The following is a 202,055-nucleotide window of genomic DNA, read 5'->3' as shown; positions in this document are numbered from 1 at the left end:
TAATTCTGTTCTACCTGTCTCTCCCAACAAACTCCAAGCTCCTGGATATAGAAGGTAAAAAGACTATGCTTCAAGTATAGCTATGTTCCCAGCATTTAGGACAATGCCTCTCAAATAAATAGTTTCTGAACAACTGAATTAATTCTCGAGTTATTCAACATTTGAGTGTTTAAACCTACAACAGTTGTGCTTATAAACATTACCAATTACTGTCATTTCTGTCATTGGGAGACCACCTAGCTCATATATTAGTGAAAGGGAAAGAAAATAGGTGTAAACAGACTGATAAACTATTAATGAAAACTATAATGATGGTTGAACATCAACTTTCATTCTCCCACCTGTCTTGACTTCAAATGGATTCCTAAGTGCTTGACTATGTCTCTTGCTTTCCTTTCTCATAATCATTACTCAAGCTTAGACCCTTATACCTTTTGGCTCCACATCTAAGCACCTGTGCATCCATCCATCTGTCCAGCAAGACAGCTGACACTGAGGATACAGAAGTGAGTGAAACTAAGTCCTTCCCCTCAAGACAAAGTCTAATAATTTCCCTCGACCACAGCAAGGGCTCAATAAATGTTCAAACAGGGACAGTGTCTTCTGTATCACCAGGGTGAAACCTGAAAGCTGTCGCTTTTTCTAGGCAAACTCCTTGTACCTTTTTAATTGTAAAAATAACACTGCAACTGTCTCATGACCAGCCAAGTTGATTCTACAAAAGAAAAATCCTGCCTTTTTTTTTTTTTTTTTTTTTAAATAGGCTAAGGCTTAACTAACTCTTCCTCCTTGGCTGAGAGTTGAACTTACTTTGAAGAACGTAATTTTGAAACAAATTTGGACACCTGCATGAAGTTCAGGATAAGGGGAAGCAGCACTGGAAGAAACAGAGCTTTCACAATGGATCTGGTAGCCTTGCTCTTCATGTTGAAAGGAAAGGGAGACTAAGAGCAACAAGGAGCCGGGACACATGGCTTCACTCTTCAAGTCTTCAGTTGAGATCCCAGCCCCAGACTGTCTCTCATAATCCACACATACACCTAGGGAAATCCCAATGCAAAGTACAAGTCCCAGTAACAATTAAGACCAGTTGTGAACACAGGAAGTAATCTCGAGAGCCCAAAATACCTCAACAGGTTCTTTTATGATATCAAAGCAATCACTCCTAAAAACAAGTGGGTCGATCACACATTTGTAATAATAAGCGTACAATCTTAGTTGGAAATTTTTAGTTCCTTTATAAAGTTGTCAAACATCTACAGCTTCCATCATCATGGCATCTCCAAAGAAAAGTTGTACAATATAACATAAAAATTAGGCTATGCCTAAAGGAATTTTTAAACTTTTCAAAAATCTTACTTACTTTTCAAAAAGTAAAATTAAAGTCCCTACACTGTACTACTAAAAGAGGGAACACATATTTCTAAACAAAACAAAGAAAGATGATTATTTTCAGGGTCAAAACTGAGTATTTTCTTTAACAATAAAACTTAAATTGTGCATAAGAACGTTTCAGTGAAATGTAAAACAAATATTTTTCTCCCCTTATTTTCAGCGGTCTTTTCTAATGTCGGTAGGGAGGAAGAGATGAAAAACAAAGAAAAGCCTATTAGGCTGTAACTGAAGATCCAGGAAGGAAAATCTACCTATTAGCTATGATTTCACTCATGGAATTGTGAAATACAGAAACAAACACGTCAATTTACTCATTAGGAGTCAAGTAAGGAGGTAAACTCCTCTCTCAAACTATTTTAGTTTGGATGGTGAATAACAAAGGGAGCTCTCTAAAATGTCAAATCTAGAAAGATACCACCTAGAAATGTGCGACAGTAATTCACAGTGATACTAAAAATAAGGATCAGGTTGCAAATCTATACTCGGGGATGCCGGAGTATCAAAGCATTTCCCTAATCTTCTCATTTTATCAAGTGGATCATAAATTGTGGCATCTTTTTGGAGGAAAAAAAAGTCTAGGTCACCAGGCCATTTGTTCTTGTAGTGCTCTGGCTGGGGAGATCCAAGTACATATGAAGATCAGTGAAAGCGGGTGGCTAGCACTTTTGCTATCTGTCTGCAGAAGCTTTTAGCACATTTATCAGAAGCCTTACAGTGCTTTTGATATTAGGTCTCTGGGTGTAGCTTTCAAGATCTTTCTTTGTTCCGTTCTTCCTGTACGGTCAAACTGCACCCAACAGGTGGTCTAGAGTGTGAATTTCAAACATGTGCTATTAATATGCCCAAAACTGTTGCTGCAAAGGGGAAAGAAAACCACATTAATTGAATCTCAGCCTGTTCCGACTCATAATGTCACAAATATAGTTTGTACATCTTAAAGCCATACAAAATGATATATAAAACCATGTGAAAACTTCAGGTGAAAAAAACCAATTAAAATAGGTGCTTTTTCATTGGGGAGGATATGTGCTTTGGTGAGTGCTGTGAAGTGTATAAACCTGGCGATTCACAGACCTGTTCCCCTGGGGATAAAAATATATGTTTATAAAAAATAAAAAATTAAAAAAAATAGGTGCTATTTATTATTATTAAAAGTAATTATTGTCTTACAACAATTCTCCAACAAAAACTACACACAGAAGTATAAGTCAATGATAACAAAAAAAATAAAAATAAAAAAGTTACAATCTCCTTTTCATTTACCCTGGTTTTGCTGTTGGTATATTGATGTTCGCTAGCAATAGTATTACATATGTAGATAACTCATAGTTCAAAATTCCTTTGTAATTATTTTAAAAATATTTTTCTCATAAATGTTTTCTGGGAAGGTCACTATTATTCCCATTTTATAGATGTCGTATGGAAAATAATAACAGCACCTACCTTAATGCGTCACATCAGGAATTCATTAGAGCATCCACACTAAGCACACAGGGTGTTTGGCACATTTCTTATTACGTGCTCAAAGCATGGCAGATATTATCAATATGCACAATATTAACAACTCTATTAAGGTTATCAGAAGTCCATTTAAAATGGGCCAATCTGGTTTGGGTCTTCTTCCAGAACAGGACAGTTCTTCCAAAAAATAAAGATACCACTGCTTATATAACTCACTAGAATTTAAATAAAAACTTGAAACATTAAAGAAAAAAAAGAAAGACATCCCTGTTTATATATACTGATCTGTCTGCCTAGAATGCTACTGTCCTCCTCACTCCCAACTCCTGACCACTGGGCTAATTCTTTTTCTTTGGATCTTGGCTTAGATAGTATTTCTTCTAGATTATACTATATATATACTAGGGTGCTCCTCCTATATGCCCCAGTGTGGACACGATGACTAGCTTCTACATCTACTTCCCTGTGGCACTCAGGCAGAGATCCCACCTGTGTATTCACTTCATTCTTGGTGCTTAGCACAATGCTAGAACAGAGGAGATGCTCCATAAATATCTGTGGTATGAGATCTGAAATCAGACCTGTGGGTGTTGGAAGATCAGATTTTCACTGGGCATGACTGCTGAAGAGATAAAACAGCAGGGGGGGCAGCAGGTGAGGGTGAATGAGATGTGGTATCCTAAAAGAAGAGGGGTTAAAGGCAAGGGCTCTAGAGGAAATCATTTGGGCACCTAAATTCACACCAGCAGTGCCCCCATCCAGATTCGTGGATCCTGGATATTTAGACACCAACCCTGTAGCCTGGGAATGAGAGCCAGGGTGAAGCACACCTGGTCCTGGTCTAAGACTTCTGGGCAGAGTGTGAACAACACAGTGCAAGCCAGGGGCTCCTGATGACTGGAATGAAAGAATCCAATCTGCCCGAAGACCCCAGTGGACTTACCAGACAGTTGGGATGTGTGGTGCACGTCTGGCCCAGCACAGCATTGCAATGCTGAGGAAGAAACTTGGAGACTCTGGGCACAGCTGATGGAAAATGAACTGAAATGTTCTGATTTGTTACAGCAGCTGCATCATAGGAAGGGATGACTTTAGAATAGTATCTGACAGCATGGAAGGAATTAAGGGAGAGGGCTTTGCTGGGAATTCGAGTTTTATACACGTCATCAATTGCATTCTCTGAAGTGGAGCTGGACTGACCTTTAATAAAAAAGAAAACAAATATCCATCAGTGTTCACAACTCTGTAACTTGGAATTACTGTATTTGAAATAGTCTTCTATTTCATTTCCTCATGCTACAAACTTACACTACTCTTACACGCCAATGCTGATGGAAAAACACAGTGAACTTTTAAGTAGTAGCAGTTAGCACAATACACATACTATAAATCAGCGTTAGTGTGTCATCAGAAGACAGATTTTCGAAGAGCATGAGATCTCTGTGCCTTTGTGTGGGTGTGGCTTTCATCATAATCAAAATCATGACCATTCCTATCATCCCTACGAAGCAAGGAAGAATGTTCCAAAGTAGAAGTCTATTCAGTAACAAAGTTTGGTCGATTTTCTATCAATGAAGTGGGTTGTATAATTATATGTCTATATTCTGCATAGTAACTAGAAGGCAGACAAAGATTTTAAAGTATATCCTGAATGTTAGCAATGTAATCTGAAGCAACATTGGGAATACCTGTTTATTTTCTATCGGACATTGATAATAATGAAAGTGAAGAAATTTTATATCCACTTTGCATACAAATGTATCTAGAATGTTTGTGAAAGGTCATTTCAGCAAATATGGACAGAGATGTATAGAAAGGACAGGTAAGGTAGCCTAGCAAAGTCTAAACACTGAGCTGGGTTAGCGCTTCTGTGTTACAAAGCCAGATGTGGGCAGACGCCTGGTGACCTCAGGTGTCCATGTCACTTATCAGGCCTTCAATTTACTGACATAGCTGGTGACAGTGACATTGGAGGACTTAACTGATCTCAACAGTTCCAGTGCTCTTTCAAAAACAATTTGGCAAACTGCATTATGAGCTACAAATGAGCTCACATTCTTGAACTTACTCATTACACATGTCCAGGAATTCAGCCCAAGAAAAAATCCAAAATTAGAAAAATCTATGTATGGGGAAATATTTCCTTTCATAGTATATGTAGAATCACTCTCCCCATAAAACTACAAATACTAAATGTGGCAATTGGAGGGTGGCTGAGATTTTTCTAGAAATTATTTGATAAAACATTAAAACCATTAAAATGGTGGTAAGAGCTATATTAAAGTATATATGACACAGTTTTTTTTTTAACAAATTTTTTTTGTATTTTATTTATTTATTTGACAGACAGATCACAAGTAAGCAGAGAAAGAGATGATGAAGCAGGTTCCCCATGGAGCAGAGAACCCGATGTGGGGCTCCATCCCAGGACCCTGAGATCATGACATGAGCTGAAGGCAGAAGCTTTAACCCACTGAGCCACCTAGGCACCCCATATGACACAGTGTTAAGTAAAAGAAGGCAACAAAATTGGGTGTCCAATATGAGTACTACTGTAGAAAAATATACATAGAAAAAGACTTGAAGGAAATACATTAAAAATGAACAGTGATTATTTTAGCTGGGCTCGTGAAGGACTAATAATGCTTTCCAAATAGAAAACTGTATATAAATAAAATTAAAATGGGTTGGGAGGAGTCTGACTCAATGACTTTCAAGGTCTTCCCCAGCCTGAACAAGTCTATGATCCTAGTATCTATGTGTCTTCCCAGGAGCAGCTGCTTTAGGTGATGAAAACCGAGAGATGCTGGGACATGGAGAGGCCAGAACCTACCACCGAGAAAACAGTGTTTCAGACTTTCTGCAGAATATAAATAATGAGAAAACAGACGTAAGCATTGCATGTCTAAGAAGTAACACTGACAGGCATATATGCCTGTGGCCTGGCCTTTTTCTGATTTAATCCGTGCTGATTTGATCATTCTGGGTGATATTAAGCCACAAATACTTGAAGTAGATTAACCATGGCTCATGGCTACCCTTTTTTGCTTCTTCTTCACTCTGCCCCAGGTCAGAAGGGTCTAAATGGACTAATAAAACACCCTGAATCTTATCTGATTTTTTTTTAAGATTTTATTTATTTATTTGACAGAGAGAGACACAGTGAGAGAGGGAACACAAGCAGGGGGAGTGGGAGAGGGAGAAGCAAGTTTCCTGCTGAGCAGGCAGCCCAATTCGGGACTCCATGCCAAGACCCTGGGATCATGACCTGAGCTGAAGGCAGTCACTTAAGGACTGAGCCACCAGGTGCCCCTTATCTGATTTTTAGAACAAGGAGAGCTATGTTCTATTTTTGGCCCCTTTGTCCTTTTGACTTTAGTTACCATCCCTAGTAACATCACTTGTTCCTGTGGGGTTTACTATGTCTATGTATCGTGCCCTCTACCACATTATTTCAAATACTATAGGAATCGTATTGTGCTTCTGTGTCTCTCTCTGCTACTAATTCACCAGCTCCATAAGAAGAATGCATCCTGTTTGTCCTTGTGCCCCCACCTTTCAAGCAGGTACATTTAAGCTGAGAACTAAGGGATGAACAGGGAGTTCCCCAGGTAGAGTATGAAAAGGACATCCCCAGTACAGGGAAGGTGCTGAGGTAAGTGAGAAGAACCTCTTCAAGGAAGTCCGCAAAAGAGTGACCTCAGACTCGGGCACTGAAAAGATAGGTCACGGTGTCCCGTCATCTATCATCCAACATGAAGATTAGGATCTCAGTGCCTTGCTGGTTTCTCAATGAAAAAGTAACCGTCAGGAATAAAAAAAAGGCACAAACTGGTAGCTGTGTTCTTTTACTCTGGCTCTGCTTTTTTGCATCTTCTTATTTCTACAAGTACAGGGGCATGCCCAGACTTTATAACCCAAATAACAAAATGCCTCACAGTGGGTAAATATTTGTTTCAGAAGAAATACTCATCTGATGAAGGTTTCTTGAGTACCAGCCGCAGGCTGGTCAGTGTTCTAGGTACTAGAAATACAGCAAAATGGGCGCCTGGGTGGCTCAGTGGGTTAAGATCAGGTCATGATCTCAGGGTCCTGGGATCGAGCCCCGCATCAGGCTCTCTGCTCAGTGGGGAGCCTGCTTCTCCTTCTCCCTACCTCTCTGCCTACTTGTGATCTCTCTCTCTGTCAAATAAATAAATTAAAAAAGAAAGAAACATAGCAATGAACAAAAGAAGCAAAAACAATTCCCTGCCTTCATGGAGTTGATATCTCTTCTTACGGAGAAGACAGGCTATGAGAGCAAATCCAAATAAAGAATATTAGCAGGAAATAAGTGCTATGAAAAAAATACAGTAGCGAGAGTGGATCATCAGTAACATGCGTTATATGACGCTGGAAAGTACGCAGTTTTGATTGAGCAGTTGAGACTCACTGAGAAGGTGGCATTTAAGCAATTTAAGCAAAGATGTGAAGGAGGAAAAAGGTTGATATGTTAAATGCTCAGTACGTAGTTAGTACTCAATTAGTGTGAGTCCTTCCCTTTCCTTTAGGTTCTATTCATGTAGTAAAGTCACCAATGTGCTTCTCATCTATCAGAAAGACGAGCTCTTTACTGGACAGTCACATGCAAAAGAAGGAAACTGGATGCCTATCTTACACCATACACAAAAATTAATTTAAAATACATTAAAGACTTAAACATAAAACCTGAAACCATAAAACTCCTAGAAAAAAATAGTGGGTAAGCTCCTTGATGTTGGTCTTGGAAATGATATTTGCAAGTCCTATATCTGAAAAGGGGTTAATATCCAAAATATATGAAGAACTACTATAAGTCAATAGCAAAGAAACAAACTGATTTAAACATGGGCAGAGGATAAAAATAGGCATTTTTCCTAAGAAGACATACAAATGGCCAATGGGTACATGAAAAGATGCCCAACATCATTAATCACCAGAGAAATATAAATCAAAACCACAAGATATTACCTCACACCTATTAGAATGGCTATCATCAAAAAGACAAGAAATAATCAGTGTTGGTGAGGATATGTACTTGTGCCTCTTGGTGGGAATGTAAATTGATTCAGCAACCATGGAAAACAGTATGGAGGTTCCTAAAAAAAATTAAAATAATGCTACTATATGATCCAACAATCCTATCTCTGGGTATTTATCCAAAGAAAATGAAAATGCTAACTCAAAAAGATATAGGCATCTCTATGCTCATTGCAGCATTACTGACAAGAGCCAGGAACAACCTAAGTATCCACTGGTGGATAAATGGATAAAGAAAATATGATAGATATAGATATATAAATACACGCACATAAAAAAGAATGAAATCTTGCCATTTATGACAATATAAGTGGACCTTGAGGGCATTATGCTTTGTGAAATCAGTCAGACAGAGAAAGACAAATACTGTATGATCTCATTTATATATAGAATCTCAAAAAACAAACAAACATATCAATATTGAGCTCATAGATACAGAGAACAGACTGGTGGCTGGGGGGCTGGATGAAATGGGTGAAACCAGTCAAAAGGTATAAAACTTGCAGTTACAGGATACAACAGTCATGGTGATAGAGTGTACAGCATGATGATTATAATTAATAATGCTATGCTGCATATTTGAAGGTTGCTAAGAGACTAGATCTTAAAAGTTATAAGAAAAAATACTGTAATCTTGTTGACAAATGTTCAGCTTACAGTGGTGATCATTTTGCAAGATGTATACATAACAAATCATGTTGTATACCTGAAGCTAATATAATATTATATGTCAATTATTCCCCAATAAAAAGAAGATGAGCTTTCTGGGAATGATGGTCAATTTTAAGTCCTATTTCTGAAATAAAACCATAAAAATGTCTGTGGCCATCTTTTGTACTTCAAGCAGGTATACCAGAAGGACTCGTGGTGTAATCATCTAGTGACACTCCTTTCCCTAGCTACAGCAATGAATGCAGAGGAGTGCAAGGGTGCCCAGGACACCACATAAGCCAAGGATACTACAACCACAAGGGTTTCAGGGGGAGCTCACCTCTCACAGCTTCATCCAAGGAGCCCCCTGAGGCAGGAACAGAGTACACATTCAAGCACTTATTAGTCAGAAATCTGATCCCTCTCACAGGTGAATAAGTGCTTGTCAACACACCATTTTCCCTTAAAAGGACAGGAAAAAAAGCCAAAAAACACCTTATACAATTCTCAAGGAAGACTACATGAATGCTGCTGAGTTCAACTGTTCTATCATTCATGTTCTAAATACACAGAGCCTACACTATGAATAATTTTGGCATAAGAACAAATGGTTGAACAGGTACATGATGATAGTTTAGGATGTGGAGGAATGATTTGTTTTACAGTTTTCGTTTGTTTATATATTCTAATAAATTAATATAAGAAAGCATTCATTTGGCATGTCACATTTTGTACTAGCAAATTCTTTAAAAACTCCCAACTGAAATAGGTCCAGACGGCTTCAGGGCCCATGACCTCCTGTGACAGAGGTGAATGCATCCTGCCTTTGTCTGTCTGTCAGGCATGACCATCACTACTGATAAAGCCTTATTTTAAGATCTTGAGAATTAACAAGAAAAGAAATAAGAGGGAGTCAAATGATGAAAGGATCACGGGGCTGAGAATATTAGATATTTTATCATTGTGACTAAATGACACACAATGGCGATGGGAAAAGTTAACTGATTTTTTTTTTTTTTCTTGAGAGACAGAGTGCAGACATGTGGGGAGGTACTGGGGCGGTGGAGGAAGGACAGAGGGAGAGGGAGAGAATCTTAAGCACACTCCATGCCCAGCATGGGATCCCACACTGGGCTTGATCTCACAGCCCTGAGATGATGACCTGAGCTGAAATCAAGAGTTGGACGTTTAACCGATTGAGCCACCCAGGAGCCCCAAGTTCACGGATTCATAATAAATACTTGAGTTTTCGTTATGGGAGCGGGGGTTCAGTGCCTGAGTATAATCCCTCTAATGTTCGCATCTGAGGAAACTAACAAGCCAACTTCCAATTCACAAGAGCCCTCATCATACCTTTGTGCCGTGATCGTGCCTGGGAGGGATAGCTGGAGGGACATCTGCTGCTTCTTACAAAACCTCCGATTGCTCTGAAGTATGTCCGTAATCTGAGAGGGAGAGAAAGTGCGCAATCTATTTAGACACAGATACTTTTTCATATACACAAACACATATACATTTCTAATTATAAGAAATAAAACTGTGGCTTTAAAGCACTGTGTGTGAGGATAAAATTCAAGGGCTTGGAGTCAAATACCTGGCCCATAATGGCGGGGGGGATTTTCTCCCGGATGTACTTCACATAATCAACTGTTGCCTCAAGAATCGAAGCCGAGTCATTCTTTCTTCCCTTTACATACGGCAACAGAGTACGCAGCTGCTCACAGCAATACTTGATTCGTTCTCTGAGTAGAGAATTGTAGTAAATAAGGAAAAATTAGTCTCATTTTCTACCTTGTACATAAGGACAAACAAGCCTTGCTCCTGGGTGTGTTTACAGAGGAACTGCCTCTCTCCCCATCTAGTCTCTGTTTCACAGAAAGGCCGTGTTCCCATAAGACAGCAGCCTCTGCAGCCCCTGGAACCACAGCTTCCTGGGGTGTCTGCTCACACTGCTGCCAAGTACAGTGTCTGTGCTGATGGTCGCCCCAGTTCCCTTGCCCCAGGCCTGCTGCACTGTGTGGGATGACCCGGTGCAGGGCACCCTCCCGCAGGGGAGGGAGGGAGTGGCATGCTCTGCATCACTGCTTTTGTGATTCACACTAGAAGCCTAGCGGATAAAGACAAGTCAGGAGATATTCATGTCACTGTGACCTGGACCACATTTCCAACAACAGATCAACTAGCATCTTGTAATTACATGTGTGTTACATGTAATTCTGTGTTCTGAGCCAAAGAAAAGTCAGAAAGCTGCTTTCTTCACATGAGGTACAAATAAACCAGTATGCAAATGAGAACATCATTCAGGCTGGTATCTGCCTGATAATCTAAGTCTTTCATAGTTCTGAAGGGAAATGCACTGAAAATGTAAATCTAAGGCTTTGATCTAAGACTTTGGTACCTTCATTTATGCATGTGTTCACTTAACCAACATTATTAATACCTGCTTTTTTCTAAATAGCACCCTGACATATACAGGGTCAAGTGATGGCTCTGTCAATAACCAGTGGGAATTTTTGGCAAGTCACTAAAACTTCTGAACTTCAAAATGGCAATCAATCAATCAATCCTTTTAAAAAACCCAATTTGGGGCACCTGGCTAGCTCAGTTAGTTAAGCATCCAACTCTTGATTTCAATTGGGGTCATGGTCTCAGTGTTGTGGGACCAGATTGCATTGGGCTCCACGCTCCACAGGGAGTCTGCTAGGGGTCCTCTCTTTCCCTCACACCCCATGCAAATGGGGTGTGCACATGCTCTCTCTCTCTAAAAAAAAAAAAATCTAAAAAAATTTCAATTTGAGTGTGTAAACCTGGCAATTCACAGACCTGTACTCCTGAAGCTAATAAGCATATGTTAATTTAAAATTTTTTAAAAATTTAAAAATTATGTTAATTAAAAAAATTAAAAATTATAATAAATAAATAAATAAACCTGATTTGCTACCATAAGGGGAAAAAATTCAATTTGATACATAGCCTGTGAATAACTCAAATATTCTAGGTCAGTGGTGTTTTAATTGGGCTTTGAGCTGCTTGAGGGTTCTACAGAGGTGTCTCAGGGACTAGTCTAGGAAAAATGGCAACAATTTGACAATGTGTATGAAGGGACTTGAAATTTTCATACCCCTTGACATGATACTCGCACTTATAAGGACCTAAAACACAGAATAAACTTTTTGCAAAATTTGCAAAATGATATCCATGATAGCAGTATATTAATAAGAAAAAAACAACATAAACACACAAAATAAAAGGATACATAGGTAAGCTATAGTATACTAACCGCTGAATATTATCTGGCAGTGGAAATGAAAAACTATAAATCTTATTGGGAAAAACAGTATTTTATAGGATACAAGTATAAAATATAAGGCAGTATATAAAACATGAACATAAACATTAAATAAAGTAAAAATAAAGCATAGAAAAAGACTTGAAAGTGATACCATCAAGTAATAGTTATTTATGGATGGCTGGGTCACAGAAAATATTATTATTTCCTTTTATTTTTTATATTTCCCAAATATTTGTGCTGGGTGCAAATCACTTTTTTACTTAAAAAATCATAGTAGAGGGGCACCTGGGTGGCTCAGTGGGTTAGGCCGCTGCCTTCGGCTCAGGTCATGATCTCAGGGTCCCGGGATCGAGTCCCGCATCGGGCTCTGCTCAGCGGAGAGCCTGCTTCCTCCTCTCTCTCTCTCTCTGCCTGCCTCTCTGCCTACTTGTGATTTCTCTCTGTCAAATAAATAAATGAAATCTTTAAAAAAAAAAAAAATCATAGTAGATATTTTTTCCAATGTTCATTAGGAAAATGTTCAAACACACAGAAAGACTGAAAGAATTTAGAATTTTAATTCTTAAAAATTGAAAGAAGACTTTGTGCAGAGAACATGTCTGTATTGCACCTACCTAGAATCTATAATGAACACAGACTGTCCTTGCTTTGTTGTGTATGACTCATCCTACCGGCCACGCATCAATCCATTGTATTATACTGAAGCATTCCAAAGTAAATTGTAAACTTAAGGCACTAACGTCTTAAACATATCATTAGTTAGAATTATTTTATTTTCAAATAAAAGTTACATAAAATACACAAGTCTTCAGGTTACCATTCTGTAAGTTTTGACAACTGCACAAAACTATGTAACAAAAACCCTAATTACCATTATCACAACTCCAGAAAGCTCCTTATGCCCCTTCCTAATCTTATCTTTCAAAAGGGGTAATAAAAGTTTCTGATATTTTCCATCCCCCATGAGTTTCGCTTCTTTGAACTTCATATAAATCAAAGCTTACAGCATGTTTTTTGTATGACTTTTTTCTTTTTTAATATTTCATTCATTTACTTGACAGAGATCACAAGTAGGCAGAGAGGCAGGCAAAGAGAGAGGAAGGGAAGCAGGCTCCCTGTCAAGCAGAGAGCCCAATGTGGGGCTCGATTGCAGGACTCTGGGATCATGAGCCAAGCCGAAGGCAGAGGCCCTAACCCACTGAGCCACCTAGGTGCCCCTATGTACGATTTCTTTCACTAAGCATGATAATTTTGAGATTTGTCCATGTGGCTGTTTGTTATGGCTGTAATATTCCATAATATAAATATCCACAGCTTATTATCTTATTCTCTTACTGATAAACACTTCAGCTATTTCCAGGTTTTGGTCATTTATGTAGAAAATTGCTAGATCATTCTGTACATCTTTTGTGAATGTATGTTTTTATTTCTCTGGGAACAAATGTAGGAATAGAATTAATGGGTTAATTTTTTAAATCTATAAGAAACTGGCAGAACTTTTCCCATCATCAACACTCATCAACACTCCCATCATCACTGTATGAATAATGATTCTTTCAATTTGTAGTTATGGTATAATGCATGATTTAGGTTTTCCTTAGTTTTTCACGGCAATATTTTGAGTGATCAATGTATAATCCTTTGTGTCTTTTGCATGTTTTTCCCTAAGTATTATAAGGCTTTTTTGCTCATTTATAAATTAATTATTTTAAATTTTAATTTCCTTTTTTTTTTAAAGATTTTATTTATTTATTTGAAAGAAAGAGAGAGAGAGAGAGAATGCAAGTGGGGGGAGGAGCAGTAGGGATAGCAGGGGGAAAGAATCTCAAACAGACTTCTGCTGAGCAGGGAGCCCAGTGCAGGGCTCACTCTCATGACCCTGAGATCATGACCTGAGTCAAAACCAAGAGTCAGACACTTAACCAACTGAGCCACCCAGGTGCCCCTAATTTTCATTTTCTAATTGTTTGTTGCTTATATAGAAAAAAATTAATTTTTGTACATTTATGTCCTGTAACCTTGCTATATTAATCTTTTGGTTCTAGAGGTTGTTTTATAGGTGTCTTAGGACTTCACACACGAACAATGCTATCTATAAATAAGAAAGTTTGGCTTCTTTCTTTCTAATCTGTATTTTTTTTTTCTTACTGTGGATTTAATTTATTTTACTTTTTCTAGCTCTTTAAAATGAACTCTTAGGTCATTGATTTTTAGACCTGTTGTCTTTTCTAATATAAGCATTTAAAGCTACAGTGTTTTTCCATAAGCTTTGCTTTAGCTGCATCTTGCACATTTTGAAATATTCTCTTCTTACCACCATTCAGTTTGCAATATTTTCTAATTTTTTTGTATGATAGTTTTCTTTTACCCATGGATTATTTAGGAGTACATTTTTAAACTTTCAAATATTTGAGATTTTCCTTTATATCTAATTCTTACTGATTTTTAACTTATCTTCATTGTGGTCAGCAAATATACTCCTGAATTCAACTCTTCTAAATGTATCAAAACATATTATATCCCCCAGCATACGCTTCATCTAAGTGAATGTACCATATGCCTTTGAAAATAATGTGTATTCTGCTGCAGTTGCTGTATGTAATGTTCTATAAATATCTCCTAGATCAAGGTGATTAAAAGTGTTCACAGCTTCTAAATCTTACTGATTTTTGTGTCCAGCTCCTGTATCAATTGCTTAGAGAGGGATGTAAAGTCTCCGATAATGCTTACTGATATTTGTATCTTTAATGCTGTGAACTATTGTTATTACATAGTCACACACTATTTGTGACTGTTACATCATTCTGATAAGCCGATTCTTTCATCATTATGAAAAGCTGCTCTTCACTTCAAGTGATACTAGTTGCCTTGAAGTCTACTTTATTTGGTATTAATGTAACCAGTCTGGTCTTCTTATACATGTATTTTACAGTATATATTTTTCTATTTAATTACCTTACTGTGTCTTTAGATTTATAGTAGACAACAGATAGATGGATCTTGTTTTTTTTTTTTGCTTGTTTATCCATTCAGACAATCTGTGCTATAAGTTGACTATATGTGGATAATGGTCTACTGTTTTATGATTTTTTTCCCCTGTAGTTTCTTTGGCTTTTTTGTTCTTCTGTTCATCTTTTCTTGTCTTCTTTTTGAATCATTTTTAAAAGTCAATTTTAATTTGTTTAATGGCTTCAAAGCTGTCTTATGCATATCTCTTTGTTGGTCTAGGGTTGTCCTAGGGATTACAATATATAACTTTTTACAGTCTATTTAGAGTTAAAATTTTATGACATCCCTTAAAATACATGAATGCTGTAATCATGTAAGTACCTTTGCCCCACGCATCCTCCATGCTATAGTTGTCATATGTACTACATCTATATGAACAGTAGATCCCTGAACAACATGGGTTTGAACTGCAAGGGTCCATTTATACACAGATTTTTTTTCAGTAAATACAGTAAAAAACCTTATATGTATCTTATCCTCCTTATGATTTTATTAATAATATTTTATTTTGTTTAGCTTACTTTATTATGAGAATATAGTATAGAATATATATTATATATAATATAAACCATGTGTTAATCAACTGTTCATGTTATTGGTAAGGCTTCTAGTCACTAGTCCACTATTAGTAACTAAAAGTTTTGGGGGGAGTCAAAAGTTATACACAAATTTTTGATTGCACAGCTATCAGTGCCCCTAACCCTTGTGTTGTTTAAGAGTCAACTGTATTACCAGTCACATAATGTAATGCTGTAATTTTCACTTATAACAGTCTGAAGCATTTTATATAAATATAGAGGAAAAATGTCTGTTTTCTAATATTTATTCACATATTTATCATTTCTGATTCTAGTCAGTCCTTCCTAAAGATCCAAGTTTCCATTTGTTATCGTTTCCATTTAGCATAAGAAATATCCTTTAGCTCTCTTACCCTGCAGGTCTGCTGGTGTCAAAATCTCCGAGTCATCTTTTTTGTGAAAGTACCTTATTTCATGATTTACTGTTAGGAAACAATACCTGATGAAGTATGATTTACACAAAGAAGTGGTGGGTGTCAGATATAATAAGTATGGTAGCATACCTAAAAGGCTGATCTATCTCTAATTTATTAATATCTTAAAACCCAAAAGTAGGCTTCTGACAGATTGGGAGCAGTTATGTCTACTGCTGAGGTTTCTACCACAGATGCAAGAACAAAGCGTTCTCATACTTTCTACCTGTCTGATTGTGGCAGCCAAGCCTGAATGGGAGAATACAGAGGGGGAAAAAACAAGGTAATACAGAAAAAACACAAAGAGAATTTTTGCCACTCAAAAATAACCCTGTAAATAGCAAAGTTACTGTTTTTACTAAAATCAATCAATCAATCAATCAATCTAAAATTTGAGCTAAAAGAAAAAAAAACAATAGTTACAGGTTAAAATGACTGAAAATTATTTACCACTTCTTCAATTAATTTGTAGGGTCTGTTTCCCCTCGCCTTGAATCTCTGCTGGCCTGAGCCTGCTTTAATCAAAAGATGCCCAGTGAAGTGACTACAACAGTTCTAGGATCAGCATTTAGGAAAACGTATCTTCTACACTGGTCTCATTAAACCCTGAGCCATTAGGGAAGATATCTGGCTAGCTTGCCGGAGAGACCATGTGGGGAGGTGCTGGGACTACAGGGAAAGAGAGCAACCCATCTATGCCCAACATCTCAACCACCCCCCACCAAGAGACTACTCGTGTGGATGAAGCTGACTGGGCACTCTGGACGGGCGATTTGCCAGCTAAACACCACAGTAAACACCATGTAGAGAAGAACCACAGTATCAAGTTCTACTAAAATTGATAATCCATAAAATTATAAGATATGATGAAGAGGCTGTTGTTCGAAGCTACCAAGTTTTAGGGCAAGGTGTTACATAGCAAAAGATAACTGGAAAAATAGCTTAGACTTTGAAGCAAAATAATAAAAATGTGGGTTGATAAGTTATGTAAAAGTAAAATATGTGACAATAACAAAAATAGATGGTAAATAGAAAAGTACTATTGTATATTAAGTGTCATAATGTCAAATCAAGGTAGGCTATGGTAAGTTAAGGATGCATATTATAACCCTAGAGCAACATTATATTATTAATTTTAATTAATTATTAAAAATAATAATTTTAGTTCAAAAGTCAATAGAGGAGATAAAAAGGAAAGCAAAACACACTTGACTAATCCAAAAGAAGGCAGCCAATGAGGGGGAAAAAAGAAAAGAAAACAGATAGAACTAGTGAAAACAAATAGAAAAATCATGAACCTAAAGTCAAACTTAATAAGTAATTATATTATATGTAAATCAAATAAACATTTCAATTGAACAGCAGAGATTGTCAGAATGGGCAAATTAGGATGCCTGGGTGGCTCAGTCATTAAGCGTCTGCCTTGGGCTCAGGTCATGATCCCCGGGTCCTAGGATGGAGCCCCATTTTGGGCTCCCTGCTCAGTGGGAAGCCTGCTTCTCCCTCTCCCACTCCCCCTGCTGGTGTTCCCTTTCTCACTGTGTCTCTCTCTGTCAAACAAATAAATAAAATCTTTAAAAAAATAAAAAAGAATGGGCAAATTAAAAAGGAAAATAAGATTCAACTAGATGCTGTTTACAAGAGGTACTCTTTAAATATAAAGACATATTTCAGTTATAAAGAAACATGCTTTCATAAAAAAGCTATATGAATATCAATGTAGATTTTAAGATGCAGTATTAGCATAGATAATTAGAGCTTATCATTTCTTAATGATAAATGGTCGATTCATTAAGAAGACAGGCAACTGGGGCACCTGGATGGCTCAGTAGGTTAAGCCTCTGCCTTCAGCTCAAGTCATGACTGGGACTGAGCCCTGCATCTGGCTCCCTGCTCAGAGGAGAGTCCCCTCTCCCTTTCCTGCTCAATACTGGAAAATCTCCAAACACTTGGAGATTAAATTACACACTTCTAAATAATCAGTGATCAAAGAAAAAAATACAAGGGATATGAGAAAAACATTTTTAACTAAAGGAACTAAAGGATAGTGAAAATCTAATTTATTCAAAATTTGTGAGATGCAGCTAAAGCACTTATAAGAAAAAACTTTTATAAGTAGAAATTTAGAGTTTTAAACACTTTTATTAGAAGAGAAAAGATGGGCTCAGTTGGTTAAATAAATTTAATTCTAGATGTTAGTTATGAAAATTTTGGATATATGAATAAAAATGGCTTACAATAAAATTTATCATACACATTCTTTTTTTTAATTTTTTAAAGATTTTATTTATTTATTTGATGACAGAAATCACAAGTAGGCAGAGAGGCAGGCAGAGAGAGAGGAAGGGAAGCAGGCTCCCTGCTGAGCAGAGACCACCCCCCCCCCCCCCGCAATGTGGGGTTCAATCCCAGGACCCCGGGATCATGACCTGAGCCAAAGGCAGAGGCTTTAACCCACTGAGCTACTCAGGCACCCATCATACACATTCTTTTTATATATGTTTTGGAAACATCTTTTTTTCAGTTGGTTAAGGGACTGACTCTTGATTTTGGCTCAGGTCATGATCTCAGGATTGTGGGATTGAGCACTGTTTTGGGCTCTGCACTCACCAGGGTGTCTGCCTGAGGTTTCTCTCTCTCCCTCTTTCTCTGACCCGCCCTAACCCCCCCCCCAACTCTCTCTCTTTCTCTAAAATAAATAAATCTTTAAAAACAAAAAAGAAAAGGTTAAAATCAGTGATTTCAGTTTCTAAGAAAATAGAAAAAAAAGCAAGATATAGGGCAAAAAAGGAAATGACAGAGTGGAATCAAATGTAAAATGGGCAAATAATACAGAAAATCAATGAATAAAAATTTGGTTCACTGAAAAAAGTCAGTAAAACTGATAAACCCCTTGTCAGACTGATCAAAGAAAACAAACAAACAAACAAACAAAAACAAGCAAGTACAAATTATCAATGCCAGAAATGAAAGAAGGAATATCATCAGAGACCCACAGACATTAAAAGGGTTATAAGACATTATTATGAACAAAAAGTCATTCAATATATTTAACACCTTGGGTTAAACAGACAAATTTCTTAAGACATAAATTAAAGCAACTGAGCAGAAAAACATAGAAAATCTAGTCCTATAATTAGTAAAGAAATTGAATTTTTAATTAAAACTTCCCAAAGAGAAAATTCCAAGCTTAGGTAATTTCACTGTTGAATTCTATTAAACCCATCAACCTTACACAACTCTTCCAGAAAACAGAAGAGGAAAAAAAGACTTTCTATTTCATTATATGAGGTCAGCATTTACATGATACCAAAATTCAATAAAGACATAAGAAAATCAGAGACCACTAACCTTCATGAACACAGATACAAAAATTGCTAATGAAATATCAGCAAACCAAATCTAGCAATAAGAAAATATATCAAGACAGAGTATAGAATTTAAAAATAATCAATATAACCAATACATCAACAGAAAAAAAAGAACATTTATAATCATCTTAATAAATAATGAAAACACACTGACAAAATTTTACATCCATTCATGATGAAAACCTGAAATAGGAATAGAAGAAAACTTTCTTGAGCTGATAAAAGGCATATATAAAAATAGAGTCTACGTCATAAGAAATGGTAAAAGACTTCACATTTTTCCTGTAATATTGTAAGCAAGCAAGGATGCTTTTTTTTTTTTTTCAAAGATTTTACTTATTTATTTGACACAGAGAGACACAGCGAGAGAAGGAACACAAGCAGGGGGAGTGGAAGAGGAAGAAGCAGGCTTCCTGCCCAGCAGGGAGCCCGAAGCGGGGCTTGATCCCAGGACCCTGGGATCATGACCTGAGCCAAAAGCAGCTGCTTAATGACTGAGCTACCCAGATGCCCCAAGGATGCCACTTTCATCACAACTAAAAAAAACAAAAAACAAAAAACTAGGTGAACCTAGCCAGGGTACTAAGGCAAGAAATAGAAATAAAACCCATAGAGATTGGAAAAAAAGACATCTTTATTCACAGATGACATAATTGGGTATGTGATAAATCCACAAAAAATGACTAGACGTGATTGATAAAGCTAGGTCATGGGACAGTAGGTCAACATACAAAATAAATTTAATTCTGATGTTAGTTATGAAAATTTTGGATATATGAATAAAAAAATCCTTAAGCAAAATTTTTAAAACTGGACAAACATTCAGAAATAAATTTAGTAAACTACAAAACACTGTAGAAATAAAGGCCTTTAAAAATGGAGAGATGGACTGCCAGAATCAATACTGTTCAACATCAATTTTTCCCCAAACTGATCTACTGATTCAACACAATCCTAATCAATATCTTAGCAGGATTTGTTAAAGGAAGAAATTGACAAGCTTATTTTAAAATTTACATGAAAATTCAAAGGACCTTTAATATCCAAAGCAACTTGAAAATGACAAACTGTGGGGCACCTGGGTGGCTCAGTGGGTTAAAGCCTCTGCCTTCTCCTCAGGTCATGATCCCAGGGTCATGGGATCCAGCCCTACATTAGGCTCTCTGCTCAGAGGGAAGCCTGCTTCCCCGTCTCTCTGCCTGTCTCTCTGCCTACTTGTGATCTCTGTCATATAAATAAATATAATATTAAAAAAAAAAAAAAGAAAATGAAGAACATAGTTGGAGGACTTTATCTGATTTTGAGAATACTAAAGCTACATTAATTATTACATGGAATACTGGAGGAGAAGATAGATAAGCAGATCAGTGGAACAGGGAATCTAGAAATACACTGATAGTTATATGATAGTTGATTTTTATGAAAGTACTAAAGCAATTCACCAAAGAATGGAAAGTTTTTTCAATAAAATTCTGAAAATCTCCATCTGAAAGAAAACAATCTCAACACTTCATCCCGTGCATAAAAATTGATTTAAGATAAATAGTCATAAAAACTAAAACTTTAAAATGTCTTGTAGACAACATAAGCACATGTCATTGCAACTTGTAATTGCAACATTAGCAATGATTGTTAACACAGAATAGAGAAAATATGGTACATATTTTTAAATATTGATAAATTGAACTTCATCAAAGTTTTTTAAAAGCTTCTGCTCATCAAAAGATGTAACTGTTCACAAAAATGAACAGTAATGCACAGGCTAGAAAATATCTCAAGACATAACCTTGACAAAGGATTTGAATTCAGAATATGAAAGAGTGCCTACAACTCAATAACAAAAACACAAGTAAGCAAAAGGTTTTTTTATGGGGCAAAAGATTTGCACAGACTTCATAAAAAAAGATACACAAATGGCCCAAAGTGCACAAAAAGCTGTCAGTCTCATTAATCATCCAGAAAATACAAATTTAGAATCACAGTGAGATGACACTGCACAACCACGAGAATGACTGAAATGGAAAAGACTAACAATACCAAATGTTGATGAGGATAGGGAGCAACAAGTACTCTCATCTACTGCTGGTGGGAGTGCAAAATGGTGCTACTATTTTAGCTTTCTGATTGGAAGTCTCCTAAAAAAAGAGAAACATACACCAATCCTGTGGTACACAACCCTATTTCTGAGAGAAATGGAAATCTAAGTTCACAAAACACACATATAAAAGAATGTTCATGGTAGTTTTCTTCTTCTTCTTCTTTTTTAATAAGCGCAGGACCCTGAGATCAAGAGTCACATGCTGCACTGACTGAACCAGCCAGACTCCCCCACAGTAGCTTTATTCTTCGTAGATAAAACCTAGGAATGAATAACCAAAGGGCGGTGTATTTACACAGTGGAATGTTCCTCCACTGTAAAAAGGAACAAACCACTAAAGTACACAACAACGTTAATGAATCTTAAAACATCTGCTGGGCCGAAAGAAGCCAGACCTAACTGTACATATTGAGGGTTCCACTTACATAAAGTTCTAGAAGAAGCAAAACAAATCTATAGTGACAGAAATCAGAACAGTAGCTGCCTCCAGGGGATGGCAGAGGATAGACCAGGAAAGAGCATGAGGCAATTTAAAATGCAGGTTTTATTATTATTCAGGTACGGGGAGGCCAACAGATCTTGAGATGGTTGCCATTGAAATGACAGTTTGTTACTCACAGTTCCCAAGAGGAAGGGGCTACTTCACACCACACAGGGCCACACAGGAAAGCACCAGGGGCAGTCAGGAGGTAGAATGAGTCAGAAGAAAACAAGAGCAAGAGACTTTATTGTGGTATCTGAGAGAAGGAACAGGCAAGGTAGGTAAACGGGCTTAGGACTGGCTAGTTTGAATCACTGCATCAGCCTCTGGGATGGAGGGTTCTCTGGATGGGTCAGTTTGTACATAAGCAAGGCATGCTCACTGGCAAGTCATTTATGATCTCTAGAAAGTAGCTACCTGTGGGATGGGCAGTCTCCCCACAGTCAACAAGTTCCCCGATGTCAAACCACCAATAAGGCCACCTGGCTGTTTCAGTAAGTTAAGCATCTGCCTTTGGCTTGGGTCATGATGCCAGGGTCCTGGGATTGAGTCCCTCATTGGGCTCTCCAACTGGCAGGGAGTCTGCTTCTCCCTCTTTCTGCCTGCTGCTCCCCCTGCTTGAGTGCTTTCTCTCTTGTTTGTTCTGTCAAATAACTGGGTAAATCCTTTTAAAAAAATCAGAATAAAAAGACATGCTTAATACACAAAGAAACATTCTAATATAATGGAAATGTTGTGGTTTAGAGGAGTATACCCATTCATCTGCCTCGTGACCAACCCTGGTGCTTCCCTACGTAGCCCTGAATGGCATGATAATACCCCCTCCTCTTGGGAACAGTGGGTAACAAACCATCTCTTTAAAACTCATCAAACCATACACTTAAACACATGCAACTTACCTCTTACAGACACTAATTTAATCTTCTAGTATCAATTAAGTATAACTCTATTCTAAATTTTCAAATTTAGTGTATTAGCAAACATCTAGCCTTGTTCATTGCTTCTCAAATCTTTCTGGCTTTCACATCAAGATTAGGAATTTGAGATTAGGACAGGGCAGGGAAAATAGGAGACCTGCATCCTTAAGTGATAGTGGATCAAAGAGATTAAAATTTCATCCTTTGAGTGAGACACAACTCAAAGTGACCTCTTGGGAGCAGAATTTCTTTTCTTTCAAGTCTTTTATACACACACACACACACACACATATACATACATACATACATACATACACATGGTCTGAGAGATGATATTTGCAATGTATATATTTGGCAAAAGGCTCATATATCCAGAATATACAATGAATTTTTAAAAATCAATAAGGAAAAAAAAAACAACAGCAGAAAAACCCAGTAGAAAGATAGACAAAAGATGAGCACTTAACCAAAGAGATTTAAAAAAACCATACACTGAAGATTTCATTGTAGGTTAACTTCATCACATCTCCTTTATGTTAATTATACAACTTTTTTTTAACTAAAAGAAAACAGAAGAAAAGAGTGAGGAGGAAATGGTTAGTGAAACTTTGAAGATGTTCGTTCAAAGAAACAGGGTAACAGGCTCCAGAGACTCCATATGGTCCTGCTTTTTTTCTTTTTCCTTCGTGTATGGAACAGCAATAGACAAGGACCTGTCAAAGGGCATGTTTGGTCTTTGTCATCTATCACAGTAGCCCACAGTCAGCTTGGTTAGGATCCATTCCAAATAAGTCAGGAAAGAACCAGTTCAGTCATTCTCCCCTAGTTCAGTGATTCTCAGGGGCTGTAAAGGATCTGAGGCCAAAGATCTCGTCCAAACTGAGTCCTTGGGTCTCTCCTCTGCACAAATGTGTCTCAAGCAAATGAAAACTCACAGAGGGAAGCATCTTGGCCAGATTGGATTTGGGGCCCTCCGGAAACTCCCTGTTCTACTTTCCTTGAATTCCTCAAACTTGCTCAGTCCTGGAAAAGCCTTCCTTTGTGAGAAACCATAGCAAAGCTCACTTTCACGTCTTTAGACATCCCCCCAGATTTTTAAACCACCATCATTTCAGATTCATGGACACACAGACAAAACCATGGCTTGGAATCACTCTGAAAAGTATACCTTAACAAGATGAAAACATATTTAATGTATTTAAAAGACATATAACAAAAGGGATTTCACCAAGAATATTAGAATGAGGTAGCCAATTTTTATTAGTCTGTTCTGATAAAGAAAACAGAATTGTTATACTTGTTTTAAGAAGAACTTCCCAAATGCAAATGTTCAAAACTACCAGCTGGGACCATTATCTCCACAGCGTTAGTCAACATCCTGTTACCTTTTGATGCAAAACATCACTGGGAGTAAGACAAGAGAAAAGCATGTGTAAAGCAGCTGACTGGGAGAAGGAGGAAAGGAAACAGACTAGAAGCATCCATTTTAAGATTCACAGGCATCATCATAAGGGTTAAGAGGAGGAAAAGGCAAAAAATAATTAGGGATGGATTCTTTACTTTCTGGTATCTTTCAAGCAAATCTCTAAAGGGGAAGATGGGGCACTCCGGTTACAGCTTTTTGGGGGGTGGGGGTGGGGGACAAAGATTTCTAGTTCTTTAAATAATGCCACAGGGGTATACACTTTCCAAAGCATCTTTTTAGTCTGGTAGATGAGTGATTCATCAACCATTTAGTTTTTTCATCAACCATTAAAATTAAGAAAATACAAACAACATAGAAGTTTGGCGGACCAGTAAAGGATTTTCACTGTTAGATCTCAACATGAAAAATAAAAGAGGTAGCATCTCCCAATATCCTTCCATTGCAATCATTTAGAAATATCACAAATTTAATATCACCAAATAAAATATGGAAATCAAAATCTTAGAATGTAAGTTCCATAATATACAGCTTTAAAAACACTGCACTATATTTTTCTTAGCGCAGATCAGTGAAATCTGTGCGGTAGCAGTAGCCAGCAGACCCTACCTAAGCCTTGATTCAGTCAAAGCAGCAAACATGTGAGTGAGGGTCTTTTACACCAAACTAGCCCATCCACCAGCTTACCTCACCAGGCCCCAAACCCACCTTTCCATTGATCTTCAGCAGGAAATGGAGGCCATTTGGCAGAAATTACTCAATGTCCTTTTCCTTTCTGGCCCCCATTAAAAGATTCATCTTTATTCACATTTAGCTTTAGCTCCTTAAAGAGATGTTCCACCTGGTTCTAGAATCCATAAACTTCTATCTACTCAGGGATACCAAGTCCATCACCAACCCCCCTTTTCAGCTCTGGGGATTAATATTATTTTACATTCCTCCCACTGAGAGATAAGGTTCTATGTACCCTTCCTTTAGATCGGGATAATTCTGTGACCGCTGTGACGAACACCATATGGAAGAAATAGAACCAAGCCTGTTTCTGGTCCCAGGCCTTAAGACAGTGGCAGCTTCCTCGGTCTGTCTCTTGGAACGGTGGAGCCCTGGGCTGCCATGTAAGAAGCCTGACGACCCTGAGACTACCATGCTGAAGAAGCTTCAACTGCTAGTCCCAGTGGGCGTAGCCTTCCAACCGTCCCTGCAAAGCCTTCCAGGCATAATGTCTTGGACTGTCTTGATTAGACCATCCACTAGCTGAGTACCACCAGTGACCCCAGTTGACATCATAGAGGCAAAGGAATTGCTCACTGAGCCCTACTCAAATTGTTAATTCATAAAACCATGTATCAAGCCAACAAATTTTGGTTTCATTTTTTATACCACAGATCCACCTTTTTTTTTTTTAATAACACTGATAATCAGAACGTGAGTATCTTTAAGACCTCTATCTCTCTTCCAGCTATTTTCTTTTAGAATATAAATATAAATGTATTCAAGTCTGGCCCAATCTTATCAAAATTTATCATTTTACTATCATTTATCATTTTACATATCATACACCCTCATTTTCTCTTTCCTTTCACTTATGCTCCCACCTTTCATTTTCCATCATTCCACAATGGTGTTTCTTCATTAACCATGCCAATGAAATTATTTTTACCAAGACCAATGATGTTTACGTTTTGCCAAATACGAATAGTTAATTACTAGTTCTCCCCTTACTTGTTTTCTGCCATGTGATACTGATGAGGGAGCAGGAGGCTGACTGAGGACAAAGCAAAAGCTGGCACCTTGCACCCCCTCTTCACCAGCTCCCGTCCGTAATATGTGTGGCATTCCTCAGACACCCCTGACTGCCATAAAACTATAAATAGTTAACTTGCAGGGATCACAATCCTGCAGAACAGGAATCTCCCCTTGCTCTACAGATGTCCTAGAGACCTAAACAGGGAGGTTACCTTATCAATAGAACAAATTTCCAGAGGCAAATAACTCTCAGTTCCTGAAGCCCTAATGTCTCCCTCCCCACCATAAACTGGAGGAGGCTGAGGTAGAAGGGAATGTAAATGACAGCAGGATCATAACACCCCACCAAGAATCTCCCAACTATCTTGATGTTAATGCCTGACCTAAAGACGACATTGATCAAGCCATAAGGGCAAGGCCTCCCCCCTGCACCTTGTAGGCCCTCCCTAACATGTGAAAACTCTGTTGAAACCTCCCATCCCTTCACCTCACCTTCCCCCAACCGCAAGGTATATAACCTGCCATCCCTCACAACCCGGGGGCAGCAGCTCTTCCTGCCCACGGGTCCTGTCCCCGTGCTTTAATAAACCACCATTTTGCACCAAAGATGTCTCAAGAATTCTTTCTTGGTCATCGGCTCCAGACCTCAGCCCACCGAACCTCACCTAGGTTCTAGAACTTCATCAATACTCTTGAACACTCATTCCCTTAGGAAACTCTTCTCCCTGGTCTCAATTCCAGTCCCTCTTGGTTTCTTGATCTTTCTTTACCCCGATTTCTTTTCTGCTTCCCATACCTTAGATTTTTCCCAAGGTCCCCCCCCCCCCACTTATCTCTTCTCTACAAGCTTTGCAAAGTTATCATATCCATCCCTACATCCACTGCTTTAAGTAAATGCTATCTCTGAGAGCTCTAAGTCTGTATTTCTAGCCTAGATCTTTCTCGAGAACCTAAGGGCCAACTCCTGACTAGACAGCTTTGTGTAAAAAAAAAAAAAAGGAGGTGTTCACACCCAACAAGAGCAAAAATCACCTCCCACTGCCAGCCTGCCATTCTACTAGACTTCCCAGGCAGTTGGTCGACCCAACACCTATTTACACTTGACTCCTCCCACATCCATGCTTCCACTGAATCTACCCACTTAGTATATCTGGAATTCTTTTGTTCTTCCTACTCCCATTTCTAAAACCGAAGTTAGGATTCATCACTTCTTTTGACAGATTCTGCAGACTTCCAGATTCAACTCACTCTCTAACATCCTGCTCGTGTTCACTCCAGGTGTAAATCCTTTTTGTTTTCTTTGTTTTTCCCCAGGTACAAATCTTATCACGTCCCTCCTTGGTAAAAATCCTTCAGTGCCACTCCAACAGTTTCAGATTCAAATTTGAATTCTTTAACATGATGTGCATGACCCTTACCTACTTCTTGTCTCTTGCCTCTTTCCACTTGTGCCATCAGAGCCCAGTACATGGACACACTGGCAGGTTCATAAATCCACTGAACTCTCTGATACTGCCAGTCTCTGCACCTGCTATTCCTGCCTCATGAAACATCCTCCCGACTTTTAAACCAAATTGTCACTTTTCATATAAAGCTCAATTTAGCATCATTTCCTCAAGAAAGCCTTCCTGCTCCCTTGAAAGAGGTTGTCTTAAGTAACTTTCCCAGTGTGCTTACTATGTGCTCTTCTCTATCATGAAACTTATGAAAATATAACTTTCTATGTAATAGCCTATCCAGAAATCTGTTTGAGCACCAGACTAAGACCTTGCAGGGCAAGGATTAATTTTTTTTATCTGGTGCTATAATCATATTTTAGCACATATCAGATACTCACAGATATTTGTTGAATGAAAAGGAATGGAGTTGCATATGTTTAGTTGTCAGATTTACTAGTTTCACAGAAACTTTTAACAGTACTACAAATAATTATGTGATTCATGAAGGTAATTTCTTCCTTGAAAGGAATAATACTAAAAACAGACTATACCATAATTCACCTTCTTAGCTTTTCCTTGCTTGAATGAAGAAGAGAAATCTTTTTGTTTTTTTCAAAATCTGGCAACGGAGCCTTTAATTCAAGCCCAAAGTCATTTCTTAGGGATCCAGAGCTAGAAACAAGAGAAAATCATGTCGTAGATTTGAGAGGAAAATTGTCAGGAAATATTAAACAATAAGCACCAATACGCTAATCAAAGGTGCTTCTCTAAGTCCCTTGCTTCGTGCAAAGGTGCGGAAAATACCAAAGCACTTTGCCTTACATATTTGGTGCAGAATATTTTATTTCAGGGACTCTAAAGAATTTATGATCAAGATCACCAGAAGTCCAATGACTAATCAAAGTTCTAAAATATACAGATAAAGAATAACAGACACGCAGGATTAAAATATTCTGACCTCATTGATTATGACTACCAAAAATTATATGACTGTATTGAAAGGTATATTATAGGAAAACAACACAAAGGATTAAAGGGCCACAGTACACCATTCCAACTTGATTAGCAGAGGTCAAGTTCCTTCCATTTAGAAATCCTCTGGTTCTACCATTTGTCTAAAACTCCTCCAAGCATTTTGGTTAATTCTTTTTTAAGAATTATGATCCCAGGAGTCATGATCCCAGAGTCCTGGGATCAAGCCCCGCATAAGGCTTCCTGCTTAGCAGGCTTCCTGCTTCTCCTTCTTCCACTCCCCCTGCTTGTGTTCTCTCTATCACTGTTAAAGGAATGGAGTTGCATATGTTTAGTTGTCAGATTTACTAGTTTATAAATAAATAAAATCTTTAAATATAAGAGCGCCTGGGTGGCTCAGTGGGTTAAAGCCTCTGCCTTCGGCTCAGGTCATGATCCCAGGATCCTGTGATCGAGCCCTGCATCAGGTTCTCTGCTCAGTGGGGAGCCTGCTTCCCTTCCTCTCTCTCTGTCTGCCTCTCTACCAGCCTGTGATCTCTGTCTGCCAAATAAATAAATAAAATCTTAAGGAAAAAAATAAATATATTTACGTAAGAAACTTATAAACTAATACTATTTCTTCTATCCCAAGGGACATAGCTTGATTTGAAAATTTACTTTCATTTGTAGTGGTAGAATTCTGAGGAAAAACAAAGATTTAAGACAAGGGGGCTTCAAAAAGAAGTTATAAGTAATTCAAAAAAATCCCAAAGCCTTTCAAAACCCTTCCCAACCTCATATCCCAAAAAAGGTATAATATAATAAATTTCTTTCAGGTTAAAATCAAGAAACCTGTTGCTATCTCTGCATCATTTAAGTGAGCACATCTCAGTTTACCCTCACTTATTAGTTGCCAAGTCTTTTCCTTGTTCAAAATAATAGATGGTCACATTTCTACAAATAGTTGATGGTCACATTCTACAAATTCCAGAAGTGACTGACTCAAAATTCTCACCATCACCACCCATGTCCTCAGCAGCTATGTTAATTCCTTGTAACCCTCTGTGCTATTTAAAATCTCCTTGGAAATCAGCTTAAAGTGAATGAAAGAAATTCATAAAAATTCAATTTTTTATAAGCAGATAATTCTAGCACTGGAAAGGTCTCACCCTAGTTCAACTGCTTGTCCAATGCAGATTTGAATACCAGTTCTAATATCTTGGGGTGGGTGAAGTGGGGACAGAGATAGACCTTTTAAAGTATTGTTTTCAATAATCGGGGAGATAGATTCAGGAGTTCAAAAAAAGACATCAGGGAGATTAGTGTTAGATGGTAATATCTGAGGCTGCTCTTGTCTGATTAAATACTGAGGTTATATGTAAAGTTTTTGTTTGAAGATGATTGTACTGTTTCTAAAACATTTGAATATCACTGCTATTATTTAACTTTAATGAACAATAACCAGACTCTAACACATCCAGTGTTGGGGAACTTACTACCTTGCAGTTCACTTTGGTTGGCTGTGGCCAACCAGGATTGCTACGAAGCACTTCCTTATATTGAAGTGAATCCCCCTGCCATATATACATGCAGTCCCAGCTCAGGACTCTGAAATACAGAAAACGGCCCATCCCCCTTCTATCACACAACCTCTTCTTCCTTTTGCATCACCCCTAGCACACGAACTAGTATTCCACAATCAGTAAGTTCTCCAGAAGTTATACAGGAAACATTGTTATTATGAAAAAGTGAAAAAAACTAACCAAGCAAATAGATCAGTAGAAAAATATCCCAATTGTTCACTGCAGGACTTCTGCAGGGGCAATCCTGGTTCTTCAGGCCTTACAGAATATTCAGTCTTAGCTGAAAGTTTTAAAGAGGGGACAATTTTAATTCTAAAAATCACTGGTGGGGACAATGTTGATCATACATACAAGCCCTCATCAAAAAACAGTTGCCACTTTTTATTCAACAGATTTTAAAAAGCAATATTTTTTAAAAATAGAAAGCAATTTGGATTTTAGTCTATAAAGTATGAAACCACCCTGGTTAGAACACAAAACAAAAATATACATTCCATTCACTCCAGGACATCCTCTTTCAACCAGATTCTAATAACTTAGTGATAGATGTGCTTAAAACACACTCAACTGAATTTATTTATTAAGTTCTTATTTATAGGTAAACATCACAGAAAGATGTTTAAGTCTACAGTAAGCAGCTGTATTGTCAAAATATGACATCTGATGTTTTCTCTTTTTCTTTCTTTCTTTGCAGCTGCTCATCCTCAGAGCAAAGATGAGATGACCAGAAGCAGACGTGGTTATGACCAATAGGGAGGGTGCTGGACAGGTGGTGAGGAGCAGCTGCTCTATTTCCACTGAGAGCTGAATAAGAGGTTGCAAAGAGGATTTGGGTCACCAGTTAGCCATTTTCAGGAAGAACTCTGAGGCTGCCGAGACTGGGAGCCACTGGAATGTTACAGAACAGGCTCACTAATCTTCCCTGAATGTTAGAAAGAAAGAAAGGAAGGGAGGGAGGGAGAGAGAGAGGGAGGAAGGAAGGAAGGAGGAAGGAAGGATATACTGAGTCCCATACCATCTGGAGCAGGAGTTTATACAGGATAATCCTGAAAGGGTTTTTCAGGCCCATTTTAGGAAATACATCATCTTAATTTAAAAAAAATTCCTACCTAGTGTCCCAGGCCTAGGAAAACCATAGTCATTGAACAACAATGACTCCAGTAGAATTTAATTTCAGAAATTGGAGTCTATCCTTTTAGAAGCCAAATTAAAGTAAATTTAATCAGCTTAAGTGTTTAGATGCTGGTGATACACATAATACAATGTAGGTGAAGAGTTTAGAAATGAGAGGTCTAATTGAAGCATTGACGCTAATTATCTGTATTTAAAATTCTAAAACAGAAAGGATAACCGCCCTATTAACTTAAAAGAAATAAACTAATCTATGAGAGAGTGTTTTGCAAAGCAGAAAATGTGATACAATTCAAGGTTGGTGGCCTTGGCTTTTAGATACTCACACAATGATATGATTAATTCCACTTTAAAGAGTAATAAATGATGGTAGCAACTAGGGCACTAAAAAGAAAACCCCTGTGCCTGCCACAGCACTGTGTTTGCCCTTGGGCAACACATTTTCAACTTTGGAAGATGTAAATTTTTTCTTCACAGGTAGAAAACGTATGTTTCCTTTTATTTTATTTACACATCTTCCCTTTAGACTATGATTAATAAGGATTGCATGTGCTTTACAGTAAATAGTATATCCTTAGCAGTAAATAGTTAATCCTTAGCAAATAAAAAGCATAAGTGGAAAGCCAACTTGAAAATGTTTAAGTGTAGCTTTTGTAGATCTAATTAGGACTTTTCAAACCTTTGGATATTCAGTTTTCACTCACCAGTATTTGAGAAATAGGTTTTCCAGTACTTTACCACAATACTCATTTTCTCGATGGTCATTGGTTCATTTAGAGTAATGTCAGCTCCATGCCCTGAAACACAACCTAAGAGTTTTTGTTTTAAATATTGACCTTATGATTTCTATTTGAAGAAAAAACAAATATTATGTCCAGCAGGCACATACCTTTAAAATTTTCAGGGGTGATAAAAACAAACAGCAAACGTGTATTTTTCTTCTTGCCAAATCTGAGGGAAAAAATGTCAACATGAACCAAAATCATCACTTAAAAAATTGGGATTCAGGGGGCGTCTGGGTGGCTCAATGGGTTAAAGCTTCTGCCTTTGGCTCAGGTCACGATCCCAGGGTACTGGGATCGAGCATATCCCCCCCCCCAGCATATCCCCCTCTCCCCCAGCAGGGGGCTCTCTGCTCGGCAGGGAGCCTGCCCCCCGGCCGGCCCTCCCCACCCCCTGCCTCTCTGCCTACTTGTGATTTCTGTCTATCAAATAAATAAATAAAATCTTTTTAAAAAAAAATTGGGATTCAGTATTTTACCTTACTAAGAACTAAACTAGAGTGATTTCCTTTATTTCTGTAGAACTTAAAATGGTGGCATTAATATGGAAATTTAGTAAAAGCAGCATCTCCAATCAGAGATGTTTGAAGGGCTGGACCGTTTCTATTCTTGCTTTAAAAAAAAAAAAAGAGCCTAAATCATATCCAGATTCTTGACCTAACCACCATTTTACAAGAAATTTAAGGAAAAGAGAAATATTTTAAAGAATGCTGTGGGGATGAAATCAGCAAAATCCAGAGCGTGAGAAATTCTGTAAGACAAATGACCCCTTTTAAAAATATAAAGAGTAAGAAACAAAGAAATTAAAACAGAGGAAAGGGAAAATTTAATCTTGATTTGTATAAACTAACAGTTTATTTTTTTTTTTAAGATTTTATTTATTTATTTGACAGAGAGAGATCACAAGTAGGCAGAGAGGCAGGCAGAGAGAGGGGAAGGGAAGGAAGCAGGCTCCCCGCTGAGCAGAGAGCCCGACTCGGGACTCGATCCCAGGACCCTGAGATCATGACCTGAGCCGAAGGCATCGGCTTAACCCACTGAGCCACCCAGGCACCCTAAACTAACAGTTTAAAAAAATCAAAAGATAGGGCAGTATCTGGCTCATTGGAACATGTGACTCTTAATCTTGGAGTCTCGTTTCAAACCCTACATTGGATATAAAGATTACTTAAATAGATAAAAGCTTTAAAAAATGAATAAATAAAAAAATTAAAATTAAATTATAAGCAGAAAAATTTGAACACTGGTATTTGATAATTTGAAGAACTTATTAATTTTCAGGTGTGATTTGTTATTGTGTTTTTTCTTTTTTTTAGAAGAGTCCTTATCTTTTTGAGGTATTTATTAAAGTACTTACGGATGAAAGTACTTAGATTTGCTTTAAAATAATTCACCAGTGGGGCACCTGGGTGGCTCAGTGGGTTAAGCCTCTGCCTTCGGCTCAGGTCATGATCCCAGGGTCCTGGGATCAAGCCCCGCATCGGGCTCTCTGCTCAGTGGGGAGCCTGCTTCCCTTCCTCTCTCTCTGACTGCCTCTCTGCCTACTTGTGATCTCTGTCTGTCAAATAAATAAATAAAATCTTAAAAAAAAAATAAAATAAAATAAAATAATTCACCAGTGAACAGGGGTGGGAAGGTAGGAGGGGGCAGAGATGAAACCAGATTGGTCATGTATTAAAGCTGCATTATGGGTATAGGCAAGTTCGTTATACTGTTCTCTCTACTTTTTCATGATTGAAGCAAAAAATAAACAAAACAAAGAAATGTGGCATTACAATAAACTACACTGAGGAGATCAGTTAGTTGGAAATTCTAATAATTTAATGGATATTGAGCATTGGCATTAGCTAGAAGGAAATTATTTTCTAAGGAGAATATTACTGTGAACAAGGCTTTAAAGAGAACTGCTCAACTGCTTAAGAAAAAATAACTATTCTCTAATGCTTAAAGCATCATTTATTATATCAGTATGTGGTTAGGCATGGTTATTATTTATTCCTTAAGACAGGACCTAGAAGAACCCTCACTAAACAATATTGTTAGGTTATCTTATATATGCATTGAAAGTAAAGACACACAATTCTATGCTCCAAGTCACATTACAGTTAACCCTTGAACAACAAGGATTTAAATTATGTGGATCCACTTACATGTAGATTTTTTAATAAATATAATATAGGAGAGTAGTGGGTATATTTTCTTTTCCTTATGATTTTTTTTTAAGATTTTATTTATTTATTTGACAGAGAGAGATCACAAGTAGGCAGAGAGGCAGGCAGAGAGAGAGGGGGAAGCAGGCTCCCTGCTGAGCAGAGAGCCTGATGTGGGGCTTGATCCCAGGACCCCGGGATCATGACCTGAGCTGAAGGCAGAGGCTTTAATCCACTGAGCCACCCAGGCGTCACTCCTTATGATTTTCTTAATAACATTTTCTTTTCTTTAGCTTTACTTTATTCTGAGAATACAGCATATAATACATATAAAATCCAAAATAGATATTAATTGATTGTTCCAAATTATCAGCAGGACTTCAATTCAATAGCAAGTAATTAGTAATTCAGTTTTTGGAGGTAGTCAAAAGTTACACATGGATGAGAACCACATTTGAATGGAGATAGACTGAATAAAGCAGAGTGATATTCCTAGAGTGGGTGGGTTTCACATAATTAATTGAAGACCTAAATAAAACAAAAAGTCTGGGTAAGAAGGCAACTCCTCCAGCCTGACTCCAGAGCTGAGACATTGGCCTTTTCTAGCCTTCAGACTCCAGAGCTGAGACATTGGCCTTTTCTAGCCTTCAGACTCAAACTGAAGTATCAGCTATTCTTGGGTGGTGAGCCTGCCAGCATTTCAAATGAAATTTAATACCATCAGCTTTCCTGGTTCTCAGACCTTTGCATTCTGAATGACTACACATCAGCTCTCCTGGATCTCTGGTTTGCCAATTACAGATCTTGGGACTTCTTGGCTTCCATAATGTCATAAGCCACTTCCTTAAAATAAATCAAATTCTCTCCTCCTTTATCTCTAGGTACATGGACAGATAGATGATAGATCGATAGAGAGCTCACCATCCTATTGGTTCTGTTTCTTGAGAATCCAATCTGATTAATATAGCCACACTGTTTATCCATTCATCTGTCTGTCAACATTTGGGTTCCTTCTCCCTCTTGGCTATTGAGAATAGTGCTGCTGTGAACATGATGTGAAAATATTCCAGAAACATCCTTATAGATACACCCAGTGGAATGTTTGGCCAAATGCCTGAGTACCCATGGCCCAATTAACCATCACAGTGTTATATGCATACAGTGGAATATATTATCCAGTCTTTAAAAAGAAGGAAAAGATGTTAAATGCTATAATATGGATAAACCTTGAAGACGTTATGTTAAGTGAAATAGGCCAGTCACAAAAAAGTAAGTACTATATGATTCTACTTATAGTATCTCAAGTAGTCAAATTCATAGAAACAGAAAGTAAAATGGTGGTTATCAGGAGATGCAAAGAGGGGTAGAGGGAGAGTTGTTTAATAGGAATAGAGTTTCTGATTTGCAAGATGAAAAAGTTCCGGAGGTACAGTTCACAACAATGTTAATACACTTAACACTACTGAACACTAAAAAATGGACAAGATGGTAACACTTCGGTTATGGGATTTCAACACAATAAAAAAATACCCTCTGTAAAGAAGTTATACATGGATTTTTGACGATGCAAGAAATTGGTACCCCGATCCCTCATGCTATTCAAGGGTCAACTGTATACATAATTTATATATCTGAGTCATATACTATGAGAACCCACTAAGTGCCAGACTTGAGCTAAGCTCTAGGGAATATCATGGACAGGAAAACAAGGTCTCTGCTCTCATGGAGTGAACAGTTTCTTGAGGGGGTCGGATGTTGAACAAATCACTATAGATAATTAATTAAGTAGCCAAATATATACCTGGTGTTGTGAAGAAAAGTCATAGAGGCCAGCGGAAAGACATAACTGGGAACTACCCCACCCTGCAGCCTCAGGCTTCCAGGCAGAAATGCCTCTGTGGCTGATTAGGAGTTAGCTTTACACAAGGTAGTAACACTACTGGGGTCAGAAGCAGATAAGCAGTAAACTACTTTCTGGACAAACAGAACAGGCCCTGGGAAAAGGCCCTGGAATATAGAGAAAGTCAAACAAGTCCAAGATGGTACTGAGTCTCTAAGGGAGAGACATATAACATAAGACCAGAGAAGGTATGTAGAACTTTAGGCTCAATTAAAGATTTGGTATTTTCTTAAAATGGACAATGGGAAGCTATTAAGCTATTAACAGGATTATATTTGCATTTTAGAAAGACCATTCTACGATGGGGTGGACGGAGGATGACAGCACAGGGTAGATTTGGGAGACCATATTCCAAGTACACAGCCAAGAACTGATGGTAAAGTAGACATACCAGAGAACTTTCTTTAAAAAAAAAAATCAAATAATTCAGAGTATTTACTAATTACTTCAAACAAGCAGGACAGTGCTAACATATGACATGCACACAACAGAGATTTCTTCAGGCTTGATTTTGCTGTATGAATTCTGAGGAGTTTGGGCTAAAAGAGGAAAAAAGAGAGAATGCACATTTCTATGAGGAAATGAGACGCTCAGGCAGTAAGACCATCAAAACAGGCATATGCGGGAGGGAGCCTAGGACTGACTGGCGGACCAGACATGGAGGTAAGAAAGGCACATTAGCTTACTGGTGGGGGAGGGCCTGGTGGCATGGAGGGAGATAAGAATGTCACCTGCCACGATGTAAGCATTTCATGTATAATTTTAAGTGGGATATGATGTAGGCATGATAACGAGATGGGGAAACGGAGTGGAAAGGAAAAATGAACTGAACAAATAGGACCACAGAAAGAAACATCTAGCTCAACTTCTGAAATAAAAAATATTTTGCTGATTCACAAAGAGAAGTTATAAGCTAAAATACTCTGGAATTAGAGAAATTTTAAATAAAACAGATTCTTTGCTTTTAGAAATATTCTGTGTCTGGTTTTTTTAATTTTACAAATTGACATTACTGGCACAAAAGTAGATTAGACTTGGATAGTGAATTTATATGCCCTCACGATGACTTTCAAGTTTCAAGCTTTACATCAGACAGAGTTGGAATTCCTGGATTTCTGTCATTAGTACAGAATCAATTACCAATCCCAACACTTCTCCTGCCAGTGAAACTCTAATTGTGATGCTGTACAGGAGCTCCACGAACCAAGAGAATTCCCAGAATCCAGCACTCTGGTCCGGTGTTCAGCTGCTCATTCATATTCTCTAGAGATCGATAAGCTAAGGGTTTCCAGGATCACAAAAAGAAAAAAAATCCTCTTCTTAATGAATGAATGTTCCTTAAAACTAAGCAACACAGAAATAAAGCAAAAATCTCTTTCATCCACCTCAATTAACAGCAATTCTTCCATATACCAAAATCAAATTGCAGGTTTTGTGGCCTTAGGAGTACCTTCTCAGTTGAAATCTCTTGGGCTTTAAAAATTTGCAGTTCATTGGGGGACAGTTCATTTCTCCTCATGTTCCATACAACATACCATTTAAATGTCGATACGGTTCCTGAGACCATACTCTACAGACAAGACTGGATGTTGATATTCTAGTGTCCCTTCCTATACCTGTCTTTGGTATCTCTGGAGCTGGAGAAATAAGCTCAAACCACAGCAGTACAAATCCCCAATCTTGCCCCTACGCCCAGGTCTGGCCCCTGGTAGCTGAAAAAAATAAAAAAGGTCGTATAAAGTGACTTGATTGAGCTGAGTCATACACACAGCTAATTAAAGAACCTCAAGAAAGCGCTGGCCTCGGAAATCTACCATCTAATAAAAGGACCAGTGGTGTCTTATAAGTCCCTGTGAAGCCAGGGGAAACTTCTGGAGTACAAGGACTTCAGGGGACAAAAGCCAGTGTCGCTTTTGGGTGGTAGTCTTCTTGAGCACAGTTATCCATTATGCCATCTGTGGGCCAACTGGAGCCAAACTAACCTGGCAGGCCTATTTGGGACTTGTAACAAATAATGTTCTTTGCTAATGACTTAATTAAAACAACCATTTTCAATGAGAAAATTGAGAGCTTTACATGTGAAAACGTTATGCTCCCTTGCTCCCAATAGGGCACCTGTGATAAAATCTAGTTGAGCTCTGAGGGTTTGTTCTGTTGATAGTGATGGTTGGTTTGCTCTGTTCCCATTATGCTCTTCTTGCCGTGAACCTAAGTCAGGGTCACCACATTTACACTCAACTGTCAATTCATAGGATTATGTTTTTAGCAAAACTACTTTGATATTTTGTTGTTATTTTATCATCAAGCATTCAGGGACTGGGTCATGCCAACTAACTAGTAAGATTTACTGAATTGCACTGTCAAGTCAAAGATGTTTTGGAATTGGGGACACAAATGGACAGCTTGTTGGATAGATCCCTGTGGCTCACAAGATTAGGTTTTCTTAGTGAAGTAATAAGTTAACTGATCAGACAATTGAAACTACATGGGAAAAATAAAATCAGATCCAAACTTGATTTGTAGCCAGAACAGATGGAACCACATTCTGCATTCCTTTGCTACTGCTGAACTACTCAGAGTTCACAAGCACAGAATTCTAAGGACTGCAGAGACATTTCATGGAATGGAAAAATCACAATTTCAGATGGGATCCATACACTGTCGATGAGTTTAAAACACATTTTAATTTTCCATACCTGGCTTTGGAAGATAAGGTATCAGGATGTGTTTGAATTATCAAGTGTCTGCTTTTTGAGTGGGGTTCAATTTGGAAGTCTGAAGCCAAGCATATGAACCCTAAGACTCTTAAAACATTCTATCGGCGGGTAATATTTAAGTTCATCTGGCTCAATAACAATGTATTCATAAAATGAAATAAAATTGGGGGAGTACTATTAAGATCATTAACCTATAATTGAGATGTGCCATAATTCTTTTTTTTTAAGATGTTATTTACTTATTTGAGAGAAGAGAGTGAGTCAGACAGATTGCAGGGGAAGGGGCAGAGGGAGAGGGAAAAGCAGGCTTCCCACTGAGCAGGGAGCCCCATACAGGATGCTGGAATCATGACCTGAGGAAAGGCAGAGTCACCAGGTGCCCCTAAGATGTGCCATAATTCTTGAGAATGTCAGTCTGTAAATTACCAATATTTTTATGAATGATTAAAAGTGATCATTGATTAGTTTTAAACTGAAAATATAGTTCTTATATAAGCATAAATTTAAAAATCCTAAATAGGCTGCTTACATTTTATTCTAAAAAAAAAAAGCCTAATGTTATAGCTAACAGGCTATATACTTCCTTCTCATCCTCAGTAGAAATCCATATGTATTATAAATATATAGATTTGTGATTATGGGCTGTAATACTGCAAATAAATGGGGACATTTCTAGTCTACATTAAGCTTCTTACTAACTGGTGAAATGTATAAAATACCTAGAGAGAGAACATAAACAGTTGTGTATTTTGCAGAACTCATCCAGATTTTGAGACATTACAAAGCAACAAGGATGTAAGAGGGAAAAATCTAAAATACAGCAAAAGAAAAGCTAAACATTTCATTCTGGTTTGCACATTAAATGTCAGCGCCAACTCAAAAGATACAGTGCTTTAGGAATGATGAAGATTTAAATGCCTTACAAATGGGGCAGTAAGTTTACAGGACTCATTACTCTAAGAGAAACCACAGGCTCAAAAACAGAAACAAAAATACAAACATGTATAATCCCACAAGAGTTTAAATAATTCATAAGTCATAAACACATAACAGTTCTGAGGGCAAGAAAGGGAATTCCAGGGACATCCTAAACCTCTGAAGCTAGCATCACGAAAGGCAAAGATTCCACAAAGAAAACTATCCCTTTTCTAGGGAGGAAGGCAAAAGCTAGAAGGCAATGTCTGCACTGAATGGCATTTCCCCAACACACCCACACCGTCGTTTCCTCACACCCCCGCTAGGTATTGGGTACTATCCTATACACTAGGTATTAGCAGAACAAGAAACAAGAGAAACATATCCAGGTGTTTTCAAATGATCTTCTTTTTCTTTTGAAACAAATGTTTTTATAGCAAAACAGAACTACCATATGCATTTCTGTATATTTAGTACCTTCGTCTACCTTCTTTTCCCTGCAGAAAAGTCATCAGCTGTGTTATTCAGAGCAAAGAAACCACCAGTGGGGAGAACCCACACAGGAGAGTATCAGACGGGGAGTTCTCTAACCTTCTAGCTTTTAATATTTGCAACTAGACATAAAACTAGTTCTTAAATAGAACCATAATCTTATTCCTGTTCAAAATGTAACTTCAATGCTAGCAAATACAAAGCCTTTACTACAGTCAGAGGGACCTGGCTAGGCTCCTACTCTTGAAAGGAAGAAAAAGATTAGCCACACTAATTTGTCCAGTACTCTTCCAAAATGCTAAGCATGTTTGTACGAAGTGTGGCAAACACTGAACCTCACGGGTGTGAAATAAGGGGCTTCAGAACAGAAACCAAGTAATTACAGACTTCTACAAAGAACATGAAGAGAAAAGAGTTCTAGTTTGAGTTTTGTAAAAGTCAGTCATGTGGCCTTAGGCAAATCCCTTCACCTTTTGTCCTTTGTCAGGTAGGGATGACAAAACCCTGCTCTACCTTCCTCAAAACACTGTTGTAAAAGTGTTGAAATACAATAAATGCGAAATTATAATGAAGTCCCAGCCAGGGAACTCTATTCATAGGAGTCGTTTTTTAAAGGTATGTAACAAAAGAGGCGTATCTTCAGAAGAAAGACAGTTCACAACATATCTTGGAAATGAAATCCTCTTTGAGGTAGTTTACCTAATTTGTCTAGAGTGCATATTCCCAGAGGAAAGCCAAAAGAAATGCAGAGGATCACCAGTTCTAAGAAACCTCTGGAGCTGCATCTGTCTCTCTTTTTTAACAAGGAGCTCGTCGATTTGACTTCTTCCCATTTCAACTTTTCTTGGCCCCTAACATAACAGGCTTGCTCCTTGTTATTCAGGGATAACAACATTGTCTCTGACAGAAAGGCCTGTCCTGTAATTATTACAAGTCCTTCAATATTCTGATATCATCTGTGATTATACTCGCTCTCTCAAATCTTCTCATAGACAGGGAAGAAATTCCTTTTGACCTAAACTTGTTTAAAAACAACCAAAATGGGGGGTGCCTGGGTGGCTCAGTTTGTTGAGCATCCGATTCTTGATTTCGGCTCAGGTTATGATCTCAGGGTTGTGAAATCAGGCCCCATGTCAAGTTCCGAGCTGAGTGTGGAGCCTGCTTACAATTCTCTCCCTCCGCCCCACCCCACCTCTCTCAATCTCTCTCTGTCATTTAAAAAAAAAAAAAAATCCAAAATGGCTCAAAATTCTATGTAGTCAGGCAGGAAAGCACACACCTAACTCTCCAACCACCAGACTCCAGACCTCTAGAGCGGAGGGGATCAAACAGAAGCAGAATGTCTACGGAGCTACAAGATGAAGCAAAAGTATTGGATGTAATATAGATCTGGACTGGACATATCTGGAGAGCCTTAAGGCTCTTCCACATTAGGACATCTTTGAAAAAGATCATTTTAGTCCATTGCTAACATGACATAGAGCTGAGAGTGCTCCCCAGCTTTAGTATCTGCCATCACAATTAATGAAAAGATATGCCATTTTAAGTGACATAGTTATTAAAAAGGAGAGTAGCTGTGGGATTAAAGTACTATATACCAAATAAATTTCTATGACAAATTAATTCTCACATTCTCACCCACATCTATTACTTTTCAAATTAAAATGATAATTCTTATAATAGCATGTCAAACTGGTAACAAAAACAATAATATGTGTACCTATTCTGCCCATGAAAATATCTCTCATCTTAAAAATTAGAGCATACATAGTACCAACTTTTAAAGTTTGTGTTTTTTTCTGTACTAGAAAAGGGTTTTAATAAAAACTATTATAAAGGTATAGAGTCAAGGTTTTTGAACTTCACCTAATTAATTTGATAGCTCCCAGCAACTCGGCTGTTGGCAAAGAAGTCATCCTCAGGAAAACCATGTCAAATGGGTGGTCCTTCAGCAGTGCGGCTGCCTGCCCCACATTCCTGATGGTTATGGTGACTTTTGCAATATTTGAAAAGGATTTCTGTGCAATATCTGCCAGGTACTGAACAGTGAGGTCTCCAACTAACAAGAGGTCTATTTTTGCCTGAAAGAGAAGGAAAAAGGCAGAAGTACCACATAATTAACATCTGAGCATAGAGAAAATGTCATGCACAAGAGGATACAATAAATAAAGGTGATAAAGAACACAACAACTGACTCTACAAGTAGACTGAATGGTCTACTAGAAGCATCTCAGGGACGGGAACTATTAATTTCTTGCCTTCAGTACCTGGGGAATGAATGGATCTGAAGGTCATGCTATTTTAAAAATACTTTTGTGTACAAATGGTATTCTACTACGGTTTTCACATGGGTTTCTTTCTCATCCTAGGAACAATAGATAGGATTCTTAAGGCCCAGTTTCCCAATCACTTATCCTGCTCAAAAATCTGTTTACTAGTGAGAAAAACCAACTGCTGGCTCTCCCAAACCATTTATTTTGATGAAACATACATTCCAGAAAACACAGTAAGCTCCAAATTCCTAAATTCCAAGAGACATGCATAGTATTTTCTTTAAATGGAATACACATGCTATTCAAAACCCAATATTTTGGGGCCAAAAAAGCATCTTTCTTTCCTTTTGGGATTATTTTCAAGCATATTCAGTTAGAAAATAATATAATTTCCATCTTCACATTTTCCTACGTTTTATTCTCTACAGTTATTGAACACAATCCACTTAAAACTGTCAAAGAACAGGGATGCTTGAATTAATGCAAACAGTCAGGAAACAGTGGGAAATGGCAGGCCACAGACAGGTCCATGTGAGAAAACAGATTTGGGAGTTGACCAGACTTGAAGCCTAAAGAAGTGGGCCCAAGAGTTGGAAACACCTATGAAGAGAAAGGCAGCTTGCCAATGACACAAATCTGCAAGGCAGGATGCTGGGAAGGCTGTTCCACCATGGGGGTTCCACTCCCCTTCAGCCTGGTTTCCCAGGGGTGGGTGGAAGGAAGATTTGAGGTGCAAGAAACTAGTCAAGTTCAAAGTAAGCAAAACTTTGGCACTTTCCATTTCTATCTGCCTTCTAATTTTCTTCCTTCTTCTGTTAAAAAAAAAAAAAAGTCTATCTTTATTTACTCATTTAATCCCCTCCTCAGAAGCAACCACTGTCAACAGTTTGGTCTATATCCTTCCAGATAATTTTATACATACACCTTTTTTTCCATGAAGGGGTTATTATATTTTTCAAAGTGAGTTGCTTTTCTCACAGTAGTTCAACAATTCCTCAGGCCTTTTTCTTTTTTTAATATTTATTTATTTGACAGACGGAGATCACAAGTAGGCAGAGAGGCAGGCAGAGAGAGGAGGAAGCAGGCTCCTTGCTGAGCAGAGAGCCTGATGCGGGACTTGATCCCAGGACCCCGAGACCACGACCCAAGCCGAAGGCAGAGGCCCAACCCACTAAGCCACCCAGGTGCCTTCCTCAGGCCTTTTTAAATGTTATCTTCATATAGATTCTACACAGGTTCTCATGTTTGGTCCTAGATATTTCAAAGTTCTGGAGTCATTGTAAAGGGGATAGATTTTCTCACTCTCTGTATTTTCTAATTGATTACTACTAACACAGAGACTACTACTAATTTATGAAGAATTTGCTTCAAGAACTTTATGGTACTCCCTCTTTAGTTCCAATATGTTTTAGTTGATTCTTCTGAATTTTCTAGATATATAATCATATTGCCTTCAAAAATGATATTTTGTGTGGGGTGCCTGGGTGACTCAGGTGATTAATGGTCAGACTCTTGACTTTGGCTCAGGTCATGATCTCAGGGTCATGAGACTGAGTCCCATGATAGGCTCTGAGCTGGGCAAGGAACCTGCTTGAGATTCCCTCTCTCCTCTCTCTGCTCCTCTCTCACCCTCCAATTGTGAGTATGCGTGCACACTCGCTCTCTAAAAATAAAATAAAATAAAAATGACACATTTGTCCCTATATCCAGAATTTATGCTTTTATTCATTGATCTTAAAGCATTGGCTATAACATCCAAAACAATGGTGAATAGAAGTGACACTAGGCATTCTTGTCTTGTTTCCGAGTTTAGTGGAAATAATTCAATATTTTTGCCACTAAATAGGATACAGAAAGTTTCTGGTCCAAACCGTTTACTGAATTAACGAAGTTTCTATTTGGAAGCTAAGAATTTTAAATCAGAAAGAGGTGCTGAAATTTACCAAATGCTTTTTATGGATCAACATAATTATAGTTTTTTCTCCTTTATTCTATATTCTGTTAGGTAGTGAATTACATTAAAAGATTTCCTAATGTCATGCCATAATTTCCTTGCTGGGATAAACCTATAACGTGTAGACTAAATTCATTCATATTATTTTAGATTTTTCCATCTATGTTCATAAGTAAAACTGGATACAATTTTGTTTTATTGTATTGTCTTATCTGGTTTGGGTATCTCAGGGTCATGCCAGCTTTGAAGAATGAAACAGAAAGTTTCAATATTGTTCTATGGTCTTGAATATTTTATAAAACAGAATTATCTGCTTCTTAAAATTCAGATAAACATGTCTGCAGAATCTGGGCCTGAAGCCATTTACAGAGATGGATTTTAGAGTACCTTTTACAATTCCTTAATGACTACCAGTAAATTTAGATTTTCTACATTAAGTGAATTATGTTCACATATATATATATATTTTAATTCATTTTATTCTCTTTTTAAATGTATTAGTTTTTAAATGTATATAATATTTATTATATTATTGTTATTCTTGCTTTCTAACTGGAGGATAATATATAATTAAATTTTCTTATCTTCTTTTCCTTGGCAATGCTTTATCAGAGGCTATAACCGTGTGGTCCACCCTGAGAGCCACATGTGGCTATTTAAATTTATGTTAACTAAAAGTTTGAAATTCACTTCAGTTGCACTAGCCTCATTTCAAGTGCTCAATATCCACATATGGCAAGTGGCTGCTGTATCAGACAGCATGATTATAGAACACTGTCATCACTGCCAAAAGTGCTTTTGGATGGCACAGTCCTCCAAGTGGCACTCTGTTGTTCCCCAAAGATTTTGATATATATTGTGTCTACGTTCATTCATTGTTAGTTTGTAATTTCACTTTATACTTCCATTTTAACCTCAGAGGTCCATTAAACACCTACCTGAACTGTTTTCAAATTTCAACAGTATGGTGCTTTTGGTTTTGGTTTTTAATTTTTTTGGTTATTGACTAGTCAGTCACTCATTTCTTATTTCAGTGCATTGTTAATGCAAATGTATCCTACATGACTTCTTCTTAGAATGCGTTGGTATTTTCTTTGTGGTGTAATACAGTTTTTTTAATGTTCCATGGATACTTGAAAATAATGTGTATTTTCTGCTGGGCACATATGTGCTGGGCACGTATTCTCTACTTTTTAGACAGAACTTACTGTTTTATTTCTTACTTTAGGTCTACTTCAACTTTCAGTTTATAAGATGTGGTAAAATCCTTCCTAATTATAGTTTATGAATTTATAAATTTCTCCAACTACAGACTGTATCTAATTTTGGGTTAGGTATATAGATGTTCATGATAATTATACATATTCACATAAAAACACAATTATAATATTTGATATATATTATATAATAACCTAAATGTTTATATAACATATTTTAAGTCTATAAATCATACATTGATAATTTTATGGGCAGAAAACTATATATTTGAAATATACTTCTTTGTCCTTTTTAATGTTTATCACTTGAAATTTTTTCTAGTATATAGTTATTTTTCATATCTCTTTATTTTGAGCCTTTCTATATCATTTTAATTTTGTGTGAATTCTGTTAATAGTATGTATCTGAATTTTTAGGTTTCTTTCCATAATCTGTGATTTTAGTTTTAATGTAGGAATTTAATTAATTATATTAATGCATTAACTAATGTACATTAACTATTATCATATAATATCAATTGTAAAATTTTTATAACTTAATGTGAAATGGTCTTATTCCCTTCATTGGTTATTTCATGTTTCCCATCCACAGTAATTATGTTTCTTTTTCCCATGCCTTCTGTTAGGCTGATTGGATTTTCTTTTTTCCCTCTTGCTGTTCCCATAAGACTTCAGGAGTTAAACCCCTTATTTCTGTTACTTAATAGTGGCATTAGGGCTCACAATCCAGTGCTAGTTTTACCTGGTAAATATTTCCAAGGTCAAAAATCCCTTGCCTCTGAACCTTGAAGCTATTGGTCCATTTTCATCTAGCATCCAGTTGTTGATAAAAAGAATGAGCTGCTTTGTTTTCCCGTCTGTGCTTTTCTCTTTACGCTACCAGTTCTGATGGTTTTCTAGGATGTGTCTGAGCATAGGTCTTATTCATCCTACTTGGCACCAGTGGAACTTTGGCTCTGTAAGTTTCCTTCCATTTCCCAATTCCCTCCGTCTTCATCCCTCCTTGGCAATCTCCCCCTAGATGTGGGACATCCACAATGGATCCTTCCTGTCTCTGCTTTTCTCAAAGAGAGTCCCTTAACTTCATTTTTTATATCACCAGCTCATTCTTCAGTCCTTCCAAAGATTTTTATGACTTCAGTTCATTTAATGTGAATTGCTCACTTCTAAGATTTTTCTTTTTTGGTACTTCCTCATAACTTGCTATTTTTAGGATGTGATACCCTCACTGAGAATACAAATCAGAATTTTAGAAGTTTTTTCTATTCCCTTAATAACCTGTCTCTGGAATAGTTGTGTCTAGTGTCTGCATTTATGTCTAGTTCTGTTAATGTCTGGAGATCCTTGGTTATCCAGACATAAGTATGAATCAAGGACGAAGTCATCATGTACAAGTAGTCTCCCCAATGGCTGCTTCTTTGAAAGGACAACTGTGGGCTTGGTGTGAATGGGTAAGACAGTGGAAGCAAGGCTGGAGACCAGAGAGCCTGAGGCCAACTCACTGTCAAAATAATAACGAAAGGCAATACTCTGAAAGCCCAGTACTTTAGTCTATTTCCTTCCCGGGCAGACCTGCCATTCCTTTATTTCTCCTGGCCAATTATAAAGTTCTGGAAATTACCAACACTAGGAACCCAGGTCCCACATACAGTTCATTCTCTTCAGGATGAAGTAGGAGTGAGCTGGGAGAGTCTAGGGGCCCACCTCGCCCAGGTGATCTGCATATACCTAATTCATCACCAGGTGAGCCCACTCTGGTCAACTTTCATCAGTTTCCTCTAACTTTCAGCCTCGCCTACCACTAGAATTGTTTTCCCTCTGACTTTCTTCTTTAGATCTTTTAAGCCATGGTTTTGTACTTTTCTTTTAGTGGCAATTTGATCACATCTGCTTTCTAAATTTCAAGTTTCCCTGTGGATTTTTTTTTTTTTTTTTTTTTTTAATGGTCAGAAAGAAGCTGCTTTAAGCCAAGATTCCATGAAGTGCTGTACATTGCATTTGGTTAAGTCAACCTTGGACCTCTAATTTGGATTACCTGCTGCCTCCCCCTCACCATCACACCGCCCCCCCCCCCCCGCCACACACACACACATTCCCTTTTTTCCCCCATATTTCCTTGTTGAAGGTATCAGCTCATGGTTAAGTATGTCCTATTCTGGGGTCTGGGTGGGACCAGGAGGTTGATTTGTGTGCTCCATTCACCAACAGGACCCAGTCTCATTCACCTGCCCCACCCTGTTTTAAACAGGTAAGAATTCAAACTCCTTAGCATAGCCTTTCAATAGCTTGGTATGAACCCATGTTACTAGCCTTATTTCCTTCTATTTCCCTCAAATGTCCTATGTTCTAAGAAGGCAGCATAACACTTGGGAATTTCTACAGTACAGAGTATCAGGAACCTTTAGAATGTTTCCTTTTCATTTTAAAAACATCCTCCATCTCCAATAGCACTTTAGGAGCAATGTGGGACTCAAAGCTACTGCGATGCCTTTGAGCTCAGATTATGAATCTCCACTGTAGCACAGGGCTTCTTCTATACCAATATAGTCCTTTGTGAACCAAATGCCAAGAATTATAATGGTCATTAACAAGTGATCATGAAAGGAGCAATTATGGTTTTGCTTTTTTAATTAACGTGGTTAACTGAAGCAACCTATGAATGTCCAAAACTAAGCTATCTACTACAGACAAGGTGTCCATTTATCTTCTAAACTGAGACACTTTTGATAGGGAAAGAGAGTGCTATTAATAATTGCACTAAAATAATATATATAAAAAGGTGTACTGGGCTATTAATAACCTATAAAACTTTCTACTACCAACATTTATTTTCTCTTTCCTTTAAAACATCCTGCCACTTTGCATCACTTAAATATGAATGTTATCTGTATTCTCTCCCCAGAGAGAATTATTGAGCCCCTGCTGCATGGCAGATGCTGTGCTGCAAATACAAAGTGAACAGACAGACAAGGTCCCTGCCTTCATGGGGCTGACATTCTAATCCTTTTTTTCTGCTGCTATACAAATCTTTCAGTCTTCAGAGCACAGGAAGAATCATGTATTAGCCTCAGTTCTACCAAAGCTACTACTGATTCTTTTCCAAGAGCTGGATGCTGTGGGCAGAGGGCAAAGGCTTTCGAGGCACACAGACCAGGTTCTGTTGCTTAGTCCAGCTACTTACTAACAGCTTTGAGTAAGACCCTTGTGATCCTCGTCTGGAAGGTGGTAATACTTAAATCCAAAGGCTGTTACCCTGTTAGGACCATGTCCTGTACTTGGTAGTTATGGCCATGTTTTCTGAAATAATACCAAGCCTGCACACAGAAAACATCCAGTCACTCGGATGGGGAAGGAAGGAAGTGGAATTAGAGGGGGCACATGTGTCCCCATCAAGTGGTGAAAACCGCCCTAAATCAAATGGCTCTTTCATTATGTTGAGCCACGGAGAAGGGGAAACAGGGCCCAAAGAGGAGAAAAGCCTTAAATAACAGAAAACAGCAGTTAACTTGAACCCATTCCTACCAGCGCAGATCCTTCTGACTGCAGGATTCCCCCAGAAGGGAATCAGTGGCTAATTTCCCCAGAATCTCTCAGCTACTATGGAGAGAAGTCAAGAGCAAGCTCTGAAGAGCAGGCCATGAGGGAGATCAGAGAGGAAAGATCCAGAAAGGGATAAGGCCATACAGCACCACTAACAGGCCGTTTTGCATAAACGTCTACAGTTCTGCGCCATGATGCAAGGCAATTTACTTCAGAGGAGCATGAAATAAAGCAGCTCTGGAAAGAACTTATTTGCTTTCCTGCCAAAGGCTTCCTTCCCTGTCTTACAAAATTGGTGCCATAGCACACGTGGAATGTTAACAATCAGACAAATTAGAACACTGTCCTAGTCCACTATCCTAAGGTAACTTAAATTAACTGAATAGCTTCTAATCAACATAAATCTGAATATTCATGCAGTTAAAAATATCTTGTTGGCAGTGTAATATGAACACAGGTGATGAGAAGAATCCACTGATAGGAATAATAAAATGAAAATGAACAAAACTTTATGACATTTTGCTTTGGGAAACTGCCTTTTTTAGTACATCCAAGATTTTCACCTGTGAGCATCACAACTTCGAATGATGGTGGGACTTTATTACATGGGAAATTTTTTTCTATTTGAATTGCTTACTGCACTTTTTTTTTTTTTAAACAGAAGCAATGCATATACATCGAGAAATACTGGATTTTTTTTTTTTAAAAGCCTAAAGAGGAAATAAAAAGTATTTTCAATTCCACCTTTCAGAGATAAACACTGCTAACACCTTGGTATAGATCGTTGAGGTGTAGGCAGTTTTTAAATTTCGACACAATCGTCACCTCTGGTCTGTATCCACTCAGTCTGATTGCTAAATCACAACATCACGCAGGGCACTCCAGTCTCCACCATGTTTAAAACACTGGATTTCCATTTGCAATCTGCAGCAGGCTAAACCCTTAATTAGTAACAGCAGGTGATGAAGTAGTTAAAGCAAATCACTCCTCCATTTTAGTGAGTTGTTATTTATGTCACTCTTATCACCAGGAGCAGAGCTGACAATCAGCAGCAGCTGCATGGGCTGGTGCTCTCACAGGGCAATTGCTGGCCTCCGGTTTCCCCAGGAGTCAAGGGATTTAAACAGCTCTATCTGGAGAAACTGAGCAAGCCGCTCTTCAAATGCAAACAAAAGGTTCGGTTGGGGCTTCAGACTTTCGTTAAGGGTAGGAAGCCTTGATCATTTCTGCACAACTAGATAATCAGATATTTTATGCAGAATTTCATTTTGCGCAGCTTTGCCTAATCCTGCACCATAAAATACTATTTTCCCTTCGAGTTTAAATTGGTGCATCCGTTTTGAAATAATTAAGAAAACCGATTAAACTGGTCCGCTTCAAAGTGGTCATTTCAGAAAGCTTGTGCTTAAGGAATGAGATTTAAGTACACGGAACATTCTAAGGGCAACAAAACTTCAGGCAGCCCAAAAGTTTTGCTTCTCCTATTTCTCTATCCAGAAATAATAATAATAATAATAATAATAATAATAAAGCCAACACCAGATTGCCTTGCTTTCTGAAATGGGCGAGGCTTTATGCTCTCTTTCTGGAGGGCTAATCATCATCAACTAACTTCCTTCCTGCCTTCCTCCCTCCCTCTTTTTTTCTTTCTTTTATTCTAAACCAGTCATGGTTTTATGCTTCTGCTAAGGGGAAGATAAATCAGGTGCTTTCAAAAGAGGCCAGTGGGCTTTTTGAGTTCCCCGGAGGGTGGGAGGATGTGTGAACAGCACAGATGCCTTTTCCCGCCAACGGGCTTTGGTTTCCAGGCACAACTGCCGGTTTGGGTGTAAGCCTGGGGAAGGACACGCAAGGACTTTTTGGACCCAATGCCCGCAGGCGAACTGAAAAAAGCATGCCAAGCTGTGCAGAGACAAGCATGCTCAAAATAAGCTTTCCCGGGTTAAAAACACTTTCCTATATTCAAAGTAAAAGCAAAGTTGTCGTCATTCCCATTCTGGAATACCTACTAAGTTCCGCTCCCGGGTAAGCCTCCCGGTGGCTGGCTTGAAAATTGGGAGTTTGGGAAGCGTCAAGCGCCCGAGAGGCATGTCTGTGTAACAAAACCGCTCAGCCGGCCTCCTCTCCGGCCTCCCGCCTCGGGGACCGGCTCAAGCCCCTGGAAGTGGCCCTCCTGGAGCCGTGCTCCTCAGCGTCCCCCAAATGAGAGATGCCTGTGCGGGCCAAGGGGGCCACCGGGCTCCGGGCCCGCGCGCGGCTACAAACAACGCAGCTGCCTCCCCTTCCTCCTCCTCTTACCTGGCCAGAGATTTGGCCGCGCTCTGGGCGGGTAATTGAGGCCGCCATGGCCCGTTGCCCACGTGCCGGGTCCTGGGGCAGCCTCACCGCAGGAGAAACTCGGCCAAGCCGCCGCGTCCTGGCTGCCCGCTCCGCCGCACTGATGGCTCGTCGTCCGCAGCTGTGGGTGCGTACGCCCCCACCCCCCTAGCCCCGGCCTGCCTTAAAGTGGCCCTGCTGCCCCCGGCCTGGGCACCTGGGGGAGCTGCAGGCTGCTGGAAGGGGCCCTGGGCTGGGGGAGGGGCTGCGGGGGGCTCCCAGGGAGAGGGCTGTCCAGAGTGTCTTGAGGGGTCCTTGGTAGACCCTGTCACTGCGTCACCGGCACGCCGCCCACACCCAGTTCCAGTCCCCGTAATGCGGGGCGGTCACACAGCGCCAGGCTTTAGTAGAATGCCATTCTCGCCCGGAGAAAGCGGAAGCGTTGCCTCGCTCGGGCTGCTCTAAAAATCTTTATATCTTAGGGGAAATCTTTAAAGTTTTAAATATTAAGGATTAGCAAACTTTTTGTTGTTGTTGTTCTTTATCCTTGATAAATATACGTAGAGGCTAGAGAAGGCAAGTGCTGTTAGTGCTTTCTTTCCCAATCACTAAGAAATTAAATATTTAGAAGCATTTCATGTTGTCTGGCCACTCCACATGGTCCCCATTTTCTCAACTGGGAAAGTTCGACAATCCCAAAAAGCCTTCTGGTAGCTCTTGCTGTGTAACTCAATTTATTCAGCCTTTGCTAGACATTTGATGGGAGTGCCAGGACCTGTAGGGGAATCCTTTCTCTGGCAGGTCTTAACTACTGTTCCCATTGCCAAAAGTTAAGGTTTGGGGGGTGGTGCATGAGAATGAGGTAGAGAATGGTATCTGGTGGTTTGTCACTTTGGATTTCCCTAGACTCTGGATTTCACTTGAACATGTTACACAAATGTGCTCTCCTAGAATTACCAGTGCCTGCTGTATCTGGGCAAGTCTTTGGTTGGTTCCCTGATCAGGTCGTGCTATGTTCTGAAGGCCTGATATTGACCATGAGAATGTGCAAAAATATTATTGTAGTTCTCTGATTTTGAGGGGGAAGAAAAGGTGTGCAGATGTTTCTGATGGAATCATTCTGCAATATTTTTGGAAGTATATGTACACATTTTAATAGTTAATGAATTTTGGCTCTTTGTTTTTCCAGTTAATAGGAAACTGAGTATCTGGATAAATATCTGAGGCAGTTAGTTTTTTTACCAATATTGGGCAAAAGTGCCCAAGCACTGTGTTGGGGACAGAGGGTGAACTGAGGCAGCTTTCAGCATTTCCCCCCTGTATGATAATCAAGGCATTGCTCCAGGGGTGGAGATGAGCAAATCTGATCTAATATTGACAAAGACACTGCTGTAATGGACACAGACTCATTGTTATTTTATTTTAAAGATTTAATTTATTTATTTGACAGAGCAAGAAATTGCAAGTAGGCAGAGAGGCAGGCAGAGAGAGAGGGAAGCAGGCTCCCTGCTGAGCAGAGAGCCGGATGTGGGCCTGGGTCCTATGACCCTGAGATCAATGACCTGAGCTGAAGGCAGAGGTGTAGCCTACTGAGCCACCCCAGCAGCCAACTCATTGTTTTTAAATTGGAGGAGGCAATGCCCCCAAGTCTATGTGAGAAGGAATAACCATTCCTTTGTTGGAAAAAGCAAGAAAAAAGAAATCTCTCCAGTATCCAAAATATAAGATTACAAACTTCATAGAATCAACTTAGATATTTTAAAAGTTTCCAATCTCCTAAAATAGAGACAAAGAAGCAGATATCTTCTATAAAACAACTGGGGGTGATTTTGCTCCCCAAGGGATATTTGCCATTTCTTGGTTGTCACAACTGGTATCTAATAGGTAGAGGTCAGGGATGCTACTAAACATCCCATAATACACAGGACAGCCTCGTACAACAGAGAATTATCTGACCCAAAATGTCCTGAGTGCTGAGATTGAGAAACTCTACTATAAACCTTCTAAGTTATAACATAGAATGCAAAGCATTTAATTCTTTGTCACCTTTAACATTGAGTCATACATATATTACTGGGCAGCAAAGTGGGCAGATGGATGCTCTCTGTAGTTACCAAAAATAATACACTAATCATACTCTTGATGGAAAATTGAATCTGATGAATTATAAAATAGGACAAGAATAATTCTACACAGAGAAATGTACTTTAAAACCTACACTCAAGGGGTACCTGGGTGCCTCAGTCAGTTGAGTGTCTGACTCTTGGTTTCAGCTCAGCTCATGATCTCAGGGGCGTGGATCCCAGCCTACGTCGGGCTCTGCGCTCAGTGTGGGGTCCGCTTGAGGTTCTCTTCCTTTCCCTCTGCCCCGCCCCACCACTTGCACTCTCTCTCTCAGATAAAAATAAAACTGGCACTCCAGATTAAGTTGTTTCTTAAAATACAGCTTTCTGGGTCCCTGGGTGGCTCAGTGGGTTCAGTATTTGACTTTGGCTCAGGTCATGGTCCTGGAGTCCCAGGAACAAGCACCGAATCGTGGACTTCCTGTTCCGTGGGGAGTCTGCTTCCCCCTGTGCCCCTCACCTTGTTCATATTCTCTTGCTCTCTCTCAAATAAATAAATAAAAACTTTTAAATATATGGTTTTCTGGTCATTTAAGATTATTAGCATTCAGAGTATATGCTTTACATTATTTTCCCTTCCAACTGTGTATTCTTCACAATAAGCAAACAACCCCGAATAGGTTTGTAAGTACTATAGTATAATGGTCTGTTCAAATGAGCTCTTGAAAAGAACCTATGTTTAAAATGTTGGGAATTTTCCCATCCAGCTATTTTACAGGAACTAATATATATAAAGCTATGTCCAGTATTATGCTTACCTGGCTTGTTCTCAGAAACACAGAAATTCAGAACTCCACGAGACCCTAGAGATTACCTAATTGCCCTTCCCTTTCAAAGATGCTGAGGCCCGAACAATGTTCTAAAAAGTAGGACTCTTGTAAGTAAGCCAGAGGAGTAACTAATTGCAATCATTTTACTAACAATTTTTTACATTTAATAATGCACTAAATTCATTTTTTTTTAAATTTGGTGTCGAAACCTGGGAGATAATACACTTTAGAACACTATGCTTACACTATCTTTGGAATATTAAATCCAGGAGTCTACCGTAACTTGACTAACCATTAAGCTCTATTACAGAATTATAAGCAAGGATATTTTCATAATGTTAACTGAGGAAGGTGATTTTACTTCCACATATGCCAACTTCCCCTTCTCCTTTCAAGCAATTCATTATAGAAGAGGCAGAATAATCTTTGAAAATAGAAACTGAAATATTAGCTCCCTTTCTCAAAATCATCCCCTCAGAAAAAAAATCCCAATTCTTTTCCATGTCCAACAAGACTTTATATCATCTGACTCTACCTCTCCAACCGTACGTATCTTTTGCCATTCTTACGACTTTTCAAGACCTCTAGTCACACTGCCTTCTTTGGAGAGTACCAGGTAAGTGCAAATCAACATTTCATCCCGGTTCTTTCTTCTGCTTAGAATGTTCTTATCTGTTTTCCCCTCAGATTGCTCCATTTCATTTATTTTTGATATGAAGTCACCACAAGCATTCCCTATCAGAATCTAATCCTTTACTCGATTTTTCTTTATAGCACCCTTCTATGTTACATAGCACATGCATTTGTTTTTACTTATCTTTCTCTCCTCTCATGCACAGAGAATCTGTCTGTACTATCCGCTGCCATCACCTTAGCCTGGCTCACAGCAGGCACTTATCTGAATACATCAGTAGCTGCCTGGTCTATGTAGACTTGGGTTCGGGTCTTTCTGTCTATGATCTGTCCTCTATTTCACAATGCTACTCATTTTGTAGTAGAAAGAAAAAGACAAGGTTTGGAGGAAAGGAAAAAATATTGTTTGTACCAAAACAACAACGTTGGTATCTCATAGTTGGAAACTAGTATAAATTGTGTTGGTTGTGTCACAGAAAAGATGAAAGATGTTTTAAACCTGTCCTTTCCATGTTAAAAAATGTGCAAAGACTCCTATGTTTATCAAATTAAATTTTCATTCCTCACTGTGGCATTAGGGCCCACGTTATCTTGCCCAATTTGGCTTTCTAGATTCAGCTTTTAATCAAGTTGACTAGATTTGTTTCTATTCCCTGAAAATGTCCTGGGATTCCTCCCAACAGTGTCCAGTGTAGGAGCTCCACAATCAGGTTGAGTAATTTCATTCTTTGGAACTTCAGGGCCAGTGGGATAGATCATTTGAAGGCTCAAGACATCCTGAGCTACTTCTAAAGGACAGTATTTGCCAGAAAACCTCTGTGAGCACAGATCACTAATTTGGGAACTCCCCTGGATATTTCCTCTGATCCTTCCCAGCTTCTAATTCATCTTTGCCCTGGTCTTCTTTGATTCTGACCTCAGTCTAAAAACTTTACCTGTCCTGTGATCCCTGTGTCCAAAAGGCTCAGACCTCTCCTGCTTGCCTGCCTCCTTCCTGCCTCTGGCTTAGTTCTCCCAAACTGCAGGTTCAGTTCTGACAACCACGTACCCTAAGCATTCTCCTTTCCCTTGTCTCGGGGTCTCTCTGACACTACCCTCTCTCTTTCTCCTTTTGTGAGCAATCTGGGAAGACAACAGGAAAATTCTCAAAGAATTCTTAATTTCATCTTACACTTCTGTTCAACAATTAGAACTATGTTCTAGTAGAATGTTAAGGCAGAGGTTGTTTTATTAGACTTCATATCCTAATATCGAGAATACAGAGGGTGATCAATAAATACATGTATTCCCTGATGAATTAGGAACCATTGCCAGCAGACAGCAGTAAAGGTCAGAAATTGGCAACTTTCAGTGATGTCCTATAATCATCTCAATAAGAGGTGACAGTTTTCTCATCATCCAACACATCAATTTTTTTTTTTCGATTTTATTTGTCAGAGAGAGAAAGAGAGAGCACACAAACAGGGGAAGCAGCAGGCAGAGGGAGAAGCAGGTTCCCTGCCGAGCAAGAAGCCCAATGTGGGACTTGATCCCAGGACACTGGGATCATGACCTGAGCTGAAGGCAGACCCTTAACTGACTGAGCCACCAGGCGTCCCCACACCAATTTGTTTTCAAAAAATAGGAGTTAGTTTAACTAAATTAAAATGAGGCGAAGTCCTCATTTTAACCACAAGTCTTTGCTAGGAATTGTGGAGCTATACCAAAGTAACACTCTAATGCTGGTTGGGGGACTCTGTCACACAAAGTTCAGAGAGAGGCTGGCCACTGATTAAGTGGGAGGGCATCCTCCCAGGGCAACAACACAGCAGAGCCGTTAGAAGCAGCCCCCACTGGGATTATTGATTAGGGCTCTACTACCTAGCAGATCACGTAGTTACAAAATAACTAGTTTTTCTTTGGTCACAATGACTGCCAACTTGAAGTCAGGAGGAATTTCTGTAACACAAAGAAGTCAGACAGTCTTAAAGGAGAGAAGTTTCTTGTATGTGAAGGTAGGGGATAAAATGAAGGAGAAAAAAATGTAGTTCACACTTTCCTTGTGAATACTTAGATGTATATGAATGATTCAAAAGTCAGGAGTAATTTTTATTTTTTATTGTGGGAAATTTTGTACATATCCAAGAGTAAACATATTACAGATGTCAATATAAAGTATATAAATGTAAATACATATGACCCCACCTAGCAGATACTACCAATAATTTTGAAATCTTTTATGTGTTTCTCCCATTCCCTTTCTCTTTTCTTTCCCCCAAGACATAAAGATTACTTACTTACTGATTTTTTTAATTTAATTTTCTTTAGCTACTAAAACCTAAATGGATTATGCTCTGAGAGAGAAATAAACCTTTTTGTTATGCCTCTGAAGTCTGGAATTGTTTCTTATAGTCATAATGCAGAATAACTTGGATTTAGGTGCTGCATTAACAAAATACTAAAATAAAGCAAGTGGGGAGGCATTAACTTAGCAGATCTGTTGTGGGAGATCGGGCAATGTGTAATAGAAGCCTGAACTTCCCTGTTACACAGAGCAGACTGAGTGCTTGCCAAACCTGGTCAAGGAAAAGATGTTCCCGACAACCTACCACCAACGATTTGTGAGGCATGTTACTGACTGCCTTTGACAGGGCAGAAGAGAAGATGAACTTAGGATATGACTAGCCAGTTTGCAAGGAGAAATAAAAAGAAATAGGGTCTGAGGGAGAGTCTAGAAATCTGGGCATCAAAGGGCATTCAAGGGTTGGAAAGGCCAATGTCTTTAGACCCCAAAAAGCAAGACGTAAGACAGAGAAGGGTTTTGAGCAATGGGAGGCCACTAAAGCAGCCTTGTGGCAAAGATCAGATTATGGGTGTTAAATTTACACCCTGACCTATTAGCTGCAAGGTAGCTGCCATTAGGTAGAAAGAGGTATAGGCCAAAGAAACAAATAATTCTTATACATTCAGTTGCTAATATTTTGATGGAATTATATTATTCAAGAAACCATAAACTTTGACTAAAAGCTTTTGACTATTTGAACTGTGAAGCCATGTCAGGATACTTATGTTTGTTCCAAATGAACTCTAAAAGCTGTGGATCCCCAAAGGTGGGCTATGTGCAATAATTCAGGCCCACTAGTGTCTTCCATCTGTGGTTCTACCATCCCCTGGAGTCTTGGCATTTACTTCTCAACCCTAGACGTCCACTCATCAAACAAAATTCTCAAGAAGCACAATGAAGAATGATCACCTGGGAGGTTTTTACGGGCCAGTCACAGAAACGACATGTATCATGTATTGTTTAGATTATACTGGCTTAAAGTCAATCACAAGGCCACACCTAGCTGCACACAAAGCTTCACAGATGTTATTTCTAAACATGGCAGCATATACATTACTCACTACCCTATAGTGTTTTTCACAAATAGATCACTAAAAATAAAGTCATGTATGCACCACACACTGGTAGACAGTGTGTTTCCCACACGGAAAATGTGGCCTTGTTCTGTCCCACTAGAAAAAAGGTAAGTCTGGTAAGCATATGGCAGTTTTCACCACAGTCTATCAATTTGATCACCAAATATCCTTTTGTTCCTTTCTTCCCAGAATACACTTAGCTCCCCACCAAGAAAGACAAGACAAAGCTCTGTCTAATCATTTTATGCAGTGTAAGATTCAGCGGTTAAGGTGAAAAAATTTATTTAGGTGATAACATTAAAAAAAAAATGTTATAGGGCACCCAGGTGATTCAGTTGAGTGACTGTCTTCGACTCAGGTCATGATCTCAGGATCCTGGAATTGAGTCCCTGCTGCGGGCTCCCTTGCTTCTCCCTCTCCTGCTCCCCCTGCTTGTTCTGTGTCAAATAAATAAATAAAATAAATAAAATCTTTTAAAAAAATTCTTTTAGTGCAATGCCCCCATATTTCCCATTTAACTTTAGCTCTCGGCAGGTTATCATTGTAATCGTTACTCTCAAACTAGGGTTCAACCTCAGTCCTTGGGTTGTTAGTTGATATTTTGCTGTCATTCTTATATTTCATACACTACAAGTCTTTTTAATTCCTTATGTGGAAGAGTCCTTATAGAACAACTACCTTATTCCAGATCCACCTTTTCATTCCAAATATATACTGAGCATCAAAAATATGCATGCCCCTGGGCTTAGTTCTGATGGAGATACAAAGATGAATAAGACATGGCCCTACCCACATCCTGCCCTTCCCTGACTCAAAACCTGCACTAGAAGCAAACTCTTTTGTAACAGAAAAGACATCCAAAACATACAACAAAATAAACCTATTATTTAGGATAGAAGGTGGTTAGAGCCATAAAAGGGGCATAAGCAAGGAAGTTAAACATAGGAGTTGTTATTAAAGAGGTCAACTCCAGTTAGGAAGATCAAAGGATTCTCCATGTCTGTCAGCAGTAAGCATTACTAACTGACTCTCAACATCCTAGTATGAAATTTTTACCACCTTTGTCTAGCTATCTGGCTATAATAAAGGCTTAACTAAGTTGTAGCAATGACAAGGAGAAGGAAAGGATAGAGATAAAATATTCTCCTTGAAAGCTCCTAAATGCTAGAGTGGTTATTTCATTGACCTCTTCCCACTATTTACTTATTCTTTGTCTCAATTCTTTTAACATTACTCTAATGCTGTCAGCCACTTTCAAGACTTTAACTTGCAAGTCAATATACATTTTCTAAATACCTTATGATGTTCTGTAATTTCTATTGCTTGTTTTTATTACATTACCGTATCAGAATTGTTGGAGTAAAAAGGCTTTTACCCGCCCCCCCCCCCCACCCCCGTGCCACACACCCATAAGGGTACATTTGAAATCGATGATTTCTATCTCCATTCAATGAAGTAAAAACCTGATAGCAAGCAAGCTTTTCTACTTCCCCTTCTACTCCACAAGTCTCCATTCCACCTTTACCCCTTTTGCTAGATCACCATTTGGAGCCCAACTCACATTCTTCTGTAGAGTTGTGGACAGTAAATTTGTAGAATAGAAACACATCTTTTGGCATCAGTAGACTAAAGTCCCTTTTCTGTAAGCCTCTCCTACAGATATGTTTAAATAGTTAAAATCAATGATTTTGTATCATTGTGTTAACATTTTAGTATTAAGACATCCCATGATATTATAAACTGTTTTGCAAACATTCATTTAAGTTAAACAGTATATTAAGTACCCATCATATACTAAGTACTAAGCTAACTGGTGACAAATGATGAATAAAATTGTTCATTTAAGTGCTGGAGATAAAGGACACTGAAGTGCTTTAAGTGCAAGAAATATATGAGGTGAAATAATTTCAATATAATATAGAAAGTGCTGATGGCTACATAATAATCAACCATGTGGATGAATCACAAGTGGATGAATCCACTTATGCATATAATTGTATGTTAAGGAAGTCTCCATTTTTTTTGTATTTTAAATGCTGATAAAATGATTGTCCTCCTGTTTTCTATATGTATGATTTTTCATTAGAACAGATTATTAGAAATACAATTATTGAGTCAATGTATGAACATTAAGGCTATTTGAGAATATAATCAAATTGTTTTCCAAAAGAATTATATTAATTTATACCCCCACCAGCAGTATACTAGAATTTTTTAGCTTCAGATGTATTAGCATTGAAAATTATCTTTTTGGAAAACCACTGCTTATTACAGATGAAAAACTGTATCTGCTTTTGGACTACTTTTAACAAATGGCCATTAATAATATTATAGCTGATTTTGTTAGTTGTGGCTACTGGTAAAGCAATGTTTTTGAAAGTCCATATGTACAGCCTATATGACACAATCATATTTTAGGAAGTGATTTTTTGGTCTAGTTTCCTTATCTGATAAGTAAGCAGGGAATCACAGAAGGGATATTTGCAGTCATTGAGTCCAACTTCCACCCACTGCAGGAATTTTTTCTATGATATCCCTGACAAAGGGCCCCCTAGTCTTGAACACTTCCAATAATGATAAACTCACTGTTGGGTGGTTCTTCAGATAATAAGACTTTTCCTGTAACTGAGATAATATCTATGAAAGTCCTTTGATAAAATTAAAAGGATGTTTTGTAAATTCAAAATTTTTCTAATTCATAGATCAAATTATCCTACTTGTTTTTAAAATGGTGCCCAACTATCATGAAATGATCTTCCATTTAAGTAGTATTTTATTATTTTAAAAATACTTTTTCGTACTTCAATTATGTTTAGTGATTTTAACAAGAGTTTTAGTATTCTGGTATACTCCGTGCTTTTTTTTATCTATTTATTTAAAAAATACTTTATTCATTTATTTATTTGAGAGAGAACATGGAGGGGCAGATGGGGAGGGAGAGACATAAGCAGACTTTGTGCTGGGTGTGGAGCCTGAGATAGGGCTAGATCTCAGGACCCTGAAATCATGACCTGAACTGACATCAAGAGTCTGCTGCTCAACCAAATGAGCCACCCAGGCATCCCACTATGCTCTTTAAATACCAAACCCCTAGCATCATTGTTGTCATAATTCTGTTATTATGGTATTTTAAGAAGATCAAAATTATTTATATAACTACTTAATTTATGAAAAAAAGATACATAATATGTGGACTATTTTAAGTCCAGACATGTCCTTACTTATTGTGGACATAACAGAAAAGAAACCAAAGAGTGTTATTGATAAGATTGTTAAAAGGATAGTTTTTAGTCTAAAATAAAGAATTTCTTGTCCAGTAGAGTACAAATATCATGGTACTAAAATTGAAATAGATAACTCTGCTTTGGAATGTCTAGCTGCACATGATAAAACAAATGAAGATGATGAAACCAGAAATAATTTCTCTGACATAAAACTACATAGCACTTCATAAATTAAAAAAAATCTAATCTGAATAAAAAATCAAAAGGTGTTTTATAATTATCTCCACAAGATTATCAAGCAAGAAATGAAATTATTCAAAAGATATCAAGGAAATATTGGGAAGTAGCCCTTAATCCTCACTATTTTTCTGACTAGTATAGTATCTGAAAGTTTTTTAGTTGGAAAATCATGCTGAAAATTGTGCTCTTCACCCAACAATAGCACCAAATGATAATGCATCTTAATTTTTAAGATCACATCTTCAGAGGAAGATCAAATAACATTTCATTAAAATTTATCTGCTAATTTATTAAAATATTAGCATATTTAGTATTTGTTTTCTTTAATAACAGCTTTATTGAGGTACTCACTCATTTAAAGTGCTCAATGTTTTTTAGTATTCTACAGTTGTGCAACCATCACCACAATTAATTTTAAAACATTTTCATCACACCCCAAAAAGAAACCTTGTACACATTAACGGTCATTTCCCATCACTCACCCTTCCCCCAGCCTCCCAGCTTTTGGCAAATACTATTAACCTACTTTTGTCTGTATGGATTTGCCTATTCTGCACCTTTCATATGAATGCAATTATACAATATATGATCTCTTGTGACTGGCTTCTTTCATTTAGAATAATATTTTCAAGGTCCATCCAAGTTGTAGCGTATGTCAGTACTTCATTCTTTCTTATTGCTGAGTAATACCCCATTGTTTGGATATACCACATTTTGCTTATCTATTTATCAGTTGATGGGACATTTGGATTGTTTCTACTTTTTAGTTATCATGAATAATGGTGCTATAAACACTTGTAAACACATTTTTACGTAGACTTAAATTTTCATTACGTAGACCTACCTAGTACGTAGACAGACATAGGTTTCATCTAGGGTATATACCTGGGAGTGGAATTGCTGGGCCGTATGGTAAATTTGTTTCAAAGTGGCTGTGTCAGTTTACGTTCCCATGAGCAGTATATAAGGGCTCCAATTTCTCCACATCCTTGCTTTTACTCACCATCATCTGCAGTTTTTATAGCAACATTTGTTTTTATAAATGACACTGATATTTTATAATATATTAGACATCAAAATTTTGAATTATATTAAGTGTTTAATGATATTTTGCTTTATGAATTCTAAACTCTTTTAAAAAAACACTGATATTAATACATATTTCAGTCTTAAAGTTAAAATCCCAAGCTATCATTTTTGCACTAGTTATTTCAATAAATAATTGCATTTTCTTATAACACTTCACATGATACATTATCTTTAAACCTCAGAACTAGGCAAAACTTCTCTTGTATTTTCCTTCTACAAAAAAAAAAAAAAGAGAGAGAGAGAGAGCTGTATAATTCATTCATTCTTTGTGCTTATTGCTAGAAATCTTAAAAGCTAGAGCTTTTTTTAGTTGGGAATTCTCACAAAACATTAACTGTTATCCGTTATGATCATTTTTTTATGATCATTGTTTTTATACCTCTACATTTAGTAAAAGCTAACATAATCCTTTTTAGAAATAGGGTATAAAAAAGTAAACAAATAAATATGCAGTAAGTATCCTTGATCTCCATAGAAATTTATTCCTAATTCTACAAATGATGAAAGTGAGGCAGTGAAAAGTAAAAGTGACTTACTCAATCTCAGAAGCTTAGAGGTGGCCAAGCTGGTAGACAGGCCCCCTACCAGTTCTTTATGCTACCCCATCCCTCTGTTTAAGACAGGCCTTTTCTGCCATTGGAAAGTATCCCAGAGTAGCTCCTGCAGAGCTAATGCTTAAACATGATAGATTCTCCATAAAAAGAACTTCATCTAATATTCTGTCCTAGTGATGGTGATAAATTTAAATATTCCAAATCCAATCCCCACAATGGCTTGCTCTGTATGATAGAAATAAATTTATTTTTTAGTGTTGACTCTGAGATGATAATTATGAAAATTTAAGTCATCAGTTTGCTACTAATGCTAAAAGAGATTGTATAAGATTTAAAAATCTATTATTTGTTTAATAATATGGGTTATAGTATCTGATCTCTGCAGTTAGCTTAAGGACAGGGGAGATGGGGTGCCTGTGTGGCTCAGCTGGTTAAGCCTCTACCTTCGGCTCAGGTCATGATCCTGGAGTCCCAGAATCAAGCCCCACATCAGGTTCTCTGCTCAGTAAGGGATCTGCTTCTCCCTCACCCTTCTCTCACTAGCTCTCCACCCACCCCCCCAAAAAAGCAGGGGAGATATTTCCAAACAGTTCCTGTTTGGAATAATTTATAGAAAGTTACTTTGTATTTTCTGTATTACTTTATAAAGTCACATAAAGGAATTGTCTACATGAAATTTGTGAATGCTTCCTTAAAGAAAGTGAATATGTATAAAAGTTATTATAGAAATGTATTTAGTATTCATTACTGTTGATATTGAATAGAAGTTTTAGTTCCAGATATAAGGTGAGAATACCATTAGTGGGAAACTAAGGTAGCTGTGAGTTATTTCTAGAAATATAAAGTCCCAGTAATTTTACTTATTAAGTTGGGCAAATAAATCATAGGTATGTTCCAAACCTAGGTAAAAGTTATAAAACAACCTAAACATATATAGAAAAATACAATAAACTGCATTAATCCCTTAAACAAACCTCTCTCCTCTCCTCAGTCTATCTCCACATTGAGACTTAAGTATTGTGAAGGCTTGCAATGTATGGTCTAAAGAATTATGCCATCACTATGAAGTAAGAAACATCATAAAATGATTTAAATCACTATGTGCTAAGTAATAGGACCTTGTAGTTGAATAAATACTGGTTTTCTAGCAAAGTACAGACCTTAGAGGTTGTATCATTTGCCGCCATCATTTTACAGATGTGGGACATAAAGATGAGAAAGTGGAACCTGTCCAAGATCTCCTAAGTTCATGGCAGGTTGGGAATTATAACCAAGCTGATTACTGATTGAAGGCTATTTCCATAACACCATCATAGTTCAAATCAAAGTTTAAACTCCATCTGATCTGTAGTTTTGTTTAAACCATAAGTTTAAAAGATCTGAACAGGATATGGCCTATAACAGCAAAATGTTTTCATGAATTCACATTATTCACATTTCTAGTCAACTAGAAACCAAATCTAATACGGCAATGTTACTATCAGCACAGATTATGGATATATTATTAAAAGTAAGTGTAATAATGCCAACCTTTAGGCTTTTTAGGATATTTTTAAAATCATAAGCAATGCTATTAGATATTTTAAGATCACTTAGAAAATTACTTTCATAAGGCAAAGGAATAAACTTCTGGAAAAGGAGCTAAAAAGAAGTTTGATAGTTCTTTCTTATCTATTTCATTCCCTGAAAAATGAGTTAAACATTAACTTCACAAGTTGAATATTACATATGAAAAGAGGAAAGAAATAGAAATCCGCCCAGTTCTAGAATTACAGATTGAGTTTTGGAAGATGGTTTGATCTTGTAATCTTTTTTACTGGTCCTCTCTTGGCATTCATTGTCTTTGGTTAACTGGTTTATATCTTCCCCTGAAATAAAAACAAGTGTTAATCATTATTTTAAAGTCATAATTGTGTATCACAAAAACATATGCTTATAGTACCAACGTAAACAGCCATATGTTATACCATAATATCTCATTAACAGATAGAGAGAAAACCAACTCAAGGGCAGATAATCCAAAAGCCAGGAAGGAGTCCATGAGGTGTCCTAATGTAGAAAGCTCTGACCAAAGAGGGATAAGAGGGGCCATTCTGATATTGCCTCTGGAAATATGAATTAAAGCTAAGAAAATAGAAGCCATTAAGTAGGGCAGGGAGAATAAAGAAATAAGATTCATGAGTAACCCAAAGGTATGTTACCTAAAATTATAATAAAATTGAAACTAAGACATAGCAAGGTCTGTGATATTAAAAAGATATAGAGAGTGAAGATGGCAGTTGATAATGAGAAGAAAAGTGAAGTAGAAGACTGAACTAGTTGAAATAATAACAGCAACAGTTTTAAAGCACATAAGTTATATCAGGAACTATTCTAGATTCTAATTATTAATTGATTCATATCAACCTCACAAAATCCCTATGATGTATGTTTGATTATTAGCCTTGTTAGATAGGTGAGAAAACAAGGTTATATAGTCTGTAAGCGGATCAAGAATTTGAATCCAGAAAGGCTGAGTTCAATGTCTATACCTTTAACTACTTTTCTGTATGGCAGACAACTAAAGTGAAGAACTATGAAGTTCTGCTCAGACTTTTAAAGATTCCTTGACCTCTAGTTTTAATATCTGTGGGCCCAGTTATATTGGAATTCCTGTTCTTGGATTTCCATGGGGCCATCTTTCCTTTATTGATTTACATGTCTTTATAAAGCCAACTTTCCCACCCTCTTACTTAAGAGTAGAGTCAGCTTCAATTCCCTGCAAGGTGCTTTTCAAAAATGTTTTACTCAGGGAGTGATGTCAGGAAAAATGACAGAATGACTTTAGAAAATTCGTTCCTCCATAAAAGCAATGGGAAAATTGGCAAAAATGGTGAGAAGCAACTTTTTCAGAGCTCTGGAAATTAACCAAGGACTTGAAGCAATTCTAGAGAATTCATTAAACACAGTACGTACCACATACAACACACACACAGAGCTGAAACTCAGCAAAAACATTGAACTTTGTAGCATTTTAACTTGCCCTAGACCCCTTTCCCCAGCTTTGTGGTATTCCTATGAAAAAATTGAAAAACTGACCCAAATATTCATATGGAAATTAAAGGGACTCTGGACAACCAAAACAATCTTTTTTTTTTTTTTTTAAGATCTTATTTATTTATTTGACACAGAGAGACACAGCGAGAGAGAGAGAACACAGCAGAGAAGTAGGAGAGGGAGAAGCAGGCTTCCCACCAGGCAGGAAGCCCGATGCGGGGCTCAATCCCAGGACCCTGGGATCATGAACTGAGCTGAAGGCAGATGCTCAACGACCAAGCCACCCAGGTGCCCACCAAAAAAATCTTGAAAAAGAATTAAATTGGAGGAATTACAATCATTTATCTCAAAACTTACCGAAAACTGAGTCATGAAGACAGCATGTAGGATTTATAGATCAATGGATTAGAACTTAGAGTCTAGAAATAAACTCATATGTCTATGGTTGATTTTTTAAAAGGGTGCATGACAATCAAATAGGGAAGAATAGTCTTTAAAACAGAGGTAGTGAAAAGAAGGGCCCTATGTACCCCAATGCTTATAGCAGCAATGTCCACAATTGCCAAATTGTGGAAAGAGCCAAGATGTCCTTCAATATACAAATGGATAAAGAAGATGTGGTCAGTATGTACAATGGAATATTACTCAGCCACCAGAAATGATGAATACCCAACTTTTGCATCAACATGGACGGGTCTGGAGGAGATTATGCGGAGTGAAATAAGTCAAGCAGAGAAAGTCAATTATCATACGGTTTCACTTACTTGTGGAGCATAAGGAGTAACAGGGAGGACATTAGGGGGAGAGGAAAAGTCAGTTGGGGGAAATAGGAGGGAGAGCTGAACCATGAGAGACTGTGGACTCCGAGAAACAAACTGAGGGGAGGGAGGGGAGAGAGTGGGGGGATGAGTGAGCCTGGTGGTGGGTATTAGAAGGACACGTATTGCATAGAGCAATGAATCTTGGAACACTGCATCAAAAACTAATGATGTATTTTATGGTGACAAAAACAACACAATAAAAAGTTTTTTTTCAATAAAAATAAAATAAATGGTGCAGGACCATGGGATAGACATGTGCAAAAGACTGAAACTGGATGCCAGTCTCACACTATATATAAAAATTGACTCAAAAATGAATCAAAAAGAACTTAAACTATAAAACTCTAAGAAGAAAACACATGTATAAATCTTTGTGCTCTTGGATTAGGAAAAATCTCTTAGATATGATATCTAAAACACAAGTAACCAAGAAAAAAAAAATCCTAGGAAGCCAAGGTCAATTGGCTTCCACCCAAATCAAAACTTTTGTGCTTCAAAGGACATCATCAACAAAGAAAAAATAACAACAAAGAATGTAAGAAAATATTTGCAAAACATGTATCTGATAAGGTCTAGTAACCAGAATATATAAAGTACTTTTATAACACAAGAAGACAACAACCCAATTTAAAAATGAGCAAATGGGGGCAAGTAGATGGCTCAGTTGGCTAAGTGTGTGCCTTTATCTCAGGTCAGGATCAAGCCCTGCGCTGGGTTCCCTGCTTAGCAGGGAGCCTGCTTTTCCCTCTCCCTCTGCCACTCCCCCTGCTTGTACTCTTTCATATGCTCTTTCTCTCAAATAATTAAATAAATAAAATCTTTTTAAAAATGGGCAAAAGACTTAAATACGCATTTCTCCAAAAAAGATATACAATTGGCAAGGAAGGACACAAAAAGATGCTTAACATCATTAGTCTTCGGGGAAATACAAATCAAAACTATAATAAGAGTACAAATCAAAACTACAATTCACAAGTACTGGAATGGCTTAAAAAAAAAGGACAATAACAAATGTTGATAAATATGTGGAGAAATTGGAACCTTCATACATTGCTAGTGGGAATATAAAATGGTGCAGTTGCTCTGGAAAATAGTTTGGCAGTTCCTTAAAAAGATAAAAGAGCTATCAATTGACTCAGCAATTCCATTCTAAGGCATATATCCAACAGAATTAAAAACATATATGCACAAAACCTCATGTAAGAATGTTCATAGCAGCATTATTCAGAATAGTCAAAAGGTAGAAATAACCCAAATGTCCATCAACTGATTAATGGACAAACAAAATGTGACAGATCTAAGAACTGAAATGTTATTCAGCCACAAAAAGTAATAAAGTACTGATATATGCTCCTACATGAATGAACATTGAAAAATTATGCTAAGTGACAAAGTCATAAGACTTTGAACATAAGAACACATACTGTTTGCTTCCATTTATATGAAATAACAAGAAGAAATAAATCTATAGAGACAGAAAGTAGATTAGTGAGTGCCAGAGGCTGGGGTGAGGGAGGAATGGAGAGTGATGCTAATGGGTAAAAGAGTTTTGGGGGGAGATGAAAATGTCCTTTTAAGCACATAGTGGTAATAGCCGTGCAACATTGTGTATATACCAAAAAGCACGAGTTTCACTTTAAAAGGGTAAATAAGAGCATGTAGAAGAATAAAACTGGACCACTTTCTTACACCATAAACAAAAATAAATTAAAAATGGAATGAAAGACCTAAACATGAGACAGGAATCCATCAAAATCCTAGAGGAGAACACAGATAGCAATCTCTTTGACCTCAGCCATAGTAGCTTCTGCCAGATGTATCTCCACAGACAAGGGAAACAAAAACAAAAATGAATTATTAGGACTTCATCAAGATAAAAAGCTTCTGGGCGCCTGGGTGGTTCAGTGGGTTAAGCCTCTGCCTTCGGCTCAGGTCATGATCCCAGGGTCCTGGGATCGAGCCCTGCATTGGGCTCTCTGCTCAGCAGGGAGCCTGCTTCCTCCTTTCTCTCTCTCCGCCTGCCTCTCTGCCTACTTGTGATCTCTCTCTGTTAAATAAATAAGTAAAATCTTAAAAAAAAAAAAGATAAAAATCTTCTGCACAGCAAAGGAAACAATCCACAATACTAAAAGGCAACCTGTAGAATGGAAGAAGACACTTAAAAATGACAGATTGGATAAAGAGCTAGTATCCAAAATCTATAAAGAACTTATCAAACTCAACACCTAAAAAACAAATCATACAGTTAATAAATGGGTGTAAGACAGGAATAGACATTTCTCCAAAGAAGACATACAAATGGCTAACAGACATAAAAAAAATGCTCAACATCACTGATCATTAGGGAAATACAAACCAAAAACACAAGATACCACCTCACACTAGTCAGAATGGCTAAAATTATCAACTCAGGAAACAACAGACATCAGTGAGAGTACAGCTAAAAGGGAAACCTTTTGGATTGTGGAGGGAATGCAAACAGGTGCAGCCACTCTAGAAAGCCGTATGGAGGTTCCTTAAAAAGTTAAAAATACAACTACCCTTCAACACAGCAATTGTACTATTAGGTATTTATCTAAAGGATACAAAAATAGTGATTCAAAGCACTACAAGCACTTCAACATTTATAGCAGCACTAGCCACAATAGCCAAAGCATGGATAGAGCCCAAATGTTCATCAACTTATCAATGGGTAAAGAAGATGTGGTATATGTATATACACAATAGAGTATTACGTAGCCATTAAAAAGAATTAAATCTTACCATTTGCAATGACGTGGATGGAACTAGAGAATAGTATACTAAGCCAAGTAAGTCAGTCTGAGAAAGACAAATACCATATGATTTCACTCATATGGTGAATTTAGGAAATGAAACAGATAAACATAGGGGAAGGGAAGGAAAAGTAAAATAAAGACAGGCAGGAAGGCAAACCATAAGAGACTCTTAACTGCAGAGAACAAAATGAAGGTTGCTGGAGGGGAGGTGTGTAGGAGGATAGGGTAATTGGGTGATAGGCATTAAGGAGGGCACTTGATGTAATGAGCACTGGATATTACACGGAACTGATGAATCACTAAATTCTACCCCTGAAACTAAGAGCACACTATATGTGAACTAATCTGAATTTAAATAAAATCTTGAAAGAAAAAAAAGGGTAAATTTTGGGTTATGTCGATTATAACTCAATATAAATATATATATATATTTTTAAAGATTTTATTTATTTATTTGACAGAGAGAGATCACAAGTAGGCAGAGAGGCAGGCAGAGAGAGAGGAGGAAGCCGGCTCCCTGCTGAGCAGAGTGCCTGATGCGGGACTCGATCCCAGGACCCTGAGATCATGACCTGAGCCGAAGGCAGCGGCTTAACCCACTGAGCCACCCAGGCGCCCCTCAATATAAATATTTTTAAATGTATTTTGGGAACAAACCATTTCCTGTGCAAAGAGTTTCCTTAATCAAATAACAATGTTTTAGAATAATTTCATCTTCTGGTGTAATACAGAATTAACCACAAGCATTCAATTATATCATATTCAATTAAAAGCTCATTCTAGATATTTATTGTTTACTATACTAAATGCTTTTATATTATGTTAAGGGTATTTTAAATAGTTTCCTTAATATCAATCAGTTCTATAAGATCTAACTGACATGATTATGCCACTAATCATCAAAGTGAGGTACATAACTCTAAAAATGTTTAATTTCCTAGACCTCTTTTAGAACAGTGTTTTTTGAACTGCAGAATGCAACTCAATAGTAGATTGATTTAGTGAATTATAACAGCAGTACAAAAAAATAGGACAAAATAGAAAATACCAGCATGCATCACACATAATAAGGCTAAGTACTGTTTCATAATATTTTTCAGTTATATATGAAAATATATATGGGTATCCTGAGTCATAATATGCGATCAGTCACGGTCAACAACATTTGGAAACAATTTTCCATTCCTGGAAATGGGACCATTTCCATTCCGTTCCATTCCATTCATGGATATAGTTTTTGCATACATGATAGTAGCTAAGACCCTTGCAAGATTATGCTAGCTTAACAGTGTTGTAGCTTTGTCACTTGCAGTTTCAAATTATTGTCATATGTTTTAACTCTTCCCACAAATAAATTCTTTGTTACTTTATTAATTCTTTATACTCAACAAAATATTATACATTATAGAGGAATAATAATAACTGATATTTACTGAACTAGGGATTTTTCAATGATCTCTAATTCTCATATCAACCATTTAAAAAAATTTTTTTTTTTATTTATTTGATAGAGAGAGTGAGATCACAAGTAGGCAGAGAGGCAGGCAGAGAGAGAGGTGGGGAAGCAGGCTTCCTGCTGAGCAGAGAGCCCGACGTGGGGCTCAATCCCAGGACCCTGAGATCATGATCTGAGCCGAAGGCAGAGGTTTAATCCACTGCGCCACCCAGGCACCCCTCATATTAACCATTTAATTTGGATTTTGTCATCCCCATTTTATAGGTGAGTAAACTAAATTTGGTTACTTACATAAAGCCACATTAAATAAGGCCTGACAGAGGCAATAATTGATTCATCTGTCTGCTCCAAACACAGTGTAAATTTTCATTTACACCTTACTTTTACCACACTCACTATTTTTAAAAATATCAGACTGTATTACCTACACAAATATTTATACTTGTATTTTGACCTGAGGTATTCTATAGTCATTCTAGTAGATGAACTTTTTCTATTTTTCTATTTTATTGAATATTTATGCTTTTTTCTTTTTAAATTTTTATTATTTTTTATTTTAAAAAAAATTTTTTAAGTAAACTATACACCCAATGTGGGGTTTGAACTCACAACCCTAAGATCAAGTGTTGCACGCTTCACCAGTGAGCCAGCCAGGCACCTCTTGATTTTTGTCCTTTTTTTTTTTTAAAAATATTTTATTTTTTTATTTGAGAGAGAGAGAGCATGCATGAGTTGGGGGAGGAGAAGAGACAGAGGGAGAAGCAGAATCCATAGTACTCTATGTAATAGATAATACTCAGTATCCCTCTTTGAAAGATTTCTTTTAATAGTATATCACAGTCAAATTGGCATTTTCTTTTTTTCTTTCCTTCCTCCCTCCCTTCCTTCCTTCCTTCCCACCTTCCATCTTTCTTTCAAGAGAAGGAAAAAGAGAATGAAGAGGGTGTGCACGGGTGGGGTGGGGGTAAGGGCAGAGAGAGGGGGAGAGAGAATTTTAAGCAGGCTCTGTGCCCAGTGCATAGTCCAATGCAAGGCTTGATCTCATGCACCTGAGATCATGATCTGAGCTAAAATCAAGAGTCGGACACTCAACCAACTGAGCCACCCAGGTACCCTGTTATGGGTATTTTCTAATGCTCTCGTTTATTCTGAGCATTAGGAAAACTCCAAAAGTCAGTATTTAACATTAGCATATGTAGGAATATCAACAAAGGGAAACCTTAAAAGCTACTAAAAATTGATTTCTAAAACACCACTTTAAGTATAACACATAATAGAAGAGTGAACAAAATAGATATGTAAGTGCCATGAATTATAATAATGCAAATACTCATATAACCACCACCGAGGTCAACAGACAGAACATTGCCATCACACTGGAAGACCTTGTGCTCCTCCCAATTATCATTCCCCTTCTCCTTCCCATCGGTAACCACTGTCCTGTCTTCTGACACCACAGTTTAGTTGTGCCTGTCTTTGAACATCATATAAATAGAATCATACTATATGTATTCTTTTATTTCTGGCCTCTCTTTCTCAAAACTGTAATAATTATCCATGATGTTGTGTGAGCTGTGATTTATTTTTATTGTTGTTATTATTCATATATATATAAAATATATTCATGTTACTATTCATAAATATATGAATATTTGTTTTTATATAAGAATAATATATATTATGAATACATATCTCGTAAAATGTGGTTTCTGTGAACATGTTTTCCTTCTGGAAGTCTGGAATTTGTTATGTGCTAAGTAAGCAGAGGGTACCTACACAACTGGACCCAGGAAAAAATATGGGCACTAAGTATCTAATGAATTTCCTCAGAAGATAAAATTTCATGTGTTGTCACACATGTTCCCTGACCTACGGCTGGAGGAATGAAGTGTGTCCTCTGTGACCACACTACAGGACTTCTAGAAGCTTGTACCTAGTTTCCTCCAAACTTCCCCATATACCTTTATCCTCTGATGAGTTTTCTTTGTATCCTTTGGCTGTAATACATTTTAGCTGTATGCACAAATATATGCTGAGTCTTTTGAGTTGTTCTAGCAAATCACTGAATATGGGACTGGTCTTGAGGCTCCCCAGCACAGAAGTATAATATTTTTCATAGGGAAGTCATTTTCCAGAATTTAATGCTTTAACTACATTATATTTCTATGGCTATAAATGTATAGGATAATAAGTTATAACTTATAATATTTATGACTACTCAAGGAAGAATACACTTTTATCCACCTAGCCACATATTGGACAATATATTCCTGTCCCATGAATCTCTACCAAAAACACTTGCTATATTGCATATATCTTGAATGCCTGTATTTCAAAAGAATTCTGATTGATTGCTAATTTATATCCTGGTTTACATTTTTGGTATTAAGTTATATATGAACATATTCCCCTATATAGAAAGGTTATATAAGACAAGAATTGCCTGACAAATTATTCTATACTTAGTACAGAACAGGAAAAATTATGTGTAGACATAACCTCCTAAACTCATAAAACATTCCTCTCTTCTTTATCCTAAATTATTTTTGTTTGCATTGGAAAACACAGTTTAAACTGCACTGTTTTCTTACACTAATTTCATTGTCAGTATTTTTTCAGTAAAGAAGTTAAGGCTGGTAGTTTAATTGTATTTATGTTGTTCCTGGTATAGATTTAGGCTCCTCTTGGGTAGGATATTGTTTTAGCCTAGAAAATAAGAGCTTATCATGTTGGAAGACAAAACATATTCTTGGGATCTACAAAAATGTATATAAGTAGTGAGTAGAGAGCACAAATTTCTTTAGGTTCTTTTACCATCTGTTTGTTATTTTATATCATTGCTATAAAATCTAGAAGTTCAACTTCTAAAATATAATGGACACCTGTTTTGTCAGTATCATTCACATGCAAATATAATTAATTAGAAAGGAAAGATATAGTTAGACTTACATTTTCACTAGATTCTCTTTCATTCTAGGCAGTTGATCCATCTGTTTCCTTTTAAAAACTTGGTATGAGTCAGAGACCTGAAATACAAACATTTGAGAATTTGTTCTCTTATTTCATGACTGATTTTGGAGATAAGAGGAACAGTCCATTCTCAACTAACTCTTTTATAACCAGGTCCTTAAGTGGTATGCATAAGAGAAGCTAAAGAATAATGGGAAATTCTGGCTTTCTCCAGTATTTTTTTTTTAAGATTTTATTTATTTATTTGACAGAGCGAGAGAGAGAGATCACAAGTAGGCAGAGAGAGAGGCAGAGAGAGAGGGGGAAGCAGGCTCCCCGCCAAGCAGAGAGCCTGATGCGGGGCTCAATCCCAGGACCCTGAGATCATGACCTGAGCTGAAAGCCGAGGCTCAACCCACTGAGCCACCTAGGCACCCTTGGCTTTCTCCAGTATTAAGAGGTTTCTAAAGATTATGTAAACTCCTTCATCTCAACCCCACATTCCATGTGATTTTTTAAAAATAAATATAGAGGAAATTTTGACAATCATATCATCTTTGTGGCATAAAGACCATTAAAAGTTTTTGTAATAGATACTGAATATAAATAATACATATGTTCTCTCATTAAGAAAGACATAACAATAGAAGCTGTATGTATATTGAAATGGAGAAACAAGATCATATTTTCATTCTTGTCTGTTTTGAGATACTTCTGTGATACAAAAGTGGAGACTTCCTATAAGTGGTGTAAATAAAATTTCCAGTACAGGAAGAGTTGAGGCTGGTGACCTTAGAGACAGCAATTGAAGACATGAGTAAATGAGATCACTCGGTAAGAACACACAGAGAAGTAAGAGAGTTGAGGACATAAACTTGAGAAAGCAACTTTTAAGGGGCAGGAGAATTACTAAAGGCCATCCTTTAAAGAATAGGAAAACCCAGGAAAAAAATAGTTCATGGAAGTCAAGAGGTGGGTGATATTCAAAAAAGTGAACATGGTTAGCAATATGAAATTCCTAAGAGATATCTACACTGCCAGGAGGCTTGAAAAGGAGTCATTATGTTTGGCTATTAAAAGGTAAACTGTGCCAGAGCCCAGTGCTGTGGGTCAGAAAGTTGAAAGAGGTCAAAGATTAAAAGCAAGGCAGTGAGTATATCCACCCTTGCATGAAGTTTGACTGAGAAAAGGAAAGCTGAGGTAGTAGTTTTCTTAAGAGGGGGTAAAATAAAAGTTGGTTTCTGTTTTATTTTGGTGGAAGGGATGAGCGTCTTTGTGAAGACATTAGAGCATCTTTGCTAAGTGGGACAATTTTGGGCACACTGGACCAGAAGATGAAATTGATTCATTTATTCACTCAGCAAACACTAGTGAGCATCCACTAGGTTCCACTTCTAGTTTAGCACCAGGGCACAAAGATAAGTCATAGTTCTTACAATCTATTGGAGCATGATAAATAGATTGTACAATTCACTGCTTTGGCAGAGGTTTGCACAGGTGCTTTGTAAGCATAAAGCAGATGCTAGTTCAAGCCATCAGAGGCCTGGAAGAGTAGCTAATTAAGAGCTAAGGAAAGGACATTCGAGGCAGAAAAAGCAGGAAGGGCCTACAAGAATAAGACAGCATGGCATATGCAGGGACCATATATGTCATTGGTCTGGGGGCAGTACAGGGTGTGAGTATGGACACAACTGGAAAGGCAGGCACTGGGTGTTGGAAAGGACCTTGTAGACTACACTGAACTTTGTTGAAATCCCCTGGACAATGCAAAGTCACTGAAGGCTTTAAATAGGGAACATCACTGAGGTGCTTGGGTTGCTCAGTCAGTTAAGTGTCCAACTCTTGATTTTGGCTCAGGTCATGATCTCAGGGTCCCTGGGATCCAGCCCCAAGTCAGCTCCATGCTCAGTGGGAAGTCTGCTTGGGAATTTTCTCTCTCTCTCTCTCCCCCTCTCTCCCTCAAATTAATACATAAACCTTCAAAAAAAAAAATAGGGAACAACACCATATCTATATTTCAGAATGATTTCTCAGGCAGCAGAGGGGAAAAAATAAGTATGGTGAGGGCAAGATTTTAATAGCTATGCTGTTGAGATTATATTTAAAGTCTAGATTTAAATCCGGGGAGCTCTAGTGTTCCTGGGTGGCTCAGTCAGTTAAGTGTCTGCCTTCAGCTTGGATCATGTTCCTAGAGTCCCTGGATCGGGCCCCCCATCTGAAGCCCTGGTTGTCAAGAAGTCTGCTTCTCCTTTTGCCCCCCCCCCCTCTCTTTCCCACTCTCTCTCAAATACATAAAATCTTTTAAAAAGAAAATAAAAATAAATCTGGGGAACTCTATTTTCAAACAAACAATAATAAAATAGAGTTGTCCAAAAAGACAACAGAAACAGCTGGATAGTCTGGAACCTATGATGTAAGGAATTGCTAGTGTAACTTCTGTGGTAATTTAACATTTTAGTTTAGGGAAAAAAAAACTATGGAAACACTTAAGAGTTGGTTTCACATCTTTGAGAAGCTGTCACATAGGAGATGTATAGAATTGTTCTGTGTTCTTTAGAGGAAGAAACCAAAACAAATGTTTTAAGGAAGGAGAATAAGGAGCATCATATGATGCTTTAACAATTCTAATAATTAGAATTGCCTGACAATGAAACAGAACAGCCTCAGGTTCATTACCTGTAAACCAAAACATTATATTCAATAATATCTCAGATCTACTGACAAAGTTCTATGTAGAACTTAAGTTTATTGTGTTACAAGTTCTACGCAGCCTTTCTGCCTGACTTTAATGCAATAAACCTATATATCTTAAAACTCAATGTCTGTACTCTATACATACTGCATAAATTAGAAAAGCACTGAGATATGGAAACACACAATTTCATTCAAAACAGTGAAGACAGCAGAAATATAAATAGCAGTCTCAGCAAATAGCTCTAGTTATCTACCTAAGAATCAATTATTTATGTATTCAGCATGGAAAGAACTGCAGATCGTCTCTTGACCTTTCCGGTCACCCTAATATCTACATGGTCACAACCGTTTTTTTGACTACAAAGATTAACAATTCATTCTAGAGTGAAAATCCTTATTAACATTTATACTGGAAACAGGATTAACATCTTCCTGGGAAGCTGTTAAAATAGGCTTTGATTATATGCTGAGTGAGCCTGTATAATCAGAGTAGAACCTATTCCACCTAAGTGAATTTTTCAGACAAACAAAGGCAAAGGAGGAAGGCTGAGGCACCTAGAAATTCTACTGCCCCTGTCACAGAGAGAGAGGCTAGGGAGATCAGGAAAAAAAAACAAAAAACACAGGAAAATAATGTTCACCATTTCCTAGAATTTAGAACATATTTATGGGCTAGGCATTTTACTCAGCACTTTACACACATTACATCTCTAAATGCTCACAAATCCCCTGCAAGACAATACTATTATTTCCCATTCTACCAAGAAGGAAAGAAATTAGGCCCCAAAAGGTCGCATTACAATTAAGTACCAGGCTGGGATTTAAATCCAAATTTAAATGACTCTAAAATCTGTGGTCTTTCCTCAAATCACATCTTGTAAAGCAGTTAGCATTTATGCTAGAACCAAAAGGAAGCAGAATTAGCATGTATGAAAAGCAGCAAATTCCAGGCGGAGAAATGGTCTGAGGAAAGGCATGAGGGTGCCTGTGCTGCAGGAGTAAGCAGTGATGCCAACTGAGTATCCAGGAACCATCAAGTGTGAACTGACTGTTTTACAAGTAAGAGACTACAAGGATTGATTCTATTTTGTCTCAATTTTTTAAAAATATTTTATTTTTTATAAACACATATTTTTATCCCCAGGGGTACAGGTCTGTGAATCACCAGGTTTACACACTTCACAGCACTCACCAAAGCACATACCCTCCCCAATGTCCATAATCCCACCCCCTTCTCCCAGACCCCCTCCCCCCAGCAACCCTCAGTTTGTTTTGTGAGATTAAAAGTCACTTATGGTTTGTCTCCCTCCCAATCCCATCTTGTTTCATTTATTCTTCTCCTACCCACTTAAGCCCCCATGTTGCATCACCACTTCCTCATATCAGGGAGATCATATGATAGTTGTCTTTCTCTGCTTGACTTATTTCGCTAAGCATGATACGCTCTAGTTCCATCCATGTTGTCGCGAATGGCAAGATTTCATTTCTTTTGATGGCTGCATAGTATTCCATTGTGTATATATACCACATCTTCTTGATCCATTCATCTGTTGATGGACATCTAGGTTCTTTCCATAGTTTGGCTATTGTGGACATTGCTGCTATAAACATTCGGGTGCACGTGCCCCTTTGGATCACTACGTTTGTATCTTTAGGGTAAATACCCAATAGTGCAATTGCTGGGTCATAGGGCAGTTCTATTTTCAACATTTTGAGGAACCTCCATGCTGTTTTCCAGAGTGGCTGCACCAGCTTGCATTCCCACCAACAGTTTAGGAGGGTTCCCCTTTCTCCGCATCCTCGCCAGCATCTGTCATTTCCTGACTTGTTTATTTTAGAACGCGCCCGATCTTGTCTCAATTTTCTAACTTAATCTTAGTCATTACTAGAAGTCCAGGCCTCCCTTTATTCACCACTGCCCTGACTTTCATTCCCAAATTGTTTTATACATCTCCTTATCAGCTCCAACCCCCAATCCTAACTCCCTTCCTCTCAATCTTTTCATGAATCTGCTGGAAATGCCAGAATAGTAATTAGCAGACTTATTTTATGGCAAACCAAGCCCTCAAGGTCTTCTACTTCCTTGCCTCACCTAGTTAATGTCCTGAAGACTCCAACCTTCTTTTTGGGTCTACCTCCCCTGACTATCACTGTTGAAACTCTTCAGAGCTATATTCTAAACTATCTTTTCTTTTCACCTTGTATACTCTCCCTGAAGCATTTCATTCATTCAAATGGCTTCATTTACTATCTCTATGCTAATATGGGAGATATGTCTGTATCTCCCATTTTTTATCTTTTCTACTCTGAGATTCATATATCCAACTGCTCTCTGGACACTTCCATGTAGATAGTGTGCATTGAAAACTAAACTCATATACTTACTTTGAAACATACATCAAAATAAAGTTAACAAGGATTAACAAGGATTAAATAAATGTAAAATATTTAGCCAAGTACTAAAAAAAGATGTGATGTTATGAAATATTGCAACAAAGACTTTTAAACTATGATATCAGAAGCCATAAATAAAAGATAACTCTGATAACATCAAAACAAAAACTCAGTAATACTAACATCATCATAAATGAAACTGAAAGGCAAATGGAAAACTATGGAAAATATGTATCATCCATAATTTACTGATTGCTTTCCTGTCTTGTCGATGTATGTGCACACTTGCCTATCCTGTATCATAAATACAACCTTTCTAGTAATCCTTTCTAGTAATAGCAGTGCTGTATCTAAGACAGATACATAATTATGTGCATAATTATGACATAAAATACCATGAATTTCATGAGAGCAGAGGGATAACTGCTTATTGTTTGAATTCTAGAAATTATAGATCAAACTAAAAGGATAACTAAGGAAGCAAGTATGTAAAATATTCCCTTAATCTGGGCAAATTTTATCTCCTTTTTCTCCTTTTATAAAACCTATAAATTTTCCTTTTACCTTTCATATTTAGAAACTTGGTAGATTTTTTCCCATAATTCCAATGTGTGTTTGTATACCAAACCGAACCAATCAAAAGTCTAGAAAAGTGAAAAATGTAACTTACAGTAGGAGAAAACTCTTAAAATTTAGAAGTCAGACAAGAAAAGTTACCCAAGACATCTCAGCTAGGTACCTACAGCACTCATCGTTGGTCTTGCGGTAAGCCTACAGGAAAAAAATACAAAAGTAAAGAATCCAACATCAGAGAGGATTTGCAATACTAGCAAGGCTATTAATAAGTAAAGTTTATGTCTCTACACTGTTTTTTAAAATAGTATAGGAAATAGTTTTATAAGCATTTTGTGATAATAATATAGTAGGTTTGTAGATAACATACTAAAAGTAATAGCAGTTACAAAGAAATGTCTAGTGTAGAATAAAAACAAACCCTTGATTCTTGTTCCAGTCTGAGTGCACAGTCTTTCACTTGATTTTCAAGGCTTCTTTTCTCTTTTTCTAGCTGTTTAAGTAATGTATTTAAGTATTCCTGAAAGTATAAATAGTAAATTTTACATGAACTCATATTCTAAATAATAGTAAGAAATTTCTTCACTGGCAAATGCCTTTACCTCATAACATTCTGTGACTTCAAATTCTATAATATGTACTTTTTAAGTAATAACAATAATAATAATTACAATATTTATTTAACCCTAACAATATTCCAAGTCAGTACTTGTGCTAAGTGCTTTCCATAGATGATTTCATTTAATCCTTATAAAAGCCATGAAGATGGCTAATATATTTATTTCCATTTTACTGTTGAGAAAATTGCATCTATTAGATGTTAAGTAACTGGTCCAAAGACACACAGCTAATAAGTGGTAGAACTGGAATTAGAACGCAGGTATTTTAGAGTGCGTGGCTGGCTCAGTCATTGGACCATGAGACTCTGGATCTCAAGCCCCACGTTGGATGTAGAGATAACTCAAAAATGAAATCTTAAAAAAAAAAAAGGATCCAGGTAATCTGACTCCAAAGGCCATGCTAAACAATATTATTATATATTTTTCACATGACTGGTACCAGTGTAACAACAGTACAATAGAAAAGAACAGACAAATAGTTGATGACCAGGAAAATTGAGAAAATATTGCAGAGTAGGACAGTTCTGGAAACTAAGATCTCAAGCCAAATGTCATTCATCACAAATAGCTGAAGCTGAGTAGAGCTTTAGCCAAATGCCAGAAAAATACTGCATTATATAATTTGGTTTAAAACTTTAATCCCTAAACCAATAACAAATTATTTGCAGTAACTTCAATTTTTTCTCATATTCTTACACATTACCACATTAACATTAAAAAAACCCTCCAGACTGAATTCTACCTAACCGTTATTGGTCATGATTTAGATCACTGAAGTTATTAAAAGAAACATTTAAAGAAAAACAGAAGCATCTGATTTAAATCTCCACAAGCAAAAGTGCAAGATATTTTAGAGCTCATACCCTCCTTCTAAAAAACAGCTAATTCTCTAAAAACGTATTCTCTCCTAGATACTTGTTAATATAAAAAACTGTATCAATAGGATAATTAGGTCAGCTGAAACAGGCAAGTTCTTGTCTCTTAAAATAACATCGTGATAATACAAATCTCTTGGTTATGACAACTCTCCACTATGCATATTTGATTACCATTAAAATATAACTGGGTGATATTTCACAGGCAGGCCTTATTTGTCTTTGAAAACCATGCACTGGTGTCATAAATAGCTTTCAGTCTCCCTCCCCAAATAAAAACCTGCTCCAGAAGAAAGTCCATGAAAGCCCCACAAATTTAAGAGGTTAAATTGAGTTATCTTATAGAAAATTAAACCCTTATGAAATAAATCACTGCTCAAGTATGAACGGTTTTTGAAGACGTGATCAAGGAGTGATGAAAGTAGTTCAAATTTTTGCTGTATAGACCTTTGCTAGGAGAATTTCTAGCTTAGTCTACCATATATATGGTATATACTATAACTATAGTAATATGGTTTAGTTATATCATTTGTTAAATACATTTTTATAAATGTAAAAGAGAAAGAACCTACTCATTTTAATATTGTTTCAATGGGAAAAAGCATTCTAAGTTTTAAAAGAAATTAGCTTATCAAAAAACTACTAGAATACAAGTTATTTTTATATTAAAGATCACCTGTGTGAGATATGACCCAAAACTCTAGAAACTCATAGAAGAAATCATATGAAATAGGTAAAATTCAGGCAGGAGGCCTGCTTCTCCCTCTCCCATTCTCCCTGCTTGTGTTCCTGCTCTCCCTATCTCTCTGTCAAATAAATAAATAAAATCTTTAGAATCAATCACTCAATCAATCTGCCACCTCCTGCGATCTCCTTCTATATATGTCTTATCCATTCACTTCAATTATAAGCTATCACTTCTCTGATAATAAATATCACATCCAAATCTAATCTGTGTGCCTATCCTTAACATTTGTTTGACACCTCAAGCTCAGTTTTACCAAAACCACATTCTACAACTTTACACAACTTATATCCCAATAAACTCAATGCTTTAATGGTACCAAGCATAGATTTCTAATTTTGCAAGGGACATTTGGATTTCATTAAGTAGGAGTATTTTAGGAATTTTGTACATGGGAAGAAGAGTATGGGTTTGTAAGAGTGAATATGTCAAACAAAGCACCATTCTACTTCACTAATAGTTCTTCAATAATTTTGTACTCAAACAGCATGAATTATAAAACAGGCTATATACAAGATGTATATATACAAGATGTCAGCTACCTGTCCTGGTACTTTTATTAGGAATCCCTAAATTAAAAAGTGTTAAGTTAAAAATGGCAACATACTAAAGCTGGGAAAATCTGAGTATCAAATTGGATAATAATGCTAAAAATTATATAAAAGTATATAACATATGGGCGCCTGGGTGGTTCAGTAGGTTAAAGCCTCTGCTTTCTGCTCAGTTCATGATCCCGGGGTCCTGGGATCGAGTCCCGCATCAGGCTCTCTGCTTCGGCAAGGAGCCTGCTTCCTCCTCTCTCTCTCTGTCTGCCTCTCTCCTACTTGTGATCTCTATCTGTCAAATAAATAAATAAAATCTTTTTTTAAAAAAGGGTTAAAAAAATAAAAGTATATAACATAAAATTATAAAAATCCATGAGTTAATCCTGATCTAAATTTTTCAAATAAATAAATAAAGAGAAAAGAAAGATTTTCTCCATAGTACAATGACTAATAAATAGTGAAAGTCATGGACAGGATAGTAATTATCAACCAAAAATATCAACAGATGCTAAAATAGTGGATGAGGGTGCCTGGGTGGCTCAGTGGGTTAAGCCGCTGCCTTCGGCTCAGGTCATGATCTCAGGGTCCTGGGATCGAGTCCCGCATCGGGCTCTCTGCTCAGCAGGGAGCCTGCTTCCTTCTCTCTCTCTCTGCCTGCCTCTCAGTGTACTTGTAATTTCTCTCTGTCAAATAAATAAATAAAATCTTTAAAAAAAATAAAAATAAAATAGTGGATGAAAGTCAATATGGAATGGTATATTTACATGCTGTCAAAATACTTCCCCATAAAATGCCTTCTAATTACAAAGGGAAAAAGAATAACTGCAATGGAGATGCCTGACAGACATCTTCTTAATTAAGTGATCAAAGTTAATGTTAACAATTATGAGGCAAGTTGAAATAACCTCTCAATTGACTGGATGAAATAAGAACACTATTTGACTTATGTGGCATTCTTACAAAAAAATGTATAATTAGCATTTAATCATAAGGACTCATTAAACACACATACTAGGATATTCTACAAAATGTTTAGCAAGGAATCTTTGAAAGTGTCAAGGTTGAAAGTCAAAGAAAATCTGAAAAACTACTTTTTCCCCAGCTTTACTGAGGTCTAACAATTAAAATTGTAAGATGTACAATTACAACATAAAAGACATAAATTATAATGTTTAGGATGTAAAATGTACAATGTAATGATTTGAGATAGAAAGGTAGATAGATAGATAGATAGATAGATATGGTGAAAGTCTATTCTCCATCAATGAAAAACTATTTTGATTTAGGTCACTAAAGCACATGACAACTAAATGCAATATATGATCCTGAATAGGGCCTATTTGTATAAAGAATGTTATTGGGACAACTGATGAAACTGTATGAGCAGTGAAGAATCCGTGCTAATTTCTTGATTTTGATGGCTACACTATGATTGTGTAGGAGAAAGTCCTTGTGTATTGTAGTCAGAAGTGATAGCAACTTACTCTAAAACGGTTCTTGAAAACAGAAGTTTCTTGCACTATTCTTGCATTTTCTCCTGTAAGTTTGAAGTTATTTCTATATAAATAAAATTGGGGGCACCTGGGTGGCTCAGTGACTTAAGCCTCTGCCTTCAGCTCAGGTCATGATCTCAGGGTCCTGGGATAGAGCCCCACATTAGGCTCCCTGCTCAGTGGGGAGTCTGCTTCCCCCCCCCCCCGCCCACCTGCCTCTCTGCCTATTTGTGATCTCTCTCTCTCTCTCTGTCAAATAAATAAATATAAATAAGTAAGTAAGTAAATAAATAAAGAAATAAATTTATAAATCCATCTAACAAAAAATGGCAGCATACTAATTTCATAAACTTATAGATATATATGGAAAATGTTATTAAGCTGAAACTTCATATCAGATGTGGACCCCTTGCTTGTTCTTCTGACTTTCTTTATAACCACCCTCACCTTTAACATCTTGATTTCTTATCCCTCCGGTCTATAACACACCATCTCTAGCTTTGTGCTTGTTTGTTTCCCCTAGACTCAGTATAGAAACACAAAGTATTTTATTTTCTCTGGTTAACCTTTGGACTACTCCCACAAGTAGAATTCCTAGGACCCCTCTCACTTTTCTTCCTTGAGCCTGCTTCCTAGTTGAATTTTAGATGCACTATACTTTGGTATTATGCCATAACTCAGGAAAGTAGGGTGGTTCATTGGGGCAACCTCATGGTAATAAGGCAAGCATTAAAAAAAGGGTCTCAATTAATGGCATTTATCATATCAATAGACTAAAAAAAATCACATGATCATATCAATAGATGCAGAAAAGGCAATTGACAAAATCCAACACCCAGTTATACAAAAAAGTCACAGTAAACTAGGAATAGAGAGGAACTTTCTTCACTTGATAAAGAATATCTTAAAGAAGAAGAACAACAACAACAACTATAATACCACACTTCATGGTTAGAATTATGAAGCTTTCCCACTGAGATCGGATGGTACAAGGCAAGGATGACCCTTCTCACTTCTTATAATATCACACTGAAAGTCCTTGCTAATATAATAAGTCAAGAAAAGGAAATAAAATGTGTATAGACTGGGAAGGAAGATTAAGAAAAAACTATGTTTGCAGATAACATGATCATCCATGTGGAATACCCAAAATAATCAACAACAAACTCTGGAACTAATAAGTGATTATAACAAGGTTGCCAAATGACAACCTTGTTATATATGGAATATATAACAAGGTTAATATATGAAAATCAATTGTTTTCCTATAGAGTGGCAATGAACTTTGAAATTTTGAAGAATTTTGAAATAAAAAAAACACAATATCATTTACATTAGCACCCCAAAAGGAAATACTTAGATATAAATCTAAAAAGATATGGGTAAGATCTGGATAAGGATAACTAAAAAACTATGATGAACAAAATCAAAGAACTAGATAAATGGAAAAGATATTCCATGTTCATGGATAGGAAGACTCAGTATTATTAAGATGTCAGTTCTTCCCAACATAATCATTTTTTTTTTTTGAGATTCAATGCAATCTCAATCAATCTCAATCAAAATTCCAACATGTTATGGATATTGATGAACTTATTCTAAAGTTTATAGAAGTAAAAAATTCAAAGAGCCAATATGACATTGAAAAAGAAAAAAATTGGAGGACCGATGTTTACCAACTTCAAGACTTACCAAAAAGCTACAGTAATCAAGATTGGTACTATCAAAAGGATAGATATATACATAGAACAGAAAGCCCAGAAAAAGACCACCCAGAACAAATAGATCTTTTTTCAACTGTTTTTTCGCAAAGGAACAAAGGCAATGCCACAGAGCAAAGATAGTTTCTCCAACAAATGGTGCCAGAACAACTGGACATCCACATGCAAACAAACAAATCTAAGCCATGCCCTTCATAAAAATTAATTCAAAGTGGATCACAGACCTAAATGTAAAATGCAAAACTAGGGGCTCATGGCTGGCTCAGTTGGTTAAGAGTCGGACTTCAGCTCAGGTCATGATCCCAGGATCCTAGGATCAAGCCCAGCCATCAGGCTCCCTGCTCAGTGGGGAGCCTACTTCTCCATGCCCCCACTCATGTTCTCTGGCTCTCTCAGATAAATAAATAAATGAAATCTTAAAAAATAATAAAATGAAATGCAAAAATATATAACTCCTGCTATATAACATCATAAGATGACATAAGAGAAAACTTAGATGATCTTTGGTATGGTGATATTTTTTAGATACAACACGAAATGCACTATTCATAAAAGAAATAATAAAAGCTGATCTTCATTAAAATTAAAAACTCTGCTCCATGAAAGACAATGCCAAGAGAATTAGAAGATTAGCCACATACTGAAAGAAAATACGTGTAAAACACACATCTGATAATGGACTGTTACCTAAAATACACAAAGAACTCTTAAAACTCAACAACAAACAACCTGATTTAAAAATGGGCCAAAGCTCTTAACAAATACATCAAAGAAGATATACAGATGAAAAATAAGCACACGAGGGGCGCCTGGGTGGCTCAGTGCATTAAAGCCTCTGTCTTCAGCTCAGGTCATGATCCCAGGGTCCTGCACCGGGCTCTCTCTTGGGAGGGAGCCTGCTTCCCCCTCTCTCTCTGCCTGTCTCTTTGCTTACTTGTGATCTCTGCCTGTTATATAAATAAATAAAATCTTAAAAAAAAAAAAGAAAAAAGAAAAAGAAAAAGAAGCATATGAGAAAATGCTCCATATCATATGTCATCAGGGAAATGCAAATTAAAACAACAAGGAGATACCACTACTCATCTATAAAAATGGTCAAAATCCAAAACAGTGAAAGTACCAAATGCCAATGAGAATGTGGAGCAATAGAAACTGTCATATAATGCTGGTGTGAACGCAAAATGGTACAGCTTCTTTTGAAGACCGTCTGGCAGTGGTGCCTGGGTGGCTCTGTCGGTTAAGGGTAGGACTCTTGATTTCTGCTCAGGTCATGATCTCAGGGTTAAGGGATCAAGCTCTGACTTAGGCTCTGCATGGAATCAGCTTGTCCCTCTCCCTCTGCTCCTCCCCCTGCTTGTTCTCTCTCTCAAATAAATAAATAAAATCTTTTAAGAAAGAAGAAGAAGAAGAAGAAGAAGAAGAAGAAGATGACGACAGTCTGGCAGTTTCTTACAAAACTAAACATACTCTTACCATATGATCCTGTGATTGCACTCCTTGGTATTTGCTCAAAGGAGTTGAAACTTATGTTCCTACAAAAACCTGCATATGGATGTGTATAGAAGCTTTATTCATAGCTAAAACTTGGAAGTAACCAAGATGCCCTTCAGTAGGTGGATGGATAAATGAACTGTGATACACCCAGACAATGAAATATTATTCAGCACTAAAAACAAATGAACTATAAAGGCATGAAAAAACATGGAGGAGGGGTGCCTGGGAGGCTCAGTGGGTTAAATCCTCTGCCTTCGGCTCAGGTCATGATCCCAGGGTCCTGGGATCAAGCCCCACATCGGGCTCTCTGCTCCATGGGGAGCCTGCTTCCTCTTCTCTCTCTGCCTGCCTCTCTCCTACTTGTGATCTCTGTCTGTCAAATAAATAAATAAAATAATTTTTTTAAAAAAGGAGGAATCTTAAATGCATATTACTAAATGAAAGAAGCTGATCTGAAAAGGTTATATGTTGTATGACTGCATCTATATGACATTCTGGAAGAGGCAAAACTATGCAGACAATAAAAAGATTAGTGGTTGCCAGAGGTTGGGGGTGGATAGTGGGAAGGAACACGTGGAGCACAGAGGATTTTTAGGGCACTAAAAATACTCCTTATTATATTACAAGGATGGATATATGTTATTATACATTTTCCAAACCCACAGAATGTACAACAAGAGTAAACCCTAAGGTAAACTATGGACTTTGGGTGATTATGATGAGTCAGTGTAGGTTCATTCTAGTAATGGAATGAATAGTGTTGATAATTGGAAGTCTATGCATGTGTAGAGGTAAGGAGTATATGAGAAATCTCTGCACCTTCCTTCCAATTTTGTTAAGAACCTAAAACTGCTCTAAAGAAAAGGTATTAATTAATTAATTAATTAATTTAAAAAATTGTCCTGGACAGAAAATGAGAATACATTCTGGATTTTGTAAAAACTGTATTAGTCATTAAGTACCATGAGTCATTAAAAGCAAGATATTTGTAATTATCCATTTTAAAAATTATTATAAACATCAGAAATCCTCTAAAATAAAAAAATTATACTATAGTAACTTCAACATTCATTCTAGATTTTGCTTCTTTATTTTACTGACTCCAAAATGAACTATTCTTTAAAAATGGTTTTATCAAGGGCACATATTCTCTCATCCCATCACTTATAATCCATTAGAAGACCCATAACTTAAGCTCTTTCCAAGGAGCTTGTTTTAGCTAATTATATAATCAATGGCCACATACTAGAAAACTATAGCCTGAAAAGACATACTAAAGCCATAGCTCAGTTGAAGATTCCACTGGAAATTAACCAAAAAGAAATTAGATACATAAAAATTAATTCTTCTCTTATCATACAGGGGTTGCTTTGTTTTGTTTCTGATGTTAATCAGTCCTTAATATTTCACCTACACTCGTGTCTTAATTTGCTTGGAACTTCCCAACAGTACATTGAAACAACAGGGTAAGAATAAGAAATTTCAGGATACTTTTACATACGTGAAATCAAACATTCTTAGTTAAAATTTTTTTAAGTCCTTTTCTTCTATCCTAAGTAAAAACAAAGCTGTTTTAGCCACCTATCTTTTAAGCAATGGTAATTGCTATACTATACTAAAGAACATATAAAAGCCACAAGTAAAAAAATCACTCTACTGAATGCTTACAAAAGAAAAATAAAATACAATTAATCACAGCTCCTAGATAATGCTGTACTTTTTTCAATGAAGGCAATTGCAATGAATGAATGCAGCCTTCTGCATGCTTAAATACCAAGTGCCCCCTTGTGGACAACATTGTTACTAGATTTATATATAAAATACGCGTTACTGGTTTTGTGTTCAGAGGCTACACACCTGTATCCAAACTGACATATGATCTTTGGGGAGAACACAAATCTGGTGATATCTGGGAAAGAATACATGAGGAAGAAGTATCAGATGGGTTCTACAGATCTACCACTAGCCAGATGGCTAGTAGGAATTCCTCTTCTTGCTTTGTTTCTATCACATTCTTGAGAATCCAAGATCTCTTGGATTTCACTATGTGGCTGATATATCACTTAAACACAAATGTATTTAGGGGTGTCAATAGTGCTTTAGGCTGACTACTATTAATGCCTGGTTATTAGGTTCTAACTGTATACTTATGAATTTTAAAACAAAATTTCTAAGAATGTTCTTAAGGTAGAAATGACAAGAATGAACCCACTGGAATCATGACCGGACTGTAGTGAGGTAATAATAGCTCCTTGGGAGGTCCAAACTGGGCTGGATATTTTCAGGCCCCATGAAGCAGCATAACTAAAAGAAGAATCTGACTCACAATAAGGGAATCACATTCAGGAAAATGATATGGGGCATCAGGATGAATAAAAGAGCAGGGTGAGGGGCCTGGGTGCCTCACCCTGGTGAGGTGAGCCTGGATGGCTCAGTGGGTTAAAGCCTCTGCCTTCGGCTCAGGTCATGATCCCAGGGTCCTGGGATGGAGCCCTGCGTGGGGCTTCTGCTCAGCAGGGAGTCTGCTTCCCTTCCTCTCTCTCTGCCTGCCTCTCTGCCTATCTGTGGTTTCTGTCTGTCAAATAAATAAATAAAAATCATAAAAAAAAAAAAAAAGAGCAGAGCAATGATTAAGGACATCAGAAATCAGCAGGTAGAACATAAATGGACCAAAATAGAAAACGATATGAGGGGAGAGTCTTGTTTCTTTAAAGGCTCAAAGTGCATGATGAAGAGACTAGTCTGGCTGTTTGAAAGAATTTGTAAGACTTAAAACCATCTCTTCCTTCATGCTTTTCCTGCTAAGCAGGGCAAGGAGAGAGATTTTATGGTTTGTCCTAAGGAAAGCTGAAACATACTTCAGAAGGGAAGCTAGGTAAATATCCACAAGTTAATATTTCAATAAGTCGATTGACCAAAGGATTAACTTACAAAGAGGCCATTCACCTAGGATTCTAAATTTACCAATTTATCCAAATCTTGCTTTTAGGAGAGTCTTCCATGCATGTGAACTTATAACCAAAACATATTCTTTTTCCAAATACATTTTTCCATGATGATAATAAATGCTAAGCCATTTTCATTAAGTTTTAGTTTTTAACAAATCGAACACTCTTTAAAAATGCTTAGGTTATAATCATAGGAATGTATTCAAAGATTTAGATTTCAGCAAGTTAATTTCCCATTGAGTTGATTTTCTACAAATTGATCAAGAATCTTTCAGAGAACATTTAATGTCAAACTCAATGTTTTCCTAAATAAAGTTTCTCTGTTTCCAGACTTTCTCCGTCATGTCTCCCATCACCAGATAGCCTTGTTGGCTTTGGGAGCAGGATCTTCTGTGCTATCTCTGTCTGACTGACAGAGTGTGTGTTCTGGTGAGAGGTTTCCCTTAAGGGATCAAGGTGTCTGTGTGTAATGAGAAACAAGGGAATGCACTGATTGGAAAAAGAAGCAGAGAGAAATAGAAGTGCTATGGTCTGAATGTCTGTGTCCTCCCCAAGTTCAAATGTTGATATCCTAATGACTCTTATGATGGTATTAGGAGGTGCGGACTTTGGGAGATGCTCAGGTCACGAGGGTAGAGGCCTCATGAATAGTATCAATGCTCTTATATGGGGCACCTGGGTGGCTCAGTGGGTTAAGGCCTCTGCCTTCAGCTCAGGTCATGATCCCAGGGTCCTGGAATGGAGCCCTGCATCAGGCTCTCTGCCTGCCTCTCTGCCTACTTGTGATCTCTGTCAAATAAATAAAATCTTAAAAAAAAAAAAAAAAGACCCTTAAGAAGTCCTTAGTCCACTCCCATGATGTGAGGACACAATAAGAAGGAGCCATTTCTGAACCAGAAATCAAGTTGTTACCAAACACCATTATCTGCTGGTACCGTGATCCTGGACTTCCAGACTCCAAAACTGTGAGAAATAAATTTCTATCATTTGTAAGACACCCATCTGTGGTTATTTTTTTTTAATTTTATTTTTTTATAGCAGCCAAAACAGACTTTAAGTAAGGGGTCATCAATTTTCTGACTCCTAATGAATCAAGGAAGAGAACTTCCACCATGAAATAGAGTTGACCACAGGGATATGGTAGAAGTGTTTGATACAGTCTTTACAGTATCTTTTCACAAGAGAGGCTATCTTTCTCTGAGGGATAGAGATCCCCTAAATCTGTTGTTGTCGTTGTTAATTTATATATAATAGTGTTTTGCAATAAAACCTATTGAAATATATGCTAAAAAATACAAATGTCCAAGCCTTATCCCAGACCTACTAAGTAAAGGTTTCTGGGCATAAGCCCAAGAATGTGCACTCTTGGTAAGTTATTCACATGATTCTTAGACAGTTTGAAAATTAAAGGACCACAACTCTACATATTGACAAGCAACTCGGGACAAGGCAGTGCTGGACAGTAAAGGAAAGTAGGGAACCAGAAGGGTCAAATACTGTTTTGTTTGCGGCACAGTGTCACAGATACTAAGCTTGAGTGGGCCTAAATAAACTAACCAAAGAGAGAAGACATCAACTACCAATATGCTAATGGTGAACAGTAAAGCACTGATGATTACTCAAAACGTTGCTGGGGAACCACCTATGGGCCTGTCTACCAGGAGCCGTAAAGGTCTGATAAAGAGTTTAGCTGAATTCTCAGCTTCACATTCTAACTGGAGATAAAAGAAGCCTAGAACGCCATTATCAGAACCTGAAAAATAGCTACTGCTTATCAGAGACAACATGGCCTAATTATCCTTAACTAGCAGTCATCTGGAATGGTTAAAACAGACTCTAGTCTTCCAGTGAATGACTATAGATCTTTGCTCAATATACCAGGAAATTCTAGAAGGTAGGCAGTAGGTTCTTCTGGTGAATGTAAATATGAGGGATTAGAAAATGTCCACCCAGTAACGCCAAGAGAAGTGAAAGTTCAGTGCGTTTTATTATATCCCCGAAGAAGCCCCTGCTTTCTGGGAGGGTACTAAAAAGGCACAGCTACACTTCTACATTTTTAAGAGGTACCAGAAGATTCACAACTTATAGAACGGCACAGCTGAGTAAGTGAAAATATATTGCCCGACTCACACTTGCCCTTATTTCCTTGAAATGGGTTAAGGTTAATTTCACAACAGACTTGTTCTAATGAGACTTGGAGCTCCCTCTAAAGTTCCCATTATTAAGGAAAGGGAGGAAGGGAACTAACACTTGATCAAGAGACATGCTGACTGTGTTAGGCACTATGCTATTTGCTTTATACATTTCTGTAATAACCTTTATGACAATCTTGCAAGAGTGCTTAATTAACTGCATTTTACAGATGAGGAAATTAAGCCTCAGAGAGATGAAATAATTTCCTTAGTACCTCATAGTCTGAATTTGAACCAGGACAGTCTAATTCTAAAAGCCAAGTTTCTGGGTAAAGTGGGTTACACCCACTCCGCTGTCTTGCCCCTTCTTTTTCCACTACACCACCTTTTCTTTCAATAGCCTACCTAACTTGCTTCTAACCCGCTTACTGTCTTTCCCTTTGAATCAGTTATGTGCTGGAACTTCACACCATGTTCTTTATGCTACTCTGCACCTGAAATTACTTGGAGAACATTCTTCTGCTGAGCATTCATTAAACCCTTCTCCTCCCTTGGCTTCTGTGATACCACTCTTTTCTCTGCTCCCTTTCTCAACAATTTTCCTTCTCAGTTACCTTCGCTCAATCACCTCCTCAGCTAACACCTTAAGTGTTCCATCCTTAACCCTTCTTTTCAGACTTCACATTTCTTTCCAAACAATCTCATACTTTCATGACTGCAGGTGACACTGATGACTCCATGATTCTCTATCCAGAGAGACAACTTTACATAGTCTACAACCATGTCCAGGTGCTTGCTGATCACTATCATCTGTGTAATACGCACAAAACTAAAGTCATTTCTTAAACTCCCCCTGCTTCTGATCCTACAGTGCTGTTCACTGTAATTGTTGTTCAAAGGAGAGTCCTTAATCTTTCTCCAATCTGCTCCCAGTCTCACCCGAGTGTCCATGCACTCACAAAATCTGCATTCCTATAAATATCTCTTCAATCTCTCACCTTGCCTACATCATCATATACTACTGCCCAAGCTGAACAACTCACTTTCCCTTACTTGGACTGCTACAGACACGTCCTATCTGGTTTCCCTGACTCAAATCCCACCCACCCTGGGAAAGCCTTTCTCCATGGGGGCAAAGGCTTTTAAACTGTATATTAAATACTTCAAAGCTTCCCACCACATATAGAAAGGTTCACACACATATAAAATCCTTTGTTATCGAGGCCCTGCTTATGTTTCCAGTCTTATCTCTTATCACCTCTTTTATTTATTACAGACCTACTGAACTAACCACAGACCTGGGGTGTCTTTCGACTGATCCGGAGGGAGTCTATCATTATTTGAAAATGTGCATATCCCATGATCTAAAAATCTCACTCCATGTGCACTAGAGCAGTGGTTCTCAAACTCTGATGTATATCTGAATTATCCGGAGGGTTAATAAAGAACTCAAAAGTGGCAAGCTGGTTGAAGGATAGGGCTGGCCTTTGTATTTTTATGAAGATCCCTACGTGATTCTGTTACCTACCAAAGTTGGAGGACCACTGCCCTAAAGCAAGGGCCAGCAAGCTATAGCCTGAAGACCAAATCCAGCCTCAGGCTGTTTCTATAAGCCAAGATTTGTTAAAATAAAACCTTACCCATTCATTTAGGTATTATCTATGGCTCCTTTTACACTCTAACAGCAGTATCAAATAGTTGCAGGAGAGATCAAATGGCCTGCAAAGTCAAAAGTATTAAGTATCTAGCCCTCTACAGAAAAATTAACCAATTCTGGAGGAACACTTCATTATCAGGAGATGTGTATAAGTATGTTCCCTGTGGCAATGTTTGTCACAGTGAGATTTTGAAAAATCCTCAATGTACACAAATAGGGGAATAAATAAATAAAGATATCTCTCTATGTGTATATATATACATATTCTACTATATACATAGTATATAAATAAAACATAGTAGTAAATAAAATTTATCAGATCTTTATGCCTTAACATGGAGAGGATAAAAAAGGATGATACATACAATATATTTTTACATGCATTTTTAGACACAATATCTGTTAAAAGGAATTTAAAAATAAATTAGAATGGTATATACCAAAGCCATGATCATACTTGCCTATAAAAGGGAAAGAGACAGAAAAGGGAATAAAAGGGTCCTGAACTCTATAGATAGTCCTCAAATCTATAGACTTCATTAAAACATTTGAAATCAAAAAGTGACAACAATTAAAGATTTGCTAATACTAGAATATATTGTTTGCCATATTATCCTCTGTGGGTTTTATTTTATTCAAAATTAAAACCGCAAATAACCTAAAATATTCAACTATAGGGAAAAGGAATTGAACATTAATAATCCAATGCAATGAAATATAATGTAGCTCTTAAAAATACACATGAAGAAAATATAACATGAGAAATTATTGATTTAATTGTCCATGAAATAAGGTTAAAATTATATATATATACTTTTTAAAGGGTTATCCTTTAAAAAGGTTGTTCCTTTTTGGGGTTCATTTATTTAATGGGTTGTATTTTTTAATCAATATAACATGCATGCAAAACTTTAAAAAAGAGGTCAACAGTAGATATATTTGACTTAATATTTATCTTTGTCTTTTGTTTTCCAAATAGTATTAAATGAATACATATTATTTTAAAATGAAATGATACTTAGGGTGCGTGGGTGACTCAGTTATCTAAGCGTCTGACTTTGGCTCAGGTCATGATCTCAGGCTCCTGGGATAGAGCCCCCGACAGTCAGGCTACCTGCTCAGTGGGAAGTCTGCTTCTCCCTCTTGCTCTGCCCCTGACCCTCCACCCAACTCAAACCCCCCCACCCCGACTTGTGTGAGCTCTCTCTCAAATAAATAAAATCTTTGAAAAAAAAAAAAAAAGAAAGAAATGAAATGGTACTCATTGAAAGAGACCTTGTGTGGCAAATAGAGCTAATTGCATAACAGATACTCATTCTACCCTTCTTCCTGCTACTTTACTCAGTAAAACACTAAATTGCGCAGCCTTTCTTGCAAATACCATATGGTATTTGCCATATGATGCAGTTCCAGCCAATGAGATGTAAGCGGAGACTCTGCGCGCAGCATATTGGGAAATGCTTTGAAACCAAACAAACTTGACTGGCCTTTACTTTGCCCTTTTCCCTTCACCTACTTCTTTCTATTGAAAGAGAAGGTGAAGCAGGTGAGAAAGTGAAGCAGCCACCTTAGGAGCAAGGCAAACAAAGGTCATTCATTAAAGAATGAGAGTGGAAAGTCAAGTCAGGAGCCTGGAGGAGCCGCTGTGCCAACCTGAACTGCATCCCTCTAACACTTCCTGTACATGAGAAAACAAAACCAAAGACCTTACTCCCTTTAAGCCTTTCTTTTACATGCAGCCATTTACTGATACGTCTTGCTAAAATTAAGTATTAATAAACTATACTGTTGAAAGGCACTTTAAAGATTGCCTAACCAATAGTACCTGAAGATCAGAAAAATAATCTTCAAAAAGATTGAAGGCTTGAAACCAGTCTGTATCAGAACAGGGACCAGAAATTCACCCTCACTTAAGTGAATCCTTGTTCTAAAATGTTAAAATCAAGTCCACTTTAATGATCCAATTTGTAAATTACTTATTTAGTATTTCTTATTTCTTTCTCAAAAGGGAACTTTTTTTTTATTTGAGAGAGAGAAAAAGAGACAGCACGCTTGAGTGTTGGGGGAGGTTCAAAGGGAGAAGCAGACTCCAAGCTGAGCGGGGAGTCTGGTGCAGGACTCATCCTGGAACTCCAGGATCATGACCTGAGCCCAAGGCGGTAGCTTAAGCAACTGAGCCACCCAGGTGCCCCCAAATGGTAACATTTTTTTAAAAATTTCATCTATATTGGTAAAAATTTGTATTCATCCCTGTTTTTGCCCATAAGCAAGCTTGAAATTTGAAATTACTCAAAATTAGTATTCAAACTGACATCAATTTCTTAAGTATGTCTGTATAGGTTACTCTAAAGACCAAACAATTTACAAGGATAAAGAATTAGTAAATTTACAAATAGTGTTTTAATTCATATTCTATCCCCCCCCAAACAATTTAAACCCTTTTCTCTAAATATCAACCTAATAGAAACCCCAAAATGTCGAGAAATATAATTCCCTGCCTCCAGATCTAAACCTCTTAGAGAACCACATTTTTTTCAAGAATATCACAAACTCATCAAAGGAAAAAAATTTTTTTGCCAACATGAGTATGTTACAGAGTCAGAGGTAGCAGTTAGAAAGCCAATCAATTGCTTCCTACATATGCTGTAAATTATCATAGCAGGTCCCACCAGCATTTGCTGCTATTCTGGCAATACCCAATTTCTTGAGCTAGCACTGATGATGAGTTATCAAGAAACTTGGAGTCAGAATATTTTATGTTCTGTAGCTAGTATTATATTTTATATTCTATAGGTAGAATTAAAATTCTATCCATAGTTTAGTAAATACAAGGCTTAAAATGGCCCTTGCAGTAACTTCTAACCACCACAAGATGGAGATATGACTCCATGATTTTTTCCTGACTTTCCAAGACACAGGAAAAAAGGTATTTCTGGGTTGAAAATAACAGAGGTGTACAAATTGGGTTATTTCTCCCCTGATTAATTATTTTTAAAAATATAATATTTTTCTGTATTTTTCACTAAACATCTGCACTTATTCAAAAAGCAATCTCTATAATGCTCTGGTCCTCAGGACCTCTGTGAATATAGCAGTCAGTTAAGTGCTCTACATTAAAGCTATTAAAAAACATGTTATTTCTGATAGGCTGTATAGAATGGCTTCTGTCATCGCACACACTAGTCAAATGGACATAGATATTTTTAAAAAGAGAATCGACCTCCACATTTCCAGACTGTGTGATTCTGAGCAAATCACTTAATTTTTTTAAGTTCAGTGTCACATGCATTAAAGGAAATAATATTAAATTTTATCTCATTGGATTATGTAGTCCTGCCAATTTAGCAGAGTATTGTATTGTATTTTCATTTTCATATAAAGTACCCTTGGTTTTTTTTTTTTTTAATAAGATTTCCATGTTTTCCTGAATATTCTTGAAATTAAAATTCAGCAAGAGTTCTAAAGAAAAGCCTACTTCCAAGCATGCTCTAGACCTGGCATAAGCCATGCTTTAGGTCTTCTCTACATTTTAAAAAAATAAGCATTTAAACGAATGAGAAACAAATAAATGTGCTTTGTAAAGTATAAAACATATAAATTCAAGGAATTTTTCCAGAGGAAAGGCAGTCACTTGGCCAGTCCAAAGAAAAAGTAGGTTGATCAGTACAATAAGGTTTCTTTCATGTCATAGGGTAATTTTATGGGTTCTCTGTTGGATTTTATACATTGTGTATGTGAATGTGAATATATGTGTGTGTGCATATCTACATGTGTATATGTATATTCCAGAGGAAATGGAATGGATATGTTTTCAGATAGTTATGAAACATATTTTTGTATTTAATAGGCTCTTTTAGGTTACAGGAAGTAGACACACTCAGGTTGCACCTGGACTAACTATTGAGATTCTTTTTCTTCCATTTGGTATGTATCTGAAACTCTGCCCAGCTTTATTAAGGTAGAGATTAGGATTCCTTACTTCCTAGAAACAGTTCCACTGAACAAAATATTTTATTTGGAACTTGCCACAGTCTTCAAGCATTTTTTGGAAGCTGCCCCCCAAAAAAGTACAAATTTTTTCCCTTCTATTATTCTTTTTGTTTAACTAGCTTTTACTTACCACTGGCATTTGTTCATAAACACAGAAGACAATCTATCTACAACAAAACAAATATGAAAATATTAACAATATTTTATCACTTTTAATTCAACTTACAAAACATATATATATAGTTGCTTCTGCACCTGGAGAATTTCCATGGATTTTTTCCATTTTATCTTCCAGAGAAACAATTTGCTTTTCTAATTGATCATTCAGTTCAAGTTGTGTCTCATAACGAACTTTCCATTCACCACCTGATGGGAAAATGGGGTTAAATCAAGATCATCTTGTCACCTCTCATTTATCTACATTAATCAGCTCATTTAAATCTCCTTTAAAACAACATTAATCAGCCCAATCCTACTGTACTTTACTTTGTTAGCAATGTAGATGAACAAGAGTGAACTCATTTTTAAGTTTGCATTTCTCTGTTAGATAGGATCTTTGAGATTGCAGACAGTAAATTCACAGCGGATTACCACACAGTCAGACCTCACTAGGACTATTGTGATTCCTGGTTTTCTCATGCCCTAGTTCCTTTGTCTGTTAGTTCCTCACATACCCTTACAAGGAATTCCATTAAAGGGACTATCAGGAACGTGTTTCTTTCTTTGGAACTTGAAATATCCATACATAACAGCTTAAATAGTTCTAGCTTCCATCCAAAGTCATGTCCACTTTTTTTTTCCTTTGCAAACAAATTCTTAAGTCCTTTTAACAACTACCACTTACATGTTTGCTATGTAAAAAGTACACAATCACATATATAATCACATATATTAACTAACTAATCCTCATTTGAAAAAACTTTGTTACCTGTTCTACGGATGAGGAAACTGATGAAGTTCTAGAACCTAGGTGAGGTTCGGTGGGCTGAGGTCCGGAGCCAATGACCAAGAAAGAATTCTTGAGACATCTTTGGTGCAAAATGGTGGTTTATTAAAGCACGGGGACAGGACCCGTGGGCAGGAAGAGCTGCTGCCCCGGGTTGTGAGGGTAGGCATGTTATATACCTTGTGGTTGGGGGGAGGTGGTGAAGGGATGGGAGGTTTCAACAGAGTTTTCACATGTTAAGGAGGGCCTACAAGGTGCTGGGGGGGAGGCCTTACCCTTATGGCCTGATCAATGTCGTTAGGTCAGGCATTAACATCAAGATAATTGGGAGATTCTTGGTGGGGTGTTATGATCCTGCTGTCATTTACATTCCCTTCTACCTCAGTCTCCTCCAGTTTATGGTCGGAGGGAGACATTAGGGCTTCAGGAACTGAGAGTTATTTGCCTCTGGAAATTGGTGCTATTGCTAAGGTAACCTCCCTGTTTAGGTCTCTAGGACATCTGTAGAGCAAGGGAGATTCCTGTTCTGCAGGATTGCGATCTCTGCAAGTTAACTATTTATCGTTTTATGGCACTCAGGGGTGCCTGAGGAATGCCACACATATTATGGAGGGGAGCGGGTGAAGAGGGGGTGCAAGGCGCCAGCTTCTGCTCTGTCCTCAGCCAGCCTCCTGCTCCCTCAATACTCTTAATTGCTATGCTAATACATGCAGCTGCCTATTCAGGCATCTTCTCTTATCCTTAAGCAGGTTTCTTTCACCAAGCCCCTTGGATTATTAAGGCCAAAACAGTTTTCTAATTGCTAGAGGAGGGGAGGATACAGTCTAGAATTAAAACATCTTTGGTCAGCTTCAAGGCGCAAAGCCAATTTTTTTTTTAATCTTGAAAATCATGGTTTATAGAGAGAAAAAAGGTGGCTTGCTTCTAAACTTTAAATGCTCGGGGCACCTGGATGGCTCAGTGGGTTAAAGCCTCTGCCTTCGGCTCAGGTCATGATCCCAGGGTCCTGGGATCGAGCCCGCAACAGGCTCTCTGCTCTCAGCAGGGAGCCTGCCTCCTCCTCTCTCTCTACCTGCCTCTCTGCCTGCTTGTGATCTCTGTCTGTCAAACTTAAAAAAAAAAAAAGAAATGCTCTTTCCTTATATGAGACAATTTCTGCTCCATTATAGTTGACAGAGGAATCTAGGTAAAAAGAGTATTAGCACATACCACTGGCCTCAACCTCCTCAGCCCGGCCACACGTCTCCCTTAAACCCCTCACCTCTAGCAAATATAGTATTCCAAAAACAGAAGCAGGAACACCCTTCCAAACTGAAGATGAAAGTCATTAAATCCAAACGCTTTAGGAACAAGAAGGAAAGAGAAGCCTGAAAGATAACACTGAGTCCAAACAGATGCAATTATCTATATAACTGGCTAGCGAGTCTCTTGTAATTGGACCCCTTTCTCCCACCATGGGAATGGGGGCTTCAGAGCAAAATCAGAAGCTACCAAAAAATTTCAGAATGTAATTTATTTTTAGCACATCCGACAATAGTCTAGAAATGTTTGCCTCCACTTTAAAATATTATTGATCTATGGGGCGCCTGGGTGGCTCAGTGGGTTAAGCCTTTGGCGCAGGTCATGATCCCAGGGTCCTGGCTGGGATCGAGCCATACACTGGGCTCTCTGCTCAGCGGGGAGCCTGCTTCCTCTTCTCTCTCTCTCTGCCTGCCTCTCTGCCTACTTGTGATCTCTATTGCCAAATAAATAAATAAAATCTTAAAATTTAAAAAATAAAATATTATTGATCTAGAGATCCTCAAATATAAGCCTAGTAGTTAACCATCATGTATTAATATTAATAAGTGCCAGGTCCTGGTGGTAATGATGTCAATATTCACCTTCCCCAATATGATGAACTGACCTCAAATGTACGTACACACTCAAACGTGTAACTCCTTCAGTATATACAGACTGCTCCTGATTATAGGGCATAAGGACAAAGAGAAAGCATATGGACTGCTGAATTACAAGAGATAAATTTAAAATAGTAGTGCTTATAAAAAGGGAAAAAATAGACTTATGCTGCTGTGGGGTCACAGGGTGACTTTCATTGGCCCTTGTGGTGCTTTCGCCTTTGTGGGCCTCTTCCTCTATAAAAAAAAATATTGAAAATTCTACTTTACTACTATGTTGGTATAAAGACAAATATACTCCAGACTGAATCATATTCATTTTTTCTTCTGATGTGAAAATAAAATATCTCTTTGGCCTCTAAAAGTATCACATAAATCACATCAACTTCCTACTTACCAAGTATTTCCTTTTTCTAAAAAAAAAGACCACACTGATTATTTCTTTCCCTACCACATCTTGTTCTATGATAATCCAAGTACCCAAAATATTAAGATATATCATTTTTGTATAATTCTTTATTGGTCTTTAAAATGCAATAATGTTTAAATTATATGTTTAATATGGAATAAGAGTGGCAGTTAAAAATAGCAAGTTTTTTTTTTTTTTTTAATACACTTGGTACTAAGGGCACGTAAGAGACATCTGGAACAGCCAAATAAGAGATGTGATGCTACCTTTGAGACAGCCACAATACACTTGACGCCAAAAAAGATGATACCTGACCTTCAGCAGAATAGCAGCCAACCTATAAAGGCCAACAATATACGTACAAACAAGCCATTATTTAAAATACAGACTATGAGGATAAAAACTTAACAGAAACATTAGTGTCCCTTGGTGGAAAAAATATCCTGAGCAATACTTCCATGAACCATTGCTCCTTCAGTCATTCTAAAAAACAAACAAAAAAAAAAGCACCAATTTTTAAAAAAGATTCATTTTGAGAGAGAGAGAGAGAGAGAGCGCGCGAGCGCGCACATGCCTGGGAGTGGGGTAAGGGGAGGGGCAGAGGGAGAAAGTCTCCAGCAGACTCCCGACTGAGCATGGAGCCTCATCCCAGCTGGATCTCTCAACCTTGAGGTAATGACCTGAGCCAACATCAAGAGTATGAAGCTTAACTGACTGAGCCACCCAGGTACCCAAAACAAGCACCAATTTTTAAAGAAAAATCAAATTGCTTTGCATTATCAAAGAAGGATCTTGGCTAGGATCAGTGCAATGAAAAGCAAAATCAAACCAAAATTTGAAACACTGTAGAAATTTGATTCATGGCCAGTTTTATGAATTGACCTTGGAAGAGGAAGTTCATAAAGTAAGAGAAAATTAAATTATGGGGTGCGTGGGTGGCTCAGTCAGTTAAAGATCTGCCTTCAGTTCAGGTCATGATTCCAGGGTCCTGGGATCAATCCCCTCATTGTTGGGTTCCCTGCTCAACACAGGAGTCTACTTCTCCCTTTCCTCAACCCCTCCCCCTGCTTCTGTGCTTGCTCTCTAATAATTAAATAAAACTCTTAAAAAATTTTAAACTAAACTAAGTAAATAAATAAATAAACTAAAAAAACCAAAAGCATTTAAAAATAAAAAAAAATTAAACTAGGTAGAGTTCTACCTTTTAGATACGGATTTTTATTTATTTATTTATTTAGTCTAAGAGAGATAGCAGTGTTAACAAAAACAAAGCCCCACCAAGCAACAATGTCAAATAATACATTTTTAAGTATTAAAAACAACACAGTGGAATTGGTCGAAACTTGACTCTGCATAGACTTTAATAATTCAGTCATGTTTAGTTGTGCTGATCGCTGTATTTATAAGGATAACAGTGATGAAGTTATGTTAATTTGCAAAGACTTTGTAAAATAAGAAAATGTTAACAAGGAAAGGAAAAGGCCTACTATGTGGCATTGTACTGGGTATTAAGAATACAAAAATAAGGGGCGCCTGGGTGGCTCAGTGGGTTAAGCCGCTGCCTTCAGCTCGGGTCATGATCTCAGGGTCCTGGGATCGAGTCCCGCATCGGGCTCTCTGCTCAGCAGGGAGCCTGCTTCCTCCTCTCTCTCTGCCTGCCTCTCTGCCTACTTGTGATCTCTCTCTGTCAAATAAATAAATAAAATCTTTAAAAAAAAAAAAAAAAAGAATACAAAAATAAGACAGACACAGTCCTGCAGTCAATCAGCGTAGGACAGATGGTGGTGGGAGAAGACATACGGCCAGAACATTTGAGAAAACTTGGTTAAGTGGATGCTATGGAAAACACAAAAGGACATCCAGTCTGGAAGGTGGCAGAAGACACTGAGAGACAGGGAGGTCAAGATTGAAGAGGCTCAGGAAATGCTCTTGGGGGAAATGACATTTGTTCCAAGCCAGAAGAGGTGAGAAAGGATTTTGAAGCAGCAAGAGCAACACGAACAAATGAAAAAAACTCCTGTGGCAAAGGTGTCCCCAACAAAATTTTCAGATTTCATGAGGAAAAATACCCCCAAAGTAGGACTAGTTGAGTCATGTCTCTACCACTTATTAGCTTATTTTGTGATCTTGAGGAAGTTACCTTTTCTGTGCCTCAATATCTCATCTCTAAAATAAGGATAATTGAAGTTCCTATATTATAGGATATTGGGAGCAGTCATTAAAATATGTAAAATACTTAGAATAGAGCAGGGCACACAGCAAATTCTATAAAAGTTAGTTGATATTGTCATTATTTTCAACTTTTCCTTCTTCTTCTTCCTCTTTTTCTTCCCCTTCCTCCTCCTCCTCTTCCTGTTCTTCTTTTGCTTCTCTTCCTCCTCCTTCTCCTCCTTCTTTTTCATCACATCATCGTCATCAACACCAGCAGAAATTTACTGCAAAATTGTTCTCCAAAAGGGTAGCACTATATTGTTAGCAGTAATGTATGAAGTTACAATTTCACTTAAAACAAACAAACAAACTTTACTTCTTCAATAGCAACAAATTGCTTCAAGTTTCTTTGAAGAAAGAACAAACTGGATAACTTCTATATGCATAAACTGTCTCTGTTCTACTCATATTTATCTACTGGGAACTTTGTATTTTCTAATCAAATTGCAGAGGATATAGATGTAGTAAAAATATGGACCTTTTGTCCACCATGTTGACTACTAATATATTTACCATATATATTAGGGAATATATATTCCCTAATAGAGGGAATATTCTCACACTTTTCACACCACTTTTTTTTTTTAAATTTAAGGGAAGGTATTTGTCAAAATGAAACATATTTTCCTCAATGACCTATTGTCTTAAACTAAGAAAGGTCAACTTTAGCCATAAAAGGATAGATACTCATCAATATTTTCTTGTAATTAAAAAAATATTTAATCCTGTAATGCATCTGGAAGGTTTTAGAATTAAGGAAGCAGTGATGATCTAAAGGGATTTTTCTCTAAATGTTATACCAATTTTCCAAACAGAACTTATTGAATAATTCATCCCTTTTCCTTTAGCTCCTTTAAAGGTCTATGTGATGACACAAATTCCAATAAAACATTATCGATAATTGGCTCTTTGGCTCTACTTCTCCGCTCAGAAGCCTCTTCTCAAACTTGGGCAGGCAGGCCAAAGTTCTTATTTCGTGATAGTGGGAGAAAGGACCACATAGCAATTAGAAAGTTGTTGTGGACTGAATGTTTGTGTCCCCCTAAAATTCCTGTGTTGAAGACCTAACCCCCATGTGACTTTATTTGGAGATGGAACCTATGAGGAAGTGCTAAATGTTAAATGAGGTCAAAATGGCTGGTACCCTTATAAGAAGAGAAAGAGATACCAGAATCTGCTGTCTCTGCCATGTAAGAAAACAATGAGAAGGTGGCCATCTGCAAGACAGGAAGTGGGCCCTCACTGGGATCCAAATTGGCTTGATCTTAGACTTCCTAGCTTCTAGAACTATGAGGAAATAAATTTCTGTTGTTTAAGTCAATCAGTTTATGGTATATTATTATGGCAACCAGAGCAGACTAAAATAAGGATCATTTGGTACTTTCCTATTTCAATGTATGGTTCAGGTTTTGTTTGTGATAATCTATTTCCCACAAGTCTCATAAATGAAAATAGTTTTCTCCTTTTTTTCATAGGTAATTGGAAGATGATTGAAAAAATAGGAGTTTTTAAAAATTAACAATAGCTTGAATTTCACAGCATTACGATATGGTTTTAACAAACCAGAATCTCTTTCTCTTCTATCTGCTACTGGCTGAGTTGTGATCACTTCCCTCCTCCTCTCAAACTCATATGCTAAAGTCCTAACCCCAAAGACTCAGAATGTGATCCTAATTAGGGATATGGCCTTTAAAAGAGGTAATTAAGGAAAAAAATACTACTAATAAAAAATAAAAGAGGTAATTAAGGTAAAATGAATCATATAGATAGCCATAATTCAGTATAACTGGTTTTAGGAGAAGAGATTAGAACAGACATACAGAAGGAAGACCATGAGAAGACACAGGATGATGGCCATCTACAGATCAAGGAGAGAGGACATAAAAGAAACCAACCTTGCCAACATCTTGATCTTGGACTCAGCAAGGCATGTGCTTTGGCTACAAACTTTCCCAATTTCATTTTATTCCTGGGTTTCTTTCTAGTGTAAAATCTCTTATATTAAAAAAGGTGAGAATTCTGGTTAAACTGTTATTACTGCCTTATAGTTAACAGTCTTCTGCTGTCCTTCGTATAAGTTCTGAGTATTTTTTATCAAGGATATTATCAGATATTTTATAGTTTGGGCTGAAATTGGGAGCATAATCATTTAATTTTTGCTGGTGGTTTTTTTTTCCCCCTTAAATAAGCATTTCTTCCATTACTGCATTCAACCACTTCCTAATTCTTTACTAATACAGTTTTTCAACTGATCTCTGGAAAATTCTGGATATCAAATTATAAAAGCTAAAAATTATAATAATTTTATCTCTTCCTATCTAAAATCTACAACTCTTATGTCTGTTCATATTTTATTACTTGACTGAAACTTTCAAAAATATTAAATTTTAATGGTGGCAGTTGACATCTCTGTGGTTTTTTTTTGGGGGGGTTGTTTTTTGTTTTTTGTTTTTTTTTATCCCCGGGAATAGGAATGCCTCTAATGTTTCATCACTAAGTATTAGACCAGTTTAAGATAAATAGAAGTGTTCTTCTGTTAAAAAAAAAAAAAAAAAAGGAACATAAATTGAATTTTATCAAAACATTTTTTAGCATTTACTGAGAGGAATTAGAAAACTATTTGATTTGTGAATATATTAGTTAATAGCCAAAGTGGCTTGTGGACAGAAACCTGCCTATAAATATTCGAAAGAGATCAAATGACAGGCCTTAGATTTAGATGTAAATTTTTGTGTTGTTAGTATACAGCTGGGATTTAGTAGCATATGATCAGAGGAGATCACCTAAGTAGTGGGTGCATGAGTTCAAGAAAGAACAAAACTATCATGCCTGTGCTGAGCAAATCCAGCCCATTTTTAACCCTAGATGAACAAATGTTCCAGAGCCTCCATAAATCAAGTTTCTCTTCTCTAGATGAAAAAATACTGAGAAACAAACAAGCATAAGCCGTGGAACAAGAAGAGGCTAAGAGTGTGGGCTTTCATGCCGGAATGTCTAGATTCAAATGCAGATCACTCACTTCTGTAGCCTTGAGAGAGATACCTTAAGTCTCAGCCTTTTCATCTATAAAATGGGGTAATAATAAGTTTCAATTTTTAAAATACACTTAGAGCTCTACATAAATGCTGATTTTTCTCACTTTTTTGAAAAAACCACCTGAACATCCTTTCCTGTTGTCTTTTCACTGAGCTTTAAGATGAACTTCAGATTTAATCAAAACATAAACCACTTTTGTGCTCACCTCAGCAGCATATATACTAAAATATAAACCACTTTTTCTGCATATAGTTTCCTATGAACCATAAAGGGCTTCGAGAGGCCCCTATAGAAATGTGAAGCCCTTGAAGTTTATTTACCATTTAGCCTAAAAATTAATAGTTATAAGCCAGATAGACTAAAGAAGTATAAGCAGGTCAGAGTGGAAACAGTAACCACTCTTGAAGAGTTCTGCTGCACACAGAGCAGTAAAAGATGACAGTAGAAGAGGAAATGTGGGGCCAAAGAAGCTTTGTCATTTGTTTTTTCAACAAAATAAATTCAGCCCATCTGTATGCTTTTGGAAAAGATCCAATGGAGCAGGGAAACAGCACAAAGAGAGAGAACAAACGCTTGGAGTAATGTGCTTAGTAGGCAGAGTAGTTAGGATCTGTCACACAAGTGGAGGAGTTCTTAGATAAGAACATGCAGAAGAACGGGAGGGAAGGAAGAGGATGTGCAAAGATACAGGCAGGTGGGTAGCTTTCTTGGTAGAAACATGTGGAAATCTTCTGATTGTTTCTCTTTTCTCTTTGAAAGTAAGCTCATTAGCTGATAAGGAGATGGGGAGGGGGTGATGGAGATCTGGAGACAGTGGTAAGTATGAAAGAATCATCTATACAAGTGTACCCAGAGTGACCCCTTGTGCACTATTTCTTTTATAATATTAAAAGTAATAAATTGGGCACCTGGGTGGCTCAGTTGGTTAAGCGTCTGCCTTCAGCTCAGATCATGATCCCAGGGTCCTGAGATTAAGCCCCACATCCAGCTCCCTGTTCAGCAGGAAGTCTGCTTCTTCCTCTCCCTCTGCTGCTCTCCCTGCTTGTGATCTCTCTCTCAAATCAAGTCTTAAAAAAAGTAAAAATTTTATTTTATTATTATTATTTTTTAAAGATTTTATTTATTTGACAGAGAGACACTGAGAGAGAACATGAGAGGGGGAAGGTCAGAGGGAGAAGCAGACTCCTTGCTGAGCAGGGAGCCTGATGCGGGACTCGATCCCGGAATTCTGGGATCATGACCTGAGCCAAAAGCAGTCCTTAATCAACTGAGCCACCCAGGCACCCTAAAAAGTTTATTTTAGAACATGTTTAATATAGCCCTATTGGCTTCAGGATCAATACAAACTAATTAGCATCATATCAAAGACTATTCTTCATTTGTCTTCTTCATAAACCTTAATCTCATCTCCTGTCATATTTTCAGGACAGTCTCTATTTCATCTTTATCAATTACATAACAGTTCTCCTCAAATGGCATTATGTTTAATGCCCCTGTGACAGACTATATTTTCCAAAGACGACTGAAATAATATATCCCATCTCCTATATTCTTCTGTACTGTCAACTTGATAAGTAGAGTTTCCTTCTACAGCCCCTTGAATCTGTGACTGTTTTGACCAATAGAATACAGTGGAATCGATATTGTACTGGTTCTGGGAGTAGCCCTTAACTGGACTGGCAGTTTCTATCACTTGTGCCTTTTGAAATGCTTGCTGTTGGGATACATTTTCTTGGAACCCAGGCACCATTTGTGAGAAGCAAAAGCTACAAGAGCCAGGAGTAGGTATCTCTGATAGGCAGTACCCTACCAGACTCCCAGCCAACAGCCAGTAACAAATGCTGGCTATGTGAGTAAGTCATTTGGGAATGTTCATCCCAATTGAACCTTCAGATAACTGTGCTCCAGACATCTGACTGTAATCACATGAGACCCCAGTTACTAACTTCTCAGGTGAACCCAGTCAATCCACAAAATTGTGAGATAATTTGCTAATTCAAGCTCCAAAGTTATTAGGTGGTTTGCTCTGCAGCAATAGATAACTAGAACTGTTCAATGCTGATGTGGTAGAGAGCAGTTTGTCATAGCAATAGTGGTACTGGTGGATAGATGATTTAAGAAGAAATGATATGCTATATAATCTTAGCAAGTGACTTAAATTCCTAAAATCCATATTTCTATCAATGGGGATAATAATAAGGACTTCACGTGACATAGTTCCTGGCTTTATTTAAAGAAGGGGTATATATTTCTGGCCACTTCAGCTTAGAGTTTAGCTTTGGCCCATGGAGGAAATAACTTGTCCATCATTTTACCTTTTCTTTTTATACGCATGTACCAGTTCCTCCCCGTAAGATTTACTGATAATACCATTTGTTGGGCTTACATTTTACTAATGGGCATGGTTATTGAATTGCATGCGTATCTGTGAGTGTGACCTGCATTGCTGTGCATGTGACCTGTTTTGTCTGTAACTGGATAGATGAGAAAATTCCAGCTAGTCTTGCCAATGCAACTATTTGGTAAGTGCACTCACAGTCTCCCCGCAAAAGCCAGTTATATATATCCCAGATATAGATGTGGAGACATAGGAAGCTACTTCAGCCTTAGGACAAAGTAGTGTTCTCCAATCAAGCTTTAAAAGAGCATTGGGTACTTAAGAAAAACAGCATTTTATTTATCATATGATTACTAACTGTGTTTGTTCATGGCTTCCCCAACAGAAAAGTATAAATGGATTTAAGAACCAAAATCCAGGGGTACTCCGGTGCCTCAGCTGATTAAGCCTCTGCCTTTATAGCTCAGGTCATGATGCCAGGGTCCTGGGATTGAGCCCCACATCAGACTTCCTGCTCAGTGGGGAGCCTGCTTCTCCCTCTCCTCCCCACTTGTGCTCTCTTTGCTATCTCTTTCTCTCAAATAAATAAAATCTTAAAATAAAACAAAACTCTACCACCTTAACCTAAGAAACTCCTTTAGCATTCAGTTCAAACCCTGCCTCCTCTGGAAAGGCTGCCTTTATGTCTTCATCCAAGTTGTGTTAGGTTTCCTTAACTAAGTTTCCATTTCTCCTTACATCTCTTCTAATATTCACATTTTGTTTGATACTTTCTCCCTATAGTCAATGAACCTCTTCAAAATAGGGAAAGGTCTTCCATTCAAAGTGTTGACACATGGCAGGGTCTCGATATTTGTAGAATGAATTAATATCTTACATACATTATAAATTTTAAGTTTATATGGATATGTGGGTATGCGGGTGTGTGTGTGTGTGTGCCCAACACTCACTACACACCCTACCCCTATCATTCTTCTAAAGCAAATAGCCAAAACCTAGCTAAAGATTTTCAAGTTATAGCCAAATCCAGAAGTTAAGATACAAGGGGTATTACTTGCATTAAATAGAAAACTTGTGGCATTTTATTATTTACCAAAAACAATAATGTATTGGTGTCATGTAATAAAGGTTTTACTAACTGTTGAATGAACATTTTGAATTTAAGTAGATGAATAATTATGCCTTAACAGGTTTGATACTGAAATATTTGTTTTAAAAGTCTCTATAATAAATTATTATTAATGCTGCCAAAAAGCTGTACTGAAACCTTGGTACTATTATTTCCTATGTATTTAATGCACTGTAAGTATCTTGGCAAAATAAACAATAATTATATAAGAGCCACATATAAAAATATTTACTTATATACCTTCATCATCAGTATGGAGTTTGGCTTCCAGTTCCGCTATCTTGTGTCTTATTTCAAGCATTGATAGTTGCACTATATCCCTATTATTAAAAATATCTTGTTATGATCTAATTATAATGTATAAATAATAACATATAGTAACACACCACTACTTTAGGAACAATTTATTATGAAACATCACTATTGAAGGCATGGTTGAGAATCCGAAATCAGGCAAATGGAGACTTCTGATTACCAAGGTCCATACAGACCCGAATATGCACTAAAGCTCAGAAGCCCCCTGGTGACCTTTAGAAACCCTTTACTCTTAACTTAAATATGATCCCAAGAAGTTGTTATCTGGTTTCTCAAGGCCTAAAAAATTAACTGGGATGAGAGAATGGAATAGCTAGGGCAACAGGTAACTGAAAACCTGAAACAAAGAGTAAAAGAGGAACTAATAAAAAAATAAATAAAATATAAAAATATATATAAATATAAATATAAATTAAAAATTAAAAAAACCCAGTAATTTAAAAAAACCCACATACACACAAATAGCATTCCAGAAATTATCTATTTAGGACATCAGTAAAATAGCACATTAATTATCAAAATATGGCAAAATCATTTATGCACTATGTACTTTTGATTGCCTATTATGTCAAGGCATTGTGATAAATGCTGAATATACTACAGTGACTACATGAACTGAACAATGACACTAACAGTGGCTAACATCCATCGAGTGCTTATTATAAACTGATGTTAAGTGCTTTACACACTTTTCATTCAATCCTGGCAACAACCACATGGGGCATAATGATTTGCACACCAATCTTAGAGTTGAGTAAACTGAAGCTTAGTGGTTCATTAACTAGCCCAAGATCATGTAGTTACTCAGTAGTAAGAGCTGCAATTTAAATTTATGCAGGATTCCTCTAAAGTGCTTGCTTTTATACTCTACTGACTCGGGGAACATTCCCAGAATGTAAGCATTCTCAGAATGCTTACCGCTTAATATTAGGCCAAGAAATAACCAAGCAATTAAACAAGTGTTGTTAGAGCTACAACAGAGGAAAGCACAGGAAGCTTTAGGGGCACAGAGGTGACTATAAATCTCATGGGGCCTGCTGGTGAGACTGTGGGTATCAAAAAAAACCCACTTAAAATGTCTCAAAGATTTAATAAAAACTATGATATGGAGTATTTTTAAAAAGTACACAGGAGGAGCATTATTTTTACAAAATGTCACCGTTTCATAATTTCTCCTCAAGGGATATTAAGACAAGCATAACTAAACAAAACCTTTGTTTTGAAAAAAGCTCAGAAAAGCTGAATTTAGCGGAACATGAAAATCAAAGACATATTTCAGCATTACAGTATATGCACACCATACACTCCATCTGACTTGATGCTAAAGACAGAAGATCCTACCTCATAATCTGCCTATTTTTATTTTATTTTATTGCCAAGCAGTCAAAGAGGCAAATGAATCTTTCCTACAAAACAGTTTCTACAAGTCGCCGGACTGCCGGGGTATTAATCACATTGCTGGCGTCACATCGACCTCAGTGGCTCCAGCTTTCAACAGCAGGGCACACACATGGGCATCTCCTCAGGAGGCGTGTACCTGAACCAGACACCCGCGTGGTAGCCCGCGCGCCGCCCTCCAACTCACTTCAAATGGATTTCTTCCAGTAACTCCATTATAAGGCGGTAGGTGCTCACACCGTCGAAGTTATCGCCTCTCCCTTCCTCCATACTGTGGGATCAGAAACGCCCCTATGCCCTTCGCCTTTTACAGCTAAGCCCACAAGACCTGAAGGGACATCCAGAAGCTGGGAGGGCGGGTATTGTCAGGAGCTGCGGTCATGGTGTACTCACAGTCGCCGGCTCCCGGGCGCCTCGCAGTGACGTCACAGGGCATCGCCCCGGGGGCGGAGGATGGCTTACAGACCTAGTGCAGGAATGGGACAGTTTCCGCCGCCACCGAGTGTAGCTAAAACGGAAAAAGGTCTCATTGTCCTGGAAAGACGGTGTCAGAAAAGCGCCTCTCAAGGCCCAAAAGCTGGGGCCCCATTCCTTTTTCCAGGTGGAAGGAGGACGTTTACCTGCTGCATGGCTGACTGTAAGGGAGTAGGGACTGTTGGCCTTGGTGCTTTTTTTTTTTTTTTTTTTTAAAAAACACTGACCCAGGCCTGATGTTTACTTTACTCATATCCCTTGTTAGGGAAATGCGGAATCCAAGAATGGCAGTGCCTTTCTTCAAGTTTACTGCATACTACAGGCTCTGGTTCGGAGTGCCTGAGGAGCAGACTTTGAGAAGGCAGGGCCTGAACTCTGAGTTGCCAGTACAGATTATTCTTTGTTTTGCCAAATCTGCGGACTGTCCGTGTACAACTGCTTGAAGTTTCATGCTTATATTTGTAATCACAAATTTTGCATTCTGCTCCTGACATGTCTGTGCTTTAGTATTATCCCTGGCTCCCATCCATCTTTGAGTAGAAAGATGGGCTGCCTTTACCTCTGACCTCTCTGTTACATTTTCCATATCCTGAATCAATTTAAGAAGTGTGAGCATGGGACATTTTCTGACACAAATCAGCACAAGTACTCTGGTAAAGAATTTCTTTATTCTGCTTATTGCTTTGTCTTTAGTGTTGAGAAGAGTGACCCATGGTAGTGGTCAGTATATACATATCGGTTATATCCGTAGGATACTCTTTCAAAGATTTTTTTTTTAAGCATAAAAAGCATACTTGGTAAATGCTTGTTTCATTGGGTTGCTGCTTACCAGCATACTTATGGAAACTTGATCATTTGTGGGAAAAATCGAAAAAACCTTTGAACCCATGGTTGCTATACTTAAAGTTTGTATAAAATAGTAGAATGGTTCATTAGATAACATGCTGGAAATAAGGCAAGTCTTCAATTAAAAAATGGGTTTTAAAAGAGCGAGGGGAGATTCTGGAAATTTGGAAAGACTGTAGTGGGGGATATTTTAAGCATGGGGACAATTCAGAATTTAATTGTTTGAATTGAACATCAAGTGTAGTAAGTAGCACATTTGGTACCTGTTTAGTGTCAAGAACCCCCCAGATTAGTAGGTGAAAAGAGAATTTGAAGCATTTTGAGAAATTAACTCAATTAATAACAATTGAGGGTTTATTACGTACAAAGTGATTTGTAAGAAATGCTAAATAGGTTCATCGCTTTCAAAAAATCCTATAGTTAATTTAAAAAGTTTAATATGGAAGAATTCCATCAATTAAGTCATGGAGTATGGCAATTCTTTACTCCCACTTTTGTGCTCAGCCTAAGACAGGTTGTGGGGAGCAAGTTGCAGGGCTCAGACACTCACCAGTGTCTATTCCCAGCCTTGGTGGCTTTCTTTGTTCTTATCCAGCCAGAATTCTTAGTTTCTGTCTCTCACAGACTGAAGGGGTGAGGATGGAAGTGAGCTGGGGATGGTTTTTTGTTCTCTGGTTTCTTTACAGAACCCTCTGCCTCTTTGGGTCAGAAGGGTCAAGAATTCTCTTCACCTCTAATGTCACTTCTAGATCACTACTCTTCCATCCTCATGTAAAAACCCACTCCCTTTTTAATTAAAAGAAAACTAATTCCAGAAGTTAACATAGTGTTATATTAGTTTCAGGGATGTAGTGATTCAACAATTCTATACATTACTCAGTGCTCATCATAAGTGTACTCTTAATCCCTTTCATCTATTTTGCCCATCCGCCCACCTACCTTTCCTCTGGCAACTATCAGTTTGTTTATACTTAAGAATCTGGTGGGTTTCTTTTGTTTTGGTCTTTTTTGTTCATTTGTTTTGTTTCTTACATTCCATATATAAGTGAAATCATATGGTATTTATTCTTTCTCTGACTTCCTTCACTTAGCATCGTATTCTTTACAACCATCCATCCAGTTGAAAATGGTAAAGTTTCATTCTTTTTTCTGAGTAACTTTCCATTACATGTATTATATAATGTCTTCTTTATCCACTCATCTATAGAAGGAATTGTGGGCTGCTTCCATAATTTGGCTATTGTCAATAATGCTGCAGTAAACAAACGTAAATCTTTTTAATTAGTGTTTTTGTATTCTTTGGGTAAATACCCAGTAATACAATTACTCAATCATATGGTAGTATTTTTTTTTTTTTTTTTTTTAAGGAACCTCCATGCTGGCTGTACCAGTTTGCATTCCCACCAACAGTGCACAAGTGTTCTCTTTTCTCCACACCCTTGCCAACACTTGTGTTTTTTAGTTTAGCCATTCTGACAGGTGTGAGGTGGTATCTTATCTTGGCCATCGGTGTGTCTTCTTTGAAGAAATGTCTGTTCATGTCTTCTGCCCATTTTTTAAAAAAAATATTTTATTTATTTATTTGACAGACAGAGATCACAAGTAGGCAGAGAGGCAGGCAGAGAGAGAGAGGAGGAGGAAGGCTCCCCGCTGAGCAGAGAGCCCGACACGGGGCTCAATCCCAGGACCCTGAGACCATGACCTGAGCTGAAGGCAGAGGCTTTAACCCACTGAGCCACCCAGGCACCCCATCTTCTGCCCATTTTTAATTGGATCACTTGGCTTTCTGGTGTTGTTATAGAAGTTCTTTATATATTTTGGATACTAATCCTTTATTGGATATCATTTACAAATATATTTTCCTATTCAGTAAGTTGTCTTTTAGTTTTGTTTCCTTTGCAGTGCAGAAGCTTTTTATTTTGGTATCCTCTTAATAATGGAGTTTTTATGGTTTCAGTTCTCACATTTAGGTTAGAACCATTTTAGGTTGATCAATTTTATTTTTGTGTACAAGTGATCCAGTTCCATTCTTTTGCATTATGGCTGTCCAATTTTCCCAGCACCATTTGTTGAAGAGACTCTTCTTTTCCCCATTGCATATTCTTGCTTCTGTTGTCAAATATTAATTGACAATGTAATCATGAGTTTATTTCTGGGCTCTCTATCCCATTACGTGTTGATCTTTGTATCAGTACCCCACTATTTTGATTACTATAGCTTTGTAGTATATCTTGAAATCTGAGATTGTGATACCAGTTTTGTTCTTCTTTTTTAAGATTGTCTGGCTATTTAGGGTCTTTTGTGGTTCCATACAAACTTTAGGATTATTTGATCTAGTTCTGTGAAAAATGCTGTGAAAAAATCCCTATTTTGATAGGGATTGCATCAAATCTGTAGATTTCTTTGGGTAGTATGGACATTTTAACAGTATTTGTTCTTCCAATCCATGGGCATGCAGTATCTTTCCATTTGTTTGTGTCTTCAATTTCTTTCAATGTTACAGTTTTCAGAGTAAAGACCTTTCACCTCTTTGGTTAAGTGTATTCCTAGGTATTATATTTTTGGTGCAACTATAAATGGCATGCATTCCTGATGTAACAACCTTCTACTCCTTCTCCTTGTTTCTACCCAGAGACTTCACAGTCATTCCTTATCTACTGACTTTGACATTAAAAATGTCTTTCCATGGAAAGTTTTCCCATAACCTTGCCCTTTAACTTGCAACTCTCATCGCTTTAATCTCCCCTCCACTTTCATAGCTATAAATACTCTGAATCCTGTCACCAGAGTGGCTTTACCTGAGAAAACTTAAGTTCAAAAACTGCTATCAACCAAAACCTCATTCTTTCAGCTCCCAATTCAGTTACTCCCTAAAGAGCAATGTTTTATTAACTAATTGTCTGTGGAGCTTCTTAAATCTGTAAACGCCGGGGCCCTATCCCTTTTCACAGCGATCTTGCTTCCTTAACAGCACACTCTAGCAATTTGCTCCTCAGCTGGCTTCCAAAATGGATTGGGGTGTGTGTGTGTATGTGCCTATGTAGAGGACACTTGCCATTAGTCACTGTTTCCTCTTAATGAACAGCTTTCAGGGTGATCAAATTATTTCTTCATATGTGACAATTTTTTGCATAGAATACATCTGAAGATATTATTTGGGGGGGGGCGCCTGGGTGGCTCAGTGGGTTAAAGCCTCTGCCTTCAGCTCAGGTCGTGATCCCAGGGTCCTGGGATTGAGCCCCGCATCGGGCTCTCTGCTCAGTGGGGAGCCTGCTTCCTCCTCTCTCTCTGTCTGCCTCTCTGCCTATTTGTGATCTCTGTCTGTCAAACAAATAAATAAAATCTTTAAAAAAAAAGATATTATTTGGGGCCTTCCCCCCAACCTAATCTATGTTCTTAAAGATATTCAGCTTTCTATATCTTTAAATATGAATAGAAAAAAATTTTGACGAAAACAAGCTATTCAGAAATAACAGTGAGCCAATTCCTCGTAACCTCTTTATACACACACAGGCATGCACATTTTTATTTCTCTCTCCTAATGGTTCTGTTTCTCTGGAACACTCTAATATAGAAGCTATACTTATAAAGATTATGTCTATTAATCTAAAATAGCAACCCACAACCAAATGAGCAGAGCAGAATGAAGTAAAATGGACAACTAAATACAAATCCAATTTTTGACAAATCTAGTTTTGCTGACCACTGCTCTAAGTTAACTTTGTAAACTTTAGGGTCCATTATTTGTCATTCCACTTCTCAAATTTAAGGCAGAGATTAACTGGAAGCTATTTACCAATTCAGTTTTATTTCCACATTATCCTTAGCCTTAGGGAAAGGATCCATTAATTCTAGGTGTTCCCAAAATACAATCCTGTGCATACATTTGAGGCCAAGTAATTCAGAAACAGTTTATTCATAAAGGGTGTTTTTAAGACAGTTTCAAATAAGGTCTAACAAACTAAGTAGCCATTAAACTAAAGTATCGAGAAATATCAGAATGGACAATAGCTATGAAAATCAATACCAATCATTTATAATCAGTAAACAAAAATAAAATGCCATTAGGTATTTACTTATGTATTTGTACCTTATAGGTCTGTGAATGTCCTGTCTTCTGACAGAGTAGAAACCATTATACCTCACCCACCATGGATTAAGCCTGAATTCTTCACATTCTTAACCATGATTATAAATAGAAGCTTTTCTAATAATTTATTGGCTTTAACATAAAAATTCCAATGACTAAATCCCAAAATAAAAATACATTTACCATCTAAAAAATTCTGTTTATATTTTTTATACAAATTTAGCCTCTTGGAGTAACTTAAAGAAATAGATATGGTAAAATAATTTCCTTAAGTACTTTTTTGTCCAATTAAGGTGATGATATTCACAAATTTTAATACGATATCAATCATATACCAAAACTTCCTAGGCTCCTAGTAGATCAATACCAGTCTAAATCTAGAAGATTAAAAAAAAAAAATCTTTGTATTCATTCTAAATGAGAAAGACCACCCCCCTTCCTAACAAAGATATAAGCTACCAAATAATTTTATAGAACCTTAACTTATTTTTCATGATTAAAAAAGTCTTTTAAACGTTATCTGAGAATTCTTTTAGTTTAGGATTATAATTATTTATAGCTTACACACTGAAAATTCTGATAAGCACCTAGGGGGAAAAAAAATCCACAATTAGTGCAAAGCCAGCAGACAATATTTTAAGTCATTCTTTCAAGTACAACTAGAGCTAAGGTTACTAAATGCCAAATTTTATGTAAATATATAATTTCCTATCTTGTTTTTTGAAAGACAGCAAATACAAAAATAGTTTAACATCAGGTTTAATGAGGTTTATAGCACATGTATTATTAATCTTATTTTAACTGCAAAAATATTTCAGCCACATTTAGAAAAAATAATGAGAATATAACCCTATATTCTAAAGGCCATATGCAAGAATACTGATTCTTTTCCTTGTAAATAGAATACATTCTATAAAGCTTATGAAACAGTCACTTCATAGGAATGAATACATTTTTAAAACACTGATTAATCTCTGGGGAATTCCACTTTTGCCTATTTAACAAAAATGTATCCACCTTGTAAGGCTTTGGTATAGGTGATGCACAGCACTTCCATCATTTCTCTTTCTTCTTTGCCTCACTCTTCTCTAGTTCCTTTGTCTGCTCACCCTTCTCCCTTTTCATGTTTACGTTTGCTCTTCCTTCTTGATTTCTTCCCTTAGAATTATCAACTATTTTATAGTCTTCAAGGAGTGTTTGTCCTGTTTCTTTTGCAGTTTTCTTCACCATTGCTTTGATACCAATGTTGTCAATATTATAGGCAGTTACACCAACATTGATGGCAGAATCTACTGCATCATGTGTAGCTTCTCCAGCAGTATGCCCATATCTTTAAAAGAAAAGATTAGAAAAAAAGTGTAATGAAATTATAAATATAAATTAAGATCTTTTGAATTAGTGTTAAATAGTCCCATGTTTAGTATGTTATTCCTGAAAGCAAAATCAAAGGTTATGTTTCAAGTTAATTAATAACTTAAAACACAGTAAAGAATAAAATCAAACTGTGCCAAGGCTGCATTTCTCCTTTAGCAAAAACTGTGAAAATAAACTCAGGCTAGCTGAGATTTATTTAATAAAGACGGTTTATGTTGAAGAATAAAATGTAAATTATAATAAAGTTTATTCATCAGTCACTATTTCCCTTTTTTTAACCCACCCCTTCTGGAAAGAGAGAATTTTCAATGAAGCAACTATAAGGCCAAAGAATCTATAGTCCCTATAAATGGTTTTGAGTTCTACCTTAACTAGACTTTGGTTAGGTCTTTTATTTTTATTTTATTTATTTTTTAATGAGGGATAGTGGGTAGGATGAGAGAGGTGAGAAGCAGGAGAGGGAGAGGAACCTTAACCAGGCTCCAGGCCCAGAGCAGAGCCCGACAGGGAGCTTAATCTCACAAACTTGAGATCATGACCTGAACAGAAATCTAGAGTCAGATGTTTAACCGACTAAGCCACCCAGGCGCCAGAATCTGAGGCTGTCCTTAAGCAAAGATTTTACAACACTTCCTCCCTCACTCCACTCTGCTGCAGACTGACTTTCTTATGTTCTTTGAAGCCATCAAACACACATGAGCCACCTTAAGACCTCTGTATTGGCTGAAATCTGCCTAAACTATTCTCACCCTAGGTATTCACATGTCTCACTGCCTAAGCTTCTTCAAATCAGCTAATTGTCTTCTCACTATCTCACCTATTTCAACTGCCTTACTCCATATGCTCTACCCCACTGCTCATCAATCTGTCCTTAAGCTGTTCTTATTGTTTAACTTATCACCTGCTACATACTATAGAACTTAGGAACTCCCATTGTTTTTGCTTTGCTTATTGTCATGCCAGAATAGAAACCCTATTAGAAAAAGGACTCTGCCATATTCTTTAATGTATCCTATGCAGTGAGAACACTGCCTGACATTCAATATTTGTTGAATGTATAGATTTAATTCCTGCCCTATCAACACAGTTTCTAGTAATCAAATGTATAGCAAAGTGCTTGGGAAATTATAAAAGCACTATACAAAAGTAGTCCTTATTGACAATTACCAATATCTGTGCTTAATACTGTTTCTATAAGAAAATACAAGTTAAAGGCCTACACAAATATACTAAAAATTATCCCACTGCTGTTTCTCTTTACCCTTTTCAAAGTACCAGGTTTTTTCTTGCCTAGCAATAACCAACAAAAAGGCAACATTTTACATTTTTCTCCAGGACACACTGACATTTCCTAGGTGATTTGTGATCTGTATCTGGACATTTTGTCTTAATACTGGATCTGTCCTTTGAATTCCCAAGTCCTCTATTACGATTACTCTGGCCTGGAACAGTGGATTGTGATCCTACTAGCTTGCTCATGCTTTTTTTTCAATCTCAGTGCCAGAAGTGTGAATCTTATTATGTTCCCGAATGAGGATTCCATTCATTCCTATGCCTCATGTTAATAATTAGAACCAGAGGATGACAGAATCTACAGTTTGTCAAACTGTATAGCTATACATTCTTTTTAAAAAAGATTTATTATTTAAGACAAAGCACATGTGCTTCGGGGGAAGAGGCAGATGAAAAGGGGGAGAAATAATCCCAAAGCAGACTCCTTAATGAGTGCATGGCCATAGGGCTCAATACCAGGACCCCAAGATCATGACCTGAGCTGAAATCAAGGGTCAAATGCTGAACTGACTGAGCCACCCAGGGCACCCCATACTACTCTTGACTGGGGCTTTCTCACAGTTACCAGACACCAAAGCTTCCTTAACAGCCACCTGCCAGTACCTGTTGCTTTGCAGTCCCTCAACATTCCACAGCATTTGCTGATTTTGCAGAAGACATGGAACCTTCTCACTGTCAATCAAGCCCCCACAAATACTATCATCAGGTGGCAATGGCTAAAGCTAAATGAGAAGAGAGAGGTGACAGCAGTTTTTTAGCACTGGAAGAGTGAGCTTAACTCTTGGTTGAGCAGGTTTCTCTTAAGGCTTCTCTTTTCCATGTCTGTGTGAGCTATAAGAAAGTGACATGGTTAACTTAAGAATTTGGCCGTATCAGTGTTTGTGAATATAGGAAATCCTCCAGATTCAGGACCTTTCACTTCCCTATTCTACTGATGCATTCTGATACCTCTAACTGCACTCATGACATTTTTATATGAAACACAATTCTAAAGGCTACATTATTAGTAGTAATGTGCTAAAAAGGAGTCTGTGTTGATACACTGAGGTTTTGTTTTCCCACACTATCTCCATTTCAGCAGCAATTCCTGTTAATTTGGTTAACAGTACCAAACTAGGAGTCAAAAAACTACATTTTAATACCAATTGTGCCCCAAACTAATCATATGATGTTGGTGAAGTCTCAACCTCTTTACATTTCATCAATTATTACTTCATTTAATAAAATGAAATATTTAAGTTAAAGCACTTTGAAAATTCCATTATACAATATGTATAATTATTTTTAAAGACCTTATAAAATGGCTTTTAAGCAGTGGTGTTTATTTACTTTAATATATCCTCTCTATCATTTCTGCTTCCTAGTATGCCTTAGAACCAGTATTTTTGGCAGGAATCTGTTCTTCTCCTCCTTGATAAGTAACTGCTCGGTTCTTTTCTTCATTCAAACTATACTGTAGATTCAGACTATACTGCTAAAAACTAAAAAGCCTATTTCTGGTAAAAAGACGTTTGTTTTTTATTTCTTTTTAAAAAGTTTAATAGCTTATTAGATTTTATATGCCAAGTAACACTACCAATTGAAGAGAATTAAAAATGAATATAAAGTATGCTCTAAATAAGTCAATGAGACTTAATATACAATTTAAATGAGACTTTTCAGAAATTTCTCCAGAAAATATTCTGGAGCACGTTCAGTAATGTCTACAAAGACAACAAATTGGAAGTGATTCTATATTTCATTAATTATAACAAAATTTCAGTCATAATAAATTTCTAGTAAATCTGCCTAAAATTCAATTTACTTTACATGCAACCTTCAAAAATATTCTTGGAAATATTAATCTTAAATATTTGAAGTAGAAATAGCATCTTCTTTGTCTATCCATCCAAGGCAGGTGGGTTGTGGCCAATTGAAGAAGGACCTTATAAGTGAAGCTGAGGAATTTAAACTTTATCTTTTTTTTTTTTTTTTAAGATTTTATTTATTTATTTGAGAGAGAGATAGTGAGAGAGAACATGAGCGAGGAGGAGGTCAGAGGGAGAAGCAGGAAGCAGACTCCCCATGGAGCTGGGAGCCCGATGTGGGACTCGATCCCGGGACTCCAGGATCATGACCTGAGCCGAAGGCAGTTGTCCAACCAACTGAGCCACCCAGGTGCCCCTAAACTTTATCTTGAAACTAATGGGAATGGCACAACCAAATTTATGTTTTAGATACCTCTAAGTCAGGTTGCATTGTGAATTGTAAGGGTGTAAGAGGGAGACAGAGGAACCAGTTAGGAAACAAGCTATAAGATGGATGAGAAATGATGAGGCTCTATTCTACAGTAATGGTCATGAGACTGGAGAGGAAAAAAATATAAAAAAAAGGATTTAGCGAATGAACAGCTGTAGGGTGATGCAGTTGGGATTTATGAAGCTTAAAGTTTAAAACAAAAATTAATTGGAAACATAGATTTGAGAAGTTGTAACTATAGACACCAGTATAGATAATATCCACAAAGAACAGAAAAAGACTGTGCAAAGAGTGAAAGCTTAGAACCAATATTTAAAGAATGTATATGGAAGACAACAACCCTGAGAAGCAGTCTGATAAGACAAAATTGAACTGTGAGTTAAATGAGAATACTGTTAAAATTTGTGGACGGCTGACCGTCCACAAGCAGTAAGTCTTTGAGCAAGATCAATCAGAAGGAGAGGCTACAGGGAGCATGTGATTAGACTTTATTCATGAAAAATGGAGGAAAATATCTAAGACATTAAAAAGACAAGTCTTTCAAATCTAAAGATAACATTAAATGGAACTCTCTGGCTAATATGATATACACTAAATCTGAAGCCAAACTGAAAGACAGACTTAATGATGAGTCAAAATCAAAAACAAGAAATTAAGCAAATGTAAATACAAAGTTCTTAGTTTTAGGTACATGTATCAACTGTCCAAAAATAAGACAAAGGCCCAGATTTTAAATAAAAGGTTCATTGATATGGGTCAATGAAGTAACAGCTACTAAAAAGATACACTCTTTGTGTTGTATGCCCTATTTCTCAAATGCTAAATATGACCAAATAAGGGAGGCAAATGCCACTGTATTCTATCTGGTCATAATACATAACACTACATTCAAATCTGGGTTCTATTTTGAGAAGAACACTGGTAAATGAAGGATTGGAAACCATACTATATATGGAATTAAAGGAACAGGGAGTATTTTGAAGTTAAGAAAAAGTTAAGTGGAACACATGATGATAATGTTTAAATACTTGTATAGTTACCATATGGAAAAGAGAAGACTGATTTTATAGAACTCCTGAACAGATGCTATACAGAACTGGTTTTGGGTAATATGACATCTGCCAAAAGAATTACCATCAATGAATTTGGATTTGCCCCTTTACCTAGTGCAAATTTAAGGGGAATTTTAATTAAAATTCAATAAACAAACCAATAAAATACTGTACAACTTGAAAATGTAAATTCCTTATAGAAAAACAATTTTACTAAGCTTATTCTTCTGAAAAATAACACATTTTATCTTAGAATAAGATAAAATTTTAATAAGGGGAAAACAAGAATGGATCTAACTTTCTGAATTTATATGATTTTCCTCTATTTAATTTTTTAAAGTTTATTTTTTTTTTTAGTAATCTCTATTACCCAGTGTGGGGCTTGAACATAGGACCTCAAGATCAAGAGTCACACCCTCTTTTGACAGAGCCAGCCAGGCACCCCATCCTCTAAACAATTTCAAATGGGAAAAAAAAAGGAGCTTAAAGCTGAAATTTAGAAGCTACGTAGAAGAGTGAGGAATTATTTAGTAGATACCATGCTGCAATTAAATACAGCAGATTTGAAGTTACTTATTTTTATTGTTCCTGTATGTCTTCAGGATCCTAAATTTAAAGACAAAAGTATTAATGTAACTGACAAAAACAGTCTTAATAAACAGTTCCTACATATTTACCTAAAAGTTTTAAGAATGTAATTATACAGCTCTTTAGATAAACCACTCATAATGAACATAATCTTTAACCATAAAACCATGAAAGGAGGGGCAGGATGGCAGAGAAGTAGGAGACCCTGTTTCAACAGTCTCCTAAAGTAAGCTAAGTATCACCAGAAAACTCTGAACACCCATGAAATCAGCCTGAGATTTAAGATTGTATACTTCTGGATCTCTACAGGGGCAGGAGATATAAGTGGAGAGGTGATGGGAGTGGGAACACTTGGACAGATATTGGAGGATAACAGAAGAGGGAGGGAGCCACCAGAAGCAAACCATTTGAAAGTAATACCCCAATACGAAAGTGCCCTGTGATTGGGGACCAGCATTAACTTGGAGACTGGTTAAAAGCACTCAAAAAAAGCAAAAGATCTTGAGGGGCAACTGGTGGAACTGGGCAGTTAAGGGCACAGACCTAAGCCCAGGATCCCAGGGTGGTTACCACCAGCGACCACTCGAGCCAGAGAGTCCAGTCCGTGGTCCCTTAGCCTGTGGCTTTCCGCTGCTTGTACCACCTCTCGGGCTGGATGCACTCCTGCCTGCGCCTCAGGGAGTCCGGTGTAGGCGCCAGCCTGCAGTCTCTAGGCTGGCAGCCGATTACCTGCGTGGCTGTGGGATGTGCAGCCTGTGCCTGAGAGAACCCAGGGCAGCCTCAGAGGTCAGGGTCCCTTGACTGGCAGCATTACACAACTTGTGCCTCCGCGTGGTGCGAGTGCATCAGTTGTGGGCGAGGGCCCCAGACAGTAGTACCGGCAATGGCAGTAACCTGGGTTTGGGCTCACCTGGATCAATATCATGGTTTTAGTGGCACAGAGGTGCAGAAACAAGCCAGGGCCTCGGGTGACCACCGATAATAGCAGCTGGGAATGTCCACCACCTGTGGTGTGGTGGAGCTGTGGTGTTCAGCGGAGTTTGCATGGGGAGGCGTCTGTGTGTTCTGGACCACCCAGAGGTAAGCAGTCTGAGACTTGTCTCTGAGGCGGAGGTCTGAGTGTGGACAGTTTGCTTTCCACTAAACCTCTGAAAAGCACAAAAAGCCGCCAAAAAAAAAACCTCCAGAGAACAAAAGCCTGAAAAACCAGTTTCCACAGATCCAATCCCCTGATAGGGGGCAGGGCGACTCAGCCCAAGCACCACACTCCCCAAGAAGATAAGCCAAAAGGCCCCTCCCCCAGAAGATAAGCCAAAAGAACAAGAGGATAACCACCACAGGGTCCCCATAAACCCCAACATCAGGGGTAAACAATATATTAATCTCTGGGTATTACCCCCAAACCTGTATATTTCATAGATAACAACTTTTCTTTTTTCTTTTTTTAAAATTCGTTCTTACGATTCTTATTCTTTTAATTTGTTTAGCCTACTTTCCATTATAACTAGAGGTTTAATGCAATATATTCCATAATAACTTTTTAACTGGAACTTTTTTCATACCTGTATAATATACCTGTATTTCTTTTTCTTTTCTTTTTTTTTTATACATATAGATATAAGCTTCAATGTAATTTTTTTTCCCTATTCAATGCCATCCCTATATATAAACCAGTTTCAATTTCCCTGTATCTCTGGAAAGTTGAGTCCTTTGACAAAGATAACAAGATTCACACAGGAAGAACGGAAATGACTTCCTTGCCCACATCAAGAGTTTATAACCATCTTCCCATCTTATTCTTCTGTTAGGGTTTCTGTGTATTTGTTTTTGTACTATATAAATCTTAGTCTTGGTTCATTTTGGCTGGGTGTTTCTTTTTTTTCTTTTACTTTTTTTTTTTTTTAAAGAATTTTATTTATTTATTTGACAGAGAGAGATCACAAGTAGGCAGAGAGGCAGGCAGAGAGAGAGGAAGGGAACAGGCCCCTGCTGAGCAGAGAGCCCGATGTGGGACTCGATCCCAGGACCCTGAGATCATGACCTGAGCAGAAGGCAGTAGCTTAACCCACTGAGCAACCCAGGCGCCCCTTTTACTTTTGTTGGTCTTTTTGTTTGTTCGTTTTTGTTCATGTACCTTATAAATCTTACTTTTGAGGTGCATTTTGGCTGGGTTTTCTCTTTTTTTTTTTTTCCTCTTTTTTCTTTCTTTTTGGTGGTGACTTCCAATTGCTCCAAAACTTTCCAGTGTGTACCTTGCCTAGAGTGTGGCTGATATATTCAGCTATACATCCCCTCAACCACCTCTCACCAAAATGACTAGGAGGAGGAACACCCAACAGAGGAAGAATCAGAGACTCTGCCCTCTGCCATGAAATACCGGATAAGGACATAAACAGTATGTTGGAAAGGGAATTCAGGGTAACAATTATCCAGGCAATGGCTGGCTTGGAGGAGACCATCAGTGGCAACATAGAAACTCTAAGGGTGGAAGTGAGGGCTGATCTGGCAGTACTAAAAAATGCTATCAGTGAGATCAATCTAATCTAAATACTCTAACACCTAGGGTAACCAAGGCAAAAGATCGAATTAGTGATCTAGAAGACAAACCGATAGAAAGGAAGGATTGGGAGAAGGCCTGGAACAAACATCTTAGAAGCCATGAAAACAGAATTAGGGAAAAAAATGACACCATGAAACATTCCAATGTTAGAATTATTGGGATGCCTAACAAATTACTGGTATGCCTAACAAATTTTCCTAGTCTGGGGAATGGAACAAATGTTTCTGTCCTAGAGGCAGAAAGGATGCCCCCACAAGACCAACAAATCTAGAAAGACCTCCAGACATGTAACTATGAAATTCACAAATCATAATTTTAGAAAAGGGGGTCCTAAGGGCAGCTAGGGGGAAGAGACTCCTCACATACAGAAGAAGGTCCACTAGAATAACATCAGATCTGTCCACACAAACCTGGCAAGCCGAAAGGGCTGGCAAGACATATTCAGGGCACTAAATGAGAAGAACATGCAGCCAAGAATACTTTATCCAGCAAGGCTGACATTCAAAATAGATGGAGAGATAAAGAGCTTCCAAGACCACAAGGTTTGAAAGAGTATGTGACCACCAAGCTAGCACTACAAGAAATATTGGGGGGGGGGGTCCATAAAAGAGGAAAGAACCCAAGAGTGACATAGAACAGAAATTTACAGAGACAACCTATAGAAACAAGAAACAACCGATAGAAACAAGCAACATGATGTCAATAAAAACTTATCTTTCAATAATCGTTCTCAATATGAACAGCCTAAATGCTTCCATAAAAAAGCACAGGGTTGCAGACTGGATAAAATGACAGGATCTATCCATATGCTCTCTACAAGAGACAATTCGGGACCTAAAAGACACATCCAGACTGAGAGTGAAGGGATGGAAAACCATCTTTCATTCCAACAGGCCTCAAAAGAAAGCTGGGGTAGCGATTCTCGTATCAGGTAAATTAGATTTTAAGCTAAAGACTGTAGTCAGATATACAGAAGGACACTACACCATTTTAAAAAAATTTTTTATAAACATATATTTTTATCCCCAGGGGTACAGGTCTGTGAATCACCAGGTTTACACACTTCACAGCACTTTTAACGGATCTATCCACCAGGAAGATCTAACAATTCTAAGTATTTATGTCCCCAATAAGGGAGCAGCCAACTACATAAGCCAACTGTTAATCAAAATAAAGAGTCCTACTGATATGAAAATATTAATTGTAGGGGATCTTAACACGCCATTGTCAGCAATAAACAGATCATCTAAGCAGAAAACCAATAAAGAACCAAGAGCTTTGAATGACACATTGGACTAGATGGACCTCAAAGATATATACAGAACATTCCACCCTAAAACAACAGAATACTCATTCTTCTCAAGCGCACATGGAACTTTCTCCAGAACAGACCAAATACTGGGTCACAAATCAGGCTCAACCAATACTAAAAGACTGAGATTATTCCCTACACACTCTCAGACCATAATGCTTTCAAATTGGAACTCAACAATAAGAAAAAGGTTAGAAGGAATACAAACACCTGGTAGCTAAAGATCATCCTGCTCAAGAATGTATGGATCAACCAGGAAATCAAAGAAGAACTTAAACAATTCATGGAAACCAATGAGAATGAAGACACATTGGTCCAAAACTTACGGGATACAGCAAAGGCAGTCCTATGGGGGAAACACATAGCCATCCAAGCCTTACTCATAAAAATTGAAAAACCCCAAATATGCCAACTCTCTTTACACCTTAAAGAATTGGAAAATCAACAACAAATTAAGCCAACCCCATGCACAAGAAAGGAAATAATTAAGCTCAGAGCTGAGATCAATGAGTTAGAAACTAGAGATATAGCAGAACACATCAACAAAACTAGAAGCTGATTCTTTGAAAGAATTAATAAGATTGATAAACCACTAGCCAAACTAATCCAAAAGAAAAGAGGAACCAAATTAATGAAATTATGAACGAAAGGGGAGAGATCACGACTAACACCAAGGAAATAAAAACAATCATCAGAAATTATTATCAACAGCCATATGCCAATAAGTTAAGCAACCTAGAAGAAATGCATGCATTCCTGGAAACCTATACACTTCCAAGACTGAAACAGGAAGAAACTGACAACCTGAGTAGACTAATATCTAGTAATGAGATTGAAGCAGTTGATCAAAAACCTCCCAAAAAACAAGAGCCCAGGACCTGATGGATTCCCTGAGGAATCCTACCAAGCATTCAAAGAAGAAATAATACCTATTCTCCTGAACCTGTTTCAAAAAACCGAAACAGGAGGAAAACTTCCAGACTCTTCCTATGAAGCAGCAATACCCTGATCCCCAAACCAGGCAAAGAGCCCATTAAAAAGGAGAATTTCAGGCCAGTATCCCTGATGAATAGGACACCAAGATTCTCAACAAGATCCTAGCTAATACGATCCAACAACAGTACATTAAAAAGATTACCCACCATGACCAGGTGGGATTTATCCCTGGGATGCAAGGGTGGTTCTACATTCACAAGTCAATCAGTATAATAGAACAAATCAATAAGAGAAGAGAGAAGAACCACATGGTCCTCTCAATTGATGCAGAAAAAGCATTTCACAAAATACAGCATCCGTTCCTGATTAAAACTCTTCAAAGCTTAGGGATAGAGGGAACATTTCTCAACTTCCTAAAATCTATCTATGAAAAACCCACAGTGAATATTATTCCCAATGGGGAAAAGCTGGTTCCCTTTGAGATCAGGAACACGACAAGGATGCCCATTCTTGCTACTGCTGCTCAACATGGTACTAGAAGTCCCAGCAACAGCAATCAAACAACAAAAATAAATAAAAGGTATTCAAATAGGCAAAGAGGAAGTCAAACTCTCTTCAAAGATGACATGATACTTTATATGGAAGCCCAAAAGACTCCACCCCCAAACTACTATAACTCATACAGCAATTCAGTAGTGCAGCAGGATACAAAATCAATGTACAGAAACTAATTGCTTTCTTATACACTAAAAATGTAATTATAGAAAGGGAAATTAGAGAATCAATTCCATTTACTATAGCACCAAGAACCACAGATACCTTGGAATAAACCTAACCAAAGAGGTAAATGATCTGTACTCGAGGAACTACAGAACACTCATGAAAGAAATTGAAGAAGACACAAAAAGATGGAAAAGCATTCCATGCTAATGGATCAGAAGAATAAACATTGTTAAAATGTCTATACTGCCCAGCGCAATCAATACTTCCAATGCCATCCCGAACAAAATTCCACCAGCATTTTTCAAAGTACTGGAACAAACAATCCTGAAATTTGTATGGAACCAGAAAAGACCCCAAATTGCTAAGGAAATGTTGAAAAAGAAAAACAAAACTGGGGGCATCATGTTGCCGGATTTCAGGTTTTACTAGCTGTGATCACCAAGACAGCATGGTACTGGCACAAAACAGACACAAAGACCAGTGAAACAGAGTAGAGAGTCCAGATATGGGCCTGCAACTCTATGGTAAAATAACCTTTGATAAAGCAGGAAAAAATATCTAGTTGAAAAAAAGACATTCTCTTCAATAAATGGTGCTGGGAAAATTGGACAGCCATGTATATAAGAATGAAACGTGACCATTCTCTTACACTGTACACAAAGATAAGCTCGAAATGAATAAAAGACTTCAATGTGAGACAGGAATCTATTAAAATCCTAGAGAACATAGGCAGTAACCTCTTTGACATCGGTCACAGCAACTTCGTTCAGGACGTGTCTCCAAAGGCAAAGGAAACAAAAGTGAAAAAGAACTTTTGGGACTTCATCAAGATCAAAAGCTTCTGCACAGCAAACAGTCAACAAAACAAAGAGGCAACCCACCGAAGGGGAGAAGATATTTGCAGATGACACTTCAAAGGGCTGATATCTAAGATCTATAAAGAACTCCTCAAATTCAACACTCAAAGAACAGATAATCACATCAAAAAATGGGCAGAAGACATGAAGAGACACTTCTCCAAAGAAGTCATACAAATGGCTAACAGACATATGGAAAAATGTTCATCATCATTAGCCATCAGGGAGATTCAAATCAAAACCACACTGAGATACCAGTTAGAATGGCCAAAATTAACAAGAAAAGAAACAACAAGTGTTGGAGAGGATGTGGAGAAAGGGGAACCCTCTTACACTGTTGGTGGGAAGGCAAGTTGGTGCAGCCACTTAGGAAAACAGTGTGGAGATTCCTTAAGAAATTAAAAGTAGAGCTACCCTATGATCCTGCAATTGCACTACTGGGTATTTACTCCAAAGATACAGATGCAGTGAAAAGGGCCATCTGTACCCCAATGTTTACAGCAGCAATGGCCACAGTTGTCAAACTGTGGAAAGAGCCAAGATGCCCTTCAACAGACGAATGGATAAAGAAGATATGGTTCATATATACAATAGAATATTATGCCTCCATCAGAAAAGATGAACACCCAACTTTTGTATCAACATGGATGGGTCTAGAGAAGATTATGCTGAGTGAAGTAAGTTAAGCAGAAAGAGAGTCAATTATCATATGGTTTCACTTACTTGTGGAGAGTAAGGAGTAATGTGGAGGACATTAGAAGAAGGAAAGGAAAAGTGAACTGGGGGGAATTGGAGAAGGAGACGAACCATGTGAGACTGTGGACTCTGAGAGACTAACTGAGAGTCTTGCAAGGGAAGGGGTTGGGGGGATGGGTGAGCCTGGTGGTGGGTATTATGGAGGGCATATATTGCATGGAGCACTGGGTGTGATACATAAACAATGAATCTTGGAACACTGAAAAAATAAACTAAAATTAAATAAATAAGTAAATAAATAAAAATAGGCATTTGTAGGTATAAAAAATAAATAAATAAATCCATGAAAGGTATAAATAATATACTTCTTTAACACAATCTGCTTTCAAATATGCCTAAATGAAAAGATAATCTCCTATATTGGCTTTCAACACCAGAAATCAGATAAGTATATATAATACATTTGTTTTTCTCCTACGCATAATGCATATAATTATGGCAGATTCAAAACAACTTGGGAGAATAACTTATAGTCAATAAGAATACAAATTTTATTACACTATCATCAGCTGGATTAGAAAAGAAACACAAATGCTTACGCTATCAAATACTTTTTCAAAGTGTAAAATCATAAATATAAAAATATAGATTTATTACATTTACATTCAGAAATGTAAATTCATGTAAATAAATCAGAACTAAATTAAATGAATAACTAGTTCTTCCATTTCTTCAGTGATAAATATTAAGTTATTACTGGCTTGATTCTTGCAGTTTCTTCATTTAAAAGACAATTTCTACTTCTGGGCCAGATTACTCATAAGTGAGGAAACAGTATTACAAAACCCTTTACCTACCCACTGCACATAATATCTTTCCAAGTTTCTAATTAAATTACTGCTAAGCCAAAGTAGCTTTATAGTTAGAAATATAAAAGTACTTAACTAAATTCTCACCTGTTTTTTCACTCCACAGATCTTTGGAGTAAAGGATAAAAAGAACAGCGATACATACCCTTATAAAAATAAATTAGCTCAGAATCACTGTTAAAAAGTGTCCTTTTTATCATATTAAGATCTCCTCACTAAGGACCAAAAATACAGTATCTACACCAAAACCTTGCTAACCTTTAATAAAGCTCTATTTAATTGTACTTAGATAAGCATTTTTTTTTTAAATAAAGTAGGAAATAGGCAAAGCTGATGGAAGCATTTATTACTTTCTAACATGACTGCCTAACAATTTAGGCAACAAATGATCCTGATAATCTAAAAATAATTCACTTATGGCCGAAAAGGCACAGCTGATTTTCTTGGATTCTTGCAGCAAAAGAAAAAACTATTTTTCTAATTACAATTGATCCACCAAAATAACCTCAGAGTCACAACACAAAGAGTACTAGAGATCAAGGTTAAAAAAAGTACCCAGAGGTAGAAAGCTGGAAGACTTGTTTTTTTTATTTCCACAAAAAGAATTTCAGATCTATGCTATATTTTCTTTACCAAATCTTTTGATCAACATGCTATGCTGCTTTGATTCAAAATGTATGCATGCTCCAGTTGGAGATCATCAACTCAGTCTGTAAACTAAGTTAGTTTTTCCTAAGCCATTAGTAATTTACTATAGTGGGAGAGAATGTTAATGCATGATAGATCGCGATTTCTAACTCTAGATACTAAACGTGCACAGAAGTCCCATCAAGCTCAGGGTTGGTCCAGTACTGTTCTTCACAATGCATGACACAGAGAGACCTGGCTTACATCCCCGCTCTACCACTTACCAGGGATATAATCTTCAACAAGGTTATTTAACAGCTCTATGCTTTGGCTTCCTCATTTATAAAATGGAGATAATAGTGTTAAAGATTAGAGGTGCCTGGGTGGCTCGGTGGGTTAAGTGTCTGACTCTTGATTTTGGCTGGGGTCATGACCTCAGGTTTGTGAGATGGAGCCCCACATTGGACTCTGCACTGGGCATGAAGCCTGCTTAAGATTCTCTCTCTCTCTCTCTCTCTCCCTCCGCTCCTCCCCCACTCCTCTTTCTCTCCCTCTCTCTCAAAAAAAAAAAAAAATAGTACTGAAGATTAAATACATATATTAAAAAGCACTGAACACAAATGTCTGATACGTAAGTATGATCTGAAATGTTGTGAGTGGATAATTAAAACAAATAACTGAGAGTTGAGAATACCATGAATATTACTTTTTGGTTTCTAAATAAAAATTTAATATTAGGCTTTAAACTAATTCAAAACTAAGAAAGGAACTCCGGTCCTTCATACTAGATTTATTTTTTAGAACTAGATTCCTCGATATGGAGAAAGGGGAACCCTCCTACACTGTTGGTGGGAATGCAAGCTGGTGCAACCACTCTGGAAAACAGCATGGAGGTTCCTCAAAATGTTGAAAATAGAACTGCCCTATGACCCAGCAATTGCACTACTGGGTATTTACCCTAAAGATACAAACATAGTGATCCGAAGGGGCACGTGCTCCCGAATGTTTATAGCAGCAAGGTCCACAATAGCCAAACTATGGAAAGAACCTAGATGTCCATCAACAGATGAATGGATAAAGAAGATGTGGTATGTATACACAATGGAATACTATGCAGCTATCAAAAGAAATGAAATCTTGCCATTTGCGACAACGTGGATGGAACTAGAGCGTATCATGCTTAGCGAAATAAGTCAAGCAGAGAAAGACAACTATCATATGATCTCCCTGATATGAGGAAGTGGTGATACAACATGGGGGGTTAAGGGGATAGAAGAAGAATAAATGAAACAAGATGGGATTGGGAGGGAGACAAACCATAATTAACTCATAATCTCACAAAACAAACTGAGGGTTGCTGGGGGGAGGGGGGCTGGCTGAGGGGGGTGGGGTTATGGACATTGGGGAGGGTATGTGCTATGGTGAGTGCTGTGAATTGTGTAAACCTGGCGATTCACAGACCTGTACCCCTGGGGATAAAAATATATGTTTATAAAAAATAAAAAATTAAAAAAAAAAAAAGAATAGATTCCTCAAGGACTTATAAAGAATAAAGAGCTAAAATCAGATGATCCTGTTTTAAGTCTCACCTTTAACACCTATCAGATTAGCCTGGGCAGATCCCTCATTTCTATGTTTGCCCACATTTTAATATAGGAAATAGATAACATACCACCTGTCCATTCCAATAAGAATGAATAATGGTAGAGTCAAATAAGATGTGGCAATATTTAACATTCTTTACATACAGAAGGGGCTAATGTTAACAAGGTACAACAGATTAATTAAAATTCAAGTTTTTCCCATCAAAACTACTGGCAAACATCACCCATCACAAGAACATGCAGTTAATAAGGTATTCAGAAACTGCAGGGTTTTTTTTTTCATTAAGCTTACTCATTGCATGAATGATGAACAAATATAACCATTAGTAATATAAGGCAAAGTCACATATTTCTATTAATTTGTCAAAAATATTAAGAAAAACAGAGTAGGGGTGCCTGGGTGGCTCAGTGGGTTAAGGCCTCTGCCTTTAGCTCAGGTCATGATCCCAGGGTCCCGAGATCGAGCCCCACATAGGGCTCTCTGCTCAGTGGGGACCTGCTTCCTCCTCTCTCTCTCTCTGCCTGCCTCTCTGCCTACTTGTGATCTCTGTCAAATAAATAAATAATCTTAAAAAAAAAAAAGAAAGAAAAACAGAGTAAAAAAACTGTTTTATTAGATATTCAATAATAGCACAGTCATTTTAACTGTCCTGAATTCTTGCAAATGTTAGAACAGATTTATTCATTAAAATGATAAAACTCAACTTACTTGTATCTGACAGTTTGTACAGTTTCTGCTGAAACATTGTTAACAATACATTTGGCTGCACATTCCAATCCCTGCCAGACAGTTGAAAATCCTGCAAAAATATTTAGAAGTAAGTAAAACTACAGCAAAACAAATGGACCTTGCTAGGTAAATTTATGGGTCATTGTTACCTTGAACACTACTTGCAGCTACAACCATAGCACCATCCAAGGTAGACTTCCCATTTCTGTCTTTTTTAAGAGATTCTGGAACAAGTTTGCTTCCATGCTTCTTGACGTGTGGAGCCAGTTCCTTTCCAACACAGTTTGCTACAGTGCAAACTCCATCAACTAATGAAACCATAAAAAGGGGGAAACACTTAGAAAAAATGTATTCTTTCCTTGATTTTACCACTTTTTAGCAAATTTCTTACATGAGCATCTAAAGTTGTTTTATTGCATAATTTAGCAACTCTATATAAGGATGAGAACCAAGGCTGGCCAGTTTTTAAACAAAGGCTATTATTTGGTTTAAAGACACGTATGCAGAACCTAATGATAAAACTGCCTCTTAAACATAATGTTCTTTTTGGCAATTTGCTTTAAAAAAAACAAAAAACAAAAAACCAAGATTGCTGCAATACAAAACTTGTAGGTCCATCTTTCATGTTTTCCAGCTATGTGTACTTCTGTTTTCTCCACATTGACAAATATTTCACTGAAATAGTAATAAAGTATTTAAATCTATATAAAAGTAAACAAACCAAAATCTGATTGGAAGAATACTGAATATCAAAAAGATAATCTTACTAAATCTAATGATAATTCATTAAGGAGTTATCTGGCTATCTTAAAATACTAAACTTTAGATCTATGATTCTCAAGGAAGATGAAGAGACATGTTACTTGGGAAGGCTGACATCAGAATCACCGAATCAGCTTAATTCAAACAATACATCCCTTTAACTCCACACCAACTAAGACACAGTGAGCTGTCCTTAAAAGAACGTGTCATATTTAAGGATAGCAAATACATTCAGAGCCATTCCTTTTCAAAGGCATGGACACTCCTCTTTCTGACACATCAAAATAATCCTTTAACCAATGTTTCTCAAACTAATATGCAAATAACAATCACCTAGAGATCTTGTTTCTGAATCAGTAATGTGTACCAAATATCTGAAATATTTCTAGAGCTCGCAGATAGGTTGATGTTGTTGCTATAGATCCCACTATGAGTAGCAAGATGATACTGCTTTGTCCTAATCCTTTATTCTTAAGGTTAAATCATCTAAAGGAACATTTAGATTAACCTGAATTAAGAGATCATTTTTAATTTAACTGAAAGAAGTAAAGTCCTCCAAAGTTACTTTACCCAGGAACTGACTGACTTTTGCTGCTCCTCCTGTAGCCTGCTTTGCTATATAAAGTCCCTTGGTCACAGCAGGACTAACTTCCACTGGTTTTTCTTCTGGTTGAATCCGTTCACGGAGTTTAGAAGCACCTTTCTGGATTGCTTTGCCGGTAAATTCAGCACCTTTGACCAAACCCCAGCTCACCCAGGAAGCACCTTTTTATACGAAAATTAAGAAGTCCACAATATTAGAGCTGATTATACCTATAAACCCTTTAATAAATCAAAAGAAAAAACCCAAGGAATTCAATGTTCAGATCCTAAACACACCATAAGCTTTTAAGCCAACTTTACAATTGTAATTTTCTGCCTGGAATACACTTTTTCTAAGTAAATTTATCTTTCAGTACTTAGGTCACAGATTACTCAGTAACATATTTCTGTATACTCTGCTGCTACTACAACTTGTAGGTATCTATACATTATTTATCACACTATTATTACTATTGTTAGGGACTAATTTTGGGTTTTGGTGCCAATAACACAGTATTTGGCTTGAGGACCCAGGCTTCCTTGTTCTTGCCTTAGTCCAGGTACCACTTTTCCTCTATGAAGTGCTGAGGGGTTTAGACACAAATGATGCAAATTAGAAACCAATAAACCTGCTAGATCTCAAACATCAGGGCAGAACTCTTGCTTGCTTGCTTTAGACAAAAGGCACAAGGCAGGGTCCTGTTCCTCCCTCAATCCCAAACCCAAATCCCATGATATCCACACCTTTTAATTTATAACATAAACCTGAATGACAAAGAGAGAATACTCAATACATAAGAAAACGGGAAGCCTAGATGGTTTGGCCATTTCTCATGAGAGTAGTTCCAGTCCTTTAGTTTTGCTCAATGTTTCTTAGAGCATACACGAAAAATGAGACTGTCAAGACAGAAAGCAGGATAGCATAGACTTCTCTAGTGAAAAGTCCCTGTGTACACTTGAGGAAAGGAGAAGTGGGAAGAGATGGAAAAAGAAAGGAAAAATCCCCAGGAGAATAGTTTCCCCTAAGAAGAAGGCGTTACCTTGCCTTGGAGAGCTTACAATTTTAAATATTTCCTTTTTGTCTATACCCTGAAAAAAGTAGCTTTTAAAGCTAGACATATAAAATACCTAAGTATATTCTCCAAAGGTATGTGGCAAGGTTTTTATATAATTACTCTGGCCGGTGAGTGAGTAAGCATCCAGTGACATGTGAAAATCCTGTTTATTTAAAAATATGAACAATGAAAAATAAAAATAAATAAAAAACAATGAAATAAAGTTGCCAAGTGGTAACTGATTAGAAAAACTGTTGTGTTTCTCTTCCTGTTTCAGTCAACATTTCCACCTCTAGCTCAAACACTACCCCCACTGTCCTCCCCTGCAGGAGGACCAGGTCTCAAACCCAGACAAGTATCTTCCAGCAAAGAATTCCCATAACAATGTAGGGACTGAAGACCTCTATTAAAAATATACATAAGGTGTTTGCTGTTAATTTACAGGTTGAAAAGATTTAAGAAGTAAAAAACTGGCTGAACTTGAAGAAGGAAGACTGAGAAATCATAAATGACAATGAAGCAAAGGAAAGCTTAAGTAGACTATACTCCTACAATAAAATAAACAAGAGGGACAGAGTCCATTGATGACTAAGAATAAATGGAAATTAGATAAGTGAAAAGTCATAAGATTGAAAAGAGAAATACTAGATGCAAATTATAAAGAAGTTATCACCATGAAAGAGTGTATAATAGAGATAATACTTTAAAACCTAAGTATTACAATAGAAGATCAGGAAATGTAGTATTTTACTGGTAGCTATTAAGATCTTTTAAATGGCTTGTGTAGAGCAAGATACAGATTTACTCTATCCATATTAATCTTATATGCAACCATTTAATGGCATGCCATCCAGGCAATGGATGTTTGCTGAATAAATGAGAAATTGCCAGATGACTTAAAATGATCTCGCTCAAATCTAACCCAATGCAGCTGGTACTCTTATCAGTCTATAGTTGATGATCCTCTACCTCTTCCCAAATGAGCTTATTAAAATCGCCATCTAAAATGTTTGGCAGTTGCCTTCTTAAATGTGTAATTCTAGCCTTTCAAGCCAATATGCTACACAGGTAAATTTTAAGCAGTAACTTCATGTTTTTTCACTTTTTATATTCACAAAACACCGTACTGTAACTTTTACTGATCTTTACTGATCTTCACACACTAGATAGGAACAAACCATGGGATAAAGTGATTAAGCTCTTTAGTTCCCTGATTACTTATCTTTGTATAGAGCCTGCATGAGTCAGGTAGAAACTGTCTCCGGACAGATCAGATCACTTTCCCTGGAGTAAATCTTGAATATTTTCTGCCACTTTTTTTTTTATTACCTGTAACTTAAGTATTTGATGAGCTAGTTGGTTTTCATTCTACCTATTAAAAAGCACATAAAGAGGTATATACTCTGAGTGGCTGTTAAATAATTTTAATGTAACCAACTATTAGGGCTATTGTTAGAACTGAGGAGATAAGAAGAAAAGAAAAGAGTTGTAAAAGCCTACTAAAGTCTCAAGTAGTAAAGCAGTCCCCTAAGTGTTATCAGAGTGTGATTTTTGCTCATTTTCAAATGATGCACCACTCAGGTTTTTTCTGAAATCTCTAAAGCGATCTGTCCCCAGAATTAGCTGATTCTAAGGGTACTTTGCTCTTTGAATAGAACCAGTACATGTAATCTGTGTGGTACTTAGGAGGCCTAAAACTTAGTGACATAGAGGGGCACCTGGGTGGCTCAGTCGTTAAGTGTCTGCTTTGAGCTCAAGTTATGATCCCAGAGTCCTGGGATTGAGTCCTTCATTGGGCTCCCTGATCAGCAGGAAGGCTCCTTCTCCTCTTCCACTCTCCCAGCTTGTGTTCCTTCTCTCACTGTCTCTCTCAAATAAGTAAATAAAATCTTAAAAAACAAACAAACAAACAAAAAAACAAAAAAACTTAGTGGCATACAATACTTTCCAAAGGTAGCCAAATAGTATCACCTGTTCATGTTCTTTCAACATGACCTTGACATTCCTCCCATTGAGATGTGGGGTAGGTCTATGTCACATCCCCTTAAATCTGTTATCTTCTTGTAGTGAGAGATACTGGAAACTTCTAAGAATTTGTTAGAAAGGATATGTGGCTTCTGCCTGTTTCCTATTATCATTCATGCTTGGAACCCTGGGCTACCATGTAGAAGCCTGACTAGCTTAAGGTTGCTAAGCTGTCAAACACATGGAAATCATGTCTAGGTACTCTATTTGGCAGTCCTAGATTTTGAGCTCTTCTAACCCAGATGCCAGATTTGTGAATAAAGGAGACTTCAGATGATTCCAGCCCCCAGCTACTGAGTCACTAGTCAGTCTTTGGGTCTTCCTGGCTGAGGTCCTGCTATCATGAAGCAGATGTAAGCCATCCTTGTTGTGACCTTTTGGAATACCTGGCCCACAGTACCACAAACAAATGTTTGTTGTTTGATGCCATTAAGGTTGAGATGGTTTGTCACACAGGAATAATAAATAGAACTATCTTGAGCAGTAAGAATTAAAAAAAACTTAAGAAAATAACCTTTGAAATTAGTTATCTACTTATACGTGAATATAGGCAAAATTTCTGAATGCTGACCTAACAGCCTAGCAATCTGTAAAGTTATGGGACAGGATAGTAAGAGTGAAGATTTTTCTTTAGAACGTCTTTGAAAATCTTTATCAAGGCTAAATTTTTTTTTTTTTTTTAAGATTTTATTTATTTATTTGACAGAGAGAAATCACAAGTAGATGGAGAGGCAGGCAGAGAGAGAGAGAGGGAAGCAGACTCTCCGCTGAGCAGAGAGCCCGATGTGGGACTCGATCCCAGGACTCCGAGATCATGACCTGAGCCGAAGGCAGCGGCTTAACCCACTGAGCCACCCAGGCGCCCCTCAAGGCTAAATTTTAAGTATTAAAATTGTAACTGAAAAACATGGCTTTGTCTTATCTCTAGCAGCTCTCTGACATGGGCAAAATATTAGTTAATTAATTTTCACTTATTTTAGTTTGTTGGTTTTTCATGTTGAAGGTTTCCTCTGCTTTAGACATCTTTATTATTTTAATGGGTTTTTAGTGCAGTGATGGAAATCTATATTGACAGTCTTTTAAATGACTGGTCAAGATCTCTTTACAGGGTCACAAATTTGGCTTACTAAAGAGTGACTGGCAATGTTTTTAAAAATAAAATAGAAGGTCTAAAAATCTGAGAGCTAAAACAGTTGAAAAGCCAAAATGTTAACGAATAAACATGGAAAGACATGTCAGTAACGATCATTCTAGTTTTGTTTTTTTTTTTAAAGATTTTATTTATTTATTTGACAGACAGAGATCATAAGTAGGCAGAGAGGCAGGCAGAGAGAGAGGAAGGGAAGCAGGCTCCCTGCTGAGAGGACAGCCCAATGTGGGGCTCCCAGGACCCTGGGATCATGACCCAAGCTGAAGGCAGAGGCTTCAACCCACTGAGCCACCCAAGTGCCCTGATAATTCTGGTTTTAAAATAACTGATCTGATATCCTTTCTAACCACAATTAAATAGTACAGCCTACATCCCAAACAGCTTAGCTATAATCCTCAGGTCTCTTCATACCTCCATTGCAGTGTGGTTAGGGAATGCTACTTTGCTTCCAAAGACAGGATGAGTTCCTCATCACTTTTTTTAGAAGAGGAGGAAGGGGGAAAAGGGGAGAAAAGGATTGAAGAAGAATTTCAAAGAAGAATGGAAAATAACTAATTTTATGTTCAGAAGAGCTATCCTGAGAGCCTGGGGATTCCCAAAGATTTTGACTACCAATTTTCCCTAGAGTGAAACAGAAAATAGTCAAGAATTTCTACCTATGTGATAATATATAATGTTCTAAAAGACTAGTTCCTCTGTTTTAAAGTATTTATAAAATGATCATTTAGAACCAAAATACAAAATACTGTCCTTCTAAGTATTCTCTTATGTATTTCAAAGGTTTCACATTATAGGGAAAAAAAATTAACATTACTGTTATACCTGACAAAATATTTTGAGCCACTTTCTCACTCCATTCAGGTAATTCCTTTGCTTTTTCTTCTGAAACTGGTTCATAGGGTACAATGTGACTCAGATTAACTTCTTCACTTGAAGTGTCTTTAGCCTAGTAAAAATGTTTCAAATGTAAAACAATGAAGAAAAATTATAATGGGAAAATATAATAAGCATTATGTAATAAAATATTAAGCCAACAAATGTTAGATATAATTAATAAAAATACCTCCAGCCAACATAGTTACCAGTATATTTTATAACAGAAAGCAAAATACCACAACTGCCATAAAGCTTAAAAATATCCTGGTCTTATATAAGGTCTCCCTGGAAAGTAAGGTTTAAATATCAACATACTTCCAATATAGCATTTATCAAATCATATTTAAACTGATGAGATTATGAGTTCCTTCATAAACTTATCAACCCCTTGATGGCAGTATGCACATGATACTCAGTAAGATTTAAAACATTTGTTATATGACTCAATCAGTAAGGAAGGATGTATCCAAATAAACTGGTTTTGATAGAAATCAAGTAAAAGCAAGTAAAAATATATAAACACTGCTATTCCATCTAAATGGAAATAGGGACACAGATATACCTGCATTTTGCTAATTTAACAGTTGTTATGAGAACTAGAGTCAACACTTAAAATGTCAAAGCTAAATTTATTCATTCTAAGAAATTAACAGCAGGTTAACTCAGACCTCATAATACTCTAAAATTTCTTGAAAATCAAACTTCCCAATGGAAATATGAAGAGAACTTCACTTAAAATATAAAACATTAAAAATGAAATGAAAACTTCTGTGGGGGGAGGGGAAGCCATTCCTAATTAAAACCCAAAGACAAAATGAACATAATATTAGGAACTTCTATCTTAAATAATGAGCCAAAGTCCTAATACATAGAAAGCCCCTGGAAATCAGGAAGAAAGACTAGCAATCCAAAATGGACAAATGACAAGAGTAGACATCCCACAGGACACAAAATTCAAAGAACCCCTAAGCAGATACACAACACCACTCACAATAAAATCAATGCAAATTACGATATTCCAATACACAATTTCTTATCTATCAGACTGCCAAAATACAGAGGCTGATCACCCACTCTGTGGACTAAGCTATGAAGAAAACAGGTTTCCTATGATGCCGGTGGAAGTGCTAAAGAGTATAGTCCTTAGGGAGGGCAACTTAGCAAAATCTATCAAAATTACATATGTATTTATTTTCTGACTCAGTAACCCCACTTCTAAGAGTGTATCTGATGAATTACCTGCAAATGTATGAATCAATGGATCTACAAAGCTACTCACTGAAGCGGTTTCTAATAGCAAAAGCCTACAATCATCCAATGACTCAATAGATTGGTTAGAGAAAACTATCATAAATCCATACAATGAAATATGAGGTAGCTATAAAAAAGAGTGAGAGGGTTCTCCATTTATAACACTGAAAGATCCCCAGAATTTATTCAAATAAATTATTTATTCAAATAAATTTATTTATTTAAATAAATTCTTATACCTTTGGTATAAGAAAGGGAGAGAAATCTGTTTTTATTTGCTTTTACCTGCCTCAAGAAACTAGGGAAGAAACACAAGATCTTGATAAAAAGTGATTACCTACTATGGCAGGGACAATGACATGGACAAAAGTGGGAGTAGAGTTTTTCAATGTATATACCTGTTTATATAATTTGATTTTTTTAGTTAACAAATTAAATTTCTTAAAAATAGAAGTTTTAAATGATGTGAAAAATTTCCAAACATACTAAGTAAAAAGAAAGGCGCAAAACAGTATGTCTTCCATTCATATTCTTATGTGAATGTGTGCATATACACGTATATTCACACACAAAATAAATGTGTATGTTTATATGTTTGAATGTATCTGCAAGGATAAGAAGCTAGCAATAATATATCTAGAGCAAGGAGGTAGGTGGCTAAGGGATAGATAGGAATGGGAGGCAGAATTACTTTTCACTAAGTACCATCTGTATTTGCTTTTTATGCAAATTAAAAATTTTAAAAAAATTTTTAATAAATATATTTCTTGGCACCATCTTGGACTCCCAGTGTCCTCCACAAAGCTGGTCTAAGATGTTCAACATAATCTACAAATAAATGTAGAATATTCAAGGGGTACTTGGGTGGCTCAGTTGGTTAAGTGTCTGCCTTCAGCTCAGGTTATGATTCCAGGGTCCTGGGGTCTAGCCCCATGTTAGGCTCCCTGCTGGGCAGGAGTCTGCTTCTCCTTCTCCCTCTGCCTCCATCTTGCTTGTGCTCTCTCTCTCTCAAATAAATACAATTTTTAAAAAAAAATTTTAAAGTGCGGACTATTCAAGTGGTATGATAATGCTAAGATAATTATTGAGCACTTACAATATGGAATAAAACAATTAACAATACAAAACTTTGTAATTCAATACTCACACAATGGTATTTTCTTTCTTCATGTATTTGCTTATGTTACTACTTCTGCCTAGAATCTCCTTCAAACTGCTATGTGTATGACCAAATTTTGCTTCATCTTTCAGGAGTTATCTTAGTCACAATGCCCTCTCAGAAGCCTTCCTTACTGCTTCCCACACTACTATAGGCTCACACTTATTGATGAAGCTAGGTTGTATATTAGATGGTGCAATCTAGCCTACTATATAACCTATGTACCTTCATCTAATGATCACACTGGCTAGAAATCCTCTTTACTAATCTGTCCTCCCCAACAGACAAGAAATTTCTTGAGATAAGAAATTTAACTTTTCCAGAATGCTCAGCATTCTAGCACTAAAAAACCTTACTGAACTTCCTGCCACTTGGAACATATCATCTACTCAGGATCTAAGAAATGAAAAACTACTAAACATATTTTTTAAAGACTTATTTACTTATAAGAAAGTAAATGCTCAAGTGGGGGGTGGAAGGGCTGATGGAGAGGGATAAAGAGTGTCAAGCAGACTGTGCTGAGCATAAAACTGGATGTGGAGCTCAATCCCAGGACCCCAAGATCTAGACCTGAGTCAAAAACCAAAAGTCAGATGTTCAAGTGACTGTGCCAAGGCGTTCCACTACTAAACATATTTTTAAAAAATTCATTTTCTTTCCTGATAACCATCCATAAAGAAACAAGGGACTGAATAAAAATGGTGGTGTAAGGAAAAGCATACGTAACCCCAAGATTCTGGTGTATTAAGGAAGGTAGAGAACAACATTAATGTAAATACAAAAATTCCTCAAATACTTCAAAAAAATCTATCCCCCAAAACATAGAATATCTTTTAAAACAGGGTAAGTAACAATATTAAACAATAAAAACAATATTAAAGCTGATTCTAATTATTTTTGCCAGTGATCAGTTTGTGAATTTGAAAGTTGCCCTGCTTTAGTAAACAGGGATAAGACTTTATAAATAATTGAAACTGGTAAAAGGTACCATTAGAATAGGACACACACACATACCACCTTATTGCTTTTTTACTTACTTTATTTACTTTTTTCCCCCTTTTTCCTTTATGACGCACATCCTTATTGTCTTGGTCCAACTGTCTTACATCAGTGCCACTGGCTTCCTTCAGTTGGTCAGAGGAGCATCTAGCTCTTCCAGGGATTTGGAATTCATTTTCTCCTTCTGCCCGGTTCCAGTTTGCCTAGGAGGTAGACTAAACCTTAGATCAAATTTGAATTTTCTCTAAATTGTGTTATAATAATGTGCTTGTTCAAACACTGATGTGTTTAACAGTCTATAAGTACAACCACTTTTGCCGGTCTTTCCTCTATACTTTTATCTCATCACCAAACCTCAATCCCTTGAGTTCTTTAGTTCACAGCATATGGGCTTAACCAAATTTCTAAAGACAAAGCATAAAAGATAAACTTAGAGAAGTTGTTAGTATAAGCTATCACTAAGTCAGATGTAGCTACATTTGAATTTAATTAAATAACAAATGGTAAGTTTTAGGAAACGTGTAAAACTAAATGCCATCAAAGGCAATGAACAAAACTCATGTCCAGTTTAACCACTCTGCATTGTTGGAAGACTGATTTTGTTTTCTGTTTTTGCACTTAATTTTTGCTCACATATACTTTGCTGAATGAATACTTAAGAGTAAAGACAAGTCAAAATTATAGCTAGTAACTAACTTCCATTTACAGTTGGAAGTTCTGGGACAACACAGCAAACTAAAAATGACGCGCAACCAAAAAGTAAACATATAAAAGTAAGATAGGTCCAATGAATGTAGGGGTAAAGGGAGAAACTGCTCCATGATAGATCTGAAATAATTAAGAATGTCATTTCATTCAGCCAGTAAATAGCAAAGCTAAGACTTGAACTCTTTCCATTTGACCAAGTTTTTGCCTTTGTCAACTACTCTCCATGAGCACACTGAGGCTACACACATTTCTGTAAGGGTACCACATGTTTTGTTACCATAGTTTAAGTGTATAGCATTGGCTATGGTAAAGTGTATGTTGATCACCAGATCATTCTCATAATACGGTCCGTACACCTAACGCTAGAGAGGACCCTGCTCTTATGCTTAGTGAGTAGTCTGTTCTTGTCACCTGTGATCTTTTCAAGATAGGTGTAGAATGAAAGTGTATTCTACTTCCTAAGAAAACAGGAATGGAAGTTTTAAGACTGAACCCAAAGGCAACTATTTTGCGAAATATTCCCTGATCTCTTTCCTGAACTTTTATTTCATTACCTGTCATCATCCTGCATTGGATTATTTAGCAGAATGTAAGTGCCTGAGAATAGGAGCTATTAAATGGTATCTTTAAAGTCAGTCTCTTGTTCTGTCTTCCTATCCATCATTTAACATATTACCTAAAGAAGAGATTCTAAATATACATTGACTGAAGTGGTGAATAAAAGAGTATACTATCATGCTGTCAATATCCTTCAACTTCAGAATCAAAAATATTTCCCCCCTATTGTCGTACATCAGGATGGGGAAGAATACCTGAGAACACCTCTCCTTAATACTCTGTATTTTAACTCCTTATGACAGATCAACACATGGGGAGAAAAAAAAATAAAAGCTTAATTAGGCAAGTTCATAGGATGACAGACCATATTTTAAACTGCACTTTATTTTCTCTTTATTTAGTTTTATTTATCACAAGAACAAAGATGATTCCCTCAAGTAAAACCTGTTTCTTCCTCAAAATGACAATCATATCCTTAAAATGTCCAACATAACCCATCTGCTAATGCCAAAATTACCTTCACTTCACCATTCAGTCCCATTAGGCTTTTTTTCCAATTGAACAGGAAGACTGTGGTGATAACAAGAGCTAACATTCACAGAACATTATTACTTGTCAGCACTGATATAAGACAGTTAATGTATTAAACTTTAATCTTTACTACAGCCCAATAAAGTAAATATTATTCCCATTTTATGATAGAGAAACTAAAAAGATCAATAACTTTAGTAAAACAGCTATTAATGCAAGAGTTCAAATTCAAATCCAGGTAAACTGACGCTAAAGCCCCAAATCTTTTTCACTATTTATGGCCAATTTCTAACTAGTATTTGTGAACACACGAGCAAATTATATATTCTCATTTTTCTAATTTTGATCATATAACATCCTATTACAATTTCTTTAAAAATGAGTGCTTACATTAAAATAGATTTCATTCTAAAGATGATCACACAAGTTACCTGAAGCCGAAGGTCAGACATCTGTCTTAATAAGTCCTCAAAAAGTTCTCTATCATCCTCTGGTAATTCAGAAGACAAGACAACCCCCACAAAGCATCCTGACGCTTGTAACATGGTATCAGGAAACATGTAGGCTCCCACCGTACATTTAAGAACTGGAGATCTATCAGGAACTAGAGGATACAACCAGTCACAAACCTGAAAGGATTAATTAGGAAAAAAAAAAAAAACCAATGAATAAAACTAGGTTTTCACTGGTTTGAGAATTGTTATACCATAGAACATTTCAAAATTCTAAATGCATTTTACAAGACTTTACAAAATCATGAGCATCAACAAATCCCCACTAAAACTTAGCCATTTGCTGGTCTGATCTTTGTGTAGATCACTCACAAGAACTGTCCTAAAACTGTTATTTCTCTACTATAGTCTTCAAATTAGTGGCCTTAAATAGCCCACAGATAACCAATAATGAGTTTAGTTTAAAGTAAATAACAAAGTAAATTAAGACTTTCTTTATAATTCAAATTAGACATGCTTTTGTGGAAATAAAATCAAACCATTTTCAAGTACATGTATTTACTGATTTAATGCTTGCAATTCCATGAAGTTAGATATTGTCATTTTATGTACAAGAATATTGAGGCACAAAGAGGTTAATTAAGTTGCTCTGAGTCTGTGAAAAAAGTGGAGACAGTATTTAGACACAAGCAATCTGGCACCAGAGAAGCCAAACAATTCCTTTAATTAGAACCCAGCATTTACAGAGGCATCTGGGTGGCTCAGTTGGCTAAACATTTGACTTATTCTGGCTCAGGTCACAATCTCGAGGTCATGATAACACAGAGTCTGCTTTGAGATTCTCTCTCTCCTCTCCCTCTGCCCCTCACTCCACAGTACACTCTCTTAATAACAAAATCTAAAACAAAAAACAAAAAAAGAAACCCAGCCTTCACAATGCTGCTTAATTTTTTTTTTTTTTTTTACTAAGTCTGAGAACCTGATGTGACATAGCTAGAACATTACATTCTATCAAAATATTGTTAAATGAATCAAAAAGCATGAAAGATTTCATATAACAAAAATGGAAAATTCTGGTACACTGCCATCATCTCTGACCAACAGAATAAACCTAAAAGGATCAGAGTATCCAAGTCTGATTCTTTCTTGGAAAATCCTTAATAACCCTTTTTAAATTCTTCTTTTATAAATTCTCTTTTTCAGTAACCTCAAACACCACTTTTCTTCATCTTTTACAAGTCAAGCTTTAGAGAAGTCATAATAAAACTGATTACTGTGTCTTCCAAAGTATGATGTATTGCCATAAGTGGTATATGAAATGACTTTAAGTAATATATCAGATTATTTAAATTTGAATAGTAATGTATTTCAATATATTAAGAAGAAATACATCTATCCCTCAACTTCCCAGCTGTTATATTGGTTGGGATAATAAAATTAACAAATGAGACATTTATTTATCTATTTATCTATGTATCTTTTATCTATTTATTTAAGAGAAGGGAGGTAGAGCAGAGGAAGAGGGAGAATCTTAACCTTGAGACCATGATCTGAGCTGAAGTCAAGAATTGAACACTTAACTGACTGAGCCACCCAGGAACGCCAACAAATGAGACATTTAAATTGAAATACTGAGGGGCGCCTGGGTGGCTCAGTGGGTTAAGCCGCTGCCTTCGGCTCAGGTCATGATCTCAGGGTCCTGGGATCGAGTCCCACATCGGGCTCTCTGCTCAGCAGGGAGCCTGCTTCCCCCCCCCCTCTCTCTGCCTGCCTGTCTACTGTGATCTCTCTCTGTCAAATAAATAAATAAAATCTTCAAAAAAAAATTGAAACATTGAGAAAGTAATAATAGCAGAGATATGAAACTGACAAAACAAAGTTGCAAAGGTTGTACTTAAAAGAACTAAAATTTGATAAAGTTTCCTTTATTGTTATGATTTCTCTACATTCTGGACACCTTGATTTAACTGGGGTATCCAAATCTTCTGAACCAAAACTTTATAGACCTTTCTCAAGGTCTATTTTTTCTCAATGATCTACCTGTAATAGTAGATCATTACAGGTTGGAGGGCTTATCCCCCACAGGCTGATTTCTCCCAGATTCACTTTCAGAGAACAACCTTATGTCTAAGTTCTAATGAACTGACTACAAATTTAATAGGTTTAAAAAGTATATTAAACTAAAACTTAAAGAAATATAGTTTTTAGAAACCCTAGAATTCTATGCCTGCCTACTTAAGACCAAGTTAATTTCTAATTTCACAAACAGACCTACAGGGATTTCTGCAGTTTAAGAAGTTATATTTTAAAAAATTTTATTTAACTTCTAATACTCAGTTGATTTAGTGTTTGTTTTTTAGAACAGAGACATTCAGTGAACACATGTTAACTGCCTTTAGGTCACTGTTAGAAATATCTGAATACATGAAAATAAGACCCTCTTCAAGATACTCAAATTAAACTTTGGGTGCAATTTATTATTTACAACAAAAAATAGGAGATACTAGAAAGATTAAAAACACTTTATTTAAAGCACTCAAACAGGACAAATTTTTACTAGAGAACAAATCATTTTAATGGTTGAGCTCATGTAATCAAGTAGAGTGTTTCTGATACTCACTTTCCATCATCTCCAGTAGCCTGAGCCCCCAAAGTTTTTCATTTTTATTGTACTTTATTTTATGTATGTATGTATGTATGTATTATGAATGTGTGTACATTGGGGAGGGAGAGGGAGGAGAGAGAGAATTTTTTTTTTTAATATTGTATTTATTCAGTTGAGAGAGAGAGAAGCACAAGCAGGAGGGGAAGGGCAGAGAGAGAGGGAGAAGCAGACTCCCTGCAGAGCAGGGAGCCAGACATGGGGCTCCATCCCAGGAACCTGAGATCATGACCCAAGCCAAAGGCTTGGGTATGCAAGGAAGAGAAGAGAATCTTAAGCAGGCTCCATGCCCAATGTGGAGCTCTGCTCCATAACACAACCCTGAGATCATGACCTGCTCTGAAATCAAGAGTCTAACACTTAACTGACTGAGCCATCCAGGCACCCGCTCACCTCCCCAACCAAAGGTTTTAAATTCCAGTATTACGACACAGCTCTACTACCAGGTCAGCAGAAAGTATTACAGCTTTAATCAGCCTCCTCACAATTCCAATCAATAATGTCCACTCTTTCTACCTCAAAGATTCTTCCTAAAATAACCTACAGAGATATAAAATATTCTTCCTATCCAATAATGAAGTCTTTTTATTTTTTTCACCAATGCCCACAATAACTCCTTTAAACACACCTAGTAAGTCTCCAGTTATCTTTAAACAACTTTCAAGTTGATTCCATGTAAAACCTGCGTTAAGAACTGAAAGTGGAGTATACCAAAAAAGACAAAATCAATCTAGGTTACTACTGCTGTAACTAAACCAACTGCATCATCTGGACTCTGAACAAGAAGACCTGCTTTGCTCAATCATCTTCTTTACATGCATGCAAAATTCTTTGTTATACCCAGTGTAAAGGAGTCCTCATTTCTAGAACCCAATTCTCTGTACTGATGTCCAGTTTTTAAAAAACAGATTGTTATTCCAACATCACCTTCAAAATACTGCCTTTAGAATATTTCATTAATTCCACAGCAGTGCCCTAACAACACCAGCTGTTATTTAGCAACAGTTTTTACTCTTCAACCAAGGGCATGCCAATAAATTTATCTGCTTGGAATGTTAGAAATGCATCTTAAATTATCACCACAATCTCTACTTCTATACCAAAGTTTCTTAACCTCTGCATGATTAACATTTTGGGTTAATTTTGACTGATGAAAATGATCCTGTTTAGAGGTTTAGCAGTCCCCCCGGCCTCTATCTGCTATATACCAGTAGCAGTAGTACAACCCACCTCCCACCTGTGACAACCAAAAATGTCTCCAGACATTGTCAAAATGTCCTTGGGTTGGAGGGTGGGTAGGTGGGGGGATCATTCCTGGTTGAGGACCACTGTTCTACATACTGGGCTGGGTCTAGCCCAGATCAACCCCTCAGGTGGGGCTTGACAACATTTAGGCGGTTTACAGTAACACATTCACATGAGTTACATAAATCACTTTTGAAATTGAAGTTGTTAAGTTTCTTCTTCAGTAAAGAATTAAAATTTTAAGGATGAATGCTCTGATGCCCCTTAGGTCTTGTCATCACAATTTTAATATTGAAACACAATTTTGAAAAAAACAGTAACACAATTTTGTATCTTTAAAAAAAGAAGCTATTAAACACATAGACACTTAAGGCTCATAAATTTCACAGAATATATTAATAAAGAACTAGAGTGATCTTTTTGCACTTATTGTCATGGACCCATAATAAATACTGGCAAATAATAATAATGTATATATACATATTTCAAATTATGTTTACATTTTTCTTTGGCTTACCTGAAGAAACCCAGGAGGACGGTTTAGAACAGTATCAAGAGAATTATCCAAGAACCTCACAATTCGAAGGTACCCTGGATATGAAGGTGCACTAACTTCCCCTGCAGGATTTACAAAAAAAATCTGTACTCCATTTGGTATCAAAATCAACTCATCTGCATCTAGCCCTAAGGTCTCAAGAGGAGGTGGCTGAGAATGATTCCTATAAAAGTCTTCTCCAACTGATGAAAATTCCCCAGATTCTGTTCCATAGGATACAGTGTAGTGACCCTCAGCAGCCTGAGGAGTATAAGCAGGAGGTGCTTCTGCTGGGTGACTTTGAGATGGTAAGGATAAAGAAGTAGGTGCAGGAACCAACCCTGTACTCGCTGTTGAAGTGTTCCCATTTGCTTCAGTGTGCTGAGGAGGTGAACTAAAGGACTGAGGCTCTGGTGACTTTTCAGATACGTCTTTAGGTGGAAATTCTGGATATAACTTGGGCACCTCCTGAAGATCATTCCGTAGAGAAGTGGCAAGACCCTTCTCCAGAATTTCCAACCTGGTACGTACATTCTGCAGTGTTTCTTTCATTTTCTGTTGCATCTGTCTAGCAGATTCCCACCCAGCACCTATGTGTTCAGGCTCTGTTGATGATACGCTGATTCCTCTGAGCAGGTGTCCTATTCCTTGCTTATAGTAGTTCTTTGCTTCTTCCTTCTGACCTAATTCATCTGTATTCAGTCCCTTATTAACAAATAAAAAGGCCTTCTTGTATGCTTCCTTGATGATCTTAATTTCAGCAGGTTCTCCATTTTGTGGCTCTTGCTCCATTTCTGTCGAAGAGAAAATATTATTTTAATTATCTAATTTAACTATTTGTTTACTGAATTATCATCAATTTCTCCTACCTAAACATATTTCAAGAAAAGAGGAATTCTAAATTCCTAAATACCCTTGTTCCTAAATCCTTAAATAAAAACAGGGAGAATAAGTTAGAATATATCTACTGAATAATTTTCTTGTTACAGTTTCATGTAATAAATAAATGTTTCCTACCATGTACCTAATGTTGGAACCAAAGAGCCTCATTTTAAAATCCATTATAATATAAATCCAGATTATATCCAGCTAATTAAAAATGAGGTTGAGGGGCGCCTGAGTGGCTTTCTCAGTTAATCATCCGACTCTTGATTTCAGTTCAGGTCATGATCTCAGGGTCGTGAGACTGAGCCCTGAGTCAGGCTCTGTGCTGAACAAGGAGTCTGCTTTGGATTCTCTCTTCCTCTGCTCTTCCTGCTTATGCCCACTCTCTCTCTCAAATAAATAAATAAATAAATCCTTTAAAAAAGTGTATAAGTGTAGGTATGTATACCTACATATCAAAGCTTATGTTGCACAGTATGCTGAAAGGTTTCCTGAAATAATGTGTCACTGGAGAAAATGAAAAGGAAAGTGTGGGGAGGGGTGGGGGAGTGGTGATGATGGTGTAATTCCATGGGTCAGTTGCTAAATAACATTTCTTGCTACAATCTTCATCTTGGGAGAGAAAAAAAAAGTTTAGCAGGGGAAAAACACCTGGAAATCTATCAGGGGAAATGTAGTGGGGAATTTCAGCACAGAAAGTAAAAGTCTGCATGAAAATACTGCATTTTTAATTTGGGATTTATTCCAGGATTTGATATATTCTCAGAAGTCTCTGAGAAAATGCATTTCACAAGGGTAAGAACTGCAGAATAGGACTTAAAAGAATAAAAAAAGATTTTAAAAAATAATACCTGTGATATCCCTAATCACAGTTAAGAGCTTATCAAGTGGCTTGAAAAGACAAAAACCGTTATTACATGATTCCACATACTTTTTTATTTTTAAAATTTCTTTTAAAGATTCGAAGGTGCCTAAGTCTCTCAGTTAAGGATCTGCCTTCAGCTCAGGTCATGACCATGGGGTCCTGGGATCCAGTTGCCTCAGGCTCTCTGCTTAGCTGGGAGCTTGTTTCTCCCCCTGCCCCTCTCCCAACTTGTGCTCTTTCTCAAATAACTAAAGTCTTTAAAGAAGAAGAAATAATAAAGATTGATTGATTTATTTAAGGTGAGGAGGGGCACAGGGAGAGGGAGTCTTAAGCCAACTCGGGTTGTGAGTGTGCAGCGGGAGACGGGGCACTATCTCACCACCTGAACGGAAAACACCCTGAGATCACCACCTGAGCTGAAACCAAGAGTCAGCAGGTTAAAGGACTGTACTACCCAAGCGCCCCTTGCATACTTTCATTTTTAAAGTTGAGAACAGAAAGTTTTGAAATGTCAATCTGTAGTATTAAATAAAACATACCCGCACCAGTATAATCATGTTAAATCCCAACCTAAACCCTGGTTCCAGATACAAATAGCGCATTTATATTTTGAAACATTCTAGTAAAAGGAGTAAAATGTGTTTGGTTCAGACATAACTATGTGTGGGTGTGCATATGTGTAAGCTTAAAAAAAAAAAAAATCCGGGGAAAAAAGGCAAAATTCTGAATCAAATACCTGACAACTTAGTTCAACCCCACAAGTCCTAAAAGCCAGTAACAAGCTACCGGCAACATCACAAATAGCCTCCAATACAGAAAATGCTCTAATGCCTGCCTACCTGGCCCTTTACAAGAAAAACGAAGATGGAACTTTTTCAAATACCTGTATGCAACTCACTCCAATAGCTTCCCATCCATTCTTGTCAGAGGAACTACACAAATGACGTTTCAGAAAGCCCCACAGGTGAGAAAGTACCAACATAAAACCCTCCTGTTTCAAACAGGTTTCCTATAAAATGTCTCCAAATGGGATCTGTTATTGCAAAGGACAGCAATTGAGAAATAGCTCCGTTTGTAACTGGGGACATTCTTACATTTCCTTTTTCTTGGTTTTGCTTTTGGACATTTCAAAGAAAACCTGCTGAATTCTTACAAGAATTTGATCGCAAATCCATTGTTACAATGCAATAAAGTAAATTTCGAGGATCCTTAAGTGACAGAGTAAAACAATTCATTAGTGGGTGGGAAAATGAGCCCACTCGACGGTAACGCAATAATGCCATGTCAGGAAACAGTGCACATTCCAAGAGAAACTTTTTCCAGACATAGAAATTAGGTCGGAGAGGGCCTCTGCGATGCTGGATCCCTAAGGAACATGAACAAATGCATTCGAAAGAGCAGAACCCGAACGCTATCCATGCCCCCAAACAATTGCTATTGGTTGCTGACGTTCTGTAAAGACCACCGAACTTTCACGAAGCTGTAAGGGGGCAAAACCACAGCCATTTTCGAAGCCAAGTAAACAGCGCGTATGAGGCAGCACAAGAATGGTGGACAGAGATGTTCCAAGTGCACGATGAAAGGGGTGCGTGTGGGAGGCAGCGTTAGCCAGTAAACAGGAGTGAAGGGCGTAGGGAGCGCGGGGCTCAGAGGTCCCATAAATATACGACGGGGCTAAGAGAACTTCGCAAAGTATCCTCTCGAAATTGTTTCCTTCAACTAAAGTTCCACGTCTGATACTTGGATGAGGGCTCCGGGCCTTCTCTACCCTGCCCCTCCCCCCGCCCGGTCCGGCCGCGGGGACCGGGGCGCTCACGCGACCCGCCTGTCTCGGGGTGGGGGCCCCGCGTCAAGGGCGAATCCTTCCCCGCCAGCCGCTGCCCCACCTGCGCCTTCCAGACCTCGGGCGCTTCGGCGCCACCTGAAGAGTTCCCCGCCCGGCTGCCTCAGCCCAGCGACCAGCTCCCTCAGACGCCGCGCCGCTACGAAGCGTTGGGCCGGGTCGGGTCCCGTGGTTCTTAGCGCCTCACACGCGCGCGCGACCCAACGCCGGGACTCACAAAGCATTCCAAGTCGCGCGCTCCAGAGCGCGCCACGTCACGCGGCCGCCCCGCCCGTCAGCCCTCGCTCCCGCGGCAGGAACCCACAGGTCAGCTTTCGCGAGACCCCCACTGGGGCTGATTACCCACGGCCCGTGCAGCCCAAGTCCTGCCCACGCTGACCTTCAAAATGGTGTGTGGGGAGACGTCACTCAGCTTCGAATCGCAGAGTCCAGCTGAAACTCTGCCGAGAGAAAAGGACGAGGGCAGAAGGCCCTCAGAGAATCACGCGAACCAGGCCCTCAGCGCGGACCCCCAGTCCAGGTCTTCGCGGCCACGTCCTCAGCCCCCGCGCTTGCGCAATATCTTTCTCCGCCGCGGAACCAGGGCCGCTGGAGGGGCTAGGAAAGAGTGGTGGGCAGTGAGAGCCGTCACGGCTAGAGGGAGCCCTGGACTCGGTGCACGTGGGAGAACAAAGGCTGATTCTCTCAACTCTTCTGGCACCTAATCTTTGTTATTAATGTATTCTAAGACAGTTAACCTCCAATGGTAAAAGTCTAGAAGTGTGCGCGCGCGCGCACTAAAAGTCTATGTAAGAGATCAATGTTAAATTCCTGACTCCTCAGAATAAATAGCAACCGTACAAATACCATTTATGAATGTGAGAGGCTAAAAGGGGAAAAAATCAAAGTGAACATACCTTACCTTTTCCCAAAACGTCTTTAAAATTACTAAAATGCTATAGATGACATTAATTAATGTCGAAGTTAAATAATGATGAACGTTCATCATTATGATGAACACTGGGCAAGGCTTTTAAGGTAGGGGCCATTTGGGAATTTCCCCAAATCCAAGAAAGGTAACAGTCATCCCAGAGAGAAAACCCAGTTAGGAAGATATACGTTAGTACAATGGTTTAAATGATTTTGCTCTTCTACTCCCTAAAAGAATTCTGGAATATGTGACTGTGCGTGCACCTTTCCCCTCATTTTTAGATTGACCATACATAAAAATTTTCATCTGATGTAAATAGTTGCAAAAGATGCAAATTGTTTTATGGTAAATTGACATTTTAAAATAAAACTGCTATATAACCCTTCTAAATCGTAGACAGTGGTACCTAAATACCAGGCAACGTGATATCCTTCATCAATTTTTTAAAACTACAGGAACAAAATTGTCTTTAATATGAAATCTTACATCATTCCTTTTATTTCTGAATCTGCATTTCCTTAGTTCTTCATGAAATTTTATCCCAATACAGTATTTCTTTATTCGGGAAAGTCTTTTCTTGATCACCTATCATACTTCTCTGCATCATTAGTACATAAACTTAAATCTAACTTTAAGATACTGAAATAGCCATAAAAGTTAAAGTGTTTAAAAACATGAAATTTCTAAATACAAAGTCATATATAGAAAACCCTCAAATTTACTACAGAGCTACTAACTACATCAAAGTTGCAGGATAAAAAATCAACATACAAAAATCAATAGTATTTCTAAACACTAGCAATGAAAGTTCCAAAAATGAAATTAAGAATGTCACTGAGAATACTATAAAAAAAAACAACAACTTGGGAATAAATTTAACAAAATAAGTGCAAGACTTCTACACCCCAAACTACAAAACTTTGCTGAGAGAGTTTATTGAAGACCTGAATGAATGGAAAGACATTCCACATTTGAAGACAGATTGAATATTGTTATAATGGCAATATTCCCCAAATTGATCTTCAGATGGAACATAATCCCTAAGAAAATCCCAGACAACTATTTTGAAGAAATTGCAAGCTAATCCTAAACTCACATGGAAATGCAAGGGAGTCAGAATACCCAAAGCAATCTTTAAGAAAAAAAACAAAAACAAAGGTGAAAGGACTGACATTTCCTTTGTTTGTTTTGTTTTGCCTTTTTCAAGTTTTTATTTGAATGTCCATTACTTAACAGTCTCATATTAGTTTTAAGTGTAGAATTTAGTGATTGGTCACTTATATACAACACCCAGGGCTCATCACTACAAGTGCCCTCCATTAACCATTATCCATTTAACCCATCCCTCTGCCTACCTCTCTGCTCCAGGAACCCTTGGTCTGTTCTCTATAGTTGAGTCTGTTTCCTGGTTTGCTTCTCTCTTTTTTTCATGGGTTCATCTGTTTTGTTTCTTAAATTCCACATATGAGAGATATATAGTATTTGTCTTTCTCTGCCTGATTTATTTTGCTTAGCATAATGCTCTCTGGTTCTACCCATGTCATTCCAAATGGCACCATTTCATTCTTTCTGATGGCTATGTAATATTCATATACATTTGGGTTCTTTCCATAATTTAGCTATTGTTGATAATGCTGCCATAAACATCAGGGTGCATCTCTCCCTTTGAATCAGTACTTTTTTTTTTTTATCTTTTGGGTAAATACCTAGTAGTGCAATTGCTGGATGGTTGAGTAGTTCTATTTTTAACTTTTTGGGGAACCTCTATACTGTTCTCTGGAGTGGCTGCACCCGTTTGCATACCTACCAATAGTCCAAGAGGGTTCCTCTTTTTTTTTTTTTCTGCATCTTTGCCAATGTCTGTTGTTTCCTGAGCTGTTAATTTTAGCCATTCTGACTGGTATGAGGTGGTATCTCATTGTGGTTTTAATTTGTATTTCCCTGATGATGAGTGATGTTGAGCATATTTTCATGTGTCTGTTAGCTATCTATATGTCTTCTTTGGAAAAATGTCTATGTCATCTGCCCATTTTTTAACTGGATTATTTGTTTTTTGGGGGTGTTCAGTTTTATAAGTTCTTTATATATTTTGAATACTAACCCTTTATCAGATATATTACTTGCAAATATCCTCTCCCATTCTCTAGATTGCCTTTTAGTTCTATTGCTTGTTTGCTTCACTGTGCACAAGCTTTTTATTTTGAGGAAGTCCATATAGTTTATTTTTGCTTTTGTTCCTTGGTCTTGGGAGACATATCTAGTAAGAATTTGCTATGGCCAGGGTAAAAGAGGTTATTGGCTGTGTTCTTCTCTAGGATTTTGATGGTTTCCTATCTCACATTTAGATCTTTCATTCATTTTGAATTTATTTTTATATATGGTGTGTAAGAAAGTAGTTCAGTTTCATTCTTTTACATATTGCTGTCCAGTTTTCCAAATGGTGTCCAACACCATTTGTTGAACACACTCTTTCCTGTTGGATATTCTTTCCTGCTTTGTTGAAGATTACTTGACCATATAATTGTGGGTCCATTTCTGGATTTTGCATTTTGTTGCATTGATCTATGTGGCTGTTTTTGTGCCACTACCATACTATCTTAATCATGATAGCTTTTTATATAAATCAAAGTCCAGAATTGTGATGCTTCCAGCTTTGCTTTTCTTTTTCAAGTTTGCTTTGGCTATTCTGGGTCTTTTGTGGTTCCATACAAATTTTAGGATTGTTTGTTCTAGCTCTGAAAAATGCTGGTAGTATTTTGATAAGAATTACATAAAATGTGTATTGTTTTGGGTAGTATAGACATTTTTACAATATTTGTTCTTCCAGCCCATAAGCATGGAATGTTTTTCCATTTCTTTTGTCATCTTCAATTACTTTTATCAGCATTCTATAGTTTCAGAGTACAGATCTTTTACATTTTTGGTTAGGTTTATTCCTAAGTATCTTACTGCTTCTGGTGCTTTTGTAAATGGGACCGATTCCTTTATTTCTCTTTCTGCTGCTTCATTATTGCTGTATAGAAATGCTATGGATTTCTGTACATCGATTTCTGTATCCTGTGACCTTACTGAATATGTGTGTCAGTTCTAACAATTGTTTGGTGGAATATTTGAGTTTTCTATATAGAGTATCATGTAATCTGCAAGTAGTGAAAGTTTTACTATTTCCTTTCCAGTCTGGATGCCTTTTATTTCTTTTTGTTTTCGATTGCCAAGTCTAGGACTTCCAGTACTATCTTAAATAACAGTGGTGAGAGTGCACATCATGGCTTTTTCCTGACTGTAGAGGAAAAGCTCAGTGTTTCCTCACTGAAGATTGTAGTATCTGTGGATTTTTCGTGTCTGGCCTTCAGGATGTTAAAGTATGTTCCCTCTATCCTTACTTTGTTGAGGGTTTTTTGTCATGAATTGATAATTGTACTTTGTCAAATGCTTTTTCTACATCTATTGAAAGGATCATATGAATCTTCTCTGTTCTTTTATTAATGTGGTGTATCACATTGATGGATTTGTGAATATTGAACCACCCTTGCAGCCCAGGAATAAATCCCACTTGAGGTGAATGATTCTTTTAATGTACTGTCGGATTTGATTTGCTAGTATTTTGTTGAGAATTTTTGCATCTATGTTCATCAGGGATATTGACCTATAGTTCTCTTTTTTTAGTGGACTTTTTATCTGTTTTTGGAATCAGGGTAATGCTGGCTTCACAGAACAAGTCTGGAAGTTTTCTTTCTATTTCTGTTTCTTGGAACAGAAGGTATTAACTTCTTTAACTGTTTGGTAGAATTCCCCTGTGAAACCATCTGGACTGGACTTTTATTTGTTGGGGGATTTTTGATTACTGATTCAGTTTCTTTGCTGGCTCTTGGCCTGTTCTAGTTTTCTATTAAGATTTTGGTAGTTATGTATATTATGTATTTCTAGGAACTTGTCCATTTCTTTTAGATTTCTGATTTGTTGGCATATAATTTTTCATAACTTTCTCTTTGTTTGTACTTTTATGGTGTTGTTATTTCTCCCCTCTAGCTTGTGATTTTATTTACTTGGGTCCTTTCTTTTTTCTTTTTGATAAGTCTGGCTAGGGGATTATCAATTTTATTAATTTTTCCAAAGAACCATCTCCTACTTTCATTGATCTGTTCTGTTTGTTTTCTGCTTTCTTTCTTTCTTTTTTCTTTTTTTTTTAGTTTCTTTCTTTTTTCTTTCTTTATTTCTGCTTAATCTGTATTAATTCCTTTCTTCTGTTGGTTTTAGGCTTTCTTTGTTGTTCTTTTTCTAGCTCCTTTAAGTTTAATGTTAGGTTGTTTATTTGAGATTTTTCTCGCTTCTTGAGGTAGGCCTGTATTGCAATATATTTTCCTCTTAAGGTCACTTTTGATGCATCCCAAAGGTTTTGGATGATTGTATTTTCATTTTCATTTGTTTTCATGTATTTTTGAAATTTCTTGTTTAATTTCCTAATTGACCCATTTATTCTTTAGTTCCATGTTGTTTAGCCTCCATTTATTTGTCATCTTTCAAAATTTTTTCTTATGGTTGATTTCAAGTTTCATAACATCATGGCCAGAAAATATGCATGGTATGATTTCAGTTTTCTTATACTTGTTGAGCACTGATTTGTGACCTAGTATGTGATCTATTTTGGAGAACGTCCCATGTGCACTTGAAAAGAATGTGTATTCTGCTGCTTTAGGATGGAATGTTCTGAATATATATGTTAAATCCATATGGTCCAGTGTGTCATTCAAAGCCATTATTTCCTTGTTGATTTTCTGCTTAGCTGATCTGTCCCTTGTTGGAAAAGGGATGTAAAAGCCCCCTACTATTATTGTATTAATATCAATAAATTCTTTCATGTTTGTTGTTGTTTCACATATATACATTTGGGTGCTCCCAAGTTTGGGGCATAAATATTTATAATTCTTAGGTCTTTTTGTTTGACAGCCCCCTTTATTATGACATAGTGCCCTTCTTCATCCTTTGTTACAGTCTTTGGTCTAAAATCTAGTTTGTCTGATATAAGTATTGCTACTCTGGCTCTCTTTTGATGTCCATTTGTATGATAAATATTTCTGCATCCCCTCACTTTCAATCTGCACATATCTTTAAATCTAAAATGAGTCTTATAGGAAGCGTATGGGGGGTCTTGTTTTTTTATACATTCTGATACCCTATGTCTTTTGGTTGGAGCATTTAGTCCAATTACATTTACAGTGATTATTGATTGATAAATATTTAGTGTCATTTTATTACTTATTTTGTCATTGTTTCTGGAGACTCTTCTCTGTCCCTTTCTGGTTTTTGTCACTTTTGGTCTTTCCTTCCCACTCCAAGCATCCCCTTTAATATTTTTGTTAAATAAATATTATTTATTTAATAAATATTAATAAATGATAGTAATTATTAATATTAATAATAAATATTAAATAAATCATTTTTATTTAATAATAAATAATTATTATTATAATTAGGGCTGGTTTAGTGTTCACAAACTCCTTTAGTCTTTGTTTGTCTGGGAAACTCTTTATCTCTTCTTCTATTCTGAATGATAGCCTTGCTGGGTAGAGTATTCTTGGCTGCACATTTTTCCAGTTTAGCAGGCTGAATAAATCATGTCACTCCCTTCTGGCTTGCCAGTTTTCTTTGGAGAGATCTGCTGGTAGGTTATGGGCCTTCCCTTGCAAGTGAGGGTCTTCTTTTGTCTTGCTGCTTTTAGGTTTTTTTTTTTTTCCTTATCACTATATTTTGCAAATTTAACTACAATATGTCTTAATGTTGGCTTGCTTTTGTTGATTTTGATGGCAGTTCTCTATGCCTTGTGGATTTGGATATCTATTTCCTTCCCCTGATTAGGTAAATTTTCAGCTGTTATTTCCTCAAACAAACCTGCAGCTCCCTTTTGTCTCTCTTATTTTTGGGACTCCTATGATACAAATGTTACTATATTTGATATGGTCACTAAGTTTCCTAAGTCTGCTCTTATGATCCATAATTTTTCTTTCTCTCTTCTGTTCAGCCTCATTATTTTCCATAATTCTATCTTCCATATCAGTTTTTTTTAATTTTTTTTAATTTTTTTTTTAAAGATTTTATTTATTTATTTGACAGAGAGAGAGATCACAAGTCGGCAGAGAGTCAGGCAGAGAGAGAGAGAGAGAGAAGCAGGCTCCCACTGAGCAAAGAGCCCGATGCAGGGCTCGATCCCAGGACACTGAGATCATGACCTGAGCCGAAGGCAACGGCTTAATCCACTGAGCCACCCAGGCGCCCCTCCATATCAGTTTTTGATCCTCTGCTTCTTCCATCCATGAGGTCATTATAGACAGTTGGTTTCAAATTTCAGATATTGCATTTTTAATTTCTGTCTAATTGTTTTTCAGTTCTTTTATCTCTATTGTAAGGGTCTTTCCAGCTTTTCTCAAGTCCAATGAATATCCTTATGATTGTTGCTTTAAATTTCCCATCAGGCACTTTACTTATATCTGTTTCAATTAGATCTCTGGCTGTGACCTTTTCTTGTTCTTTCTTTGGGATGAATTCCTCTGTCTTGACATGTTGTCTAGGTCTCTGTCTTCTTCTGTGCATTAGAAAAGCCTGTTATGTCTCCTTTTCCTGAGAGTAATGGCTTTTAAAAGAAGAGGCCATATAGTGTCGAGGGCCTGGTGCTCCAGGGAGTGTCTCTGGTATGTGCTGTTTGTACTCTGCTGCTGTGTTTTGGCTGCTCTTTCCCTTGGCAGTCATATGCAAAAGTTCTTCTTGCTTGCAGTGGGTAGTGTTTGGCCCTTTGCCAGAGTGGTGAGTTTTAACTAGATGTGCTCTGGTCTGCTTGTTAAATGTAACCTGATGCTACTTCTGCTAGAACTGAAACCTTGCAGAACTCTGGGTCTGTAGACATGGTGCGTTCAGGATTTTGTGTTGGTCTTCTGGGGAAGGGGCCTGCTGTGCTGGTCCTTAGGCACTCTTGCTCAAGAAAAGCAGTACCAGCAGAGTGCAGGAAGGTGGGACTTGGTGTAAGCAGGTTAGGCAGCCAGGGTTGGCACTGTGCTGTTGAGTGAAGTTGGTTTATGCTGTGGGGTGGAGAAGGGAAACAGCGCCGACCAGTTCCTTTGTGCCCACAGAGGGTACCTAGTGCTTGTTACTCTTAGGAAAACACCCCCAGAAGAGCAAATAATGTCTGCTAGTGCGTCCCAGGCATTTTTCAGGTCTCAGTTTTCATGCTGTCTTCTCCGGGTTGGGTTGCTCGTCTGCCTGGAGCAGTGCACTGCAGTTTGAGTTCTATCCCAGCTAAACCTGCTGACTTTAAAACTCCAAACTTTAGGGACCTGGTGTGGTGGGGACCTGCACTGGTCTTCCAGGGGAAGGTCTCACCATGCTGGGACTGATGCAAGTTTGACTGAGTAGGGCAGTCATGCTAGAGCACAAGGGTGTGCAATTTGGAGCAATGCAGGCTAAAGCTCCAGTGTCTGGGTGAGCCGCCCTCAGCAGGTGTCTCTGCCTATGCTGAGGGGCGGAGGAGGGAAAGGGTTGACAGCTGGATCTTTTGTCACCTGAGAAGCAACTCTGCAAATGTCACTCTAGAAAGAGTGACCAGTCTCTCCCTATGTGCCTTTGGTGATTTTCAGATTGTGCCATCCATTCAGGGTTGCTTGCATTCCTTCTCTCCTGGAGTAGGGGAGTGCCCTCAAGGCGTTATCCCAGACAAGGCCATGGACCTCTAAAACTCCAGTTTTTGAAACCCAGTGGTTACAAAAATTCAGGAAAACCATCCCCTCTTGTTTACCCAGCCAGTGGCTTTGAGGATGTCCCCTTGTGTATATCCTTGCATGCTCCACTCCCTCTTGCCTGCTTCCACAACCAGGGCTCTCTCCCCTCTGCAACACCCATGATCCATTTCTCCCCTAAAGCCCATCTCCACACTTCCCACCTTTCACAATGTGGCCTCTTCCCTCCCTCTAGTGCAGTTTGTCTGTCAGTCCACAGATCAATTTGTTGGGTATTCAGAATAATTTGATAGTTATCTAGCTGTGTTTGAGGGATGAGGCAAGTGTAGGGTCTTCCCACTAGGCCACCATCTTAGCTCCCCCATACTTTCTGATACCAAAATTTACTATAGAGCCTCAGTAAACAATTCAGTTTGGTCCTAGCATGAGGACAAACATATGTAGGATAGAGCTGAACAATGGAGTAGGATTAAGAACCTATAAATAAGCCCATTTAAAGTTAACTGATTTTCGACTAAAGTGCCAAGAAAATTTGATGGGAAAGAAATATTCTTCTCAGCAAATGAAAAAATTGGAAATTCATTTAAAAAGGTGAATTTGGACCCCTATCTCATACTATACTAAAAAACTAACACAAAATGGATCAAAGACTTAACTGTATAAACCCCTTAGAAGAAAACATGAGTAAATCTTCATAAACTTGGTTGAAACAATGGTTTCTTAGTTACTACCCCCAAAATATAAGCAATAGAAGAAAAATTGGTAAATTGTATATCATTAAAACCTTTTGCTCTTCAAAAGATACTGTCAAGAAATGGAAAATACAACCCACAAACTATGAGAAATTATTTGCAAATTATATCTGATTTGTATTTAGACTATATAAAGAACTATTATAACTTAATAACTAAAAAGTTATGTAAAACAATTTAAAAATGGGCAAGGGATTTGAATAGACATTTCTCTAAAGACATACAAATGGCCAGAAAGGATACGAAAATATGTTCAATGTAATTAGTATTTAGAAAAATGGATATAAAAAACACAATATGTCATATTTACCCACTAGATTATCTGTAATAAAAAAGATAGATACTAACAAATGTTGACAAGGATGTGGAGAAATTGAAGCCCTCATGTATTACTGGTACCAATATAAAATGATGCAGCCATATTTTGGTAATCAATTTGTTTGTTTAAAAAGTTGTATGTAGTCTTACTTTATGGCCTGCAATTCCCATCAGAAGTGAAATTGTGTTCATATTTTCATTTCTTTTGGTTCGAAAAAAATCAAGTGATGCTGTTATTATAAAATTCCTTCCATTTCTCTTTATTTAGTTTAGATGGAAGAGTTTCTCAGCATTGTTAAAACTGAGATATAATTGATGCTGAATCCTGCCTTATTCTGGAAATAGAACATCTATAATATATATAATACAAACAATACAAATACTGGCATACATATACAAAGTGTACAGGTATACTTGACAGAAATGTTCATAGCATTTTAAAAATAGCCAAAAAGTAAAAATAACCCAAACAGGTATCAATCAACTGATTCATAGATTTTTGAAAATGTGGTAATTTCATACAGTGAGATTTTTTCAGTCCCCAAAATAGCAACATAGAGGAACCTCAATGAAAGAAGCCAGACATGAGCATATATTGTATGATTCTGTTTTTATAATTTTTTTAATGGCAAATATATAGAGACAGAATGTAGTAGCTGCCTAGGGCTATAGTTATTAATTGGAATGGACTATAAATGGGCATGGAGTTTTCTTTTTAGGGTGATAGAAATATTCTAAAATTAGATTGTGATGATGATTGTATAATTCTGTAAATTTAATAAAATTCATTGTATTGTACATTTAAAATGAGTGAACTTTATGGTATATGTATCATATTTAAAGCAGTTCAAAAAATACCTGCTGGGTAGAAAGATTATTATAACTATTTTTATTTGTATGTATTTTATGTTTGGATAAGTATTTGTTAAACAAAAATATATATTTATTGGAAATATATCTTGAAGAGGTGATAGGAACTTTTTTCAATTAATTCATATATTTCTAGATGATTATCATTTATTTCTAGAATGGGACAGAACTCAGCTTCAATTCTATTCTAATTTTAATATTTATAAATGTAAAGGCTGAGAAATTCTGTCCACATAAAATGAACTGATTTAGGTTATCACTGGTGTTATTACCTAATTGCTCCCAGCTCATGTTAAATTCAATAAAATGACTCAATGTAAAATAAAACTCCCAGTAAGTACAATATGTTGAAGGCTATGTGATGATAATATTCTAAAAGTTCCACATGAGGCTAAGTCTTCAATGTATGATACCATTACACTTTTCTTCCTTAAACTTTTTGCATGTGGAAAGCACGAATTTGACCAAAGGTCAATAATTGTGATGTTCTTAATACAGTATAATTTCTCTTTGCTGAGCAAACAGTGGATGTTGGACAAATGCAGTATTTTAAAAATGGAATAATAAATAGATAAAAGTAATTTTGTACTTATAGAGTTAGAGATCCTTATGTAGGCCTTGTAAGTTTATATTTCCATATGAGTCTCTTCCTTAGCAAATATACATAGCCTTAAAAAAACCAATCATAGTATGGAAAACAATTCCTTTAGTATTTCTTACTAGCCTGATTCGGCTTTGTTCTAGCCAAGTTGGTATTTTTTATATTATGTTATAAAGGCTAATGGCTGGTATAGTAAAGTACTTCATTTTCTATATGCTTAAAATGCATAATGAAATGGCAGAAGAGTTTAAAACCAAACACCAAAATTCTCCTTATAGCAGCTGCATTGCTTTAAGGAAGTTTTGGTAAGCCACTTAGGGTCAGGGTGAGTCCCCAATGACACAGGCAAATAAGAGAAAATAAATGAAAGAACACTTAGAGCATTTTGTAATACTACATTAGAAATGAGCAGACTGGCAGCAGGTGGAGTGAAGAATGAGGGGTAGTGACAACTGAGAACGGAGGAAAAGCGACATGGTAGATTGACAAAGGATTCAGAAGGAAAAAATTGCCAGATTTTGCATTTGAAGTTATTTTTGCTGTTGTGATGTAAGAAGCCTAAATTTCCTGAATCCGTCAATGTAGTTTTCAAAAAATTCTTTGTGTTCTGTTTTTGTTTTGTTTTGGTGAGAAATTTAGAAAAGAGTCTCAATACCGATCTTGTTTACATGGGACAGAACAAGACAAGTATATGAATAATGCTGGGAGAATCCATGAGCTCAATTAGGGAAAGTAAAGGCTCAGACCCAGAGGTGTTCTTGAGACTGTAAACCCCTTGGGAATTTTTGGACATCTCGAAGACAGCATCAGATTTTCTACAAGAGGTAAAGATGGAGCTCAAAGAAAATGTCAGTGCCCTTCAGTCAGAGAGCACCAAAAATACACCTGAAGTTTGAACTTCTGTTTAAACTTTTGTCTTTTTACAGAAGAAACCTGTAAGTGGAATGTGAAAGAGAACTCCTTGATAAAACACCAAAGCGGCTATGTCTTCAACATTATTAAAATTGTGATTATATTTATGCATCCCATGTATACTTATAAAGATTTTTCAAGTTCCATGTAATTAGGGATTATAAGAATAAAGACTCTTTTTTTTTTTTTTTAAGATTTTATTTATTTATTTGACAGAGAGAGAGGGGTCACAAGTAGGCAGAGAGGCAGGCAGAGAGAGAGGGGGAAGCAGGCTCCCTGCTGAGCAGAGAGCCCGATGCAGGGCTCGATCCCAGGATACTGGGATCATGACCTGAGCCAAAGGCAGAGGCTTAACCTACTGAGCCACCCGGGTGCCCCAAGAATAAGGACTCTTAAGAAGCTATCTTTAGTGCTGATTGGCCATGATACTAGTTAGACACTAGCTCCTTTCCCTCTTGAGTATGTCGCTTATTAGAGAAGCTAAGAGGAAAAATGTGTGATGACTTGCTGGCAAAATCCATTGAACACTAGGAATTCATTATTGGGTATCCTGATTGTCTTGGAGGGATTCCCATTGCAGAACAGCTAACATTTTTCTGGCAATATCCAGGCAATTTCAATGGAAAGATCTAGATCTGGAAATTCCTTCTCCAGCACTCTCAGTTCTTGGAGCTGGTCCATCCCAGCCTGCCTGCCCAAATAAACTGATGTGAGAGCAGATAGCCAGGAACACAATACTCAGCAAAACACAGAGTTGAATGCATCAGTTCATAGAGAGTTCATAAGCAATGATGCTGTTCATGAAATAAAAAAAGAAAGAAAAAAAGTCTGCTAATTTTGTGACACTTTATAAAAATATACCAAGGGTTATATATATATATTTTAAATATTTTATTTATTTATCTGACAGAGCCAGACAGTGAAAGAGGGAACACAAGCAGGGGGAGTGGGAGAGGGAGAAGCAGTCTTCCTGCTCAGCAGGGGCTCCATCCCAGGATTTTGGGATCATGCCCTGAGCCAAAGGCAGAGGCTTTAACCCACTGAGCCACCCAGGCACACCAAGGGTTATATTTTTATAGTTAAAATTTTCAAGCAATTCTTTCCAGAAATTCTTTCTTCATCATTTAATCATACTTGTTTTCTGAATAGTTTATGTTTCGTGCTCTCTCTCTCTCTCTTTTGGTCAGTTTGGATTTCTAATTGAAGCTGTTTCTTTAAAAATAAAGTCTCTTTTCCTAAAGCAACACAAACCTTAAAAAAACACTCATCAACCTAGTATGGCTGCAAAGACTTGGGCCCATATGAAAATGAGAAATCAAGTAAATTTGAATTTTTTTTTTCTATAGGCTCAGTCTGTTTGGAACAATTGGTATTGTTATTACCAACAAAAAAGTTATTGGCTATTACAAAATCACATTCAGGACAGAGGTGGAACTTGAAAATACTGGTTTCTTTTTAAAAGAACCAGTTCTGTCAACCAGAGAAATTCTTTAATTTACGTATAGATAAGTTCCTATGGTGTCAGATCACAGCATAGCTAAGCATCACTGAACTGTATTTAATCACAAGCTTTACTTGTAACAGTGGGTGCTTCCCACTGAAACTAAAATGTTAACAGTTTTAAACAGCCCACAAAAAGTATGCATGTATTAAGCCCTCTCTCGGAGTTTGTAAATTACTCCATCAGGATATATTAAGGATGGACTGTGGTATTTACCTATTTCAGATGAAAACAGTTTCCATTAAATTTTCTGAAAAGCCAAATTTGGGGCCTTAGTAGTATCAATTTTTTGAAGCCCAACTGTGCAGAATGTCCTTAGCTAGTCCTTTTACCTCCCTCATTTTATTTCACCCCCCAACAAACCAATAAGGAGGCTATTGTGAGATGAAGAAATGGAAGCTCAGGAAGTTTAATATATTCCTAACAACATAGAAAACACCTAACAAGGCCAAGATTCCTAAAGATTGTTTTCAGAATTACTATTTTGTCAAAATTAATGTTTTGTTGAGTAACTATTACTCTATGCTCAGTATGAGTAGTTTCCATGTATTATCTTTGAATTCCCACTTTCTGCAAATCAGAAAGAAGTTTTTTTTTTTTTTTTTTTTTTAAGATTTTTTATTTATTTATCAGAGAGAGAGAGGGGGAGAGAGCGAACACAGGCAGACAGAATGGCAGGCAGAGGCAGAGGGAGAAGCAGGCTCCCCGCTGAGCAAGGAGCCCGATGTGGGACTCGATCCCAGGACGCTGGGATCATGACCTGAGCCGAAGGCAGCTGCTTAACCAACTGAGCCACCCAGGCGTCCCCAGAAAGAAGTTTTTTAACACTAAGTAATGTAATCAAAATCTCGCAACAGATAAGTGGTAGAACTATAATTTAAACTGGAATTTTTGACTTTAAAACCTTAGCATTGGGCACCTGGGTGGCTCAGTGGGTTAAGCCTCTGCCTTCAGCTTAGGTCATGATCTCAGGGTCCTGGGATTGAGCCCCGCATCAGGCTCTCTGCTCAGTGGGGACCCTAGTCCCTGGCCCCCCCCATCTCTGTCTGCCTTTCTGCCTCCTTGTGATCTCTGTCTGTCAAATGAATAAATAAAATCTTAAAAAAAAAAAAAACTTAGCATTTTCCACTGTAACACAATATCTTAGGGTTGGTTATCCAGTTCCCAAAGGGTAACATACTTTGGAAGAATCTGAAACATCCTGGGACAGAGAAAATTTTGTCAAGACTACAAATTTTCTGGGTTCTTTGATTTGGCTCTAAAATTAAATATATACTAGAATCATGGACTATCAGATGAATTTGTGTTGGACTCCTAGCTGTCACACCTACCACCTTCATAAATTTGGGCAATTTCCCCTTAGTGCTTCAGTTCCCACCTTTGTATAATTCAGGTAACAAGAGCTACTTTGTAATACTACATTGGGGATTAAGTAAGATAAGGAATGCAGTGTTCTGTACCTCACAAAGGGCAGCAGACTGGAGTGGTCAAGAGCACAGACCTTAAAACCAGCTGCCTGAGTTCAAATGCTCAGTCTGCCACTGATCACCTCTGTGATCTTGGGTAAATTTACTTACCCATTTGTACCACCGTTGCCTCGTGGTAAAATGAATTAGTGATAATAACTACTTCATGATTTAAGCAGTTGTTAAATTTCAAAAATACACGTTGAACATAGCAGATGCTGGACAAATTGTAGCTAGTTTACCCTAAAATCACTTGGGTGATTTTAAAATTATATATATATATATATATATATATATATATATATATATATATGAAGATTTTATTTATTTATCTGAAAGACAGAGATCACAAATAGGCAGAGAGGTAGGCAGAAGGTAGGGGGGAACCGGCTCCCTGCCAAGCAGGAAGCCCGAATCGGGACTCCATCCCAGGACCCTGGGATCATGACCCAAGCCGAAGGCAGAGGCTTTAACTCACTGAGCCACCCAGGCACCCCTATATGTATATATTTCTACTGGTACTTAAATTTTTTATCTGTGGAGAAAATTCCTCCATTACCAATAAAATAACATGTAAAACAGAAATCTGCAGCCCAGAGCGATGAGTCCTAGAGCCATCCTAATAGGTTCCCTGAAGTTTGAGTGCGGGGAGGGGAGGCAGAACGAGAAGAAGGTGTTAGGGTGTCTTTCAGATTTGGGGTTAAGCAACTGGACATGCCTCTAGATGCATTTACTGAGATGGGAGACACTGGAGAGGATTGTACATATGGGAAAAGTGGGGAGAAAGAGAACCAACAATTGTTTAGTATCTCCCAAGTAATATCTGTGTCCATATTACCTCATTCCACTCTCAGAAACACCCTATGGGTGTTTCACACCCACCAGTTTCACAGATCTGTGAAAATCTCTGAAGAAGTGTGTTGTGCGGGAGAAACAACAAGTTCAACTTCTCAAATAAGAGTTTTTTGCATAAGGTGGTAAGAATTTTTTTTCTAGCCCCCACTCCCTCCCCCTACCCTTAAGTCCTGAATGTTCACAACAATATTTACATCGGTATGTTAACATAGCCACCACTTTCCACCCAAAGCAACACTTTCCTGTTCCCTGTAGTCCTTTAATACCTCCATGAACAAAGAACATTTTGAGGTGCCAGGAAGACTCTAAAAGTTCAGTTATAACTTGGAAATCTGTAAAAGTTAGATTACTCTGCCCAGAAATGTCATGGGAATTGCTCTCTTTCTCTAATACTTAAATTAGGCACAGACATACTATCATAGAGCTAAAATTCATGGTAACCATATTGCTCCTTAACCCAGTAATGTTGTCTATACCGATTTCACCATTGATATAATGTAACTGGTTCCAACTGGAAGCAAATCAAAGTATATCCATTTCTATTCCAATCTTCTGAATAATGCATGCCATCTTCATTACCTCAAACTTTGGGGAACAAAATGCATGAAGCAGAACCTCAACTGGTTAAAAGAATTTGTCTTTTTAAGGGTGGTATTTCCAAACTCTCTAACAACAACAAAGTTCCGAATCATAGAATCCATGAAGTTGTCAAAGAAAGCACCACCAAAGCAGATTTCCCATCTGTTTTTTAAGTTTACTGTAATGCAAATATTGGATGGAGCCATATTAAAATGCGGATACAAGCACTTTCACGTGGCTCCACCTAATAGATCATAAAAAGCATAGTTCATAAATCTCAAGGAACATTAACTACCATAGTTATTTTTAAAATCCCTGGATTCTTTGAAAGCCCTCTTTTTATTCTAATGGAAAGCCAAAACTGAAAACTTACTGAGCTTTACTATTTATGGTTACTACTTACTTTTCATGTTACAATATTCTTATAATCAAGCTGTCCTAATTGCAGCAGACATATTTGCAATGGATATTTTTGCTCTTTGATTTTAAGACCAACTCTTGCCGTCGTGAATATCAATGATAAAAATGTCTTATGCTGGTGTGAGGCTTCGCAGTTGTCAGCAGGCCTGTGCAGGTACTATGTCGTGTGATCCCTATGGCCCTTCATTTTAGTTGGGCATTTATTATCACTCCAGCCCTCACACCAGATGTGGGCAAATATTATCCATGTATTATGGAAGAAGAAACAGATGTTCAGTGAGGTGACCTGTCCAGGAGGGGCTTGGCTAACCCCAGATCTCCTGGGTCATAACTGAGTGCAATGGATTCACTACATCACTGTTAAACAACCTGTCTGGGAGTGAGTCCGTCACTGAACAAAACACGCATTCCATTATCACACTCAGAAGGAAGCACGGGAGTTGGATAGGGACAGACCTCAGGATACAGAATCCCTATTGCCTCTCTCCTCTCTGTTTCTTTCTGAGCTCCAGTCCCGAGGGCAACCTCCACACTATAGGGAAAAGAAAGCTCCTGGCTGGCAGGTGGAAGCTGTCGGGGCCGCAAGTGTGGGCCCTTTCCTCTATCAAGCTCTCTCACCTATGTCTTAGGAATAAGGGGTGGCTTGATGCCTGTGAAGGCCCCCTAGCTCACTGCCTCTCCACTGCTAACCCAAAACCAGCAGAAGAAAGCAGACCATCACGTGGAACAGGAAGATTTTTTTAAAATGAGATTTTGTGAGACACCTTGGTGGCTCAGTTGGTTAAGCAGCTGCCTTGGGCTCAGGTTGAAATCCCAGGTCCTGGGGTTGAGTCCCAAATCAGGCTCCTGGCTCAGCGGGGGCATCTGCTTCTCCCTCTGCCCCTCATCCCTGCTTGTGCACTCTTTCTCTGACAAATAAATTAAAAAAAAATATTTTTTTAAAAATGGGATTTTGTTCATAGAGTATTTAAAAATTAGTATCTTATTCCTTGGATCTTTTTGGTGATGGGAAGTTATTTTCCCAACTGCTGGCAGTAATTGTCCTCTTTATTAATTTTCTGTTGGTGATAATGACTATGGTGGAAACACAGGATTGGCAAGACCAAGGCTTTTCTTTAATGGGCATACACATCCTCTAACTACTTTGAAAAATACAGATTCATCTTCAGTAGGTCTGGGGTGGGGCCTGAGATTCTGTATTTGTGGCAAATCCCCATAGGATGACAATGTTGCTGGCATCCACAGACCAAATTTTGAGTAGCATGGAACCAAACACATCAAACATACCATCTATCCCCCAGAATCTATGAGAAGAGGAAAATCTAAAGGTTATTAATGATTTTATTTTTTCTCAAAGCAACAGACAACCAAAAAAAAAAAGGAAAATTCTAGCTGATTTTATTTTCCCTTTATTAATATTTCTATAGAAATATGTGAATGAAATAGAATTTGTTTTCTTCGTGTCTTAGGAATAAGTCAAGGGTTGGGTTGACTAGGCATTTCTCCCTTTCTACAATACCCAGTGCCACAGGGAAATGCCAAGCTGTTCCCTGTTGGCTCAGCCCCTTCTCAAAAATTTCCTGTCTTGTCGTCTTGCCTCTGCCTGATTTTTTTTTTTTTTTTTTTTTTTTTTTTTTTGGTTCTATAAAGATTTAGGGTTCCTATGGACTGGAGACAGATGATAGCAGGAATGTCACAGCTGTTTTAGCTTGAGCAGTTGGTTGCATTCTTTTAAAATTAGCCTGAAATCAGATCACTGCTCAAGAGAGCCATAAAAAGAATATCAGCAAACAATATCTTACTCTAAACTATTTGGCTGTTTTGGTCAGTCCAATATTTTTAACTTTTTAGTTTGAAACAAAGACTCAGAAAAAGATGCAAGAAGAGTGGTTTCAAGTACCCTTCAGCCAGCTTTCCACAAGGATAACATCTTACAAAACAATTGTACAGTATTAAACACAGGAAATCTATATTGGCACAGTACAGTTAACTGTAAGGCTGAATGTCACCAGTTTTTACATGTGCTTTTTGGCGGGGGGAGTATACGCGACCATGACATACAGATTCATGTAACCACCACCGCAATCTGATTGTTAAAGTCTGGTATCCCCCAGTTTTCAGCCCTGAGCCCTATTCAGTTCTCATTCTTCATACTGGCCCCAAACCTTCTCATAATACAAACAGCTGACACCCCTCTGGCAGGTACCGTGGGTGACACACTCAATATAAATTAGCTCATTCCACCCTGAGAGCAATCCTAAGCATTGTCAGAAATGACTCCGAGTTCCCTGAAGCCTAAAACTTGTACCATTATAGGGTCCGACCCTTTTGAAGATAAAGAACAGAAAAATACAACTGTCAGGAAATCTTGCAGTATGCTACAACATGGATAAACTTTGAAGAAAGATATTGCGCTGAGTGAACGAAGCTGGTCACAAAAGGACAAATACTGCATGATGCCACATGTATGAGATGCTTGGAATAGTTAAATTCATAGAATCCAAGACTAAAATGGTGGTTACCAGGGACTGGCAACAGAGGGAGTTGGGGAGTTGCTAATCAATGGATATCAAGTTTCAATCACACACACGATGAATAAGTTCTAGAGATCTGCTAGGCAACATAGTACCACAGTTAATAACACTATGTGGAACACTTATTTTTTTTTTTTTAAAGAGGATAGATCTCATGTTTGTTCTTATCACAAGAAAATAAAAGAAAAGAAAATATCAAAATTAGTACTAAAAAATAAACACTTCCACAGGCACAAGGGATGGGTCCTGAAAATTGACCTTCATTAGTTTCAGGACACATCCAGCCTCAAGACAGGTGCTATTCTTACTTCTGTTTTACAATTAGACAACTGAGGCAGAGGAAGTTCACACACTTGATGAGGGTCCTCCTGCCACGGGAGGTCCCATCACCCATTGGCCTCCTACTGTGACCTCCCGACCACTCAACAACTCCCCTCTGTCCATTCTCCATGCTGACCCCAAGGCATCTGCTCACAGACCATGTCTCTTCTGATCGGAAACTGTACCTAGTTCTTTACTACTTTTAGGGTAAGTGTTAAATTCTGGTGCATGACTTCTGGGCTGTCTGTGGCACCTGATGCTGTGGAATGTTGAAGTGCTATGGGTCTCTAACATGCCACACTTTCAACTCCTTTCCACTGCCGGGATGGCTCTCTTCCCATCCCCTCTACATGCAATGCTCTTTACCATTTTTTCTGAATTAGAAATAGCATTATTAGTTACTTTCAGCTTATAGGAGTAATGCATAGTTAAGAAGAAAAAAAATTATAATACAAAAAATCATGAAGAATTAAATGAAAACCACCAGGTCTATAACCTCATGGTCTGGGAAGAAGCATTATTAACAATTTAGTGTTTACATTTTTCATTTTTCCTTCATGTCAGTGTGTGTGTGTGTATGTGTGTGTGTGTGTGTGTTCCAGTCTATAAAATTGGGATATGTTGCTATGTTTATTTTTTCATTTTTATCAATCCACTCGACTCTCCCCCTAAATATTTAGTTGTTATTTTAATGTACGTCTCTTTGGTTTTTGGGAAAGCCAAGCATCTCTTTATGTGTTTCTTCTATTAAGAACTGCCTATAGATATCTACCTTTCTCTACTGGGTTTCTACTAAGGATATTGTTTATACATATCCTTCAACTTTATCCTTAGTGCTTTGACTTTGTAATGATGTAATTTGGAGTGATGTAATTTCATATACAGTTGGTGCCTTTAGAATTACAACCCTATATATTTACCTCTGTAGTACCACAATCGAGCAGAATGCCTGAAATAGAATCCTTGGTAAACAAATATTTGGGGAATGAATGAGAGGAGTAAAGCCACATCTCCTCATTTTAGGGTGCCCAGGTACTGGGGATATGGTCTCATCCTCTGATTTCCTTATCCTTTCTCGCACAGAACCACGAGCAAATCCTGTGAACTCTACCTTCAAAGTGTCTTTAAACATCCCACTATTGCCACTCTAGTTCAGACTGTTGGCATTCCTTACCTGGGTTTCCGTAATAGGCTCCTCTTTCCGGTCTCTCTAACTCAATCTTTTCTCCATCTGCGACCACAGTTTTCTTTTTCTTTTTTTAAGATTTTATTTATTTATTTGACGGAGAGAGATCACAAGTAGGCAGAGAGGCAGGCAGAGAGAGAGAGAGGGAAGCAGGCTCCCCGCTGAGCAGAGAGCCCGAAGTGGGACTCGATCCCAGGACCCCGAGATCATGACCCGAGCCGAAGGCAGCAGCCCAACCCACTGAGCCACCCAGGTGCCCCTGCGACCACAGTTTTCTAAAACATAATCTGTTCACTTTACTCTCCTGCTTAAAATTCTTTAATAATTCCACATTGCCTGGAAACTGAATGTAAGATCTTTAGAAAGAGTCTAAGGGTCTCCATAACAGCTGGCCAGATGTCCCTTCTCAGCCGCACCCCTCCTCCTTCCCTCTCTGGACACTTCTACGCTTCAGCAACACTGCACTTTCAGCTGTTCCAGAACAGACTACGCTTTCTATACTCTTTGCTTTCTAGATCTATCTCAAATGCCACAACTGCCCTGGAAACTTGTCCCCTTCCTCCATCGAGATGATCATACTCCTCTCCCCACCAACAACCCCATCAGCACCACCACAGCCACCCTTGCCTTGGGCACCTCCCTCCAAGTCTCTAGACTCGCTCATTATTTTGAAGCTTATCTTATATTTCTCTTCCCATTTCATCTTCTTGCCTGGATAGGAATTCTGATTCAACAATTTCATAGAAACAGTCAAATATCTGTTTACCTATCACATATGAAACACTGACTCTATTTCTGATACTCGATTCAGTTTCCAGTTGAAATTTTGAGCACAGCTGAATTCTCAAAGTATGTTAGTTATAAAAGGCTGGAAGCCTATGTGCATTTTTAAAAATAGTGTAATCTGAGCTCCTCTCAGAGCAGGGATTCTGAGAATAAATGGGGAGGTAGATGTCCATGTTTTGTCAGCTTTGCTAGTTACACAGGCAAAGGAGAAGCAGAACTTCTGCTCCCCTGATGACACCTTCTCACTCACCAGTGTGATGGATAGTCCTCAACCCCAAAAATTTTTGGTTCAAACATAACCATAGACACATATATTAAAATTACTTTTATTAAGCTTTTAAAAAATAATACATTCTCTGATAAGTATGAATAATCACTTTCCTCAGCACATTCACAGTCCATATTTTTTTTGTGCATTCCCTGTTCTTGCTGCAACATGCTTGAAGTCTAAATATTATAAACAAACAAACAAAAAAACGATTCAAGGTTTTTATATGACAATTCAGAAAATGATCATGGCTACAAAAATTTAAAGCCCATTGTTTTTCTTTCAAGGAAATGATCAGTTTAAGATATTTTACATGTGTCAACAACAATATCAAAATACTGTTTCTTTGGTTGCTTCTGTCTCCCTTCTATTGTATGCACATGAGCCAGGCACTTCATTAGCTGCTTACAGGCATACAGGAATAAACAACACAGGCAGGGCCTCTTCCCTCATAGGGTTTACCTGAGCTTCCAAATAAAGAAAAACCAATCTGGAAAGCTTTTGAGGAAGAAGGGCCATCCAAAACAAAACAGAGAAAATTTCAGTGTTCAGATCATGTTTATCAATCACTGGAATAGAATATGACGTCCCCACAATCTCCATGCGCCCAGCCAAGATATTTTTATTCCTCTTAACTTTTAAAAAATCACCAACAGGAAGTTATTTCTAATATGTCATTTCTATGCCTTTCCTAATAGAGTTGCAAGCTGAGGTGTTAGAAACTAAAACATCTGTCAACTTAATTGGTTGGTTACTGTGTGTGTCAAATTCAATATTTACAAAGTGAAGCTATCTATATATTTAGATGCTTGTTTTATATATATATATATATATATATATACATATATACATATATTTTTAAAGATTTTATTTATTTATTTGACAGACAGAGATCACAAGTAGGCAGAGAGGCAGGCAGAGAGAGAGGAGGAAGCAGGCTCCCTGCTGAGCAGAGAGCCCGATGTGGGGCTTGATCCCAGGATCCTAGGATCATGACCTGAGCCGAAAGCAGAGGCTTTAACCCACTGAGCCACCCAGGCGCCCCAGATGTTTGTTTTATATTTTAATCAATTTTTACTAAAGTGAAAATTTAAAACCTAATGTATCAAACCAAAATCTTTTTGAGCATAAATATAATGTTTCAAAAAATAAATTGTAGGGTTTTTTTCTTCAAATACTTCCACTTTCCTCTAAACTAAATCAGCTATTAATTTGCTACCACGGTCATTGTCCCAGCTTTTTTTCTTCCAAATGTCAACATCTTGTCCATGTCAAATGTTTATTAAGACTTTAAGTAGCAAAAGGCCCAGACAGAATGAAAAAACAAAAACAAAACCAAAACCATATTAATTCATCTAGTCACTTAAGATCTCCTGCAGAAGCTGTAGTAGGAAAAAAATAGATTAGGAGTATTGCAATGGAGAGTTTATCTGACATTCTAGTTTTATACTCCTCAGGATAACTGGTATTAGAGTATTGGCAAACACCTTAGTTAAATGACATATAACAATCTGTCTCCAAATCTCAGAATGATTTCACCATTGCTTTTTTGGTTAACTCTGAGTTTTCATTTTCATTTGGAACCAAAACTTAACCCAGTTGTGAAGCCTGCCTGGACTCTGGTTTGGAATGGTTCCCAACCCCAGCATTACCCTCTTAGAAAATGCTCTTGGCCCAGACTTGGAAATACCTAAGGACCTGGGCTGCCATGCTTGACTTCAGGGTGACCTTAATACCACTTTGTGTACTCTTACTATCTTTACTCCTAAAAGTAAAGCAAAACCCAAAGGATTCAGTTCTTAGGAATTATCCCTCTCATCTGACAAATGGGAAAATTTCCCTTGCCACTTTCCCTAATCCCTCTGTCCGTGGATATTTGGAACCTTAGTGTGTGCAAGGCGGCCAACTCAGAGCTGCAGGAAGCACTGAGACGTGGCTTCACGGCTGACTCTCCGTCCCCTGGCCTTCTGAGGTCGCTGAGGCCTGGTAGAGGATGGGACAGACATCCAGCCCCTTAAACAACAAAGTGTTTCCTTAAATATCTTCTGAAAGGAGGGATATAGTGCATAAGTAAAATAATAGTGATTAATAATTATCTTAAAGTTTATTCCTTTACTCACAAACAATCCTCCCTAGGAGGTCACTTACGATTTCCTTCTAGAACAGAAGAACGCATTCGCAGAAGGAAGGTAGGGCTGCTGCTGCTGGTGCTGGGCCTGGCATGGGGGCAGGAAGAAGCAGGCAGTGAAAAGGCTCTTTCATTCCTCTGGCAAAGACAGCCTTGCAGCTGGGGCCATGGTCTGCTCTGTGGAGCCCCGGCCTCCTGCGAGAGAGCATGTGTTGCTCTCATGATCCAAGTCTTAGCCACCAGCCGTGGGCTGCAGCCAGGAGATGGGGAATGCAGTTAAATGGCCCATTTAATTTTATAAAATGTGCTTGCACATTTTATTTTCCCTCCAAATCAAGAATAGCTACTGATTTAAACTTCTACTTGTAATCCCTCTGCCTTAGAATCAGGATGGTGATTTTCTGATTAACGTGGGTACTTTAGTTCTATCCTTACCCCATCGGTTTCCTCAACTGTAAAACGAGAAGGTGGTAATAGATGTGTCTAAGGTTCCTTCCAAATGAAAACAGATATTATGTTTAAATCAAGAGAATTTCAAGTGACTCACACTTGACTGTTAAGAAGAATATAAAAACAAAAAAGTATCTGCCTATTTTCCTGTTGGCCTTTTTCTATCGTTTTAATAGGGGAACCTGGGTAGCTCAAGTGGTTAAGCATCTGCCTTTGGCTCAGGTCATAATCCCAGGGTCCTGGAATCAAGCCCTGCATCGGGCTCCCTGCCCAGCAAAGAGTCTGCTTCTCCCTCTGCCTCTGCTGCTCCCCCTGCTTGTGCTCTCTCACTCTCTCTGTCAAATAAATAAATAAATAAATAAATAAATAAAATCTTTAAAAAAGAAAAAGTTTACCTATTATAATTTAGTGACTCCACTTTGTGTTGATTATTTCTCCACTAACATCCCCAGCTTAAAACAAGCAAAACTATAAAGGTTTCTATTCCAAACCAAAATTTTAAATATAGACATACACACATAGCTGGTGACACAGCATGGAAATGAAAGCCCAGCTAAAACGTAACCCTGTGGTTCCCAAACTTCAGCAGCCATTAGAATCGCCTAGCTAATTTGGTAGGTAAAGGGAGCCCAAGAGTTAGTTTTTAAGAAATTCTAAGTGAAACTGATGCTGCTGGTCCAGGACCATGCTCAGAAAACTGCTGCTTTTTAGCAGAATTCCCATGGGGACCTAGTCCCAGCTTCTGTTTTTTTCAAATCCCTTCAAGTCGGAATGTGCCTTAGGCAATAGTTTCTCTGCTCTACGGTTTGTCCACTATCAGCAAGTCCTGATGATAATGGTTGTTTTTCTTCACGTCAAAGAACTTTCCACCTATTCCTCACCAACTGGCCACCGATTTCTCTGTTTTCTTGACTATTTCCTTCACAGGATTTCAAACCACTGTAAATCTTGCATTTTAATACTTAGTTTTCTTTCTGTTTTATTTTTGCAGCCGATTAAGAATTATCACTAGCACGTATCCCTTTTTAATCCCTCAGCCATTGTGGTCCAAAACTCTGCCAAAAGTTCTGTGCTGCCCAGAACACAAAATAAATGGAAGAGTCGAGGCCGGTCTAATCAGGGCAGCAAGGCCAAACGTTCGCAGTGTGTTTCCCTAACGTGCAGAGAGGGGCAGTATCATGTCTGTTGTACCAAGTGTTCATTTTTGTCGAAGCAGGATATGAGCCTAAGATTGTGGAAGGATTCGGCTTAAAATTTTTATTTTGTAGTATTTAGCCGATAGTCTTTAGTAACAGGGAAACTGCTTTATACCCCTAATCACAGGCAATGCTTTTCAGTTAATGCCTCTTTATAACCAGCGTGGTTATAATCAATGTGGTAGATCCCTATCTCCAAAGAGGGGTCTAGAGAATAAATTATGTTTATCATACATACATCTATCATACAGCAATAAAGAGGAGAAGGGGTGTTTATTTGTATGAAATAAAAACCGTAATTTCTTTTTTTAAAATATTTATTTATTTTTTTTAATTTCAGTGCTCCAGAATTGTTTATGTACCACACCCAGTGCTCCATGCAATACGTGTCCTTCTTAATACCCACCACCAGGTAAAACCATAATTTCTTAAGGTACTTATATGACTTAATTCCTTAAAAGGCTGATACCTTATGCTAGAAGTATAGTTACATGCCCTATTTTCTTTTTATCTGCCAATATGAGGAACCAACCTGATTTGTTAGAGGGCCAGCATTTAAACACAACAATTCTGGAGGCTTATTTAGCAAGGCTCTTTCTTTTTTTAAGTACCCTCAAGGTGGGGCTTGAACTCACAACCCTGAGATCAAGAGTCACATGCCTTATTAGCTGAGCCAGCCAATGGCCCTCTTTTAAGCTGATAAAGCAAGATCCACTCTTCTGTTTCCCGCCCCTCCTTCCCACTTCCCTTCCTGCTCTTAGAGTCTTGGCATTTGGCAGGAAGAGGTGAGTCCGGGGGAGTCCAGTGGGAACAGATGAAGCAGTGCTGCTGCTGGTGCTGATGGCACGGGGTGGGAGAATTTCACCCCAGTACTAAAAGGATCCAAGTTTTGCTTACAGACAAGCTTGCTGAAAACAGCCACTCATCCCAGCCCTTCTGAGTTCTGCCCAATCAATGGCCTTGCCAGGTACTAAGGCATCTCTTTGCCATTCATGGCCATTATGACTAATTTTTAAAATTACGTGTATATTTTTAGTATGTGCTCTCTCTGTGTGTAAGTGTGTGTGTATAAGTGTAAGGGTTACCATGCTTTGGGCTTCAGTATCCTAGCCACTGTCCTCTATCTCAAGAATTCCAAACTTCTTTTCATCTCATGCTTCTGAATTAGAACTTTCTGCTACATTTAAAGTGTTCAATAGAACTTTAAGCTCCCCATTAAAATGGCTTAAATATATGAAATAATTTCTTTTTTTGAAAGCTACTCACTCAGTGACATATTTGACTACTTCACATTTCCAGAAACATCTATCATATTTTACTAAAGAGATTCAAATGTCACACAAAACTTATCAACACAATGCTTTGGGGCGCTTGGTTGGTTTAGTTGGACAAGCGTCTACCTTCGGCTCAGGTTATGGTCCCAGGGTCCTGGAATCCAGCCCCACATCTGTCTGGCTCTCTGCTCAGCAGGAAGCCTGCTTCTGCCCCTCCCACTCCCCCTGCTTGCGTTCCTTCTCATGCTGTGTTTCTGTCAAATAAATAAATAAAATCTTAAAAAAAAAAAACAAACCCAAAACCGAACCGAACACAATGCTTTGACTCTCGTGGTGGTGTTGTGAATTATTACTGCAGGCAGAAGCTATTATATTACTCCATGACTTTTATCAGAATAGACTGGCGGATCTAAACAGTTCCTTTTTCTAGATGTCTTACATTTTTTTTCATCTTTAATTAGACTGAGTTACTGAAGTGGCCATTGCTTTAGTAAGTGAATATTCTCAGTTCTACAGCTATTCATATGCAAAAATGGATACCTGCTAATTATTTACTCTGGCCAGGGGCATTATTTATTTACAGAGCTGGTAATGTTTTATGACTCTTGTGAACTGGTCTACAACCAGGGTTCTGCTCTTGTTCTAAATTTTGCTTTCCATTTAATTATAACCTTGAGCTAATACAGATATTGTTTTTAGTTTTTCACTAGGTATTCAGGTCAAGAAGATAACAGATCTGCTTGAACTCTGAAAACAGAAGTCCTTGAGGATCCCTTCAAGGCTGAAACTGCCATTCTCATTAGCCTCATAAATCTAGATTAGACCTTTTGTGATTTGTGATATAGTTGTATATACTAACTTGTGGAGCTGCTGAGACGATAAGCATTAACGATCTCCCAACCCCTGCCCCCACCATGATATGCCTGCCAGAAGGGCCAGAGGAAGTGGCTTGGGGAGAGAAGAGCTGCCAAGTCCTTGACTTGCCTTTACTCCTCATGAAGACAACAGCATTCTCTAGAAGCATCCCCCCCCCCCCCCCCCGAGATTGAGTCCCACCACCAGCAAGCCCAGACATACTCAGGTTTCTAGAGAGAGGATACTTGATGACTGACCTACTTCAACCAGCAGGAGGCCCCGGTACAGCAGATGACCAGGGGAAGAGCTTGGTACTCCCTTTTGAAAGGCACTCAGATCAGTGTAATCCATGAAATGCTTAGTCATGAAAACGAATTCACTCCCCCATACTATAATCTCCAGTCTATGGATAAGTACGTGATAATATTAATAAAGATGACGATGATGTTTAATTCTTACATATCTAGGGATCCACATTGTGCAGAGCAAAGTCACATTCTAGAGGCAGAATCAGCAGCCACAAATTTTAGTTTACATTCTTTATTTTTATTCATTGAAGAACATTAGAGAGATATGGTTCATAATCTGGGGCAAGACGTTTTAAAAGTCCTTTCCTACATTCTCTGATTTTCCTGTACGGTCCAGGGTCTGTCCTATATCAGTGCTCTAACACTGTCCCTCCAGGCACCATCTGCCTTACACTGAACTTTTCCTCTTTCTTCCCTCTCTCTCTCTCTCTCTTTTTTTTTTTTTTTTAAGATTTTAAATTTAATTTTATTTGAGAGAGAGAGAAAGCAAGAGAGCACGAGTGGTGGGAAGGGGCAGAGAGAGAGAGAGAGAGAGAGGAGAAGACGACTCCTCACTGGGCAAGGAGCCTGACTCAGCACTTGACTCCGGAGCCTGGAGATGATGACTTGAGCTGAAGGCAGACACTTAACTGACTGAGCCCTGCAGGCGCCCCTTCTTCCCTGCTCTCCACTGTGCTAGATACCTTGACATCTAGTCCAGCAATGAAAAACACATCCTCTTTAAGTGGATGAGAGATGGGGACCACTAGATAGGCATTGTGTTTACTGTGTTGCTGGACTGGGATTTGGCTAGCCAACTGAGCCACCCAGGTGCCTGGACTGGGATTCGGGAGCGGAGGGTCAGGAGATCCTAATTTTACTCCTCCTTAAGGAGGAGTACTTAATTTTAAACTTAATAATCTTTGCTGCAACACAATAGCTGCCCTTCACTATGTTATTACTACACTGCGACCACATATTAGATGCAGTATTTGTGTTTTGTCATCGAAGTCTTACCAGCCCTGTTATAAAGGGGAGATATCTGAGCTTCAGAGAGAATTATTAATATTCCCACAGGCACATTGCCTAAAAGTGGAAAAGTCCAGGTCTGAATTCAAATCTTTCTTCCTCAAGAGTCTACACATCTGCCACATCTATCACTACGCCTGTTATCCTAAAAAATTAATTCAGGGGAGACCAGTCATTCGTACACATTATTTAGATTAGATACAGGCCAAAGCGTCAAGGTGCAAAAATATGAATATGATTAAGTAAATTGTTATCCAGCAACTTAATATTAATAGACTTATGTGGCCATTGAAGCATTATAAAATAGATTGATAACAAATTAAATGTACTTTGGTGTAGCTATAATTATAATCATTTAAGACTAATTTGCATACACAGAATTAAAAATCATAAAGATTGCAAGATATGTCAATTAAGGCGAAGAGAAAGGGGTCATGTGTTTCTCTAAGATTCAACTTTTATTTTTTTTATTTATTTTATTTATTTATTTGACAGACAGAGATCACAAGTAGGCAGAGAGGCAGGCAGAGAGAGAGGAAGGGAAGCAGGCTCCCTGCTGAGCAGAGAGCCCGATGCAGGGCTCCATCCCAGGACCCTGGGATCATGACCTGAGCTGAGGGCAGAGGCTTTAACCCACTGAGCCACCCAGGCGCCCCTAAGATTAAACTTTTTTTTTTTTTTTTCACAATCAGTTCCTGTAAGATTAAACTTTAAATGACTTCTGCTTGTCTTTTGAAAGAAAGTCATCATTCCCGGATGTACTGATTCTGTTGACCACAAATCTGGCGAGCTCGGAGGCAAGCTGGGAAAGCTATACTCCTATTAACCTGATAGATCGAGCCATTTCATATTTTTCAGCTTATCCAGTTTCTACCCAAATAGTGAAATAACCTAAAACACAGCCAAACCTCGCCTCTCCTCCTCTCCTCCCTGCAGGGGGCACTGTGGGCCCATTAAAGTGGAAGAATGGCAGCGACCGGCCCATGCCAAGTGCTCAGTTAGCAGTTTGACTTTCCTGCTCAGCCTACAGTCAGGACTGTTCCTCTGCTACCGGGCACTGACCATTTCCTATTCTCCCTTTTCCTGCTCCCCAGACCACTCTGTTGGTCGCTCAAGGAAAAAAGAGCCGCTGTATATGAAGTGTGACTTGGAGAGATGTGTGTCAAATCTGAAGCCTTGTTCCTTTTTTTTTCTAAATTTAAATTTAAATTTCTATTATGTTATGTCACCATACAGTACATCATTAGTTTTTGATGTAATGTTTCATGATTCATTGTTTGTATATAACACCCAGTTATAGTACACATTGAGGCACCCCTTAATGTAGTTTTGATTTGAATTTCCCTAATGGCTAATGATGATGAACATTTTTTCATTGTCTGTTAGACATTTGTATGTCTTCTTTGGAGACGTGTCTGTTCATGTCTTCTGCCCATTTTTTGACCTGATTCTTTGTTTTTTGGGTGTTGAGCTTGAGAAGTTCCTTATAGATCTTGTGTATCAGCCCAAGATAGCATGATACTGGCACAAAAACAGGCACATAGATCAATGAACAGAATAGAGAGCCCAGATATAGACTCTCAACTCTATGGTCAACAAATGTTTGACAAAGCAGGAAAAAAATATCCAATAGAAAAAAGACAGTCTCTTCAATAAATGGTGCTGGGGAAACTGGACAGCTATATACAGAAGAATGAAACTTGACTATTCTCTTACACCGTACACAAAGATAAACTCAAAATGGATGAAAAACCTCAACGTGAGGCAGGAATCTATCAAAATCCTAGAGAAGAACATAGGCAGTAACCTCTTCGACATCAGCCACAGCAACTTCTTTCAAGACATGTTTCCAAAGGCAAAGGAAACAAAAGCAAAAATGAACTTTTGGGACTTATTCAAGATAAAAAGTTTCTGCACAGCAAAGGAAACAGTCAACTAAACAAAGAGGCAGACCACGGAATGGGAGAAGATATTCGCAAATGACACTACAGACATTTCCCTCAGGAGCAAGGCTCCTGAGGGAAATGTAGACCCTAGGCTGAAGAGAATTTGGCAAGGAAGATACATTTGAAGCCAAGTTCTCTCAGCAGCTCAAAATCGCCCTTGTGGTGGTGCAAAGACTGTCTGGGAGCCTGGATTTCCCTCAGAGGGAAATATTCTTTTTTTCTTTTTCTTTTAAATAATCAACTCCGTGCTTACCACTTTCACAAAAGAGTGGATTTTGAAAAGGAGACAGACCACAGCATACAAAATAGACTGCTGCACTCACCGGTCAATTCAGGCATTCTAAAGAAGTACCTCTTAATTCTAGAAGTGTGCGTCGATTCTCTCTTACTAGACAACTGGTGTGAAAGTTCGTAATTTAACAACTCTTTCTCTTTGGCAGGTTTATTTTAAATTCAGTTGTTTTCGGGGTACCTGGGTGGCTCAGTGGGTTAAAGCCTCTGCCTTCGGTTCAGGTCATGACCCCAGGGTCTTGGGATGGAGCCCCGCATCTGATTCTCTGCTTAGCAGGGAGCCTGCTTCCTCCTCTCTTTCTCTCTCTCTCTCTCTCTGCCTGCCTTTCTGCCTGCTTGTGATCTCTGTCAAGTAAATAGATAAAAAAATCTTAAAAAAGAAATTCAGGTTTTTTTTTTTTTTTTTAATAGTTCAGCATAGGAGGCCTCACTTTGCTCCAAATGCTCACACTCTGGGCTCCCAGAAGGTAAGGCATTCTGTGTCTAGGCGAGAGCTTGCGGTTGCCGGCCTGTCAGCCATCCATCCACAGATGCATAGGCTACTTCCATATCTTGACTACTGTAAAAAGTGCTGCGAAGAACATAGGGGTGCAGATATCTTTTTGAATTAATGTTTTCATTTTCTTCAGACAAAGATTCGGAAGTGAAATTGCTGCATCACATGACAGTTCTATCTTTAATTTTTTTTTTCTATTTTTAATTTTTTGAGGAACCTCTGTTTTCCACCAATTTTCATCCTCACCAACAGGGCACATGGGTCCCCTTTTCTCCATATCTTTGCCAAGACTTATTTCTTGTCTTTTCGACGGTAGGCATTTCTAACAGGTATGAGGTCATCTCTCACTGTGGTTTTGATTAGCATTCTCCTGATGGCTAGAGATGTTGAGCACCTTTTCACATACCTATGTTGGCCATTTGTAGGTATTCTTTGTAAAAATATCTATTCAGATTTTCTGATTTTTTAAAAGATTTTATTTGACAGAGAGAGAGAGCACAAGCAGGGGGAGCAACAAAGGGAGAAGCAGGCTGAGCAGGGAGCCTGACGGAACTCGATCCTAGGACCCTGAGATCAGGACATGAGCTGAAAGCAGACGCTTAACATGCTGAGCCATCCAGGCACCCATTCTCTGTTGATTTTTAATCAGTTTTTTATTTTGCTTGTGTACTAGGAGTTCTTTATATATTTTGGATATTAACTCTTCATATATGATTTGAAGGTATTTTCTCTGATTTGATAGGTTGCCTTTTCATTTTGTTGATGGCTTCCTTTGCTGTGCAGCTTTTTAGTTTGATGTAGTCCCAACATGTATATTTTTGCTTTTGTTGCCTTGCTTTTGGTTTGAAATGATTGTGAATAGTCTTTATTTTTAATTTTTTTAATTTTTAATTTTTTTTTGTGAATAGTCTTAATGTCCCAGAATTATACACTTAAAAATAATTAAAATGGTAAACTTCATGGTTTTTCTGTTTTGTCACAATAAAAAAAAATCACAATACAAAGATCGACTTTATGTCTTCCTATAGATCAGCTTGCCTACTTCCAAATCTAAAATGCCCTTCCTGATATTTGCTCCTAATCAATGTCCTTGCCTCTGTCTTGAACTCCACACAGCCACCCTGACCATGCTTGCACCAGAATCACACTTGAACCCATTGCTGCCTGACCAGTCAGGCTCCCTCCCTCTTCATCTGGCTTCACCCTCCTCCCTCGAATGTTACCTTGCCTGAGATGTGCACCTTCCATCTATGCCCTTAACTGTCCCTCGGCCTGTGACTGGGAGATTGTATATCATGCTTTACTCTCTCCCTCTGGCTTAGGTTCTTAACTCTGCTGCCCTAAACAGCGGAGGGCTGACAGGACAGATGCATGTGCCACCCACTTCTTCTGCCTTATTACTGTCCCCAGGTCCCAGTAGACATGTGTTATGTCTGTGAAGGCAGGCTAGAGGCACTGCTTGAAATACCATTTTTTAAAAAAGATTTTATTTATTTATATGACAGAGACAGAGAGCTCACAAGTAGGCAGAGAGGCAGGCAGAGAGAGAGAGGGGGAAGCAGGCTTCCTGCTGAGCAGAGAGCCCAATGCAGGGCTCGATTCCAGAACCCTGAGATCATAAACTAGGCTCAAGGCAGAGGCTAATCTCACTAAACCACCAGGTGCCCCCGCCCCTTTTTTAAGGTTTTATTTATTTACTTGAGAGAGGGAGAGCAAGCATGCTCGAGAAAGAGCACAGAAGCAGGGTTGGAGAGCGGCAGAGGGAGGGAGAGAAGCAGCTCCCATCTGAGCAGGGAGCCTGACACAGGGCTTAATTCCAGGACGCTGAGATCAGGACCCAAGATGAAGGCAGACACTTAACCCACTGAACCACCAGGTGCCCCACATTCTCTTTGTTTTCATAGATTCAGACTTCTGTGGAAAAATTGATGCTTATAGTTTGGGAGGAAGTCATTTACGATATTCATCTATATCAAATGCTAATCAAGAATCTCAGCTCTCTTATGATGAAGAACATTACATGATACATATTGGTTGGAGGTAACTACATCCTCATCCTGGTGACATGTCTCTATTTCAGGGATAGAGACTGTTGGGTCCAAGTGTCCTGCTCGCTCCCCTCTTAGACCACTGAGTCTGCAAGGCAGCCTCAAAAACAACTAGTTGTTATGAAACCTATCAAGCCACAAGGGGATTCGTCCTCCTTAAGAACAATAAATTGTTATATGCTCAGTTGGAGAAGGCATTGCTTTCAGAGGAAGATCTTTTGATAATTAAACATGCTTGACTTGATAAAATATCCAATACCCCCGGCCATCTCAAATGTTTGTTGAGAATGATGGTGATTCCACTAAGCAGTAAATAAGCTGAGTGCAATTTAGACATGTCATTAGTTACTAAAAAAGGGATTGAGGGAAGCAACTGTCTTTATATATATTCATTCATGCATTTGTGCATGGATTCCACAAATACTATTGAGTGTCTGCCGTATGTCAAGCACTGTTCTAGGAACTATGATTATAGTGGCATGAGGGTGAGTCCGAGGTCCTCTTTCTTTGCTTTCTATCCTCAGAATTTACGTATCAAATATTCTTGGTCCCAGGCGCTCCTAAAACTCAAATGTTCTGGGAGTTGTTTGAGGTTGGCCAAGAAGGGAATGGGAATCCTCCTCCTATTCTCAGCCCAAACAGTCCTACTTTTCTTTCGAGGATGGCTTCTCTGACTCCGGACACAATTTCCCACATCCATCTGAAACAATGCCCACGGGGGAAGTCTTGTGGGAAAAAAAAAAATCGCCTACTTTAAATTATAATACAATTTGTCTTCCCTGAAATAGAATTGACTGTTCTTTTTTTCTCTTTCTGAAACTCTTTTAGGAAATCCAAGTAACCAATAGAGTTTTGAAGTTTGAATATATATAATCTTTTAACTTTGGCTTATGTGAATCATAAAGCATTAGAGAAATGAGCTTTACAATCTTTCTTGCTAAAAAAAAAATTGATTTTCTTTTAGTCTCTGTTGGCTGAACGGATTTTGGTAAAAGACAAACCTATTGGAGCACCTGGGTGGCTCAGTCGTTAAGCATCTGCCTTCAGCTCAGGTCATGATCCTAGGGTCCTGGGATCAAGCCCCACATCAGGCTTCCTGCTCAATGAGAAGCCTGCTTCTCCCTCTCCCACTCTCTCTCGCAGTGTCTCTCTGCCAATAAATAAATAAAATCTTCAAAAATAAAAACAAAAACAAAAAAACCCTGCAACAGTTAAAAAAAAAAAAAGACAAACCCATTATTACCACATTAGGATTTATTGGAGACAAAAATGGGACCATTAGTTAGAAGCTATAATACAGACTATATTTTGGTGTTTATACTTTCAGTGAAACTGTGTAAAACAAGACAATACTTGTTGGAAATAAGATTTTAGAGTAGCAGGGTAATTTTAAGATCTACCAAGTCCATCCCATTTGAGAACTTTATTAAAAAATAAATAATGATAATAATGATATTCTAGTTATGCTTAATATTAAGAGTGTTAATTACTCAAGAATAATTAAAACTTTGTCCAAGTCCAAAGAGATTTCCTATTGGGCAACTGAAAAAAGTAGGAATTTCCCTTTGCATCTATAATTTAGAAGGAAAATTTCTAAACCATACAACTTAAAAGGATGTCTTGCTTCCTCCTTTGGAAAAGGCTTGGACTCGATATAACACTTACCCGATGATGTGGAATTTTGAAAAATCTCAGCAAGTTATGGATAGTGCGAGCACTATGAGTGCTGAGTAACGAGCGTATCAATTCTACCCAGCACTGCAAACTCCAGTGTTTCCTAGTTTCATTGGTGATAGTATTGCTGCTATAACATAATACCACAAATTTAGTGTCTTAAAACACACATTTATCCTCACAATTCTGCAGCTCAAAAGCCCAAAATGAGCCTTATGGGGCTCAGAAGGTCCCCCTTCTGGTCCCTCCAGGAGACAGTCCATTCTTTGCCTCTACCAGCTTCTAGAGGCTCCCACATTCCTTGGCTCATAACCACTGCCTCCCATCATTCCAATCTTTTCCTTCCCTCTTGAAATCTTCTACTGCTCTCTCTCTCATTAGGACCCTGGTGATGCCTTTGGACTCACCCAGATAATCTAGGATCATCTCCCTGTCTCAAGATCTTTACCTTTACCTCTATGAAATCCCTTTTACCATGTGAGGTAACATTCACAGGTGCCAGGGATTAGGGTGTGGATACTTTTATATCCTTTATTCAGTCTATCACACTGAGTAACCATAGTCAGTTATTTGACTTCTGTAAGCATCTCAAATGGAGAAAAAATGTATTTTGTAAACTCTACAAGGATGATACCCATGTTAATATTTATGTCATCTCTAGCTCTGTGCATCTATGAGAATCTCATCCCAAGCAGAAGAGTCTCCGTCACTGATTTCTGAGCTTTATTTAGGCGGAATTGACAAATTTTACATCTGTAAAGTGTATAATACCATGTGAATATCTGACATATACTTTGTGAAATGTATATGTATATGTATAATGTATAACCACAATTAAGTTGACACGTATATCAACTTATACAAAGCTACTCTCGTGTGCATGAGAATGCTTAAGGTCTACTTCATAGCAAATTTCAAGCAGGCAACACAGCATGATAAACCAGTCACCATGATGTACATTAGATTCCCAGAACTTCTTCTTCTTCTAACTGAATGTTTGTACCTTTGACCAGCATTTCCCCATCTCCCCCACTCTTTCACCATTCTGCTTCTATGAGTTCAACCTTTCTTAAAGATTCCACATTTAAGTGAAGGCATGTAGCATTTTTCTCTGTCTGGCCAATTTCAATTAGCATAATGTTCTCTAGATTCATTCATGTTGTCGCAAAGGCAGGTGTTACTTGTACAGCAATTCCTTCTCAGCTGGAAACTCTCATAAAACTCTTATGAGTATCAGCCAAAGAAAGGGATTGAGTCCATGCTTGATCTTAAAATATAACCTAGCATCTCGTGTCCCTAATGCTACACAGAGGATAGGGCTCAATAAATACTGCAGCTGAATGAAATTGCACAGCATTATACTCATATCATCTGATTCTTTCTAACCAAGCCCTATCCCACTGGCGAGTTAAGATTATGAGGCGTGAGTGAGAAATCACAGATTATAAGATGCAGTTGCGGGAAGGTATCCTTTGGCTTCTACTTAACCTACACGTTCAGCTATCCCAGAACAAATTTTTATTCTCACCATCACAATATGCTGACAGTTGTAAAATCAGCAGTGGCTGATCCAGTTTGGAAATATGAGGGTGGATGTCACCGAATGGAACAAAGGGACATGGAGGTAAAGCAGTGAGTGTTTAGAATAGTATGTAAGTTGGAGAAGGAATTAAAGGGCAGTGAGATACAGACTGACTAGGCAGCTGGTATTTGCCAATTAATACTATAGCTGTGAAATAAGAAAAAAAAGAAAAGAAAAAAATGTGATAGCAAGTTAATGATTACTTCAGGATGAAAGTACATTAATTATTTGTTTTAAGCATTGGCTTTTACAGAACATCACGCTCATTAACAACTTTAAAAAGTGACAAGATTTAGGTACAGTCTGAAGCTGATAATTAATTCGTACCATATATATCTTGTAACCAAAAAGATGTGTAAATTTAGTTACAAAAATGTCATTATATACAAAGGTTACAACTTCTTTTGGGAGATTGATAGATGGTGCTTGAAATGTTTCCAATTATTTTCAAAACCTGCTTTTTGTTATAATATGAACAAATCTGAGGATGTTTAAAAGTAGGCATTAGGGGCACCTGGGTGGCCCAGTTGGGTGAGTGACCGCCTCTTTAATTTTGGCTCAGGTCATGATCTTGGGGTCCTGGGATTATGGGGGCTCTGCTCTCAGTTTGAGATTCTCTCTCTCTTCCTCTCCTCCCAACTCACATTCTCCCTCTTTCTCTAAAATAAATAAAACCTTAAAAAAAGTAAGCATTAAATTTTTTGAAATTATGAGTCAATGGAAATTTTAAAACTGCTTCCTAAACATTTTATTAAAATCTGTGGAATGCTAGGAGGGAGGCAAGATGTCAGGGAAGTAGGGGACCTTGTTTCATCCTGGTCCCTTGAATTTTGCTAGATAGCTATCAAATTCTGAATACCAGTGAATTCAACCTGAGTTGTAAGAAGAGAATTGCTGGAATCCTACAAATAGAAACCTGACCACTTTTTGCAAGGTAGGAGATATGGAGAAGTGAATCTAAGGGGATATATCTAAAGATAAATGGCATGGGGGAGGGAGCCTCTGTAAACTGGCCAGAGGAAAGTGATAGAGCTCCAAAGCACAAAATCAGGATTTTTAGAGGTATGCTCCAATGAGAGACATCTCTGCCTGAAAGGTGCTCAGGTGGCGTAGTGGGATGAATCCTGGGTGGGACAGTGTGGTCTCAGGATCCCCGGGGTCACAGAAAGGACAGGGGTGCCTGAGCTGACACAGTTCCCAAGCATCAGAGCGGGGAAACTGGCCACAGATAGCAAGCCTGGGAGTGGGCTCTTAGCTCTGTTTGACATAAACCGCAAACTGCGGCATGATAGGGTGACCATTCTCCATATGTGGACCCTGCAGAGGGCAGAAACTCAATGACCTTCCTCCTTCCCCTGGAAGGGGCAACGCATAGTTGCACACTACAGGAGTCTGCAGAGTTTGGTGCATACAAAAGTGAAGACTGCTCTTCCTTGAGGGTTTACTGAAGAGAGGGGGCCACGTCTTCCAGCTCCAGAGCAGGAGATCAGGGCTGGACCCTTTCATTTTCATCCTCTGGAGTGGCATGGAAAGCCTTTAGGGAATAAAAGCCAGGTAGAACCAACCAAAGATGCTTACACTGAGCCTGGCTCCCAGCAAGGGGTGGTACAACTCACCCAGGCAAAGACACCTGAGAATCAGTGCAGCAGGCCCCTCCCCCAGAAGACCAGCAAGAACATCAGGCCAATACCAAGTGTATGGAGCACACAGAATAGCAAGACACCAGCGCTAGGGGAAAGTAGTATATAGAATTCAGGTTTTTTTCTTGTGATTCTTTTATCTTTCAATTTAGAGTTTTCCTTTTCAACTAGTTTCTTATTATATCAACTCTTTGTTTTTACATCTTTTTAAACTTTTACTTTTGTTGTCATGTTTTATAGATATTTGGCTTCTTTTCACTGTATTCAATTTTAGTTTTGTATATATATGTGTGTGTACATATATATGTGTGTGTGTGTATATATGTATATATATATACATACATATATATATATGGGCCCAGCACGCTATACACACACACACACACACACACACACACACACATATATATATATATATTTTTCCCCCCATCTTTACAATTGTGGGATCAAGTGTCTCCTAGCAAACAGACCAAAATATACCCAGGACCAAGTGTATCACCCTGCTCTGTTGATCTGTTTGATTATATATTTTTTCCCTCCCTTTTCTCTCTTTTTTGGTTTCTGACTTCTGATTTGTCTGGTATATATTTCACTAGGGTCATGGTTGATGTATTTTTTAAATTTTTAATTCTTTATTTATTTTTCCTTCTCTCATTGATCTATTCTTCTCTGGACTAGTTGATGGAATGACTAGAAGAGAAATGACTAGAAGGAGGAATTCACCACAAAATAAAGAACCAGAAGTAATACTCTCTGCCATTATCAGACACATGAAAAAATGTTCTCATCACTAGCCATCAGGGAGATTCAAATTAAAACCACATTGAGATACACCTTACACCAGTTAGAATGGCCAAAATTAGCAAGACAGGAAACAACATGTGTTGGAGAGGATATGGAGAAAGGGGAACCCTCTTACACTGTTGGTGGGAATGCAAGTTGGTGGAGCCACGTTGGAGAACAGTGTGGAGATTCCTTAAGAAATTAAAAATAGAGCTTCCCTATGACCCTACAATTGCACTCCTGGGTATTTACCCCAAAGATACAGATGTAGTGAAAAGAAAGGCCATCTGTACCCCCATGTTTATAGCAGCAATGGCCATGGTCGCCAAACTGTGGAAAGAACCAAGATGCCCTTCAACAGATGAATGAGTAAGGAAGATGTGGTCCATGTACACTAAGGAGTATTATGCCTCCATCAGAAAGGACGAATACCCAACTTTTGTATCAACATGGATGGGACTGGAAGAGATTATGCTGAGTGAAATAAGCCAAGCAGAGAGAGAGTCAAGTATCATATGGTTTCACTTATTTGTGGAGCATAACAAATAACTTGGAGGACATAGGGAGATGGAGAGGAGAAGAGAGTTGAGGGAAATTGGAAGGGGAGGTGAACCATGAGAGACTATGGACTCTGAAAAACAATCTGAGGGTTTTGAAGGGCAGGGAGTGAGAGGTTGGGGGAGCCAGATGGTGGGTATTAAGGAGGGCATGTATTGCATGGAGCACTGGGTGTGGTATAAAAACAATGAATTCTGTTACGCTGAAAAGAAATTTAAAAAAGAAATACTCTCTGCCATAGATTTATATGGCTATAAGTAAAATGTCAGACCTGGAATTGAGAATTATGATTATAAAGATACTAGCTGGGCTTGAAAAAGGCATAAAAGACACTAGAGAATCCCTTAGTACAGAAATAAAAGAATAAAATCTAATCAGGCTGAAATTAAAATGCTTTAACTGAGATGCAGTCTAAAAGGGATGCTCTAGTGTCCAGGGTAAATGAAGCAGAAGAGAAAGGCAGTGACATAGAAGATGAAATGTTGGAATGTAAGGAAGCTGAGAAAAGAGAAAAACAACTAAGGGATCATGAGGGGAGGCTTTGAGAAATCAACAATTCTGTAGAGTGACATATATTTGATTGGGGTTCCAGAGGAAGATAAAAGACAGAGAGAGAGAGAGAGACAGACAGACAGACAGTATATTTGAGCAAGTCATAGCTGAGAACTTCCCTAATCTGTGAAAGGAAACAGGCATTCAAGTACAGAGGAATAGAGAATCCCCCTCAAAATCAACAAAAATAGTTCAACACTCACCCCAACATACAATAGTGAAGCTTAAAGGGCTGGCATGATATCTCTCTCTCTCTCTCTCTCTATATATATATATACACATATATATATATGTATATATATATATATATATATAATTTTTTTTTAATTCACGGTGCTAAAGGAGAAAAACATGCAGCCAAGAATCCTTTACCCAGCACGGCTGTCATTCAAAATGGAGGGAGAGATAAAGAGCTTCCAGGCAAACAAAAACTTAAGGAATTTGTGATCACTAAACCAGCACTGCAAGAAATATTAAAGGGGGTTCTGTAAGCAAAAAGAAACCCCCACAGTAACACAGACCATAAAGGAACAGAGACAATATACAGAAAATGATTTTGCAGGTAATACAATGGCATTAAATTCGTATCTTTCAACAGTTATTCTGAATGTAAATGGGCCAAATGCTCCAGTCAAAAGTCACAGGATATTAGATTGGATAAAAAAAAAGCAAGACCCATCCATATGCTGTCTATAAGAGACTCATTTTAGACCCATTTTAGAAATTAAAATGGGTCTAAAATGACACCTTCAGATTGAAAGTGGGGAGATGCAGAGCAATGTATCATACTAATGGACATCAAAAGAAAGTTGGGGTAGCAATCCTTATATCAGACAAATTAGATTTTAAACCAATGACTGTAGTAAGAGATGAAGAGGAACAATATATCATACTTAAAGGGTTTATCCAACAAGAAGATATAATAATGGCAAATAATTACATTCCTAACTTGGGAGCAGCCAATTCTATAAACCAATTAACAACAAAATTAAAGGAACACATTGATAATAACACAATAATGGTAGGGGACTTTAACACCCCACTCAGTACAATAGACAGATCATTTAAGCAGAAGATTAACAAGGAAACAAAGGGTTTGAACAACACACTGGACCAGATGGACTTCACGGATATATTCAGAACATTCCATCCTAAAGCAACACAATACACATTCTTCTTGAGTACACATGGAACATTCTACAGAATAGAAAACATACTGGGTCACAAATCAGGTCTCAATTGGTACCAAATGATTGGGATTATTGCCTGTGTATTTTCAGACCACTAAGCTTTGAAACTGGAACTCAAGCATAGGAGGAACTTTGGAAGGAATTCACATACTTGGAGGTTAAAGAGCATCCTACTAAGGAATGCATGGGTCAACCAGGAAATTAAAGAAGAATTTAAAAAATTAAAGGAAATAAATTAAAATGAATACATAACTGTTTAAAACATTTAGGATGCAGCAAAGGCCATTCTAAGAGGGGAGTACATAGAAATACAAGACTTTCTCAAGAAACTAGGAAAGTCTCAAATATACAAGCTAAACTTACACCTAAAGGAGCTGGAGAAAGAACAGCAAATAGAGGCTAAACCAAGCAGAAGATAAGAAATAATAAAGATTAGAGCAGAAATTGATGAAATAGAAACCAAAGAACAGTAGATCAGAACAATGAAACTAGAAGTTGGTTCTTTGAAAGAATTAATAAGATTGATAAACTCCTAGCCATACTTATCAAAAAGAAAAGAGAATGGACCCAAATTAATAAAATCATGAATGAAAGAAGAGATATTAAGATCAACAACAAGGAAATACAAACAATTTTTTCAACCAATTTTTAAATTTATTTTCAGCATAACAGTATTCATTATTTTTTCACCACACCCAGTGCTCCATGGAATCCATGCCCTCTATAATACCCACCATCTGTTACCCCAACCTCCCACCCCCCCCGCCACTTCAAACCCCTCAGATTGTTTTTCATAGTCCATAGTCTCTCATGATTCACCTCCCCTTCCAATTTTAAGAACATGTTATGAGCAACTATATGCCAACAAATTAAGCAATCTGGAAGAATGGATGCATTCCTAGAAACTTATAAACATGCTTCAAAAAATGGGCAGAAGACATGAACAGACACTTCTCCAAAGAAGACATACAAATGGCTATCAGACACATGAAAAAATGTTTATCATCATTAGCCATCAGGGAGATTCAAATCAAAACCACACTGCGATACCACCTTACACCAGTTAGAATGGCTAAAATTAACAAGACAGTAAACAACAAGTGTTGGAGAGGATGTGGAGAAAGGGGAACCCTCTTACACTGTGGGTGGGAATGCAAATTGGTGCAGCCACTTTGGAGAACAGTGTGGAGATTCCTTAAGAAATTAAAAATAGAGCTACCCTATGACCCTATGTATCTACTGGGTATTTACCCCAAAGATACAGATGTAGTGAAAAGAAGGGCCATCTGTATCCCAATGTTCATAACAGCAATGGCCACAATTGTCAAACTGTGGAAAGAACCAAGATGCTCTTCAATGGAAAAATGGATAAAGAAGATATGGTCCATATATACTATGGAGTATTATGCCTCCATCAGAAAGGATGAATACCCAACTTTTGTATCAACATGGATGGGACTGGAAGAGATTATGCTGAGTGAAATAAGTCAAGTAGAGAGAGTCAAGTATCATATGGTTTCACTTACTTGTGGAGCATAATAAATAATATGGAGGACATAGGGAGATGGAGAGGAGAAGTGAGATGGGGGAAACCGGAGGGGGAGACAAACCATGAGAGACTGTGGACTCTGAGAAACAAATTGAGGGTTTTGGAAGGGAGGGGGTTGGGGGGGTTAGATGAGCTAGGTGATAGGTATTAAGGAGGACACGTATTACATGGATCACTGGGTGTGGTGCATAAACAATGAATTTTGGAACACTGAAAAAATAAAATTAAATTAAATTTAAAAAAAATAATAAAAATGAACACCAAAACTGAAACAGGAAGAAATAGAAAACATGAATAGACCCATAACCAGCAAGGAGATTGAAGCAGTAATCAAAAATCTGCCAAGAAATAAGAGTCCATGGCCAGGTGGCTTCCCAGGAAATTCTACCAAACATTTAAAGAAGAACTAAAACCTATTCTTCTGAAGCTATTTCAAAAAAATAGAAATGGGAGGAAAACTTCCAAACTTGTTCTATGATGTCAGCATTACCTTGATCCCAAAACCAGATAAAGACCCCACCAAAAAGGAGAATTACAGACCAATATCCCTGAGGAACATGGATGCCAAAATTCTTATGAAGATACTATTCAATGGGATCCAACAGTAAATTAAAAGGATTATTCACCATGACCAAGTGGGATTTATTCCTGGGCTGCAAGGTTCAACATCTGCAAATCAATCAAAATAATACATGACATTAACAAAAGGAAGGACAAGCACCATATGATCCTTTCAATTGATGCAGAAAAAGCATCTGACAAAACACAGCATTCCTTCTTGATTAAAACTCTCCAGTGTAGGGATCGAGGGAATATACTGCAATATCGTAAAAGCCAGCTATGAAAAGCCCACAGCAAATGTCATTCTCAATGGGGATAAACTGACAGCTTTTCTCTTCAGATCAGGAACATGACAGGTTGACCACTTCCACTATTGTTATTCAACACAGTACTAGAAATCCTAGCCTCAGAAGTTAGACAACAAAAAGAAAGACAGGGTTCTGAATTTGCAAAGAATAAGTCAAACTCTCACTCTTTTTAGATGACATAATACTCTGTAGAAAATCTAAAAGACTCCACGCCAAAATTGCTAAAACTCATACTGGAATTGCATTTCTGTACACTAACAATGAGACAGAATAAAGACAAATTAAGGAATCGGTCCCATTTACAATTGTACCAAAACCCATAAGATCCCTAGGAATAAAAGTAACCAAAGAGGTAAAGGATCTGTTCCCTAAGTACTATAGAACACTTAGGAAAGAAATTGAGGAAGACACAAAGAAATGGAAAAACATTCTATGCTCATGGATTTGAAGAGTAAATATTGTTAAAATGTCTTTGCTACCCACAGCAATCTACATATTCAAAGGAATCCCTACCAAAGTAACATTGACATTTTTCACAGAGCCAGAACAAATAACTCTAAAATTTGTATGGAACCAAAAAAGACCCTGAATAGCCAGAGGAATGTTGAAAAAGAAAACCAAAGCTCGGGGCATCACAATTCTGGACTTCAAATTGTATTACAAAGCTGTGATCATCAAGACAATACAGTATTGGCACAAAAACAGACACATAGATCAATGAAACAGAGAACCCAGAAATGGACCCTCAACTGTATGATCAACCAATCTTTGACAGAACAGGAAAGAAGATCCAATGGAAAAAAGACAGTCTCTTCAACAAATGGTGCTGGGAAAATTGGAAAGCCAGATGTAGAAGAATGAAACTGGACCGTTTTCTTACACCATACACAAAAATAAGCTCAAAATGGATGAAATACCTAGATGTGAGACAGGAATCCATCAAAATCCTAGAGGAGAACACATGCAGCAACCTCTTTGACTTTGGCTGCAGTAACTTCTTGCTAAACACATCTCCAAAAGCAAGAGAAACAAAAGCAAAATGAACTATTGTGACTTCATCAAGATAAAAGTCTTCTGCACAGCAAAGCAAACAGTCAACAAAACTAAAGGCAACCTAGGGAATGGGAGAAGATATTTGCCAATGACATATCAGATAAAAGGCTAGTATCCAAGATCTATAAAGAACTTATCAAACTCAATAGCCCCCAAAACAAATAATCTAGTCAAGAAATGGGCAGAAGACATGAACAGACATTTCTCCAAAGACGACATACAGATGGCCAACAGACAATGAAAAAAATGTTCAATATCATCTGGCATCAGGGAAACACAAATCAAAACCACAATGAGATACCACCCTACACCAGTCAGAATGGCTAAAATTAACAAGTCAGGAAACAACAAAGATTGTGAAGAAAGGGGAACCCTCTTACACTGTTGGTGGGAATGCAAGTTGGTACAGCCACTCTGGAAAACAGTATGGAGGTTTCTCAAGATGTTAAAAATTTAATTTGTAGCTCCCCTACAACCCAGTAATTGCACTACTGGGTATTTACCCCAAAGATACAGATGTAGTGATACAAAGGGGCACATGCACCCCAATGTTTATATAGCAGCAATATCCACAATAGCTAAACTATGGAAAGAGCCAAGATGCCCATCAACAGATGAATGGATAAAGAAGATATGGAATGCATACACATAATGGAATATTACTTAGCCATCAGAAAGGATAAATACTGGGGTGCCTGGGTGGCTCAGTCGTTGAGCGTCTGCCTTTGGTTAAGGTCCTGATCCCAGGGTCCTGGGATTGAGCCCAGCATCAGGCTCCCTGTGCCCAGTGGGAAGCCTGCTTTCCCTTCTCCCACTGCCCCTGGTTGTGTCCCCTCTCTTGTTATCTCTCTGTCAAATTAAAAAAAAAGAAATAAAGTGATGAATACTTAAATTTACATTGGCATGGACAGAACTGCAAAGAATAATGCTGAGAGAAAAGTCAATCAAAGAAGACAATTATCATGTGGCTTCACTCACTTGTGGAATATAAGAAACAAGGCTGAGGATCACAGCAGAAGGGAAGGAAAACTGAATGGGAAGAAATCAAAGAGGGAGACAAACCATGATTAACTATGGGAAACAAACTGAAGGTTGCTGGAGGAGAGGTGGGTGTGGGTGGGGTAATTGGGTGATGGGCATTGAGGAGGGCACGTGATATGATGAACACTGGATGTTTTATGCAACTGATGAATTAATGATTTCTACATCTGAAACCAAGAATGTAGTATACGTTGGCTAATTGAATTTAAAGGAAAAAAAATAATTTTTAAAAATCTGTGGAATGTTAATGTACAGAATTTCAGGCCATGGCCAGTGAACAGAAATTATTAAGATGAAACTGGTCCTAATTTCTTTTAAAGCCTTAGATCCAAAACTCATAAATCTAAAACATGTATCTGTTAAAATTCTCCCAGTGAATCTTAAAATGTTACCATTGGTTTATGGGGTAAAAGGCAACTAGCTGTTCAACCAATGAAAACTTGAAGACAGGTTTCCAGAATAAAATTCAGAGATCTACCACTTCATGGTGCATAGTTGGATATAGACTGAAGGAGCAAAGAGGAGGACAGGTTTTTTTTTTAGGACATTAATATATATTATTGAAATAGAGATATTGCCAAGGAGAAACTTTTTTTTTTTTTAAAGATTTTGTTTACTTATTTGACACAGAGAGATCACAAATAGGCAGAAAGGCAGGCAGAGA

At 37.7% G+C, this 202,055-nt stretch overlaps 3 protein-coding genes across 4 annotated transcripts; all 3 read right to left on the bottom strand.

Moving 5' to 3' along the window:
• Nucleotides 1–1,415: 1,415 nt before the first annotated feature.
• Nucleotides 1,416–51,283, bottom strand: SOHLH2 (spermatogenesis and oogenesis specific basic helix-loop-helix 2). The gene is made up of 11 exons (XM_059144164.1): nt 51,236–51,283; nt 41,820–42,034; nt 31,887–31,948; nt 31,702–31,806; nt 30,047–30,146; nt 27,894–28,004; nt 10,160–10,307; nt 9,919–10,010; nt 8,906–9,027; nt 3,800–4,056; nt 1,416–2,249 (listed from the first exon to the last, which is right to left on the bottom strand). The coding sequence occupies exons 1-11, from the start codon at nt 51,281–51,283 to the stop codon at nt 2,229–2,231; spliced, it is 1,281 nt and encodes a 426-aa protein (XP_059000147.1). The 3' UTR covers nt 1,416–2,228.
• An 11,653-nt stretch (nt 51,284–62,936) lies between these two features.
• On the bottom strand, nt 62,937–112,304 carry CCDC169 (coiled-coil domain containing 169). The gene is given in 10 exon segments (XM_059144165.1): nt 62,937–65,131; nt 65,134–65,153; nt 74,325–74,401; nt 80,130–80,183; nt 80,407–80,505; nt 98,336–98,358; nt 98,361–98,372; nt 98,461–98,571; nt 110,413–110,492; nt 112,073–112,304. Coding segments are annotated over 10 exon segments (636 nt in total). The 5' UTR covers nt 112,156–112,304; the 3' UTR covers nt 62,937–65,054.
• Nucleotides 112,305–117,102: 4,798 nt separating this feature from the next.
• On the bottom strand, nt 117,103–155,497 carry SPART (spartin). Of its 2 annotated transcripts, none has more exons than XM_059144163.1 (9): nt 155,277–155,497; nt 151,287–152,098; nt 146,842–147,039; nt 144,652–144,816; nt 141,151–141,274; nt 136,087–136,281; nt 134,904–135,062; nt 134,734–134,824; nt 117,103–118,625 (listed from the first exon to the last, which is right to left on the bottom strand). In XM_059144163.1, the coding sequence occupies exons 2-9, from the start codon at nt 152,094–152,096 to the stop codon at nt 118,352–118,354; spliced, it is 2,016 nt and encodes a 671-aa protein (XP_059000146.1). In that variant the 5' UTR covers nt 152,097–152,098; nt 155,277–155,497; the 3' UTR covers nt 117,103–118,351. The 2 variants fall into 2 exon arrangements, with proteins under 2 accessions (XP_059000146.1, XP_059000145.1); XM_059144162.1 differs by lacking the exon at nt 155,277–155,497 and adding an exon at nt 154,941–155,114.
• Between the last annotated feature and the right edge of the window lie 46,558 nt (nt 155,498–202,055).

Source organism: Mustela lutreola, chromosome 13, assembly GCF_030435805.1.
Source record: "Mustela lutreola isolate mMusLut2 chromosome 13, mMusLut2.pri, whole genome shotgun sequence".
Lineage (NCBI taxonomy): Eukaryota > Metazoa > Chordata > Mammalia > Carnivora > Mustelidae > Mustela > Mustela lutreola.
This window is presented reverse-complemented; position numbering and strand designations above follow the sequence as displayed.

Bases quoted from the DNA above. Each gene is read 5' to 3' on its own strand.
- SOHLH2 (XM_059144164.1), bottom strand. From the start codon at position 51,283: ATGGCGGCCTCAATTACCCGCCCAGAGCGCGGCCAAATCTCTGGCCAG. The intron at 42,035-51,235 runs GTAAGAGGAGGA...CTTCTCTTTCAG, and splicing joins GCGGCCAAATCTCTGGCCAG to GCAAAAATAGACCTCTTGTT. The intron at 2,250-3,799 runs GTAAGTCCACTG...TCCCCTTTGCAG, and splicing joins CCACACATCCCAACTGTCTG to CAACAGTTTTGGGCATATTA.
- SPART (XM_059144163.1), bottom strand. From the start codon at position 152,096: ATGGAGCAAGAGCCACAAAATGGAGAACCTGCTGAAATTAAGATCATC. The intron at 147,040-151,286 runs GTAAGCCAAAGA...TAATCCTTTCAG, and splicing joins GTCCTCCTGGGTTTCTTCAG to GTTTGTGACTGGTTGTATCC. The intron at 118,626-134,733 runs GTAAGTTGAGTT...TTTCTTTTAAAG, and splicing joins GTACAAACTGTCAGATACAA to ATATGGGCATACTGCTGGAG.